At 39.2% G+C, this 288,358-nt stretch overlaps 4 protein-coding genes across 6 annotated transcripts; 2 read left to right on the top strand and 2 right to left on the bottom strand.

The window, feature by feature from the left end:
* Window positions 1–75,802: 75,802 nt before the first annotated feature.
* LOC135459722 (fibroin heavy chain-like) lies at window positions 75,803–79,411 on the bottom strand. The gene is made up of 3 exons (XM_064736018.1): window positions 79,123–79,411; window positions 78,014–78,836; window positions 75,803–76,297 (listed from the first exon to the last, which is right to left on the bottom strand). Exons 1-3 carry the CDS (start codon window positions 79,409–79,411, stop codon window positions 76,072–76,074), a joined length of 1,338 nt encoding a protein of 445 aa, XP_064592088.1. The 3' UTR covers window positions 75,803–76,071.
* Window positions 79,000–99,376, top strand: GDNF (glial cell derived neurotrophic factor). 2 transcript variants are annotated; one of them, XM_064736684.1, is made up of 3 exons: window positions 79,000–79,482; window positions 80,693–80,791; window positions 96,628–99,376. In XM_064736684.1, the coding sequence occupies exons 2-3, from the start codon at window positions 80,719–80,721 to the stop codon at window positions 97,110–97,112; spliced, it is 558 nt and encodes a 185-aa protein (XP_064592754.1). In that variant the 5' UTR covers window positions 79,000–79,482; window positions 80,693–80,718; the 3' UTR covers window positions 97,113–99,376. The 2 variants fall into 2 exon arrangements, with proteins under 2 accessions (XP_064592754.1, XP_064592753.1); XM_064736683.1 differs by having other exon boundaries at window positions 80,693–80,890.
* Window positions 99,377–124,659: 25,283 nt separating this feature from the next.
* WDR70 (WD repeat domain 70) lies at window positions 124,660–248,455 on the bottom strand. The gene is made up of 18 exons (XM_064736540.1): window positions 248,409–248,455; window positions 248,256–248,318; window positions 248,045–248,128; window positions 245,945–246,059; window positions 242,407–242,620; window positions 218,102–218,161; window positions 212,763–212,896; window positions 207,493–207,646; window positions 206,131–206,207; window positions 178,417–178,591; window positions 159,404–159,503; window positions 153,402–153,486; window positions 152,226–152,364; window positions 137,632–137,732; window positions 136,155–136,234; window positions 133,354–133,470; window positions 132,855–133,017; window positions 124,660–125,132 (listed from the first exon to the last, which is right to left on the bottom strand). The coding sequence occupies exons 1-18, from the start codon at window positions 248,428–248,430 to the stop codon at window positions 125,048–125,050; spliced, it is 1,968 nt and encodes a 655-aa protein (XP_064592610.1). The 5' UTR covers window positions 248,431–248,455; the 3' UTR covers window positions 124,660–125,047.
* A 9,237-nt stretch (window positions 248,456–257,692) lies between these two features.
* Window positions 257,693–286,152, top strand: NUP155 (nucleoporin 155). 2 transcript variants are annotated; one of them, XM_064736403.1, is made up of 36 exons: window positions 257,693–257,917; window positions 258,948–259,085; window positions 259,405–259,501; window positions 260,586–260,656; window positions 261,493–261,585; window positions 262,351–262,517; window positions 262,954–263,059; window positions 265,031–265,104; window positions 265,396–265,487; window positions 265,615–265,712; window positions 265,796–265,948; window positions 266,235–266,335; window positions 267,304–267,474; window positions 268,510–268,620; window positions 269,488–269,582; window positions 270,109–270,197; window positions 271,500–271,559; window positions 272,522–272,581; window positions 272,680–272,830; window positions 273,657–273,723; window positions 274,496–274,614; window positions 274,841–274,944; window positions 276,205–276,338; window positions 278,090–278,281; window positions 278,575–278,713; window positions 279,373–279,508; window positions 279,929–280,082; window positions 280,343–280,447; window positions 280,544–280,698; window positions 281,128–281,257; window positions 281,520–281,633; window positions 282,103–282,223; window positions 282,676–282,786; window positions 283,542–283,678; window positions 284,304–284,404; window positions 285,609–286,152. In XM_064736403.1, the coding sequence occupies exons 1-36, from the start codon at window positions 257,782–257,784 to the stop codon at window positions 285,745–285,747; spliced, it is 4,221 nt and encodes a 1,406-aa protein (XP_064592473.1). In that variant the 5' UTR covers window positions 257,693–257,781; the 3' UTR covers window positions 285,748–286,152. The 2 variants fall into 2 exon arrangements, with proteins under 2 accessions (XP_064592473.1, XP_064592474.1); XM_064736404.1 differs by lacking the exon at window positions 271,500–271,559 and having other exon boundaries at window positions 285,609–286,151.
* The last annotated feature ends 2,206 nt before the right edge of the window (window positions 286,153–288,358 follow it).

Raw genomic sequence — 288,358 nt, 5'->3', positions numbered from 1 at the left:
TACTTTTACTAGGTAAAATTAATTTAACTAGCTTCAAATATGCATTAAAAACAGAGTGAACCTAAAGAAATCTTAGCAGGAGACAAACTCTATCACAGAAGTTGACAGAGCCATCCAGATGCAGCAGTGACAGAATTATGACAAGCCAGATAAGTAAGGAATGGCTTTACTTTAGTAAAGTAAGGAATGGCTTTAATTTAATGGAATCCCTTACTGATTTTCTCTATAACTTTTTTTTAGGGGTTGAAATTTTTAAGTTTATAACTAGTAGAAATTTATAAGTAGTACTACCAAAGTACTGGAAAATCCCTACTATAATAAAAAAATAACCTTAATCATAGGGGGAGAGCAAAAGTAAAATACAAAAATACATACTGTAGAAAATATTTTGAGCAAAAAAAAATGAATGTGTTTATGTTTCTGTGCTGGCTGGCAGGGGTGCTTCTGGCAGCTCAATTTCCTGCTGTAAACAGTAGGAGAACTGTACCCAGCTCTCCCAAGTAGGCAGATGGGAGCCATTTATTTACTGTTTCTCCAATACAGAACTCAACTTTCTAAAAACAATTTTCAACTCCCAGTTATGACTTCTTGCAAAATGATGATGAGGTTTCTCACATATAACACCATTCCACTCAAACTTGTGTTTGTTACCTCTGGTACCCTTGGAAGTGCCGAGGGGTGATGCAGGGCCCCAAGGTGAGGGTTTGGCTCTGGGCTGGGGTGAGCAGCGTGAGCCTGGGGGCCAGTGGTAGCACACAGACCTTGGGAATGCCCCAAACCCTTTGGCCACCCCTCGGGATGGCAGGGCTGTGTTCACCAGCACTGAGGCTCTCCCCACAGCCGACAGGGAATGCAGACACACTCACCCCTCCAGCCTGCCAGTGCTTCTCACTGCTCCACAGCTAATAATCTCTCCTGTTGATTTCAGAATAGGTGGAAGGGAAAGCAAAGCCTGTTCACAAAGTGTTGTGCAAAGCAAGTAAGAACATCTGCAGTCGTTTCTCTGGAGGAAGGTTCCTCCCCATCCTGGCTAATGACCACAGAATTTGGACAAGGAAGGAGGGAGGGAAAAACCTTATGGCCTTTTGGCACTTGCATTCCCCTTCTTGTCACCAAATTGTAAAATGGGAAACAGTTACACAAGATTTGTTTCTTTCACAAATAAGGAGGGTGCTGGAGCCAATTGATTTATTTATTTAAGTTGTACAGTAATGGTTTTGCTCTCTGAAGTGACAAGGAATGCTTGTATGAAGCAGACATACTGGTGAAACTTTATGTTGGGACAGAGTCTACAAAAGCAAACACATAAACCCAAGCCTTGTCATCTCCACCCCTAAATTCAAAGCATGTGACAAACAAGCACCACACCAAAATTTGCAGAAGTTATGTTTAGTTAATTGCATTAGAGTTTATTTACGTATCATAATTTACAGCAGCAGGAAAGAGCCTTAGCTAACAAAAATGGGCATTGCTTCATTTCTAAATAATCCTTCTTACTTAGCATGTAAAGAAAATACTGTTTAACTAAGGGTTAAATGTCACTACCATGCCAGAAAGCCATCCAAGTTCATTCTGCTGTAAACAAATTCCACTGTCAGTTAACAGGCATTATTACTGTAACTCTGAGAAAAGTTCTTAAAGAGCTGTGTTTGCCATGAATACATTGAATTATACATTAAAAGATCAGGGTCTTCCTTCAACTTGGCAAATGTTGTTGTGGCATTTACCAGCTAAGAGAAACATGTCAAACATTCAGCTAGACATCATTAAAACCTTAAACCCCTTGGGGACAATGAAAGCAACATCTAGAAAACTCAAATGAACAAAAGTGGACTTTAAAGTACTATATGAAAAGCAGAAAGAAAAGAATTAACAACAGATTCCTGCATTAGCTCTCCTCCTTTGATGCCTGATGACAAGCCGCATATAGTACTAAATTCTAAATTACAAAAACATTACATATGTGACTGGATCAGGGGAGAGCAAGGGGGCCTGTCCTGAGAGGCTGGAGATGAGCAGCTGCTGCCTGTGGCAGGAAGCACGAGAGGCAAATCCCAGGCTCTGCAGTTTGGGAGCCAGCCTGCCTGGGATGGGGACAGGATGGTACAAGCAACCCAGAAAATGCTAACACAACCCCTTCACCAGGGCTTTCTGGTTTTTAATTTTCCTGTTGGTCCTAGTGGGAAGGAGGAGGCAAAAAAAAAGCTGTAGGATATGTCTGTCTTCCACATCAGTGGGGATGTGCTGCACAGGGCAGCCAAGCAGCAATAGCCCTTCCCACTCAGGAGGAACACAGCAAAAGGGTAACAGAGGACAAGTCAGCAGGGTAAGACCCTATGGCATGTGGCAATTGGCTCTTTAAGGCTCTTCATGCAGCAGCTACAGAATTGCTAATGGCTGCTGCTGCAGTGAAGGTTGTTTTTGATCTCTGATAATACCTGTGAGTTTCCCAGTGGACTATTAACTATTCAGCCATCCAAATTCAGCCAAATCAAAACTTGGCAAAAATAAAAATTTCCATTTTGGCATCCAAACACTCAGAATACTTTTTTCTTCACTGTTTTTGAATTATGAGTGGAAAATGATACATGTGTGTCCACCCAGCTAGGCAAAAGCATACCAGGATTCCAAAGCCCACTTTTTCAAACTGTGAACTAATCACTTAGTTTTATTTAAAGTTGACAGTTATTAAAGCTGAAAAAAAACCAGATCAGTTAGAACTAGACTCAAGAATGTCTGCAGGTTTTAGAAAAACACAGTCAAGAACATCATGACACAATCATATTTGAGACACATATTGCCAATAACCCGTAGACAGCCGGGTCTATGTCCTTAAATTTTGTAAACATACATGTTTTTATTTATTTATTTAACTTTAGGCTTTGAGTTACTTTGGAACTGGTTTTAAATGTCACAGAACTCCCAACCCACATAAAAGAGGAAAGGTGGTTATGTGTCTTCATTGTTTGAACTGTACTCAAGAGAGGAGACGTTTCTTATTTTCCTTCCTTAGAGGTATGATATGCAATTCCCTACCTAGAACTAGCCAGAAGAGTTGCATTACCTTCACAAAAAGAGCAATACAACTTAGTGAGCAAAGTGTTTCTAGCAAACAGTTGCATGCTAATTTTGTTTCTTTTGAGCAAACTTGTAATTTGGCAATGCTTCTTCAATACCCACCTTTGCACTGGTGTAAGCTGACATTCACACAAACTCATGGATATTACTTTTTCTGCTCTCACACCCTGAAAAAATTAAGCTTCTTTCCAATGAGGGAAGCAAAAGAGCAGAAAACCTCCCTACATTTAACTCTGACTTCAGGGAGCTTAAGAATTCCACCTAAAACAGCACCTGAAGTCTTGGACAGCCCAGCAGTCCTTTTCAACTTTCTCATCCTAGAAGAGGGACTCCAAACACCTACCTGAATACTCCAGTTTGAGGAGAGGGGTCACAGCTGCTTGGCATAAGACTCACCAAGCAAACACAAACTCCCTCCTCAGCTTTCCAAACAGACCAAAAGGATCAGCAGCTTCCCATCAAAGTCAGGAGGCATCACCATCACTCGCTGAGCAGCCAGGCACCAATTAATCAACCCACACTTTCAGCAGTAGCCCCCAGACAACCTCCTCTCTGAGCTTTGATTTGTTTCAAATTGTCCAGCTGACCTGCTCAGCTGTCAGAGAGCAGCTGGCACTGTGACCCCAGCACACATTTCAGACTACCCATCACTGGGCAGTCGCTGTACCCTTCAGCTGACCTGTTCTGCTCTGCAAATACAGGATTTGGCTTCTGCTCCTGTTGTCCAGGTGATTAAGAAATTATCCCCTGCTGCTAAAGGGGCAAAATGGGTCATCAGGACCCATTCTATGGCAGGTTGTTTGAGGAGAACTCTAAATAAGAAGCAACGTGAAGAGGAGGTCGACAAAAGAGCTTTTTCATGGTGCTCAGTTCACAGCATTACCTATGATGGAACTGCCCAGGTTATGGACTACTTTTAAATAACAATTAGGCACCTAAGGAGCTGCCTTAGACTTGCCATGGCAACTGGACCCTTTGTTATGTTTATATTACTGGTTATGCAACCCATTTCACATCAATATGGCTAGAGAACAAGGAGACATCCATTCTTTAAGGGACCTCCAGAGCAATCTAAAAGACAAGGGGAAATAAGCCCATGCTACACCCTACCATCTCTATATTTCCAGCTTTACCATCCAATATCCTTGTAGCACATGTTTTAACCTGAACAGACAAGACCCTAAGGCCAGGAGCAGGACTAATAAGAATGGGGGAAAAAGGGGGAAAAGCTTGGTGGAACATAGGTGGCTTTGAACAAGTTGCTGAGAGACAGAAGGCTTAAAATCAGCTGAGTAAAAAAATTACAAATGGCAGCCAGCAGGGAAACATTTTATCCCAGTACTATTACTTGCTAGGCAATTCAAAATATGCTGTTTAAAATTCTTGTTTGCTATAGCAAAACTCTTTCACTTGGATATCTTCAGGAAATAAATAAAAACATATAAATATAGCAGTACAAAAACATAACTTATCCCCACCAGTTTTTAAATCACAGTTCATATTTGCAGATGCATTGTTCAATACTTTCCACATCCTAGCCAGGAAGTCTAACATTAGGCTATGAGGGAAGAGTATTATAGGCTTTTAAATTATTCCTCATATGTGCTTGAGGTGATTTATGTGACAGCCATGCACTGAAGTCCACATATTCACTTAGAAAAATGCACCTTCCAGAACAATATAATTAAGTAATAGGAATTCAATTCAGGTAGATTTTCCAGTTTCCTTTAGTGACCCCCAAACAAGAATGCTTGTCTGTAGACAACAAATTGAATTAGGATGTTTATTGGAAGAGGTAGATGACCTGACCCATTAAGCCAGCTGACATTTAATTGTAATCTCTGATTGAAAGGGCTATTCCTGGAATTTTGCTTTCACTTTGGGTTTCTCTTGCTTAATCTTCTGGGGTATATTATGTGCTCTTCCTATAGGAAGGTTTTGTTGCTAGAATTTCTTTGTGTGAAACACAGGCAAGTAGCATTTGCAGTCATTTTATTTTAATATTGTCTTCTCAGACAAACCTTAATTTAAGATCCATTTTTTTCACACAGAAACAATAGATCTGTATCTGGGAGTCACCTACATAAAGCTCCATTTGTCAGCAGCATTCTGCAGTGAGACTGCCAAGATTTGGTCTCTTCTTCATTACATTCTCTGCCAATATTCTCTAACATGATTAACCAGCGTCTTAATCTGGCAACATGGTACTGAACTCCAACGTGTTTTGATTTGATATAGTGTAACAGACATTTGTAATAGTACTTTCCTAGCACATTATGTATAAGGAGCAATTCATTTGAACTAAGTCTGTAAAACAGAGCTAAACAACAGGATACAGATTGCTTTCTAAGTTGAGCTGCAATATGTTACACCTGATTTACATAACTCCATAATGTGTTTGGAGCCTTTTGTGTCAGACCCATGACCATGGGGTCAGTAGGACTGTTTCACCCAGATACCTATAAAACATGTATAGAGAAATAAAAACATGAGATTGGGTTGGCACAGTACCAGCCCATTGTTAGAAAATACACTGCATTACCTTATTGAAAAGGCAGAGCACTAAAAAGCTTCAGTGTGATTTACTCTTTTACTCTTTTTTTTTAACCCCAAACTGACAGCATCAGTCTTTTTAAAGCAAATCCTTTTCTGTCCAAAATTCCATACTTATTTTCTGTTTCATGAAAGAAGTAGGGAGCAAACAAATCTTTTAACAACATTTCTCTGAGTGCCATAGATTGTTCTTATGAATTTGACATGTCATTTGTCTTCAGGGACTGATTGAAGGACACATGAAAATGGGAACAAAACAGCCAAACCCCAAAACAACTAAGGAATCCATGTTACGATTTTATGCTGCCCAGTAATTTGATAGAAACTAACTCAGTGGAGTTTTGTCCACAAATTAAAACTGCTTTCTACATTGGGGCTCAGCATATTTGACACATTCTATACCCACCTCTTTTAATCCTTATATTGTTTCCTTCCTTCTCATTAGCTACTTACATACATACATATAAATATATATATATAAAAACTCAAAACTGTGAGTTTTCTCACAGGTTGATTCATTAGGCCATTTTTTTGTCTTTCCATCTCCTACCCACAAGCTGATTGTCACAAGTGTAGTTCCTTCCTTGGCGAGTGCCTTTGAGGCCTGAGTGTGCTATCACATCAGCACACCGTGTTGAGAGCAGGAGCCACACTGACTCAGAAGCCCATAAGAGGAAGCCCAACATGACAGAATGAAAGCCTCTGGCACACTTCCCTGCTTGTTCAAAGAACAGCTGGAAGTGCTGTGAAAGGCTGCTCAGGGATATCCACACCCCCAGACTGGCCAAAACTACCACGTCTTAAATAATTGATCCTATGTTCCCCCAAAGAGTTTTGTTTCAATACTTTGAGAGAATATTGCGTCTCATGAAAATAACAGGTGTGTCTGCACCCTCATCATCACCCTCTGTAGCTAAAGTTTCTGCAAATTTTTGCCCATTCTGCATGTGCTTACACATGCAGAATGAAGTGAGTAGAACTTAGTAGAGTAGAACTTAGTAAGCTGTTCTTAGAAACTTCACTGAAAGACCTAACAAAAGAATAGAAAGAGTTTTGTCTAGAAGATCCCTGATGCTCCCTCTAGCAAAACCTTAAAGCAAATTCACCTATCAATTTTCCAAAACCAATTTATTTATTCCCATGCCTGAGACTAATTAAGTACTTAAAAGTCCAGCAAGGTTGGGTGATTGGAGGGTAGAGTTTTGAACGTTTTGCAAACCAAAGCTTAAAGCAGGCACTTCTCTCCCATGAATTTGCAATTTTTTCATATTAGAAAGACAAAACTATTTGGGCTTGCATCTCTAATTATTGCACGAATTTGGCATGAACTGCACTTAGAAAATCTGATACAATTGTTATTCATTATTCTAGAAATCCTAAATGCTGATGTAATGTAGCAATGTACAGGTTTTTTCATGGGGAGGGGATGTGAAAGGGGGAAGAGGGCTTAACCTCGCAATATTTAAAACCAAGGCTGACTTCTAGTTCTGTAGGGAATTTAAAGGATGTCTTCGCTAAAAGCAGATGCGTACATACATATGTGTTTACACATATGTTCACACACAGTCAGGCCTGCTGCAGGACCTAAAGGAATAGGATTGAATTTGGATAAGAGTCATCCCCTAATTATTGAGGAACTGGTCACTCAGGCAGGAGCGTCAAAGGTGCTGACTGTGGTCCAAACCACATGGCTGTGCTTGGTTCTCTGTGGAAACCAAAAAGGAAGATTAACAACCGCATTAGTCAAAAGGATTCTCAGGTCAAGACAGAATAATATTTTGTAAATCCTAAAAGCAGAGGATGTCCTTTCCAGTTTGGTTACTGGGGAATGTTTTGTAACTATTTGGTCATAGGATCAAAGAATGGTTTAGGTTGGAAGGGACATGAAGATCATCTTGTTCCAAATTCCCTGCCATGAGCAGGGACAACTTCCACTAGACCAGGTTGCTCAATGACCCACCCAACCTGGCCTTGAACACTTCATCTGCTACTTCTCTTGGCAACTGTGCCAGTGCCTCATCTCCCTTATAGTGAAGAATTTCCTCCTAATATATAATACAAACCTACCCTCTTTCTGTTTGAAATTGTTACCCCTCCATGAAATCTTACACCACCATGCCCTTGTAAAAAGTCCCTCTCCAGCTATTTTTCAGAACCCCTTCAGGTACTGGAAGGTGCAATGTGATATCCCCAGAGTCTTCTCCCAGCTGAGCAGCTCCAACACTTTAAGCCTGTCCCCATAGGAGAAGTGCTCCAGTCCTGATCATTTTCATGGCCTTCCCTGTGTCCTTGTCATGCTGTGAATCCCAGAGCTGGATGCAGTGCTCCATGTGGGATCTCATCAGAGGGATAGGATCACCTTCCTGGTGGTCACACTGCTTTGGATGCAGCCCAGAATTCAGCTAGCTTTCTGGGCTGCAAACACACATTGTTGGGTGTCAGCTGTATTCCTTAAAAAGCAATCTCCTCTCTGCTCCTGTGTATCTGCATTTTATAAAAATGTGTGCCCAGAGTTAAGTATGTTCTCATTCCAAGAAAGCAAATATTAGGTCCCAGTATTAGGTTCTCAAAATACTTTGAAAGATTATACAAACTTATTTCAGTTCCCCCCCCCCAAAAAAATCAATTTTAAAATCTGCAGTTTGTACCGTACAGACACACATAGAATTTCTCACAAATGCTATCAAATATTGAGGCTTCTAAACAGTCAATGGAACTTTAGTATTTGCATTTATCTCTGCTTTTCATAATGCATTCCTTCTTTCGAGGTGCTTGAGGCTGTCTTCCAAACATCCCACAAGTCAGATTTACAAGCACAGCTACAAAAGATGCACCTGCAAAATCAGTCTTTACTGAGCTCTATGGCAATTCAGTTTTTACCAGCCTGGAGTGAGAAAGACAGCTCTGATTAGATACACAGATATGGATTTGTTCCGGAAGCCAGGGAGCCTTTATATTCAACATCTTTTAGTCTTTATGCAATACTTGCTGAACAAACAAGTAATGAGTTCACTGGAGGGGAAGAATATGGTAACAGACTTGTGGAAATGTTCTGTCAAATGCTGTAAAAATTAAGGACTTTAGACTAAGGCCAAAGAGAGATGCCAATGCAAGAAATTCAAAAGGAGCAGGTGCAAGTCAGAAGTGACAGAAGAAGTAAATTTACTGCTTATACAACTAGAACAAACCAAACAATAAGAGCAGACATAGGAAGATAATCCAAATTTTAAAAAAACCTCAAACAACTATGGCAAAAGCCTTAACCAAGTATGCCTATAAACAGGCTGGCTGATAAATTAAGTACATGCTTTTGCTGTATTTTATAGAAGGAATTTTACATTAGAGAAAACAAAAGGTGATACCTTCCCATTTAATGTTGATATTCTGCTGCCTTCCTGGATATGCCCTCTCTTCCCATCCATTCCACCAGTTTCATATCTAAAGACCACATGCTAGGAATTTGACTTTCTTTTTTTTCTGCATCATAACACATCCAGGAATTTCAATATTCAGACTATTGTATCAAATAGAATAATTCACAGAAATCAGCAACTTCAGTAAACTTCTTATAAAACCTTGGAGTACTTTGCTTTTCTAACCAATGTCTGAATATTTCTGTTCCCAACTCACGTCTGATGATCTGCAGCTTCGCTTCCCAATCCCACTGTCTGCTCTGGCATTTGGTACACCAGCTTCCAGTGTGCTCACAGCCGCCCAACATCTCCCACAGACTCTGCTACTGATTGAAAGAGTTGGAGTTGTGACCAAACAGCCACAACTTGACTGTTCACAAACTTGCCACCAGACTCCTGTCAAACTGTAATTCTTCTGTTCTTGACTTCCAGCCGTGCCATCTAGTTATTTTTCAGCATCTCTTAAAGGACCTCAGATACATAACAGAAAGGTATTTTTGCCTTCTATCCCAAAGAAGAGTATCAAGCATCACTTAGGATTTTCCAGCTGTAAGTTATCTTAACACTGTATGTTTTGGAGCTACAGCACTTAGTTAGGTGCCTCTTTTTCCTCTGTTCAATCTGTGGTAGTCATAGAGGCAACTCACCTAAGTAGCTAAACAGGTAGATCCAGAAGATGCTTATCTCCTCCTAAGGAAAGTGTCTGCTGGTGACTATAGAGGGAGCCTAACTACTGCCTAAGCCTGAATGCCTCACTTCTGTGTAGCTCTAAGGTGAGAATGTGAAGACACACACAGTTCCTAAATGCAGTTAGAGGCATAACTTGAACTGGAGGTTTCAAAAACAGAGAATAGTTCGTATATGATGATTTTCAGAAAAATAAAATTACACAGATTAAGGAGGGTGTAAGAATTCACAGCCAATCAATGATGCTTTAGCCAAAGTGGTGTCTAACCAATCTGCCATACAGCTGCTGTGAATGGTACTGACAGTCAGTAGCAATGCAAAGAAAACTGAAAACTGTAGGTCAAGACACATCCTGTTATTCAGACAAAGAGAGGTTTGCACATCACAAGATTGTTCCTTTCAACAAAAAGGTTAGGACTATGTTCATGGCAATCATCATCAGTGGGAGACAGATATCAAGGTGTCTCTGAATGAAGGAACTTCTAGAAGTGGAAGGATCTGGATTTTTAGCCTGGCATCAAACAACTGCATAAATAGACCTTCTAAACCTGTAGTAATAATGTTTTGCAGATTTGTGACCATCCCATGGAGGACTAAGCAGTTGTGCTGAAAATAAAAGTTCTTGGATTATAGCTTGCCAAAAGGTAGTTTGGGGTCTGGGTGATCCTATCATGATTTCAAACACAGGTCAAGCTAAATTCTCATTTGCATCACAGCAACTAATTTACACCAGAATGCATACAGTGTGAGGATTGCTGGGGCAGTTCAGCCATTACAGGTCTTCAGACTAAAGTAGGGAGTAAAGAGACACAAGAGATGCATAACATTTCTAAGAGATGGACATTCTGTGTCAAATAGCTGCATCCCAACCAGTCTGCTGATCACAAGCAGCCTGTTACCATTTCCACCTGCACTACCACAGTGTTATGCTCCTGAGGTACTCAGTCCTACAATGCGCTCTCTGTCTCAGTAACAGACAGCTCAGAATGGCTTGTGGTGCAAAATTGTTTTAGCCTGTCACCATCTCTTAATTCTCAACAACTGACAGAAGAGCTAAGACAAAAGATAATTAAGTCCCTAATCCCTTGAAATTTCCAGTTCAACATCCCCTAGAGATCATTTGTGAAATGTTGCCACCTTGACACACTGAGCATATTCACAGTCCCACAAGACTACCCACATTTGTGCAGTCTGTAAATTGCGTGGCAGGAACAAAAATTATATTCTAATACAAATAAAACAATATTCTAGGACTCCCTCCAGGGCTATTAGGACTTCCTCTGCTCAGTTAGTTTTGGCTTTGGAAAATTACAATAAAAATACATGCTAACTACACTTCCCCTACTTTCTCAAGTGTGGGAATTCCAGGGAGTACAAATCTAAAAGGGGAAAAATGTTATTTAAAATTCTTAATGTACCTACACACATATGACATTCAAAGTAACTTTTAACATATTTTTATTTACATACTGGTCTGTCTATTGAGATACATATTAATAAACTTCACAATAAATCAAGGATGCAGACACTTGAAATCTTTCTCAGCACCACATCCCTGGTATTCAAAAGTCCCCTGCCTGCCTGTTCCAGGCCTGAGACAACAGCTCCATCAGAAATTTCTCTGATGTACCACAGCTAGACCAGTGGGCTACATCTGTAAGAGCAATTAAAAGTTCCATGCTCAAAGCTGAGGCCAGCTAATATGTAATGGCACAAGTAAGTTTGCTATCAAACTCACACTGCCTGTAGACTGCCACTGGAGTTACCTTGCTCTTGAACAGGCTGCCAAGCCATTCCGAGTTTGGGAGACATAACAGAGGTAAGAGTCACACCTGGGCCATTCTAACAAGTCAACAATGTAGAAGATCAAGGTCCAGTGCCCAGCACTCTTTAATCTTCTGTAAAAAACAATGGTCAGATCTCACAGAAATGTTAAGTCTATACCACTGTCATTTTATTACTCAAATTTCTGTAGCAGTATCAACTCTTCATTGTCATTACTCTGGTTTTACTATCAGAGCAAAATCTGATTTTCTGTACCACTTCCACTGGTGCATTCCCTGGCCTGAGCCCCACTGAGTAGAGATAACAAAAAGTTCTGTGGTTTCAACCCAGGTGAAGTGAGTACCCAGAGCAAAGGAGGGCCTCCTAGTCTCCAACCCTATTTGTGAATGTAAGCTTCCAATTTCTGTGATAGAGACTTGGCCCTTTCTTTGGTGCCCAGGCCTAACCAGAACACACCACCAATATGCCCTGGCTAAGGTACATATCACAAGGCCTATTTTGTACAGTTCCTTCTTCCTTTCTTCCTTTTTGGCAGTCAGATGCAGACAACTTCTAACCACACTTTTAGAGCTGGAGCACTGCTGAAGCAAAAGGACCCAGAGTGTTGAACTATGAGTAAGATCCAGTCCCGGTCTCATTAATGGTGCTGGCAGGTCTCGCTTCTGACCCACTAGAAGGGAGACCAGAAGTTCCATTCTTGAAGCCTGCCAATTCTTTTGCTCTTAATGGCAGTTCCTCTGCAAGCAAAAAAAAAAAAAAACAAAAAAAAACCAAACAAACAAACACAAAAAAAAAAAAACACAAGAAAAAACCAAACAAACAAACAAAAAAAAAGCTACAGGCATGGAGACAGACAAATCTGAGAGTCTTTCACTGACTGGACTTCTTTGGAGGGACATGGCACTGGAAATGGGCTCTCTGTCCTGCAGCCACTGCTGCCCTGATTCAAACTCACCCAGAGAGGTGAGGAAGCCACTGCTCCAAAGAATTTATGGGGTGCTTGAAAGGGGGTGCAGATTAGTTGGGTTTTTCCCCATTAGCACTGGGCAATGTCTTATGCTGCCATGCAGCAGATGATCATTATAGAAAAGACTTCAGAGATCTGTGGTAACAATATCCCCAGACACCAGACCATGAGCACTACAACACAGAATCGTGCTGCCTGTTGGCAATGAGCAGTGAGTACTTGAATCTATTTTAAAGAAGCAAACCAGAGATGAAATCAGCTGCAGGCTCTGGAGAACTGGAAGAAAAAGCTTCCCAAACACAGTCCATGAATAGATAAGTCCCCAGAAGTCAAGGGCAATCCATTCACTACTAAGAAATGTATCCCAGGAACATTAACTTCCTGAGAAAATTAAATATGGGGAATATTTTTGGCACATACTAGAAATCTAAATATACTTCCTTAACTGCAAACAATCATTTAACATAGTAGGTTATACAAATAGATAAAAATTTTATAACTTGTTTTATCTTTGCTTTCAAAAATGTTTCACTATAATATAAGACTTCCTTGTCAGTACATAGGGTTTTAAAGCACCTGCATTGCCTTTAACCACTTCAGCAACTGACAGTGCTGTGCCATATATGTAGGAAAGGCAGCCTTTCCTGTTAAGGCCATTTAAGTGCAATTTATTTCTGTACAATGCTGAGCATTGTAGGGATAGTTTCAGAGGAGTGCAAATGCAGTACTAGTGTTGCAGAGATATTACTTGCTACACTAAACTATATTTGACTACTGACAAAAATCCTCTTAAAGTCAAAATCAACCCCTTCAACATCAGCAGGAAGTCTAATGCAGCTGGAGCCATTCCCTTGCATTTTAAGCAGATCTAATTGAAAAATATCAAAATCAGATGAGATCTTACATTTAATAATAATGCTTGATTCACTCCTGATATGTTCCCTTCAAATTGTATCTCAACCTGAGAGGGAAAAATCCAAGACATACTATTTCTATACACATTCAAGCTCCAAACCTCCCGGTGTCTCTTTGATTTTCTGCCATTAATGCAGATCTACTTAAGGAACTAATGCTTCCTTATGTTGTAAAACACTTTCACTGTAATCAAGGCTGGTGACATCCTATTGCACCAATGTCTCGGTACTGGTAAACTCAAGTGCTTTTACCACTGTGCAGTCCACCTGCAAATGCTGTCTGCATTTACCTGCTTGATTGTGATCTCCAGAGCACAGAATATTTGTCCCAAACCAAAGATCTAAGTTGTGACCCAAACAAAAAAGGTCCTGAGGTAGAAACCCTACACTGAAGGTGAGAGAAAGCCCCCCAGAACTGCACTTTTACTGCATTTGATTCTACTTTAGTACATAGAATACAACTTTTCAAACCTCTGGCACTCTTCTGTCCTTCAGGAAGAAGCAACAATGATGGCAATGATGGAATCTTTAGCAACCAGAAAAAAAAGTTTGTACGTGAAGGGCTGCAAATCATGTTCACATTCTGGGAGGATATGTAAGGAATGCACCCAAAATACTGTATATTTATGGCACCCCAGAGGTTTTCATGGCAGTCAGGGTTTTCCCCATTTTCTATTCCCTCTTTCACTTTTGGCAAAGAGCAGTAATTCTACTGCCAAAACAAGTCTCAACTCATAACCTATTGTCTTGAGAAAAAAAAGCAGCACAGTTGACAGCAGCTTTTCTCCAATTCAGATGTTCTTCTTCAGTTTCTGCAGAGCCAGAAAATATGGTAATTTGGACTGTTGAGATCCCTTTTTTTCCAATGGAGATACTGACATTGATTTTAACACCTTATTGATTTATTCCTGAGGATACGAACCAATGAGAACTGCAGCTTCTGACTATCAAAAAAAAACAAAAAACAAAAAAACCCAAAAAAAAACCCCATATAACAACCAAAGAAAACAAAAACCATGAAACAAAATAACCTCTACCCTTAACACATTATTTTGAACACAGAAGTTCAGTTCATTGTGTCCTTTCAAATGTTTTAGAATGAAAAACTAAAACATTAGAAGATATCATGAGTCAGAGGAAGAGACAAAGTATTAGTTGTCATAGGAAACCCACAGTGCTTCCTCTTTGCTGTTTCACTACTTTAAATCATTTTATGGCTCTCTTCCATACTAGGATTGTTCTTTTGGAAGTTCATTCTATTCCTAATTCCATCTTCAAATGCAGCTGTCTAATGCTGTGTGGATGTTCAGCTGTCTCCTCTGGGAGGGACTCCTCTCTCTAACCAAGTCATGTAAAAGTTGGACAGAAAACATGAAACAAAATTCTACCTAGCTTGTTACCACAATGGTTATGTGATGCTGTCCGAGACTGACAACAAAGATGCAATTAGAGTATTAAGTGTGGATGCTTGCATTTCAACCTGTAAATAAATGGAAAAAAAAAAATCTCAGGAAGAATGTGTTTTCATTTAAGAAATGGGATTCTGCAAGGAAAAAAGCATTATCAGAGACTTTCACTGTGTTTCAAAGGATCATGTTGCACAGGGCACACCTGTGCTAAGGCCAATGTGCCACAAGACACAGAGGTTTCTCAGCCACCTTTTGAATAGAGACCTACACTCAGATACATACACTGCTATCAGGAAACAGAAGTGAACAATGAGAGAAGAATACAAAAAAAAAATAAGGTGATGTACCTTTGGACCTCTTAAATATTTGCATTTCAGTTATAGATAATTCTTGGAGGTTCATGCTGAAAAACCATGTTTCAAAGGAAGTGATATTTTCAAACTGGCATTCCCAGCCTTCTTTTTTAATCACTGGCTAACACTCCCTAACCAGATTTTTAAATTAGAAAAATAAAATTAATTCAAAATTTAAAAACTAAAAATTCATATAAATAGGATAATATTTATCTCTGCTGTGGGGGTTTTGCTTTTCTATTTGTCCATCTCCCGTCTCAAATTTTAGGCAGTAAATTGTCTCTGTCTGCCTCCTGCTCTGCTTGTTCAGGGCATAGCACAATCTGAATTAACAATACATAAGGGTTTGCTTTTTAACATTTCAGACTGTATTTGACCTATATTTCACCAGGCTGTGCTTTGCATCAGAAAAAACCTTGTGAAAGCAGACAAGCAACACCAAGTTATTCTGTAATGAACAGCATTAGAAAATAACCACTTAATTCGGGCAGAGAATAGAGCCATTGCTCCTCTCTTCAAATGCCAAAAAAATGGTGGACATCTAAACAAAAATGTTTTGAATTTGTTTTGTTTGATCTTATCTACGTATTAAAATGTATTGTGATACATAACAAGGTTTTTGGCTTCCGTTAGTCTGCTACAGTCTGCTTATGTAGGAAAGAGAGAGACAGTAAGGAGGAACAAGGTCAGTTGGGTTTTACAGTCTGTGCTCATGCTTCACTTGCACCCATTTCCAGAAATTTCTGTTCCTTCTGGCTGTCTTAAATGCCTTCCCAGTCCCTGGTGCTCCTCATGTCTATTTAAACACCAAGACTGGAGCTGCAATCAATGAGATGGAAGACCAAAAGTCAATACAACCAATACTTCAACATAAGAATCAAAAATCAAAATGATATAAAGCTAATTAAGGCTTGACATTTATAGAGAAGAACTATGACCTTTTGATGACAGGCTTTAGAACCTCATCACATACGAATTTTCTCCATTGAAAGAAATATTAACTATACACATTAGCAACAAAATTATGTAACAATATTCAAAACAAATAATTTTTGTGATAGGTACTTTTTGTTTTCTCAAAGAGTGGAAAGGATTGAAGATCTTAAAAACTTACTTAGTCAACACAGCTAATAGAAATGGTCAAACTAATGGTGTACATTGTGCTTCTGTAACAGATTGAATTGTTGGGCAGGATGTGTTTCATTGACAAAGTAAACTGATAAGCCTGTTTTTATTTTAAAAAATTAAAGTTAAAAATTTATTTAGTTAAGTCTAGTATAATTCACAACAGCAACAAAATACTCTGCATTTGTTTTCAGTTCTATCAGAAAACAGCTGATCGTATTGTTCAATTAATCTGCAATGTTGGAAGTCCTAGAAAACCTTCTTGTTCTTAAATGTCCAGCTATTAGCTCTCTGTTGTAAAGAGCACATAGGGTCACAGAAACACAGAAATACAGAATATCCTGAGTTGGAAAGGACCGGTAAGGATCATCAAAGTCCATCTCCTGGCCCTGCACAGAACCATCCCCTAGAGTGTCACCAGGAAGCTGCCTCAGAGCATTGTCTAAAACACCCCTTGAACTCTCTCAGGTTTGGAGCTGTGACTGCTTTCCTGGGGAGCCTGCTTCAATCCCCATCCACCAGGATGAAGAACTTTGTCTTGATATCCAGCCTAAACCTCCCCTGACACAGCTTCAGGCCATTCCCTTGGGCCCTGTCACTGTCACCACAGAGCACAGATCAGTGCCTGCCCCTCCTCTTCCCCTCATGAAGATGTTGTAGACTGTGACTTGTAAGTTCTGCCTTTAGTCTGCTCTCCTCCAGGCTGAACTGACCAAGTGGCCTCTCCTCAACGGCTTCCCTTCCAAGCCCTTTATCATGCTTGTGCTCTCCTTTGGATGTTCTCTAATAGTTTAAAATATCTTTTATATTGTGGCACCCAAAACTGCCCCCAGCACTTGAGGTGAGGCCGCCCCAGTGCAGAGCAGAGCAGGACAATCCCCTCCCTTGCCTGGCTGGTGATGCTGTGCCTGATGCCCCAGGACAGGGCTGGCCCTCCTGGCTGCCAGGGCACTGCTGGCTCCTGTTCAGCTCACCATTGACCAGGAGCCCCAGGTCCCTTTCCATGGCTCTGCTCTCCAGCACCTCCTTCCCCAGCCTGTCTGCTCACCCAGGGCTGTCCTGGCCCAGGGGCAGAGCCCAGCCCTTCCCCTTGCTGAGCTTCATGCTGTTGGTGATTGCTCATCTCTCCAAACTGGGAAGGTGTTGCTGCAGGGCCTTGCTGTCTTTGAGGGAGCCAACAGCTCCTCCCACTTTTGTATCTTTTGTGAACTTACTCAGTGCCCCGTCCAGTCCTGCATCCAAGTCATTTACGAAGGTGTTGAAGGGAGCTCAGAGATAAGGATGGAGCCCTTGGGAACCCCACTAGTGACAGGTCACCAGCCTGATGTCACCCCATCCACTCTTTGTAGGCCACCCACGAGCCAGCTGCTCACCCATCACAGGATGTGTTTATCCAGCTGGGGGCTGAACGTTTTGTCTGAAAATAGTGTGTGAGAGAAAGAATCAAAAGCTGTGCTCAAGTCCAAAAAGGTATTATAAGCTGGCTTTCCTAGATCAGCCAGGTTACCTTGTCTGAAAGGAAATCAGGTTTGATAAGCAGGACTTTCCCCTCAAGAAGGGGACTGTGACTGGCTGTGACTGATGGCTCTGTAGTCCATCAGGTGCTTTCCAATACCTCCCAGAGCAATCTTCCTCATAACTGTCAAACCACTACAGCCTTCCAGCCTGAGGAAGGGAAGTACACATTCCTGAAAACAGAAACAGATCAATCTGAAAAGGACACTGAACAAAAAAGCAAGGTTTAATAGCAGCAGATCCAGCCATAAAATAACTTCCTGTTCACAAAAAAGTGAAGTAACATAACACTGTCTTCACCTCAGCTCCCCAGTCTTGATATGGAGACAACCAAACCCATTTATTTTACATGCAACCCTCCTAATTGTCAAGGTTAAAGGTCCCAGAAGAGGCCTTTCTATGACTCACTTCTTACTAACACAGAAAGCTTCACTTTCATCCTGGTTCCTAGCTCTAAAACTGCAAATGCATGAAGGACTGCTAAGTTACATATGCAGAGCTGCTGCCAAGGCTGGATGTTATAACAGCCTTGTGTAGTGAACACTTGCATTTGAAATAGGGCCCATGCTCATAAAGAAGATGGCATAAAGAATGGAACACCTGTTTTCCATGTTCAAAGCACTGGAAACATAGAAAAATGTTCACCCAGTGTAATTGATGTTGCTGTGTTTATAAAGGGGCCTTTCAATAGAGAAAGCAGAAAATATCATGATTCATATTGTGATTTAGGAAATGTATACAAGTTGCACAGATCTGAACATACAGGACATAAATTAATTCTCTATTGATTGTGTATGGTAGGAAATTCATATTTTCAAAAGATGTGCTAATAATAAATAAATTAATTAATTTAATAAAACTAAGCCCAGAAATTTGAGGAAGTTTCAGCTGTCGGATTTCATGTATAATTTGGCTGCCTGTTTTGGTAGAGGAGAGAGCTTCAAATGAGGTCCTTGTACTGTGGCAGTGAGGCCATGGTTTGTCTTTGCTTTGGACAGGGTGAGGACAGGCCCTGCCCAAAAAGCCCTGCCTGAAAATAATCTCCAAGACAAACAAACCATCAAAACAGAAACAAACAAACAAACCCTGCCCAGACAGTGCACACATGGAATTCATATCCATTATAGTATATTGAAGCCAGTGGAATGCCAGCAAACTCCCTGAAATTAATGGGAAAACCAGACCTAGTGACAGCCGCCAAACCAAAGCTGACTGACCACACTTTTCTACTGACTGAAATGACAGTGCAAGATTTCCTTCCTGCTCAGGGTAACATAGCTGATAGTAAAGAAGATGATTTTTCTTCAAACAACAAACACCTCCAGAGGTTCAGAAGGCAAATATACGTTCAAGACAGCTGTAATATGGAAGACAACCTCTCCCCTCCCTTCAGTCCCGTTTCTCAATGCCATTTTACTTCATGGACCAAGGGTCATTCAGACCCATATTTAAAGGACACTCAACAAGCAGGATGCAAGAAAACCAGTGTGAAAGTTTGAGACCTGCTTTTTACATGCTACAGGCCCTGCTGTGGGAGAGGATCATGCCAAGCTCAGGATCTCTAAGTTATTGTATAGCTTGGTTTCCCTGGAAGCTCCTGACAGTCTCATGTTTTAAATCAGCTTCCTACATTTGTCATTGTCTTGTCTCTTCCCTAAGAAGCTCAAGACTGTCACTGACACAGGAAGAGATCTCTGAGCAGTGGATGGATTTTCATATTCAAATCCTCTACCACTTCCCCCTTCAGCTTGTAACAAGCAGAATAAACCAATTGGAAATCCATCCTACCCTCAAAGCAACTCACTGTTGATACAGAAGACACCCCAGCCAGCTTCAGCCTGGACACAAATCTGCCCTTTGAAATTGGAGCCTCTTTTTTGAGGAAAGGGGGATATTTATATGTATGTCTGCATTAAACATTACTTTCTCTATTAATTATTACCCATTTTTTACATACACAAAATCAACCAATAGTGAATACAGAGAGGCTGTCAGAGTAAGCAGAAGACTAGAAAGGCCACGCACACCTGGAATTAAATCTGGCCAAGGGTGTCAAGGATAGCAAGAAACACCACCAGCAAAATACACCAATTACAAAAGGAAAACAAAGGATGATGTGAGCTCATTGCTAAATGAAGAGGGAGCCCTGGTAACAGAGGACAGAGAAGGCATAGTTATTGGATGACTTCTTTGCATTGGTGTTCATTGATAAGAGCAGCCCTCAGTGATTTCCAACCCAGGAGACCAGGGTAAAGCAATCATAGAAGGAAGACTTCCCAGTGGTAAAGGACTGGGTCAGAGAACACCTAAATAAAGCTGACATCCACAAGTCCATGGGCCCTGACAGGATGCATCCAGAAATGCTGAGGGAACTGGCAGACATCACAGCCCGTGGAGTCATGATCATCTTTGAGAGGCCATGGAGATCAGGAGAGGTGCCTGAGGACTGGAAGAAAGCAAATGTCACCTTGGTCTTCACATCAGACAAGAAGGAGGACACAGGGAACTACCAGTCAGTCAGCTTTGTTTAAATCCCTGGAAAGATGGTGAGGCACATCATTTTAGAGTTGATCTCCATCCACATGGAAAACAAGAAGTTGATCAGGAGTAGCTGGCATGGATTCACTAAAAGTAAGCCATGTTTGACCTGCGTGATTGCTTTCTACAATGAAACACCTACCTGGGAGCTAGGAGCTGAGGGGACAGCACGGCAGAGAGCAGTTGTCTATTCCAACTTAGCAAGGCTTTCTGCATTGTCTCTCACAACTTCCTCATAGACAAACTCAAGAAGTGTGGATTGGATGAATGGACAGGGACATGTGTTGAGGAATGGCTGAGCGCCATACCCTAGAGGGGTGTAATCAGTGGCACAGGGTCTAGTTAAAGTTGTGTCAATATTGGTGTCACCCAGGGTTCAATTCTGGGCCCAATCCTGTTTAATTTATTCATCAATGCCACATTCACTGACAACACCGAGCTGGGAGGAGTGGCCAATAACCCAGAGAGCTGTGCAGGCCTTCAGAGGGATTTTGAAAGGCTGGAGAGATGGGCAGAGATGAATGTGCTGAAATTCAACAAGGAAAAATGCAGGGTCCTGCACCTGGAGAAGAATAACTCCAAGCATCATACAGACAGGGGACCAATCTGCTGGAAAGCAGCTCTGTGGAGAAGGACGTGGAGGTCCTTGTGGACAACAAAATGTGCATGAGTCAATTCTACCATGATGATTTTGTTAGCTAATCTTTCCAGGAGCATTTATACTGTGGATGTTTTTCTCCTCTGCTCCAAAGACATATGTGATGTACAACAAGAGTTTCCTGAATTTGTCAGAGGACAGTGCTAATAGTCAGAAGTCCAAGAGTTTCCATGCAATGGAGAAAGTTGTCCAACTTCAAGGAGATTTTTTCAGTGTAATTAATTGATAATGTTTCATTTTTCTTAGGTGACATGGAACAAATACATAAAGACCAGAAACCTTCTTCACCTTCTGGGAACGCAGCCAACAAAGGAAAGAGATAACTAATATTTGTCACTCCTGTTTTCTTTTGGCTAAATTTCTAGCCCTTGTTTTCTCTGTGGAAGAACTCCCTAAGATGATCTTCCAATGAAGAGCTGAAACACATCGATAATCCCACAAACAGTTCCTCATATTCCCAGCTTGCTCCATAACCAGCTGCAGTCCAGATGCCATGTGACAGCATCAGTGTAAAGTTGAGTCCAGACTATAAATTCTGCCTTCCCATGAGCAGACATGCAGCTGTCTGCACCATGCAGGAGCGTCCTTGATGTCCCAGGACTAGCTCGCCAGTGAGCCAAGGACACTGAGGGATCCAGCGGGTGTCAGCTCAGACAGACCTGCCAGGCTAGGGAGATAACATTACAGACAGGGTTATCATCATGCCAGCAGTGCAGTTTTCCCCCAAATTCAGATATTCCCTGGACACAGATGCCCCTCTGTAAGCAGCCTGACCACTGCTGCTAGTCCAGGATGTGGTGTGTACACCAGGTGAGGTGGAAGAGGGGAGATTAACACCCCTGAGATTGTTTGAGCACAGCACATTTCAGCCTCCTGCTTTCTGTAGACCTCCTTGAGTAGCATGACTGGATCAAATCTGGGCTTACAGTTCTTCATATACTTTGAGCAAAGAAGCTTATTTAAGTTACAAAGCCCAGACCTTCTATAATTATCCTTAAGAGTGCCAATTCTGTATATATTAAGCCCAGAAATATTAACGGCATCACAGACTGAGCTTGAGTGTGTTTGAACACTTGGTTAATTGGAGGACTTGGTCACTCACTGCTCTGTATCTCACAGGTACATGGGAGTTGCCACAGCCACATCATCTGATTCACTTCTAGTGTGTAACAAGCTTAACTTCAATGGTTAATTTCTTTAATAATAACCTTCACATTCAATATTTTTTTTTTTGTTACTAGACAGAGAGAGAATTGACACAACTGGCTCTCTGCCTTCCTTTGGCCCACACTTGGTATTTCACATAAATCTGTCCATTTCCACTAACATGCATTGGTGCTGTTACATAAAACTCAGAATTCTTCTAAGCTCTGCTAAGGCTATAATATTTATCTGTGTCTCTATTAGAAATGCATTTCATTGCCTTGTTAGCAGACATCAGATAATCTCACTTGTATCAGAATAGCATAAAATGTTATCAGTCTGGCTATCTAAGACACAGTACTTCTGCTGTCCAATGTTCTGTCTAATAAATGTACAGCTGCCTTAAACTGAGGCTTGCAGCAATTTAGTTTTTGAGAGCTGTTTTAGACTAACAATAATGAGTTTAGAAAGACATTTTCAGCTATTCCCGAAAGATGTTCAAACTGCCAAGATCAAATAAAACTCTGTTACAATACAGGCACAATAGATTAAACATGTTTTTTAGGTTTAAATCTTTTTCCAGCAGTGACGTTGTAATCTGCAAGCCAGAGCTATAGGAAGACCATACACTGAAATATTCCCAACGGGAAACGAAAGAAAAATACGCAAAAAACTCACTGGAGCCTATTGCAATCTCACAGTCCTGAAATAAGTATTTCCCTCAGAAGTCAAATCACTATGCAGTGGTGGTAGGATTATTCTACTTTCTAGTTACAGCTGTGCTTCATTGCCTGTATAATTGTAGAACATAAAAAGGAAGGAAGCAGGGGAGGCATTAAAGTCTCTGAATGTTTTTGATGGGATCTTTTTCTGTCCCAAGCGTGGGAGGTGAGGAAACATCAGAACTTTGGGTGTAGTAAAGGCAGCTAATGACACTCAAATGGATGTGAAAAGTCTTTCATGGTGAGTGTAGAAATATGGCCAGGGCAAACTGGTTTATGGGCAGATGGGCAAAAATTTCTTGGAAAAAGTCCATGGCAGCAGACTCATCCTTTAAAAATAGCACTAGTGGGGTTTAGTTTTCATTTCAGCATTAGCTCCTTCTCCATCCAGTTTGTCATTGCTGCAAAATCTCTGGGAATACCAACATCAGTGAATGGAAAGGTAAGAGGAGGTTTTCTGTACTTTTTCAAAGGCTACTGAGGTGATTGGGAGTTTTCTCTTGGATTTCTGAAACTTCTCTGAGACCCCAAGGAGAAAAGGGGGCTTTTCTACAGAAGTACATCATACTTCTGTAATACTGCAAACATTGATTTATTGGACAGCAAATGAACACCTATGTTTCTCTGTCCACAGCATCACAAAGGGCTTCAAATTTTCGCTGACAGGCTCCTCTCTTCTATCTTTATATGAAGGGTGTTCAATTTTTTTGGCAGGGTTGCATTTACTCCCGCCATTTCTCTTTCATATCCCGCCATTATCACCAGTTCAGTAGATTTTGATTGTTATCATTTTTATCATTTATTCAAGCAATTTATACTACTAATCAAGTAGATGTCTGAATAACCTACCTCATAATATAGTGCTGCCTGTTTGCCAAAGGGAAATTATGTTTATGTTGCCATTATATCTGTCTGAACATGGCATATGCATCTCCCACATCCCCCCTAAAAGTGCTCAAGTCCCTTTACCAATTTCAGTTGAATTTAACAGAATGTTCAGCACCTGTCATTCAGAGAGGGAAATAAGGACAGGTTTGCTACTACTGCCTCTGCTGATGGTAAGACAAGGTGTTCTCATTCCTTATCCCCTCAGTCCTGCTGGGCAGGGTGGGCTGGGCCGCTGAGCAGGCACGAGCCCCTCAGGCAGCACACAAGGGCACTGACCCATCAGTGAGATGGCTCTCAGGCCATAAGGATGGAGATTGGGAGAGGCTTCTGAGGATATTGGTTGTGATGAGGATCTGAGGGGGGCTCAAAGTAAAGGGCCAGGGCTGTGGGTATGAAAGGAGGAGATACTGGGGAACCGGGCAGAACTGAGGGCATGACAGTAATGTCGTACAAAGCAGGCAAGGAGAGAGACAGATGCGGCAGGGAGAGGAAAACAGGGGTCCTGCAGGACAGCCTGCATTGTATGGATGACAGATCAGGAATCCATAGGTACCCTCAGTTTCTCTGTTCAGGGAACAACTTGTTGTGATCATGCCTGATAGGATATTTGGTGTAAGTCTGTTTACACTGGCACCATACCAAGTCTGTGGGTTTGCTGGTATTCTCTGAATTCAAGGGTAGGCTGACCTTCTATGTCCCATGCTTTCCTTTGTATAAATTGAGATGTACCAACAACCAAGTTCATAGGAAAAAGTTGGTCCTTTCAGTGAAGCCAGAGATTCTAGTATAAAGGTTAAAAATGGCTTCAAAAACCCAGCTTCTTATATTTTCTTAGAAATCCTGCTTTTTTACAACTAATAATACCTTCTCTTCATTTTCTGGACATGTAAACAAATTATTTTTTAATTATAGAAACATTGAGGATTTAGTCTCAAGTTTTTTGAGGGGTTTTATTTGAAAACTTATGATTTTGTAAGCCTAGGTCAAAGGTTTTATTTTAAAATGGTTGCTCTTGTCACTACTTAGAAGCAGTTGCTGGGGAGAGATTCTGTTCTCAGCTCTGCCAGTGCTTCCTCATGGGACCATGACATTTAAATTTCATGCTTTCTCACTCTAATCCATCTGTAAAATGAATGTAATAGGCAACTCCATGAAGTTGTTGGGAAGCCTCTTTAATGCTTGACAAGCATTTTCTTGTCACCCCACAGTTGCTTGTATAACCAGAGTATGGTAATTGTAAGTGCCTTATAATTCCTATTTCCTTTTCTCAGCCTAGTCTTGTGTCTTTTTGCTGCAACCTTGTCACAAAATACTCTGATTTCATCCTGTGGAATTTATCTAATATGTGCTATATAAGGACAACAAATGGGTTTGTCTTTTATAGCATGGATACAGTACTGTGTGTTTTCTAAGAATGTATCTCTTCCACAATTAACTTTTTCTGGCATCTTAGCAGATTTTAGTGCTGTAAAATTTAAAGAAACTGTAATCCACATTGTACATGTATTCAAATTTCATCTAATTAAAGGGAAATTACACTGTGTTGACTATTTTTCTCTTAAAAAATGTTGTTGGTCCAAGTTTTGAAAAACACAACAAAAATCCAGTCTTGAGGTAGATTGAAAGCAGGATCCTGTATTTCAGGAACATTTTTCTGTGCAACTTCAACTCTGTATAATTGAGCCATCTTCATTAAATAGAAACCAAACCATAGAGTATAAGCGTAGCTGAACATGGTGTAATTCCACATTTTGATACCAAGAATAAAAGTAATTTTCCTGTCACAGACAACACAAAAGCTATCCTGGCTAATGCTACATCTGTGACAATCAGAGAAATCCAAGAAAATATGAAGTTAATGCTGATGTTTTCTTCTCAGTGCTTTTCAACACATCATTCTCCTAGGAAATTATTCTTTGATTTCCATGGAAATATTTCCAGGTGTCAGGGTGAAATGAAACCTAAAACATGGAGGGAGAGCAGCTTCTTCCTTCTTTCCATGCGAGTCAGAATGCAGGTTACAGCCATGAGCCTTATCAGAAGGACAGAACCTTCGCCTGTTCAGAGCACAGCTGATACAGATTAGAACAGAGGACTGTGATTTAAAGTATTAATAAAGTGGTGGGAAGCACTGGCCCTTTCCTCCAGATCTGGGATTTCTGCTCCCTTTGGGAGCAAGGCAAGTAATATACTTTACATTATTTACTCCTTGTACAATATGCTGACTTTAAAGCATCCTATCTTAAGTCTCAAAAGTTATGTACTAATGGAATAACTTAATATCTATTGTACAGTCCCTTTAGATACTGTACAACTACTTCTGATTTGATTTGTTTTTAATGGTTTTGTACTGAGGCAAATGGAACAAGAGATCAATACTGAAAATGTCATTTAGTATCTCTAAAGTACCATCTCCTTCACTATCAACACATCACTGTCTACCTCCAAATTGCCCATATTGTCAGCCAGAATGTTTTGTTAACATTTCTAATGTCTTTGGTATTTCCCCAGTAGTACATTTCACGCAGACTGTGAGCACCAGCCAAATAACCCATTTTTCCTACCTCAATTCACTGTATATTTTATATATTCTGCCAAAAGTTTGATAATAACAGGGCTTAGGGTAACTGGTGTTCTAGGACCATAATTACCAGCTTGTTCTTTGTTTTCATTCTATATTTAAATTTCAGGTTTCTTTGGTACAGAGAGGTTATTTCCTGCTTCTGCAGCATGTAACAGAATAAAATCCTACTGACTGACTAGGGATTCTAGCTCTAGAAGCTTAATAACACCAAACCCTACTCTGATGTCCTCTAAGAAATGTATCAGAACCATGGAACTCTCAGTATTACAGCACATTCATGCTCACACTCAAATGACTTAGAGATGGGTACCTACAAGCAAAATTTAGGCCTTCAGTCCTCTGTTTACCATCTGAAAGTATTCTCCTTTTGGCTCAAAACCAAAGCATGTTGCTGCAACTAGGGCACTAGCCATATCAACTACTGTGCTTGGGCACAGGAGAGATGCGTGTCTGTACTGGCCTGTGTGTGCTTAACCCTAATTTTTTCACCAAAATATCTCTTAGGTAAATTCATTTGTACTGCTGGCCACAAAGCTGCAGAGATCATGGCCTGTACTGTTCAGCTCAGTTCCTGCCCCAGGCTTAAACAATGGTTTAAGGTTTCATCAAATGCTTTCTGCATTTTAAGGAAGAAAAATTCCTTTAAGCACAGTTTGACATTCCCAAAATGGCAGACTTCATACCAGAACCACCTTCTTATTTTTTCGTGGAAGCCTCAAGATTTACATTAGACCAAAGCACTCCCTAACTGAAATACAGGCATGTAAATGAGCCAAATTCAAGACCATGTAAGGTACAAATTGGAGCAGAGATCTGAAGATGACTTCCAAGAAAATTCTTTAGCTACCAGGCTTGAGTTTTTCAAGGAATGTCCTCTCTCCTGTTGAAGAGGTTGTGATACAAAACAAGTGAGAACTGTGCAAATACCTGATTTGGGATGGTTTACTGAACTGAAAGACCACAAGACTAAAGCTATTTTATTACCTATTTTTGCATAGATAATTAAATAATCGCTGAAGCAAGAGCTTGAACTTAACGCTTCTTTATTTCAGAAAGATCTCTGCTGACTGAGCTGTTGGCCAGAAGTGAAAATGCACCACACGTTCCTTCCCCTCCTCCTGTTCCAGCTGCACTTTATGTGAGAAAGTCCTGGCCTCCCCCCTACTTGCAGAAAAGCATTCATGGCTGTCAATGCTAAGAAGAAACAGAGGCCCCTTCCTTCAGAATGGGCTGCCTTAGCCTCTTGGAGAGACAGAGCAGGATGAAAGGTTTCCCACATTCCCAGGTTCTCTTGTCAGTCCCTTCCTTGGTGTCCCAAGAGAGGATTCCTGTCCTTTCCCAGTGCATCCCTAGCTGCCTGCATCAGGACTGAAAATTCTGCCATTCAGGACAATAACTGAAAGCTCAACGCAATGACTGACAATGACAGGAACCTGAACCCAAACCCAAATAGGCTGACATTGCCCTCAGAGATTTCCCACCGTACAAATTTCTTAACTTATTTCATTTGAGTGATGCACACAAATGAGAAAATTTTGACGACTTCCAGACATATTTGAGACTTGTGGTGAACAAAGCTAAGTGTGTAATATTAAATAATTCTAACATGTGGCTCCATTTTGGCTAGGCATTATTAAATTAGAATATTTTATTACCAAATGGACATTGAGATTACGGAATTACTATCCACTCATAAAATTATTTTGCAACACTTTTATTCAAGCCATCCTTCACTAATTAAATTCCTATAGGGGAAAAATAATAGGAAATAAAAAACAGACTAACGAATCAAGATAACCTGTTCTTTAACAGTTGCCTTTTTCTTATGTTGGCCAAAATCTCTGACCTATGTTATAGACCTGTTACAGATCTTGTAAGACCTTAATCAAAACCAAAAAGATTTGTGTGATATCAAAATTAAAATCAGGCTGAAAATAAGTAATGTTCACATTGATGTTGTTTTTCATTGAAGAAATATAACTGATTATCCAGAATTAATGGTAACAGGTGTTCCAAAGAGAAAATGTGTTCACTATTGATTTATGCATTTTTGCCCTGAACCATGAAAAATTCATATTTATAATGCAATATGACATTTGTTATCCATCAATTTTATTGCACATTGTTTCACACGCACTCAGCAGACCAGGCACTGCAAAAGCCACAGTCAATGCCTCTACCCTCACTTTTAAAGATCACTTGGGGAACAGGAGGATACTGCAGGGTCTCTAAAGTGTACCCAAACACAGACCCACAGTCAGCCTATGGACTGCCCATCTGAGGGTACCCTTCTTTCATTTTCCAGAGGACATTTCCAGTTACACATTCACTTTACAGAGCTTGCTTTCATTTACTTTCACTTGCTTTTAGTCTGGTCCTGGAAATGGCTGCAGATGCCCTGTGAAATCTAACCTAGAGCACCTTAGATAAAATACCTTTTGTAGGTATTTTTTTAGGTAGGTAAACCTGTTTGTATGAAAACACAATGACAGGATGCTTGCTTCTGCAAGGACAGCATGCACCCATCCCTGTGGCATGTTACTGCAGCAGAGCCTCAGTGCAGAGGGATGCATCTGCCTTTCCCAGAGCGCAGCAGCAGGGCCTGTAACAATTGTGACAAAAGTGAATAGATCAAACTGAATAACTGACTCAGGAAAGATGAGTAAACCAAAACCCCCAACACCCTGAGAAAAACCTTCTACTTTTATCCAGCAAAACAAGAAAAAACATCTCTCACGTGATGCATTCCATTGCCAAGAGCAAGGAAAGCTACCTTAGAGGAGGTTTCAGTAAATCCATGCACATTACTGAAAGAAATACACCTGGCTGTGGATTTTTCTTTTCCGCTTAAATATACCAGACTGCAGCATTTCAATCTTTTTTTCTAAAGTACTTCTTTTTATACATTAAAAAATTGTTGAATGTTAAACAAATTCATAGATAATTTCCAGAAAACTGAAATTCATGAATTTGATAATCAACTATTGGTGATGGTGAAAAGCCACCAGGCACTACACCATAGGATCCTAAAGCTGTTGAGAACCTCCCAAGAGGCATTTGGTTCTGTACAGACTCAGGTTGTTACAGTGGCAGCCTGAATTTGATGTCCCCATGGATGAACCTGCTCCACAGCACAAAAAGAGATCAGTGAATAAAACATCCAGTTCCCTTTTAGGTAACGTGGCAAATACCCATGTGACCCACTGAAGAAAACAAATAAAGGCTGGCTTGGGCAGTGAGAATCATGCCTCAGGTGTGAAAAGTTATAATCAAGTTCAACCATCTTTTGTACATTTTTACCATATTGTGCTAAAATTATGTATTCATATTATTATGATATTTAATGTTGTTGCTTATTTGGAAGGGTACAAAAACTAATTTTCTAGCAAAAATACTGTTTTCAAATATAAAGAGATTGAAAATGAGACCTTATCCTTTATTCATGAGAGACAGATGTTATTTTTGGCTTCATAGTTTAATGAATACCATATCATGTTCTTTATAACCTTACACCAGAAATAACATACTTCTAGTCCTCATGAACTTCAAACCATTATCAGTAAAAGCCTCTATTAAAATCCAGAACTTCTCTCAGTTTTCACTGCAAATGCTTTAAGCTGTCAGCTGCAGTCCCTATTATGGCAGGATTTTTTTACCCTGAGAAACCATAATCCTTAGCAGTGAGCTAGTTGAGATTGAAAGCTGCAATATTGTTCCTATTGTCTTTACTGTATTTAATTTACTTATTTAATGCCTTGATGTATTTTTGTGTTTGCATTTTGGTTTATGGTCTTCTGAAAGTAAAAATACTGTCTGCTTTTAAAAATGCTGTTACACTTCTGTTTACTTTCACTGATTTGGAGCAATGCCTGCCAGTAAGTATGAGCTGAAACTAATTACCATCAGCACAAAATCTCCAAGCTGAACTGGGATGCTGTCAAAAATGCAACCAGAAAATGAATAAAATGCTTCTTGGGAAGCACACATCAGTTTCACCAGCCAGTGACTACAATGAAAAATAAAACCCTGCATACAGTTATTCTTAGCATTTCATTTCTGTATGGATAACTTTCTTCATACAGTAAAGGTTGTGGCCAAATCTGCTTGGTTTAAGCCAGCTACAAAAGATTTTGTAATGCCTGTGTCAGTGTGTACAATAGGATTTTTCCCACTGCATCTAATACAATGGCTTGAAACAAATAAGTCTGTTCTAAGAAAGATCCTTAAAATCTAAAGTTTCAGGCATCTGTCTCAGCTGCATATACCAGAATACAGCAGTATATCTCCCAAACAGGTAACCACAAAACCACCCCAAGCTTCCTGGGCCTGAAGTACAAATCAACACAGCTCAGAATCTAGGGCATGGAAAAGGTGAAATACCCATGTGGCCTAACACAGACTCAGGCTTTGTGAACAGATCACCTTTGGAGGCATTCAAATTATCACTTCTGTTCTCACAGCCACAATAAAGCCATCCTAGCAATTGCAGATCCTGAACACCACAGCTTTCAGCTACAGCAACCTGCTGCTTTAGGCTTCATGCAGGAACCCACCAAGAGTGTTGGGGTCAAATGCTGATTCAGAAGCTTTACTAGGAAACATCAAGCTGGCAAGGGACATCAAGAAACAGGAGCAACACAGGATTAAACCAAAAATCAAACTTATGAGCAGACCATGCCTCATATTGCACAACTGGGCAGAACAGTATTTCCACGGGGGAAGACAAATATCTGGCACTGCAGCTCGCAATCAGCCTGGTTACAGCACAAGCCAGCACGTCACAGAGCAAAGGGGACGTGATGAGAGCACATCCCATGTTGTTACTGCTCCCACAGAAGCCAACACTGTTGAAATAAAATAAAAGAGTGCCCAAAACCACATTTCTTCACAGGGCAAACAGAGCTGCTCAATGTGTGGAGCACACCCAGTGACAAAAGCCATCTGCAAAGACTCACAGCAGCCCACATGTACCAAATTCTGGGAACAGTAAGGAGAGCCTCAGTTTACACGGACAAATATAAATTTATGGCCTAGTGCAGGATGACCATTTCTCCTGGGCATCTTACCCTCCTTTGCTTTTATTATGAACAAAGGAACAGCCACAACTTTAGCCAAAAGTTCCTGCTGCTCTGTATCTTGTCTCTGGTGATAGCCAAGCAATCAAGAAAAATAAAGGGTAGCAGTAATACCAGTGATTATTTGTGTTTGCTGTACTATCAGTGGGAAAAGGGAGTCAAATGTAAAGTCTGACTTACCTTTAGGAAATCCACACACTTTGAATAATTGTTTGGCAAAAGAACGTATCTCTGAATGCATACATGAAACCCAGCAAAGGAAATGAAAGTATTACTGGCAGCAAAAAACACAGGTTAAAGCTGTAGTCAAGTGACTTTAATGCAGCTGAAGAGAAGACAATTTATGATGTTTAGACTACACTAGTGCTGGCATTGACAACTTGTCTAAGTAGGCCAGAAAAACACTCAAAACTTGGGTAAATTTAAATACATCTGCACATGCACATGAACAACTTTGAATGTTTTATTATAACTCCTTTCTTTCCTTTTTTGATATATCATACATAATATAATTCATCCTTCCTGACCACTGACCTGGAAATTTAAATAATAGAATACCACAAAATGCTTTGAAGTTGTAACATCAGTGAGAAGTGCTCATAAAATATCTTCAAGTTTTATTATTGTTTGTGCTCTTTTATCTTAAAATCATCAAACTGACTTTTTCAGATACCTTGAGATTTCCTTGTGTTTCCTGCACTCTGCTCCTGATGATCAAGTTTTATCTGAAAAAAAAAAAAACACTTTAACAGTTCCATTAAAAAGATAAAAGAAGCATAGGGCTAAGGTATGCTGATAGAGAAAAGTTTTAAGTCTCATAAAAGGGAAAAACAACATATTTCTGTAGGTACTGACAAGGAAGAGCAAGATACTGAACAGACAACACAGTACTGTTCCTTCACAGTGCTGATTTGCATCAGATGATCATTTGTCCCCCAGGTTTTTTTCCTATTACATACTTTCCTTTTATCACAGTGTTCAGAATGTTTGCCGGAAAAATGCAAGGTGCAGGAGCCAAAATACTGTCTGGAGAGCTGGCAATTCCTTAAAACATTTCATCATGCTGTCTCCACTTGGGAGACTTGGGATAAAATTCTTCCCTGGTTGACTGAGCTGATGCAAGGATTAATCTATCAGTATTTTAGGTATTTTCAAAAGGACAAGTTCCATACAGAGTACAGTCCTCCAGAAATCCAATTCCTGAGCCTGTGGCTTTTACTTTTTAGGCGATATTTTGTAAATAGTATAATAGAGCTGCTTTGCAGACTTAGGTAACTAGACATTAGCAAGGCTTGTTGTGTAGTGCAAAAACTTGTTATGAATCAGTGGGAGGGATCCGTGCTCCTTCAGGACCAGGCTCTAGCAGATGGGAGAACAGCTTCAGCACAGAGGGATTGTGCACACAGTTAGGCACTTAATTCTCAGTCGATTCAGGAAAATGGGGATTACATTCACATGGTGCCACAGAGAGTGAGGCAGAGAGCTCAGAGTTAGAACCAAATGTGCTAGCACGCATTCACAGAATGGAGTAAAGCTGTGCAGAAACCTTGGACCCTCAAACCAGACATGTCCTCAGCATATCATGGGCCTGATAATAATTAAACTGTCTGTGACGCTCATAAGCAGAATGTGCTGCATTGTGCCAGCCATATTGCTCCTGACTGCAGAGTTACACAGTTCACTGCCTGAGGCAGAACTTAAAAGATTCTACAAGTGCCTCTCAACGTCTCTAAGCAGATCCATGTACCCAGGCTTAAGTAAAGGGTAGTTCCAGGACCTCTACTAATGCCGCTCCTTGACCTTGAGTCACTCCAACAATCTGATACAAAACAGCTGGAGCCAGGACTGAGGCTGAAAGCAGAGGTAAGGACGGAAGATGACTGACAAAAGGGGGAAAGCCAAGTCAGTTTTAGGATCTGGGAAGAATTGGGAACTGTATAACTCAGCCACCTGCATCTTTGGAGAAATAGTTCTAAACCCAGAAGCTGTCCTTGATGGATGGACAGTTACTGTGACTGGAAATGCATCCCACAACAGCAGTTTCGTACCCTCCCTTGGCAGCTGTCTTTTTGTTCTATTCCTCAAACAAACCTTCCTGCTCAATTTATATTTTTGTTTCTGCTCCGTCAATAATTACTTCTACCATCCTCATGGATTAACATGAACAATTATGCTGCTTCTACTTGTAAGAATGTTTTGATGTGAGATAGTCAGGTCCCATGTTCCCATCAGTCATCTCTGCATTACATATTCTCACTTCTTTTCCACACAGGTCTTCATTTCCAAAACATCTATCACATTAGCTGTTCTCCTTTGATCTCTCTCCAGGTTGTCTGGGGCTTTTTTAAAACATGTTGCCCAGAACTGAACACAGGATTATAAATCATGTGTTGACTACAGCAAGCTAGGAACACTTGCCTCACATGTAATACTCTTGGTAGTTCAATGACATACAAGAGGAGCTATTTTTCTCATTAGTACTGCACTGTTTACCTATGCAAATCACCATCCGCTATAACACCCAGATACTTCTCTAGGGGTTAAATACATATCCCAAAAGATTTCCCTGATTCTATATTTATCTTTTCTCATGTGAAATGTGCTATTGTTTGCATTTAGAACTTCACTTGATTGATTTCAGTCTACTTCTACTGTTGTCTTTGATGTGGTATTTTTGACCTGTGTTCTACTGCATTCATGACTCTCTTCAGACTGTTTTTTTGAGAAGGTAATAATGAAGACTCTGAGAAACATTTAAACCCCCGTTAGTACAGAATCCTCATACATCAGCATATCCTGGCAATTAATAAATCGCAATTACTGGTTATATTTGTCTTAACTAACTTTAATCAAAACAGACTAGAGTCTCACTATGGCACTATAGCTCTGCCACATACCAGAGCTTTTCAGAGGAAAACTTCACACAAGAATAAGATTACCACCAAACACATAATTTAACAAGTCGTGAGCAATTTGTAACAGACCCACATTATCTTCTCTTCATTGTCTTATTTTCCTCTGTTAAGATTTCCCTGTTCTCTCTGTAACTGTGGTATTTAAGGACACCAGTGAGTGAGAAAAAAAATATGAGATTTTTAAATTCTGTACAAATCAACAGGAAGTGGGTTAATTAACCCAAAACTTGGTGTCTTTCAGTACCTGAGCTAACACATGCAAAGCTACCTCCATATCTCTACATTGCAGTCGAGCCTGGAACACACACAAAGGAGCTCTTGCTATCCTTAAGTACAGACAGAGAACACAGAATAAAGCAGATTTCTGGCAATCACTGATAGATAACTGAGCACTCCTAAGTTAAACACACCTTCTGCTTCTCTTCTTCTCATTATGATCACCTCAAATTTAAAGCCTCCTCAAAATAAGAAATTTTGTAAAACATTTATATTGTTTCATTCTGTATCTGCCAGCAGAGAGGTCCAGCAAAAGAGAGGCTTTTTGGAGTCCAGACTCTTCTAAAGCACTTGTTGTGTTCATCAATTTTCATTTATTTCTGGCAGAGAAAGCTAACTATGAAACAAAGCTTAAAAAGTGGAAGGAGTACTAGCAGATAAAAACAAACATGAAAGATGTCTGCTGAAACAAAGTGTGGAAAGAAGGCCAACTGATTGAAGAGTTTGAGAGTGATGTAAAACTGAAGGACGGAATACTCATATAGACAAACCAAGAGGAGAAAGGAAAACAAGCTGGGCCAGTAACACAAACCAGACCTTCACTAGGATCAAAGTCCAAAGCTCTAGGACACAGATTAAAACCTTTGACAAATAACCATTAACAATGCTGGTATGACCTGCAATTTGAACAAAACTGTTCATTCTGGAATGAGGTGGATATGGCTATTGAACAAGAGACATGATGAACAAAGACGCTACAGCTGAACAGAGTCTGCACATCAAATTAGATGAGTGTGCTTGAGGTTCACCATGGTAGAAAACAAGATCACTAGCAAGAAACTCATCCTCATCAAGGTTTTGGGTTTTCAGCCCAGACAGGCATATGCTACTAGAGTTTAGGCAATATGCTGTTCACATTTTCAAATAAAGAAAGCACCAAAAATCTCTTTTTGTCCAAGAAGATGTCAGGCATAACATTGGTCATTAGAGACAAGAGAGTCTCAGGATACAAAATAATTCTCACAAATAAACTCCTTGTTTTCGGAAACCAGCAGTGCTGGGTGATTACATGTGTACTTCAGTCATATCCCATAAGAACCTAACTAAATTACAGGACGCTCTTTGTAAAGTTCGGGAAGAGTGAGAAATACTGAATTAATTTAATATACTGGCCTGAAAATGCTACCAAAGAGCTGCATCAAAAAAAGGGCTATGAAAGAAATGTGGGAACTGGACTAGAAATAAGTAAGCCCAAAAGGAAGCCCTGGAAGTAATTAACGATGAATGAAATTACTGACTATATCTCTTTAGAAACCTTCCAGAAGAAAAGTCTTTGGCATCAAAGAATAACTGGAGCTGCCAGAACACATAACTTCCTTAATCTTCAAATGGCAGAAAGAGGGACCTCTGGGCATTACAGCTTTCAGTGACAGAAAAACCCTAGACCTCAACTTAGATATGATATTTTCTTTCCTGTTATTGCATTTACCCTGCCTACCACTCTCTTGACTACCTCTCCTTCACACCTTGCTCTGATTCACACCCTTTGCTATGTCTCATTTTTTAGCCATTTGCTTTGGAAAAGTCCAATTTAGATAGCCCAGAGTTGTGTCTTAACAATTTAGATGGCCTCATCCAGTATCTTCAGAGGAAAATAAAAGCTGTGTTGAGTGAAATATTGAGTTTGCAAAGTTCTGTAGTGACTGTAGCTCTGTTCCTCTGAGAGTCAGAAACACAAGTGTCCATGTTTGTTATTTCTATGCTCATTTCTGCCTCCTTCACCTGCTTATCTTTCTTTGCTTTTAGAAGCAAAATCAGATTTTAATAAGGGCAGAAGCATCAGGTCTAACCACAGAACCGTATTGTGTGTTCTTTTTCCCAAAGTGGAAAGGTATTACACGTCAGATTTGAGAAATTATTGAACAGAAGTTTTCCTCATCAGTCATCCTTATCAACAAAATTCTATCATCCACAGTTTGAGGGGGAAATCATCTCAAGGAAACAAAGCTTTCTTCTACTTTCAGTTAATCTGTGTCCTTTTCTATCTTTAAAGGTTAAAAAGATTTTGAGAGGCTCTGAGGGATAGCATCCTAATTGTGGTCTGTCTGCTCTCCTGGGTGTCCCTGCAGTAGTTGCAGATCTCTACAGAAACAGAAGTGTATAAATTTCTTCCATATACCTGATGTGATCCAGAACCAGCTGCTGCTGTACCAAGAAAAGATCATTTTCCAAACATTGAGGAAGGAGAAAATGTGGGCATTTGCTGATGGGTCATCATGATTGCTAAAAATAAGACTCAGCTCTGCTATGTCTCTTCTTTGGATGAATTAGGGTTTTTTTTGTAATCAAGCGAGTCATTCTCTGAGGCTGTCCCCATTTTAAGTTAACCATTATTTCTGATTCTGTGATCTTATATAGTGGCTTTATCCCTGTAATGAAGGGAGCTGCTCAGAGAGGTAGACTGCAGAATCCTCATCCCCTTTTTAATCTCAAATTTTATTTCAAAGCATTAATCAATTTCTGACTATCAGAAAAACAGAAATTTTCATTTTTATTGCCCTTCTTTTACCAGTATCATTTAAAGATAAATTCAAAATCCTTCCCTCCTACTTACTCCAAAATCATCTGGAATTGGGCCTCAGAATTAATATCTCAAAATTACAGTGCAGATCAGTGTTCTGCAACACAAGCAACTTTAGGCTGTCACGTATCCTGCACCCAACTCAAAATTCTGAACACCTTCTGACAATCAGGGCAGTTAATATGAAGAAAAAATCTTTGTAAATGAGTTTATTGCTATATTACATGCATCTTCAATATATGTTGTAACTGTTGCAACCGAGTTATATCCTGATTTTTTCACCAAAATATCTCATCTACTGCCATGGATCAGTAGACCAGAGGTTGTTACTGATGGTTTTATGTTTGTTTCTAAAGACTGGAATGGATACAGTTTCTAATCGAAACCTCACTGAAGTTAAAGAGATTCTTTCCTTTTTTGCATTATTTCTGGAGCAGTGTCATTGCTGTGGCTTTTGTGCTAAGATTTCATCTTTACACAATAGGCCAACAATAAATCTGCTGCAAATAAGTACAATTCTTATGATTTTATGTTGGCAACAAGATTTAAAGCATTCCTTAACATCACAATAATCACTGAATATGATGCAAGCAAATGTGTTTATTGGTCAGGTTGAGTTTCCACAGACTTGTGAGATCCATGTTTTCCAACTTGTGAATCTTCTATCTTTTAAAATTAAAAAAAACAGGGGAAATTGCAGTTCAAGAAAAAAAGATTAGCAAAACAGCTTATGCAAATGTTTCTATGATGCACTTCAACCTACTGAAGAAAGATTTAGATAGCTATCATTATCCAACTTCAGGAAATAAATCTAAAGAGAGACTCAGTAATTATATTGTATTATGAGTTGTACCATAAGCTCTAAGCCAATCAGAAGATTTGGTTTTTAATGGAAAACATTCCACTGCTGCTTAGGATGTAAATACGATCATGTGTAAAAAATAATCTCTTAGATGTCACATAAAGAGTAAATGGTCTAACATAGGAGATGGAAGACTGAGTGAAGATTTCAGACTCTGCATGACAGTAACCATCTTGTGAAATCTTAAAAATAATAGTTACCCAGTTAAATAAAAAATTCAGTAAAAGTCAAGGAACTTCTGTGTCATGCTCCCCAAATGGCTGAAAACAAAACCCTCTGTCTTCTTTCTTTCTTATCATCTGCATTACATCTGCTGAAGCTATTTTTGTAGCAGAGATTATAAAATATATGAAAGATAGATATGTAGATAGATAGATAGATAGATAGATAGATAGACAGACAGACAGATATTCATTTTGGAAAACAGCAGAATAACTATAAGCTTCTGCTGTGAATCTTTATGCAGTTACTTTGTTGGTATCCTGACGATAAGGAGAACAAAAAGAAGAGAAAGAATTCAATTCCTTGATGATCTTTGTGTAATACTGAATATTTATATGATGACATTCATTTGAGGCTTCTTCTAGCTGCCTGAAATGGTCATGAAAGTACTAGCTTCCACTTTTTTATAAAATTTGACATATTTATTCTTTTCCCTTAAGTATCTCAAAAATAATATAGACCAAGGCATTTGAATGTGGTATTGATTTTGTACTGTTACAAGATCTATATTCAGCACAGGGTGTGTGCCTTGTGGTCTCTGATAGAGACAGACACATGGACTAAAAAATCTTCTGGGCTAACCATTTCAGATGTGGTTCCCCAGCCCTGTGGAAGTCAAGACTCAATGATACAACCAGTCCCTTTTGTCCATTCTGCATTCATGTCCTCCTGTGTCTGAGGATACTGAAGGACTTGTATTAATAAAATAGATTCACAGAACTATAGAATACACTGAATTGAAAGGCAGTGATCAGGATCATAGATTTTAACACCTGATTCTCCCCAGGACACTCCAACAATCACACCAAGCACCTGAGAGTGTTGTCCAAATGCTTCTTAAACTCTGTCAGAGCTGTGACCATTTCTGTGGGGAGCCTGTTCCAAGGGCTCCCAAACACCCTCAGGGTGAAGAACCTTTTCTGGTACCCACTCTAAACCTGCTTTGATTCACCTTCATGCATTCCCTTGAGTCCTGTCACTGGTGTTAAAAGCAACAAAATGCAAAATGGAGGAAAGATGTAAACGTAGTGAAAATAGTATTAAAAAATGCCTACTGGCTATGTGTGTATGTTCTGTGCAAGCCAGAACCTGATGGTGCAAAACCAGCTCCAAATAATTAGGCCTGAGTTACAAATCCTATTCTGGCGCAGTTAATATATAGTTTATTAGAAACCACAGTAGACAAAGCAACTCTGGGTACCTATTGCATCGTCCGGTACAGCTATAATCTGAAAATCATTGTGCTGAACTTCACAAATAGCACTCACCCAACCAAAGATAACATTAGGAAACACAACAAAAGGAGTGGAAAATAATGCTGAGTATATTGTAATGCTGTAACATTTTCATATGACATGCCCCTAGCTGGAGTACTGTCTCACAGATTTATGTCTTTGGCTCAAAAGGATACCCAGAATTTTATAGCCCCAGAGTTCAGTTAATGAGACCTAGGTGACCTGGCTAACAAAACAAATCAGACAGTTCATTGCCCCACAGTCTGACACAGCCTCTCACACTCCTCCTTTGTCTGGGGTTGGAAGGTCGCAAACTGAGACTCCCATACCATCCATTTTATCACATCTGCAAGCCTTAAGAGGGGGTCTTAATCACAGTACTTTTCAAACATTTAACCAAATGCTGCTTTACATTAAGCTGAACTTCTGAATCGCTTCAGTCATTTCATAATATCTCACCTTGAAAAATACACACTGCAAATTGACACCATGTCTAGTTTTAAATAGAAATAATAATGGCAACCTCTACATTTGTCAAGTCAAATCTCTTAGTCAGAAAAGCCCAGTGTTCCCTGTTGAAAAAGTGAAGATCTTGTCTGTCTACCAAGAACAGAACTCCTGGGAACTCAAATTTCCTCTTTCCCAGGTGGTTCCTCTGGACCCACCCAAAAGCCTAGGAAAAATTGTTCAAGACTGTCACTACAACTGCCTTATCTGACCTGGGCAGCAGATTTTTCATTGAGCATGAGGTGCTCAAGCAGGGTGCTCCTTTATCAACACCATGAGTGAGAAAGGAGGTTTCCAGGGATAGGATATCCACTGTATATGTGGGCAAGCTATGTCAGGTTTTACCACACTCATTGTAAAATCTTCTAATGAATAGCTAATATAAATTGACAATCCATCAGTTTAAAGCCCTTACTTCTTATCCTAACACCACAGGCCCTGCTAAAAAATTGTCCTTGTCTTTCTTATTGGCCCCCTTCAAGGTGCTATCCAGTCTCCCCAGAATCTTCTCTTCTCCAGGCAGAACAACCTCAGTGCTCTCAGCCTGTCCCCAGAGAAGAAGTGCTCCAGCCTCCTGATCATCTTTGTAGCCCTGGACTCACCTGCAAAAAGACCACGTCCTTCTTATGCTAGCTACACCAGACCTCAGTGCCGTGCTCCAGGTGGGGTCTCACAAGGCCAGAGCAGAATGGGAGAATCACCTTCGTCGGTGCTGCTCTGGGAGCAGCCCAGGACACATCTGGCTTTCTAGGCAGCAAGTTCACACTGCAAGTTCATATCCTCTCATCCACCATAACCCCAAACTCATCTCCTCAGGGCAGCTCTTCAAACATTCACCCCCTGGTCTGCATGGACACCAGGGGATCCTCAAGTGTTCCATGGTGTCCCTCCACAAGACAACTTTACTTCTTTTGATGTGCTGTAGCCCAGACCAGCTTGTGCCTGGCCCTGTGCCTGGCATGGAGCCCTGCACGTTTGTCAGTACCACCCATCCCAGCCCAGCACACGTGTCAGGGCGGTGGTGTGCACAGCTCAGAGTGGTGATGGTGACAGGAGGGCCTGTGCAGCCCTGCCCACCCTGTGTGTGCCTCCTGTGTCAAGGACACTGGTGCAGGCTGTGCATTCCTTGGTGCCCTGGATGGGCCATCACGAAGTGGCCTCGGGTGACCTCCACAGGCTGGCTGCAGGCCCCAGAGAGTACTCAGGCACTGTCCTCTCCCCTCTCAGCCCCCAGTGAGAGGCTGGGGGGTTCCTGCATGGGGAAGTATCAGTGGACATTTTCTAACACCTCTAAGAATATTAAAAAGCTGCCACAGGGCTGCATGCCTTCCTAGTGGGAATGGGACTTCTCGACCATTCTTCGTGTGCGTGTGGATTTCCTGCAGCAAAACCCACATCTCTCTTCCTCCCAGCAGTGGAGCAGATATTCTGTTTCTGTTTCCTATCAACCTTGGAAAAGGCCTCAGGCCACAGCCTCCCTTCACTTTGGAAGGGGGCTTACAGAAAAATCAAAACTATCAGCCCTAGTAACAGAGAGGAAGCAGCACTCTGCCAAGCACAAAAACGAGGAGCAATTTGACAGACTCATTTCTACAGTTGCCTCCAGGTGTGGGTGGATGAGCAGAAAGCCACGTGGTGATGTGAAGATTTTGCTGTTCTTCTCTCCCTATTAAAGTCACATTCTGTCAGCCCAATCCTCAGCTCTTGGGAAAAAGTCTCATTAATTTCATTTTCAGAATATAAAAGAGCAGATAATCGCAAAGCAAAACTCATTAGTGAAGTTTAAAAAGGGAGCTAATTTAAGCTGCATTTACTTCTCCACTATGCTACACAGTTCTTAGTCTTACTTGGTTCAGAATTAGGGACAAATGAAGAAAATATTTCCAGCGGTGAAGAGGAGTTTGCAGCATACCATTAAATTTGCCTGTGGCATTCTAAACCAAAACCTTTTGCTTGATGCATACAGCTTGCTGAGGGCTTATCACAGGAATCCCCATGCATGCCTGCACAAAGAATTGCTGTGGACCTATATACGTAACTATTTAAAAATGCATGTGAGGGGGTTGTGCAGTTTTCCATTTCCTACGCCGTCTAATCAGAGCTGCGATCCTTGAGGTCAAATTATTGTAGGTAGGTCCAATAAGAGAGTTAACCCCCACAGAGCAGGCATCAAATACCTGGCCTCTTAGCATCTGGCTCCTTCTGTGAAATTCAAAACCCAGGGCTGGGTGCTAAGCCTCCTTTCATTGAGCACATGCAGAGTTAGACCTCTCAGAAGGGCCATCCAAGAAAGCACATGTAGAGCGGGAGCCACTTGGAGCTGGAAATGTTAATTGCAGGAGCGTGGCCCGAATTCTTGTACCCTCTCCAGGGCTGCGGCATCCGCCCATGTCAGAGCTCCAAATAGAGCCTGACCCTCCTCCCTCCCACCAGCAGGCAGCTCTCTCAGGGTTCTGTTTTCTTTCTAAAACCCGGGCAGAACGCTGAGGCAGTGTGGGCACTCCTGCGTGTGTCACGCCTGGAGCTGGTAGCAGGGCACCAGACGGAGGCACGTGAGTGCACGGGCTCCTCCATCAGCTCGGGGAACATCTTCTGCCTCCCAGCAAAGCTGCCTCACTGCAGGTGCCTTGGATGATGTGAATTGTGCTTCCAGAGCTTTCCCTGGAAACCCCAACCTGTGGGAGGACTCTAGCAGCAGGCCTTGGCACTTTGGGTGTGTACAATGAATATGGGTAGAGTTTCAGCACTTCACAAGGACTGATTTCCTGTTTAAAAGTGCATGCAAGGGGGTTGTGCAGTTTTCCATTTCCTACGCCATCTAATTGGAGCTGGGATCCTTGAGGTCAAATTATTGCAGGTAGATCCAATAAGAGAATTACGCAGATATTATCCGAGACTAGTGCAAAATTTCATTTATTCTTTTGGATATCAGATATGCTATCCTTGCAATGAGCTCTCTACCTGTAATGCTAGTTTTCCATGCTTGAAATCAAGTGCCCTCTCTCTGAAGTTTGTTGCATAAAAGGATAGCATTTATTGATTATTTGGGACAATTTATCCAAACACTGTGATCCTTTTCATCCTATTGTTCATCCTAAGTTTCATCCTTTTCAATTTTTTCTTGCCAGTTGTACAATTTTCCCTTTTGATCACATACACACACACACACACACACCTGTGCAATAACTGTCACTGTTTTTAAACAGGAATATATTTTATTACATGTAACAGAGTTGAGTTACAGCTAACCTGTCATAAGATCTGAGTTTAAAAAAAGAAAGACATATTTCATAGTGATATTTGATGTTAAACGTATGTCCTTAAAACATATAATTTCTTGTGAAGAAATGTTTCTTATAGCAGGGAAATTAATTTTCATCAATATTGTCTCTGAATCTGAAATAAATAATAAAAGGATGTGGTAATCTTTTTGCAAAAAGTGAACTACACCTCTATCAGAATTGATGACAGCAGACATTAGTGGTAAAATACTGCTCTGAATTGTGACTCCAACATGTATGTATGGTGACATCATATCTCTGGTTTTTATGTTTGCCTTGAGCACCTGCACCCAAATTCCCTATTGTGAAATCAGCTGAAGTTGATGTAACATAACAGATAATTATATTTAGGCTTAGAAGAAAAAATACTGAGATTCAGATTACATGGCAGAAAATAAAAACTCCCATTAGATCTGAAAAATTAAAAAAAAAAAAAAAGTTGACTTTTAAAGTCTTAGGGCATGAAAGTGGATTACTGAGAGACCTTTTTTGCATCTGAAAATACTACTTAAAATTTTTAAATGTTGCTTCACTGGAGAAAAATCCTGGAAAGTTAGTGATGACTTACACCCTGCAGCATTTCTATAAAAGAGTAGCTCAAGAAGTTCCACGGAAACCTCAGATGCATAATTCCAAAATAAATTGCATTGAAATAGAATTTAGCAATATATGTTCCCTGATATGTGACAGGAGAGAGCACACCCCATGCTACTTGCAAGTGAAGAGTCTTACTTGTCACAGAGAGATACTGCAACTTCTTGCTATTAAACAAAAAGGAAAAAAAAAGTGAAATTAAAAGCAGGGGCAGAATGTGAAGAAAGATATCCTTGTTCAATTTGCCATAGCAAACCTAAAAGGAAAATGCTGGAAAAATCCTGAAAACTTTGGAGCACACTGAAAAGACTGCTGGGGCATGGACACAATAACCCTTTAGGCAGAGCAGCCACCTAGAGAGTGTTCCCTGGGGGAAAGATAGGAGACAGGAGACAAAAGTTTTGGGTTTTTTCCATGAAATGGAAAAAACAAGCATGAAAACAAGCTTATAACAGTGGAGCAAATGAAACCATTACGGCCAGCGCATCTTCCAGAATAGAAGAGCCAGTTTTGCCATTGTTCAACCCTTATGCCACTGTGAAAAAATATCCAAGTCCTCTTTGCTAGGCAGCTTCCTGCTGAAGTCCTATCAGTTTAATGCTTTCCACTACTCATGTCTGCTAGACTTTCCGTATCTGAGGCCCCCTTTGACTGAAATGGAATGAAAGAAGAAAGCCAAGATACACACAGGATGTTTCTATCTGAAAAAGTAGGAGCAGGTAGATAACTTTTATCACATATCCAGGCACTGAGCCAAATTTTCAATGCTTGTAAACAAGCATAGCTTCACTGAAGCTTGTGGAATCTTGCCAGTAGAAAACTCACTTGAGCCTATCATTCTCTTTACCACTGCACCAAATTGATATCCTAGGATGAAACCTGAATTGCTTTAGCCAAAAATAGATCCAAAAAAATCCCAGAAAGCAAAGCTGTTGAATCAATAAGAGCCTGAAAGAAAATCAGATTCCTGAAAGTGTGAGCTCTCAATGTAACTGATTTATTCTGTCTGTGATGTAATCTAATTAATGAATGTTACATTTACCTCCAGAAGTTTTAGACAAAGTAACAGGCGATGTTTCTGGGCCTGTTAACAAAGTCACAAAACTGTTAGCAAAGTCACAATGCTTCCTTCATTCTGGATGAACTAAATGATTGATTCCTTAAAAGTAGGATTGAATTTCTCAGGACAGCATGTCTAATTCGCTAAAATCACACTTGTGCACCTAAGGCTTCACATAAATGAGGACAGATCTTGTGTTGGAGAAAATTGACCCTGCATCTTATTTTCAGAAAATGTAAGCACGCGTGCAACTCAAGCTTAAATATTGTATGTCAAATGATCACATATGCTGACAAGATTGCTAAATAGGAAATAGATAGATAAATATATCCAAAATACAAAGGAAAACCTGTTGCATGACTGTAAGCATGCAAAGCTTAAAAACAAAGGAAGAATACAAAACTTTATATATATACTGATTTTTACGTATAAAATATGTAACTACCATAATTTCAAATATTTGGAACTTAAGTCCAGCAGGTCATAAATCTCAGTAAGAAATTTCAATGTGAGGATTAATGGTATATATTATTTAATAACCCACTGTGAATCAGGGTGGGAAAATTATACTTCTGGCTATATTATTATAAATTATTTCAGCATTCATGGGAGCTTTTATTAAAAGAAATTAAATATTTGATGTCTGAGTCTGAATAGACTTTGAAGAACTGCAGTGGCTAAACTGAAATATACTTTATGATCAGTAAGATTTTGGGTTTCCCAGGGCATAGAATTCTGAATACACCTAATCACCTAATCCATACTTACTATATATTTTTGCTCCTATTGCAAATATTAAAACTTGACTTAGAGCAAATCAGTGTGGGGAAACACAAATCAACTTGTAATGAACTTAAACCATCTTTTTTCATGTACAAAAGTACTATCTGAGCAATATTCATTAGCATCCCTTTCATCTATCTGATATCTGCCTGTTGAAGGTGCAGAAATAGATGCCTAATGGTCTAGCTCACCAGGTCTCCCAACAACTTCCATTCTGGTACAGGGAAGTTTATATGAGCAAAGGCCTCACGTGTCTTTAGGTTTTGAGTCAGATTTCCAATACAAGACAGACTGGACTGGGCAATTTTGATAAATTTGTCCCTTTTTTGTCCTCTTATGTTGTTATTATTATTTTCATAGCAGCAAATTTAACACTTTTTAATAATTTGTGGAATTAATGACAATTTAATTTACATCTCTCCAATCGCCTAAGTACAGAATAATGATCATACTCAGGCATAAAGCACGGGACTTTTCTGACCCTCCCTCCAAGTCCGTTTATACGTATTCTTTTTTCTACTAACATTTTTCACAGAAAAAAAATATTTTCTACTGAATAACGATTGATACTGCAGTTTCCTAGAATAATCTTCAAAAAGGAAAAGGCATTTCCTCCCTCACAAATCCCCTCACTCCATGCACTCACAACAGTGTGCTCTGGATAGGATGAAGAAAAATCAGAGAGGATATGATTACTTTACTAGAGAAAGTCTACTCCTGCTGTGCCAACAAGATATTATAGGTCAAGTCAAGTAAGGTCAAGTGAGTTCTTATCATATCCAAGATCCCTGATTTATTCTGTCAGCTGTTCACTGTCATGCAGCACGATGGGTTGAGTGTCAATATTGAGATAGTGGAAAGCGACTGGGCAGGCTGGTTTGGACTCGGTGGCTGATGTTAGTTTGAAACGCACAGTGAGCCCTGCTGGGTGATTATGGACACCATGGGAAGTGTGGGATGAACAGTGCATTAGTACACATAATTTATGCATGGGGCTTTCTTTGCCTTTGAGAGCACAGCCCCTGGGACAGAGAAGTCCCATGGGTTCCTCTATATCCTCAAAGGTGAGGAAACATTAAGGAAGTAAACGAGGAAGAGCTGCAGCCAAACCCACCACTTCTCCTCTCAGCAAACCCAGCCAGGTCTGTCAGAAATACAGCTAGGATCCAAATCCATGAGTTCCTGTTTGTCTGTTTGATAGGGTGTCTTACTAGCTCATTGAGGCTACATTTCCAAGGGCCAAATTTCAGCATTTCCATTGAAAAAGCAGACTGTATATGCAGCTTATAGGGGTGGTGTTATGCAAGTGAATGATGGCATCAAACCTGCAACTTTTTTTCTTTATACTTTACCTTAATTGGTAGATTTTTATTTTGTCAGTACTATTATTAGCGGCTATGTTTATGCTGATCTTTCTCACTCCTTCTTTATTAATACACATTTTCCGTAGGCAGAACATAAAGCAGAACAGTTGCCAAAATGGATATGATGACTATTGGAACAACCTGAACTTTCTTTGAATCACTAGTTTTTGATAGCCTCAGACTTTATGGGCATGAGTTTCAACAGTGCGGGAGTCAAGAGCCTCTCCTTGAGAGGCAGCTGCTGATGAATGCAGTCATTCATCAGATATGGAGGCAGAGGTACCACAGTTAGATGCAATAGTTGTATTGCTGTCCAAAATTTCAATTCATTATAGTATATGAGTACTGGATGTAGACACTTTTGTGTACATAATGCATTTTTGTGCATTAGATTATGCAAAACCAGAATTTTGTACAGATTTTCTTTAATAAATATGGTCACACTTTACTGTAAAACATCCATAAACTAAATTATGTAGAAGTCAGGTTATGAAGAAACCTTATCTAGTGTGGGCAGAATCATACTTCAGATGAATTAATTGGCAAAACTTCATTGATACCTCTGTATATAACATTCCTCTCTGTGAAAATGTTATGAAGTAGGATTTAAACAACAGCAGTATGAAACAATCAACTTCTGTCAGTCATATGCCACACTTTTTTCTTAACGATTCTGGTCTGGAGCAATCCATAGCTAATTATGTTTCCACTTCCCATAGTGAATGCCTTTTGCACCAAACTCTTCAATGCCAAAGTTTACAGTTCTACATGACTTTCCGTGGTAGCCGTGACAGTCCATGAGGCTGGGCTGATGCTTTGATGAACACACCAAAAGAGCATCTGCTCTGTGGACCAAGGGAAAGGGAGAGGAGGTTAAAATAAGTGCAAACAGTATGAAAAATTACTTTTGTTAATAGGCCTTCATACTATTGGAGCCAAAGGAGCTGAATACTGTCAGGTAAAGCAGATAGGACTTCACAGTCAAGCTGTGTCTTTGGAGCCCTGCAAGTATTTCCACTAATTTCTGTTCAAAGAATTCAAATTCATTTTTGATTTCTGGTTTGGGAAAGAATTTCCAGTTTCCATTCCTATTCACTTCCTGAAATATCCCACAATTCATTTTTTTCTGATATGAAACCTACGAAACAACCATGGAAAATCCTGTTTTCAGACCTGCTTTTATTGGTTAGGATTCTGAACAACAGAAACACAGGCACACACATAACTTGAAGCAAGTGAGTAATCCCAGCACTTTGGGCTACACCACTGAAGTGAGTGGGAGTCTTGCCATTGAATTTTATAGGAGCATTATCGGACTGTAAGTGCTTTGCTGGTTCAAGGCCAATATTTTCTCAGACTTTAGAGGAAGTCAGACTGGGCCCAAACTCTACACAGCTTCTCCTAGAAAGACCAAAATAAAAACAAATGATACTAAGCAACAGGAATGCACATAGCATAGAAAAAAGGAGTGTTGAACACAAGACAAGTCAAGGGAGCATTACTCATTGTATAGGAGAGAGTGGTGGCAGGTTGTTTGGTTCACAATATCCTTCCCTCCCAGTTTTGCAGACAGAGAGTTTATCCATTTAACAAACAAGCATCTGTCTGACTGAGATCCAGAGAGACAAATAAGCCTGCCACAGAGCCAGGGATGCTGCACTGGTTAGAGAACAGGCTGTGCAAAACACTGTGTGCACTGGTCATCTGTTTCACACACCTATGGCAGCAGAGAACAGCACAGAGCCCACTACAGGCAAAGCAGACAGCTGACTGCACCCTTCAGCAGAACAAGAATGGCCTTTTTGCTCCTTTAGTCTGTACCTGCAGATCTGAGAGCAAGAGCGGCAGGCACTGCCCTGCGGCCAGGCTCTCTCCTCGCAGCCAGCACCCTCACACACTGCCACAGCAACCCAAACCACAGCCCAGAAACTTCCACATCTGCCACTGGCAGGAACAGCCTTTCTGGAGCAGCAGCAGCCAAGCTCTGAGCCAGTCATGCTCCAACACCTCTGTAACATTATTTCAGGGAAGTCACTGATTCCTCATTGCAGCGCAATTTGGCTTAATATAGCTCCGCTCAAACTGTGTTTGTGCTATGACACTCCCTTCACATTAAGAATTTCTTCCATATTAGGAGCTGTGTAGACACCTATTTTGTCCAACGTGTTTATTATTTATGTGCACTCAGAGATTGAGATATTAGGTGCATGAGCCACTGTATGCTGTAACGTGTCATCCACCACACAGACGCACAGCCATGGCCAGGGATCACACGGCTTCTCTAAACTAGCAGAATCCTGCAAGAGCAGTCTCTCAGGCCAGACTCTTGAATTTGGAATAGAGCAACTTCAGGGGGTATTACTTGTTCTAGGAAGAGAGGGGCTTTTTTCCCTCCTGTGGCTGCATTAGAGAATGCCTCCTTCAACAAAACTAGCAGGTATGCCCTTCGGTCCTGTTCTCTTACTCTTTTAGGAATAATTCAGTGACGTGCTGTTACTCCCAATGAAGTCTGTGTGATTATTTTTGTGGGTAAGATTTATTCTTCTAAAGCCACAAAACCTAGACTCTTGGTTTTCTGCTATATTTTCTTCAGTAGGAGAACATTTATTTACTCCACTCATTCCATTCAACCACACAATTAGTCAACTCTTTCAGGCATGTGTATCTTTTTACGAAATAGAAACCAAGTACCAAATGCTGTGTTGTTCCAAGCCAACTGAAATCTATGCTCTACAGAGCACACGAACAACTCGGCTCCATTAAAGGCACATACCTTGAATTGCTAACCAGCTCTGGTTAGACCAGAGCATTTTAAATGACAATGTCACATGCAACTTGTGAGTGAGTAAGAAGCTATGCCACTCTGATGTCTCTGGAAATAAGTGCTACTGTTTTCCCTAGGCACTTCATGACCTTGTGTGTTGATCTGAGTCCATTTTCCAGGACTGAAAAGCTTTTCTGTTCACACATTTGTAGTTACGAGGGAGAACTCCTGAATGGAAGCATGGCATCCATCAGGCAGGCACAGCAGGTGGCACAGGACAGACTGCATTAAGCAGATGCTACAACTGGGACTTCGACAGAATTTTATTATGGCAACAACTGAATATATATTTATCAAAAAAAATTAAAGAGAAAAAAGTCATTCCCTTGCAGTAGTAATCTGGCAAGCTTCCAGTTGGCAGTTTTACTGTTGGCGACACAAAGAAGTCACTTTCTGGGGTCACCAAATTTCTGGGAGTCTGCAATTACTTTTATCATATTATATCATATATGTTATTTTATCATACTACTATATATTATATCATATCATATTATTGTAAGGAATTTTGTTTTAGCTGCTATATACATCTGGAAGAACTCTTATTTGGTGAAAATATTTAAGTTGAATAGCTTCATTCATACTATTGTAAATGCTATAAAGGTTACTTTCTCCCCTTTTTGAGTTTCACAGGTGGTGATATTTTCTGCTATCTCTATTAGCTTCTATTTTTATTATTCTGTTCAGGGTTATCCATAATGATGATTAAGGATCAAGTAAGACTACAAATTGGCTTTTATATTGTCCATCCTAGAATGCATAGAAAAAATGTTGCCAGCAAAGCATCTGGACATTGATATGAACTAACTCTAACCCAAAAGTCAGAAAAGAAGCCTGGGGAAACTTGGGAAACCACAGACATTCTACCACTTTCACACAAGGAAAAGAAAACCCCAAGACGGAGAATGACATTTGCAGGATAACATATGTGCTAAACATGCTGCCAAAATGAGGAAGCACTAAGTCATCAACACCTGTACTTACCAAAAGCACTAATGCAATTATAGTGAGTGCCTCACTATTTTAAAAGAAAAACCTGTTTCCCATTTCCCAGAATCACCTTTAGTAATTTCAGACACATAGAAAAGAAGAAAAAATAGAAGCAGAAATAAGTAAATGGGAGACAGCCATGGTTACTGACAGCTTCTGCTGATTCCATCCTGTCATCTTTATAGATTACATCACCTGCACATCGTTCTCGACATGTTCTATATATAGAATATGTACTATAGATACATATCTGCATTTGCAAGGCCAGACACTGACTGGCACAACCTGCCTGGGGAGCTCCCACCCGATATTTGAGAGGACAAATGAAGCACAGGAGATGGGCCCATTTCAATGGCCCCATTTCCAGCTGTGATAATCTATTACTAGATTTTCAAACAAACACCTTCTGTTTTTACCAAGTCGGTGCTTGCACTTGGGAGCAGCTGCCTGAAAGCAACTACAAAGATGCCTCACTGTTGTCTTTCCAATTCCTTCTTAAAATTTACTTTGCTAGTGATGTCAACCAAGAGCTGACAACAGCAAAGTGCTGAGATTGTGGCTTAGCCACCTCTTCACTCTCCAGGTGCAGCCAGATTTTGTCCTCTGTACTTTTATACTGATCCTCTTCAACAAGGGAGCCTTACTATGATGGTCAGTAGAACTGAGAAATTAGGATATCTCTTCCTTTCACAATATCCATTTCTCTTCACACAATATTCAGGGGTTTAATTAAACAGATTCTAGCCTGTCAATGGTTTTTATAATTGCAGAAAACTCCCTGACTACAAGAGCCCTTACAAAAAGAGAAAAGCTTCTCATACAGGAATAAGAGGAATAAGACTGAAAACTCACAGCTTTTTCACCTGCTATACAGAGTACCAAAAAGTGGATGTACTAAACTATGGAGTCTTCATATAACAAAAGTTAATTTGATTTAATGCAAGATGTATTAACTATATTTTATAAGATTCCTTCTTATAAAAAAATAAAAGAAAAGAAAAACTATCAGAGGTTTTACCAGTAATTACTCATTCCCTAAAGTTGAAGAAGAGAACCTGTGCGAGGAAGAGGAGAAGGAAGAGAAATTGGAGAGGTAAGCCAGAGAAAGTCTTGGAAAAAAATGCAAAGGAAGTGGTAAAGAAAGAGTTTTCAAAAGGACCCTTACACACTTCCCTGTAAACATCTTCCTCTTTGTTATTATTGGCTAAAAACTGATCCCAGCCCTGTAGTACAGCTGAAAAGGTTATGAAAAATTATTAGTCAAAAATTGCAGTGAAGAAAATGCAGAATTTCAAGTAGGACTCAGTGTAAATAGAAACATTTTCCTCTCTGATAGGTTTAAAATTTTATCATTCCATGGCCTTACTAACACTTCAGCAATGTGGCATTTTGTGCCATACTTAGTAACAGGGCAGGAAGAAGGAGGCTGCCAGTAACAACACTGAAGAAAGGACATGTCTTTTCTCAAAGCATCTGGTGTTCAGGGTTTGTTTAGGACCTCCAGCCAAAGTCCCTTGTGGCGCTGAGGCCTTGTCCATCAATGCCATTAGGTTTCTGATCTCTTTGGGGAAGGGAGACTGGCAGTCATGTCTAATCCCTCCCAAAGACATGTTTTCCTGTGCCGCCTTTTGAGCTGTCAAGCCCCGAGCCAGACCTTTCTATAGCAACAAAGCACAGTGGGAGTCATGCCTTCTGGAGGCCTGGAAGGGCAGGAAGAGAGATATGCCAGTGTCTCTCTATTTATACCCTCGGAGCCTGTGAGGAGAGTGGCGGGGCACGAGGAGCAGGGCCAGCGAGGGATTCCGTGCCGAGCTGGTGTTGCTAGCAGCTCTGGGCCTGGAGTGCTCTGCCCGAGCTAACTGCAGCTCTGTGGAAACTACAACCTGCGTACTTTGCCAGCGTTTTAAGGCAGATAAATTAAGATATACGGGAAGCGAAGGGATCATGTGTTTTGTTAATCAATACGGGCCACATGGTATTTTCAATGGCTTAGTTAAGCAACACAAAATAATCCAATAATTGTGCAGTTTAAAAAATTCCACATGTTCCAGCCTGAAACTACCGGAAACCCACTGAAGAGGCTACCAAAACTGCCCACAGAAATGGACAACTAAAGGATGACCAGCTGTGTGCAATAAAGGCATGTATTTTATACTAACGAAACCAATTTATTATACAAGGGAAAATATTTATTTGATCTAGATCTGCATAACATCTGATAAATATTTCTTAGTACATCAAGTTTTTCCCAAATGAGTCAATGTTAAGTGTTATTAATGTGCATAAATACCATTTAAAAAATCAGATTTGTTTCTGGAAGCCAGGAAGGGGAAAAAACCCAAAACAAGAACAATCCTTTAGAAAGAGAAGAATAATCTGTTTAAAGCATGGCTCAAGAACCAAGAAAAAGAAAATATATTTAAAGACAAGGCAAATCTGTTAGCATTTTATTGAGATAAAGCAAAATTCACTTCTATACCTTCCAAAATGTGAATATCTGTCAGGTAAGTCACTAGAAATGCTGAAAAGTTGTTCTAACTTTACTTTTGGGGCATTTCTTAATTTTTCCCATGGAAAAATATATCCTTTCAGTTTCTGAGATGCTTTCAGCAGATTATTTAATTTATATTTCTCTTCTTTAATGCAGCCCAAAGCAGTCAAAACTAATTTTGACTGTCCCATTTCTGGGAGCTTGACTCAAAGAGCTCTGCAGCACCTTAGAAGCACTCAATAGTCATGGATCATGCCCTCATCCTAGACTGCCCTCTGGAGAAAGGCAGTCTAGTGAAAGGTGAAGTCAAAGCTGGGTTTACGCCTTTGTGTTGACAAATTTCAGAGAGCTCTGAATTAAGCCCTCAACTGAAATATATTTCTGATTAATTATTACTAACTCACATTTTTCCTTCATGTGCTCATTTTTTTAGATATTCTCTGGCAGAAACTCGGTATCTCTGATCTGTTGATTCATGAAGTTCATTTTAGTTTTCATTTTTCAAATCTGGCTGAGGGCTGCAGAGTTTTTCCTAGGAAAGAAAACAAAAAAAATCACTGTCTCTAAAGGGGACCTAGAAAAGTTGCCAATGGATGAGTATGTTGGCCCTATGAGCAGCCATTATCCTCATGAACGGCTCTTGAAGTTTGGTCCTACCCATCATGTTCCCTGCTCTGCCTTGAACAAGTCCAGAACTACTTGCTGTAAATGCAAGAGTAATAGCACAGCAGTAGACAGATGGAGGCATGATCTACTCCTTATGAGAGGTCTTATTCCAGTCCATAATTGTTAGCAGAAATAATAAATATGAAGCTATTTATTACACAATGTAGCATTTTGTCAACCTAAATCTTTTTCTTTCTTTTTTTTTTCCTGCTTCATCTTAATTAGTACCTGGCCTTTACCATCTGCTGAAGAGAGATATGACAGCAAACACCAGATTATCTTCACAAGTATCTGATACAGCTAACTGCTTCATGTCAGAATTGCCTAAAATGTTTTTTCTCCAAAGGAAATGATAAATCACAGCTCCTCGTTTTTCAGTACACGTTCCAAGGCAATGGTTTCCAAACTGTTTTGGACCTTGCCCCACTGCTAACTCTCAGCATTGCTTACACGCCATCAATCGCCATTACTGTCAAACACCCGCCGAGCTCCCAGGGGAGCGTGTGCCAGCTTCACTCCGTGCCCTCGCCGGCCACCACGGGCACAACCTCCCACAGACCTGCTGGGAAACAGGCTTACATGCACAGGCCACAGGACAGACAGAATCTCCCCTCACCTCTTAAGAGGGAGATCTGAGGCACAAGAAAATTTCTACCTACCCTTAAGTCCCAAAAGAAAACAGGGAATAAATGTCAGCCCAGTGTTCAGATGACAGCTCACTGATACTTCCTCTTCTCATGCTGAAAGATTCACGACAAAATGCTTTTGTTTCTGCAGAGCACAGTACAGAGTCATAGAATTATCAAGGTTGGAAAAGCCCTATATTATCAGTGAACCCTTAACCTATCAGTGCCAGGGCCACCACTAAACTGTTCCCCACCTAGACATTTTTTGAACACTTCCAGGAATGGTGATTCCACTGGCCTGTTCCAATGTCTGACCACCCTCTCAGTGAAAAAATTTTTCACAACACCCAATCTGAACCTCCTCTAGTACAGCTTGAGACCATCTTCTCTCAACCTGCCCCTTTTTATCTGGGAGGAGAGACTGACACCCCCCCCCTCGCTACACCCTCCTTTCAGTGAGTTATTGAGTGATAAGGTCTCCCCTGAGTCTCCTCTTCTCCAGGCTAAACATCCCCGTCTCCCTCATCTCTCCTCACCAGACTTGGTCTCCAGACCCTTCCCCAGCTCCATTGTCTTTCTCTGGACTCTCTCCAGCCTCTCAGTGAGGGACAGAACTGGACAGGGCTCAAGGTGTGACCTCACCCGTGCTGAGTACAGAGGGGCAGTCACTGCCCCGCTCCTGCTGGCCCCACCATTGCTGATCCAGGCCAGGTGCCTTTGGCTTTCCTGGCCACCTGGGTCCATCCTGGCTCATGTTCAGCCACTCTCAGCCAGCTCTCCCAGGTCCTTTTCCAACAGACTGCTTTCCAACTGCTCTGCCCCAAGCCTTTAGTACTGCATGGAGTTGTTGTGACCCACAACAAGCAAAAGTTCAAAAATTGGAAGGCCTCTGGTAGGAGGAGTCTACTGAGGTAGTCAAAACAAGGGTTGAGGTGCATGGAAGGCACATAAAGAGTACAAGTTTATACACCTTTCTCACATCTCCCTGCATGCTTACAAACCTCACGCTGAATATGTACTTTTTTAACCAGAAGAAAGTTTCCAAAGGTGCTGGTTTGTCCCAGATACTCAGCCACTTCAATGAAGCATCATCCCCATCACAGCACTGGCCCCAGCTGTCCCACTCCTGCACATTGTCCCTTGCAGGACTGCACTTTCCCTTCATGGGTCAGTGCCAGCAGCTCCAAAGAGCTGAACAAGACACTTGATTCCCTTGATTCAGTGACCATGAATGTCCTCAAACACCTGGACTCGACCCTCCTGTCATGGAAATCAAGGGGTTGATGCTGGAGTTCTGTGAAAACAACACTGAAGTCTGCTCAAGAGTCTCAAACCCTCCTGACTGGACTCGTGGAAAGATGAAGGATTTGCATTATGTGCCTGCTTTATGGCTAAAACCCAAAATTTTTTTTCTATGGTCAATGTCAAAACTTGAAAATTATGTATATGCTCAAAGAGGGGAGACACAGGGAGTTTCTTTACAGCTGGCTGACTGAGGATTTTAACTTTCTGGCCTACAGTCAACAGAGCATCTACCCGTCCTTGTGAAGCTATAAGTGTGTCATCAGGATACCACATGCTTTGATAATTACTCTAGTGGGTATTAAAGTTAATCCTGGGCTGTATAGATCACTTACAAAACACAATAACTGAACCAGAAATCCTTATGTGAGACAGTAATGAAATCAACGTCTCAAAGTGCCAGCACGTCTTTGACACGTCCGGCGTAAACTGGAACCCAAAATTCCTGCCTAGAGCAGCCAGTCAGGAATCCAACTGTTCTGCGATTATGAAATCTGAGGCATGGCAGAGCAGCTTATGTCAGATCTACTGGGCACCCATAAGCCTTAAACCAAGACTTGTGAATATAACCCATGCCTTTCCAGGATTGTGAGAAGGGTCATGAGCAACTGGTGAAATTTCAGACTGAAATAGCTAATGCATCATTCAGTGGACCCAGCTCTTCTTCCTTTAAAGACCAGACACCCATCCCAGATGCACTGGTCCTACTCAGTTGTTTTCCCAGCCTGAAATCTCCTGTTCTGCAGAAAGTCTAGAGAAAAAACTTTTTAGGTTTTCTGAAACTTGTCTCAATGAAGGCACAAAGTTAAAGCCACCCCTACGAGGATGGTGGAGAGGAAAACACATCCATCCTTCACACCTTACTGCTCTCCTTTGCTCTGTCCCTGCAACAGCTGACAATATTTTGTTCTCACAATAACTTCTCACTATATTTTCCCTGTTTTACTGCTGAAAGTGCCAAGTGAACAAAATAGTAGTTCTCAGTTTAGTCCTCAGTCAATTTAGTCCTCAGTGAACTAAATAATAATAGCAAACAGCATGTTCCTTTAACACCTCCTTTGGATCAGTATTTTCCCTATCTTTCCTACGTCTGTGTATTATTCTGCACTGGATATTATACTCAATACAGAAACTGGCCTCTAGCACTGGGTAACAGAAGGCACCAAGTATCAATACTAAATATGAGCACCTACTGTCACCGCAGCTGTCTAGTGCTGGAACAACACTTAAATTAAAATTGCTTTAAAACTGAAGAACTCTAACAATTAGGTAGCAATACTAGAAAGTAGCTTTGTGCATCCTGAGTCATCTGCAGACATGTAATTATCATCTTTGCTTAAAGATTTCCAAGCAGCTACCTCTGCTGCGCTGGATTCACCATGTGGTCTGGAAACAGTATTCAGTAATAATCCTTTCTGTATCCCTGGTTAGGTGCAAGAACCTTCTCTTATATTCAGATGAAAACTTCAGCTTTTAAGTAACAGCCCGTAGCCCAAAGTAGCAGAAGATGTTTGGAGGGTATCAGTTCTATCTGTGTTTAAACTGGCTCAAATCAGCCCCAACATCTTGACCACTGTCTTTGAGGCATTAGTTTTGCCTTAAGTCCAGGAAATATAAAATGCTATGAGTTAAAGGCAGGTAGGTAAAATTTCCTCAAAGAACAGGAGTAAAATCCTGGGTACCTCAATATTCCCTGCTCCACATACATGGCTCTTTCTCTGGTCTTATTCTCCCCATAATTAAGCACACAGAAAGATCCACACCTTAAAAAAAATACATCTCCTTGCTAAAATAAGGTATTTTACAGGAAGAGTGTCTCATCAAGCAAATAAAGAAAACATAGCAGGATCTAATTTCAGGCAAATTATGAGACTCCCTGGGTAACACAAGATGGAACAGAGTTCACCTACCATAAACTCTCTTAGAACCACAGGAGGCAAAGGTCAAGCCCAAGCCCAGACTGAGGAGAAGGTGAGAATTTGGAGAGGACACAGCTGTCTGGGCATCAGCTGGGGGGGCTGAAGCAGGCAGTGGCCTTTGGGAGCAGAAGAGGAGATGCATCATCCCAGTGGTGCACCCTGCTGCTGTAGGAGCTAGTAAGGAATTGCAATTTCCACCCTAGATTATACACATGGGTGCATCCACCCTTATCTAGCAAGGAGGAGATGTGTTCTTTCAAAAGTGATACATTCAATAGGCACCCAAGAAGGTAGACCTCTATTTTTAATGTTTAAATTCTTTTTAAAAAGAAGTGTGATTCCTGATTTCATACATGGCTCTAAGAATTTAGAAGGTTTGGAGTTTTATTTCTTGTATTTCATATGCAAACAGGGGTTGGAACAGGCTTAAAATTTTCTGTTTGGTTAAGCCTAAGAGTCTTTTAAACCATGTCCCCTGACAGTGTTATTTCCACTGCCTTTAATAATTTTAATCAGGCTGATTATCCTATTCTTTAGATTTGAAGGGGAGGTAATTCTCAGTGATCTCTGAGTTTCAGTGCCACTAAGACTAAACAGTTATTAATATTAATCCAAACAAGCCCTAAAGCCCCTTCAAACTAAGCTTAAAACCACAGCAAATAGACAAATTAGCAGGAACATAGGAATTAAATGGCTATTTTGGTTAGAATGTCAAACTGAGAGGACAGGAAATAAATCTTCATAAATCCTTAAACAGGAAGCTAAAAGAGTTATGTAGGTAGTTACAAATCATACAAGCAAATTTTTGCCTGCAGCAGTAAAATCAAATTTCAGTTGGATATACATTTTAGTAGTGAAGCAAATTACTGTTTATGTCTAGATCAAAATCTCAAGGCTAGCAAAGGCTTCCTCCCTACATTTCTGTTGCATGAACACTAATCTGTTTCCTTCTGCCTCCCCACAGAAATTATAGACTCCAACAAGTCAATCTTTGAGAGACATGTCTAGCAGTTTGCTCTCCCAGATGTACATGTATGTGTGTGTATATATATATATATATATGTATATATATATATATATATATATCACAGCTTCATTTCTCTGAAACTTGTCACAAAATGGAACACGAAAATTTCAGTCTGAAGTTAGGCCTGTAGAAACTAAAGAGATTAACCTTGCTCCCCATGCAAGGCTTTTGTAGGAATCTGTAGGCTCAGGACAGCATCAAGACAGATAGCTTTATCTCCCTTCCCAAGAAAACATATTGTCCTAAATATCAGGCCTTTTGCCTGGTGTTTGCCCTCAGCTGTGCTCTCTACAGTATCTCTGCTGGAGGCACCTGAAGTGTGAAATATACCTTGTATTTGTACAAGAATTGTACAATCCAGGCAGTTTCCTAAAAACTGCTGAGCCAGAAGTTACTCTAAAATAGTACATGTGATCACAATAAATGCAGTCAAAGCAATAGAAAGGAATTTGTGAAGCCATCTCTGAGTCTTCCCCTCTGGAACAGGTGATCAGAGCATACATTTGCTATTACTAACACCTGGTAGAACCTCTAAAAATCCATAATCCACAATTCCCTTGGCAACCACATTCACACATCCACTTGCTTTGGGATACCTGTGCCAGTGTCTCACCAACCCCACTGCAAAACAATTTGTTCCATATGTCCAATCTAAACCTACCCTCTTTCACTTTAAAACTATCAGACCTTGTGCTGTCACTTCAGGCTGTGATAAAAAGCCTGTCTTTCTTACATGCCCACTGCGTTGGCTGAAGATCCTCTCAGCCTGTCCACTTTTGCCCTTGCCTGTGCACCCTTAGATTACTTGGAGGAAATTATTATTCCCCTCCTAGCTACAACTGTTCTCCTGCGTAGATGTGACTGCGTGTATCCCATCCCTCAAACTCTGATTCATATCCTTTCCCAGGGGCTACTTTAAAAATTCCTGGCCATGATTGCCATGGGAAGACTGTTTGCCTTCAGGCCACGAAAAAAGTTTTGTTACCCTGTGTATTTTCACATGGTCTGCCTGCCTGACTTTCAGAAATAATAGCAATCCTTCACTTTGGGGCTGCTTCACAGGAAAATAGTTTGGCAAAAGTAAGTACCAAGTGGAAAACAGATGCTGAAATGGGTTGGCTGGTTCCCCAGCCACCTATGGCTCCAGTAAAAGGTGCACATAGCTGGTGTGGTCATCCTTGTAGCACTGGGGCTCTGCATCAGCCAAGCGCAGCCAGCTGCTTCCCTATTTTCTACACTTGTCAAATCAGAGTGCAAATTTGTCTTTCTCAGGGCTAAATAGACAGTGTCCTGAGTTACTGATGACTGAGATCTCTTTCTCCAGTTTTCTGTAAAAGGATGAGTTGCAAAGATCCAAGCAAGATTGGCTCATTTTAAATGAGCCACTCTCCACACGCACACACTTCAATGGGAAACCATGAACTTTAGAGGGATTTTTGAGCAGGCCTGGAACATTATTACTGTATGCAGATTATTTCATGAAAGTGAAATCACACTTAAAAGTACTCACGTCCTCCTTCTCCAGCTCTCGCTCCATTCAGTTGAGTTTTGTGCACAGCAGGAAGTGATTCAGAAAATAATGATTTTCTGTGGTAACGCGATCTGGAAAAGCATCAACTAAATTGTACCACATCAGTCAGTGCTCACTTACAACCTCCCCAAAGCAGATGCAGGCAGAGGCAAAGCACTCTGCTCTGGAGGAGTTCCTGGTACAAGACTTCATAGGAAAGCAGTAGCATTGATCCCATGGTCTGAAGTCACCTACTCTGGACAATTTTAGTTTTACCCTCTTTATTTAGTGAGGGAGAAAAGACACCCAGGGACCTCTCAGTAAGCCAGGGAGAGGCTCTTTCTTACCCCTGCAGGAAGGATAAAGGTATGCAGCATGAGAAACACTGCTTTACTTATGTCCTTCTGCATAAATCAAAAGAAAAATGTTATGCAAATACATCCTACACTACCACAGATATAACCAAAATATAACTTACTATTGGAAGATATAATTTTAGGTCTTGTACTCAGCATATATTAGAACATACAGTTCTGCACATTTTCATCATTTTCTTGATTCACAGATGAACAGCAAACTTCAGAAATGTTATTTTTAGGGGGAAGAGACGCAGACAGACAATTTCACATTGATCTGTAGAAGACAAAAATACATTCATGGCTTTTTAAATAATTATCTAAGTATTACATCTGCTCTAAGTCCACAGTTAAGAGTTAAGGGACAGAACTGCAGTTACCAGTGACTTCCACAGTAACTGAGGTGACTTACACTGCTTATGCAGGGAGAAGAACTTACATTTCTTTGTGTTTAGATATAAGGAAGGAAGGATGCAGGCTCTGGCAGTTCTTTGTACTCATCTACTGTTGTACTCATCTACTGTTAAGATCTAGCCCAACAGCCTGTAGATGGGGCAGACAAGGTAAAAAAATCTTCAAGAGTGCCACACAGGCAAGCACTGCGTGCCCAGAGTGGGATACCATGAGAAAATTACTTTTTCAGCTCATACAGGTCTTTCATCTGTCTTTGCTTCTCAAGCTACTCTTGGCTGCAATCTTAAAGATTATGTCATTGTAGATTTTCATGGAGTTGTCTTTTTCCTCCCAGCCCATTTTTTCATTAGCCTTGTTCGTTATCTACCATCTGTCTCTTCTTTTTCCTCCTGATCTGACTGCTGTGGTTATTACTAGAAAACTTCTTCATTCAATAACACGCATTTGAACAATTGTCTGCATTATTTACTTGGGAATTCCAGTAGTCCAAAAATAAAAGGATCAGATTCTGATACTGGCTAAGCTTATGTAAGCCTGGAATAACTCCACTGATTTGAGGAGAATTTGCCTGGATTTACATTGGTATGAGTAAGATCGAAACCTGGCCCAGAGTTTCTATTTCTTCAGTCACATTAGAATTCAACAATCAGGCAACCCTGGATGCTAATAGTCTGACAAAAACTGGAGACAGGGTTTTTTAGAGAGGCTGGCACTATATGGTCTTTTCCAGCTATGGAATATCAGCTGTCTCTCCCAGGACACTTCTGTTGTGTGAAGAAATTTAAACTTCCAGCTTAAATTTCAATTCAAAAGTTAAAGCTGCTACTAAAGCGTTGCTATAATTTTTTAATCAGCAGCCTACTAGTGGTTTAGGCTCCAAATCTCGTTTGTAACAGCTATACACTGGCTGTAGGTTTTGCTGAACTTGCTCTTTGAGGGTCACTTGCAAACACCCAATGGGTGTTTATATCCCAAGGGACACAAACTGGTTTTGCTGTAAATAAGAATTGGGAATTTCACATGTAGCATTTATTTTGCTGTTTATTGTCAGCAGTTCTCTGCAGCACACTGATTTCATCTTCTGGATGAGCTGCATGCAGTTTCTGGCTTCTGCTATTGAGACTTTTGTCCTCTGTTGACTTTGCTTGTCTCAGGGCATGCTACTGTGGCAGTGGCACCAGGGCTGCATCACCAGCCTTGCCTTGTGGCTCCTCATCACACACAATTTCCCTGAGGGCAGCAGCAATTTTCCTGCAGTGCTGGCCGTGGACATCAAGGGCTCTCACACTGCGGGGTCACCATGCACAGCAGGCTCTAACACTGCACAATTGAATGCCACTGAAGCCACTGGAGCACCATCAGACTGTAGGTCAGCAGAGTTTGGGTAGCAGCTCATTCATCCCATTGCATTATGTAAGGCATGGTGGCTGCCCATCATTGTTGCGCTGGGTGATAGCCCCTGTAAGAAAATTATTTTTCTCCCTGCTGGTTTATACAAAGCACTTTGAAATCAGTGGAAAGCCAATGACACCCTGCAATTTTTATTTTAGCTAACTGGCACAGCCATCTTCAGAGTTTAAATCAAGAAACTTACTGTAGCTGAAACTATCTAAACCGAGATCCATCAACATGGTAATATCATTTTTAGCTTGCTGCCTGAGGGCACATAACTGACATTTTGTCTATATAAAGTATTGGCGTTCCTCATATGTCAGAGTTTAAACCACAGAAAGAATCTTCTGGCAGATTCTAACAGAAGTTCCCAGAGGCAGCTGAAACAGTCTATTATCTGTGCGTGCCTGTGTTGACTAAAAGTTACACACGGGCTGCACTCCACTGTCCAGCAAGCTAGACACAATGCCAGCCTTATCCCTGCAGCACTTCAGAGCAGGAGCATCAGGGCTGCTTTCCCACATCCATCACAGGAGCAGCTGCCCTCTGCCAAGCCCAGCAGGAGCTGCACAGGGGGCATACCCTCACCACAGGTCTGGAAGCTCACCACACCGCTCCAGCCACTTGACAAAAGGAGCTAGGATTGTATGGAGATGGGAGAACACCGTGACAGGTCACCTACCAAATTATTTTAAAATAATGTTAGGGACTGGTAGAAAGTCCATGAAGCAGCTTGTGCTGGAAGTACCAAGTATGGTCCTAACATCTTATACTTGGTTTTTTTTATTTTCCATTCAAAGATAGCCTAAGGCCTGGGAGAAGTGGAATTTTTCATCTATACTGGTTTCTTAGGGCTGCTTGAATGAGCTCTTTTTAGAGTTTGGAGCTTGTTTTTCAAATCCTCACTTTCATACTTATAAAGTAAGGATGTAAATAATAAAAGCCATGCTCTGCTCTCACCAGAGAGAGCAGTGTTAATCCTTGTGCTAGTTTTTATAGGAAGAGCTTGAATGTCTGTTTGCACTAGTAAGTTCTGTGATTTTAATTATGAGAAAACTAGTCAATGTAATGGCTCATTTTGGCTCTTCCATTTAGAACCCCATGAGATTAAAATGAGCAGAAAGTGTCTGTTTAACTAAGCCTTTCTCCCCAAGTCAAAACAGCAATGTTTTAGAACAAATAGATCTCTGTTATTAAGACCAGAGTTTCATTAAGGTTTTTTGTGTACAACATTTTAAGTCATACCAGAGCTCTAGCTACTGTTCTTCTGACATTAAAAGCAAACAACAAAACAGTCTAACAGTTACCCTGAATTTAATTTAGATACATAATAAATTGTATTTGTGTTTTCAGTGAGGTTTAATGCCAAGAAAGATTTGCCACCACTTAGTCCCTGGCTCATGGTTGCAATCAGTCCCTTCAGATAAAGCAGTTAAGAATGTGGAAAGCTTAGCTGTATTCACTGGGAGGAGACTAATGCTTGTTTGTACTTTGCTCCATTTCTTTAATATTCATCAGATTCATACTTCTTAGCAGATATCTTGTTTCAAGTTTTAGGCTAACTTGGCACTGAGAAATTCCTATTTTACCAGGCAGTTTTCCATATTCTGGTCAAACACCACAGAACAGTGTGATAACTTTTTCTGTAGGTGTATATCCTCACGTGCAATAAAATACTTAGTTGAGATGCACAGCATTTTTCCCATTGTTCAGAGCTGTGGCTCTGTTTTCTGCCTGTTCCAGTATTACATAGCTGCTGCCCTTCCTCCGCAAACATTAAGTTCATCTTGAGGGTAGGCTCAAGTGGTTGACCTATAACAAAGTAAACACACGTAGCTCAATCAGATGAGCTCAACGCATGCTTGTGTGAGGTTGCTTGACAGTCTGGGGTCTGTGAAACAAAATGTGTAGCTGCAGCAGTGCAAGCTGCTCCAGAGGAGAATAGTTTACACGAAGGCAAAGCAGAATTTAGATTAATATCCTCCGGGGTACACTGATGTTGCAACCTAGTCAGGGATCACTCACCTCGCAGAGCTTCATTTCACAGCCCCCAGGGTGGTGAAAACCACACTGTCTGCTCGCTTGAGCACTCCTTCCTTGCCCATCTTTAGGAACCATCCTGGGCTATTTCCTGCTCTAGACACATTCTCAGCAGCACCAAGGCTGGGCACATAAGGGAGGGAAGAAATGAAAGTTCTAGAGGCTGTCCACAGCCCCACCCACAATAAAGGGGAGGTCATCTCCCAGGGTCTAGTAGGAAACACTCAAGTGTAGTTCCACTTTTCTCTCCAAAGCCACTGACTCATGAGTAAAAACACAAATATAAAAAACTGTAGTAGAATGGATCCACAAGTCACACTAAGTTCTGTGGCTAGGCTGGAAGTCCCCTGCCCAACCCAGCTTGGCCCTGTGCTCTAGTCCCACCTCACACCCATTCCAGCTATGCCAACCATGTGCCCCTTCTCAGACATTCCCTTCTCCCCCTCCCAGACACCCCAGGTCTGGCTTTGCTCATGCCAAGGGGACTGAAACACCATGGTATTTGCAGCCATGGTAGTGTTCTCCCCAGAAACACCATGGTATTTGCAGCCATGGTAGTGTTCTCCCCACTCCTGTGTCCTCTCCTTTTTCCCTTTCTGCCTGTATTCACCTGCAGCATCTGTGCCATGTTGCAAAACTCAGCATACATTTTGGTGCTTTTAGCACATGAAAGTAAAAAATAAAAGTTCCTGCACACACAATGGGACAGTTTGAAGAGACAAAATTCAAATTCCGCCTGCATTTAATAGAGAGCCAAATTTTCAAGCACCAGTTTCCTCTGCAATTCCTTGGGTAGGAAACCAAGCACACATGTCACTGTCTGCAAGGCAGCACCATGTCTAAGCACATCAAGCTTAGATGCAGATAAGAATTTACTCCAAGATAGTTGCAAATGAAAGTGGAAATCTCTCATGACAAAACTAATTCCATTTTTTATACGGCATAAATGATCACATCAGGCTCAAAATTTGTTCACAGCAGTTCAACATCCCATATACTGAGTGATGACTGTAACTCTGGTAAACTTCAAAAGGAAAAGGTCAGTAACTTGTATGAAATAATTATTCCCTGCATGCAGAAAACAGCTGTTTTCACCATCTAGAGTCAGTACATGTCACTGGTCCCTTGTCTGCAGAAGGGTTCCTTCTGTATATAGAGTGGATCAAAATGCAGATGTGAACACCATTCATATCTAAATGGAGCTTCTTTTTACTTTTCATTTCTCTTTTCCTTCAAGAATTTCTCGTCACAATGTAAAATTACTACGATGTGATTGTTGGTGGTATAATATTTCAAACCCACCAGAAGTTAAGATTGCAGCTCAAAAGCAAATCTAAGTTAATGCATTTTTGAAACAGAGCTTTTCTGGCAGGAAACCTTGGGGCAAACCACGGGCCAATGACCACAGCCAACAATCAAGGACTCCAGCTTCTCTAGCACACTCCTCAGGGCTGGCATTCAAGGTCTGACTGGAACGCCTAAAAGAGAACAAATCCTCTCTTCAAAGACACAAAACATATTGTCAAGTTAAATACGTAAAATAGACAATATCCTAACAGCAGCTATACTGTCTATCTCATCTGCTTCCTACGTCTTTGTGTAGTAAGAGAAGCCTGGCCCAGGATGAGAACTCCAGGGCTCATCCTGAGCAGGGAGCAGAGGGTCCTGCTCCCACGGCAGCGGGGCAGAGCAGCCTCTCTCGTGCCCTTCAGGTGCTGTTTATTCCTGCTGTCAACAGCAGCAGTGGCATGCCGACAGTGTTACAAAAACTGTTTTGACTTGCTGCAGAAGGAATAAACAAACTCACTGGATTGGGAACTACACCTCTCAAAATCCATCCTGAAACTCCTATGGCATTACCAGGCTCCTCTCTGCACTCCTCTGTATTTTAGAGGGAGGGGGGGATCACATGTGTGAGCATGTGCATTATTCTGGAATTTAGGTTCAGAGCATTCAGCAATTCACATTGTCACCGGAAACATAACTGTTGAATTTCTAACAGCTTGGAATCAACTGAGAGTTAAAGGTCAGTTTGTATCAGGTTTTCTCTTTAATGAGTAAAACTTAAGTGCTCAAAAATATGTCTCATCCAAATGAATGTATTAAATCCAGCAGGTTTATTTCAGAGCAGCCATGCTTTGAAAGCTATAAGCATGATAGTTACTGTCCTATCATAAGGAAAACAAAGCCCAAGTGCTGTCCTGAGAGGTTTTCAGGATTTTATCACCTACACATAAGTCAAACATTCTTTTAAAGGAATTGCCTTAAAAATAAAAAAGTTATTTTAAACAAAGTCCTGGACTGCATTATCTTGTCACCTGTGCCCAGCAATAGAACCCTTTTTTCCTTTAATAGCTATTTTTTCTTAAAACATCCTGATCACAGATGACCTTTGGTTTTTTTAGTAAAACACAACGGAACAACTTAGTCCTGCTCCTCCTCAGGTCAGTGGGAAACCTGCCCCTCCTCACAGCACAGAGCATCTCAGCCTGGGCATGCACAGGCTCTGCCCTGCAGAGCCACTCACTTCACCCCCCAAACGGAGCTCATGGACAAGGGGGGGCTCTCAGCCCCTCTGAGGACCAGGGCCAAGAGATGCTTTCCAAATGATCCACAATAGAATGGCTCGGCATGCAGCAGCCAGCTGACAGTCGAGAGTCCTGTGGGAGCGGAGCTCTGGGCTCTGATTTACAGAGTGAAAGGGCAGCAGTATCTCTGGCATCTTCGGGCAGGGACTTTCAGCGATGAGGTAGCAGCTGCCCAGTCTGCATAAATTTATGAACGGGTGAGACAAGCAGGCTACTATCTGCTGGCCCCTTGGAGAATGAAAGGTGTGACCAGGTTGCACAGAGAGAAAGAGCTCAGGTTCACACCCTGAAGGGCTGCATAGAGTCTGTGGAAAGCAAACTACCTCAAAGGATATACTGAAACTAAATGTAAGCAAATATGCACAGCAGTGTTCAGTAGTGGCTGGTGGAGCCCTGAAAGCATGTGCAAAACAAATTATGGCAATTTTTTTCTATGCAATAAACCAGCGTGAAAGGAATTACAGTTTAAAGTGTCTATAACTGTTGTCAGGGAAAGGTGCACAGGCAAAATAGCTTTTTGTTAACTCACCTTAGTCTAGACAATATCTCAACTAAGTCTGAAGATACTTTGTGTAAATAGCTATGAGAACCCTTTACTTTTGTTTTGGAGTTTATTTTACTTGCTTTGATATTTATGTTTTACTATGACACTTTTGTACAAAAATTATTAATTAAATCACCTCAGGCAATAGCTAGGAGATGCAACACTTACTTGACTTGCAAAAATGATCAGATACTGACTATAATTTAAAAATATCTAATCAAAGAATTTACAGTTGTATTGTGAGGAAGACACTTCAGCCAGCTCAATTTATTACAAGACACCCAGACAAGATAAATACGCAATCTAGTATTTCAAATGGCAGGGCTGCAGGTCCAGGAAAGACAGTGCTAATACTTCTGAAAAGGTTAAAGTTAGAGCTCATCCCAGGAAAAAACAATGACATTGGTTTTTCAGTGGTTTTCACTGGTTTTTCAGTGGTTTCATTGGTTTTCTCAACCATTCACTCTTCCCCCTGCAACTATGCTTCTCTGGCAAAGTCTGTTAAGAAACACAACCTAAGAGAGAAGATGGGCAGAAGAGTGAAGATTCCCAAGCAATTGCTGGAAGTGTAATCAAGAGTAAGTTTCCAGATCATCTAGTCACTGATACAGCATAGAGGAAGAATAAGAATTTTAAAACAAAGCAGCTTATGAATAACACCTAGTACCACACCAAAACACAAAATATTCCTGTGAAAAGCATGAAGAGATGTAAAAGCAGAAGCCCAGAAGACACACAATAACCTGAAGTGACTCCCAAAGGAGAACCTGAAAGGCATCAAGGGCATGAAGGGGCTCAGGTGAGCAAGGATCCTTGAGCAAGTCAAGGGGCTTCAAGATTTTCCACACTCAGGGCAGCAAAAAAATTACATTCCAACCCAGAGGAAGTCCTAGACCACAGAGAAATAAATGTAACTCACAACAAACAGGAGCCAGCTCTTCTGAATCCTGTCCCAGGGTCCTTGTGCTGTCAGTCTAAACTGAGTCATTAGAGACTTAACAATTTTCTACATTTCAGGAACTTAATTACAGTCTTATTCTCTATGCAGAAGTCCAGGATTAGGTGTCTTCCTAAGTAAAATACCATGAATACAGCTGCTTACAAAACATGCCATGTTTTACACTAGGGTTTAATATTATTATTAATGACCACAGATGACAGTAAAACTTGCCTATTAACCAAACTTTCAGATAATTTCCAGAAACTAATCAGCCATTTCAGACAGATCATTATCTTTGCAGTCACTCTCCCTCTTCACAGATTGCAAGTCACAGAAAAACTCTTGCATGGAGGACTGCTCAAATTGTGTGTGCCAAGTTAACTCTAAATCTTTCAGGAAAACAGATATAGCTGTGATGAAGCCAAGGGGGTGAACTACTCCCATGTGTTTCTCATTTCCTAGTCAGCACAATCTGCAGTAGAAACACAGAGAGCAGACAGAAAAATGCAGAGTTTGTTTCAGCTTTGGTGCTTGTACAGACACTTATTGGGAGTGCAGCTGCTGAAAAATGAAGGCATTTCTCTTCCCTTTGCCTGTCAGACAGGTGATGACATCCCAAGGAACCTTACCTGAGAGATTGCACACTCACAACACCACTATTAGCATTTGTCTTCTCTGGTGTCATCGGCTTTGCAATAATTCATTAAACTTGGTGATCATTAAATGCTTTCTGCTACGCTCAGGGCCTTTGCCCTTGCCTTTTCTCACGCACCTGTGCTGCCTTTCCCCTGGAGCCAGGGAGCAAGCCAAGATCCACGTTTCTCCTTAGGCTGTATCTTCTTCTGTGAGGAGCAGCCTGCAAATTTCTGCCAAGAAAACCTGGCAGAACTGAGACCAGAAGAAGCACAACTAAGTCCCTCAGGCCTTTGTACTGTGGGGAACTATGGAGGAAGGAATATCTGTGTCTATATGTGTGTGCAGGGTAGGCACAGAGCAAGGGCTGGACAAGAGGAGCATTTATCCCAGGGCGCTGCTCAGAGGCAAACCCTTAGAGCAGAAACACCTCAGAAATTAGGACAGCAAGTCCTTCCCAGCAGTGGAAGTTTTGGGGAGGGAGGGGCTCTCTGAACCACAGGGCACTGAGAGTCAAGTGTGTGTGTTTCTGCAGGGATGCAAGTGTTTACAGCAGCCAGCCCAGAATGCAGAACCCATGCTGTGTGTGAAAAACAAGCCTCTGAGGACTCTGCCAACGTCTGTCCAAGCATGGGAAAACAGGTCCTCTCTACCCTGCCCTCACCCGAGCCTGCTTAGCAGAGATACCTCCTTCATGAGGCATCTCAGGTCACGTCTGGTTTCCTCCAACACCAGTGACGCAACACAAAGCTGGTGCTCATCTCTCAGGCAGGCCAGATTGCTCCCTGCAGAGGCTGTACCCTTCATGAAATACTGAGAAGGCATCTGGCAAACTGGTTTCTCACTGAGGCATCTAAACTGCCTGACAAAAATTAGGCAGAGGGGGATTAACTCACAGTACCTCTCCTAACGTCTTTGAGTGGGAATTTCCCAAAATAAAGCAACATCAAAGGGGTAAGAGGGTTCAAGAGGATCAGTGTTAAGCATCTGTGTGTATTTACCCTAATTCCATTCCTCTGGTCCCTATCTCTCACCCAAAAAACAAAAAAAAACCACTAACAAAAAAAACCCACAAAAAACCTCACTGCAGAGGAAACTCATAAAGATCTATAGCCACCTTGTTACAAAGTGGGGAATGTGCTAAGGACTATTGGAATTTCCATAAAGGCAACAGAGATGAAATTTTGTGTTCAGGGCATTCGGAACCAAACAGTTATTTGAGTTTGGGGCTTTTTTCTGTGCCTTTTTGTTTTGGAGGAACATGTAAATGTCACGGATTTGGCTTTGCTCTTTATTTGAAAGGTGGGGGAGGGCCATAGTGGGGGTGTTGGGGTTTTGTTTTTGTTCAAATTAGTGCTTTGTCTTACACTGCCAGCACAGAGGTAAGTGCCGGAGCTGTGAGCAGAGAGGAGCGGTGCCTGCACCTTCCATTCCCATGATCCAAGGAGCAGGTGTCCCCAGCAACACCTGTCCCTGCTGGCACCCAGGCACGAGCCCTCCCTGTCTCTGATGGAGCCATCATTGAAGTACAAGGGCTGGCAGAGGAGGGGACAGCAGGTTTTAAACACAGAAGGGAAGTTATTAAACGCAGAGGTGAGAAGCAGTGGATGGAAGGGGCACTCAGAGTGGGTGGCAGGGGCTGCTTGCAGCACACGGAGAGAGTGAAACAGGGAAAGCTGCAGTGTGGGAAAGTGAGAGCTGCTGTGGCCATCCCGACACTGTCAGGTGTCAAGGAGCATTGAAAGAGCAAAACATCACCGAAATTTTGACAAGGTACTGGGACCAGAATTGGGCTTGTGTCCTGGGTTGTCGGGAAGAGAAGGCTTCTTCACTTCAGGAGCAGATGGTTTGGTACCCTGGGATTGTTTCTGAATTAAGGATTCTGTCGATGTTTTGGGATGAACGGGCTTGATGTCAAAAACTACCTTGATCAAATCTTCCCCAGATTTTCCTCATATGTTATACTGTTGTGACACAAGACCCCCATTCCTATAGCAAAAGATGATTCTGACGTTTTTTTCCTGAACAAACAAAGCAAGTGTTCAATTCCACTTTAAAAATTCAAGTCTGGCTTTGAAAATCCCAAGAAAAGAAATTAATGGATCTGAACAAACAGCCTTTAACAGCCCCCACCATAATATCACACGTTCTCCCTGAGGAGACCTGCCAGTTTTTTTCCCAGGTCCTTTCTAAAGGTCCTAGAAGAAAAATGCAAAGGGAAACATAATTAAGGAAAGCTGTGGGGAAATTAACCTTTTACCAATTTCCAGCAAAATTAATTCATTGGGATGTGACCTAATAATTATATAATCTTTATTCCTGCACTAGAGTGAACATATTCCTATAAAAATAAAGGATTTATCTTTGTTTCCATTTCTCATTTCCATTCCCCCAGGCAAACCATAAGTTCTGGAAAGCCTGACACAGACTCTCAGGTGAGATTCTTTATGGAAAGAGTGATGTTGGGAGAGGATCTCAAAACAGGCAAATGGGAAGAAAGGGGTTGACTTGACCAAAGGCAATAATAATTTTGCACAGGAAATAATTTGTGTGCAAACTGGAGCCATCTCTCATCCAGCAGCACCAATCTGGAAGCAACAAGTCACTCAGGAAATTGTCACAATGATGTCAAGGAAGTACTGCTGGAGTAAGAAGAGCAGACAGAGCTCCCAATACTGATTTTGTATTAAATTTTACGGGAGAAGATACCTCGAAAACTTTGAGGGAAATTTACCAAAAGTTATCCAAGAAGCCTTGTAGCCTACCATCCCAAGACAGACAATATAATTTTGGGGTTTCTTGCAAATTTTAATGTTTCTGCCAGTTTTTTGGACTGATCACATCTTTCTGGTAAAAATGGCTAATCATACTTGGGATTCTTTCGTACCTTCCATCATTTTCTACCTTCCACCATGACTCACCTCTACATTTCTCTATTTCAGTTTGCTGATTAGTACTGTCTGTTCTCTTCACTTCCCCTGCACAAAAGCAGTGAAAATCTAACTTCAAGCTGAGACACACAGAGATTCAGGAACCAATTCTGCAAGAAGCTTCAACGCGTCTAAGTATGCGTGCTAGCCATCCTTGGCTCAAAGTCAACATTTCACCTCAGTGCTGAGCTGAGATCCTGACCCTGACCTTCAGATTGACTTCTCAGAAGCTCACACACATCATTGCAGCTCTGGCTTTCACTAACTGTGGGGAGCTCAGGGTTGTGGGCAAGGTCGTGTAGGTGCAGTTCCCCCACACTTTTCCTTGCTATGGGAGAGAGAGCTCTATGCACAATTCATGCAGAGATTTCATGAAAAACAAGGCAAGAGTGCTCTTACTGAGTGATTGTAAAAGTAGCCTGGAATAAATAAAATGTGCCAGTTTGCATTTTCATCCCAGACTAGAGCCCCGAGAACTTTTAAGGACTTTTTTTGCTAGCTGCTGAAGATTTTCATATGGGTAAGTTCACAACTTCATAAATCATCGTTATGCTTATTTTGCCTGTGAGCTATTTTCTCTGAATTTGTAACAAGATGTAAAGTTTCTGCTCTGTTATAGTGTAATCATAAATGTATCTTTCTGAACACAGAGACCAAATAAATGCTTCTAGTTTCAGCAGTAGCAAAGTTTTCCCAATATAAGCCAGTATGTTGAAGCAATACAAGCTCATAACTAGCACACAATATAACCAGTTTATTTTAAAAATGAAACAAACATGGCCATAACTTCACATTTGCAAGGAGAAGAAAAAGTATCCGTTAATTGTCACTACATGATGATTCACATATACGCAAGAAGCTGGAGATTTATAGCCCAGTTGTCCTCATAACCAACCCTAGTGGCAATGTCTCTCTGCTCATCCTAACAGAAACATCTGCCTAGCCACCAGAGCTAGGGATAACCACTGCTATCTGACATTCCAGTGGTTTACAAGGACAATGCACCCACAGCTGCAAAACTGCTACAAGCAAACAGCTAAATACTCTGCTGGATGCATCACAGCCATTCAGGCTACTCGGATGTTTCCTTCTATCCTTAGTAACTGGCTAACGTGGATCTTGATCCAAAAGGATCAAGCTTCTGCTCCTTATCTCATAAAATTTGATGGGATTTGGTGTATGGGTTTTTCAGGAATTTTTTTTAGACAGCTTTTCCTGGCAGCACTTACAAGCTAAGGAATACTTCCAAAAGACCTTCCTTGTGCCTTGTGCGTGCCTTGTGTGTGTGTCTACCTGACAGCAGAGCTCAAATTCAGAAATACAGAAAAAGCCCTTGGGAGAGAGAATGCAAAGAGTAAAGCTCACCACTTTTGCAAAGTGTCGCTGCTGGTTCCACTTCTCCCCCTGCATGGCTTGCTCCTCTTGGCTGCTTTCAGCACAGATTAGTAACCTTCAACCCTGACAAATATGTTGCCCTCATGCTTTTATGATCTCATAATCTCTCAGAAGGTGCCACATTCTGAGATTAAATACACCAGAATCCCAGTGGCAGCATAATAGAAATGCAGCTGTGATTAATGCCAATTAAAACAGTAGCAGCATGTGACAGCTGTTACAATTACTGTTAATTAGCAAGTTTTAAACCCTCTCTTATCAGGCTCCACTTCAAAAGCATGCGACTAGAATAGGTCATGAGTTCATGATTCCTTAGTCCTCTGAATGACTTTCTGCTAGAGAACTACTACATGAAAGGCTTTACCAGGAAAGCTTTGCATGATCTGTTGGTATTTCCCTAGAAAATGGCTCGTAAAGAATAAAGGAACTTCAGCTATGGGGCGAATTTGGGCACAGGACACTGCCCAGATGAACTCTTAACCACAGTTTGCTTACAGTGTTGCCCACAGCATGTTAAATTCCACCTATAAATATACGAGTTAAACAATCCAAGTAGGTCTCTACAATACAGTTGCACAAATATCAATAGAAAGAGAAGGTTGCTCTTAAACCCTACTTGCCACATCTCACAGCAATTTTAGAAACTGGGTATCTTGTCCCCTTCTCCCACCACAGCAAGAAGTGAGCCCCTGCTTAGGATTTGTTTCTATTGCACAGGGAGGTCAGCCTGAAGCACGTGCAGACACGCTGGCTGCACCTATCCCAGGAAAATAAACACTGCAGGGATGCTGCCAGGCCCAAACATTGATGCTATCACCCTGGTAGAACAGTCACTGGCATGCTGGGACCAGGAAACATCATCCCACATGGGTGCAGGAGTCCGCAGGGGCCAGGAGGCACACCTGGCAGCCACCCCCTCTGGCAGGAGTGAGGAGGATGTGGGCAAGGCAGCAGTTGGCCCCCGGGCTAAAGAACAGACCTTGGCACTGCTCACAATAATTCCAATAAACACTGCAATTAGGGATGGCTTTGACTATATTGCTTGAGCAGGTTATCTGGGCTCCAGCACAGTGGGCACGTCTCAGGCCCCAACCAACCTGCCCTAGCCGGGCAGCTGCCACATTTCCACTCCAGTTGTTACCTAAATCAGTGTCTCACCCCTTGCCCACCAGTTAAGTCATGATAACACACGTCCCATGGGATGCAGGAAAGGCAGGTCCAGTGCTGGATGTCAGTGCAGACCAGAACAGCCACCCACGTCCCCAGAACGATGAATTCACTACAAGCCTTAATCATCTTAAACAAAAAAGAAAGGGAATTAATCCTCAAAGCTCTTTCAGGCAATGGCCAAACGCTGCAGGGATCTCCTGCAGGCCTGGGGATGGCCAAGGGCATTGGCATCACACAGGAGCAGGCAGCTGTGGCCCACGGCACAGCTGCTTCCCCAGCCTGCAGCCCTTGGTGCCTGTTCCTGGCACTTTGATGACTTCCGAGGGCACTTGCTTCAACAACACCAGCACCAAAGAAACCACCTCTTACTGCCCGAGCAGTCATACCGTGACTAGGAAATCATGTTTCATACTTCAAAGGTAACTTAGAAATTACAGTACGGAGCGCTTGACATCTTAAGAGATCTATACATCATGTTGACACATATAAACAAAAAAATGAGACCATACTGCATAATGTCAAGCAGCTTTTTAGCTTGTTTTAAAAGAGCCAACCTTTACAATGTAAAGACACACTTTATTTAGGTCTGAATGGGTCATTTTTCTCTTCCTGTTTTTTTTTTTTTTCCTCACAGCAGACACTCTTTTTTTTTTTCTTCACCAAAAAGAGTTTTATCTCAAGCAGCTCCAAAACTTTCATGATCTGTATAGAAAAAAATAATCAATTTTGAAGTTTTTGTAGTTTTTGTTAGCTTTTAATAGAACTATGGAAATCTTTCAGCAGCTACTTTACTTTCCATCAAGAAAGAGTGCACAGGGCTCTCAGTAACACTTCTTACCAAGAGATTTGTGCCGGCAGCACAGGGAGAGGCAGGTACATTATTTTGTGATTAAGAACTAGCAGGTTTGCTCTCCATTTATTTCAACCATCCTATTAGTGCAGCTAAGACATCTGCCTAACATTTCCTTTCACTCTGGTTCACGTGAGCTAAATAACACACAAGCTAAAAAATGGGCTTTCAGCAGCTTTTAATAGCAAGGAAAAATAAACTCCTGCAGTATTATAGATGGACAATCTCTGTCTTGGCTTCATTACCTTCTGTTATTTAAAGAAAATTAGTGGCTTTGCACTGACACAACCCATGCAAAAGAATAATGTGTTGAGCTCATTTTGTCCAATATTTGCAGTAAAGTTTCAGTTAATGATCTTCCACTTAAGATATTAGGACTCTGCGTCACGACAAACGGCGTAACCAAGGCGTTCATTTCAGCATGCCAAAGCCCCCAACCTTTAATGGAGGCACCACGTTGTATCCATCCCTCTGCTCCGTTCAGGGTGGGAGCCAGGAAAAGCTTTCTGTGCACAGAGCAGTGGGTGCACGCTGTGCTTCCATCCAGCACCCATCTCACAACCGCACACCGATAATTTTGTGGCAGAGGTAGCGCAACCTGAAACAGTATCACTGACCCAAACCAAGCACAGCTTCTTGAAACGCCTTCTCCTTCTCCCGTCCCCTCTGTGGTGCACACACAGAAACAGAGAAACAGATGCATTTATCAGATGCCTGTGTCTTTATTGTACAGATACCATATACCATTTTCAATCTGTTTCTTCTCAACAGATTGCTCCCTCATTGTCCCACTTGCTGCCTGCAAAGAGGCTGTACTTCAGGAACTTTTATTCAAGGCACCTATCACTAGATTGTCTGTACTTAAAAAAGTCGAGATTACTTTTAAGTGAACATTTACACTTATGTATAATGCTGTTTAATATTTCTAAAGCAGGTCACTTTGGGGAGTATTTTACTCTCTTATACTAAGAAGAAATCTCTTTCATGCAAATTACTCTTTCTTCAAGTGGCACAGCTAGGAAAAAAAATATCCTGAAGTTAAAACAAAATCTAATTCTTTCAGACATTATTTCTGAGTCACAAATCTGTTGCCTCTGCAGATATGGGAACATGGTCCCAAGAAAGGCTGACCACTTCATCACAAATGCCTCATTTAGTGGAAGATAGTTGTGAAATTTTCCCTCAGCAGGCAGATGACTGCAGTGATGGAAAAGCCATGCTGCACAAAGGCCCTCACAAGAAATTTTGTGTTTGTCTCTTTGTCTTGTCACCCAACAGAAATTTAGAAGATGCCTTCTTCAGAAATATTTGTCCTGGCAGCCCATCCAGACAACATTCAGCAGACCCCTCCAAATTTCCAATGAACATCTCAAAAACCTTCACCAGTCCCCTGGAGGTCACAGGGATTGGTTCTCATTCCCATTCTACCTGGTGAGTTGGATTCTGACCCCTTCTACTGTGCTACAGCCCCTGGCCTGAGATCTCCTTCACCACTAAGAGCTTGGAGGGTTGTGTACATTTCAGACAGATGGAGAGCAAACAAGTGTTGTTGGCGTGCCCACGCTTGGCTCTGGTGCCCGCACGCACGGTCCTCACCCCGTTCCCTGGGCAGGAGAGCAGGGAGGGTGCAAGCGGCGCGGACGGGCTGTGCACAAAGCCTAGGGCATGCACCAGGAGCTGGTCTCACTTGCCTTCTGCATCCTCTCCCTGCAGGGCCTAGGACTTAGGCGGGGGAATGGGAAGAGGGAAAGTCGCGTACAGCAGACGAGGCGGCTATTGGCAGAGCCGGGACAGGCAGCCCTCGGTGCCGCTGACGGTGGCAGGGTCCGGACGGGGCTCGGCGCCCCTCTCCCCCCTTTCCCCGCCCTGCCGGACCTTCCCTCGCCCGGGGATGCCGCTCTGGCCGCCGTCGCTGCTTCAGGCAGCCATCCATGCCCGCGGGGTCCGGGACGGGCGGCGGCCACCGAAGGGACGGCCTGGGGGCCGCTGCCCTTCCCGGGAGAGAGAGCCGAGCGGGTGCGCACACGTGTGAACGCACAGCCGGACCCACGCACATCCGCACACCCGGGCTGGAGGGCGTACGGAACAAACCCGCAGCCAGGTGTCAGCTTTGGGGGCGGCCCGGCCATGCCCGGCGCGGGTCCCTCCGTCCCGCAGCTCCGGTGCTCGGGACCGACCTGCTCTCCTGCGGGTTTCGCTTCTCCATCCCACACCCGAGCGCCTTCCCCCCACAACAATTAAATACCCAGAAGCAAAGACTCTTTTAAAAGAGAAGCCGCGCGAAGCGGAGGCAGCGGTCTCCGGACCGCCCGCACAAACGCTGCGCTGCCCAGCCGCCCGCCGCGCTAATTCCGCAGCACCGGAGACATGAGGATCTCATACCTCCGGACAACTGCGTGAGTCATAAATACACGGCGCAGGGCTGAAAGTCGACACTGTTTACAGCGACTTTGCCGCGGCCTTCGGCGAGTCCGACCAGCACCGCCACCCCCCGCGCCGGGGCCGGGCTGCGCGGAGGTTCCGCATCCCGCGCCCCGCACTGCGGCTTCCGCGGGGGACTCGCGGCTGTGGCGGCACCTGCGGCCGGCGAGGGGCGAGGAGGGGGCGGCCTCCCCGCCGCCGCCAGCCGTCGATCGGTCCGTCAGTCCGTCCGTCCGTCCGCGCGAGCGCTGGGGAGGGACGGGGTGTTGGGTTACCCCGGCCCGGCCCCGCCGCCGCCGCGGGGCCAGCGGGTGCCGCGGGGCTGCGCCGGCGGCCGCGCAGCCCACGGTATGTCGGGCCGGTGACTTCAGCCGGGAGATATTTGGAGGCTCCGCGGGGTCCGGTGCGGGGGGCCAGCGTGTGTTTGGGTCTGAAAGCGAATCAGCGGAGGGCGCGTCACTGCCAAAGGGCCCTATAAATCCATCTGCGGCGCCGACTCGCCCTGGCAAAGCCCCCGCGTCCGCACGTCCGGCTCCGCGCTCGCTCCGTCCGCGGGTGCGGCGCCCCCCGCGCCTCGCCCAGCCCCGCGCCCCCACCCAGCCCCGCCGGCGCCCGGGGAACCCGGCGCGCCCAGGCCCAGCCGGAGCGGGCGCTCCCACACCGGCCCAGCTTCCCGCCGCGCTCCCGCTTGGATCTAAGCTTTCGCCGCGACGGGACCCCGCTCGGGAGGAGGAAGCCTCGCTGCTACTGCTGCTACCGGCTCTACAAATCCCAGTGCCGGCCTCTGATTCTCACAGCAGGCTGAGGGGGGGTGGTTCGATTTTTATTTTTTTAATCGTTTTCCCCTTCCTTCCTCCGCTGGGGTGGGGTTTTTCTTGGTATTCTTTTTTTTTTCTTTTTTTTTTTTTTTCTTTTTCTCCCGCCGTGGTGTGCGCGTCCGAGCGGTGCGTGGCTCCCGGCAGTGCTGGACGAGCTGGCGTTACAGGAGCGCTGATGTCTTCATCTGACTCCCCGCAGTTGTTGATGGAGTGTCTTTCTCAGATTTCCAGGCAGGGTCCCAAGCGCAGCACCCAGCGCCAGCTCCCGCTGCCAGGCGGCGCTCCCCGCGGCTCGGGCCGCTCCCGCCGCTGCTGAGCGCGGCCGCGGGGCCGGGGCGGGCAGAGAGCCCGGGGCGCCGCTCCTGCCGCGGGCACAGCACCTGCGGCGGCGGCGGGGGAGGCCGCCGGGACTGCGCTGCCGGCTCCCTGCTGCCTGCATCCACACCCGCGACCTCGCACCCCCTCCTCCTCCGTACGAGTCCCCCTTCCCCTTCCTCTGAGCAAAGAGGGTGCCGGCGGTCGGACCCCGAGCTGCCCACATGAACCGTCCGGCCGGCTGGTCGACTCCGCGGCGTTAATGTCCATCTCGGGTCGGACGAGACCAGCTCAGAGGTGAGGGCGAGGACGGGTGCGCGGGGCAGGGCGGGGCGGGCGGGCGCTGTCCCGGGGGTGCCCCACAGCTCCCCCAGCACGGCGAGGTGCGAAGGCAGCGGCCGGCGGGGAAGCGCGCACCGAGCGGCAGCCGCGCCCTAAGCCCGCGGCCGCAGCGGCACCTCCGCGGGTCCTCCCGGCGGGGCTGCGCCTCCCAGGCCCGACACTGCCCTGGGCCGGCCGAACCGGGCCGGGGGCACTGCAACCCCCGGCGGCGGGCAGAGGGCAGCGGGTACGTGCCGTGGCAGACTTGGGGCAGGGCGGCTGGAGAACGAGGAGAAGAAAAGGAAAAGGCACAAGGGAAGGGGAGAAGGGAAAAGAAAGAGGATCGGTGAAAATAAAAAGAAAGAAAGAGAGAATGAAAGAAAGACTAGGGGAGGAGAAGAATACAAGGAGTGGGAAATGGGAAGAGGAAAATTAAAGGGAGATGGAAACAAAGAGGAAAATGAAAGTGGAAAGAAAAAAAGGAAATCTTGAAGTAAGGGGGAAGGGAAATAGGTAGAAAAGAGGAAGACAATAGGGAGAGAGGAAAGAATGGGGAAAAGGAGGTGTATAAGGAAAAAAGGTGACAAGTGAAGATGAAAGGAAAAAGGAGAGAGAAAATTAAGAGCAAAGGGAGGACTGGATAGTGGAAGGGAAAGGGTGGGGGGAAGAAGAAAGGGAATAAGAGAGAGAAAAAAGGGAAGGAGGTGAGGGAAGGGAAAGAGAGGGAAAGGGAAAGGAAGCTTTGCTTGTAGCACATCAAGTCTGCACAGACCAGCACCCCAGATGAGCCCAGTCCTACCCGGGCCAGCCTGAGAACAAGTGCCCTGGTGCTGCCCAGGTGCTGGACAAGCACAAGGTGACCTGCCTGCCTGTGAGCACAGGGCCATGGTCACACTCCCTGTCAGACAGACTTGGGGGGCCTGCATGCCTGCCTTCCCCAGTGCAGCTTTGTCAGGCATAAACGGACTGGAGGACACCCTGTGCCTCCCTCTCCCGCACCACTCACTGGCTGGGGAGAGCCCACCCCACTCCTCTGGCTGCAAGGAGCAGTTGTTGTTCCATCCAGGCCTGGCCTGGGTGACCCAGTGTGATCTGGGCTGCGAGACTGCTCAGCTTTGTCTCAGGGCTGGGGCAGGACTGGGGAGCAGAGCAGCTGGGAGCTAACCCTGCCTCTCCTTTCTGCCAGGGGCCCGTGTTGGAAGGAGATCTAAGATGAAGTTATGGGATGTTGTGGCTGTCTGCGTGGTGCTGCTCAACACGGTCTCCACCTTGCCCCTGCCCACCGGTAAGACGCCTCCCAAGGGGTCCCCTTCAGTGGTAGAGGGACCTGAAGATGATCTCTCCCCCATCAGCCTGCTGCCTCCCTATGCTGTGCACAGTGACTGTAAGAAACATTCCCCTTTGTAGCAACTGCTGTCTGTCTTGCTAAACTCGCTTCCCTTTGCTCAGGCATCAGGGTGAGGAGAGGATCCTCCCGTTTTGTGCCCCTGTTTCTCCACATGCAGTGTCATTGGCTTTGGTCTTGCTCGAGCAGCTCCAAGCTTAGTCACTCTCCAAAGCTGGGGGTTGACGATTGCAGTTGCAATGCCCCCTGCCCACTCCAGCCCTGCCTTCCTGGCAGTCTTAGGATCCCTCTGGTTGAAGAATGTGGGGAGGTGAGTGGTACAAGTTTGTTGTATGCAGAGGAGCCGAGAGGAGGATCTGGCTCACACCCCTCGCAGCACAGAAACTCCTTCTGCAGAGCCTCAGCCTCCTCTCCCTGCTCAGACCTGCCGATGCAATTATTCTCTGCCTGTAGTGGGCGCAAGTCCCGATGGAGGTTTGGCTCCGCGATGGGAGGCACTGTACACATCCTGGAGTACTGCTGAGCTTCATTAAATCCTCCTTGGATTCTGATCTCGAAATTAGTGTGTCCACATGGAAATTTACGGAAGAGTAGCTGTAGCAGGGTTAGGAGCTTGATGCAGAGCAATCCACATGAGCTAGCTCACAGTAAGACAGTTTACAATCCAAATGACAGATAATAATGCCTTGCTAATAATAGGTCCTGTGTCTACAATAGCAGGTACAGGATTTTCACAGTGGTATGTGAGCGCTATGTTAACTCTGGTGGCTTTCTAAAGAGAGAGGTAATATGACTCAGTAAGAAGCAGTGAATACTCACATGAATAGTGGAGACGTTTGCTTAGCAAAGGCGCAGACGCAGTTTGAAGGTTGCTTCTTTTGCCCTTGCTCATCCCCCTCTCTGTTTAGCTCGTTACAGGATACAGACAGTATCCAGTAATTGGGACTCATTTCTATCTCCTTTTCTGGAGGCATCTCCTTTCCCTGCGCCTGCACAGCTCCAGTCACAGGCAGCCACACTCTGGTTTCCCCGGGAGCAGCCAGGCTAACGCAGCGAGGAGGCACCGAGCATTTGCTGTGACTTCACTTTGACCCCTCCCAAACACCCGTCTCTTCCATACACACACATTTATGCCCTTGCCTGTTTAGTCTTCTCCGTTCCCCTCTCTTGCTAGTGTTTCCCCTCTGCTGGAATCTTGCCTGGGCTCCCGCCTCTGCGTGTCCCAGCCTGGGCTCCTGCTGCTCACAGACTGGCAACCCTGACATCCTTTCAGCCCCTCCACACAGGGAGGTTGGCCAGAAGTGTTTCCTCACAGGGCTACAGCCTGCCAGGATCATGGGGCTGTCACACATGGTGATCTTCTTCTCCATGGCAAGCCATGTGGTGGATAAGTGATGTCCTGCAAAAGGCAGTGATCAGCCTTTCAGGCCGCTGTGCTGCTCCTCTCTGCACAGGCTGGCTGAGGTGCTGGTGCAAGAAGAGCATTAGGGGGAAAGCATCATGAGTCAGTTTGTGGCTCTCGCATAAACTTCAGGGTGGGAGAGCATTAATGCTCCATCTTTCCAGAGTGATTGTATTTGTACAATGCCTGCTTTTATCTTGAAACTGCCCTCTGGGAGTATGGTCCCTGGCAAGCTGATTCCTCTACAGCAGCTCAAGGGGATAGGCAGAAGTTGTGGTTCTCTCAGTTCCTAGTATGCAAAACTTCTCATCATTGCATCTTCTTTTTTTCCTTTCCTGTGGATTGGATAAACAAGAAGCAGGAAGAAAGACAACCTGTGTTTTACCTGAGCTGTGGTAATATCAATATTATCTCTTTTTCCAGGGTACAGACATGGGCTTAGCCATGCAGAGCTGGGTGGAAGGTTATTGCCCAGGATAGTCATTTGAGAAAGGGCCAAAGAGATAGTTTGGTCTCGATTTTTTAACTCTGTGTATCACTAACAAATGGGCCTGTCTGCAAGAGCAAAGGAAGCAGTACTGTTCTTCACATCAGAAATTGAGGGAAACCCAGGGCGTTCTGTGATCTTTGTAGGGCAGCAGTTAACACGACAATTGAGTGTGAAAGTTAGAAATTAATCTCTATGTAGCCAAGTCAGATGAGTCAGGGGAGACCTGCAGAAAGGTGACTGTAAGCGAGCAGTGAAATACTCTGGTGCACTTTTATGCTCTTTGTTGATTTAAAAGTGTGCAGTGTCTGGCAAACTGGCTGTGTGGCTGATCCTTCCCAGGCACATCGCTGCCTTCCTGCTGCAGCAGCAACTCTGCTCAAGTCACCCCCATCAGTGCCTTTGACATCTTTGTTCTCTCCGCTTACCATCTGGTGCCATGCACCCTTCAGCACAGCAAAGACACAGAACTAAGCACACAAGAGCAATCAGTGTCTACACCATGTACATTTCCCTTTCCACTTGAAGGCTTCTCTTGCCATCAGAGCAGAATGTGCCACAAGCACAGAGGTGTGCTTGCAGCTCCCACGTATTCCCATCTCTGTGGGTGCTGTTGGTCAGCTGCTTTGCTAAGGGCTTTGGCAGGAGACAGTTCACAAAGTGGTGGGAGCACCATCATCACCTGTGTTGCCTCACATGCATAGGGCAGTGTGTGGGCCCTGGGTGCTGTGTGCATTCAGAGAGGTGCATTGCTGTCCCCTAAAGCAATCCCTTTGTAGCCATTTGCTCCAAGGTCCATTACTCTTACTCCAGAGAAGTTGTGTCTCCCATGCACCACCTGCATCAGGGCTTAGCAGGATTGGGAGATCAAGTCCAGCCCTAAGGGCAGGCCAAACAGCTTGCTGGGGAACACATCTGTTTCCCAGGCCCTTGACACCTTTTTGTGTTCTTGTTTGATGGGATTGCTTTCTCTGCAAAGTACTCTGAGGTCACCTGATGTTACTCCATCCCTTTCAGGTTGGCTTGAAACCTCCCTTCATTTCAGGCTCCAGGCAGGGTTCTAACCTCCTGGGCTGATCAGGTGTAATGTGCTGACCTTTGCTGTTCAGGGCAGTAATCAGAGATGGCAGAGGGTGCTAGCAATTGCAATCTTCTGCATTTTTAATTGCACTGGAGGCTGGAGTATCCTCCACAAATGCAGTGCATTGGAGATGAATCCAGTATTTGTAGGTGTTTGGCATCAATATTCATGGGATAGCTTATTTCACACCCACAAAAACCAGAATAGATGTAGAGTTTGTAACTGCTTCATTGTTTCCCTTATGCTACAATCCTCTAGAGGAAGAGCACCATTAGCTTAAATACCAAATGCAAGCAGAACAAATATAAACCACATTATTATAAACTAAATACTAAGTCAGCAGCCTCAGAAGCATGACAGTGCAGAGGGAGCCAAACACTTGTTTGCATTATGCAGAGTCGCCAGTGAATACATCTTGTAACTGCTTGCTGTTGGATGAACATAGTCAACATGTACGTGAGGACTGGAGTGTCCTGAAATCCGTGGTATGATGGGTATTCTCTTGATCAAATGAGAACCTTTACTAAGAGCTAGTGGTAAGCAGGTAGAGCTAAATGAAACATCTCCCCATGGGATTTTCCCTCCTGGTAAGAGGAAAAGATAGATTTTGGATCATGGTGTCTGGGTTACTCTATAGCTACTGAATGGTCATTCACTGTGGGAGCTCCTTTGGTATATGCTGTGACACACCATGGTGTGTCTTTGTGTCATACCTCTGTTAAAAATTCTTCTTACTCCTTCAAAGGTGTATTTAATGTTGAGCTACTGGTTTTAGATGCAACTTTATTAATTAATAGGGAAAGTATCTAGAAAAAAAAACAGTGGTATTGTAGGGCTTTTTAAGGCAAAACCAGTATTTAACTATGTTTCCAGCTGAATGCATTTCCTTCCCTACAACATTTATTAGGCCCATTCAATGTCACAAACTGCAGCTCTCACGTTCCTGCCCAGGCTTTCCTGCTCAGCACACCTACGGTGTGGCGTGTGTGCTTTACCTGCCCTGCACAGTAAACCCAGGGCATCAGGGAGGCATCAGCCCCCCGAGCAGGGGCCACCCTGTGCCATCTGATCTGTGTGTGCCCAGCTCAGCCCGTGCATCCAGCACTGCCAGCACGTGTGTGTATGTCCTAAAGTTTGTTTGCATGGGACATCCAGGTTATCTAGGCTTTCAGAAACCCCAAGCATTCAGCTTGGTCCATTCATGGGCAAAATTCTAGAAGAATAAAGAAACCAGTCAGATGTGGTTTAATCCACAGCAATGTAGCCCTAAAAGCAAATTCCTCTGCAGTCTCAGGTATAAATGCTGAATATACTCCAGTGAAGAACACTCTGTGACTTAAGGAAAAAAAGTTCTGAATTGCAGGATTAAAGTTCTATTTCTCATTTTGAGTTATCCTTTGCTAAAAGTGTTAGTTCTTTCCTGCTTTTCAATTTAGGGACCTCAAAAGATTGCCAGTGAAACTGTGGGTGCTGTTGGATGTTTTGCAGGTGTTTATTGACAGATAACATACCTGCACATACTTTTCTTTGTTATCTTTCATTAGACTCTTCAGTATATTTTAGAAATACCCATGTTCAGGATTTGCAGAGCTTCATAACATTCCTTGAAAACCTGAATAATTTGATTGTGTTAAATATTCATTAGACTGTCACTGAATTCAGTGGAGGAGTCATTGTTTGTCCACCAGTAGAAGATCCTCTGACTGATAGGTTGTAATGTCTTTGTAAATTATGCAAAGATATTACAACGTATGGTTAGTTCCTGGTTAGTACTGCAAAAAGCAGTTTTAAAATAATTAAAGTTACAAAGGCTTTGAGAAGCCATTTGGGTCATCAAGTCCCACCGTGCCACAATTGCAGGTGTTCAGAGGTGAACATCGAGTGCAAATACCCAGCTTTCATCCCTCCCCTCACCACTATCTAGAGATCACAACATAATACTTGTAGTACACAGACCAAACTACATAACTACATTTGTTGTGGATTCCCATATTTCTGAGGCAGTAAGAAATAAGTGCAAATAAGTAGAAATAAACAAGCAATACAAAACACTGCAGCATAACCATGTCCAGGATCATCTGAGATCTAAATAGGCCACTGACACATTAGTGCTGGTAGAGTGGTTAGCACTGCAGAGTGGTCATTTTTTACAAAACCAGCTCAGTTTCCGATCAAGAAATATCCTTTGGTAAAGAGAACCACAGAAAAGATTTCAGTTGTTCTTGGAATTTCAATCATGATTGCAAAGAGAAGAAAGAAAATAGGATCAAAAACACAGCTGCAAATAAAATGTTATTGCAAAAAATGTATGTTAGAATATGTTTTAAGACCAAGGACTTAAAATTAATTTTATGAGGTATTTCATGTAGCAGCATTTTTTTAAGGAATAAAACCACTCATATGACCTAGCAGAAGTTTAGGCTCTATTATACATCACTTAGACTGAAACCTGCAGGTGCATTTCTTTGAAGTCTTTGGAACTTGTGCAAATGCTTTAAAGATTACTGCACAGGAATATTCTTCAAAATAAGCAAACACTGAAATCCATGTATTTATTTTCCTGTGTTGTGGCTGGGCAGTGTTATAGCAATATGCCAAAAATTCTGTGGTGGCCACACTTTTAGAGGCAAGCTGGTCATATCCCCTTTGAATAAACTGTGTACAAACAGCTGGACTATCTCTGCTTCCATCCAAAGCATTTGTGATTTCTTTGGCAAAATCAGCCATTACTTAGGAAATTTCTGAAGGGATGTAGCACCCAGTGTAGCAGTTAGGAAGGACCTTGCTCTCTGAGCACACACCAGCTCTATCTGGCAAAGTGCCACCCCACACTTCCCAGCAGAGCCCTTCTGCAGTGGAGCACACGCACCTGCCCTAGAGCCAGGGACTGATTTCTGTAGCAATAACAATTTTCAACCAGCAACATTAAAACCTTCCACATTGTTCCTTTTGTAAACACATTGAAATGCAGGCAATTGAAAGGCAACAATGAAAGATCATGTGTTATTTATAGATCAGATCACATCTGATAGCAGCAGAGATTGCCACAAGAGAAACATCAGCCAAGATTTTGCCCAGACTGCTCTGCCGGTCTATGGCCACAGGAAAGAGACTGGGTTAAGGTCCCTTTGGAGTCTGTTTTTCCTGCTTTGCTGCATGTTTTTGTTCCTTGGGGATGCTCTAAAACCCAAAGGGAGATGCAGCATAAGAGCACAGGCATTCTAGCAATAGCTGATGTTATTGATTTAAGCGTGCTCTTTCCCTTCAGTGAACTGTTATTAAAGAGGGGCTGGGTTAGCATCGTGGGCTTCTACTGATGTCATAAGAGAGCTGGGCTGGTTCATTTCTGCATCAGGGATGGTGAAGAAAGTGAAGATACTGGTGAAGAAAGTATCACCAGTATTTCCTCCATTAAAACCTACATGCTTGCCTATTAGCTGGCTGCATGTGTTCATGCTAACAGAGGTTGCAGGTTTTGGGTCTCCCTCATATATACTCAGGATTTGAGGTTCTAGCTTAACAAAATATTGGGAGTAAGCCTAGGTTTTACTGGGAAGCTGGGTATTTACTCAGCATGGTATGGTTGTGGGAGGGTACCAGATCTTAGGGAGGAGTCAACAGGTATGTGTCTTGCCCAGGTTTGGTTCCTACTTGGTCGCTGACTTCAGGCAGGATACTGGCACTTTTTCTATCTTCCTCTTTTACACTCTTGTGCTGTAACTTCTGATGCAGGGGTGCTCTGAGGGTTCTCACATCCCTTAGGATAAGGTCCTAGCATAGATGGGCTCCTGGCAGCATCTGCAGGAGATGCCACAAAATCTCAGGTGCGGCTGCTGAAATGCCGACTGCTCTGTGGTGCTCAGAGCTGGTGATTAAAAGCTCTGTGCCAGAGGCAAGATTGCATCCTCCTGTTGCTCCTCTGCTGCCTGACTGCTGGGTGAGGTGTTCCTCTGCCCACCCCAGAGAGGCAGAGGTGGGGGTGAGCAAACAGGGCAGCCCAGCATTGGGCACTGTGAGCAACCTGCCTGGACCAGAGGAACAATAAACTCCGTGAGCAGGTCAGCTCATGACTTCCCCTGCCTCACACAGTCCATCTGACCTGGCTGTTTCCCCCTGTGCTCAGGGCCTTCCCACACTGGCAACAGCTGTGGTGGTCCCATTGTCTCCCCACTTTCTGCCTCTGTTGAGAACCAGCATTTCTGCCTGCAAGAAGGCAAGCAGAGTACAGAAAGGGAGGCACTGCCGAGCATGACAGACTGAAAATACAAAGGACTCTGTACAAAGGACTCAAATCCACAGACAAATCGGTGGATTTGTCATTATGATGGACACGTGGGAGGCTGCAGGGTTAGGTAGTGAGCTACAAACACAGAACTGATTGCTCCATCAGGAGCAAGAACACCAGGAAGGTCAATCCTGTGCCTTTTACCAGCGTTGCCTCATTGCACCGAGTGGTGTGAGTGGCCCTGGCATCATCCACCAGGTTATTTAGCACTTGCCTTGATGAGAGACAGGTGACACCGGGGAGAGGCTCCATTTCTGAGTCTGAGGGGAGCCACAGCATGGGCTGGGAGCGAGGTAATACAGAACTCTATTAAACATTTAAGGATGAGCTGACCCTGGTTTGTTTGATGCTCTATTTCCTAATGCATGCAACCAATGAGTTTCCATTTCACTCTTGGTTCCATGGATTTTCAGGCAAGGCATGAAAGCAAAGTCATGCCTCAGAGAGGTGGTATATTCATTGTTTAAATACCAAAAATGTTTCAGCATACTATTTTTAACGCCCGCCTTCACTTAGATGTGTTCATATATTGTCTTTTTATACCAAATATTTCATTTTCAATAAAGCAAATGTTTTATCCCCACCACAGTTGCCACTTTCTCAGTTTGTAAAGCAGAGTGATCATCACATTAGTATTTTTAATCTGAATAAGGTTGCACTTCCACCAAAACATTGCTCCAAATCTCTCTTAAATACATCCCTGTGGTGTGAGATGGAGGAATTCTGTGCTCAGACAGGCCATGTCCTCTATAATAAGCACCTGAAAACCATACTGCAAAGCAAGGTAAATATTTTTTAAAAAATTAAATCATGATTATGAAGTCAAGTAATCTTTTTTTATTTGATTGATTTGGTTCGATTATGAAGGCCCCAGATTAAATACCAGAACTGTTTTTGAAAAGGGGCCATTTAATCCTAATGCAGATCTGGATCTAAATTTTCGAAATATTCCTTACCATTACAATGAGCTGGACTAAATCCCTAGAAATTTGAAATCATCCTTCAGGGTCTGATCCTGTTGTTTGAACTTCTCTAATTCTCAAGTGAAATAATTCAGTTAAGTGTTTGGTCTAATGTTTTTATGTGATAGCTATACACTGTCACAAAAGCAGGCATAAAAACTGCAATCTAAAAGCAAAACCTAATTTTATATTGTTTAATATACCTTTTGTGACTTCTGTTACATCACTTCAGCTCAGGGTTTGTAAAATGCCAAATAATGTGGCAGTTTTTTGAGGCTGAAAAAAAAAAGGAGAACCCACCTATATAAATCATTCTTCTGCAATATGTAAGGTTTAACATTTTCTTGTATGCCATGAGAGATAACATGGTTAGAAGAGACTGTAGTTAGTCTTTTAAATCCATACCCAGGTATCAAAAGAAGAAACTGGATGTTTATCTCAAAAACTGAAGATCCAAACCATCAGTTTGTAATCAGGTACCAGCTGAGGATTTCTTGCTTTATCATGCTAGGTTGCTGCCATTGCACATAGGGGACTATTCAGCTTTAAAATTAATCTGTTGATAGCAAAATCAAATTAATAGATTTTTTAAATGTAATTGTGATCACATTTGAACAGATAGAAATAAATAGTGCATTTTTACTTAATGGACACTGGTTTTTTGATAATGGGATGCATTTGGTGTGAGTTTCCATTTAGACCTGTTTCACGCAGAAGTCTATCAGAACACTTTATAATTTATCTTTCTAAGAAGCACAGGGACCAGATCCCAGTCCTGGTGTCGCATGCTGTCTCTAATTAAATAAAAAGGCAAGGACAGGTTGTGGGGGTTGCAGTGGGGAGGATGCCCGCAGGAAGGCACATTTCCCTGCACTCCCAGAGCAGAACTGAGGGCTGGATTTCCCCAGGGCTGATGGGGAGTGCCGTGGCTGTTTGACTGCAGGACCCTTCCCTCGTGTGTGCTGCCAGCTCTGTCTGCCTGTGCCCAGGGGACAGAGACTGTGCTTGGGGACAGGCAGGTCAAAACTTCAAGTTCCAGAGAACATCAGTGAAGCAAGAATTTCAGTTTGCATTATAGAGGGATGTTCCAAACCTGAGAGTCTGGGTCAAAGCTATGATCTGACTGTGCCCTAAGTGTTTAGGAAACAAGCAAACAGCTTGCAAACAGCAAGCAGATGAGGCAAATATTCTTGTGTTTGGTTTTAGGTTGGTTTTTTTTGGTTTTGGTTGTTTGGCTGGTTTGGTTTTTAAATTAGTATTTTAAGTGAGTCTCACTCTCTTGAAGGTGTTCACCAGCTGTGCTCCCAGTCTGATCACTCTGCTAGATTCCTATTTGCATCAGTCTTGTGACATTTCTTTCTTTTTCTTTCTTTCTCTCTCTTTCTTTCCTTCTCTTTCTTTCTTTCTTTCTTTCCTTTTTTATTAATTTTTCTGGTTTTGTGAGAAAATCTTCACAAATCAAGAGCCCTTGCTCAGCTGGACAAGGATACAGAGAAGGTGCTCAGAGGCAGAGTAGCACATGGACTGTCATCAATACCCAACAGTCTTGTGCTCTTGTTGCAGCTATAGGAAAAGGCTCTGCCTGTTCCTGCCTGGGTGGCACAGTACTGAAAGAGGGAGCGTGGAAACGAGCTGCAGGAGAGTGGGCTGAGCACAGCAGGACAGGACACACGTGGCGGATGCAGCTCCCACAGGCCCTGCTGCCTCCCCAGGCTCCTGCTGCAGGGACACCAGGCCGGGGTGGTGCATAAACACCTGCAGGTGCCTGCACACAGCTGCCTCCAAGGGACTTCCTCAGGGAGCTGGGCAGTCAGAAACAGTCTTGAGAACTGTGACATAAAACCAAAAAAAACCCAAACATAAAACCCAAACAAAACCACATGACTTCACACCAGTCTATGGCACCATGGTTTAAGTGGTGGGGCTCAGCCCATCGCACCCAACCAGAGGGGCCTGTGAGCCTTCCTCCCACCCTCTGAGCAAGACGTACAGACACTCATGTTCCCTAAGGGAGGATTTCACTTTTGTAGGACATACATTCCTTTCCTTTGGGAAACACATGTTTTGAGGTGTATTACACAGGCAAGACAACCTTTGCAAACCTGTATTGAGCACATGCTGCTCTGGCTGTCCCATCCTGTCCTGTCCCATCCTGTCCTGTCCTAGATAGCTTTCAAAAAAAGGGGAAGACAGTGTCCAGGATCAATTTTTAAATTCTAATTCCTTCACACCCCAGAGCTTGAGACTGGCGACTGCTCCTCAGAGATCTTTGCTGCTTTAATGCCATTATCCCATCATTTTCTGCTGGCACATTGCACAACATGACAGGCATCTGTCATGTGTTTGTTCTCTCAGCTTTTCCAGCAGAAGGCAAGTGTTGTCAGTAAACTAGTTTGTTTTGAAAAAATGTGTGCGTGTGTGTGTATAATTAGTTGTGTTTGTGTGTGTATGTGTAAATGGAGCACACATACACACACATGCAGAATGTGTATCTGCTCCTTGCAGGGGTGTGAAATCCCCCCCGGCAAACTCTGCTGCACAGTCAAGTCAGCACAGTCCGTGCAGTGTGAGAGAAGCTAAGATGCTGTGAGACTATAAACATTTTCTAAACAGAAGGGTAACAAAAAGCTCTACCAAAAAGCTTGATTCAGCTTATAAACCATGGCTGCTCGCTAAGGCAGCCCCCATGAGTGCGCTGATGTTCCCTGGCCACAGCTCTGCTCAGCATCCCCACTGCCCCCAGCAGAACTTAAAACACTGCACAGACCAAACAAGTGCTCAGCGTGTGATGTCTGTGGTGCAGAGAGGTCTCAGCATCCCTGGAGCACATCTACCATGTGCCCATCAGGATGGGGACATCCTGCAGTCAGTCTACTCCACCTTCCCTTCTGTCTGCTAGCCTTTTATGGAGTTTAGTCGCAGAGGTTATTGCTTATCCATGTATGATGTCTGATGGAAGCTTCCTCAGCATTTACCTCTGGTTTCAACCCATCGTGCCTGTTGTCAGTGCTGGTGTTTCCACTGGATTGCTCTGGGTCCCATTTCAGCAGCTTTTCACAGAGTTTTGTTTCAGGCTCTAGGTCTTCACACCCATGCTTGTTGGAAAGCTGAATATCCCTACAGAGCCATGGCTGGCACCTCAGCACAGGGCTAAGACAAGTCTCCCTCCACTCCTGGCTGTCAATCCTTCTTCCAGGCCCCTGTGACCCATTCCTAGTGACTGCATGTAGTCACACTGATGACTGATTTATTAAGCAGTAGAAAATTATCTGATTGCAGGGATTGGAGTTGTTGCCAAGACTGTTAAATTATGGAAGCAAACCTGGGGCACCTTGGCACTGTGTTGAAGCTGCCAAAAGAGCATTGCTGCATTGCTCACAGCCAGTTTGAGGCTCCACAAGCAGAGGAGAGCGTTGCTTACAGAAACTTGCAAGGTCTCACTGAGTAGCCCAGTAATGCAGCTGCCCTGTGTTGATTTAATGTACCTATATAGCCTGTACCAGCACATGAATTTCAGGTGGGCAGACAGTGACCAGGATGACCTGCACATTTTCTCAAGGGGAGCTCTGTACCCATGTTGTAATCTTATTGTAATTATCATATTTCTCAAGTCCCATACTGTTGCAATTATATTCCTAAAGTTCATACCTTCTTGTTGGTTTTCTACCAAGCAGTTCTTCTCTGCAGCACTCATAGCTTCTCAAGGGCTCCTCTTGGGTTCTCAAACCACCCCTTTTTATTCCAGTTACCTTCACAAGCTACAGCTGCTGCCCAGCTAAGGACTTTGCAGCTGTAGCTCGTTTGGAGTGACTAGGACTCATCTAATACATAGATCTTACAGGGACTCTCTCCATATGCCCACTGTTTCCACCAGTTTCCTTTTATCACCCACAGGCCTTTTGTCTCCTCCAGTGATGTTATCTCCAAATATTGGGGGCCACTGCAGGAGTCTTACTGGTAGATTTGGATACCTGCATGGGATAGTTTCCAGTTCCCTGGGCTGAAGAGAAAGTCCACACTGGAGGCAGGAAATTGGAATTCATCTTACTAATAGTACTGGCATTCCTCCCAGTGAGTCTCCAAAATATATCCTGGTGTTGCAGTAGGGCATGAGCAGAGCAGGGATCCTCAGCTCCATTAGGCACTTGGAACACTTCTTGAACAGTTCATGTTAGAGCCTTATTGACATTAGCAGGACCAGTCTTGCTGCCAGTGACCCCATTTTCTGGGTGCAGCTTGTCTGTGTGTGTAGGTAGGATTTCTCTAGTTGAATGCTGTTGGTTTGATTATTTGATCTACTTTTTGCCCTAATGCTCGCACCTTCTGCAGGGTTGACAGTGCATGTCTGTGTCACCAGCATTGCGTGGGGCTCTTTAGTGGCATTTAGTTTTCTCAACCTGAAATATCACAGGCCACTCGCAGTGCAGAAAGCTCTCAGTGGCATTACCTCCCTTGGTGCAGCTGGGGTAGGAATCACACATGAACCAGGATGGATCTCAGTGTGCACTTTTATCAGGAACACAGTCCACCACATGGGTCTGCCCTCCTCCTATCTACTACCCTCCAGGATATAGTTGCCAGAGCAGTGCTACCCTGTAGCTGTCTGATTGGTATTTAGCCAAAGTACACTCCTGCCTATAGCACTCTCACAGGGCTAGGTGGTATTTTTGCCCCTCAATTGCAAGCCATTTACAAGTGATGTGCCAAGATGGATTATCTCTTCAGATAATCCATAGTTTTGTTTCTCCCTTCTTGGGAGAGGGAGCTCTCACTACCCTGTCAGTGTGCCAGGCTCGAGATAAGCATAAGGCTGAATGTTGCAAACAATAATCTCTACATATAAGTTGGCTTTTGCTGTAGCTGTCTCTTGTCCCCTTCCTGATGGTTGATCACTGCACTAATTTTGTTAAGCCCTCGTATGTTTCCCTACAGTTGTGTTTCACTCTCCATAGCCAAGGTCTCATTGCATCATACTGTTGGTAGAAAGGTTGTGCTAAAGAATTCATGAAAGAGGTGTGGGCTGGGGTAGTCACAGTGGTATGAGAGGAAGGCGGTTGGAGTTTAGGAGGGAGAAGGGCAGTTCTAGAGCCATCTCCTCAGGGCTACATCCTTCTCTAATTTGGTTATAGACTAAGAAAACTAGTTTCTGTGTAGGAAATCTAGAAACTACTCAGACTCGAGCAATAATTGCCTTCTGCCAACTACTTTCCATCTGTATCTGTGTCAAGGCCAAATTGGTACTTCAGCAGTGGGGGTTATGTGAGCTCCATGTGGGTCATCTTTTTTAACTGAGTCTAGAAAGATGTCTAGCCCTTGTTGCTTTAAGGGAACATAGCCCACCTATTGCCGGGACCTGGTTCTTGCTCAGTTGGGCAATACTTGTACAGACTAGGCAGACCAGCCTGTTCTGCAAAGGAGCTGGTTGGTGCATCCAGTGGACACATCCATCCAAGCAACTCCCCTCACAGTGTGTATTTTGTTATCTGCTGCAGAGATAGAGGAATGCAAGAAAAGTGTACTTACCACTGGTGTTGCAGAGACTTGGGCTGGGTCCTGCCTTGTTCAGGTTCCACCTAGCTGTATAGATAGCAGCCATCCCTCCCTCGTGTCTTTGAACATGAACACTGCTCTCTGGGATTGTTGCTTTTAGCATGGATAAAACAAAGTGTAATTCACCTTTTTCAGTTTCAAACTCTACAGTTTATAGCGCCCTGTTTGCCTTGTATCACCCTCATTACGTGGAGGTACAAGGTTTCCAGCCTCCAGTACTCTTTTACCAGTCTAAACTATTTTGCTGGACACATCCAACAGAAAACACATACCTCTGATCCCTCACTATTGATGGACAGAGGCCTCTAGGATGTGGCTACTTCAGGCAGCAGTCCCCATTCCTGATCATGTGCAGATGCTCTCTGTTCCAGCAGGTTTTTGCACTGGCAGAGTTGGGATCCTGCTGCCCCCCATCTCCTCTGTATTTGGTGCTTCTACTGAGGATATGAGGGTGCACTTTTGCTAGGTAGTGGGGGCAGCCTCAGGCCTTCCTGCCTCCTGTTAACAGAGTCAATGCTACCCTGTCTGAGCTGGGTACCTGTGCTCAGGTCGCCCATTGGGATTCCTGCCTTGCTGTGCTCATCAGGGAAATGTGAGTAAATGGAAGTGGAAGCAATGGAATGGAGTAAGTGGAAATGCTGACTCTTTGCCTGAGGAGCCATTCCAATCTCAGCACCTCTCTGAGTGGGAGCCTTTGTGTAGGCACAGCTCCTGACCAGGTGCACTGCACTGGATATTGCCTCTCCCAATGCTTGGTGTTCCTGCAGTATTTGTAGGAGTATTGGAGATGGATAGTCCCATATATGCAAGACCGGTGTGACACGGTCTGTTGTGTGTTGGGTTTTAGGAGTTAAGTGCAGAAAGGAGCGTTCTCTTAGGACTTACTGGAAAGGAAGAAGTCTCAAATTTTGGGGCAATAAATATGAAAAAAAAGATCTTGATATTGCAATGTAGTTTAAGATATGGTCATTAATAATGCAAGGTAAGGGCATCCACACACAGGGTCCTGGCAGCCGTACCCTCTGTTCTCTGAATTACTAAAGCAGGTAATTTTGAGGGATTTAGTCCGAGGGAAGATTAAGGATCTCAATGTTTTGGGGGTTTTTTTCCCCAAATTATGATGAAATGGCAAAATTTATAAGCATTTCAGAATACATTTAATTTCACCCTTCCTGAAGAGGTTCATTCTGCTAGTATTGAAATATTTCATTGACTTCATAGTACAATTTACTTGAATAATTCATCAGTGATATACCAAGTGATAAATTAAATAGAATAAAAATTAAATTTTCATAAAAGGAAAATGCATTCATAACATTTCCCTAAAAAATTAACATAATACTTCTATTCTGACCTATTTTTACTCAGTGTGATCAGCATCTTGTGATACAAAACACTTACATGAGAAATTATTCAAAAGCTATGAAAATAATTATCCCCTAGAAGCAGTAAAAACCCAGGCATTCATCCAGGAATAATATCTCAGTCTGGTACCCCAGGAAATCCTCCTTCTGTCATGCCCAAAAACCTTATTGACAGGTGGCTTTGGCAATACTAACTGCTGCTGGTGTGAAAAGAAAATAATTAACAACTATAATGGAAAAATTGCTTTAAAGAAACCTCTTCCTGTTGCTACTTTGCTGGGAAGAGTCTCTATGACCTCTTTACTGGTGGCTTCACCCACCTCTTAACTAATATTCATACCATGATATGTTTTTCCTTCCCTCTATTTCCACAGAGCTCATTCAGTATTAAAAGATGTGCTGAAACACTACCAAGCATCAGCAGACACACACAGAAATACAAATGCGTCTCATTTATCTTTCCCCAAATGAGTTTCTGTGATGACCTAAACCATTCCAAATTCTCCTTGATTTCCGAGGATCTGGGCATGTGTTCTGAACTGATGGGCAGAAAAGCTTGCATGTGCGTAATATTTTTGAGTTGTGAATGGACAAACTTTGTGATAAGTGATGTGTGACAAAGCCTTTTCTCTCTTTCCCAAACAGCTAATATGCCAGAGGATTATCCAGATCAGTTTGATGAGGTAGTGGACTTTATTCAAGCCACTATTAAAAGACTGAGGAGGTCACCAGATAAACAGACTCCAATTTTTTCTAGGCGGGAGAGAAACCGTCAAAATGCAGCCACAAACATAGAGAATTCCAACAAAAAAGGAAGGAGGAATCAAAAGGGCAAAAATCGAGGATGTGTCTTAACAGAAATACATTTAAATGTGACCGACTTGGATTTGGGATATGAAACCAAAGAAGAGCTAATTTTCCGGTATTGCAGTGGATCTTGTGATGCAGCTGAGACCACCTATGACAAAATTTTAAAAAACTTAACCAGAAAGAAAAAACTGGTCACTGACAAAGTGAGGCAAGCCTGTTGCAGACCCACAGCCTTTGATGACGACCTGTCCTTTTTGGATGATAACCTGGTTTACCACATATTGAAAAAACATTCCGCAAAAAGGTGTGGATGCGTCTGACGGCTGCATGTCGAGGCGGCACAGTTTTCCATTCCTGCTATGCTGCAAAGAGAGGGACCAAGGTTCCCAGGGAAGTGTCTGCTCCAGGTGGAGGAAAAAGGACCAAGAACACAGACTAAGGAGCCATGAGAGCCTGGGGATAAGGAGGCATGCGGCAGAGTAGAAGGATGGAGACTTCTGGCGTCCTATGGGGATTTAGATAAAAGCTCAGGTGGAGATGACGATGGATGGATGATGTGCACGCTACCTTTCCTGTTTGACTCAATCCACCATCAGTGAGACTCAGTCCATGAGGAACGTGCTTAAAAACACAACCCTGCCATATCACGCTGTGTTGTAGTTATGCCATGATATACCAGTTATACCAAGAAGCTTAGCTAAGAAGTAGCTTAGGAGTCCCTTACTAACCCCCTGTGCCCTCAGCCCTACTGAAAGACACATTGTGCTACTGCTCACTGGAGGGCAGTTCCTGAGTGCTTAGGACAACTCCTAAGCTATAAGATTACCCCTGTAAGTAAGATGATATTGGGCAAATATCAAAATGACCAGGCTCAAGTTCTTATGAAGCAAACAGTTCCGCTTACTGGCTAAGTTTGGTTATTTCCATCTTTTGTTTCTTCAAATTGAGTGCAGGATTTTGTTCTTCTGATACCTGTGAAAACAAGTTGAGTTTTTAAGCACTTCTTCCTAGTATAGTAAGAGAAATAACAAGCCCAGCCTACACAAAATGCGTTTCTTTAGGTTTACAAAGGACTAACGTCACTTGCATAACTACATTTCTATTTGGTCATTGTGATTGAGAGAGACTACTTGATGCAATGCATCCCTTCAGAGACATAAGTATACAGAAGATATTTATTGAGATTAAGTTATTGTTATTTATTACAGTTCAGTAATGAGTCTCCTTATTTATTAAAGTGTCTTTCAAAGGTGCCAAAGTAGATGGCACTTGGGGATATAGAGAGACAAAGACGTTGGGAACAACGGTCCATGCTTTTGATTGAAGGTGTTAACTTGAATGCAAAAAATCACTTACTTTACCTTTTTTTCTTTTAAACAAAATCTTGATTATGTTCACAAAAGGTAGTGCTGAAGCCTGCAGCCCTTTTTCCTGTCACTAAGTCTTTTGAAAATTACTGCAGTCGTGCATGTGCAGGAGCAGCAATGGCTCTGGACGAGTGAGGGTCGCAGGACTTGGCTCAACATTAGCAATTTGTTAGAAAAACTAATTTTAGTCGTATTTTAAATGTAGCCACATTTTTTTCTCACACTTTATGCCAACTGACCTCATATAACTATTGACAAATGGAAAATAATCACATTTAGCCTTATAATTTCTAGTTATATTTATTTAAGCTTTTCCTTCCATACTTCCGTATAGAAGAGGTTAAATCCCTCTTACTAGTTGTTAGCCCTGGATTTAATATAGCCTGCAAGTAAACAGTTGTGTTAAATAACCAGAGTGTTTTGTATAATTTGCTGAAACATTACAGGATCATACCCATGCAGCAGAACAGTCCAAGTTTCCTTAGGAGGAGGGAGGTTGTACAGCAAAGGTGTTTGTACGTGACCACTAACACAAGCTCTCATTCTGGAGACATTTTTCCCAAAAGAGCAGGAGTGCAGGTCACTAGACATGCCTGACAACCAGTGAAGCATCGACTCCCACAAAAGCAACATGAAAAAAAATCCTTATTGAAAACCATGGTCCAGCCTTTTATCTCACGCACGTAATGGCTCTCCATACTCATTTTGCCCTGGGCCCCTTGGGGCACCACTGAAGAAGGGTCTAGAGGTCAAGAAGGTCCAGACCAGGCATAGAAAGGTGTTCCAGGTGCATGGCATGTAACCCATCCCCGGCTTCCGCCGCTTTCCCAGGCGGATAGCCCTGGAGAACCAGCCGCAGGGCCTGTTCTCACAGTGCCACGGGGACCCTGCCAGCCCCTCCGCGCTGCCCGGGGGCGGTGACACCCCCACGGTGGCACGAGGTGGCACCGAGCGCCTGCCGGGCACCGAGGCTCAGCTGCGCTGCCGGAGCTGATCAGCCACAGCGCTCAGCGCTGAGCCTTCTCCTGCCCCAGCTGGTGAAATCTTGCCTCAAAGCATTTTCTGTGCAGCTTGAAGGGGCTGCAACCAAAGCAAATCTCTATGTTCAAAATACAAAAGGGTAAAGTTTGTGATTTTTTTTTTAGGTTTTTGGTTGGTTTTTTTTTTAGTTTTTAGACCTTACTGAAGACAGGAGTGTGCTTCTCTGGATTTTTTTACTTCACCTGCAATTATATGTCTCAGTCATTTGTGTTAATCAACCAAAGTTCTCTACAGACTTTATTTTTGTACAATATTCATTTTATAACTTTTTACAAAATAAAATTCATTTCTATTGTTACATGGTTGTTGTTTGTGCTTCCCCACCATACAGTTTGCAAGTTATAGAGTAGTCCAGTTTCCCAATCTGCATGAGACAATGCTGCGGGGCCAGAAAATCCTCCATGGAGTGAAGCCCGCCTTTCTGTCTCACCAACACCTTTAATGTGGATCAGAGATGTCTGTAGCTTCTTAGTGAAACATAACTGAGTCACTGCAATAACTGACTTGAAAATGCATGGTGAACAGTGACCATAGTCTACACAGGGGCAAGCTTCAAGTCTGGGGTTACTGAAGCTGTGCCTTGGCCATTCATGGCCACAATTCCTGAATTCCTGCACTCAGAGGAGATTGCATTTTGCTTTTCTAATCCGGGTGTCACACCAGTTGGACTAAATTCCATCTACTTTGTCCTTTTTTATTTCATCTTCAAACAAGAAAATAAAACTCAAGGAATTTTCTTTTCCGCCATGATTATGGAACAGATGAGGACAGGTTTTGTGGCTGTGGCCAGCAACATTTTCTCAACTGTTTCGTGTTAAGCTTTGCAGTTCCCATCACAGGGCCCATAAACACACGCAGACTCACAGGTTTCACCGCCGCACTCCGTTCTGCTGCAGAGAGGAAGAGGGAGCGTCTGACGGCGAGCCAGAGTGCAGGAGATCAAACACTGCTAATGCACAGCATATGGATGCCTTGGTTTCATTTGTGCTGGCGGGGACCCTGCACGCAGCCCTGCCCCAGCTGCTGGAGCGCACAGCAGAGCTCACAGGCCCGGCTTTGGAAGCGCACATCACCGAAGGCATTCCTCCTCACATGCTTCCACTTCTTGCAGCACAAGCCCATCCATCACATGCAAAAGCTGGACACATTCAGTGTCTGGCGTGGGAATGACCTGCGGTTCCATATTCAGAGGAGACTGTGCACTTTCCCAAGAGTTGGAGGGAGTGTCTATGTCAGACACAGCTGTGAGGTGCTCCGAAGTTTAATCTCTGCTCTTACAGCCCTTCTGTCTGCTGTTACAGGGATGGGGAAGCAGAAGGTCAATGCAGATGCCTTTCTTGGTCCTATCAGGCTCTGAGTGGGCCAGCTGGCAGGAGCAGTGTTGCTTGCATGGAGCTGTTTCATCCTCCATCCCCAGCCTTCCTGGTGAAGACAATTTGGAGAGAACTAAAGAGGCTCTGCTGCTGCAAGAGCCAGGCTTGCCACTGCTAGGCTGGCATCTGCAGGCTCCTTTCCTGGTTAAAGTGAGGCTTGAAGTAGTTTGCTGACACCCTGTATGTGTTAAAGCAGTTTGAAACCTTCATCTGGCAGGTTGTGTAAAAGATTTCAAGAAAGGACTTAGATTTTCATTTGTACCTAGGAAGAGCCAGTTCTGGGCTAGACATTATCTTACTGCTTGAGTAGCAGACATAGCACTATCCTGGATCACTTCTGGAAGATAAGACATGTCCCAAGATAGATAAAAATTTTAAAAGGGAGAGGATGAGGCAAGCATCATAACTATTTACACTTACTGAAAATCAGAGTGTTAAAACTTTACTACCCAATATCTTGAGGTTTTTTTTTTCCTTTTTCAATTTTGTGTTGAATTTTCTTGTATCGGTTAGCATAGTGCTGCCAAACAAGAATGACTGGCTAGAGACTTAGGACAAACTATGGCTGTCTAAGGAAAAGGCAGGTATTTTGCAAGGAAGGCTTATTTACTGATGCAGCTTGGAAGTCTGTCCCTCAGTGAGACCCCTGCCGCAGAAGGGATTGCAGCCCTGTGCTTCCCACAAGCAGGACTTCAGGAGAGAAGCTGTCATCACAGCAGGTCCTTCTGCCGTCTCTCCATTCCACAGCAGCCTGGTGTACAGTACAAGGAGGATGAAGTAGGCAAAGCTGTGTCTGATTTTGGGTTGTTTCACCTCTACCCACAAAAGTGGAGAAAAACAAAGGCAGCCAGTGCCTCAGTCTGGGGAAGCACAGGAGGAAACCAGAAGCAACCTCGTTCATTGCAATCTGGATGGCTAAATAAAAATACAGAGGAAAATATCAGGATGAGGAAAACAAATGGAGCTGACACATTGTATAAATAGGTCTCCAAATGTCATGCATGGCTGGAACAAAGATGTTTTGTTTCAAAGCAAGAGACAACTTGAAATGGCTCAGTAATACACATTGAGAAGTTTGCTTATTTGGAACAGAGCTCCTCTAATGAAAAGGTTAATTGTGTTGCAATGGAAAAGAAAAAAGGCAAAGCAGAGGCCAGGCCTGCACTCCTCACCCTGACAAAATTTCCCACTGGCTCAAAGTGAAGATTTTCTATCACAAACATCACAGGACTGAACTACTAGCATTCCAATAAATTATACAGCAGGTATATTCATGGTCAGTAGGTGTATTCATGGGTCAGTAAGACCATATATTTCAGCAGCATAAATCCCACTGGCTTTCAGACAAGTTGCAGCAGCAGCCAGTGAGGGAAACATGGTGCTCAGCTCAGCCTGATGCAGGGAGGTTTCCTTTGTCAGGCACCGAGCTCCAGTACTCAAGGTCAACACTGAGACGTCTTCATTTGCCTGTTCACTGTTTCCTTCAGTGCTGAAAATGCAGCATTTTATTCACTTTTCCACAAAATGTTCACTCACAAGTGAAGTGAAGTAAGAACAACGGGCTTTTGAAGGCTGAAAAGGGCTGCTGTAATTATCCAAAGAGCTGGCGTTTTGTCCGCAGCTTCTCCATCTTTTTGACAGCAATCTGAGCTCTACAACATGTGCAGGTTTCCTCCCTCTGCCCCAAACCTTTGTTTTACTGTCCCGTGGCACACTTGATAACAAAAGCTTCCTTCTCTGTCACCTTAGGAAAGGCACAAATATTAGTGCCTGGTCCAGACTAGCGCACGTTATCCCCAGGTGGTCCTGGCAGGACTAAAGCCACGAACATTCTCACCAGCACTACTCCATCGGCTGTTGCGGGGTTGCTCCAGCTTCACAGGAGTCTGAATAAGTATATCAAAGCTGGATACTTTCTTAGCAATACTCACATACAAATAGAAAAACTGTATCCTTGTACAATCCCCCTACTCCTTCTATTTCTGTTTCATAGAATCATAGAATGGTTTGGGTTGGAAACGACCTTGGAAGTGACCTCATTTCAACCCTCCTGCCACAGGCAAGGACACCTCCCACTAGACCAGGTTGCTCAGAACCCCACCCAATCTGTCCCTGAGCATCACTGGGATGGGACATCCCCAGTTTCTCTGGGCAATCTGTTCCCGTGCCTCACCACCCCCACAGTTAAGCATTTCTTCCTAAACCAAAGTCTACCATATTTCAGTTTGAAGTCCTTCAGCCTTTTCCTATCACTACATGCAATTATAAAAAGTCCCTCTCCAGCTTCTCTGTGAGTCTTTATTTGCAGGAAGACTGCTATAAGATTTCTCCGAAGCCTTCTCTTCTCCAGGCTGAACAATCCCAGTGGTCCCAGCCTGTCCTCAAAGGAGAGGTGCTCCACGCCCTGATCATCTTCATGTGTTTTGAGATTTCCAGACCTTTACCACATTTCACTCTGCTCCGATCATGTTGCTAACTCCTCGGGTTTTTCCCCACTGGTACTCACCCACAGTTTTCTCTTCCTGGACAGCCTCATGACTCATACATTAATCTCTGGCTTCACACATGCTGTAAACATGTCCTGTAATTCTTATTTCAGGTTAATATCATTTTCCTCTGATACAAACAGAGTCAGCAGGCACTTCTTGTTAACATTCAGTATTATTTTGAATAGAAGTTTCTATCTGAAGATGAATTTTTTTCTTTAAAAAACTCACAGCTTAGAGATCAATTTTGAATTACTGTATTTTGAAAGATACAGAGACTCTTTTCTATTCTTTTGCACAGGACTAGGCAGGTTCTCTGAGGGTGAAAGTGACTGTACAATCAAGGTAGGATGAAGATCTCTCAGCACCCCATTTCTTACAGTGGCTCTCAGCTGGGAAAGGAGCAGAATAAAAAAGCAAACTGGGAGTGCTATTTTCCCTAAGAATCCAATCCCAGACCCAACAGTTCACAGTTCAGAACATCCTGAGCCCTATGTTTTATTGGTGTCCAACAATCCTTGGCAGGTCTGTCTTGCTGAGAACCTGCCCAGTGTGAATTAGAGCTCCCCTGCACTTTGGGGCAACTGAATTCTCTGCAATGCAAGCAAGAGTTCCTCTGCTGCCACTGGAACTCCATTTCATCAGTTATCTTCCCACTGCGGTGTCCCACTGAGTTGCCTTCGTATTCCATCTGTCCAACCTGAGGAACCCTCATATCTCTCATCACCTGTGTCTTTATCTTCCGTCTGGACCACAGGGAATAAAATGCTGCCTTCAGGACACTGAAGGACCAAACCCTGGATTTCCACAGAGGCACAACAATATTTTCTTTTCTGTTTTCCATTCTGTTTCAAAAATTCCTTTCAGGTGCTAGGTGAGGAACTCATTAGAAACATGACTCCAGAGGCAACAGCTTACATCTATTTGGGAATCCCCTTTATTTAACACAGAACTTTTTGCCAGCTATCAGGTCTGAACCTGACTAACCCCAATTGTGTTCACTCCAACTGTGAGCCTGACTAACTCCAATTATACCCATACAAAGTATCATGTGCCAGCCAAATTAGGGGTTTTTTTATACTGAGGTGAAAGCCGCGTGAGCAGTGACCAGGTGCTGCTGCACACAAGGGGCTCAGAGACAGGTGACACATGCCACCCACCCCCACACTGAGACAATCAATGGAACAGGGTTTCTGCTATGCCAGGAAACAAGAGGGTAAGTGCAAAAATGCATCCAAAAAGGAAAGTTTCTATGGCTCGCACATGGACAGGGTGCCTACCAAAAAGAAAAAATGAAGCCAGTCCAAGGGGCTGTTTGGGAGGAGCTGAAGAAAACCCTGCAGCACATTTTTTTGTGTTTATCTAGGACATCAAATTCTGCTTACAGCACATGTTTTCCTGTCAAGGATATCTGGTTTCATTTCAGCTACAAATGTGAATCTCATTTTAAAAGCCAGAGCAAGTCAGCGATAATGAGACATTTTTGCAAGGAGTATAGAAACCTCCCTTTCTGATTCTGACAACTGGCAAAACAAAATTTGGAATACTTAAAAACGTTCTCCAGAATCAACAGTTCTTTTGGAACTTTTCCTGCTAATATATTAGGAAAGTCTTGGTGGCATCCTAGGCTGATTTCTTTGTGTCAGTAACAAGTGACCAGCACAGAACCATGCAGGTAAATCTCAGTAGCAGATTGTGTTTGTATTTGACTGTGTGTCTCATGTGCTAGTAGGAACCAGTGAAGCACCTCTCTTCCATGTCATCTCTTTAGGATAGTTACTCTGGGAAGATTGTTTTAAATACCTTTGCATTTTTGTCTGTTCTTTTAGAATACACGTGATATTGGCCAGATTTAATGTAAAAGGATCTCACAGATTTTTCTTACCTGACATTGGTAACATAGTGTGACATTCCCCTACATAACATGCCCTGTAGCAGAAGATGAAATATTGCACAGCCTAAAATTGTTTCGTCATCCTCTGAAGGATAAATGAAAAACATGAGTGTCCAGAGTCAAGGCCACAACAGTGTTATTGTATTTAGGTCAAAGAAGTTAATTAAAAGTTAATATACTGGCTTAACCTGTCTCATGATAAAGCATATATCTCCCCTATATTCTTTGATAACTCCAAACTCAGAAATGTACTTTAAATTCACTCTGTGTGAAGACTCTAAAACAGTAATGATAAAACCTTGCTTTAAAAAAAGGACAATCCCACACGGACTTATTCATGTTTATGCACCTCTTCCAGTGTTATAACTCAGTAAATAGGACAGCCATTAAATGTATAGTTTTATGGCTGAGTCTGCTCTCCGGCGCTCATTAAATCATGTGTTTTATTGTCAGCCCTTCTCAGACTGTCAAGAGTTGTTCCTTATATGCTTTCTGTAACACACATTCCCCTAGTCCCACTCATCATTTGGTACTATTGCCTTTTCTTTAGCCTGTTGATGACATTTATAGCTGTTTTTTTCTTTTTTTTTCCAAGAAATAGTGCATTTTTACAGCAGAGCCTCTTTTTCGCTTTTTAGTGCTTTGGCTCAATAATTTCTCACACACTAGAAATAGACCAGCTGATGCCTTGATCTTTATATCCATCCCCATCCAAGAAACATAAGCAGCAGTGAAAACTCAGTGTGGTGATTCTGCCTTCCTTTGAGAGGTCCCATGGAAAATCTCTTTCCTGCTCTGCTCAGTAACACAAACTCAGAAGCTGCATCTGCTGTGGTCCATGGCTCTGCCACCCTCCCTGGGCTCAGACCTGTAACCAAGGGCAACCAATGCAGAGCAGAAATACAAACATTTGTCCACATTCACACCCGACAGAGCCCCACAGTGGCGTGGTGCTGCCAGCTGGTGCTGTGCAAACGCGTGGTGGCCTCCACTGTGCACAGGATTTGCTGATGCTGTGGGGCTCTGTCCATACAGACACTAGAATAGAATAGAATAGAAGAGTGTTTTCTGTTGGAAGGGACATAAAAGGGTTGTTTAGTCCTACTGACTGACCACTTCAGGGCAGACAAAGTTAAAGCAGGTCCTCTGAGTCATATCCAAGGAATAGCACATAAGGATCAAGGAGAGTGATGCTGCTTCAGTGGTTACCAACATCATTCATACTTCACATGGATAACTATTTATTAAGAGAAAAAAGCAAATACTCTGCTTCTTGGGCTTTTATGCATTTCCACACACAAATATTTTAAGAAGAACAGTAAAGATTGGCTGTTTTTCCTAGGCTTTTCCAAACTCAGCAGTTTCTCCACCAGAAGAATTCAGCTCAGCAAAACGAAAAGCTTTTCTGATAACTCATCCGTTCAGGCAACACTTCCTATGGCAAGACACAAAGGGAGCTCAGCTCACCTCTTCCTGGACCCCACACAGCTCATCAGGCAGTCCAACAAAGTGCTCTGGCATTGCAGGGACAAAATATCCCACCAGGCTTTGAAAGAAATTCTTAGCTACCAACTCCTGGCACTTCATTTCCAGCACTGGTCTGCAAGTATGTCTGTCCATCCTGACAAATCCCCTTGATCAGCCAGACAATGGGATGGTAATCAGGGTAAACACACACACTTTATGGGACATGGTGAAACTAAAAGCCAATAAAAGCTACTCCTTTCTGAAAACTCACCACCACAAAACCCTCCCCATGAAGGCAATGGAAGATAGCAACAATCCTCACATCATTAGCTGTAGTGGAAAAAAAAAATCCCTGGAAGAGATAGTCCTAAGACTGCATTAAGTCACACAATTTTAATCTCATGTGCCATGTGTTTTCTAAGTGTTCCCCAAAGGCTCTTGCTGTGGGCTGCCTGTGTGGCCAAAAGTGGTCAGCAAACAGGATGAAGAGAATGCAGGGAGAAAGCAGAAAGGTGCTTGGAGTTGGGAGGCTGGGCTGCAGCACCCCTATTTCCATCCAGCTGAAGAAAGCCTTCTGTTTGAGATCTCACAGAGAGCAAAGCATGTGTGTTTCCTGACCTCGGCAGGGTCTGGCTGAGAGGAGCCATTTCAGTTGCTGGAGCAGTTCACATCAGCTTTGCAGATTTGCCAGCGCTCCCTGCAAGATGGCCAGGAACATGTGTACACATGGTATCTGGCAACAATAATTCAGCAAAAATGAAAAATGCTCCTCATTCATTGCAAACAAATGGGTACAGTGCAATCCCAGGCAAACTTTCCCAAAGCAGGCAGCTTTCTGGGTTAAAAAAAAGCAGAGTAAGAAAAGAGTTTGGGGGCCTGGAGGGCCCTGACAGGAAACGCGTGGGAACGGTTACTTCAAAGAGTAGAGTAGATATATAGGAAAAGAACAAGTTTCCAAATGCAGCCTTTGCTTTCTGGTCCGGGAAAGCAGAGCTCTTGCCAGGTACAGCATGGGTAGCCACAGTTGTACTGCCAGGGCTGCAAACTTGGCCACCATCAGTGCCCTGACCATTGCTCATCACCAAGCTATCCCAAAAATAGCTGCTTCTGGCACTTTAAAGCCCTGTGACTCTGCAGGCCTGGGCACCTTCTGAAAAATAAACAAGGCTTCATTTCCTGCCAGGTTTCTTCCTTGCAGCAGCTTTGCATGCCAGAGCTTGTGATACCAGCACTCAAGACCACTGGAAGTGAAAAACTCATGGCAAAACCCTAGGGGACAGCTCCAAAGCTCATCCTAACAGGCATTTTCCAGGTGAAGGCATCAGTGCCTTCATCAGAGTGAGAGACAACTCAGATCAGGGCAACACAGTCACACAAAATTTGAGGAAACCAGCCTGTTCCTGCATGTTTACCTTTATATCCTCCTCAATCTTTGCTGACATAAAACTGGCAACTATTCAGAAAAAGGCTCCACAACTACTTGGAGAAATGTGTGGCATGTATATCACTACTGAACATGGAAAACAGTACCTAACTGCAGCACCTAACATAGGTGAGCAAATAAATCACTTGTAAGAAGAATACAACAGGAAAATAAATTTGGATTGCATCTGGTGAGAAAGCTAAGGCACATTACTATGCATAGATAAAATTTAATTCTCACCTTACTTTTGGCATACCTGCATCTATTTTCATATGTCAACAATGTATACAGTACAGCATTCATTGATTGTCTCAGTGATGAGACCTCAACACAAAAATAACTAATTTCATAGCCAGCAGTTAAATTACGTAGAGCAATAGCTCATATGATGTCTCCAAATCAATCATAAACTGATAGATTCATTATAGAATTTGTATTATCATTGGTTTAAAAGCTAAAAAAGGTCTTTCCTAAAGACATACAGGGAATAACAGCTGGCAGCAATGTCAACTGGGACTCTGGACAGGAGACCTCTGGTTGAGAAATGCTTTGCTTCCCCTCATAAAACCTCTGTTGTGTTTATTTCACTTAAGTTTAATCACTGGCTATGATTTCATGGCTGCTGAATTCATGGTGCCTCTTGGCCAAGCCATAGCGTAGTGACTCAATAAAGATGAGTGACATCATTAACCCAGTACAGTAGCTATTCAGATGTATGCTGTGGTCTCCTTACATAATCACCTAATTTTAGCTACTGAGAGAGCTGCATACAGTACCACAGTGTATTATGAACTCTGAATAACCGTCTAATATCCAGATGCTGTTTCCAAAGTTATTTTATTTTCCTGGTTTAAAATCTCTAAGTGCTATTTTATTTTCCTTGCACAAATCTCTAGGTGCTATTTTCCCTTAAACAAACCCCTCTTCAAAACGAGTTCAAGCTTCTGCTGCTCCTGATCACCTTGACACCTCGTTAGCTGGTCATTGTGGTTGTAATGTGCTCATGACACTACTATGTGGCCAGGTCCTTGGGACTTCATAATGACTGTCAACATGAGCAGCTCTAGAAAACAGTAAGTTGACACAAGCCTTAATTCAAGCTCCAGACACACACACACACACACTTAACTAAAAGCACTTGGTTTGCTAAAAGTAGCTGTGTCTTGCCGTTTTACAAAACACGTATGAAAATCCTTCTTAAACCAGAGATATTTTGGGCCAAGGACTTGTTTTTGCTACAGGCTACAACAGGAGCATATTGAAGTCCTATTCCCTGCAATCATTTCACAGTAAACATGCATATTTGATACTATTTATTGGTCCAAATTCCAGATACAAGTTAAATGTGATAGCTTAGACAGGCTAGCAGCAGGATTGGAAATCCCAAGGATGGAGGCTTCACTTCAGAAGACCAAGAAACAGAGCTCTCCTTGCAGGAATCCCAGGCATAATGTGCACCCAGGCAGTGTGTGTGCCTTCCAGACACATGTCGGGTATTGTGTGTTGCAGTGCAGACTCCACTGATCCCACCACATACAAACCCAATGGTTTTATTTCATCCAGTTTACGTTTATTCAACCTTTTTTCTGATATTTTTACACAACTATGCTCAAGCAATGAGAATTGTATCTTCAAAATCCTCCCTATTTCTGCAATGTTTGTCATCTAAATGACTTAAAATACTAAATCTCAAAACCTGTAATTCATAATTGCTCAGACATTCCTCTGCCTGTAGCAACCTTTTAAAAGAGTTGATAGATTACTTTGCACTTACATAAAATAAAATAAGACTCTCAGCAGTGCTTATAACAAGACACTCTTATGGAGTGTGCAGACGGAGATGCTGAGTCAAGGTTACAATTCCTACACCACAGTTCTGCTAATCCCCACCACTCTGGGACCAGACACTTGACTTTCCCTCTCAGCACACACCACTGCTGCCTGGAGCTGTTCTCCAGCCAGGATTGCGGGCAGCTGGCTGCTGTCCCTTGTGTAACCAACTAGCTCACCTCAGAGATATGCTTGTACTGTGCTGGTGCAGACTCACTTCTGCCACTTTGCAGCACTATGATCTGTGGACAGAACTCTGGGCTGGCCTTCTGTCCAGTTAAAACTAGTGTCTTTGTGGCAATTTCTGGAAAAACAAGCAGGCTAAAACTTGCTGGCAACATCCTCTGCTGGCTCAAGTCACAGCAGCTCCTTAGTGCTCATTTCCATTGGCAGAGGTGCTGGCTCCTGAATTCCATTTCGCTCTGTGCTACTGGCACAATATTTTTGATTGTGGAGTCCAACAAATCTTGTTAATCTTGGAAGCTGAATGTTAAGCTGCAGAGGGCAATAGCTGAGCACAGCTCCTCCCCACCACCCTCAACACTGATGCCATGTCTAATGATACCACGGTCATTAACAACAAAAATTATCCTGTGGTAAATATTGACTGTAAAAATCCCTGGCAAAATAAAAGAATGCATTTCATCACTAGATTAAACCAAATCCCTACTGTGCAAAAGTGCCGAGTGAAGCAAATGGGAATGCTGATCTTGCCTTGGGACAAGGAAGAGCCTAGCTGTCCCACTGGAGTCCTGCTTGTTGGTTTAGGCATTTATAAACAGCAAAAGCGAAACAGCAAGGTTTGATTCTGCCCAGGACTGTTGGAGTGCAGCCCCTGCATTCATTCTGGCAGGCAGAGGGCCCTATGTTTGAAATCCCAAACATTTTTGATTTAAAAAAACCCCTGGCTCCCAAGCAGTGTAGTGTGATTCAGTAATAAACATAATCTACACCGAGACTGGGCTGTGGAGACCCAGTGCAGCACCCTTGCTTCCCAAAGGAAGTGCAATATTCCTCGGCTGAGCACACGGAGCAGCGCACCAGGAGTGAGTCAAGGAGCAGAGTAGAGGCAGACAAACACAAAACATGAGCTAAGAGGAGTTCCCTGGTTCAGAAAGCTGGCTTACAGACTTTGCTGCAGCTGAGATATGCTGTTAAAGAGCACCAGAGGGACACTGAAGTAGTAGAACTATATTCCTACATCTGCCACTAACTTGCCTTTGTTTAGCTCTTCCCATCTTGTATTTCTATTCTTCAATCCTCCTGCAGTAGTTGTTTTTCCCATTTAGATACTTAAAGCAAATGATACCATCTCTGATCATAAGTTTGAGAAGAACTTAACAGGCTAAAAGTCTGAACCTGAAAGAGTTCTCGTAGCAAAGCAAGTGATAGATACCATCTCTGATCATAAGCTTGAGAAGAACTTAATGGGCTAAAAGTCTGAACCTGAAATAGTTCTTGTAGCAAAGCAAGAATTCAACTAAATTACTTCCTTCTCTGCGCAAGGAAAAGCAACTTCTCTTGCAGACCTGTTTAAACTCTGTTGCATGCCAGAGTAGAACACTATTCTGACAGTAAAACAAGTGGTTAAGACACATAAAAAATATATACCACCGTGGTACCTGTATAATTTCCAGAACTATTTGTTTTTGTGCAAACATGAGCTAGTAGAAATCAACAAAGGAATCATACAAATTGGTATTTCACAGAGCCTGAACAAACAAACAAATTATCACCTTGTGAATGGCAAAATCTGCTTGGGAATGTGATAGTTATCTTCATTGAAAGTTTCTTTTTCTGTCATCTTTCTTATTACAGGACGATTTTGCAACATTTTTTGATTATTTAATGGAGTCTTTGAAAGTTGACTCAATTTTCCAAAGATCAGGGGTGTGATGCATGGGTGTGCATCATATTCATCCTACAGCTCACCTGGAGTGTCCATCTGTCAGTCCCATTACTCCTGGAAAGGTTTCCTAAGGCTGTGTCAGTGCAATGGCATCCCACAAGCCTGAATTTCGCAGCAGAGGGTAATTAAAACTGGATGCCTCAGCACTAGGGAAAATCTCAACAACAAGAAAATTTTCAGCACCATATAAATCCTCCTTTGGGGTTTTTTGTTGGTTGGTTGGTTGGCTGTTGTTTTGTCTTGTTTTGTGTTTTGTTTTGTTTAGTTCTGTTCTGTTTTAAGGGTTATTACAGTACAATGTTCTGTTCTGCAAAGGGTTAATATCAGCATTTTGCCTAAGCATATTTCAACTGGCCTGAGGTTCACATCTCTCAGAAAGAGACTTAGTGCACTCTTCCGCTTGTTCCTACAAGCTGTACCTTTCATTGATTACATGCCCAGCTTCAGTTCCTCTGGCCCTCTACATTTCATACAAGACACTGCCTTAACTAAGGTGAATACCCCCCTAGACAACTGCTTGTCCCCATAAATAAAAGAAACAATATGTATACACACCCATTTGTCACATTAAAGACAACTTGATCTCAGGTACTTTAGCAGGTGACATACAAGAGGATTAGAGTTTGAACCACTGGGTTAAGTCATATAATTTTTTGTCAGTGTAACACAGAACATTCCTTTCAGAGTAATCTTCTAGACAATCCTTAATGTTCAAGGATTATTTGTCTCATGGTAGTCTCTGCAGGACGAAGAGGAAGAGCCTCCTGTGAATCAGGAGCCTGCTGCACTCATATAGTGCAAACACCAAATTTTACAAGGATCATGGACCTGGAAATCAAACATGGGCTGTTCTGTAAATTAAAAATGCAGGAACTATTTTCCACCTTACTACATATGGACAATTTATAATGGGCTAGTGTGCTGGTTTTGGCTGGAGTGAATTTTCTTGACAGTGACTAGTATGAGGCTGTGTTTTGGATTTGTGCTGAACACAGTGTTGATAATGTAATAAATAAAATGAATGAGTTTTTTATTGTTGAGCAGATATTATGTAGAGCCTTTTCTGTGTGTCAGACTGCCACACTTGCAGAGAAGTTGGGAGTGGTTGGAGGACTGGGAGGAGAAACAGCCAGGACAGGTGACCCAAACTGACCAAAGGGATATTCCAGACCCTGTGACATCATGCTCAGGATATAAACTGGGGAGAAAAGGATAAGGAGGGGGATGTTTGGCATAATGGCATTTGTCTTCCTAAGTAACCACTACAACTGATGGGGGCCTTCTGTCCTGGGGATGACTGAACACCTGCCTGCACATGGGAAGTGGTGAGTTAATTCCCTGTTTTGCTTTGTTGTGTGCACTGCTTTTGCTTTCTCTATTGAAGTCTCTTTATCTCAACCCTTGAGTCCTCTTTCTTTTACTCCTCCTATTTTCTCCCCCTGGTGGGGGAGTGAGTGAGCTTGGGGCTTGGGGCTGCATGGGGCTTGGCTGCTGCCTGGGCTTAAACCATAAGAGCTGGCAAGTCCAATATTAGGCTTATTTTTTTTCATTATCATATTGTCTTCAAACCTCTATACATGTTTTACATGGAGTGGGGAGGATGGGGGGGAGGAAGAGATCAAATCTCAAAATGTTTTAAGATTGATCTTTAAGGGGAAAAGAGAAGAACGTGCTCCCCAGTCCAACAATCACAAGAAACTCTAAAACAGAGAAACTGAAGCACATGCATTTGGGTAACAGCATGACTGGGAAACGATCAGCAGAATTGTTTTCTGAAATGTGAAAATTTCCAACTAGATAGTGTCTCTTCCTGCAATTTCCCTTGAAATCCCTAGGAGTTTGAAGATGTAAATAACTGTAATTACAGGAGGAGAAAGAAAGCAGTTCTTTAAAGCTGATGGGAGACAAGAGTTTGCCTCTCAGACAGCTGAATTTGCAAGGCTGCAAACACAAAGAAGCACTTTTGACTTGCAGTACATATGACATCAGCACCCGGTGCTCACAGAAAGAGATGCCTCTGTACTGGATTTACCAGGCTGATTTTCAGAGGAAAGCCATCCCAACCACCTTTGTACTCCTCAGTGGCTGTGAGACAGAAGGTGCAATGTTCCCAGCCTGGGTGTCACTCGAGCTGCTCAGTCAGGAGCAATCCTTTTGGCAAAAGCTCCCCATGCATTTTTTTTGTCTGCCTTGTCAGAGGAAACTCAGACACACAAACTGCCATCCACTCTCTCTGGTGTAGCTGAGAGTCATCCCACCAGAGAAGAAAAAACAATCTGCATTTTGAATAATCATTTTCCAGATGTACTATCTTGCATTTGTCAGAGTGACTTCTTGTTACTTCCTGCTTCTCTTTTTTCAATGGCATTTTCAGTATTCTTCTGTATCGTCTGTTAATTTCATTAACACACTGTGTGATGATCTTGAAGGGGGTAACCTGAAATTATGTTACATAAGACCGGATACAAACTCCCTTTTCCTGCAGCATCCCACCACTTACCTCCCACTCATCTCTGTGCCCTATTACTTAGCATGACCTCTTTCCTCGCCTTCTGCAAGAGCTCACATTGTGTTCATATGGTATAAAAGTTTCAGGTGAAAATTCCTGAGCTACTGGGCATTGGTTTCTTAGTCTGGAATTACTTCTGGGTTTTTTTGACTGCTACTTGATGAATTTAAAGACTGAATTAAATTTCTCTGAACCTTTGCAATAGCAACAGTTTTGCACCTGCAGTTCTGTGATGCTCTAGTAAAATATGGGGACAGGCCTACAGACATTTCTTTGTTACAAATTATAGTAGTATTACTGTAACATAATAGGTACTTCATATTCTCCCAAAAATGTTAAATTTTCTCACTATTAACTTTGTCAATTAATATATAAATACATATGTATATACACATTGAAATTATTTTATGACTAATCAAGAAGATTTTACTGGAAAAATCTTACCATAAAACCATAGAACTATTGATTATAACCTTGCCTGCAAAGGCTATTTTGAAAACACTGATCTCTCTATTGGGAACATTCCTGATATTTTCCTCTGCTTAGTCAGGTAATTTTAGATTAAGAGTCAGCTGCAAACCATATATAAACTTACTTACAGAAGGGATTCCTTGTTAATGTTCAAAGTCATAGTGTTGAAATTTATTAGCTAAGGCATATACTGCATTAGAATAACACAAAGTCTTTTGCTTGCATATAACCACTGCAAACTTAGGGTTCACTGCATTAGGGACATGCCAAGTGGCAATGGACAGAAACAAGATGGAAAGAGGATAATCCTCAACTGGCCTAGCATGGCTGCACTTCCACTTGTGTAGTTTATTTGGGATGGAGAAGTGTGCCTGTATGTGGGAAGAGATGGGATGGAGTTGAGCTGTGGGCTGTGGGATGTGCCTGCAGATGCACATGGCAGCACAAAGGAGCACACGGCAGCACAGAGAGGCTGACCCTGGGAGAAGGAGGTGCCACATACAGATTCTGGGTGATGGTAAACTATTTTGGCAGCCAAAGATATTACCTTGCTTATTTTTGCTCATTAGTGCTTGTTTTATTAGATGCAGTGTTTCACTGGGTTGAAAAATGTCCATATTAGACACAGACAAAAAAAAAAGAGTGCAGAAATGGGATATACCCTCCACAAAAGTCTTATATGTTCTTAATATTTTGAATCATATTCAGAGTGACCTAACTCCTGTCCAACAGCACTGTTGTAAATTAGAAGCTCACTTAGACTTACTAAGAATCTTGAAAGTGGGAAATGGAAAAAACCCTTTCTGTTGATAACCCGGAGCTGAAGATACACTTGTGTTTCCACAGATTCCAGTCCATGTTGGGTACCTGCAAGAATGATCCAACCAGCCTTCATTACTCCAGCTCTATCATCAGCTCGTGGGGAAGCTGAGGGAACAAGATGAACGGAGCTTGTTTGGTTCAGACAGTGGGCTAAACTTGTTCTAACACTAGAAATGTTTTGTTTCATGATTCTTGTTTATATAAAACAAAAAATGGGGAGTTGTGGGAAGAGATGGGATGAAGTTGAGCTGTGGGCTATGGGATGCACCTACAGAAGCACATGGCAGCACAAAGAAGCACACGAGCAGCACAAAGGAGCACATGGCAGCACACAGGTACATGGCAGCACAAAGAAGCACATGGCAGCACAAAGAAGCACAAGGGAGCACAGAGAGGCTGTCTCTGCAGGACCCTGGGGGAAGGAGGTGCCACATGGCAGACCCCTATGGGACACGAGCCAGCTGGAAGCTGACAGGCAGGTTTACAGGACGTGATCACCCCACAGAAGGACATTCAGAGGCACCTTGCTGAGGTGGCAACATGGGATAGGTCACGTAATGAGAGTTACCATGCAAGGAAATACTGTGCTTGAAGAAGTGTACAAAACCAGCTTGTTTCTCTGAATAAATGGTTCAGATTCCCGGCCGGTCTGGGCCCCTCGCTGCAGTCATTACACCTATACAGAATGCTACAAAAATAAATACTTCAAATAAACAGATATGGCAGCAAGAGCAGCTCAGGCAAAGGTGCTGGCAACTCAAGACAGGTGTGGTGGTCTTCTCTGGAGGTTGTACAAAGCAAGAACTTCCAAAACAGTGTCACATTTCTGACCCTGTTACTTGCACTAGTGCAGTTATTTCATGTGTAACCCACACTGCAGTTGAATATTGTGAAAACTTTCAGTGTCGATCCTGCTCCCAGCAAGGTCAAAACTGAAAGTCTGGTCCAGTTTCTGCAGAGGCACCTATGAAGTCTTCTGTAAAAAGTTTTCACTGTCCATCTTGTTTAAGCCTTGTATTGCAAATGTCACTAATCCTTGTTTTATAGGTCCTAATCCCACTAAATCCAGAACCCCCACTGCAGAGCTGCTGCCTAGTCAATTCACTATCTAGTCCTTATGTATTATTCTTTGAGTTTTGTTCTTTGTGCTGAACTTCACAGTGAAGACTCAGGCAAAGAACTCATTGAGCACCTCGGCCTTCTCTGTATCAGTTGTTACCAGTTCACTCTTTTTGTTTACCAGCAGGGATACAATTTATTTGGCCTGTCTCTTCTGACTTATATCCTCACAGAATTCCTTCTTGTTATTCTTTGCATCCCTCTCCAAGCCCAGTTCCATCTGTGCCTTGGCTTTCCTCATGCTGTCCCTATACACCCGAACCATATCCCAGTACTATTTCCAAGTCACCTGTCCCTCCTCCACTGTGCATTTTCTTCTTTTTTCTCAATTTGAGGAGCAGATCTTTGCTCAGCCATGCCATTTTCTTGCCACCTGGCAAGATTTTCTACACATCATGATGGTGAGCTCTTGTGCTCTAAGAAAAATAGCCTTAGAGTGCTGCCAGCTCGGGTCAGCCCCTGTGTTCTTAAGGACAGTTTCCCAAGGCATCTCATTCACCAACTCCTTAAAAAGTAAAAGTTTTCTCTTCTAACCTTCAGGGTCCTGACCATTATCCTTGCCAGGCCCATGCTCCATGAGATCACACATTTCACCAGGGCAAGGTCACCACAGCCCAGGCTGCGTGCAGACTTAACCCCTAAAATGAGCTCATCCACATCAGTGAGCACCAGGCCCTGCCAGGCTTCTCCTCGGTTGGTCTGGCCAGTACCTGGACCCAAAGTTGTCCTCTGCACACCCAGGAGTGTGCTGGATTGCTTACAGCTGGCTTGTATTGCTCTCCCAGCAGATGTCTGGGTGGCTGGACCCCCCATCAGGATGAGAGGGAGTGAGGATGATGTGCCCTGCAGCCAAACCAAGAAGGCCTCATCAAGAGGCTCCTCTGGATCAGCGGCCTGTATGTGACCTCGACCACCAGGTATCGTTTCTTCATCCTGTCCTTGTTTTTTAGCCATTGGCACTCAACCTGTCCGTGGCTGTTTCCCAAACACAGCTCTTCACAACCTATCCCTTCCTTGATATAGAAGGCAACATCCCTGCTCCTCCTTGCCAGCCTATCTCTTCTGAAAAGCTTGTACCCTTAATTACAATGCTCCAGTTATGTAACTTGTCCCACCATTTCCATGATAACAATTGAGCTACAGCTTGCCAATTGAAAATGGTTTTCAGTTCCTCTTACTTGTTATGCATGCTGTGTGCATGGGGGTAGAGGCCTTCAGCTGGGCTGTTGAATCTTCAGCCTTTGGCAGGAGTCCTCCTCCTTCCTTTTCCTTTGGGGAAATTTACAGGTATTCTGCTGCTGTTCCCTAAAGTCCTATTGTTTCCTGATTCCTCACTGACACTTGCTAGAGCATCATTATGCCCACTAAATCTAGTTTAAAGCTTGGCTGTAAATCTTGTGAACTTGGTCCCCAGGCCACCCTTACCCTGCTTGGTGAGGTACTCCACAGCTGGTGCCAACATGCCCAGGCTCTCCAAGGCACATTCCAGACCACAGCCTCAAAGTCCTAAGCACAGCATTGTCCTGCAGCCAGTCGTTCACCCCATCCACTTGTTTCACTCTGCCAGAGTCCCTCTTTCTTACCAGGAAGGTAGAGGAGAATGCTACCTGTGCTTCCAATCCTTTCAACTTCTTTCTGAGGGACATGAAGTCCCTTCCAATATTTTGGAATCTCTTTGTCCCAACATCAGTCAGTCCTACATGAAGGAGTAGAAGCAGATTTTGGCCCTCAGCTTCCAGGCTTGGTAGCCTCTTTTCAACATCCTGAATGTGGGCCCAAGGTAAGACAATTCCATTGTGTTTTCTCAGAATGCGTCATTGTTTAGGTCAGATTATTTTGAGTTTTCTCTTGCATCTAAAATGCTGAAAATTTTTATAGCTTCCAATTTTCAATGGATGTAACAAATGTAGTCCTTGCTCATTCAAATAAGCTGTGACTGAAGTTGGTGGTTAGTAGCAAATCCAAGAGGCATCCCATATGTGTGGGAGGGAAACGTTTCATATATGTTAATTTTCTTAAGGGTTCATAAACTTACAGTTAATGTACTCAGAAATTTTTGAGGAAACAGTTGGCTTTCCTAGAAATTACTGGATAATTCCCTTAATGTTATTTCACTTCAGGATTTCCCAGTTTGTGTCTAGTAGGAATGCTTCCAACATCGAGTGTGTGATGTGGAAAACCTCAAGGCCTCCTTGTGCTCAGCATTTCAATACTTATCATTCTAAATATATATCCAGCCTGTATAAGGTGTTTTGATCCTGAATTCTCCCTTACTTTGATTTTCCTAAAATAAAAAATTCTATAATTTCGTGTAATTTGTGAATCAACAGTAGGGCCAGTCACACCCCCATAGGTGTGCACGCGTTCTGGTCTATGATGAGACTGAATTCCTACATCCATGCCTGGCAAGAGCTGTGATACTGCAGGGAGATCTGCAGTTGCCTTTTTTGTGGGGATTGTGTTGCATGAATATGGACTTTCCAAAACATGTTACTGAAAATCATCATCTTTAGGCTTTCTTTTAGCCTTGGCAAGTGCTTGTCAAGATCACCAGGACTGCACTGCAGATGATTTAAGAAGGTAAGAATGTACACGACAGCTAAGAGCTTGCTGGTGTTGGGTGACCCTAGGTGTGCAGGTGTCCCTAGTGTGCAAATGTTGAGGATCATGAAGCACGTTAGAGATTTCTGGAAGTCTGTCTCCAGGCACTGCCTGTACTGCTATTCCTTGCATGCTACTGACCCCCTAGTATCCCTGTTTCTCTCACTCTCAGAGGCAGCATTGTTCCTGGACTGAATATTAGCTTTTGTTGTTGCTCCTTGATTTCTGCAGTGTGCACCTGCCTCTGAAATCTACATTTCTGGTCCATCCCTGTGCTGTGCTATTCAACTCTGTGCAGCTTGGGATGCCCTTTAATACAGAGTTGCCATTTCTAGTAACAGGTCAAGGTACGTGCTAAGCTAAAGGCCTCAGGACGCACCTGGATTGACACTGATAGTTTTCACAATATTCAACTGCAGCATGGGTTACACATGAAATAACTGCACTAGTGCAAGTAACAGGGTCAGAAATGTGACACTCGATTTTGGAGGTTGCTTTGTACAACCTCCAGAGAGGACCACCACACCAAGAAGCCCAGGGCAGTGAAGGACCAAAGGAGCTGCATCCACAATGGTGACCATCTTCTGCTTGCACTACTGTTCTCCTTCCCTTTACACTTAAATGTTACCAAATAAAGTCAGTGTTGTGGAATAGGCATTTGGTCTTGTTTGCACTTTGCTTTGGCCAGAGGACTTTAAAACTGAACAGGTCCTGAACATAAATCTGTTTGGCCAAACTGCAAAAAAAAAGGCAACTATAATGAGACATGCAAACATTTTTCCTGTTTACTTAGTAGCGTTAAAAAAGAAGCTTAATTTAAAACACTGTATAAATTGCGGGCAGTGCACTTCAGGAAATATGGGCAATCAGAACAAGGCAGAGAAAAGTAAGTAACAGATGATAGGCCAGGAAACATAAATAATAAAGCAAAACTGAAAGAATAAGAGAGGACATGAGAAGATAATAAGGTTCAAACATAATTAAAAGCTGCAGCAAAGAGGAACATCATAAACTGTGTTCAATGACTGCTGAGAACAGGATAGGATACAATAGTCTTAAACTGTTGCAAGAATGTTTTTTTTAGAGACAATTAAAAATTTTCTAGTGCTAAGACTGAAGCATTGGAACAGATTGCTTAGGGTGATTGTGCAGGGTCTATCATGGCAGCAATTAAAGGTCCAGTATACATGCCAGACCTTGTTCAGGTACAGATGAGTCAAGTCAAGGATGGACTACAGAACTTGTCAAGGACCCATCTAGCCCTTGTTTATCTACTGCAGGTATTAATCTGTTGCATTGTCTATTTCATGACAGAACAAGGAAATATTTCAGTGCCCACAGGAATACTTCTTTGAAAGAGTAACAAAAACTGCACTAGCCTGACACACAACAGCCTCATGGGACAGCTAAGACAAAAAAACCCTGAGATACATACTGGCTGTGCTTTCTCAATCATTCTTGTTTTAAGTCCTCTATCACAGAACAAAATGAACTGTCTGATCATCAGCCATTAAAAAAAAAATCAAGAACTATTGCCAAAGGTGCTGTAGTTGTTTGACACCAAGGTTGTGAAGATTCCAAGAAGCTGATCTAAGACTCTGCTGCCAAAGTGGGAGACAATACCTTCACATGTAGGATGGGAAGCAAGGAGTTATATATGCTACAGACAAATATTCCAGAGCTATACAGATTGCATGAAGCAATTAGGTGCTGAAGTCCCAGTGGATGAAGTGCATATTGAGTGCATAGTGTATCCAAAATTGAGTTTAAATGGGATTAGCTAAAAATCCTAGGAGATTTGAAAACTGATGTAATAAGATACATCTATGCTTTAATTCCAGGCAAGCATGAGGACATCTCTGCTAGCTAACTATCTAACTCTTTATTCATGTCCATGCATGAAAGTCTGAAAAATGAGAAGAGCCCAGGGATTAACAACAGTGGACAGAACCTCCTGAACTCCCAGACTGCCCATGGTAATAAGTCAAAACAAAACTGCTGATTTTTAATGGGATAACTGTAGGACTTCCAGTAAATTCCCACTGTTGAGAGACAGGCTTAGAAGGGCATACAGGCATTTAATAGGACAAAAAACATAAGAGGGATTCTGCAACACTATTGTGACTAACAGGCCACATCAAAATTCGTATGATTCAGGGTTAAAGGAAGATGTGAGCTACAAATGTCTCAAGTTGAATACCCCTGAAGTCATCAGAGTCCAAAGAAACTGGATAAAAAGCTAACCAAGAGGATGGTGCTTCAGCTCAGCAATGCAGAACACTCGTCAGGGTAAAGCAGAGATTGAAGTGATAGGAGAAAGGATCATAGTTTCTTTTCCCATAATGCATAATATTCCACAACACAGAAAATGCAGTTGGGAAAAGGAACACGAAATTAGGCATGGATTCATCAGAAGGGAGCCAACAACTGGACCCTCTAGGGACAAATTCACAGTTCTTGCTATCAATCACAAAAACTAGAGGCAAAAGCATCCTCTTCAGTAAGTTATAAGTCATAGGAAGGAGACCAGAGAGGAACTTAAAACAGTCACCAAATAGTTGCAATCAGAGGAGGCAGAGGAAAGTGCCAGGATTTGTCAATCTTTTCACCTGCTGCAGAAGACTTAAATAATAAGATAGGAAAATAAATAAGGAGGATAAGACAAGGCAAAGGACTACAGTTAAATTCAGATCTCTGTAACAGTGGCAGCAACACCAACAAGGAGTGGAAAATGGAGCTGACTGATAGCTGGTGAGCTGCAATGGTCTGAAGGGAAATGCCTTGGCCATGATGACAGGTAAGAGGTACCTAACAGTTGGTCTACAACTGTCATTAGCACAAATGGACAAAGACCATAAATTACTATATAGAATCATCCAGAGGCTGCACAGAAAAATCCAGGTTTGGAGAAAGCACCATGGAAGCCTTTATCCATGCAGTGACTGTGGTACTGATGCCTTGAGACGCCACCTAGAACAGAGGCTGGAGAGAGTTAAAGGAATAAAGCAGGTATTTATTAGAAGGCCTTCAAGGATACACCTTGGGCAGCACAAGAACCTGGCCAAGGCTACACCCAAGATGAACAATGGGTCACAAGTTTTCATTTTTAAAAGTTTTGGTCCATTTACATATTGGAGTTAATTGTCTCACTACAGCCTCAGGTTATGAAGTCCCGTCCTCCAAGATTGCTCTCTTTAATTTGCTGTTGTTTGTACTTTTTGGGCCTGAAGCTGCAACAGTGTCCTTGGTTCTCAGGCAGAAAAAGGATTGTTTTGTCTAAGTAAACTGTGAAGAGGACTTGCTAACACTTCATGTGAAGCTCAGAGTTAAGCACTAATGCAGTACAGACTCTGGATAATATGAAAGCTAAAACTGAAGGCATCAGTACATCTGTAAACAATTCTAAGAAAACAAACAAAATACGCCCACCTTGTTTCAGTAATGCAGAAACAAACTCCCCTCTGGACTCTGACCACTTTAACACTAAATGCAGACACACAGAGGACCAAGATTATAGCTTGGCAATTTCTAAAAGCTTTGAGAAGCTTAAAGAAAACGAGATTTTTAAAAAATTAATATGATAGAGTGCTCAAGTTCTAGTTCGCACCCAGAGTTCCATCTGTCATAGCAAATATTTATTTGTGTTGATATTTTTAATGTTAAAGATGTTTTCCCAAGACAACCCTTGTTGGTGAACATCCCTGGAAATCCAGTTTATGGGCTATGCCAAATGAACCAATCCAAGAGTTAAAGTATAAATAAAAGTTAAGTTAGTTTTAAATACTTTTAATACATATCTGCACAGGCACTGCTTTAGATTCTAGGCTGCTAGAACAATCATTCAAGACAATTACTGTAAGTAATGACGATGAACACTTTAGAGAAATTTCAACAGAATTTTTCCAGTGTTCATGTACAGAACTAATTCTTTTAAGAATTAGGAAACAAGATCTAGCTGATATGAAAAACAACATAAAAGGAGAAGTTCCTCTCATTCTCAGAGAACAGCTGCAGCATTTTTCCTCATCTGCCTTTCCCTGCAGCTCTGCTCCTAAGACACACTGCCTCAGTTAACAACTAACAAAGGAAAAGATAAAATGCTAATATTCAGACTAAAATGAAGAACATACTAATCCTTTAAAATTATTAATTGAGATTTTACAGAAATTTCTTTGAAAATACTTTATTTTGAAGGGCTATAATTGGATGAAACATAAGACAAAAAATAGCCTTAAATGAAACAATGCCATCTTATGATTTTTTTTTTTTGCAGGAAGTGCTGTATAGGGAGGTCTTCAACAGGTTTTGTTACCAGCTCCTTCTGTCCAACTGGAATTTCTTTCTCTCCTCCACTTACTTTCCACCCATCTACTCAGTCCCTCATTCTACATATTACAGCTGCAATTTTAAATTGAACATTGATTTGTTATTATACACAAGTAAGTATTAAAATAATTTTACAAGGGTCAAAGACAAGTTGTTGACTATGTACTGAAGTTCTTCTCTTACCAAAAGACTACAGTACTGAAAGCAGTGGAAACATTTTGTAGTGGGTATTTCATGCTTCTCATTATACATTTTGAAGTCAGACTTCATTTTCACTCAAGTATAACATTAATAATTGAAAAAGAATGATAAGCTTGCAAGAGGAAATAATATAAAGAAACAGTGATGCAGAACAATGCTTAAATAAAAAGTCTAAGCTCTCTTGACTATCAGGACCACCGTCTTGAGGTCAGGAAGGTGATTAAGGGCTTTTCTAAATATAGTCTTAAAATATGCCTCCAGGTTCTATTCATAAATAAGAAAGCCTGATTGCATATCATGTCCATTATTCTCTACTCTTAGTGGAAATGCAGACGGCTTGTTATTGTGTATTACTATAATCACAATACTAAGCATACCGTGTATTATTATAATCACAACATAAAGGCCTAAAGCTAACTTGGGTTCTCTATTCTCCTCTAAAGGACATTCATTAGTTTTAAATCTGTCCTTTCATTTACGACACTCAGCACTGCAATTCTGTGTTAAAAAATGAGAATTTTCCATATTTACACAAGCTATTTTATAAAGAATAGTATCAGTCTTCAGAAAATGTGAGGCAGGATATACATAATTCAGGTATACGACAAAGTCAATACACACAAAGATCTGGTATTAAATACATGTATCTGCTCTATCCTAAAACTTATCCATACAAACTAAGAGGGATAACAAACCTCAACGAAATTTTGCATCAACTTGGCAATAAGCACAGAATTTTTACTACACTAAATTATGTAACTGTCCATTGCAATTTCACATTTTTAAAAAAATATAAGCTGTATACAGTGCTACTGTAGATACTACACATACTGAAAAGGAACATTATGCAAAGAAGTACAGACATTAGAAAACATGTTTTCTAAGATTCACACAGAGTGTGAACTGAATTGTAACTCGTGAGCAAACGAAATTAATTGAATTTGAATATACACAATAACTAATCTAAACTTTGTTTCACTTGCAAAGCAGCAATCTGTTAGCTCTTAACTGGAAAAAATAAAAAGGAGTCTGAGAAATTGTACTGTTTTATTTGGATGTTTATATTAATTGAACATTGTCATGACATGGCATTTGTAAAGTTGGCAGTAATGAAAAAACGCCAACATTTGGCAATATAATGAATTCACTATATATAAAGAAATATTTTTCACTTAACTCACAAAGCTAAGTAACTGACATACAGAAGTTTTTTGCACAATATAAGTAATTCCATATTACAAAATTCAGATGTGGGACTAAGCCAGTGTAATTCAACAATCCCTTTTTATACTGCAGCAAGTTCTATAAATGGAAGTAATATTTGCTTTCAAACTTTGACCCACTATCTCACAAAAAGAAATAAATGTTTCATCTTGTTTCAAATGCTCCAAAATTATTCTTTAAACAAATTATTTTTCAAATTTTACGTTTTTTCCACTCTGGCTTGTCTGTTTCATCATCTTCTGGTTCCACTTCTGCAAAAACTGTTTTTGGCTGCGTTCTGGAAAACATTAAAAAGATTAAAATAATGGTCAGACTACAATACTTCATCAGAAACTGTATCAGACAGGCACTAGACACCATCAAAATAGATATATATAGACATTTTCAAAAAAAAGCATACTAGGCTTGACCATTTTTTATTTTTGACAATAACCTATCAACTAACCTTCTCAGAACTGAAGAAACCTGCAGCTCACAGACAAACAAGCACAACAAACACACACGTGTTACAAGTATTATTTCCTCACGAGCTTACAATCAGTATCTGTATATTCCATGAACAAAATTGAGACAGAAGTGAGGAACAAATACATTTAATTTCACACTAGAAAAGCAGAGCCACTGGCCTCCTCAATCCATTACTTTTTGAAAAGAAACTTCCATTTTGATACACTGCAGAGCAACAACAGCCAGTAAGTGAAAACAGAACAGCTAAGCCAGGTTTCTGGCTAAGCCTATGCATGAAAAAATAGCTTCTTCCCCAGAGACTTTATCTAACACTACTGTAACATAAAAAATGTAATGATCTTCAGATGAGAACACAGTGTATCTGACAGTCAAGCTTGATAGTATCAATTCCTCCACTCTTTGTGCAAACTTTAAATACCACTTAAACTTTACAAAAGTAATTACTGATTACTTTCTAAACGAACACAGTATCAAGTAGCAATTCAATAAATTGTTTGGACATTCAGTTCCCTTGTTTTATAGTTTAACAACTGCAGGGTCCCTTTTTCCAACTTAATTCTCAGCAGTCACTGCAGAACTGAAACTATCAGATTTCTGATGCTGGTTGTGCTCAACTTCTCAACATGACAACGTATAAAATGCACCCAAGGCAGTCATCATCTCATTACTATATTAACTAATGTTTTTGTATCACTCTAAGGATGTGAAGCGTTATTATTGAAACAACTGTTATTTGGCAAGCTCTACAAATTGCATAAAATTGTGCCTCCCTTACGTAGCACAATACGCAAAATCCCATGTTGCCTCTGGCTTGTGATAGCAAACCATCTGCTCTTAATGGAGCAGGTTCTCCACTTGTTACATATGTGACACAAACAGGTTCAAAAATCACCAAAACGAGTTAAAGACAACTGCCCTTACATGCACCATCTTTCTATTGCCCTGCCTGCCCCTCCATCCTCCAAGCTTGCCATGGAGGAAAGGGCCATACTGGTAATTTCAGAGATGGCCCCACTGAAGAACTCCGACTGGCACGTGGTCCCTGGGCGCAGGCTGTAGCAGACCTTGCACCCAGATGAGGACCTACACTGTGGAAGTTACATGAGTCCTTCTACTGCCCATGGAAAGCATAAATGAGATTAAAAATATTTTCCAGTTTTTAAATTTCATTATAAAATACCTATGCAAATTCTACTTAACCCATTGCTGAAGAAAGAAGTTAGGGGGGAAAAAAAGAAAATCATCATTGAATCTGAAACAGACACAGGGATGAAGGCCTTATTGGCTGAATACTGGATTTTGCTAGCCTCTGAAAAGGAAGAACGTATGGAATCTTCTCTTTTTTTCCAACAAACACATACTGACAAAGGTTTCTTTAGCCCATTTTAGCAATGTATCCTCCTTTCACCACAATAGATTAAAAGTATCTAAATGTCCTCTAGGATGACCTCTGTATTAAGAGTTTCTTTAGTAAAGCACAACTAATGGAAGCCCATAATTTCTGACCACAAACCTGCAACTGTCATAATTCAGACAAACATTTCCAACTTAGAGGAATGAATGAATTTATGAAACAAGCAGCAAAACTTGAGTTTTTTCCAAGATATGAGCGGCACTGAAAAATGTACAGACTTCAGAAAAGGTCATTTGAGTATAGGAAAGCTGAGGCAGGAGAAGAAGGAGAAAAAAGGGGGGAAAAAAAGAGAGAAACTGTACCATAATTTAGAGGTATTCATCTAGAGGTATTCAGCTAAAGCAAAAATATGCAGAGGAAGACAAGTTTGCTTGCTACCTCACTTTTTAAAATTACCATGAAATAGCTATAGCCTCAGCTGAAATGTAAACTGTTCCAGCTCCACAATCTACATAGCTGTAACTGAGGCACCTAGGGTGATTCATATGCCTGACCATTTTAAAACACTGTTTTTGTTATTGCTTTATCAGCAGTGATCACTTAATCTAATTTAAACACAATTTTTTTCTGCTTAGTAACTGCAGTAAATGTAGGAGTTTGCTGTATGATTAAAATTCTTACAAGTTTTCTTCTATTAAGTATTCTTATTTCTGAGGGCTGTGTTCTTTTTCCCCATCAAATTTCTCGGTTTTATTTATACTTGGCTTTGGGGGCTGATTTCAGTTTGCTAGGGATCTGTTTGGCAGATCCCATGGCAGAATACTACAGAGAGCAAAGGGGCCCAAGGAAAGCTGGTTGACATTTGAGGAAATCTCCTCAAAACAGATTACATTTCATCTGCAGAAAGTACAGCCTGGCTGTAGCCTGGCATGGATGCATGTGGATCTGACTGTGATAAATCACAAACTCCAAAAGGGAAGAACACAAAGGAGGCAAGGGTACCCTCAGCTAAAAGGAACAGAGGCATTCCATGAACACAGAGGAACAGAGTCAGGAGAGCCAAAGCTTAGATGGAACTGAAACAGAAAAGAAATGTCAGAGGCAAGAACAAAGGATTTCTACAGCTACACTGACAGCCAAAGGAATGTGAAGGAAATCGTGCTTTATTGAGCAGGTAAACCACTAACATAGCATATGGAAAACACGAAGATACTCGTTGCTTTTTTTGGCTCCATTTTCCCTGAAAAGGTCTGTCCTCAGGCCTGCAAGCACTCCTACACTATAGTAGAGTCATTGCTAGGGATGGAGACATTTCCAACAGGAAGAGGAAGACACAGTTTGTAGCTCACAGGACGTGTAAAAATCCCTATCACATAGGTGGATCCAGAGGTACTGAGGGAGCTGGCCCATGTCATTGCAAGGGCACTCTGCCATCACTGAGGTGTAATGGTGACTGGGAGAGGGTCTCAATGGCTAGAAAAAGTAATTATCGTCTTTGTGAAGGGCAAAAGGAGGATTTGGAGAATTACACAACCTCAGTTTGCAGGAAAGCTATGTAATGAATCCCAGTGGAAGGTATTTCCAGATATATGAAGGACATGAGGTGGCAGGGAACAGCCAGCATGGACTTAGCAATGGCATACTGTGCCTGGCAACCAAACTGCAAGAACGGGCTGCCCAGACAGGTGTGGGAATTTCCATCCTTGATGATATTTAACCTTGGTTCAGCAAACCCCTAAACAACCCAAATCTAACTGGATCTGAGCAGTGAACACACTTCAAACAGGAGCTTGGACTAGATGACTTCAAGCATTCCCTTCCTACCTAAATCGTTCTATGATCCTGTGTTTCCACATGACTGTCAGCTGAAACCAGTATCTCATACACTGAAAAATGCATTCCTATTGTGGGTTATGGTAACAGGCTGCAAACAAAAATGGGAAAACAAACTAGCATGATTTATTTATACTATGTGCTTCTCTTTACTTCAGTGGTTTTCAAGATATTCAGATATGCAGACCTCTAGAAAATTTCCAGGGGCCATGAAGACTGCTTTAGTCACCATAATCCCTCTGGTTATGGGTGGTTTTTCTTAATTGCTTTTCAGGGATCCAGTAAAAGTAGCTCGTTGACATGTGAGGATAATAGACTAGCAGATAAATAGCACTGCAGCAGCACAACCAGCTGGACACGACAACTGCATATCACAACAGGCTACTCATGTCAAAGTAACTTCTGAAATTTGTGTTTATATTGCACTGAAACAAAGAAAAAAGATTTTCAAGTATGCATGGAAACCAGAATAATGTCATAAAGGTCACTTCCAGACAGAAAAGTTAAGGTTTTCACATCCTCAGGTTTTTCATTCTTCATCCCACCAATCAGCTTGACTCTTTTCTAAATCTCAGGGGCTTCCCTCTCAAAATTACCAATTTATAAAATAATATTTAGGATAAATATAACAAGGCATGCCAACAAGGCTGCTATTACAAGACATTCTGCTTAGTCCTGATTTTTCATCTAACAATACTCGAGCCGTTACATGACTAACACTTCACAGACTGGCATTCCCCTTGAGAAAAGGTTCAGTGAACACAACACAGCTACAGACTCCTACAGACTCTTGCTTCAAGTCATTCCCTTTTGACAGTGACAAACAGCAATGAAAAAGACTACAAAAGAGGGGTAACATCAGTGAAATGAAAGGTATTTTTGCTAACTCCAGTTTACCTTGTTGAGGAGGGAAATTTCACCCTTACTTTCTCTCTGGTACAGAAGAAAGCTGCATCTGATTAGGCACTCAGCTACAATGCTTAGTAATTCCTGCTGATCCTTCAGAGGGACATCTGAAGTCATTATAGTATATCTGTACAGCTGTGTTAAAACAAACAGCTCACAAAGAATGTAATTTTCAAACATTTACAACTGATGCCTCAAGTTCCTTTCCTGTAGTTCTTTACTTGAAATCTTCAATCTGTCCTTCCTTTCCTTTCACTCCAGTGGAAAGGCTCTTGCCAAGGACTCTAACAAGCCTTTTCCTGAGAAATCTCAAGATCTTTTCCTTATCCTCATCCATTATGACTTTTCTGCTGTGTTGATCATATCTTATTTGACACTTTATTCACATTGGGCTTCTGTGACATGTCATCTCCTGATTCAGCATGTACTTCTTACCACCCCCAGTATCCTTTTCAGCAGCATCTGTTTTTCACCAATTCTTTTGCCTCTTACGTACTTCCCCCTCCTATTTGGCTCAAATGTCAGGGGGAGCAGAAAGGTCAAGCTAATGATAACAAGCTTAAAACATTTTTCAAGTCATAAATAATACAGATGAACATTCAGCTTCAAGAGTAAATTATGCACCTTTAACTCCAAAAAAAGAGATATATTTTTACATAGAATGCATAAACTAACAGAAGTCATGCATTTCTTAGAAAATTTATTGAAGTGAAAAACATAGAATGGTTTGGGTTGGAAGGATCCTAAAGATCACCCAGTTCCAACTCCCCTGCCATGGGCAGGGACACCTTCCACCAGACCGGGCTGCTCAGAGCCTCATCCAGCCTGGCCTTGAACACTTCCAGGGATGGTGCATTCACAGCTTCTCTGGGCAACTTGTTCTGTGCCTCACTACGCTCTAAATAAAGAATTTCTTCATAACATCTAATCTAAATCTCTCTTTTTTTAGTTTAAAACTGTTTCCCCTTGTCCAGTCACTACCCCCCCACGCACAGAAGTCACTCTCCCTAATATACAGTTTAAAAAGCATTACATCTGTCAGCTGACTGAGAATGATCTAGACACTATGGATCAGGAACAGGCAAATCAATCCAGTCATCATATTCCAAATTACGAAAATGGATTAACCAGAAAAGAGCATTTCTTAATCTTCTCAGACTAAAACTATTTAGTAACTATCACTGGAGAAAATGAAGCAACTATAGTTTCCTTACACATTTTCTGAAGAAGGAGAGTGAAAATTTTATGTGCATAGACAGCACAGGACCAAAAGCCTTGTCAAACAAAAGATATATCAAGCGGATAGTTTTATACCATGTTTAAGTAAGAATTTACTACAAGAAATTTGTGGAAAAACTGGTAGCAGAAGAATAAAGTAGTAAAAGAATAAACACTATCTAAAGAAATGAAACATACTGGACGTATTTACTACAAGAAATGTGGAAAATCTGGTAGCAGAAGAATAAAGTAGTAAAAGAATAAACACTATTTAAAGAAATGAAACTTACTGGATGTATGGCTTTTAGGTCTTAAGACAGTGTATGATTTTTAAAATGTATCAGAATATCACCTTTCCTAAATCAATAGTATAACTAAGTCTACAGTGTAACTAATGCTATTGCTAAAGCACCTGTCCTGTATACAAACCAGTACTGCATGATAATTTGGATCAATTACTTCCAATTTGCATATTTTATTAAATATAAGTCTGTAAGTACATCTGTAAAAAGCATTTTATGTACAGGTTACATATCCATGCTTTGAAAAATCAGATGCAGGATATAATTATAATAGCATATATTATTGTATTGTATATATTGTAATAGCACAGCTTTATGTGGCTGTGCTATTATATACTCCTGAATTTCTGAAAACTAAGAACACGACACAATCAAGTTTCTGCATTTCGTTGTATTAGATATTATTAGCATTATTATTAGTGCTGGTTTTATTAGTAGTAGTAGTATTACCCCATTGTTAAAATGTTATTATTGTTTGGGAGTTTTTTCATGCTCTTTGCAGAGACTGTATCTGAAATTGAAACTTTTAAAGCAAGAATAGTGGCTTGAGGCTCTCATCCTCACCAGGATGAGATTTATCAGCTGACAAAGCCATCAAGGCAGTGTGCTGCTGGCTGCAGTCCAATTCCCCCAATACACATCACCGTCTGGTGTGTAAGTTAATAGCAGCCTGGATTTGCATCCTGCCCACTTCTCAGCCAGCTCTCCTCTTCCCCTGCAGCCACATCTTTAACAAGGAACTGTAATGAGATCTGGCCACCTGACACAGTAAGCCTCCTCTAACACAGCTTTGTTTTAAAACTTTCATGTTTACTACATTGCAGGTGTTGGGGATGAAACTTAATATACAATCAATGAAGTCAGTAAGCCAAAAATATGCTGAAGTATCTATCTACCTGATGGAATGTGTGGTTGTACTTACTTTTGAGGATGGATTCCTCAAATAAAACCAGATGCCTACACATTCCAAATATATTTCCCCTCTTGCAATCAAACAGTTAAAAATCAATATTTAACATATTCATTACAACAGCTGCTACAGAATTAGCTTTCAAATATCCCCTCTTTGGTACCAAGTTGTTCTATAATGCATTGGTTTGATGTATAACACCAAATGCCATACTTATCAATTACCAGTGTACCATATTTAATTAATTACCTGCTCAAAGCCAGGCTGGGTCGCTGATATTCTCAAGCTGCTTTAGAACTGCTATTTAGTTACCTTTGTGAACATGTGGGTCAAGTCAGAAAACAAGTATCATCATCCAAAAGCTGAGATTCTGTGGATTTACCAAGGTTTTACCACAAAAATATTGATAAGGCTCTTCAACTTATGTAACACCTGAAAACGTATTTCTTTATGTTGAATTTTTGGTAGATTTTACCAGTTTTTAATTTTTATCAGCCGCAATTTTTAATATTGCTGTACCTTTAAAACCAAGTTAATTCAAGCAGTTATTTGGGTCCTCATATAGGAAAAATTCAGATAAAAACTTATGATAGTTGAGAAATCATCTTATCATAACACCACATAAATATTTTGAAGGTTTAGTCTAAGAATCAGTCAGAATTAGAGGGTGTGTTGGAAAATCATCTCAATATACCAATGGGACAGTACCCTATTAAAAGGTATACTGCAGTTTAAGACACTGATTTGGAGAAGATTCTAAAATCAAATCAACTTTGAAGGCTTTAAAATGACTTCCAGCACTGACAGGTGCATTTTAGAAGCAGAAATGTGAAATTTCAACAATTTAACCTCCTGGAAACTTGTATCTTTATAAAAGAGTATATTCTTGGTTCAGATATTTGTGGCAGCAATCCAAAAAAGGCAAAGTATAGCATTATAGACATCTATTTTAACTAAACTCCTACTGGCCTCCAGAAATATGACTTGTACTCTTAATTGTTTCCTTACTTAGCATATGCTGGAGCCACCCAGTATGGATTTTCCTCCGCTTCCTTCGCGTGACGTAGAATGGCCTCTCGAGGATTGCTGTCATCTGTCTTGTCCAGGGCAATGTTCTTGACTATGTATGATGACAGGGTGACCCCGTGAGTCCCAACACGGCCACCACGACCTGTGGCATGAAGAGAAAAGTATTTAAGAAATATGCAGAGCCTGCAACAGTGACCTAATACAAAGGGGTTATTTAATGCTATAGGAAGGGTTTAACTTAGGGCTGCATTCAGGTGGGTGTTTACTGACTATGTAACTCAAAGTAAGCCATTGTAATTACTAATTTTTTGCAGGCAAGCACTCCAATGAGACATCAATGTCTTAAAGTGGTGGACACTGACCATATATCTACGGAGTAGAGTCACCACCCAAAAAATGCAAATCCAAATGAATGCAGAACCAAAACATGATGGCCCCTTTGTCATACAACAGTTCGAAATGATTATGACTAGATTACCTGCTCCTGCTACTGGAGGTTCAGGTTTGTGAGACTTCATGGGGTCCAACCGATCCTTCTCCAGCTGTTTCCTCGTGCTTCGTTGTCGTGGTTCACGGAACATTGGAAGTGCATGGGCTGAAGGGTCACAGTTTGGACAAAATGAAATGTTAGAAATTCCATTTATTTTTTAACATTTTAAATACAAAGAGTTGGATTCCTCCTTGCAATGGAAGAGATGTCAGGAGCAGTAATACCATATCCAAAAAGTGGTTTACTGAGTTGTATTTTCAGGCATTTCTTTCTGCTGAATTTTTAGGAGATGAAAACAGTCAGATATCAGGGTTCCTACAAGCAGGAGCCTCTCATCTGAAATACTGTTATGCATATTTCATTCATACCTCTGTCAACATTAGCATTGTGCGACCAATCAGTTACTCTCTTCTAAACTTCCCATGGTTCTTCAGCTTTCTCATATTCTAAGAGCACAACAAGACGCTTGATACATTCTTGGATATGAGAAAGAGTGGAGCAGAAACTCCTCAATGATTCCAAATGTAACTTTATGCACATGAAGTCACAATCATGTTCTTTCTTAAATAATACGATTAATCACAATTGGAAAAATAACATAACTGTGAAAGCCTGGCTAAATTGTCAGGATTTAGAACTTCTATTTCCTCATAAAAGTGTTATCTTGAGTCACAGTAATGCCTTTGATCCACTCAGACAAGAGAGTACTTTGTCAGCAACAAAGAAATACCACATAAATGGGCATGGCTTTCTTGCAGAGAGGCTTAGAGGTCACATGCAGGTGTGCTCATTGCTGCTGTTTCCCCAAACTTGGGAAATTGGGTAGCAGTCAAATGATCCAATAAAGACAAAAAATAACCAAACAAATCCCAAATTTAGGAAGATCATCTCTATACTGAATTTAAAAAAAAATCAGGTAGCATTCAGGCACTTATCAGCTTCAGTTTTCAGCTTATTTCTGCAAGCCTGTTCAGTTATTAGACTGAATGAAGTCACAGCCTGGTGACACACAGCAGGTCTTTGGAAACAAATGTTTAAGTTTTATTTTTGCAGATTTCATTAAGTATGAAATGCCAGTGACAATTTTCTGGCAGGCACTAAGGTTGATCAGTTTCCACAGAGCATCTGAGGTTACTAACACACAGATCCAAGCCTTTGCCATTTGTGGAGTCAAGGTTGTCTAAGGAAAAACCATGCTGTGTATTCCTATGTTTTAAAAGTGACACTTAATCCCTTAAAACAACATTCCTGCATTTTAAGTAGCCATTACAGGCAATTCTGATATTAAAGAGCAACAAGAAATCTGATCAGGAAAAAAAAAACTGAAAGAAAAAAAGGTGGGAAAAAAGAGAAGAAAAAACGGGTCAGTTCACTTTGCAAAAGCACTTCAGAGATCTTCAGGTCTTCCCAGTTCTACCTGTAAACTTAGACATCTAACCTCTGAAAAGTTTCCAAAATATGCAAAAAAATTAAAAATTTGCTGAGCAAATCCTTACAATATTTTTCTACATTGATGCATATGGAAGCATCTTTGTTTAGTTTCAAAATTATGCGGAAGAAACAGCTAATCAGCTAAAACTCAGTGATAAAAATCCCAAAAATTTGCATAACTGGGACTTACATCTTTCAATGACATTTATAAATGCCACTGAACACACAAGTTCCACTGGATTTTAAGCAGAATTTGCTTTAAAAAATCACAGAAGTTCTTTAGAATATAAACACTAATGACAGTGCACACAAATCACTACAATGAAGGATGCATTAAGAGCACCCAATGAAGAACAATATCCCTGATCCTTGGTAGTTGCTACTTAAATTTACGGTCCCAAAAACTGGAGCTGGACATCTGTAGCAGTAGGGTAGGTTGGAGACAGCTGCAGATGGAAAATGCCCAAGATAGGAACCTGGAACCAAAGTGCCTTGATATGGGTCTAGTTGCCAAGACTGCCCCAACTTCTTCATTCTAAACCTGTTTATGCTTATTATGCTACCAAACAACTTGTTTGTTTTATAGAGAAATGGCTTTAGTATGTGCAAAACCAAGACTACTAGAATTCAGAACTGAACACCCTGGAAATGGAAGAGGATGAAGAGAAGCAGGACACCACAACCACGTGTCTGTTCTCATTTCACATGAGAAAACACTACGCAGGACAGTGCTAATGGGGATGGTCAAGATCTCTCAGTTAATTCCCTCATTCCATTGTAAAATCTGTCACTGGGAAAATGCAGATCATTGAACATTCTATACTAGCAATGATAGCTATTTCTTATGTGTCAGTGATCCCTACTGCAAACATAAGTGCTCAAAAATCCCCAAGGCTAACGATAGTTAAACTATTTTAAACCCTGTATAACTTCAGTAAATTATAAATTTTGAAAAATAATTTGCTATTTGTTCAAGACCTACCTCCCATCTCTGATTTTGTCACTGGTACTGCAAAGAGGCAAAATTCTTCCTAAACCCATCTACATTGCACAATTAAGTTATGGAAAACTAAAGCTGTAAAAATGCTCCAAAATTTTTGAGGCTTTCAGGAGCACCACAATCAATAAAGCAACCATTATTACCAACTTTACAGAGCATACAGATTAGATATACCTTTCTGTTTCTGCAACGCTATAAAAATTTTTTATGAAGCACCAATATATGACACCAATGATCAATGCTCAATGAAAGACTGGTTTTTAGAGGAAAAAAAAATAAAGCTAAACAATCTGAAAATAAATTCAAACCTAAGAATGAGCTAAGGATTCTACTACAAAGATATGTTTAAATTTCTTACGTGTTATAATGTAATCCTGCGTGAGAGTCTCTGCTTGTCTCTCTTTTCGTTTTGTTTTGACCACACATAATTTTGCTCCCCTAGGAGGAAACAGAACAGTTCAGTTAGTCTGTTTATACCAAACAGAAACCAGTTTTTATTCAAGACAGTCTCAACAAAATTATACAGCACTCTAAATATTCATGAATGTGTGTATCTTTGCCTGTTCATGCTCATGTGAAGGACGGTGGGGAGATTACAGTGTTTCTGTTACAGAGCAGTTTATATGACATGCAGAAGTAAGAACGGAAGATTCATTTCACATTTCATTTGTCCACAGTATTTTAGTGTGCACATTGGAAGTGCTGCTCTCCAAACTTGGGCACTCATGTGCTCCTGATATAATTCTTCCTAGGCAGCAGAGTTGGCCATTATCTAACCAGAGGTGCCTGTAACACTCAGGCAGGAAAGACTGCATTAGCCTGGCTGCATCAAGATTGATTTAAACCAGTGGTATTTACCTCCTGATGGTAAATACCAGGAAATAAACCAGGCACAAAACTGCGCTAGGACGCTGTGGTCCAAAAAATGATGCCCAACTCCCATGTTCTCTAAACTGCCAAAATCAGAAAAATAAAACTTCTTTCCGATAATCTTGTACACCAGAGTTTATTTTCACATGGAAGTGCCCAGGTAACAGTAAATATCCAGAAAACATTAACTCAGTTGAGTTTTGGATGGCAGCAAACCACATACATAGGAAGAACACCTTATTTATTCCAGTCAGTATCAATGAATTGTACATTTCCTCCTGGCTGACAAGAAGGAAGAATGCCCCACTTCTCCAGCCAATTCAGACGGCAAAAGAAAATTAATCACAAAACAAGTATTTATAGGCCCTCTTCTTAGGCCCTCTTCATCCTAGGTTGGCAAGTCACTGTCTGATAAATCAGTACCACCTTTCTCTTATATGTACAGACAAAATCCTTGTGTGATAAATGAGGGGGTGAAGAAGACTAAAAGAAAGGTGAGGATGTGTTTCCTTGCTTTGCACATTGTCAAATTGGGTCTTCCAGCATTTGTTCATTAGCACTGAAGTCTGATGCTCCTAAACAAGATTTTTACTTCAAGAGGAAAATATGCATTAAGAAACCTGAATACAATACAAAAACCTAAATACAATAAATACCAACTCCCTTCCTTGGCAACCTCCAACAGACAGGATGAAAGGTTCATGCAATTAAAAAATGAAAGCACTTGTAAATTCAGGTAGAACAGCCAGCATACTGCAAAAGGAAAAGCCCAGTGGAAAAAGTGCCACTCTTCATAAGCAAACATTTTAGGATATTTTTTTCTCTTTCTACTGCTGCTGAATAAGTAGAACTCTGCAAAACAAATGTTACCAAACCAGTTCTACTCATTTCTTAGTATAATCACTGAATCACAGAATCAGGGTAAATTTGAGGAAAAAACCCCACAATAAATCATAATTACATACCTTTGGCTTTTGACAGGATCATAGTACACTTTGGCTAAACCATTTCCAGTACCAACCATGATCTGGTTCAGCTTAGGATGCCAAAGGCAACGCACAACACTCTGAAATAGAGTGAGATATTGACAGTTAGTTGGTCACTCATCTGAATCTTAGAATTAATATTCACATTGTCAAAGAAAGCATCACATTGGAGCAGGACCAAGCTTAAACATATGAAGGAGCATGTGAATATGTGAATGAATAACGCCAGAGTAGAATACAATATAAAAGGAGTGACAACACCAGCATGTAGGCAGTGAAGGAAGTAAAAATTGGAGACAGTGTGATAACTAGTGGTTTCTACAGAAGATTTGCTGCCAGGATCTTCATGGGCACAATAAAATGGAAAGTTAAAAAGGGATTTGAAGGAGAACAATTAAGTGCTTCAGATAAGATATAGCTATTCAGGTCCTCATGACTTTTGTACTCGTATTTTTAATTCTTAATTCTTCCACTTCATTCATCACTTTATCTGGTTTTTTCCTTCTTGTCATACACTGTTGACCTTTTCACTTGCTGACTGCAGGAACGGAAGAGATGCTGATTTTCACTTATGCTTCTTTCTTCCCCACAACACTAAGAACTTCGTATTTGAAGCCAGTGTCTCACAGTACTGTCACCCTTCTGGTCAGCAGGGAAACTCATTTTCAGACATTAAGAGTATTGTTCTACATGTGACTTTGAATCTCCATGTGAGTACTGTTCTCAGTCTGATTCAGCAGGACAGCACAGAAACTCTAAGACTCAAACTTCTGACTCCAGAGAGCCAAAGTGGGAACAATCTACCACAAAGGACAACATATCTCATCAAAAACACAAAAGGAAGTATCTATTTTTGACACACAGTAATGCCTTAAATGGATATTGTCCAATGCTGAAGTTGGTTTGTGCCACTTATGTAACAAATGTATCCAGAGCTAGCAAGATGCATTATCTTGTTAGTATTTCACAGAACAATGCTCCCTTTTCTAGCCTTCCCTTTCTTCTCCTTTCAACTTCCCAGTGTATGTTCCATACTATTTCTGGTTTGGTCCAGCCTCCACTTTTTTTACGCTAGCAGACACATAACATTAAAAATATTGAAAAAATTCTGAAGCCCATTCAGCCATCATGAATCAGAAATTCATTTTACCACAACATGATGCATGACACTCTCCTAAGCTGTTTTTTCTGCTTTGTATTCTCTTTTAGGAAGAAATACTGAGTGGGACGAAGTTTCATTAATCAAACAGCCATTTTTTACAAGGCTCCCCAGCAAAGCATCCTCCTACATACACACAACATACAACATTACACTTCCCCATTTACTTGCAGATACAAATAAACTTGGTTTGCTTATTACAAGAAAACTACAGAACAACATTTTTAAAAGTAAACCTGAAGTACACAATACAGAGTTGCTAATAAGTTGTTGGATTTAAGTAAGAGTCTTACATATTGTTATGTAATGCTCAAAATGCTAAAGTAATTCTAAAACATCAGAGCTAGTAACAAATATTGAAGGTCAAAGGTGGGTGGCCTTTTCTTTTATTAATATTTATTGCATGTGGTTAGCCAGCCTTTTTAAACTCTGTAGTTAATGTGGTTCTCCACTTTCTTCTGTCAAGTAAATGTATTTTATAGCATGGTAGTGGATACCAGCCAACAAAAACAAGCCTGAGACAGTGTGGCTCAGCACTGATGGGGTTTGCTGAGTTTCTAACTTGTCAAACATGCACAGCACACTTAAAACCACCATGGCACGTGCTACAGAGCAGGCAAAAGAAACTGCCATTAAATGTAGCCCTATAAATCTTTTGAAACCATAAAACGTTCCCAGAATATAATTTGTTAAAAACTAAACAAACTCAAGTTCTGAACATGCAAGTAATTTTATCAATCCACTGGTATATAAACCTACTTTATAAGAAATAATAAAAATTACTTCTATGGTTTTTAGATTATTTTAGAAACTGACAATTCTTCAAAAATACCAAAATACTGAATCCCTGAACTATATCCTAAAAAATTTTTCCAACCATTTAATCCTAAAGAAGTCAAAATTCTAAATAACTGTACAACAAAGGGATGATTGTTGGCTAGGTCTTAATACTGGGAGAGAAGGGTAAGGAGAATCTTTATCACACAAAAATAATTAACACTTAAAGAACATTTATTCTTTGATGCCTCTAACTTCTCAACTGCTTCCACCTAGAATAACTCAGGTAGTCATCTTAATCACTTGAAATGCTAAATATCAAATTTCATGTCAAAGAAGTAGTATGTTAATTGCAGATAAAGAACTGTTTTCCTGCCTTTGCCTGTGTGCGCATGTAGGTAGGTACCAATCTACTGATACTGAATTTTTCGCAACTCTAGAATGGTTGTGCTTGGAAGAGAGCTCTGGAGATGATGAGTTCAACCATCCTTCTCCAAGCATGGTCAGGTACTACAGACAGCTCAGGATATCACCCTGTCTGTTTCTTAACACTTTCCAGGATGGAAACTTGACAGCCTCTTTCAGCAACCTGTTTCAATGTACAATCAGCCCTACTATAAAAACAATCTAAAAACCACAAACTGCAAATAATTTTCTTCCATTTAAAACAAGAAAAACCTATGTAGATTCTGAAAGTAATAAAATGTCAGGTCATAGCTTAGCAAATGGAAAATGACTTGTAACAAAGAAGAATGATAAAATGCAGAATGCATCATTACACAAACATCTTCAACATTTGAAAAAACGACTTCTGTGATGGCTGAATGTTTTGGACACTATGCTTTTGGAGCATGAAGTCCTGGAAGCCTGTCATAAAAAATCCTGAAAATAATTTTTCCACAGATTAATGTGGCCAGCTTTGTGATTATAAGAAAATTACAAAAGATAATTACTAGTAATGATTTGAAAGTTGTTTTGTATTTTTACTATGGCAAAAGCATTAAGTTCTTCAAATTAAATAACTCTGAAAAGCCTTTGGCAATGTCTATTCATACACAAACACAGTAGCTTGCATTGGGAAATACTGGGAAAACACTGCAAAAATATTTTTGTGAAGACAGAAAGGGAAAATATTAAAAATATTACCCAAAAGAGAAACATTGCAAGTTTACCCTCTTGTTTCTCACTGTGAAAGAGGTTAGAACAGATTCAGTGGGTGGCTGTTGCTGTCTGTAGGCAGTTCTGGGGTGGCTCCCAAATAGTCTCACCCCTGTCAGTCTGTTCTCAGCTCTGTACTTCCCTTTGAGTCATGTGAACAGAGCTGTTGCTGCAGGTAAACAGTAAACAACACCAAATAATTTTTCTGTCAGGTTATTCTCCATCTAGGTGAGCTCACTATCCAACTACACATACAGCTTTTCTGATACTGAACAAGTAATAGTGCTTTGACAAGAGTTAACAGCAGTGTCTCTAAATGAGAAACTGAAGCCTCATTTTCTGTAACACAGAATGGGACACTTATTCTGGCCTAGGAATACAGTCCTGTGTTTAACAGGCACTGTGAAGAATAACTGAAGCAGATTTGTCAGCAAGCAAAAGCTAATTACCTCAACTGAAACTTTCCAGAGTACTTGGGCAACACCCTGACAGGAGTAAACAACACAGAGAGGGCATTTTACAAGGTCAGCAAGAAAAGATTTAAATTATTTGTGGCATAGGAGTGGAAAATTTACCCCCTAAGATGAAACTATGAAGCTGGTAAGGTCATGAAAATTACACACTGATGTCAAGGACTGGAAGAATTTTCCTGGATTATTGCTTATAAAGATGGTTTGAGACTGCAAAAGGAAAGGCAAAATTCAGTGACCACACTTCAGATAAAAACACATAGTTTTAGAGAGTGGATAGAGCTGATCCAGGAAGGGAAGTAGAGTCTCAGAGGGGTCAGTACAGGACAGGCAGGAAGGTTAATTACTTCTAGCAAGAGGGACTATGAATGGTTAGAGATCACACACTGGCAGTGATTAACTGGATGGTGAATAGCTTTGGAGAGGATGTGCTGTGATAAAATATAAAAAGAGAAAGACCATAAATGCATTAATTAATGCTGCATCATGCAGCAAGTATTCCCAGTTCCTGTGAATTACAGAGTACATACAGTCTTCACATAAATGTTACATCTTAAACCTAAAAGATTTTTCTGAAGCACTTCAGAGCCTGAGCAGTCACTTAATCTTATTAGTATCTTTTGAATCTACCAAAATGGTTGCTTATAATGAGGTTGCTCATTATGTAACAAAATAACAAGAACATACATAAAGAATGTCTCTTGAAAGCATTATTCACCTCTATCCTCCTTCACTCTGCTGCAAAAGATTAAGGGAAGATTCAGGTTTCTGTCTTCTTGAATTCCTATACCGACATTTTACATACCTGTGAGCTGATCCTGTACAAAAGCATTGAATTGGTTTTTATTTGGTGCATTTCAGCTGAGATTCAACAACATCTCACTAACTTTTTACTTAAACAAGCCCCATGATAACAGTTAATCTTTTTCTGTTAGCAAAATTTCATTAAACAGGCATGTATGTGTGTACGCATAATGGGGGTCATAATTGCAACAAGACTAGCATGATAATAATTTCACCATTTTCCAAAATATTCCAAGAACTTATATATTTTGGACATAAATAGGAATCACCATAGACTTCTAGAGCGCTTAGGTCAACAGGACTATATTCTCTCCTTGCTACTGCAAAATGAAAAATAAATTAGAGGGGTCCTATTTTACAGTGATGTTTTAACTTCTTTTCCCTCCTTCAGGAGGTCTTAGTGCTTCTCAGTCAGGCACTGTTTTCTTTGGAAACTACGCTGTCTCCCTAAAGGCAGTTAAGTTTTAACGTTAAGTACCATGCAGTTATCTTTGAAAATGAACGTTTCATGTAAAGTGTATTTTCAGATAAATCATGATAATGTATCAGCTTTTTCAAGTTCATTACTAAATCTTCTCCTGTCATGCAGGTAAGAGGGAAGGCAAACGTGCTTCTATATCAGCTATGCACTCTTGGAATAAACATTTTCCATTTTTCTTTCTATTCACTTCAGGTACACATTTTCACTCTTCCCTGGCTGTTCTTGACGTTTGACTGGCTTAAACATTTACTCCAAAACACCAGATATGACTAATGAGTTAAGAGCAGCTATCAGACGTTTAGGCAAAGTCCACTGAATTATTGTCTCCTCCTATGGCTGTTAGTGCAACTATTTAAATGAAAACACTAACAATAAATCTGCCTTGCAGACTACATCTATCTGCTTCCATCCCTACACTAAACTACCCTGAGAAACTGGAAATCTCTACTAAATGATTCTGACATAGAGCTAATATTCATACTTTCCCTGTGCTGAATGCACAGTCAACATTCCACCTATAAACAGAAAATCAAAAGTGATCTACCAAATAGCCACTAGGAAAAAATACTCCTAATTTAAGATAAATACTGAAAATGGAAAGGAAGCATGCTAATCCTAGGTTTTCACACATCTCTAACCTATGAAACAAGAATTCATGAGCATTTGATGTTTCTTTAAAAGCCTTACACTTTAGATGAAGTTCAGTAACTCCATGGTGAAGCTGCTGATGTTTTGACAGTTGTTGGGAAATCAGGTGCAAGTAAGAGAGCGTAGGCTTCGCTCTCAGCTAGCACAAGCCTTTCACGGACTGGCAGGCTTTTCTCCTGTGAATTGCCTACAGTCAAAAATTCTTAAATCAACAGAAATGAATGCAAAAGCAATCCATTATCTCCTACTTTGCTATTGGCAAGGTCAGAAAATGAGAGATTAAATGTTCCAGCGCGTTGGTAGAAGACAATAAACACCCACGAAGGGAAGTGAAGACTTTAGGTGTGACTTGTTTCATCAAACTTAACATGTCTACACTTTTAATCTTTGGAGATCTATTCTTTGAATGTCTACAAATGTCTCCCTTTAAAGTCAACAGAGAGAAATAAGCATTTTACAGTGGACTTCTGCTAACCTATTTGAGAGGTCTATTTTAGGATGGGATAAAATCAGAGTCTGAATATGTTTATTTTTCTCTGTTGATTAGAAAAGGAGCCTAGGGTGACTGGATCAGCTGTAGACATCTATATTTGGTCAGGTGAATCCCTACAGCCTACAGTGGCCAAAATAGCTATAAAAGAAAAACAGAAAACTAATGAGGATCCATATTAGAGCCTGTTGTGCTACTTAGATGAAACTCCACAGCTGAAGATAAAGAATCCTGGTACCCATATTGAATAGTACTAGCGCAGAAAGGATACAGCAGACACAAACTTCTAAAACTGCCCAACAAATCTTGAAAACCTTAGCTTCAAAGATCAGGTGTAGCTCTGGAGATACTTAAAAACTGAATAGGGGTTAAACAGAAAAAATTGTATATTTGCCTTTGTTGCTTACCCCTTCCATAACCTACAATCTCATAAATAATTCCTCAGAATCTGTTCTGAAGCTACACAATAAAAAAGTGAAAGCAGGAGCTGCTGACCTAAGAAAATATTTTCGGTCAGGAGCAGAAAAACCTAAACAAACCTTCTCTCTTTCCCATGTGAAAGCTTTGCTTCAGTGGCTGTGACGGTATGTGATGGGCTCTGTTTGAACAGCACTGCTTGGATTCACTGCACTTGGCTGTCCAGGCAGTCAGATGAGGGACATGTCAGCAGCAAACATGGAAAATGACATTCTGACCGTGGTCGAGGATTCCGTAAGGACAGGTGACCCCACTAAGTGGGGCTTTTCTGACTGAACTGAGTCCTTATCTTAAATGCAATCACTACAAATTCCAGTCTTTCTGAAAAAAGCCTTGTCTGTCAAAATCAGCACAAGCATGCATGCAACTAGTTTATTTAGCACGTCTATTCTGTCCTTTCTCCTATAAAACTGGCCTACATATCTACGGTGAAGAGCCACTTGCAGTATCTGTTGCGCTTGAAGCACAGGAGCTCAAATACTACTTAGGAAGCTTATAATAAATTACCTTCCAAATTAACATAATCTATTACCTAAACTTATATAATATTTGTATTTGAGAGGGGTAAGCAATTTCAAACTTGGGCTAGATAGAGGGATGAAATCTCAGTTTAGCCTTCCACCTTTATCTCCCACAGATCTAGGACTTGTATATTAAGACCTTCTGACTTTAGCAATATGTCTCCCCATAAGAGAAGAGAAATGTACAAACTAATTTCAGGAAAACGCCTCCATTTATTTAATACAGTTTCGATATCTTTGAATAAAATATGAAATGTTTAGATGCCAACTCCTGAAGACAGCTTCCCACTACCACAAGATTGTTCCCCATTCCTGTTTGGTTACTACTCCTTTTAAACAACTTCTGTAATTAGGAAAGATATTAAAGCAGGGGCTCTCAAGCTTTTCCATTTTACAATAAGGTGTGGAACCATTTAGAAACTTCAAATATTTAGACTGCTGTGCAGTGGATATGAATCTAGTCTTTGTACAAACTTTCACAGACATGTTTTATGTGGCTCACAGTTTTCACAAACCAAAAAGAACCTCTGCCATGTTTTATTTTATACATCCCAGCAAGAATGCATACACTACTTAAGAAAAGAGAGGAAAATTAATCAAAATATGTGAAAAGTCTCATGATGAGGAAAGATCCATATGCATTCTAACTTAGAGGCAGTGGAAAAGATCTGTCTCAAAGATCTTAATGCTTTAAAAGAAAACACTTCTCTCATGCACACTCCATGAAGTTCAGAAGCAGGCCCTACAGACTTTTAAGCGAGTGTTTCAACACATTTTCATCCACGTTAACAAATAATATTTTTCCAGCTCTAAGCAATGGGAATTTAAGTGAAAAATTTTTTGAAAAATCAGAAACTTGAAATTCCATTCTGTAGATAATAGCAATTTTATCTGCAGAAATACCATCATTTCTATACAATTATCAAAGATCATTGACAATTATGCCAATTCCTACTGCACACTCTGTAATCTCTTTCCAGTGGTGTCTTAGAGCAGAGTGGTGATACAATAGCCATCTACCTGGCTTGCCATGCTGCTCCACCTGGAAATACCTGGTCAGCCTCCTGGAAGCACCAGAAGAGAGGATAAAACGGCGTAACTCTTATAAAACTGCTGAGTTTTAAACAATAATTAGGAAGTTAAGTAACAGATTTAGAAGTATGCCATTTTCAAAGGTCTGCCATGCTGAATAACAAATGCTTCCATCTTGTTTCTTCTCTTGAGCAAAAATACGGTTAACACATGTTCATACTATGTATGCTCAGATTTAAAAAAAGGCTGCTCACATAATAGAAATGTACTAATATTATATTTTTAAATCTACTGTAAACCCCAATTGCAAAAATCTTCACATTCAAGATTCCGCTGGAGCTCTTCCAAGGAAAAGAGCCAACTACAATAAATAAGGTGGGAAGCTAGGGAGTATCTACAATGTAGTGACCTGCTATCATTAGATTCAAAATACTCTTGAGAATACAGTAGTGGAGGAAAGAATACTAATGTTTTTCCCTTGTGAAACATGACTCAGGAAATGTGTGGAAATATTCAATGGAAAATGGACCAGAAGTGGATAAAACTTAAAATTCTCTATGTAGAAACCAGAAATACCCTAAAAATATTTTCAGATGCCATTATTTTGAAGAAGGATTTCAATACAGAAAACATGGATAACAATACTCTACTACTCAACTTTCAAGGTACAGCTATAAAATATATTTTTACAAGAGCATGGAGCCACTGGACAATATTTTCCTTTTTTGTTTAATAAAAAAGGTAACTTAATCAAGGTGGCAACCTGTTTCCTTGTAACTGCAGTGTCAGGCATTTTCAAACACTTGGTCTGTTAAAATTACAGCCACACTTTCATATATCATAAAATTAAGGAAGACAACCTTCATGTCCACTCCCACTCCTTGTTACAGGGACAAAACCCTCACAGTTTATTACTTTGCATACCTCAAACCTCTAGTGACATCTCCCCTAAAACAAAGTACATGCTGCTCCAGGATACACAAAAGGAAGGACCACATTGTCCTTATATATATGGAAGCAGAAAATAAAAATTGACAGGTAACCACACTATAAAAGAAAACAAATTCTTGTGATTCACCTCTTATACTGGAGGGTTGTTCACTTAAAAAAAATATAAATTTACTGGGCCTTAAATATTGCATTAACTTACATATTGTGGAAAATACGGATTTTCCATAAACATTAAACAAATGGCTTTAAAAACAAAAACAAAACAGAAGTTGCATGATGATTTCTTGCAGAACTTAAAAGAATTTATTTTTCTTAAATAAAAAAAAGCTTTAAATCTCAGTGAAATGGGCCACAGTGGAAAAGCCCTTTACTAGATTACTGCACCTTATAAATAGTAAATGATATTATTTAAGGTCAAGGAAAGAAATACTGCAATCCTAAAGCAACCACGCATAAAGGATGCTGGAAGGTTCATATTCCTTATTCTTTCTTTCCTTTTCATTCTTTCATCTAAAAAGAAGCTTTATTTATAGCTTGTCTCAGAAGACCTTCCTGAAACATCCCTTTGAGGTATTTTCAGAAGTATTTAATAATTTAACTTTTGCTTATATTTGAGAAACTAAGAAAATATTGCAGAGTCCTCCTAACAGAAATAGGTTTCCCAAAACAACCATAAATCTATAGTTTTGGACTGCTGCTTATCTACAATATTCTGTGGGATATTTAAATTTACATTAAAAAATCAGCAATTCCTACAACTATACAACCGATTTTTTTTTTCTTTCTTCTTTTTTTTCTTTTATTCTTTTCTTTTCTTTCTTTCTTTCTCAGTGCCCATTCTTGCTTGGCAGTAATGGGGTGTAATACTTGTCCCTTCCATATGGGGAAAATGAGTACTCTACTGCTGCCAAAATCAATCTTGTCTGTAATAAGGATAACTACTGGGTGATCTGTTGGAAGTAGCCAAATGAATGACAGACATATGAGAGTGATTCAAGTGCCTATCCACAGCTATTTAAAATTAAACTGACACCGGGGGAAATGTTGTGTACCCATTTCTTTTTCCCATACACTAGGTATTTTTAACTGGTTCCCATGAAGATCTCATGCTTGCATAACCAAAGCAAGAATTAGGAATAAAACCTCCCTGGCCCTCATCTGGCAATGAAATCTCCCTTCCCTTCCAGACTGCATATCCCAAAGGTGAGACCTCATTCCACAGCAGCTACAGGTCTTCCTGCCTCTCACACTACCTGACAAAAAGAAAGGGAAACAGCCTCTGAATTTCTGGACTTAAGCTCTGTACCCCCATATTCTGGCAGTATTGTTTCCTGCCACCAGTTTGTCTCCTTAACCATGTAAACTGAGTAAAGAAAGGTTCTTTACTCAGTGTGCACTTAATATTCCAGATTAAATAAGCCTCTAGTGCTCAAATTGATAAAGTTTAATAAACTTCTTTTATTATGAACATTGACAGGGAACAGAAGAACCTTCATAAATAATACTGTCAAGATAAAAGAGAAAAAACATTTCATAAAATGCTATGAAAACATTAATAACAGAATATTTTCAAATTCCATTAAAAAGACAGAATTCTGTACAGTTTAGTAAACATTACCACTGTTGCAGTACACATCCCTCAAAATCTCCAATTTTACTAGTATACACTGAGCCAGAGCAAGGCTGGGGCACTGTACACACAGCACCAGCTTTCTTATGAGAGTGGGAGGCAGGAGTTCCAACCCCAACGTAATTTTGATGTAACCTGCAGTAAGTAAAGGACCCTGCCATAACCTGCAGAATGGGTGATTTCTCTCCTTGATAAACTCAGGGAAAGAAAGAAAGAATTCACTGAGTGCTATTAACTGCAAAATTCCACTATCTGCATCAAGACGTCGCGAAAACAGCAGTCACTGAAAGTAGAAAGGATGGTCAGAGAAGAACCAACAATTTTGTCTTTGTCCTGGTCACACCTCCTCCAGCTACTGGCCAGAGACAGAGCCTGTGGTCTCCAGCTCTTCTGACATTAGTTTTCTTCAAAAAGCATTGCTATTTATCTAAGGAGCTTGAATTCTACAGAAGTCCCAATGCCTACATGGTGGGACGGCATTCAGAAGTGTTTGATGTTTGATGTTCTATTCAAACAGCTGTTTAAGCATAGATTGTGGCTGAGAAACAAAAAAACCCAAAACACTAATACCAGAGGAAAAAAGCAAATTAATATTCTGTACCCAGCCACAACAGCAGAAACTAATCAGACTGCTAGCCCATTAGTAGAACCACAAAGTTTCACTCCATCAGCTCTGAAACAGTAATGGATTTTCCCATGAAAACTTGAAAGAAAAGGTGAAAAAAGGTTTGTGTGGTATGATGGAAAGGAATGCCAAACACAGCTTTGGTCAAACATTCCCATTAAATATTTTCTCATTACCCACCAAGTTCACTCACAGGCCAATTTCACTGGCTATTTACCAAGGAGGGTTAAGATAATGTTTACTGCCCTTTACTGCTCTTCAATTTTCTAGGCTTGCTAGCATTTCCCTTTAAAAAATCCTTGTGAAATTAAAAAAGTAACACATGAATAGTTTATACTATACTGAGAAAATCTCAGTAGATTTTCTGTTATTCTGATTTTATACATTCTACCACTAAACTGCTACACTATTACCTTCAAAAAGTTACTAAAGATGCCTTTTTTCTTTGGCAATATGGACTAAATCTCACTGAAATTATTTCATTAGAAATGAGAGCACATCAGGCTCTTTGCAGAGACAGACACTGGCGCACTTGTGCTTTTATTACACGTATAGCATAGCATAACTTCAACTCTGTGATACCTAAAAAAACCCAAAACAGAAAGAGTAAAATTATGTATTTCAGTACTAGGTAATATGGAAAATGTAAAGAAGTGTAACACTGAGTTGTAGAAAACAAACTAAAGTCTTGGATAACATTATGTGTTTATCTTTAATTACACTAATGCTAAATGCTATTTTTGAGAGTATAAGGGAAAAAATGGAAACTAGGAAAGCAGCCGGTAAAAAGAAAGTAATTACTGCACTGCTGAAAAAAATGCTTTGATAAACTACACACAAGATATTAATCTCCCAGTTTACAGACCAATGATCTTTCCAACAAACAGCATTTACTGCTTACAGAACATAAAAGCCAGCTTCTTGAACATTCATTTGCTTTTAGCATGCCTTTATGCGTTTATATTTCATCAAACACAGCAATTTGAGAAGAACAAGTAAAGAACACTAATGAAAAAGCCAAAAGATACAAACAGTAGAAAGACCTTGAAAAAATATACTGCTTTTATTTTGTACAACCGCTTATAGGAATTTTTCTTCTTTTAGATTCAGATTGATATGCTAAAATGTGTTTTCCTTAGATGTGTAGAGTTAAAGTTATAAGCTAGACAGACCTGTACAGGTATTGGTACGCTGACTCACTGAAAATTATGTCATAAGATCAGTATTTGTCTAAATTCTTCACCTTTTAGTTCCATTATTTTCATTTCCACTGTGCAAAGCAGAAGAATGACAGTCTTAAATTTTATAACTACAAATGAAGAAAGCCAGCAGCACTAAAACTCTATAGATCAAAGTGATTTACTACAGTCTTAAAAAGTACTATATAAATATCAGCACCTATACAAATTTATAGTATAAAATTATGAACCTGCTTAGACTTGTACACATACTTAAAATTTTACTATATTAATGGCCCCAATGAAATTGCTTATTGACAGTTTCTTACTGTTGGGTCTCCATTTTACGTCTCTTTTGCATTTTCAAACACAGAACAGAAATTTAGCTCTTGATTCTAAGAGAAACTGAGAGCTAAGGAATATTTTGTGGACTCCCTTGCAGCACAAAATATCTTGGCAGGTAAACAGACCCTTAATTTTCCAGACTTAGAAGACAAAGTTACCAAATGAAAACAAAAATTTCTTTGAATGCATAAAAAGACTGGCGAGCAGTATTTCTCAATATTTAAATGGTTTTGGAGATACAGGATCCACCATTGACAAGCTTTTCCTTCTTGCAGCCTTAGAGCTTAAGTGAAGTTTCTGCACACTGTTACTGACATGACCATTACTAAAAGGAGAAGCTATCATGACCACCTCCAAACACTCAGGTCTAAGGAGTTCAAATTCATTATGAGTGGAATTATGAAACTATTTTGGTCTTGGTGCCCACAGGCAGGAGAGCTCCTAAAAAAAAATCTTCCACTTTATCTTATGTAGCTGTTTTCCTCTTCTCTGTCATGAAGTTTCAGAGGAGATACTGAGGCATTCATGTTTTCTCTCAGAAAAAAGTTATAAATACTTGGTTATAAAGCTTCTATCAGAAAATAAAAATCCCCTAGAAATTCTCATGAGTTTAGCTTGGTTTGTGGTTTGTTATGTTACACAGGAGAAAAACATAAAAGCCAATTTCTGCTTTATTTGGTGAAATTATTTAGAAGTAAGTTAAACTTCCAAAGTCATATAAAACCCCGTTCTATTTAGGTTATATGTTTAAGATGAAAACAGGTGTTCTTCTGCACCAGGAAAAAACACGTGTTCTCTACTTTAGTAAGAATTCAGCATTTTTAATTTCCGAGACAGCTGCCACCAAAACTATAGATACAAGAAATCCATCTGTAAGCAGATCCCATTTTGCCTTGGGATGGACTAATGGAGAAAGCGGTATTTGAAAAGACAAGATAATACAAAGCTGGTGAAAACAACATCCAGCAGAAGGAGGTTTGGTCTGCTGTGCTGGGAAAACCTGCTGTGCTTGCTTAAAAAATATGCAGAAGGAGAAAATGGTATTCTGAAACAAAGTGACAAAATCAATAACCTGAAATACTCCAACAACTAAAGGGACATAAGCACACATTGACATACTTATTAGTGGCAATTCTGTTGTAATTTCATCCACTCCTATGGGTGAAATAACACACCTTATGGGTGTTTGTTATCATCCATAAGTTTACTTGTACATCACAAGAGTAAAATGACTTTTTCACCTATGGTATTGAGCTTTTCCCTTCTGCACAAGGGAATAGGTAGCCAGCTGAAGCCATGAACAGACTCTTCTGTCTAACAGGTTCACAGCTGTAGGTTTTTGTAGTAACTGGTGAAAATAGTGTTTTTGATGGATTTCTTAATAATGCCTTCTTTTTGTAGCAAATTGTTGCATTTAGACAAGCTAGAGACACATTCTAAAGTAACCACTAATCTGGTCTTATGAACAAAAACTAGTTTTGTCACAGTAAGCCATTTCATCATGATAACTAGTGAAGTAAACAAATAAACACCAACATATTTTAGGATTTGTGTCTCACTTCAGAGATCTAGAAGGGTTCACAGAAATCCTTGAGAAATGCAATGCTAACACCAGAGCAGGGAAGCTCTACTGCCTAAACACCTTGTCCTAGGATTTCTTTTTTATTTAATTGAAACAATTATTCAGATTACTCTAGCCCTATCTCTTAATCGTGGAATAGGAAAATCAGAATAGTGTTAGTAGGTAATGACCTGTATAAGGAAAAAGCAGCATATGAATATGATTTCATTCATGTTTTGAAGCGATGATTAAACTAAAATACATACCGCATCTGTAACTTCTATCTCATACAGTTTCTGGAAGGTCTCACGATCAAAGAAAAACAGCTTCCCACTGCCACCACCCTTCTTGACAGAGGTGCCTGTGACAAGGATCTTATCATCTGGACTGAAACAACAATCTGTCCTGTTGAAGAAAACAAAGAATCTTACAGGGCAGATAAATAATTAACATATCAAGAACTTAGATATAAATTGCACTCCTTAAAACAATTTTTTCTACTTTTTAGTCCTTTCCAGACAAAACTTGAAAAGTATTTTGTGAGCTGTCACTTATTGCTGTACTTATCAATTAGAGTTATCTGTTACAATTCTTACTACAGTTGTGCACAAGATGTGCAAAACTGGTAGATTCAATAAAAATCCTCCTCCCAGCAAAATTCTCCTCCACTCAAAAGTCTTGCAAGTTTTTCAGTACAAGAAACAAACAACAAAAAAAAAGTACTTTAAAATCTGGCTGTCATCTTAAGTAAAAAAATGTGCTCATCATGAAATCTGGTTTTGCTGATGATACATTCTTCAGTGATGCAAGGTGGTGTGTTTATACACTGGCCAAAAATATTTTTCTGTTTATTTTTCCTCTGTGTTACAAATTGCAGTTAAGATTGAGCTGTCCATGACTTGTCTTTCTAAGATCTTATTTCAAAATTACAAACTGTCCTTAGGGGATTTGGCTGCATTACAGCAATAGAAATGCAGATCAGACCAATAAAAATATTGAAAACAATACTTAGCACTATACAGCAAAACAAAACCAGCACTCCTGACACTGTAACCTGAATTCATATCATGTACCTTCGTGTTATGTCTAGTTTTTCATTCAGCTCTTTTTTTATTAATTACAGACTAAATAAGAATAAGATTTACATCTATATCTCATTACACACATAAGGGCCTCCTCCTGAAATGTTACTAATCTAATTAGACTTAAGACATATGAGACTGAAGTATCACAAAAGTAAGATCTTTTAAAGCAACATGAATCCCTAAAATAGATGAGAATTGTCACTTCACAGTTCTCCTTGTACAGTCCTCTCTGCACAACTGTGGACCTAGTGACAACTGATAAGAACTCCAGCAGAACTCTTCCATTCAGCAAAAATACTGCTATTTCTGCTGAATAATAAATTAGAATACTTTATTAGAATAAATTAGAATACTTACATTGGAAAGAAGCTGGGCAGTCCATCTGCTGAATTAAGAGGTTTTTTAAATTGTCTAATATCCCATAGCTTTAAAGTATCGTCTCCTATGAAACAGAAGAGACAAAGGTTAGCAATAAAGAATTCAAGTCAAGAACTTACACACATCAGAAAATTTCACTCTCTAATTCAGAGAGAAGGAGAACAAAATTACATAATAGAAGCATCCAAAATGGGAACAATTTGTAAGTTTTTCCTTGGTAAGTGACTATGACAGTGCAAGGTTGAGAAGCTCAATATGCAGCACTCCAGTATACCAGAAACTTCTCCTCAATGGCTCAATTCTATTGGGGTAATCCCTCCTATCAAGAACCACTATTCACAGTGGAATCAGATTCCTCAATCACTAATTTATTCATTGTTTGTGAGCATTGATGTTTTGCTTCTAGGAGCAAATTTCAAGATATCTAAAGAAATTAAAAACGTTGCCATGAATGGTCTAGATCAAAAACTAAACAAGTTTTATATGTGTGGTTTTTACCTGTCCTGAAAATGCAATCAAGAAGAACATGAAAAGCACATGAAAGTCTTCCCCCTTCTTTAGCAGGCAACAAACTGCTATCTCAGTATGGAGAAGAGGCCCTGGAATCAGTCAGAAATCCTTAGGGAAGCGGGTGAAGGGAAGCAAGTGAAACCACACATACTCTAATGAAACATTTTCACCACATTACCTTTAGCCATAAAAGCCAAAATCAAGGTTACAAAAAGAGATTTGTAGCAATTTTCATCTGTGTTTGATAAACATGGTGTGACTGTAGGCCAGTAAAAGTCAGGTTGTTTATCCCTTTTTGAAAAGTTATGACATATTAACAAAATGAGAACAGGGGTAAAAAAAAAAGAGATTAATTAGCTATTCTCAGAGACATCTACATCTCCTCTCTGATTGTCCTTCTGGAACACATATTTCCAGCATGAGATGAGTTACATAATTTGAGCTTTGAAGTACCTCACGCAAGCACCTAGACACGTCCTAGCATTTGACAGCAGTGCCTCAGCACTTTCAAGGGTAAAAAGAAGGACATTTAAGCAACAATTCCCTTTAAAAATATCCACACAAAAAGTTACAAAATCCTTCTGACCTAGGAGGCAAGATCTGCTTCCTTCCAAAGTACAAACCTTGCAGGGAAGTAATTTGGTTATCTACAAGTATTTTGTGGATTCATAGCCTTTGAGCTCAAGAGCTCAAAGGAGGCCTTGGAAATAAAATGTTTTTAAAAGAAGTAACAAAAGAAATCAAGGCCAGCAGTGCCCTTCACAGGGAAAGCAGTAATGTGTGGCCTCGTACATCATGTATGTTTATATTAAAATCTAGGATAACTGCTTACTACAAAATATTTTTAAGAAGTGGACAACTTAAATAAATGATGTCTAGAGTAGAGTATATTTCTGTTCATTGGGAAGCTAAAAAACGACAAGAAAGAAAAATGTTGAGTCCCTGTTTTGGGAATATGTGTTTTCTTATTGTTTCCCAGTAGACTCCATCCCAAGTACTTCAAAGCATTTAGTCTTGTAAAATGAGCCGTCCCTTCTCCCTCCCACCCCCCAAGAAAAATAAAAAAAAACCAAACCAAACAAACCCTTATCATCGAGATGTTACATCTAAAGCACCAGCACTTTATAAATGTATGCAAAGGACAGCATTTGGCCACTTTGCAAATCTCCTGGATAGGGACAGATCTACGGCTAGCAGCCAAGGCTGTTCTGTTCCTAGTGGAATGAGCCTTGACATGATCTTCAAGCTGTAGTGCTGCCAGGTTTTAGCAGGAGAAATGCAGTCAGACGTAGCTATAGCTCCTTTGCTAGCAGGAAAATGTAACAGGATAGTTAAAAAAATTTGGAAGACTCTAGTAGGACTCAAATTTAGGGTTGATTTCAAGTCAACATTGTCTTAAATTGAAATAGTTTAGAAATAGAAAAGTAAGTATTTGGAGAGGGGAAAATGCTAGTAGAATGACTTGACTTGCTAATGCTGTGAAACTTTACCATCATTAACAATTTGCTCCAATTCAGTTTTCCTAATTAAAACTCCCAGTGTGCAAATGCAAATTGGTTCCTAAATCTAATTTGCATTTCAAGTTGAAATCACTGTCACCGAGATCACAGAATATTGCCTTTCCTCAGCACCAAGGATTTTTCCCAGTAGGATCCTTCTATCAATGCTTAGGAGGCAGCTTTAACAGAACTGCAGCAGTTGTGATCTGTTTTTAATTACTTTATACATGAACAAAAATAGTTATGCTTAAACAAAAGCATATAAACAGAGGTTGTGTAATTCAGTATGAATATTCAAAATAGTCTACTCAGATAATTCAGTATTTTTTCTTCGTGGCAGACTTCTCCAAAGCCTGGCAGGCTTATTTAAAGCTTTTATAGCATTTTTAGTAGCATTTCAAACACTATTTTTCACCATTTTAATAAGGATACCAATAAACAGGCTCAAGACTGACACAATCAGGTCAAGACACTGTAACGCCAAAGGTATTGAGCACGGATTTATCAAGAGGTAACAATTAGGTCCTAGAAAAACAGTCTTTGGTGAGCAAAGATAGGAATTTTCCAAATGCCCTTTAGTCAAAATAAGGCTGAAGCACTAATACTATAAAGATTTTATCTGATTTTTTTCTTTTCTTTTCAGAAGATACTGACCAGGAGACAAGCACATGAATGCACATAGTCCCAAAAGAAGCAAAAGTGCTGCCAGGAATTCACAAAGCCTACAGTCAGCAGCACTCTGTTTAGAAAGAGGGAGTCCTCTGCTGAAAGCAAAGCTCGATGACAGAAAGTGTTCACAGAGATCAATGAGGCAAAGAAACATAGGAAATGGGAATTCTAAAAAGTTACAGCTTTGGGAACACATAATAACAAGCTTACCAGAATATGTTTATCAACTCTCAGCCTTTCTATGAAGGCTTATACTACATCTGTGAGAGACACCTCACAGAACAAGGTACAACCTTATGCATTCTGTACTGGTTCTACAGGAGGAGCTGCAACAACTACAGAGCAACCTTTGGAAGCATCAAAGATTAGCACCAAAGCCAAAGATCCTGTGAAGGAAGTCACAAATCGAGGAATCTATACCTACATTTGGAACACTTCTCAGCATCACCTGCATCCATATCAGCCTGATCAAATAAGTGCATTATCCTCTCTAAACATATGGAATGTACGGACAAACATATAGCAAGAAGGATACCAGAAGACTTTCATAATGCATTTCAGCTCCAAGTGTTGCACGTACCTGAATATGCCTATTAAAACTAGTAAATGTATTTCTGCCATGGTTAGAATGAACACCAGTGTTCAGCTTCTAAGCTTCTAAAAACCCATCTGGTTTTTGAAATGCCAATGTTTGGATTTATTGTGAAGAGCAATATGTTATTACACTACACAAAATAGTCTCTATACATGCTGCTGCATAACCCTTGAGCATACATATTTCTATGTTTTAAACCAATTTCAAAATGAAGAAAGAAATACAAGTAAAATTTAAAAAGAAAAAAAGACCAACAAAAAATATCAAGAGTCAAAAAAAGATTTTAAAAATTTTTACAGAAAGACCTCAAGTCCAATCCTAATTCTTATCTCTCCCCTGCTAAACAAAGAAAATGTTCCACAAATACTACCCTTTGTTGTTTCAAGCATGCAGAAATATCACTTTCTTAAGTTTCTGTCAAGTTACTACCTAATATCCAACAAGAATAGCACTGGAAACTTTCATAAGCAGCTCCTTAGGTTTTTATTTTCCCTTGTGCCTGCAGCTGAGCCATGCCTCATCTTCTCATATCCAACACAGATCTACATCAGATGCAGGAAAGTCCATCAGGCTTTCAATGAAAGTTCCCATGCCCCAAACAACTATCCCCTCTTTGATCCTCAGCACTTGGCAGGTGTGTTAATCTACAAATGCTGGATCCACATCTGCTTTTGTTGGTACAGATCCAAAGCAATACTCATATTAAAGCACTAACCAAACAAGTCAAAATAAGGTATGAATCCTCCTTACTTTCTAGCATAGTGCACACAGAGCTCTTTTTTTTCTTAATACACTAGACAAAGGTAGCACTTTTATCCACATTGAGTGGCCAAAGTTCTGTGCAGTCTTACATTCTGCAAACAATCAATCAACATTTTATACAGCCTAGTGCAGTGTGTGGAAGATAAAACCTGAGTAAATGAAAGTCTGTTTAACACGAGACAAAAACTGGAGACAGATGAGGAAGAGCAGGCAAGTAAAAGTGCCACAGGCAATAAAAATAGGAAAAGGTCATTTATGTGGTCTACATTCATAAATGTGAAACAGAAGAGAATTTGCATAAATGGAGGTTTCAAGACAGCAGTAGTGAATACTCCTCACTAAGTAATAGCTTTGTTTGCTGTTTTATTTAAAAGCACGCCAAGGTTTATCCCTAAATTTCCTGAAATATGTTTGTGTGAATTTTTTGGGGGCAATCACCACTGGCAGACAGACACAGCGTTTTACTTAGTGCAGAATGGAAAGACACACAGTTCACGTATTTTCTAAGCAGGAGAAAGTCCACACATAATAAAAGTCTGGTTCAGTAAGGACAAAAAAGCTTGAGAGCTTTTACCTCACCACTTACAACCCATTCATGATGGGCAGAGTGGCAGCAGAACTCTGAACAGTAGTTCAACTCAGGACCCTGAACCGCAGTTACAAAACAACACAAGTGCCATTAGTGTCCATATGCCTAGGGCCTTCCAGGATAAGACTACGAAGTCCTTACTCTGAAAGATGTGTTCTGGGAAACAACATTTGGAATCTTTGAAATGTGGCAAGACATACAAAGAATCAGTGAGGCCGCACCCAATATCAGCTGCATTTCACTGTACAGACATGCACCGGGTCAGACACTCTACCCCCTTTGGGGAGAGGGGCACAGAGAGGATGCAAAGAAAATGCAAGCTACTTGGCTAGGAAACACATCCACTGCTTCAGAGCTTTTTTCATCTATGAACACCTACATTCTGGTATTTTGTGTATGTAATCTCATTCTGTCTATGTACCAAAGTGACCAGATGTTCTAAACATATGTTAGGCACAGTGTTAGCCAGCATTAAATGTATACTGCCTCTCCCTAGGCCTGTTTATTTGGCCTTGGGGCAATGCTAATGCATACACAGAGCTTCTGGTTACAGCTGTTTTCTATCCAGACAGCTTGGCTTGTATGCTTGCACCTGCCTGCAAAGTACTGGGCAGACAAATTTCTGCAGGAAAAGCTGTCTTCAACAGACACCATCCTCTCCCAGTAATGAAGTTAATGAGTCCTCAAACACATCTCTGCCTTCTCAAGTCTTCTTCTACTATCTAAGACTCATTTATAAAAGTTTTATGTGAAGTTTACAATGCAATCCTGTTTTCCCAGTCCTGTGAACATTCCAAATTCTTTTGCCATTGAAGTATATTTTGAAAAGTCAATTCCAGTCATCAATTTTTGATGTTTTTAAAACAGATTAGATAAAAATTTCAATTAGAACCGCAAAAGATGTTGCTTAAGAAAGGTGTATGAGGAATTAATACGTACAGAGAAGAGATAGTGTTATTGAGAGGCTCTTATCTTCCACGGAAGAACTAAGCAACAAAAGTGGACTTTTTTATTTTTAATTAAGCTAATGATTTCCTTTCAGTGTATTATTACTGCTAGATGAGAACACAGATCAGGAACTGTGTAATACAATCAGCAAAGTTGTCTTAAAATATTTCTTAACTGCAGTAAAATTCTCTTTCAGGAACACAGTATTGCATGGTGTATCAAATAAAAGTAGTAAACTGTGAAATATTTCGTATTTGAATCACTAGTACCTGATTTCACTACCTTACCTCCACCACAAACATCTACATCAAACAATTAACGTGATCTGTGTGGTTCGTTCAATGAACCATTTCATTTCATTGAAAACGTGTTACATTCAACAAGTCACAGGGTTCTTTCAATCACTTACCTCCTCTGCTGGCAAGGACAGTACCATCATAGGAAAATGTCAAACAGGAAGTGTCACTGCCTGAAGCATGGGCTTGTCTGCAGTGGAACTTTGTATGTACCTGTTCGCCAAACAAACAAAACATTACAAAATCAATTATAGTTACGAATCAAATAACAAATTAAACAAATGGGATAAACATTTCTTCGTAGCATTTTCTGTGCTCTGCTGCTATTCATTATTCTATACAGAAACCTCTACATTTTTAGGAGGTATAGTAGCTAAGTATTTCCAACAAACTTTTTAAAATGTTATTTTAGTTTTAAAATATGCTTTCATAACAAGAGCTTGAATGCAAGATTTGAATTCTTCATAGGTTTAAATATACAGTACAGATTTACATAGCATCAAAGCTCTTGGAAAACTCCCACTAGCATGGAACAAAGGTAGTTATGCCTGGTTAAGATAAAAATACATTCCAAGACAGTTCTCAACACTCCCCTAAGCAGGCATTTAGTTTCTCAAACTACCAAAATACAGAGTACATACTTTGAAAAGGACTGAAAAGGACTGAAAAAATTTACTTTTGCCAAATTTAATCCCTGTCAAAATTCATGGCTTACATAATAGAACAATGTTCTATTGTGAAGTTTGTGTTCCATTTAGGTACTGTAAAATTCAAGTATGGGAACGATGTATGTTTTATTTTAATTATTCTGATTTTGCTGATAATCTTAAAGGAAGGTTGAAATTACCTTCAAGTTCACATTTTGTTCCTGTATGGTGATCACTTCTTATTATTAAGTCATTATTTAGTAAAATACCTAAAAAATCTATTAATAGGGAAGGAACCTCAAATTAAATTTAAATGGTCTTGACAAATCAAGTTTTCCCCCTTCCCAACCTAAAACAAGACTCTCAGCTAAGATTCCAAGACAGGAAGTGGAAACACAGGAAGGGATAAAGGGAAAAGACAGAAACAGAGAAAAAAATTTGAGACAGGTCATTTCCTTTTTTAATACCTAGGTAATTATGCTTCTCATATGCCCTCTTTTTGTAAAAGAAATCTAATTCACAGAGTTGTAAAATTAGGCATTCAAGAGTTTAGGGTTTCCAGTATGACTGTATCTAATCTTCCCCTCTGTAAAATGAGGATTAAAACACAGAGAAGAAAATGGCAAATTAGTGACCTTGAAGTCCTTGAATTCATGGTTGTGATGAGCAAAACAAAATTCACGCATATAAGCGTATCTTTTCAGATGAGAGGTTGAACAACATGCAGCAAAACCAGACCTAGAATCCCACCCTGAACAGTAGGAGAACAAAACAATGAGCAGCTGCTCAGTGATTTTTACCCAAACTATGCATTAAAATAGATACATTTCTACAGAATAAAAAAGAGAATATGATCACAAAAGGAGAATGTGATCACAAAATGCAATCACACAGACTGATTTAGGCTTGCAAAGGAATCCTCAGTAAATGTATCTTCAAATTTTTAACTATGCCCTTTACTAAGACTCTTTTAATGGGTTATTTTGTAAGAGCCACAAACTAGTGAAGTAATTAATGTTGTTTATTCTTAAGAATAGTTGTTCTAAATTTGGTTCAAAAGCTAAAGAATCTTTGTGTGATGATGTTAATAATTATTGCAAGCTTATTTTGATGTGCAGATTTGGTCAGTCATTAAGAGGAGTCAAGTGAGGCATTCCCTCCACAAATTACTCTTCAACAAACAAAGGGGGAATCCAAATACCAACAACATGCTTCTTACAGTATTTGAACACAGAATGCAATGGCCTACACTTAGCCATGGTAATTGTTTTGAAATTACTGTCACTTCCAGCCAATTATGCATACCCTGAAGTCTATGAACAGACTGCGGTTTACAACTATTTGTCTTTGATGGGAGTGTTTATTAATGTGAAATACATATTTTGTGCATCCAATAGCATAAAATTTTCCAACTATGTGGAAATGTGTAAAGAATAAAATGTAAATTTAGCTATCAGGAAATAAATTTTCTGTAGTATTTATTAAACATTAACAAGCAATTAAAACTATGTATTTTTTGTGTAAGAAATACCATGGACACTCAAAAACATCATAAATGGTTAATATTCACACCTTAAAAAATGACAGAAAGATTACATTACAATCTTAAGCTAATTCAAACAAATTGAAAAAACTTCACTTGGGCTCCATAACATTCCCATTTTTCCAGGCAATGTCACACTGACATACAAATAATAAAATACCATTTCTTTCACTCTGCTGCCCAACTTATTGTAAGGGTATAGGGTTTTTTCCTTTCATTTCATCCTCTATCTGAAATTCTTTCCTCTTGCCTATAGATAGATAGCAAATCATATAACAGTCAGAATTTGTATTATTTTCCTATGGTCAAAGATACTGATTTTATTTAGCATTTGTATGTGAATCCATCAATAAAATTTAAACCGTGTCCTTCAGGAATCATCATCTTAAATTGGCCCCAAGTCGTGCCAGGAGAGGTTTAGAATGTATATTAGGGAAAATTTCACACTGAAAGAATGGTCAAGTATTGGAACAGGCTTCCCAGAGAAGTTGGTGAGTCACCATGCCTGGATGTATTTAAAAGACATGCCAATATGGCACTAGGGGACATGGTTTAGAGCTGGCCTCAGCAGAGTTCAGGCTGTATATAAGGTTGTAAATAGTGGGACTCGATGCTCTTCAGGGCCTTTTCCGAATGAAAATACTTTTTTACTCCACACCACGCACTACAGAGCCTTCTCCATTAAGTACTTATACTCTGACCAGTTTTTGCCCCCTTTTCAACTGTCATGCAGAGAAAGGAAAACAGCAACATAACATATAGAAAACATATAGATGTCCAAAACTGGTATCATTTGTCCCTTAATGACAAAAATTAAACCAAAAAAACAAATTTTGCCCAATTCTATCCAGCTTCAATACTTTAGGATTTCATATAAAACAAGGCTTGACTGAAAGAGATAGTAAGATTGCATCAGCAATTCTATGTCTTTAAAAACAAATTTGCTCAGTTTACCAGTAAAAGATTGTTTTCCTAACTTTGAGCTCTGCAAGCTTGCCCTCCATATATTATTCTGCAAATGAATATAACCCTGAATTGTAGTAGTAAATCAAATATTCTAAAATGATTGAAGGTTGAAAAGAAGTTTTTACACATACTGGCAAACATTCATTGCAGTTTTCAAAGAAAATAATGTTTCTGGCCTCTGACCTCTTAGTATTTTTAACAGATGTCTAATCTTGCTAACAAATCATTAGCAAAAAAATTGTTATCAGAATGTTTCTAGCTGGAAAGACATGAAACAACAAAAGCAATGTATGCAATTACAAAATTTGATTCAAGAAGGGAAAGGAGTAGCACTGAAACATAAGATAAAGATGTCTAGATAATTAGGGCAAAGTGTATCTACATATCTCCCTCTTACCCTTCTCCTTTTGTTGCAGAGGTGCCTGCTATAATGAAGTAACAAGTCATGTGCCATGCAAAATTTGACAAGTTCATCAGTCCTTAACATTTTTAAAAGGTTTAGTTACTTCAGCAAATTCTGCAGTAAACCACTAGCTTCTGCAACTTATTTAAAGGCTTTCTAACATGTAACTCCACCAATGTAAGCACTTTCGTCCTAGCTTTGTATTAGCACGTATATTTTTGTTAAGCAATTACAGCTGACTGTACTTGTGTGCAAAATGAGATGACAGGCATAAAACATGAAGCACATGTGAGAAAGGACACAGTTGCATGTATCAAAAAACCAAAAAATAACAGATAAATGTCAGGGGGTTTGCAAGATTGCCACAGTCCTCAGAGCAAATGAGAGCCAGAAGACAAAAGGAAACCAGAGAAGGAACTGAGAAAAGGTGGGATTGGGGGCAGAGGTACATGACTGGGGGAACATCAGCAATGAGTATCCCTTGTACAAAAATCTGTATGGATGGACTTAAGAGGACCCATACAGGAAGTGAAGATGACAGTGGCCACATGAATGGTTTACCACAAAAGAATTACCTACAACACAGCCACATGGCTGCAGCTCTGCATCTCACAACTGCTCTCCTGCTCCAAAACACTCAATAAAACTTGTTCTAGGAAAAAGACAGACCTACCCAATTTGTTCACCTCAGAAATCCAAGCCACATCTATGAGAAAAATAACAGTATGTCTAACTGATGGAATTTTTGAACTTCCCACATTGTTTCTGAGATACAATATTTCACAGTAAGCCGACACTTTCCCAAGGTTATAATGCTTCTCCCAATCTGCCCCCCCTTTTCTTTTAACAAAATATTGAATGTCCCAGCCAAGACATTCTTCTTCCTTCTTATTCCTAACATCTTCTGGATTTTTTTTTAAGCAAAGGCAGTAAATCAAGGCAGGCCTTGGGGAAAGTGGGACCTACAAAGATGGCTATATCAATCCTTCTCTGTTTTACAGATGTATAGCAAAATATTACTTATTTATTAGTGTGAACACAGTCAACCATAAAACCACAATCAAGATTTATGCTGATTTCAAACAGGAGGCAGAAGGGCTGGACAGCTCAGCAGAGATGCCTGACAAGCAAGTCCCAGGCCAGCCACTTGAGTTTTAAATCAGTCTTTTCACCTAAGATACTTACAGCAAAATAAAACAGCTCACACTGACAACATTTAATTTTTAACAAACATAAATGCCTTCCAAGATAACATATTATCATAGACCAGGCTCAAGGTGATAAAAGTATCAGCTACAAAGCTGCAAGATGCAAACAAACGAACAAACAAACCAGAAATCTCCTTTTTAGTCACAACTGACCAAAGCTGTCTGTGTCTTTGTTCAAAGTGATCCCATCAGAAACAGACAACATCTCAGAGCCGTGATCACAGCTGACAAGGCAGACAGGTTCCCAAGGCAGGAGTTACACTCTCCAAATGTGTACTTCCCCATCCCCCCTTCAGCCACCCCTACTGAAGGGAGCCTATCTCCTTTGCTATCAATTATAATCCACAAAAGAAATCTAAGTGTACTTTCTGGGTTTAGTGTATTAATTAAAAATTGTCAGGTCTACGTATGTCAGCTGAATTCAAGAATTTCTCAGTATTTTCCCTGAGCAGGCAGTTGCAGGCTGTATCAGATGCTTTCCTTAAGTCTCTGTAAACATGATCCCAGGGCTTTCAGCTTATGTGACGGCTCTTCAATACCACTTCCTGTGGTGTAGAAATGGATGCTGTTTCAATAATGAGCACACTGATGCAAAACAAGATTAACTTGTGAAATCTGAGGTTTTCATGTTTATATGATTACACTCTTACACGATTTCCTCTTCTCTGTGACTTTCTAACTCAGTGACATCTACACGTATAATTATCAGACCTGAAACACTCCTTGTTTTCTCTCAATCCTAATTAATCAGTTATGAATACAGTAGCCTAACCTTACTCACCACAATCAGGACATCTGACTTACAATTGTATTTAACTGTCCCCTACAACCATTATATTCTCATCTGCTCCAACTAAGGCCTTTTATCTGGGTGACAAGTCTTCAGGATTTATCTCTCACACTGAGCAGTGGTTCAATAGCCGTCAAGAATCTCTCACAAGTATTTCACTTAGAAGCTTACCTAGTTATCTGCAATTACTGAATCCATAAAGGACTTGGCTCTTTTTTTTTTCCCCAAATATTCTGTAGTTTTTCTTGAGCAATTACATTGCAATGAAAAACCTATATGACTGGGCGTAGAAAAAAAATGGTGTATAATTATTTTTAAAATTTATGGAATCTTCAATGCATCATGCATTATATTATGCAACTGTGAATGAAAATAAAAACACAAGTGTGAAATACTTAGTCAGAAAATGCTTGGAAGTTGTGGAAAAGAGCAGCCTAAGAAGAGAAGTCATATAGTGATGTAGCCAGGCAAGGTGAAAAATTATTTAGTGTTTTGTCAATTGCAATTGATTCCAAAACTTCATTTCTGTTTAAAAAAATCTAAAACATTTATGCAGAAGGCAATGAGGAAAGCCACCTGATACATTTGACCACACATTTAGGGTTTAGGCAAAACAAGGAAGCAGGCAGGCCAGCCTGTCCCAGAGACGTCTCTGACCCATTGCAGAGTGATGAGAAAGCCTTTCCCATCTGCCCATGCTTCATTCACCTGGAAGAACATCCAGCTTCTAAGAATATTGCTGACCACAGAAACAATTTCTTCTTGTTTAAGCTTATTCATCAAGAAATATTTCAGCAAACCATTTTAGAAAGATAGCTTCTTAACAGCATTGCTAAATACTTGCCTAAAGGTTTGAAAATGAAACCCTAGCTGAATGTTTGGCTGCATGGTCAGACTTTGCATTTGAGAAAATAACCTATCTTGGCCACAAAAATTATACATATTACTAATAAATATAGCTTTTGGAAACTATTCAGTTCGCTTCCTTTGGGGATTTTTTACACTGCATGAGAAAAACACACAAGGATGTAAAAGGAACTTTCTTCCATACCTTTTCATAACTTATCTATCCCATCTCATCTTATCCTAGCAAATTTACATTTTTCCTCCTTTGTACTATCATAAATATGGCTTTTGTAAACAAAAAAAAAAAGCCCACTCCTCCTTTTGCCTCTTTAGAAGTTAAATTGATCATTCTTAGACCTGCCTAGCTGTTAAGGGTTTCTTGCCTTGCTGAAAACAATCAAATGTGATCAATGTTATTCTGCAAAAATCTCATTAAAGATTCAGTTAAGATACATTAGAACTCCACTGAAAATCCACAGATTTCTTCAAAGTCATCTATGCTAACCCTGGATGTTTCATACAATTCAAAAGTAGCTTTTGGTCTACTGGCAATAAAAAAAAATATAAACAGGAAAAAAATTATAAAGAAGCTACTAAGTAGTCTTCAAAAGGCAACTATGACAGACTTATTCTCAGCTTATTCCCAAATAGTCAATAAAATTTCTCATATTCTTTCAGGGTCCCCAAAGCTTAAACCACTTCTTAACAGAGGTACACAGTGTAAACAGTGTGAAATATGACTGAAAATACACAAAAATCTGCATAAAATTAACATTTCTGGTTCTGTAATCCTTGAGCCAAAATGGTGTAATTTGCAGTGAGTTATCAAAGATGGTTTTATAATAAATCTATTTGCTTGCTAGAAACAGTAGCTAGCATGCATAAATTCTAAGAGGATGGGTGTATTTCTCTAAGAAATGAAAGCATTTTCACTAAACTTCTTGTAACATATCAAGCTATTCTTTCTTCTACATTCTTTGATTTCTTTCTGACAAAAACATACTGTAATCATCATGCCATATTATCTCTCTGCGTATTATTTAAAAGTAAATCATTTTTAAAACTATGGATTTTGTTTTTAATTCAGATGGAACAATGAAGATGAAACTACGCCTCAGTTGAAGGGGTGATATTTTTCCTCATGCATGTCAGTGATAAACTATGCATTCTCAATTAAATTTCATTTTCTTTTCATGCAATATTCTTATCTCAATTCCATAGTTCTTTCTTTGATATTGCTTTTCTCTCACAATAGTTTTATATATTTGACTAGCTAAATAAGCAAGCAAATAAAACCCCTACACATGCAAGCAAAAAACTGGAGAAGCAGAAAAAAAAATTTAAAAATTGTTTATAGCGGTTCGCACTAACAGAACAGCTATACATTATTTTACATTATACATTACAGCTTTCAGAGCAGCAATCAAGTTCCTAAGCACTAAATAGAGTGAAAAAGCTTGTAATACCTTTTAGAGAAAAAGTTGCTTGCTATTCTACAGTGCAATTTCTGATTAAATTTCAAACATGGGTCATTTTTAAAATTAGCTTTCTTTTTTAACAGACATTAAAAAAATTACTATTTTAAGTATGAAAGATTTTTTTTTGTTTGCAATTAACATCTTTGAATCAATTAAGCCTTTCTGTCTCATGTAAGCGAAATGAGATTATTATAAAAGGTATGGAAATATAAAAATGTCCAAATTGATATCCAAGAGTCCTTCAAACAGGCTGCAGTACTTCTATGAAAATTTGTCTCTGAGGACTGAGAATTGTTACAGAATTTTTCATTCAGCAAGTAGCCTTCTCCTCTACCATTAATGTTTGCTATTTGCTTCAAACCCCTCTTTCCTCTTCTTTTTCTATTACATCTTTCATGATGCAATACCTCTTTCTGCTGCAATTCTCTTTGAGCACTAGCATCCCTAGAATTCTCTTCCACCCTACAGAAAGATGCCTTTCATTCCCTCATTCTGGCCTTCTAGTTTCACTACAGCCAAATACTCCACACTTTTGAGCAGCAACTTCATATTTCTTCTCCACCAGCAATGGCATCCTCACAGCACAGAGAGATACAAATTTCAGAAGCAGCAATTCATGTATCTTGAAATCTTATTTGCATTACCCAGTTTTCCCCAAATAGCTCCATGTTCCTCTATCTCTTGCCTTTTCATTCAGTACTGCCTCCTCCTCCACCTTCACTCCTTGTCAATCCCACTCTATTCCATGTGAGAATGCTACTTAAATTCCATGCTGAGTCTCAGGATTATTTCTGACAAATCCAACATGGGATTCTACCCCACCCTTACTGCTACCCCACCCTTACTCCTGCACACCATCTACATGTTGGTTCCCTTCTTCACTATTCCCTCTGGTACATAATTACCTTTCCGTTTCTCTGGCTATTGACTGCTACTCAATTCCCTTGGTCATTGAACTTCTCACTCTACACTGTAGTTTTACACACCTTACTCACAACCATGACTCCCAATATTTTCATGCCAATAAACTGCTTTCCAAAAAAAGGAGTCATTGTCTCTCTCCTGAACACCTCAGTTCACCTTGACATCACTCAGTGGATGTTTAGCTGCCAATACAAATTCAACATGACGAAAGCTGTTCCTGATTTTCTTAAGTGGATACTGTATCTTCTCAACTCCTGGAAGATCTTACCTCCTTTAACCATTCATCATATGAAAAATGTTGTTATATGCATCTCAATGTATCATCTCCTTTGTCACATATTGTAAAACACACTGTAATAAATCCAACCAATAACCAATTACTGCCAGTATCATTATTTAATGTGTTTTCCCTTTTTGTTTCCTTGATAATGGTTCTTTACTTTTAGGGGTCCACTCTTGCCTCATTTTGTCTTTTTTAACAGCTCTATTTCACCAATGAATTAAATACAATCTTTCAATTACAGATCTCACCACTCCTTTTTCTGCAACACATGAGGACATAGAGTAAATTCCTGGGTAAAAAATTATTAAAAATAAAAGGGGGAGTGGGAGACACATAATAATCCAGTTTGCACACTGCCTTGTTTTTGTTTGCTGGTATAAACCTCTTACCAACTTGACACTAAAGGATTCATTTTCTGACACAGCCACCTTTGGTTAGGAAGGAAATCAAAACTGAAGTTTGTTTTACACATGCAGACAGACAGCACCACATATTATTGCAGCCCTACCCTGCCCTCCCACCTTGATGCAACAGCCAAGAAACCACACTGACCTGTCTGGAATACAGAAAACATTCCTACACCTCTGCAAACACCTACCCATAACTTCAACACATCAAATATTGAAATCCAGCAGCCATTTTCACATTTGTAATAAGTAACAAGCCAATGGTTTGCAATGCAATGCTTTCTGCTGACTGCTTTCTGCAATAGGTGTCCATCCCTGTTTCTGAAAAATCATTCTGGCTCTTCAATACGCCAGTCTTGAATATATGCCAGTCCTCCTGTCACAAGGGCAGGGATGCACTACCTGTCCTCCTTCTGCTCTTGTGAGCCCTGGTGAAACAGCATCTGTAAATGTCCACACAGCATGCTTAAATGGCCTCAGCAGGATGAAGTTTGTTTACAGGGCTCAGACTCTCAAGGTGAGACCACAGAACTGCATGATGGTGAGGACAAAGAGCAGACTACTGAGCCAGGATGCAGAAAAATGCACCAAATATAGAATAAAATTTTTAGCGCTGATTATGGGTGACTCCTTTGAGCACAAAATAGTCACAACCTAAATCTCAAAGTGATACATATACACATTGCAAAGTGAAATAGTAATCATAAAGGAATTTTTTTTTTAATTCCATATACGGCCTAATCTAAATTGAAGTATCTAATAATGAGTTGTTTAAATTACTGCTTAAAATGGCTATACACATTCAGAAAGTCTATTGAACTGGAATGCCATTATAAGTCTCTGGACATACTTAGACACATTGTATATGTATTTACACATAATGTGTGAAACACATAAGTAGTCATATCCAACTCCAAGTCTAGTTCTCTATCTCATGAGAAATTTAGAACTCAGTTTAAGGAAAGCAGCTGTTTCATGGATATATCTGATTTCAGTCTGTATAGTATCACTGCAGTCATACATTAAATAAAACACAGCTGGACAATGCTCCACCTATTTCACCACCCTCTCTGCTAATTGTTTAGCACTAACATCTGTTGAAAACAAACTTTAGGAATAGTAAAATCATGAAAAAAAAACCCTTTATTTTAAAATATTTTGCCCTGGGAGAAGTTTTGCTTACTTATGAAGGAAGCCTCACATATATTCAATCAGGTTTTAATTATGAGATATATACCTAGAGCTGCAAGAAATCTGTTCACTGAAGCTGTCTTACAAAAAGTATGGTATTATTACAAATACTTATGATTGGTTTAGTTCTGTACTTGCAGCCAAGATATGTTTTAGCTGTGCAATTTATATTCTCATTGATAATCATCAACACAAAAATACCTTGTTAGACTTACAATCCTATTATGAATTCTCTAGAAATGCCATTCAAATATTTTCAGTTAAAGTTAACAAGACTTATATTCTTTAGGAATTGAGTACAGTCTCTAGTGTATTATGGCCAATTATTTAAACTGTATCCCCACAGAACTGCACCTTTTAAAGGATGTAACCATGAATCAACTGCTCCTTCTGTAGAGAAAAGGTTGTTCTTTTTCAAACTTCCTGAGTTAAAGGTATGTAATGTAATGTTACATACAAAAGCTATGCCTCAACTTATCTCCTGCAAACCTGTATGTTCCATGGCTCAGAAGCTATTTTCTACCTTTTTTGGTTTTAATTCACTTGTTCAAACTGTAATAGCTTTCCTTTTGCTGAGTATTTTAAAATGTGGGCGTCTTTGGCTTCTCTAATAAAATTAATTTAATGGTCAAGAGCTGCACCAGAAAAAGCTGCAGTTTTCATTGCTTTCAGGAAATTCGCAGCATAATCCTCCTGTTCATCTCCTTTCAAGAAATAGTGACCTACTACGAAGCACAGTGAGATACATTTGGAGGCAAAACTAGCTTCCTAATATATACATCAAGCACAACAGTCTTTTCATAATTTACAAATCCTATCAGACTCTAGACCACTGAAGTGTTCAGCTTGCTTGAGCAATGCATATACTGCAGCATCTAAAAGCCATTTCTCTGATAAGCCAAACCACTCTGTAGTTCATTTCTTTTTAGATCAGAGTATAGTATTTGTATTTTCCACTTTTTGCCTCTGCAAAAATAGTAAAAATTTCACTTAAGTAACAAAGCAAGATCGAGACGGCTCTTTTCTTTTTCTCCATTATTTTTTATTATTTCATCTTTGTATTTCTGTAACATTATTCATGTTATATAAATATTAATAGCACTACAACAAAGTAATAAAGTCAATTATGTTGCTGTAATGCCTACTCTTCTCAAATTGTAATTTTGAAATTATTTCTGTAATTCTACTTTTCGTTTTCCAAATAATAAGCCAAAGAGAGATATATAATCCTTGTGGGATAAGCCTTTTTCCTTAACCATACACGAATCCAAAGTGAAATCCTTTAACCTATTTTCCTTGGGGTGTGACGGACTTCGAGATTTAGAATTGCCTTTCATCACTATATTAGATAGTGCAAACATTTAGATAGTTCTTAACTATAAACTGTTTATTACATAAGAGAGAAATGCACTTAGAAATACAGCAGGGCACATTTTATCTCAGCATATGATTGTCAGATTCTTTACTGTGGCTGGCTTCAGGGTACAGATAGTGATGTACAGGCTAACCCAGACGTATACAAAAAGGAGTAATATATGAATCTGTTAATATTTGCTGCTGGCAAGCCTGTGTGTGATTTCCAGTTTCTGGAACAGAGATCTGGCACATATACACATGGAATGAAAGGCTGGAATATTATGGATATGGAAAACTTACCTTAAGTTTGAAAGGGGAATATAGTATATTTGGATATCCTTCATCTTGTATTTACACAAGAAATTTCCAGATGTAGCCAGACTGCCCTCTTCAAAGCATGAGGCATGTTACATACTTGGGGGAAATTGGAAGATTTCCCTGCTGTTTAGCTGTAGTAGTGATATTCAGCAAATTTAAGAACAGTCATTGTAAACTGTTTCTATTAAATATTGACATTTCACTGGAATATTTTTAATGCTGTGGAGATATCAATATAAACATTGAACTCTATACATAAAAAATCATCCAAATAGACAAGTGAATATTCCATGGTGAAAAACGAGGAATAAAACCTAGCTGGTGTGAAAAAAGCATAACTCTCTAAAGCTGTAATGGACAGGATGCCAAAGATACACAACGAACAGGTAGAAACTGTATCCAAAAAGGCATATGTAAAGTAAAGCTTTCTAGTGGACAGACAGACATTTCAGGAATCAATTACTGAAAGCCATGTCTTTTGCATGCCAACATATCCAAAATGAATCCTGTAAATGTGCAAAGATTCAACAACCTCTTCCTAACACATGGGTATAAATCCCCTCAAAGGACCTTCCAATTAATGGGAAAGTATTTACAGCAAGTCTCAGATCTTACTAATAGTTTTGATTACTCTGTCTTGGCAGCATCAGCTGTAAAATCTGTCATAAACAGCAAAATAAAGTTTGCAAAAAAAATTTACAAATAAGATTTGGACTCAGATTCCATTCCAAAAACAAAACAAAACAAAAAAAAAACCACCAACAACTTTTTCACATAAAAATTTTTCATTATCTAAATCTGTGTCCTTAGTTGTACAGTATTTTTTCAAAATGGCTTCAGCACTTGCAAAACTTTTCATTTCTTAAAACTCTATCTTAAAACTTCCAACAGCACACCACAAAACTAAAGCTCACAGAAACCCTTTCAAAGCAAACCATCACTAAATATAGAAATGTATTTATCTTACATCTATAAATCATGCAATTATTTGGAAAATACTTTTAACATGACTATTTGTAATTAAAATGTACAGAGCTTAGATCTGTTTAATTTCAGGGCATACTGCGACATTCCGCTTTACTTCCCCTTATATTTTGAGGATAGGGTGGCTTAAGGGCGTGTTGAAAACAAGTAATTGGGACCACCACTTGATAACACCACATTCAGGAATATTTATCTGGGCAGTACGTTATTACAGTGTTGACTTTCAATATTATTGAGAATTTTAAGTTCTGCAAGTGCACTCTGAGCTTCAGCTAAGTAATTTAAACTCATCAAAATACATAAATTATTCTTGCAATTTAAAATCAGAGTAAGGTTTTAAAACAAGGAGAAAAGAAAGGACTAGCAAAGCAGTAATTCAGCTGTACTGTATCAAATACTCACTTTTCAGCTGAAGAACAGAGTAAAACCTACAGCTAAGTCTTTTATGAAACAAGACAGTAAAAAAAATATAGGTTAATCACTCACTATAAAAGTATATTCATGAGCACTGAATCAATTTGCTTAATGAAAATTATGCTGAAAATCACAAAACATTGTATCTTTCCTGTTCAGATTTGCACTATATATAAAAAATAAACCTATTACAGATGTAAAAGACAAACATATTACACAGGTATTTGTCCAAAATAATTCTTTACTACTTATAGTGCAGCCAGTAGATAGGTAAAAGCTTATAAAAACTACTCAAAGTTTATAACCAAATTTAACATAGGTATGGAAAAAAACAGATCAGATTTTGAGAGTACAAGCTGTTTTCTCAAAGGTACTTAAAATACATGACCACTTCTCTTACAAACTCTATCTCCCCAACATCCTTATTAATATCTTTGTATCACAGCTGCAATGTTTTACCATAAAATAGGTGATGTGTGAAACTGTGAAACATGATTCAGCCTGTCATACACAGAGAAGTTGTTTATGCAGTCCTGTGCTGAACACACCCAGGAAAAGCTGGAGGAAAAAATTCACATAACAGGTAGCCTCATCAGGTGGTTTGAAAGATTATGAAAGGATAATTAAGTCTAGTTTTTTTTTACCCCAAAAAAGCCTATTTGTAACTAATGAAAAACATCTCAAGGCAATCCTGCTTATTGTGGAAAATGAGGGGAGATTTTCTGTTCATTGAAGAGATTTCAATTTTAACTCCTAATATACTTCAAAAATGACTTCATTCTTTCCCTATCTCTATGAATGAGACACTCACATTCCTGGACAGAAATATCACGCACAGAAAGGTTTAGGGATGGCACGACACTCTGCATTTTGACACTGAAGACTGACTCTGTGGATCACTTTGTTCAGGAATATGTACTACTACAGGATTGCAAAAAGCTCTGAATGGGCAAGTGCAGGCAAGATGAAGAATTTGAACTCAGTTGAACTGCAGGTAAACCTAGTGCTTTTACTGCATTGCCCTGTGAACCAATAATTTTTGAGGCCCTGTCTTCTTTTGGCCACTAATGCTCTTCAACTCTCCAGTGCCAGACACTTTTCTCCACGTCTCAGAACATTTGAATTGAGAGTGTTCTAATATGTTGTATTATAATTGACTATTTCACACTGTTGTTTCCACTATTCATTCAAAGTTTGAAGGAAGTTATTTTTTACGTCCTTTGAAGCTGTTATTTTAAGCCAAGTTGACAGTGTTCATAATATTTCAAATAGGCTGACAGATTGCTCTGCTAATGTGCACTGTAAATGCACATGTACGTGAACCTTAAAGAAAAAACATGCACTGACAAAATAACATACGTGAGAAAATAACACAGATTTATGACAAAACAAAAAAATCCTCTGAGGCAGGTGATTATAATGGATCATGATCCTGCTGAGGAAGTTTGGAAAAAGGCAAGGCAGAGCTGGAATGCATTTGGCTAACTTCAGCATTAGCAAGTTACCAATGTCAGTATGAAGGAAGAAAAAAATCTTCCCCCAGAAGTTCCAAAAGTGTTTTTACTCTCACTGCATACAGCTGGGAGATTTGGAATCATACCAAAATAAGAGTGGAAGTAAAAAAGTGAATGAAACATTCATGGTGTTCATTACTAGTCAGAAGTGAGTTGATCACACACCAAAATCCCTCCCTAGGCACAGCAACATAATTTAAATTTAAGGGAAAAAAAAAGCAGATACTGAGATGGTTCAAAAGTGGCTTTGAAAAAAACAAGTAACTGATGAAGCTAACTTACAACAAACAGCTACTTCGAATTCACAGAAGGATGGATAAAATATGACACAGAGATCTTGTCTTTCTCTAAATTAAAAATCAAAAATTATTTAAACACACAATTCTCTAAGTTCTACACTGGGGAACAGTGTAGAACACAGGTGATGTGTCTGTGGTGTGAAGCAGGGAATGAAAAAACCCCATACCAGCAGTCAGAAACTATGACTACAGTAGCAAAGGAGATTTGTGGGGTAGCTTCTGTCTTGCAAAGTGGTACAGTATGGCTTCCCACCAACACTGCCCAATTGTGCCCGCTTCTAATGAGTGTCCCTTTTGCTCCTGGAAAGGGCATCATCAGACCCTCTTTCCTATTGGGATACTCGTTTCTGCCCTTGGAACTGCTGCTTCATACTTTAATAGGACAAGAGGCAATGGGCAGGAACTGATGCCTAGGAAGTTCCACCTGAACATAAGGAGGAACTTTTTTACTGTGCAGTGCCCAAGCACTGGAACAGGTTGCTCAGAGAGGTTGTGGAGTCTCTCCCACTGGAGATATCCAAAAATGATCTGGACGCAATCCTGTGCCATGGGCTCTGGGATGGTCCTGCTGGGACGGGCAGGGGTTGGAGAGAGAGGGGTTGGACCATATGACCCACAGTGGTCTTTCCAACCTGACCCATCCTCTGATTCTGTGCTGCACTGATGAGCCTTTTTCTGCGGAAAAACAGGGACCTCACTGAAGCAAACAGAAACCTTCCCCTCTAGTAGGTCTATGTTTGACAGTAGTTTGTATTCAAGTCAAAAACAAATGCATCTAAAAATCTTCACAGATGACCAGGACAACAGGCACTATGAGTGTGTATCTAGAGAGAGCCGTAGTATGTGGATGGACAATCCTCATGGATTTCATTTGTCCTGTTACTGTCATACACAGGAGCAGTGGTTCAGGCACTCAAGATCAGGGCTAAAATATCATTTACATTCTTGCACAAAGGCAAAATCAAATTCAGACAGTCACAAAAGGCCTTTATTGGGTCAATTCTTCATGACACTATGGTCAAATAAGCAACAGTCAATTTTAAACACCTTGCTGAATCTCTCCTTCCAGCTGCATACAGACCAAGCACACAGCATAAACAGTGATGCCAAAATCATCCCAAACTGATCAAGAATAAGAAAATAAGGCAATTATTTTCTGCTTTCAAACACTAGTGAATTTTGCTAATGACTCAATAGAGCCTTGTCAAGATAAACACAAAGACTCTCTTAATTTTGACTTGAAAGCCAGGCGTACAGTAGCAGCAAAATCTGTATATATATGGCTCTACACTTGTTTTAACAGAACCAAATGACATCTGCTGGATGGGAATTACAGCTTTCTGTTCAAAAATCAGAAGTTAATATTGCTAATATACATTTCTTCAAGAAGTTTAACCCTCACACCTCGATTCTCCACGGGAAAATTTGCCCATTTTTTTGTGTCACACACCATTTGTACCCTAAGAACTGCAGAGGAATTGTATAAATTAGAATTTTTTTGTTTGCCTTTGCAAGCATCCCTGTATCCTGTCAGGACAGAGTGCTTTCACCATTCCACTGCAGGAGTCAGTCTCATCCTCTTCTTTCTAACTGTTGTGTTGAACACATAGTCCATTTGAAAACTTTTTTCTTAACCTTTCCCCAGCCCCAAACATAAGATGAAGGCTTTTTCTAATTGTTTAAGCAAGATGCCTTTTGAAACACTTGATTCTAGCTATACACAGGGATCTCCAGAGGACACCAGCAGTCTTAGGTGAGAATACCAGTAAAAATCCAATTTACCTGCTCCTTTAGCCAAAAATCTTGCACACTTCTTAAAGAAACCAACAAAGCAAAGACAAAAATTCTTTAGACATTAAAAATACAAACCCAGGAACACCATGAACCTAACTTCCACTAGAAAATCACTTTAGTCTTGCCTTGTTATACAGGGGTCACCCATTGGAAATTGCACAAGATGCACAGGATATATCTTTAAATTACTCATAATCACCTTAAACTGCACTCAATCAGCATTGCAATATGTCATCTTACAGACACAGGAAAGTTCAAAAGGAAAAGCACATGAAAAAGCAGACTACCAAGAGTACTATTGTTAAAACTACACCAGAAAGCTTAATATTTCAATACTGTATATGTTAAAATAAACAACATACACAGGTGATGAAAGCCAGTCTCTGAAAAATTTATTATTCTGTTAGAACAAGTTTACACTTAGGATGAATTCTCAAGCTTCATGCCATTAGGAAGTTTTACTAGGTTTATAGTGGAAATAAAAACAGAAATAAAAATAGATTACAATCCCAAAATACAGGCTGTACTTTAAGTATTATCCACAGGCTTTCTTCTCCTTTTAAATCTATACATTTCCTCCTGCCTCCAGCAATCAGATCTTTTAAAATCTTTGTAAAAAGCTGCTCAGATTGTCTGTTTTCCTTTTCAAAATCAAACATTTTGAAATATGAAGTTGAACAGACTGTAACCTGTACTAGTTCAGTTTTACTTCCAGAAAGCCATCCTACTGGAGTTGTACAGCTTTCAGAGATTTATGACACCAGTTTCACAATCCTGCTCTTCTTGCCTCATTTACTCTGTATTCTCATTTTGGCTTTAAAAAAATTTTGACTCTATTTCCATTTTCTCCTCCAATGCATGCCATTGGTACTTATCCCACTGAATCTTCTTGCATAAGATGGGCATAAAGAGAAGATATGGATGATTTACTAGGATGATTATTTTTCAAAGCAGTAAGGCTTAGCTTGGTGAATTTGCACTTGACATTGCATAATTAAACTCTTGGAACTGGATTGGTTTGTAAGCTATACTACACAAACCAACAGTGAGCACTGAATGCTCTAAGCTTCAAATTATAAAGTAGTAGCAAGAATTATACTTGTCAGTTCAAGTCATAACTACTGGAAATGGATTGTTTAGTTCAACATGAACAGAAATATTTCCTAATTTTGTTAAGTTTGAAATAGTTTTCATTCTAACTCTTTCTGACCACAATGCATTTACATAAATGGTTCTAATTTGCCTCAGTGTTAATTTTTACACATTAGACAATATAATAACGTTTGCCATTTAATGTGCAGCATTGGCCATATCCTCACCCACTTGGAGGCTATTTTTCTCTACCTATTATATGGATTAAGGACTGCTTTCAGTATCAAGTTTTAAGAGTTACTCCTCAATATATTCAATAAATCAAATAAATTATATAACAACAAAAAATTACAGCTTTTCTCACAAGCATTCCATCTTAAATGAATAATAATCTAGATACAGATATGTGGTCTTTTTTCCTTTTGTTTTAAAACACAGATTGTCAAGAATTTTCCCAAACTTTGAACTTAGTAGCAGCACACTTAATGATCAGTTGTGGAAAAGCAGAAGAAATATTAAGTCATGCCTAAAAATTATTGGGTTTTCAGGACAGAGAGGAGAGGAGGGAAAATAAATAAAAATATGGAAGTACCAAAATTGATTTTATCTGCTTCAACATTTACCTTCGAAATAATAGAAGCATATATTGTTATCAAATACTGGACTTACACTCATATTCCGGTCCCAGATCTGGATAGAGCCATCTTGACAGCCAGCTGCAATAAGCTTCCCATCTCTGCTGTATGTGCAAGTTGTAGGAATCACCCGTTTACCTTGAACTGATCGTGGCTTAAATACACTTTTGTGCTTTTTCTCATTGTTAACATCCCAAGTCCTCACAGTTCTGAAAAAATAGTTGAAATAAACAGCTGTTTTAGATAATGTTAATATATATATAGAATAATTCTTCTTGTGATAAAACCAAACACCTTTTTCAGCACAGATGGCATATAATATTGTTCAATTTAAGCTGTAATGGCAAAATAGCATTTAAGCCATGAGGACAACTTTTCAGATAAAAAACATCATGTTCACTAAGCAAAAAAATCCAAAACCAAAACACTTTTCCCCAAAACTCTCATGTAAGTAAGTACATCAATGATTTGGAATTTGTAAGATAACAGAAAGTTAATACACAGGTACTACATCATCTCCACTGCCACTGGAAGTCAGGAGGAAGAAGTATTCAGTCCTCTACAAAGAATTAATACTTCAGGAAATAGGCATGAATGCTTACAGAAATTCATAACTTAAACAGATTTCTTAACTATTCAGACATAACAACAACTGAATATTCTGCTTTTAACTGGTTGGTTATTCTTCACACTATACTTCTAAAAGGCATTTTAAGCATTAATTGTAATATTATTGTAGTTCTCTTCCACTAATCCTGAAGGTGCTAAGAGTTCTGTAACAAAAATGTTCTTCAGTTTTAGAAAGACTAATTTATTGTTTTTTTCAGGCTGAGATTTTCCCACATTATTAGCAAAACAGAGATATCCTTTCTCTTTTTAATGAAAAAAGAGTATCTGCCTGGATCTTCACTGTTCCTTAGATACAGAAAAACATCCAAATGAGAGAGAACTAAAACACTAGATACAGGTGGACCCTTTAAACTGTCTTAGATACAAATGTTTTCTGTCCATTTAATATGTTGAGGTCTTTCCATATAAAAATTTAAACCTCTTCTGGCATTTAATGCAGAGAAGAGTTTCAGAATTTGGCAAAGGAAGGAAGATCATTCATTTAGAAAGAAAAAGTCTCAAGGTTCTCAAGACAACCTCATTTGTTTAGACTATACAAACATTGCCTATGATCCAACAGCACATAATTCACTGGTCTCTAGCAAAGCAAATACAGCTCTAACAGAGGCTGCCATTTCTCCAGAATGAGACAAGATACCACAGAACAACATTAGGAACTTCCATCAGAGATACAGGACCAGACAGGCCACAGAGCTGACATATAAATAATCCTAAAATAAAATAGACATGAAAATGAGCTAGAAATACCTCAGAGATGTTACAATCAACTGCATGTTTAACGACAGTAATGAGGAATCAGTAACTGTAAATTAGATTGAATTCATTTTCAGTTTTCCACAAGAAAGGCAAGGTTAGTTTCATTTTTAAAAGTCTTCAAATCTCTTATGTGTAAGGCTTCACTGCTCTATTTGGAGCTCTAGCACGAGACATTCAAGTGTTCTGACAATTAGTTTGGATTTGAGATTTTGGCAGGTTGGTTGTTTCATGGTTTTAACTATTATTTTTATTTTAAATTACACACTATATTGCAATTATTATTACGTTTACTAGAAGATCTTCATATGTTGCTTTCATCCTCAATCATTATATGATTCTGACATTCCTTTTTCATCATCTTGTGTGGTCAATAGCCATCTCAGTCTCCTACCTTTCATTCACACTTTCTCCCACTGTGATACTTGCTCAAAACTTGAGTCTTTTTCCATTCCCCTTCCTTCATAACACTCAATCCCTCCAAAATCTCATTTGAATGTTCTGCACCTTCAGCTTTTCTTCTTCCTTTTGTGTGACCATCTCCTACTGAACAGCTCTATCCTCTCCAACAGTGCAAGTTCCCAAGGTCTGCCTTGGCACACCCCTTCTCAGGCGGTGAACCTGGTAACACAGTTATGTGCAGGGAACTTCAGAGCCCTTTCATTCCAAATGCCTCACAGCATCTCAGATATAATTCCAGAAACAATCTCTTGAGAATCCTTTACCATCCTAATTCTTTATTTCTGCTGGCATGGAATGACTTTTTTAAACCCTGCAGTTTCCTGTTTTTAGGGCTGAATGGCCTGTCAAAACCTGGCTACACTAAGAACATATTCAAACCTTTTTATGATTTTACATTTCCACTGTAAAGGAAGAAGAAGCACTTGTATACTCTCATTCCTTATAAAACATTAAAAGAAGTATGAGCCCTAAATCAGCTGTAATATCAGCAGGTCAGTTGAAAAATCCAAGTTCTCTGAATTGCTGCTCCCGCTGCAGAGAGTTGGCCATATTCCCACACATATGAGTTACATGCTCTGTCAAAAATGCCCACATAGCCTACAGTATATATTTAATATTCCCCCAATGTTTTCTTAATGTCCCCACACTGAGCATGTTTTTGCTGTTGCCTTGCTGCTACTGGATTTAATGAAAAAAATGTATACTAAAGCAAATATCTTGTAAGAAACCACCTATACATTATTTGTAACCACAGTTACAAATTTGTCAGTCACTACCAGAGAGCCTTAACTCTTGAGCTAAGACTGAGTTCTTTAATAAAGAAGTTAAAAAATCTTATCTCATATAAGATCTTTTAAGTCTTTTTATTCTTTATGGAAATATTTCCTATTTTAAAATGGACATTATATTGCAAACATATCTTATAATACTATGTGCAAAATTTCAGCTTAGCAGGGTTTCTGACTGAATCACAACCAACTAAAACACCAGGAGTCATCTGTAAAATATGTATGTGTTTTATATTTTCCTTCAGACCAGTGAGAAACTAGAAGCAGAGATCACTGAAGGACCTTGGGGACATACTTTCACTGGAAAGAAAGCAGGTTTAGGCTGAACATTGGGAAGAATTTCTTTACAGGAAGAGTCATTAGACACTGGAAGGGGCTGCCCATGGATGTGGTAGAGTCACATCCTTGGAAGTGTTTGAGGAAAAACTGCACATAGCACTAAGTTAAAGGGAAGACTGCACATGGCACTGAGTGTCGTGGTCTGGTTGACCAAGGTGGGTCACAGGCTGGAATGAATCCCAAAGGCCTTTTTCAACCTAATTGATTCTTTGACTGTATATGCCCAGCCATGGCACTCACAGCCCAGAGAGTCAAAAACGTGTCCTGGGCTGCACCCAGAGCCCCGTGGGCAGCAGGGGAAAGAGGGGATTCTGCCCCTCTGCTCTGCTCTGCTGACACCCACCTGGAGCACTGCATCCAGCATAAATAGCACAGGGACCTGTTGAAGCAAATCCAGAGGAGGCAACAAAGAGCATCAGGAGGCTGGAGCACAACTCCTATGAGGACAGGATGAGAGTTGGGTTGGCTCAGACAGGAAAAAAAAGGCTCTCGGGAGACCAAAAGCAACTGCAAGTACTAAAAAGGGGCTTGTAAAAGAGACGGAAAGTGATTTTTACACAAGCAGATTGTGATAGCAAAAGGGGGAACTGTTTAAACTATGGAGGACAGATTTAGGATCAATATTAGGAACGAATCCTTTACTGCGACAATGTGAGGCTCTGGCACAGATTGCTCAGAGAAGCTGCGGATGTCACATCCCCAGAAATCTTCAAGACCTGGCTGGACAAGGATCTGAGCAATCTGGTCTAGTGGGTGGCATTCCTGACCCTGGCTGCAAGAGGGGGGAATTTGGAATTAGATGACCGCTAACATTTCTTCCAACCCAGCCCGTTCTGTGGTACTGTGACAAACATGTAACTCCTCCCATTCTAGCCACAAGGAAAGGAGATAAAAAGGAAAAGAAGCATAGAAACCCAAATAATTTACCTTCAGGTAATATTGTCTTTAAATTGGCAATTATGGCAAGAATATATGGACTGGTTCCATATATTCTCTCCCCTTCTGACCCTCAATCATCATACCACATAACAGTCAACTCAGGGTACATTATGTAATTATGACTCCGGGGTTTTTTTTCTGGAATATTTTGTACCATTTAATGATTTCCTCTTCCTCAGACAAAATGAAAAAATAAATAAATGAGATTGCATTACAGAAGTTCTATTTTCACTTCCTAAGTTCTCTGAGCTCAGACTGTTGTTTGTGTTAAAATGAGTAAAAAGCTTTTACCCCTGCATTAATCAGATAATTTCCAGAGTACTCATTTTGTTCAAAAAACCCTTCTTCCTAAGAGTATCTCCTCAGGAGTAAAAAAGTGGGAGATGAAACAATAACACTGTTTTGTGCTCTATGTTGCACCACTTAGCAGAAGTATAACATTAATATTTATCTGTTGATAGGCAGAACCAAGATATTTTTGAACTTCAGTGAAAACAAAAGAAAAGCATTTCCTGAATGAGTCTTTTTTTCCACCTGAAAACAAACTGTTCAATGAAAATTTGTTCTTTAGCAAAAACTAGACAGAGGGATTTTTAAAAAACAGTATATTTCTAACATATACTGTTGTTTCCTCGTTACATCAAGTTTTAATATATTCATCCCATCAACATTTATGATTTCTCTTTCATAAATTCCTTTTCAATTCAAATATCCATGAAGAAGGCTTCACATACACATGTTTAAATTTAACTTCTTAAATGATGGATTCCACATCTGCAAAACAGATTTTGCAAAAGTGATTTTGTAAAGTTCTTATATTTGCCAAGAGCAATTCAAAGCAACTTAGAAAAGGAGGGGAATGTTCTTTTGGAAAGGTAATGTGGGTATTTTTGTGACCACTGAGAAGTTAAAGGACGCACAGTAAACAACTAATTTAATTACTGAGGTTCAAGGGGAGGTTTTGGCAGGATTTTCCTCCCAAAAATATTTTTTCTCTCTTTTTCCCCTTTTTTCTCAAGTTCTTGTGATGTTATTACTAAGTTAAAATTTCTAATAAAATTAATTATTGGCAATGCTGCTGCATTACACAAATTATTATAGCTATGTAGCTGCATTTCCCAGTCTGCAAGCACAGAAAATTTCTCTGTCATGAGTCAGCTAGACACTGCCCTAATACAATCTGTTGAAATTCAAGAAATGAACAAATGTTAACTTCAAAAGCCAGACCTGCCAAATTCCACTAAGCTTTTTTGTCTGTCCCATCTCCTCTGTTTCTACTGGACTGGAAAACTCTATTGCACAATGTTGAATGTTATTGGCATTTAATATGTTAAGTCATCTCTGAATAATGAAGTCTACCCTTATCACTTGAAATACAAAAGAAGCAAAGAGTACGTTATTGTTAAAATGAACTGTTAAAAGTACAGAACAGGCTTAATGTTGTACATCTAATAACTTAATTACAGTGTTCACCTTTGCAATGTATTATAGTGCCTACCTGTGTAATACAAGGTGACAAAAATTAACATACTTCAAAATCATCATACAAATATGGTGGCAATGGAATTGATCATGCCACCGTACGTGTACAAGATGACTAAGTCATCAGTGATAGAAAATGCATTTTTAAACTGTTAAATTAGGACTCTTTAAAAACAAAAAAGCAACTGATCTTACAATAAGGGTTTCTTTAAAAGTCTTTTATCACATAAAAAAATTATATATGTACATGGGAATGGAATTAAGAAACGTATTAATGCACTGGAAAATTGCCTAAAGTAGAATATGTAAAGAGGTTGGTTCAGAAATAGCTGCAAAGTTCTGTTAAGATGTACTTCATACGTATGGAAGTGCATCATTATGTCAGCAAGAAAACTTTCATTATTGTGTTCTTTTTGCCCTCTTTCAGCAGAAGGAAGTTATAGTCTTCTTCTGTTGAGCACATAGGACCCAAGGAAGGGTGAGTCACCTGCTAGACAATGAAAAAATTTGTACACATAAATGGATGGAGAAATCCAGAGAAACTTTCCATTCTTGTTTGGCAGAAAAACTTCTAAATAAGATACCTACTTCCAGCATTTGAACAGAATTAAAATAATTTGAACCAGAATACAAGGAAAGTCATATCCAACATATGTAAAATCATAATTACAGAAGGAACTGCCAAAAATATGTAGACAACTTAGTAATTTATAACAGCTCTACTTTTCTGTCACTTAAATAAACTCAAAATGTAAAAAGTAGAGAAACATTTAACAGAGTAAAAAAAAAATGTATGCGATACACAGCAAAGGAGCTAAGCCAGTATGAAACCAATTTTTCTATATTTTCAAATTAAACTGGTAGCCTTTTTTTGACAGGAGAAATTACCATCCTTTGTACGTACAAAGTACAAAAGTAAAAAGTACATAATTTGTATGCACAAGAGCAGCTGAATCTTAATTACTGGGGTGGAGTAAATTAAAACCTAATAACAATGAATGGGAACTGCTCCCATTCTCCAGTGTGAAGGAACCAAAAAGCAACCAGCTCAAAATTAAAATGACACATAAGCATGTCTGAGAGAGCATGGAGAGAAAGTGCTCTGAATTATTAAGCAAAAATCCTGCTGGTGGCCAATATATGCAACATTTGAGGAAGATTAAATTAGAAAAGGAGACAGAGAAGAACTGGAGGAATGTTAGCTCAGCTAAGAAATCAGAAGCAATGGAGTGCTGTGCAGCATGTTCATGGGAGGAAAACGGCAGCAGCAAATACCAGTGAGTTATGACAGACAATCCCTTCTGACTGAGAACACAGTCATTCAGACACAAAGGGTGACCCACAAACACATCTGTCTAACACTTCAGAGGTTACACTGTAAAGACACTGTAGAATACCTATTGACAGAACCTCTAACTTATGGCATAAAGAGTCTGTTTTTAATGAAATCAAAGACCACAAGCTTTCGGGACAGAGTAGTTTTTGCTTTTTCCCAGATTAAATCACTGGGCCAGACTAACAATACAAAAAGGCACTCAAGGTTAAAGTTTCAAGAGTAGAAACAAATTTCCTAGAAACAATTAAGCAAATAACATAACACAAGTCTTTGACTTTGTTTTTACTCATCAGACTCTGTACATAAAGTGGTATCATATTTGCATATGGATTACTTATCTATTTCATCTGTTCCCTTCTACACACCTCTCCAAAGTGATGGAAAATACATCCTTTGGAATTTTGCACAATTTCTTTTTAAAGTAGTTCATTCAAAACCTGAAGATTCCCTCAAAGTATCAACAGATCAGTTCATCAAAATGACCAATTCCAAAATTCAGTCATCCACAAAGACTACAGCAGACATATTTTGCATGTCATATTGGCAGAAAGGAGTGACAAAATACTACCCAGTAAAAACCCAATTCTACATGTTAAATGTTGCCATTTCTTAACTATCACCAATAGCTGTTAAGTCAAAGCTTAAGAAAGAGCATCAGGTCACACAAACGGAAATATCTCAGAATGAATCTTCAAAAAAATTCCAAGATTCTGCTCTATGCTGTCTTCCACTTCACTGTGAATTTCCCACTGAATTCCCAAAGTAAAATTCAGATAAATACCTTGCTGTACCAGCCTTCAAAGATTCTGAATGCTTTAATTCAAAGTAAGTTTCATCTGGGACTTAAAAGTTTCACAAGATTTTTTTTTTCTTTATAAAGTTTCTAAGACACAATTTGCTTTGAACGTAATTGCTACCTTGGAAGATAGTATAATATATTAATACACAAATCATATATAGGGAAAGATCAAGATCAAAAGGGAAGTAAATGATGGAAATTTTTCAATAAAAGCAAAAGAACAACAATACTACATGTCTATTCCATTAACAGTTAATAGTAAGTTCCGATGCAGTTACTAATGTTCAGCAGAACTTTCCTCACATCAAAATAAATACTCTGAAAATAAATATAACAAAAGGTGTTGTGGAAGAAACTTTATAACCTCAGACAAAAACATAAAAACAGCTATTATGGGAAAGAACACACAAGCAGAATGAAAGGCTCAGAAGGAATAATAAAAAGTGAAAAGTAGACCAGTTGCGTAAAACTAAAAAAACCCAAAGATGACTGCTGGACAGAAAGCAGTACTTCAGAGTATGCAGGACTGTGATACCAGTAAGAATCCTCACTTCTAAGCAAGGAAGACTAATATTCAACATACATTATATATTCAGGGCTTCTTAGAATACAGAAAAATAGAAGAAATCTAAAAGCATTGATTATGTTCTGAAGAAAAGGTAATTGTTAGGGGATGAGGTGGAAATGGGACAAACATCCCTTCCCCATCTCACCAAATCAAACCAAAAGCTTCAAGAACCTATGCACAAGAATAAAATCCGTGGTAAGGAAAGTACATTATTGAGAGGACATTTTGAGAGGACTCAAAGAGAGTCAAATTCTGTAGAAGATGAATTGGAGGCAAATGAATGAGATATTAAAAAACAAACAAAACAAAAAGACCGTCAAAATAAAAAAACCCAGTCTAAAATCCAACACACAAACATGCTCCAGAGGGCTGTTTAAAATCCCAAAAGAGTGACACAGAAAAAGATCCTTCCAGCCTAAGAAAACGGTCTGCAAGTCAAAGGCATATTCATACTGAAAACAAAGGCTACAGTGCTAATACTGTGTTAAAAATAATTCTTTTAGGAGTTTCAGTCTGTTTTGTTGTGATGGGTTCCTTCTCAAATAATTTTTTCTTAAGTTTAACTCCTGGATTCAGTCTGTTTACCTCCCTTCCAATGGCCAATATACAGGCAAAAACTGAACATCATTATGCCTGAGTATAATAAGCCTTTCTCCCTTAGTATTTCCTTAAATATTAAACTATTTTCCTTTCATATTTCCCTGAAATACTGACTGTATTTGACTGCGATAGTGATAAATATTTGGGCAGCTAAACTGCACTAAGAGAAAAAAGTCTTGCTGGTTTTGAATTACCTTCTCACTGGGACTGACAGTTAATTTGCTTTGTTTCTTGTTGATAATGTCTTCACATACAAATGTGACTGAAGAAAAAGGTGTTTGTCTTTGCATCAACCATTAAAAAGGCAATAATTTCTTCAGCTCAAATCAAGGTACCAAAAAGCAAGTCTTCAGAAAACAGTGAACTGACTAGGTTAGAGAACTATCCCCTGAAGATATTTGCTTCCAATGAGTAGCAGATTCAGTGATTTTAATGAAGGATGCTAAGCATTTTAAGAGTCAGTACGCTTTTGACTTAACAGCAATTCAAAGTCTATGTTCGTGCTCTGCTATTTAAAAACCTGAGCACCACTATTTTCCTGTGTAGCACTTTATGCATAAGAAGACCTTAATTTACTATTCCAGCAACATCTAACATCAATATTATTATTTCTATACAGAATCATAGATAAATTACAGATATTATGTGATTCAATTCTGAAAGTTGTGACAGTAAAAGCAGATACAATTTTATGTCATTTTCCAAATGGGGCAAACAGGCATCTTGAATGAACTGAGATCTCATCGCCCACTTAGTTAAGATAAAGTGGGATGTAATCAATCTCCCTAGGGGGTATATCTGATTAAGACCAAAGGGGAAGACTTCTGGTAAAGAAAATCTTGACAGTTCAAGTTACTGTCACCTGCATGAATTGAAATGACTCAAGAGCAGTCTTGCATGATACTGCAAAAGGAGGAGGGGTTAATCACTAGGAAAACAGGATGCTTTCTAAAGGGCTGATTAGTCATGGCTATAAAATAGCTTGGGCTCACTTAGATCTCGAGTTTTTTTCACTCCATTAAATAACTTAAATTGGAACTAACACTCAGCTGAACTCTTCATTACACCAGTGAAAAATCAACTGAAATTTAACAGTCAAAGATCGAAAAGCTCTCTGAAACAACACCTCAGCTGACCCTACATGCATTAGTTTTAACTGCTTTTTGCTGGCATCTTAGATCTCCCTCAAGACACTTTTCTGCAGGTCCATTAGCAATGAACTGCAATCTAACAAAGGTAAGTAACTAAGGGAGCAAATTGTAAATACCTTACATTTAAGGTAAGCCTTAAATGTATTTTGGTTTCTGAAGTTACAGAATCTGCTCTACACAATACAAAGTTTGACCCGGCTGCACAGCTTAACTATGTAGCTTGGGCTATAGAAAATGAGTTTTATTTTGTCTTTATGCATGAAGTACCAATCTTCATACATTGCATAGTGTAATCACATAAAAGCTTATGACCTACTTATAAAGACCAGGATAAACTGCAGCACATAAGGTAAATGTAAATTTAGGTACTTGTATTTAGATTTTCCGGAATATCCACCAAAGTCTAAGACACTTCCCTCATTCTCACAGGAATTCAGAAAGAAAAAAAAGCATCTTTCAAGAAAAGAAATGACAATTCTTAGCCTCAGAACTCCAGAGAGTCATGATACAGTCACAATTCTGTCTGATTAACCGCATTTTTTCATATATCATCATTATGGTCCACTCATATCACAATACTTACACTACTGAGGAAGCCCCTGTGTTCTTCTCTTACTTTTGCATGAAGTTAAAAGTTTAAAGCAGTAGATAAGTAGATAAAATAATATTAAATTTTATCACTCTCAAGGACAAACACTAAGGGACTCCCTTATTAATTATATTCTCCTTATGCAGGAAAATGGTGGGAATTTTGCTGAGTTTAAAATGTGTAGGATTGAAAATAAGAAAGGCAGAACATATGTAACTAAGAAAATGCTTCTAACAATCTGATTTTTCTTTCAAATTAAAAAAAAACAGCAGAGAAGTGACTTGTTCCATAGCTTAATTTGATAAAAATATCAGCTAGATCTAGAGTTTAAACATGTTACTTGCAGTCCTCTAGTCTTCTGTTTGCTTGAAGCCCTGAAATTTCTGACTGTTCAGAAACTCACCTTTTAGTTCACTGCACAACCTGAGCAGCCTGATCTGAGTGAGCTTCGCACTAAGCAAGGAATTGAAACAGATGACCTACAGATGTCCTCTTCAACCTAAATTATTCTGTGAGTACAGACAACTCAGAAGGTACTCTACCATGCATTTAGAACATATAAATATTCCTGGCAGGGACACATACTTCTTAATATCTAGAATTCTACGAACGACAAGAAATCTGCTCAACAGCTACTAAGAACAGAACTAAGTCCAAAATCAAAATGAAGACATACAAATGTCACCAGCATCTCCAATTTTAGGAGCTACTCTAAGACAGAAAAATCTGAGACTGACAGAGACTGGAAAATCTGCAGAAGCTCCAGCTCCAAATTATGTCCACTGTCCTAAATGTTGTAAAGACATGACTCCACTTTCTAACTGCATGCATGAACAGTTAGAAGTACTCACTGACATACATAGTAATCAAATTTTAACTTGCCGCTGAGAGCATTCCTACAGAGATCAATCAAGTAGCAAGAAAATTCTCTAATAATTTTTTTGTTTTTCCTCAGCTAGAACTCATGGATGCTTCCTCAATTATTCAGCTATTCTTTAAGTGAGTAGAAATGTCCAGCTCTATCCTTTCTTTTTACCTAGGGCATTAGCAAAATTTTTAATTCTTACTTTCTTAGAATCATAGACCACATAATATCTCAGAACAGATGAGACTCATCAGGATGAGGATCATTGTTCCTTGCAGATCTACACAAAACTAAACTACCTGCCTAAGAGTCTCATTTAAATGCTCCTTGAACACTGCCAGGCTTGATGGTGGGAACAATTCCCTGGGGAATCTCGTACAGGGACCAACCATGTTCTCAGTGAAGAACCTATTCCTAATCACCAGGTTGAACTTCCACTGATGTAGATGCATTCCATTTCCTCATGACCTGCCACTGGTGAACTGAGAGATTAAATCAGCACTTTCCATCTGCTGTCCTCCAAGAGGAAAGTAAACATTCCTCTATCCCAGGCTGAACAAGCTCAGTGACTTCAGCAGTTCCTCCTAAGTCTTGCCCTCAAGACCTTTCTCTATTTTGGTCCCACTTCTTCTAATACACTGTAACAATTCCATGTCCTTATCTCCTTATCCTGTGGCACCAAAAACTGTCTCCAGGACTCAAGGCGAGGCCCCACCAGTGCAGAACAATAATTTAGCATATTTTGGTCCCAAATTTCCTCTGCATTGTTGGAACTTTCCCATTTGATTTAAATTTTTAATTCTTAAGATGATCGACTTGAAGCTGTGTGTATCCTTTAAAAAGGAAGTTATGCCATAAAAATGTCAGTTGAAAAAGCCCTCAAATGTAAGCTCTTACCACCAACTGCGTATCTTGTTGCAGCAGCTAACATTTGAATCAAGAAAAACTTCAGAAAAAATATTAATGTAAACGCACATAGTTTATAAAGACAAAAATAGCTTTACTAACCCTTTTGTAAACATACAGCTTTCAGCAAGGACCAGTACAGTCATTATTCAAACTCTTCTTAACCAGGCCTGCTCATTTGCTGTACTCTCTTAATCAGCTCTGCACTGTGTATGTATCTATAAACAGATAAGTTAGTCTTGGAGAAGCCATCCTCATGGATCTGTAATGGACTTCACACCTTTAGACATATCAAGACAAAAAGCAAACTACTATGCCAGTGCAGTGCAAATTACTACACACCTGTGAGATAACCACACTTTCTTGATGGAGGCACTCTTACAAACAAGTCTCCAGAGAATATTTTTCCAAAAACTTAAAATTATGAATTATCAGGAGATTTTAATAAGTGACAGAACTTTAACCCACACTGATCCCTCTTCCTGCAGGATACCATTGTTCTGCACCAAAGGATGTGAATTCTGCTGTTCCAGAGACAGAAAAAAAAAAAAAACCTCACCAGAACTTAATTGATACACATAATTCCTAAGCCTCACTATTTCAAACAGCTGAATTGCTATAGCTGACATAATAAGTAAGACATCAACTTTGAGAGGATAAATAAAGTGGATATAAAAATCGTCCTAAGTAATTTGATCTTCACAAATGCCAATTCTGATTTATTTTTACCTCATGCAACTCTTGAGAACAAGTTTTAGATAATCTGCATGGCATTTCAATATCAGTATGTAAACAGTAGAAGATTCTATAAAATACTGGTTAAACCAGATTTGCGTGGAAGTAAAAAATATTTTATTTACATGGGTGAACAGTGAGATAAAGACTTAAAACCTCTAACTGACAAAATACTTAAAAATCATTTTAGTAAAATTACTTTATTTTGGGACCAGGTACCAGACTATTAGTTCCTTACTCTTGGTGTTCACTTGTGTGCATGCACACAAACATCAAGTTTCTCTTAAACTGTAATCTTTTGTTAATTCATGCACATCTAGCTTTTCCCTTGTCTGAATCTTATGAATGCTGCACTAGCCACATACATTTGATATTTAGTCCTAAGTAGTATTATCTGTAACAGTCTGCGAGTGTCTCATTTAACTTAATTGCTAATTCACAAATAGTCATTACAAGAAATAAAGCTTGTTAGGCTAACTACTTTAAAGTCTAGCTACATTATGGCACCAAAAGTACATGGAATACATTTAAGTTATATTCCATAAAATGACACATTAAAAAAAAAAAAAAAAAGGGTGACTTCCAAATCCTTAACACCTTAAGAAACTTCGCAGTATCTTCTATTTTTCTAACACCTTACACTCTTGAAACTGGTAGACTTCATGAGTACATCAGCTTTCACTTGAAGTATTATGCAAGTTCCAACTAGAGGCTCAGAAACAAGAAAAGCAAGTAACTAACTTGTTAAATATTGTATTTATTTGCATTTTGAATAAATGGATGTTAGTATATATCTACTTGAAGATCTACTTGGCATTGTGCAATAACTTACTATCTGTTTGTTTCATTGCTAAATCATTCATTTGGATGTAACCTGATGAGGAGACTCTCCAAATCAAGCCACTGTCTTTCTAACAAAGCAGATAAGGAATGTTCACAATATTCACTCCATCAATCCTGTCATAACAGTGCTAGTCTTCAGAAGAAGTTTTAAACAACAAAAAAAAGGAGCTTGCAAGCTGAATAGCTAATTTAAAATGACATTGATTTTTCCTCAAAATATCCAAATCTGTGGAACTAAATTATAATGCTATAATTTTTCATGTACAGTGCCTAACAGTCTATTAATGTCATCTAGATCCTTCTATATGGGTGTTTGGCTCAATATAGAGCCATTCTAGAGTCACTAGAGAGTGACTCTAGAATGGCTCTATATTGAGCCAAACATGTGAGACATGTGAGAAACATGTGAGACATGTTACTCAACGGCCAACATTAATGTAAAATAGAAGAGACATCCTTCATTTACTTGAAAAAGTTTTTAGAGCAACCAAATCATGGCTATGGACTCTGGTCCTCTGAGGTTGTCTCACTGTGTGAAAGAATTGGAAATATATATTCCATTTAAATGGCAATTTTGATTTAGTGGTCCAATAAGAAAACTATATTATGTATTTTTCACAGGCATAACACTCAGTTTTCTTGAAAGACTAACAAAAAACTTTCAAAGGAAAAGCAGTTCATGCTGTGAGTAAACAGATGCTGGAATGACACATCACTTATAGACAAGTGAACTAAAAAATTATTCAAAAATATTCAAAATTTTATCGTTTGAATGAACAACAGTAGGTTTTTTTCTATAAGAGTTTTAAAGCTAAACTTTATCTCAAACCAAATCTGCTTTAAGTTAAATGCTAGATTTTTTTAATAAACATGCTGATAGAATAATTAATTTTTAAAGCCTAAGTGTGTACCACCAAAAAAGGGAAGACATCTTTTTTCATCTCTGAGACTTTTCAGTACCTGCTGTTCTGCTATCCATTTAATTCACTGTGAATTACACAACAGAAGAAAGCTACACATGAGTATAAGTAAATTATTTATTTTGAAAGGAGGAATGTATATGGTCTAGTAAGTTTATGATGACAAAAGAAGATCTGCATCTTATCTCACCAAAAGTTCATCCTCAGGAGACTGAAATGTTTTCCAGCATGTTCTAAATCATACAGACACAAGTGAATGTGGATCTTAATTGTAGAGATTAGCTGACCAGAAGTTTCCACTACCATTAATGAGCTAAACTGAAGAGTATCAGAATATGTTTTCTGTCTTAGCAAACTGAAGATCTCACAAATCACATGCCTGGAAACATTTCAAGGAGAAGAAACATTTACAAAACCAAACTAATCCCTCCCAAGAGAAATGCATTTAATATAAAGCTTTATTAGAAAGTATCTGAATGACAATATTAGCTTTAAAAAGTGACATTATTGTCACAAAACAACTGCAAAATTATCTTTTGGGGAATGATTTGAAGACAGCAAAGGGGGGGATGAGCTAAAAAGTCAATGAGGAATTGTTTGATAAAACTGTGAAAGGCGACTGATTTTGGAGAAAAAAAAACGCTCAACTAAATGTGGTAGGGTAACAACAATGGGATACATACCCTACCTGCAGCTCCACATGGACAGTTCTGCCATCCTCAGAAGGACTATGGACTTCTTCCTACCCTCAAAAACTGAGTACCTTTAATGGACACTATCAGCTTAATACCAAGCTTTTAGCTATAAAAAGGCTAAGTGACATGAACAGCTTGATTACAGTTTTTAACACTGAGAATCCCCAGCCTACTCCAATCTCAGATTGATTATATGGTGCTTTTGTGTTCACTGGTTTGTCTGATAATTGAAAGAGAAACTTCATCCACAATTTCTGTGCGCAAGCTACAACTTGTAAAGAATTTACTGCATTTCTTCCTTAATAATCATTCCACATAATCAGTCTTAATAATGAGTCACATAATGCATCTCTTTATAAAGAAACACTCTCATTCGCCTAGACATATCTTGCTAGCTTTCAATTGCTGGGTCGACCTACATCTTTAACAATTTAAAGACTTTCCAAATGTTGGACATTTTATCTCTGTTTCAATTATTTTTTGCTATTAATATCCGATTCAATAAACTGAAATGTATTCAACTTCCCGAATACTCTTGAATTAGCTGAATTTGAATTTCCTTTTCAATGCTTTCTAGCATTCTTTTTAGACTGCTGTCATTGTAACTAGACACAGAACTCAATGGGTATTGCTGAAATATAACATTAACATCATCTCCTTTACTAACGCCATTAGGAGAAGTTCATTCTCTGTGTATGAATGCATTTTTACAGGATTTGTATCTGCGTTTCTGCAGCCTCAAACTAAAAGCTTATACATAATTAACCCCACATAACTTTATTCTATGTGCATGATTTCCCATGCTATTGTTTTCTAACACTAACGAGCTCACTTATCAATCTGCTCTCAGAGTCAGTGGCTAATACTTAGTGTTCAGATTTCACTAGAAGTACTCGCACTTTCTCTGATAAAATTTGCTTTAATTAAAATAATTTATAGAAATATAGAAGTTTGAGGAAATAGTTCAGTCTTATGAAATTGCATTAGAAACATGTTGTTTTGATTACATCAGATTATCAGTTTTAAGATCTCTTCCTATTAGCTAGCCCAGTTGATAGATGACAAATGTCTCACATGTATTTACAAGATTAATCCTTTAAAAGGCAGAAACAAAACTTATTGGAATTAAGAGAAAAAATTTCAAAATATTTTGGAATGTAATTTACTGCTTATAAGTTACTAATGGATACGATACAAAAAGTTATAAAAGGTTTTATTAAATAAACAAGAGAAACTTCTTTCACAAAAACCCATACATAATTTCCATGGTATTCAATCTCACTTGCGAAATGGGATTTATTGGCCCTAAACAGAATTTTCTGAACTGGAAACTTTTTCAGGCTTCATCATCTTCCAGTGAAACCATGCACCTCTGAAACCAGTATGAGCAGAGAAATGTAACTACAGGCTGTTCCAATTCACTCCATGAAAAATGAAAACCACCCAACATACATCTCTAAACAAGCAACTTAGCAGTGGGATTTTAACTAAAACATATATTTATATAACATGAGGGCTCTGATAAGAGAAACAACTTAAAATTACATTACTCAAACAATGAAATTACCTGCAATTCTAAACGTCAAATATCACAAAGCAAATATTTTCACACAGTTTTGATCTACAGGATATGAAGTATCATTAGTCATTACTGTGTAGCTCTAATACAGAATCAGATTTAAACATTAATTATTGCAATTTAATTTTATTTTCTTAGACATAATGCATATTTTATCTTTGTAAAGAAATGTGCCAAAACAAATCCTTGTCTACTCTACTTCAGTTCCTTACTATCAAACAAAAACATTTTAGTTTAGTTTACTAAGTCTATTGTACTTCCCTTTATTGCTAGAATAATCAAAGAATTCTGGTCATTTGAATAAGATGCATATCTCATGAGAAAATAGTCCTTTAAACTGAGTTAGTTATAGCTTAAAATTATCACTGAATATGTGAGAAGAAAGGTTCCATCTTTATAAAATAAAAGATGTAATACATTTTTTATTGGAGAAGTCAGGAGAGGAAATTGCCAGTGAAAGATACTTGTGGAACAAAGTCACCACAACGGAAGTATTTGCCCAACAACCTGTATATGACCCTAAACCATGGGAAATTTCTTATCAATTTCACAAATAGCAAATTCCCGTCTTCTTCCCTATCTGATATTAAGTTGAGCTGATAGAAATACTAAAACTTCCAGTTTCCCATAACTTCTATTCTTCCAGAAGTTACCCCACAGACCAGCTAACAGAATTGCACAAAAGTATTCTCTTTTCTCAGTTAAGATGAGCCAGAACCAGAGAAGATGCAAGAGAAAAGCTTTTCCAGTCTGACTGAAAGGGGTTAGGAAACAAGTTTCAGGGAAGCTTATCCATATGACCCAAGTACAGCAGAATACGGGTGAGAAGTGAACTACCATGTGTTCTGGGATAAAAGAAGCAGATATACACACCAAAACTTCTGCCTTCCCATCTAAGATAAGAACGTTGCGATTGCCTAGCAAAAGCCTCTGAAAAGACTGTCCCTTCTTGCTCTACTCACTGCACAGTTCTAAAATGAGCAAACTCTTCAGGAAGTACTGAGCTACTGTGAACACTTAAATTCTGCACTTGCTAGATAAATCAATCAATTTTTTAAATGTGTACTTGCTTATGACGCACAAAAATACTTTCAAGTTTCTTGCTGTAGTAAAAAACTTTACCTTGGTAAAACTAAAAATAAATCAGTTGACAGAACTGTATTCCTCTATGTTCTATATTAATTCTAAAAATCTTCCTAAACTGTACTATTGTACTAGGAATAAAAGTATCTCATAAAATCTTGAAGAAACATTTTCAAACTTAATGATTTCCCTTTCAATATGGAATATGGCACAGTAAGTGAATGTATATGTGTATACACACCTGCAAACACATACGCTTGAAACAACTTGGCAAGAGTTATTTCTTTTTCTAAGATGAAAGTCCAAGTTATACTATACCTCTGGCAAATTCAATAATCTTGCCATAATGTTATTTGCATTCCCTTATAAAGTAGTATGATGCAACTAGATATAATTCAGGGCGATCTTTTTGGTGAGTAGGCACTTTGGATCCCAAAGCAGGTCCTACTCTCTATAACATGCAGGTTGTTTTAAGAAATAAATCTAGAAAGTGGAAGCAAAGCCTAAGACAGCAATTAAACATTTTTAAATGATCCCCCAAGTGAAGGTAAAACATCAGTAATTATTTTCAAGCATGCTTTTTCCAATTAGTCTTTAAGTCTGTGAAGATAGAAGCAGTGTTGAAGCTTAGGTTGCAACAAAGGTTTGTACAAATATCTTGGTAGTAGCCCTGGCATTGCTATCTTACTGTTCTCAGCAGTTTTCAAAGCTGCAGATGGATCAGTGTTAACTGTGTTTATTACATATAAAATGTTTCAAACACTGAAGGTGTTAGGACTATTAATACTTCTTCAAAGCTTGCTTCAATGTTGTACTTTGGGGATTTTAAACAAAACAAGGACAGTCTATGTAACAAGCTTTATCACTGTATTTCTTCAAATACATTATTCAGAAAAATTCTATAAATTCTGCAATTAAGTAAGACAAAATAACTACACTTACACTAAACCATGCACGCAAGTCCAAATTTGGCTCTCAACTGTGTTTTCATATGCACTGTATTCCTGATATGTAAAAGCATTAAAGAAAGGTAAAAGTATAGCTTAAGTTCTCGAGTTGTCAACAATGCTGTTCGAAGCTTTAGCAGAGTTCAACAAACTCCAGGGTTGTATTCACTTTCAGAGAATTCAGCTTAGGCTGAGCTGCTGTCAACCTGGAGTAAGCAGACAGTATGTAACCTGAAGCTTAGAGTCTATAAATCTAAGGAGAAATGCCATATAATCCTATCTTCACAGCCAGTGGAGCTGTCCTTCACAGATCTTGTGCACTCCTGAGAACATACTAAGGATGCAATCTAAAACAGGTGACCTGGCTCTTAAGCTTATGGGGCACAGACTTCAATTAAAGAAACACAGAATCATCTCGGCTAAAGCTCAAGACAAGCTGAACAACATCATGGGAATAAGTGATTGTTCCATGGGCAGTGAAACTAACTGCTGGCCATTTTCAGCAGTGCTATTCCAGACCTGCTCAATTCTCTTTTCTGTCAAATTACCAGGCTCAATGTAGTTCTGAGCCTAATAAAAAGCTAGAAAACAGCTGCCATGACAGAGAAGTCATTTACTGATAGCTCCTACCTAAAGAGATTGAAACAAGGCAGCTAATAGGAGAAGATGAGACAGCAGGCATTCTAGATGCAAACTTAGTTAACAGGATGGAAATAGTTAACATATGAAGACTGATAGGTAAGCTGAGATAAAAGTCGTCACGAAACAGCAGTGTTCACTAAGACATAGCAAATTTCAGAAGTCCCTAGTAGTGTCTAGGACATAACAGCCACCCTAAAGAAAAATCATCTGAACAGACATGGTTACAAACAGCAGATACATGCTATGCAACCTACTCATCCTTCATTAACCGTATTTTGCTGCTTGAAATTACAAAAAAAAGGCACAGATAATATTTACTAAGCAACAATATATGGTTAAAACAAAAGTTAAAAACCATATTCCATACAGCAGAGTAACTTCATATATGAAACATGCATTTGACAAAAGACTAAGAATTCAATTGTGCCTTAAATACAAAATTCTATTTCTGAAGATCTGAAGCTACTTCACTGAAATAATTAGAGATAAATCTGCACTGAAGTTGTCCCTAAATAACTTATCACAGAGGTCAATTTGTGATGGCAGTAAATACTCTCTAGGATACCTTTTAGAAAGCAGGAACACTAACTTAACTTACTAGAGGATGAGAGAGAAAAGACTTGTGAGAGGAATGCTCTACAGTAAACCAGCTGTTAATCAACCATAACCCAAGCTGCAATGACAGATCATAAAGTTCACGACTGCTAAATTTCAAGTTTGGCTGTGATTCTGCTTCTAAAAGGAAAAAAATACACGAGAGTAAGGACATAGAACACCTGTTGCTGGAACATTTAACATCACTGACCTCTCTTGCTTATTCTTACAGCACTACCTATCACATTTGAGATAAGAAAACATCCAAATAACAAAAACAACATTATCCATTTCCTCTTCCTTCTTTGTTATTACATAGACATCAACTGATATTTTGGAATAATATAAACAAAGAGTTAGTTATGTCTTAAAACACAGGGTATTTTTAGAGGTCACTCCACTCAGGTGTATTTCCAGAGAATAAAAACTTTTTTAAAGACTCCCTAAATTCCAAACTTTTTTTTCCCTTTTAGGCAATGTATAAATGTTGGAATTTCTGTTGTTATCACCCTTAATGCTGTTCTGAACATTTATCCAACATACTGCTGCTAAAATGAAAGATCCTTGCCTTAAGACGAAAGATCCTTATCTTCCAAATAAGCCCAATAATGTGGCAAAGGATTTACAAGAAATACAAAGACAGTGTTGATCACACACTGTATCTGAACCTTATCTGGAATGGCAAGGAGTACATGCAATGGAAAGGGACCGACCTTTCAGGAATAGTTGTGGCATATTTAAAGTTCTAGGCAATATATAGCCATAAATGGAAAAAGAGAGCTTGTGCAAGAAAATGGCTCAAGTTAATATCAATACTGATGAAAGCTTTGTGTATAAACTTTTAAAACAGTGAAAGGTTGTTTATAAATTAATTAATTAATTAGTCTCAAATTCATTAAAACTGAAATTATCTGTAATGCAAAATTGAGAATTACTGCAGTTCCATGGAGAAGATAATTGCTTTTCTATGTTTGTCTTTTCTTTTAACATAATTTTCTAATCACATGAAACATTGGGAAGCTGAAGCACTGAGAATATCAAAATTCCCACATATGAGAATCTATGCACATTTATTCTCGTTTAAAAAATGCACTCAGATAAACACCTACTTTAGTTAAATCTCTAGGCTAGTGTTATTCATTCATATACTTACAGTTAATCACCAGATTACTGACAGAACTGACAAGTTTCTAACTTCCTTCTGCAATTAAAAGCCAATAAATGCTTAACAACCTGCAAAACCCCCCAAAAATTATTATTCATCTGCAATCTCAGAGTAATTACACTATTTGTTTAAAATAAGACCAAAAAGAAAACCAAACCTGGCCATAACATGAAAAAAAAAAAAAAAAAGAGTATAGTAAGAGTATTACATGTTTCCACAAGCCATCATCTGGAATATTTTCAAGGAAAATAAAATGAAGTGAGCTTGCTGAGATGTGTATGTATCCACTAACAACTGCATAAGTGGGCAGGAACTTGTACAAGTTAAGAAGAATTTTCAGACTTATTCCATAACTGCTGTGTCTAGGCTGTGACTCATTTCAGGGTGCAAGCTGACCAGCTTCTGTTCTCTCACAGAGGAGTCTGATGGAACTGTGTCATTTTCTTGCATAGTTTTTCCTGCGTTTAACATTGAGCCCCTGAACAGTGATACAAAACTCACTGAGACTCCCTGCTGGTAACCCATGTATCTGCAGTCTAAAGTAATAAATTTACAAAAAGCCTATCAACTGCACATTAGAATATTTTATCATCAAAACCTACTTGCATTTTTAAAATGCATAGTATATTTGAATGCCATGCATAAGTCACCTAGGTATAAGAAACAGATCACCTCTCAAAATATTTAATTTACGATGGCAATTTTAAGAGCTTTCATTTGCATTACTTTTTAGTTCAGACTACTACTACACTCTTAGTCATGTGAAATCAAAAGAGACTGTCACATACATATAAAGACTATCCCTAAGTGAGCATTTGAGCTATAGCAAGTTAACATCAAAAGAAATATGGATTTAAAATATTTGAAAAGCATTTACTTAAAACGTGTCACTTTCATTTGACACTAGACCACTTGCAAATTTTGCTTTTTAACTTCTTTATGCATTATGAAAACTTCTGTTTCAACATGCCACCCAGAAAATGCCATTTTCTTTCCTTACTTTATTTTTAAACAGTATGCAGGTGGCAACCATTCAACTAAAGACAGACAGTGTAAATGCTACAGGAATCAGATAAAATACAGTCTACAACTTGCAAATACTCATTCATCTGGTTTATGAATGAATGTTTTCTCTAGAGGAGGTATAAATGCTATCTAGAACCATACAATACAGAATTAGCGTTTAACGGTATATTAACATCCCTCATGTGCTCTCCTCTGTCCTCCTTCAGCCTCAAACCCTGCCATTCAGTGTGCCCCAAGGAGCATGACACACATGCTTCAACCATTATTTTTAGCATCTTCCAAACTCCTGGAGTATTACTGAAAACCGTTAAATCTTTTCTTGCAAGCATCTACAAAAAAAAAAAAATATGGTTTTGGCAACCAGGTTTGGAGTACACAGAACCTTTCCACATAGAAATACTCATCATGTAAGTAGAGAAGTCTCTGTTTAAGAGACAGCTATCACAGTGCTTTACTATTCTGTGTGATGTCCAACACAGATTAAAACCAGCAAAAAGAGAAGATCTTCAGCTTTCCTTCACAGCTGTTAAGAGCATCCCTGGTATCATCTTCCCACATCCATACAGCATGACCGTCTAAAGGATCCCTTTTTGGTGCTTAGCGTCAGGTGTATACTCCCCCACACATGCCAGTCATGGCAGTTCCTCTTCTCAATGTGTGGATTAAATCACAAGTAGCAGATACACACATAGTATCAACATTCCTTCTTAAAAGTTTCAGAGCAGTCACTGTACTTAAGGTAATTTACTCTTACACCAATGTCTAGTAAAAATCTTAGAACAAAACTAATAGTAATCTATGGCAGAATTTCCAGAGTTTCTAATCACTTTATACAAGATCAGCAGTGCACTCAGAATAAAAGACAAAGAGTAGATGTTTGCACCTTTTCATCTGATATGCAATACTCTAAAGCTTTTAATTTCTCCTCTTAAGGGTACAGATGGTCTTCTTAAATTATGTGAGAGTGTAATATGTCAAGCTCTATGACCATCGAAGCACATTAATGTATCATGTCAGGAATGTCAAAACTGGGTACAGGCAGGTCTCCTGCCTTGTTAAAAGTGTTGGGGTTTTTTGTTTGCTTGGTTTGGTGCTGGTTTTGTTTTGTTTTTTGATTTTGGTTTTTTAGTTGTTTTTTTTTTAACTATAAACATTTGTACCAAAAATCTCTATGCACCAGAGCCATGTAAAGCTAGACTGGGCTTTGTCTCACCACTTGCTTGAGAGAAGACCTCAACAAACAGTTACCTTATTTACGCGAACACCACACAACTCCAGATCTAAAACCATTGCAAAAGTACTGTATCTTGAGAATCCACACACTACATTATCAACAGTAATGCTGCATGAAATTACATCTTAATTATTTACTGTCACTGAATAACATAAAGATATAAGAAACATCTGTCTACATCTGATCATAGGTTCATTAGCCCTGTATTCAGTCTGGTCATTGCAGTTAATTCCCTTCATTTCACCTTACTATCCACAACTGTTATATAAAAGGTATTATAATGCCTATTGCATTTCCTATCAGTTTATAAGTGCTTCTAAACATGTATTTTCTCATCCTTTTTTAAACTTGCCTCCATGTTTTCCTGTGACAACACATTACAGAATAAATCTGAGCAGCACCCAATTTTTCTTTTCTTTTATTAGTTCTAAACTTTACTATATCTACTGTCAAGAATTATCTCTTAGGTTTCAAAGAGGTTTTCAAAAACAACAGTTCCACATTCAGCTCATCTATCATCTTGGACATTTCACAAACTTTGATCACATACTCCCCTACTTAGACCTCTCTTCCCTAGAACAAAGACTGCCAGTCTTTTGGTCTGACCTGAGAAGCCCACAGTCTTCAAAATTCAAGTTTTCTTATATTATATTGTCTTATATTAATCATATTGTTTTCTTTGCATGCAACATAAACCAAGTTTTATGCTGGTTTTCAACAGTTTCAACAGTTTCATCTTTCAGCCAGCATTTAACCAAGGGCAAATCTATTGGCTTGAACAAAAAAGCCAGCTTTACAAATTGATGAAATACTGTTTTACACCTAACGGTCAAGTATAAATACTGGAATAAATGTAAAAAAATTAGACTGACAGACAGATACAGTTATAACATTTAATGACATCCACAATTCATTCTATGCAAAATGTCAAATAAACAGCATTAAATGAAAAAAATCTGGCTTCTAGAATGCTTGGTACAAATTGCATTTACTTAAAATTCAGAAAACCTGTTTCCTTTAGGCAAAACCAATAAAAGTTTAAATTATATCTTGCTGAGACAGACCATTTCCTTCTTTAGATTTAAACTCTCTGCCTTGACACGTAAGTACTCTAATGTTACTCTCCTACACAAAATATTCTCTGAGAATACCATATTAAAGCAATCTTACAGAAGTTATTTTTCCTCATTCAAAAATTACCACCAAAAAGAAGTCAGAAACTCACATGATACTGGTTAAAATAGCTGGTATAATTCCAGCAACTGCTGTCAATTAGAATCATTAAAGTTGGAAAAGATGCTGAAGATCATTGAGTTCAACCATTAACCTAAAACTGCCCGATTCCGCACAAATACATATACCTAATCACTTCCAGGAATGCCAATTTCACCCTTCCCCTGGGCAGCCTGTTCCAATGCCTGACCACCCTTTCAGAGAAGAATTTTTTTCTAATTTCTGATCTAAATCTACCTTGGTGCAACTTGAGGCCCATTTCCTCTTGCCCTGTCTGTGGTTACCTGGCAGAAGAGATAGACTGACACCTGGCCACATCCTCCTTTGAGGGAGCTGTGGAGAGTGCTATGGTCCCCTCTCCCCAGTCTCTTCTTCTCCAGACTTAACACCAGTTCTCTCAGCTGCTCCTCATCAGACTTGTGCTCCAAATTTAATAATGGAACCTATATTTTCAAAGGTGTGCTACTCACTAACTCAACTCACCTTCACACAACATCGTTAATGAAAATAACATTACGGCTTTTATTTAGCTCTTTGAATTAATTATGTTTTTGAAACTAACTAAATACTGCCACGATCAGATGACCTTCCCTACTCAGCCTTTTTAGCTCTGTAGGCTTGCTGTGGGTCAGCAGTGCCCGGGCAGCCCCAAGAACAAAGCCCATCCCAGAGCTCTGAGCAGGGCACAGCCAGAGCCCATCCCAGGGCACAGCCAGAGCCCATCCCAGAGCTCTGAGCAGGGCACAGCCAGAGCCCATCCCAGGGCACAGCCAGAGCCCATCCCAGAGCCCATCCCACAGCACCCAGCAGGGCACATCCAGAGCCCATCCCAGAGCCCATCCCAGAGCTCTGAGCAGGGCACAGCCAGAGCCCATCCCAGAGCCCATCCCAGGGCACAGCCAGAGCCCAGGGAGGGGATGGGCCTCACCTGGGGCCTGCTGGGCCCTGCAGGTGGAGAAGGAAGGGAACGTTCTTCCGTGCATCCTGAGGAGGGAATCAGAGCTGGAAGCTCCTGTGAGGAGCAGCTGAAGTCTTTGGGCTTGTCCACTTTGGAGAAAAGGAGGTTGAGGTGTGCCCTCACTGCTCTCTGCAGCTTCCTGAGGAGGGGAAGGGCACGGGGAGGTGCTGAGCTCTTCTCCCTGGCATCCAGGGGCAGGATGCATGGGAATGGCTCAGAGCTGTGCCAGGTAAAGTTCAGACAGGACACTAGGAGGCATTTCTTTGCTGATAAGGTGGCTCCAGACCAACACAGGCTTCCTGGAGAAACGGTTGATGGGTGATTTTCCTTAACAACAGGCTTTAACTTCTGGACAGCCCTGAACTCGTCAGACAGTTGGATGATCATTCTAGGTCCCTTCCAACTGGAACTATTCTTTTCAATTCTCATTCACAGCTCCAATCTTAAGATGAATTACTGATTAAACTCAAGAGATTTTAGTTTCTGTTACTAAATTCTGTTATTAAATTTCACAGACAGGACAGCATGTTCAAGCCCTGTGGGGCAAATTAAGCAATACAAATTGTTTACTTTCACAGGACATATCCAAATCCTTGAAATACCTGTCACTAGCATGAAGCACAATGCAATCAGTTTAAAATACTTTTGTTGTAATTTCAGCCATGTAGCGTCTGTGAAAATGCAATTATGCAGCCATTTATAGTAGTGTTTATCTGGCTTTCTCTTACTTGTCCAAACCATTTTAATTCACAGCAATTCAAGTATCAGGAATGTACTGAGTGCATTTTTGGTATATTAGTTAGGGGACTTGATTAGATGGGAAAAATTAGACAATCTTCATCATTTACAGTATCTTAATTTGTTTTTCATGATCTACAAACTACTCAATCTAAGAAACGCTACTAAAGTCTAACTGCATTCAAAATATCAACAAACTGTCTAAAGTACTGACTCTAGCATTTAATAATAATTCCTATTATGGAAATAGTACCTCTCTGCCTAAAATCTGGAACAACATACAGTTTGCTCAAGTGTATTTTTAAGACTTAATTTTTCCATAAAGCACAATGTAGTATTCAGGCTTTTCTCCTTCTGACACAGTCTTATCAGAAACTGTGAATTTTCTCCTTAAAATAATATTTTCATGTACCCATGTAAGTCAGTCCCTTTTAGGGAAAAAAAAAATGTTATTTAAAGAAATTGATAATTGAAGTCTTCTTTTTACAGTTGACAACTCTACAGATACTTTAGTGGGCAAAATCAATCCTTACTGCCAGTCTACAGTAAAGGAGATTGCATATTTAAAACATCAGTAAAAAATCATTCACGAACCTGCTACTGACAGCTCCAATAACTTAATTAATGCAGATGTCACGTGACATTTTGCCATTTGCCATTTGATTCTAACCACAAAGATCAAGACTGAAGCCACAAAATAATTTCTAGCAGTCTCTTTGACGCTTGTCAAACAACATCCATCAATATTCAGTTACACCGAAAGTGAAACTTGTAACTCCAAACTGAAATCCTCAATCTTCCTAGTGAATTCAGTTACATTGAGTTTCTCCACAGGAATTATTCTACTCCAAAGGAATACCAGATAAAGTAAAATTTTGTCCAAGAATTTTTGTAAAAAACAATTAACCAACAACTTTCATGAAATATTATTAAAAATTATTTTAAGTTACAGAACTAAAATAGTACAAACAAAATACATTTATCATCTAGAGGCAAAACAAATATAGTATTTCCTTCTGGATCTCACTATATTAAGTAGTTACTAAAGATTAAAAAGAATTATATTTAAAGTAAATTAAAGCACAGCAAAACACAAGAGCTCAACAAGCCTCCCAAAAAACAGTGCGAAAGATAGACCTCAATACTTACCCATCATTAGAACACGTCAAAAATTCTTCCTTTATCTTTGGATGCCAACAGCCTGAATTGAGCATTGCTGTGTGACCCTAAAGAAATAAACACAGAGGTCTTAAAGGGACTTGCAAGCTGTCTTACAAGGTTTTACAACTATTACTCCACATCCTCCAAGTGGAATCACATGAAAGCTGAGGCACAAATTTGGACCTTTCTGACTGACATCAGGATGATTTAACAGATTGTATGTACTCTATCCATTTCCTCCTTGCTTGTTTTCATCTCTGAATTAGAAAAACCCTTACACTCTTATGCTATTATTTATTTTTGTCTTTCAGAAACAAGCACAGAATCACACTTCTTTTTCTCTTGGGAGAATTGTAATGCAGAGTAAGGATGAAACAACAGGCATCACTACAGTGACACAAACTTTTTCAAGAGACAGAAGAATAGCAGAACAACACCAGTGTCAATCTACACTAGCCAAAGACCCTGTTGGAGAAAACTGAGGAAACAGAATTTTAGAATCAAGAGGGGTATAATCTCAGATGAGTTTTTCATAAAATACTGAAGGTGCAAATTGATTAGTCAGTTGTTTTGCTTTAAGACAAAAAAAGAAGGTGAGTGTTTAATGCAAAGTAAGGAATTGCCATTATGATGATTATGAATATAACTACATTACTGGATATATATTGTCCAGTTGGCTTTATTTCTTTGAGGTACAGACACATACTCACTCTCTACATTCAAAGAGAAATTTGGAAACTACTCTTGCAATGCTGCAATAACTTCAGTTTGGTACAGGCACAAATAAGGAGAGAAATACTAAAGTTAATGAGGCAATATAACAAGTATTTTAGCATTTTGACTGTTGGACTACAGTATACTGGAATTCTAGACATTTACAAGAGAAAGAAAATCTAAATTATTTTTAAGCAAACTAGAACTAAAGCAGATGTTATTTGATGGTTTTATATAGGTATCACCAGCCAAAAGAAACAGTCATCTGACAAGAACAGCTTTGGCAAAACAGCATTAAGCCTAGTATATTTGGCAATATATTTTACAAGAAATAAGTAAATCAATTTTATCATCAGTCTGAGCTTTAGATTTTATCAGTACTTTTTAGGCTTAAGCTATTTTAAAAACTGACCTGAATTTAAATAATCTAAGTAAATAGAAGCATTGTATCGAAGTTTGTGAAAATACAAGGGCGAAGTGGTCCAAACACAACCAACTGTGGTTGAAGCACTTCAGAACTATGAATCAACCCTTCTTCATTTGCATTTTTAACTACCATTAAAAACAGACACATTTTTGCTTATTAGTCTTACACTCACAGCATGCAAGTAAACAACCACCAGCCCCTGACTTTACCTTTGTGTTTGTCATATCCACAATGTACTGGTCTCCCTTTATGCACTCCATCACCGGGAAGCCATCCCTGTCAAGAACTTTTGCCTGAGAGTTACCAGAGACAACGAGAATGACATCTCCTGTGCTGCTATACTGCAAAGACTTGATTTGGTGACTACAAAGAAAGAAGAAAGAAAGAAGAAAAAAAAAAGGGGAGAAATAAACCACTTCAGTTAACATTCTTGTAAACTAACACTAAAACAAAAGTGTCAATGGTGTGAAACAATATTGCAGAAACAGATCTATATACAACCCTATATCAGAGAGGCAAGAGGCAGAAAGTCTTTTACTAATGGAATAGTTAATACTTTTTTATTCCACTGTTGTGTGTGTCGTGTTTCTTTTAACCACACATAGCTTATCAAACACGTAAAATGTCATTTCTGGGAAACATATTTCTTTAGGAATGCTATTATAACTCCAATGGAAAAACAGTATGTGTCAGATTTAACTACCTAGAGATGAAAATTCTTTTTCATCTTCCCAAAAGTAGAATGTGGAATTACAGTAATCTGTAAATTACTGTAACGGGATGTTGTAGTCATACATAAAACTTCATTGTACCTCACATACCAGGATATTAGTCATAGGTCAGCATTCTCACATCTTTTTTGTGGTCAGGGCTTTAATTTCATCAAACTTTAAGATAAAGTTAAATAATACCATCAGCCCTGGAAACATGACAATAGATAACCATCTGTCTAGTTTACTATGTCTTAGGTGACTGTTCATTTGTTTTAACAGTGTTCTCACATACATGTTCCATTGATTGAGAAAACCTGTGGCAGACACCATGGAATAATAATACCGAGATGACAAAGATGAACTTAAAGTGCAAAGCTGACTGATGAATGAAAAGCCCAGTTCCAGCTTCAGCATATTTTCCCAGCATCTTGAATTAAGAAAAAATTTCATGGCTCTTGCTCTATTTGAAGAAGATATCCCTTTGATTCCCTATACTTCATTTATAAGGATAGCCAAGAATGCAAAGCAGTCTATCCACTTCACACCTGCCAGAGTTTATATCCCAGCACATTAATAGAATGTGCCAAGTAACATTACTTTATATTAATACTTCTTTACTTTACAAAGTAACATTACTTTACATTAATACACCTCTGCCTCTAGATTAATCTCAAGTACAAGACTGGAACACATTTGCCACCTAGATTTGGATTCTCATGGCATCCAAAGTATTCTCAAAGAAATCTTCTTATTGCTTAAGTACATTACTATGTGCATTCAAATCCTAGCACCTTTCAGGAAACTTTAACACTACCTTTTAACACTATTTCCCATTAATGATGTTAACACTCAGATGACCAAAAAAAACCAAGTGTGGAACTTCTAACTTAATATTTCAGCATTTCAGTTCTTATACAGTAGTGACTTCACATAATTTTCTCAGCACTAACTATTATCTATTAAATCTGTCCTCAAACCATGAGTAACTACATGAAACACTTTAAATATTGTAATACTTACTTTAAAAGTTCTTCATTGATTATAGTAATGTAAACTAAGCTTAAGTTTCTTATTCAAAAAATGTTTGGCAAAACTGATTACATTACAATTCAAAAGCTAAAAATTGCTTCAAGCACCCTATTATGTAATACCAACTGGCAGCCAAATTGGACTGAGTATTATAAGCTGACTTTTAATAGAAAGGAGACATTCAAATCTGTGAATTTCCAAAATAGATCACACTCAATGTCTGAATAAACATTCTGATCCTCAAGAGAAAAAATTGATACTTTTTTAGAAAAGAAGATGGCCAGCTACATTAAGCTCAGAGGAAGCACTAAAAGAAATTACAGGAAACCCACAAGAAAAATAATATCTGAAGGCTAGAATATTCTCTGCAGACAGCTGATAAACCTAGACTACAGAATGCATCAGATTCAGTTTTTGCAGAACAAACACCTTAGGAATTAAAATTTTTTTCTCAGTTGTACTTCCAAGCTCTCTTGTCCAATCATATGATTCACACAAAATATTCCTAAGCCCCACCTGAGTACTGTACACAGAATGCAGTACTCATTAAGTTATGTGCCTCATACTCTAATGCTGAAACTGGCAAAAGAAAACAGCCAACATCTCCAAAGCACTATTCTGCACTTATCACTGTTGAAATGTAAAATTAAAAAGTAAACATTTAAAAACTAGTCTAAAACATATTTTCACTTGATGCATGCCTCATGCATGAAAAGGATCTGACCATTACGTAATAACAAATAGCTCAGAAGTAAAATCTGATTTCTGAAAGAATCCACAATGCATAAATGGCCACAGAGTCTTCCGAAAAAATAAAAACAACCTGTTTTCAGACAGCAAAATACTAAAAGTCAAACTACAGGCATTAATGCTATTAACACTGCAGTGTTCATAACTCAAACAATGTCATTCCATTTCTTCTTAGTAGTTCTTTATCAGCATGTCTGAACAAAGTTTTCATTTGTCTTAAAATTTCTCCCAGTAAGGAAAGCAACTGATTTTACAGCAACTAGCACAATGAAACATAATAAATAATTTATCAAATCAGTCATGTGAAAATATTAGCTTTAGGGAAAAGATTTCCATGACTTTTATCTAATGAAAAAAAAACCTAAACCCATACCTTCTTGACTGTGCAATGTGACTTCTAAAACCATGTCTAAAAATTGCTTCTATAAGTTCAGTATTTGCAAAGTCACAGAAGTTACCACTTTTCTGATGTTTACTGGAACATGACCAAAAGTGAGGCTCTACAAAGGCAGTTCTTTAGAAAAACATTTTTGGTTCTTATTAATGTTATAGCAAAAGTCTTGGGAAACTTTTAAAAACAGTTCTTTTTAATAGCATTAATATGAATAATTTTGGTTTAAAACTGCCAAATGTGCACAGCACTTTGTACCAGGACCTGCAGAACAGAGCTATATACATGGCACACAAATATTTTCTACACACATAAAAGCTTTGCCTTACACTTCCTTTTGGCTTTAACACTAAGGTATTGCTTGAAAGTACTAGCTTTTTGTCAGGCTGGAGGGTTTGTTTCAGTTTACATCACAAATCCAAGGAGAAATTAAGAGAGTAACCTGATATTATGCTACAAAATGGAGACTTGACAATACAGAATTGATCTCAGGCTCCTTCATTTTTAAAATGAAATTAAATTTATGGCTCCAGATCTGGATTTCTGCTAACACCTAATGTTTCCATACCAGAACTCCTCAGAATTCTTTGAAATTGAAGTCTGAGAATGCTAATAGCCCTTCAATAATAAACTTCACAGTGAAAAAGTAATATAAGAACTTATATACACCTGGACACAACTTACATAATATTCCTCATAGTGTTCACCACCTTGTCTCAACGTAAGCATGAAAGAACTTGAAGTTGAATCTTTTTACCAGACAGAGATATAGTTCCAGTTTTATGTTTAGAAAAAGACAGAGAAGTTATATTTGAATAATAAGTTTTTTGAGCCCCCAAAATTATATCATGGGACTTGCACCATAAATGTAATTTCCAAACTTCACACCAGTCAAGTCTATTTTTAATATTACTTCATGTTTATGTTTTAAGTACTTTATTTATACATCAATGTACTCAAATCACAAGGATTTCACAAAGAACATTTATATAAAAATCCTTGCAACACACTAAATTAACAGTGTCAAGAATAACAAGAATTTTAAGTTTATATTTTACGATTAGTTTTTTCCTAAAAGGAGCTTACCAATTTATCTGCAAGCTATCCCTGAAATAGAGCATTAACATATATTCTACTTGTGATTTTTCTACAATATTTATGTTTTACACCATTATTAGTAAGTACTACTAAATCTGAATGCACTCTTCTGCTAAACTTGAAAATGCTTCATTAAAATAATTTCCCATGGTGGGAGTAAAGACAGTCAGCTCTTTCTGCTCAGTGATACCAGAGGAAGGATAATACCAATTATATCCTGCTAACTAATCATGCAAATGAAACTCATGCCAGAAATGTCTGAACATGTCACTTTACATGTGAAAACATTTACTTTTTTTAAATGTTATTTATTTATTTATTTATTCATTCTTAAGTGGCATGTTTACTTAGTTATGTTTTCAAAGTAAATGTATCATTTGTCAGATTACTATAAGAAGTCAAGGTCTGTCTAAGAGATTGGAATTGCATAATGCATTAAAGCACACTTTTTATTTTTCCGATTTTTCACACTTCAGACCAACAGTAGAATCCCTTTCTATTTTGCTCCTGTTAAGGATAACAGCCCTAACTTCTTCTCATCTTTCATTATCTAGATTTTTGGCATATCTGTAGTCAATTATATGCATTCTAGCCTTCTAAACGGACCGAAACTCAACTGCAGATTTTTAAGATAATAATGATTAAAAATAGACATTCTACTTACTCTGTGTATAATAAAATTCAATCTCTTTTTTAATCACACAAAAGTACCTTATAAACTGTACCACATAAGCCAGACATCAGAAAGTACCTTGCTAAAACCACTGTGTTTTATTTTATGCAATATATTTTTCAGAAAGCTCAGTGTGCACTACTGTTGAAGTAGTTCTTTATTGCAGTTCTCTGGAATAATTAAATGAACTCACTTCACTTACTTTTTTAATTACCAGTGAACAATGTGGATAGTATGGAAAATAACTCTCTAAAAACGGTTCCTGCATTTTCTTTTCAATTTGTATATACAGAAACATAGAAATTTTTTTTTTCTTTAAGAAAGACAGTATTTCACACTATGTTGCTATTCAGCGATCACTGCAATGCAAAGGACCAATGGTTTCTGAAACAGAGGACTTCGTGAAAATTAAATTAATTACCCTTCCCTTCAGAAACCCTGGCAGGAACTAGAGAGGCTCCCCACAAAGGGGTCAATTGTTTTAACTTGCTTCTTCTCTTAATTAGTTTTATGTAAGCAGAATATATATAGAAAGTGTATTCTAATAACGTCAGTTACAACTATTATAGTCAACTTGTCTTTGAGAGGTTCCTTTTCTGATGTGCTATTAACAATTGCTTTGGCAAATCCACCTGTAGCTTTCTAAAAGAGGAAAAGATGCAAGTCCCTGCAAAAAGCAGGAAAAGAAATAAGCAGCCAAGTTCTTAGGTTCACATTCCTTGGTATTCAAGAGCCTTTTAAACAAACTTTCTTCCAAGGCTTTTGTGCATTCTACCAGGACCTTAACATAAAACATAAAGTGCAAAAGGCAGCCTTCATGCCTACCATTCACAAGGCTGGAGTGACCGAAAAGCTTGGAGAGAGGCATCCATTCCAGCAAAATCCCAAAATTTTACATCATAATCATATCCACCAGTTATCAAACGAGCACCTGAAGGATCCAATCCCAAAGCAGAAACCTGCAAAGAAAAAAAAAATTATAATCATAATAATTCAAGCTTTTTTATTTTTTCCACAATTCTTCAGGGTGTCACCAAAATATAAAATGCTACTATTAAAAAAAACCCAAACTCAAGCCTCAAACAACACAGACAAGTTGTTTCTTCCTAAAATATCTTAGCTATATTTCCATTTTGAAATTTCACTACCCTGAATAAAGTGTTGAAGTACTTTTGAAGTAGTAGTAAGAATGGAAGTAACAATTACATCATCTGAATAAATCACTGAAGAGAGCTGAGAAAAAAATAGTTTACAGTGTTTACTTCCTAATCATCTCATTGCAAAATGTGGCTAAGTGTTTCTATGAAGAAAATTGTACTGTAGACCTCTATCAAAAGTACAAACAGTATTTCCAGCAAGATAACAAAATGGTATTTAACATTCACCAGTTTAAGATTCTAAGTTTATTTAAGACAGCTCTTGCGCATACAAACATTGCTTAGTTAAATTTCTCTTCTGAAAAAGGAAAAGAAGAATAAAATGGGGTATAAAATTGATTTTTTTTTTAAATCACAGATTTAAGCATATAATACTGTAACAACACAGGTCAAAATAACTTCTTAAACCCAATTTCTTTTATATACAAAACCAGCTTCTCAGAGCTATTAGAAATTCTGAGGAAAGAATGCTTATGCTTATTATTCTCATCTGTTATTCTCAAACTGCAGATCAAGTAAAATGGAAATTTTACTGAAAATCTATTTTAATTCTCTATTTGAAGAATGGTAATGTTCTACAGTACAATAAATAGTATTTCATATACTAAAACAAACAGTAGTGTTCAAATCACTACATGGAGAAATAAGGTAACAGAAATTATTTAAAATCATTAACCATCAAAATTATTTCTTTTCCTTTCACATTTGTAGAAATATCATATTTACTACTACAGTTTCAAATATTAATGTTAGATTAGCTGGACAATATGCTAAATCAATTTAGATATCAATAGATTAATTCTCAAAAAATTAAGTTATCTACATAAGAGAATGATGAAAAGTTATATCAAAAAACTAGAGTATTTTTGGAATTACTCAAAATTACACCTAATATGAAATGTTAAAATGCCTGAAGAAGTTTTCATTAAAAGACAAAATTCATATGGAATTCATGCTTATGTTTTAATGGAGCCCATGGGTAAAACCTAGACTATAACAAGCAGATTACTTTAAAAAAAAACCAAAACAAAAACATGGGTCATCCCACATTTATAAGATAAATAATCATCACATTGAAAAACCCTTTCAGTAACAAGAAAGATAGTCTCCAAGACAATAAAGCAGTAGTACTAGTACTTGTAGTAGCAATGATAATGGTAATGATGATGATAATGATAATGATAACTTTCTATAAAATGTCAGGAAAAGCATTTGAAGTGATAAACCAGAAAATTCTGAAGGAAAAAGAATTCACCAAGAACATTTGACTTATACAAAACCACAAGGGAAAAAACCCCCAATCAAACAAAAACACTGTATACAGAATAAAAAGCAAAAAATTCTTCATTTCTGAGTGGAGGGTAACACGTGAGAATAATGTCATGACTACAAGTTTGCAAAACCTAATTTCTTCAGGGACGAAAAGAACTCAGGGAATTACTTTCAGGTGTCTAAATCAGTATTAAAAATTCTAGATATGGATGTACAAAAATACCAAGAATTTTACACAGAAGATGCTTACCTATATGTATCTTCTTTACACATAAACATGAGAAGTACTGACAGGAACAATGACTTAATGCAGACACATAGTAATACCACAAAAAAAAACTTCTCTCAAACATATATCAGTCTACTACTGTACTTTTTTTTCAAAGCTTTAGTATACATCTATATACACTGTGTTATGGACACTTTTAAAACTTATGTAAACTGTTGAATAGTTCCCACAGAAAATATTTTAAAGCATGGAAACAAGTTCATTAAAAAAGTAACCTACAGAAAACAATTGTCCCAATAAAACAGCCTGTATGAACGAAATTTATTCTTTAAGATGGACAATTTGGTTCCCTAGAATTTAGACTTCCTTATATGAATTAGTATGGGCTTCTTTTGAGTTTTGTTTTTCCAGTTTCATGGAGAAAAAGTTCACTTAGCAATTCCTTATCTTATCAAACACTCATTTTTAGTCATCTTCTCTTTCAGGTTCCCACTGCTGCTGACCAGCTCTGTGCTGGACACTTCTTAAGCGTCACCTCCTAAGGCAGGAACAGGCTATTCCCCTGTGGGAATGCTGGAAATCAAGCAGGTGAGGCAGAAGCCTGGCTTGGCTGAGCAGGGATCTTCTCTAGGAAATAAGGCAAAAAAGAAAGGTATATGCCCAGTGGAAGCGAAGTCAGGTGACACAGGAAGAACACAGAGATGCTGCTTTCTACTGCAGGGAGAAAATCTGTGCAGGCAAAGCTCAGTTGGAGTTGGAGCTGCCCAGAACCATGGGGGAAAACAAGAACTTTTGTTTTTTCAAGAATATTAATGGTTAAAGGTAGTACAGAAATAATATCAGCCCATTACAGGATAAGGATGCACACTTCACGAAGAGGTCAGAAACAAAGCAGATGTTTAAAGCTGTCTTTGCCTCTGTCTTTTGACAGGGACGGTCAAAACCATGACTGTGAAAAATATCCCAGCAAATCCTGAAATTGAGCAGGATCTGCTGCCCCAAGTGGATCCCTACATCAGGCTATAAAGCCTGGTAAGATTCATCTGAGAATCCTCAAATAGCTAGCTGATGTTATTCCAAAGCCTTTCTTGATGACTTTCAGGCAGTCTTGGGAACTTGGAGAGGTCAAAGCTGACTGGAAACTGACAAAAGTGGTCCCAGTTTTCAACAAGGACAAGAGGGACAAAGCCATCATCAGTCACCACCAGCATGGCCTCATGAGAGGGAAGTCTTACTTATCAAACCTGATTTCCTTTTAAAACAAAGTAAGCCATCTAGTTAATCAATGGATGCCACTTGATGTGATCTTTTTGGATATAAGCAAATCTTACATCTCTCACAGAGATGTAATCCTGCATCTACTCTTATAACTCTCAGAGAGTCCTTCTTGATGAAATGCATTAGGAAAAGGTCCTTCACCCAGAGGGTGGCTGGGCACTGGAAAAGGCTCCCCATGGAAGCTGTCACAGCAGTCCACAGAGTTCAAGAAGTGTCTGGACAATGCTCTTGGGTACATGGTGTGACTCTTGGGAATGGTGCTGTGCAAGGCCAGGAGGTGAACTTGTTCATCTTTGTGAGTCTCTTTCCAACTCAGAAAAGTCTGTGATTCTGTAACACAGCTGCCTCACAGTATTTCAACTATACAATGCCCTAGTATAGCCAAGTGTCTGAAAATAGCACTTTCAAGAAAATCAAGATGTGGCAGAAACGATGATACTATTCACCAGGCAACTGACACCTCCTTAATCTAAATGTTCTGCTGTAATTCAGGGGCATTCACTTGCAGAAATCTTTTAAAACATGAAATCTCTTACGTGTTTCTAAAAAGAATATACCCCTTTTACAACTTAAATGGAAATTCTGAACCCTAGCCATTTCATTAATGATTTCTGACATGCAGAAAACTGGGCATATCCAGATTAACCAGAATACTCAAGTGTTCTATTCAGTAACTTTTATATGAGGAAGCAGTTGTGAAATGAGATATTAGAAAGCATATATTTCATATTCTTTCTCATACCCACCTATATATCAAAAGTATAATGCTAAATAAAAAATATATATGAAGTTTCATTGGGAACAGTAATTCCTATTACAGTGTACAAGCAATACAACTGGGAAATTAATCAGTTTTCTGGGAAGACTCTCTAGCTTGGGAAATCTTTCCTGAGATTTCTCAGCTGCACAGGAATAGAGTCATCATCAAATCCACATTCACTAGATTGAAGAGGTACAGATGGGATATATAAGCTTAGCTGAAGTACAGTACAGTGTATGAACATAATGAGAAGACTGTAGAAACATTAGGGCAAAACACCAAAATCAAGATATGAAGTTACTCCCATCTTTATGTGTCTAAGGTCAGGGGTAAATGGTTTCACTGTTCTAAAACAAACAACAAAAAAAAAAAAAACCCAAAAAAGACATCCCTTCTACAGAAGAGATATTTTTTTCCATATGTTTAATTTACTGCATCCAGTCTAATCCAACTGTGCTATATATATCCCACATTACAATTCACCTCTGTTCAAGGTGATGACAGCTGCATTCTCCTGCAGTCAAAATATCTCAGAAGCCTTCCAGAACTGTAACTTCCACTTTACAAGGCCTTTTAGTTAGAAATAACATGAGCTTACTCTTTAAGAAGCCATGAAAAGATTTACTGATTTAATATAGAAAAAAATAAATCAAAAAAATTGCCTAACAAAGTTTGTTAGGACGTGTATTCAAGAAACATACTGCAGAAGCAGGTGGTGTCACATGTAAAATGGGAAACTGATTTGCACTAGTACACTACTCTGCAAAACCTAGTATCCATATAAATTAATATGCAGAGCAGTTAAATGCACTGTGTGTAGAAAAATCCACTCTATTTTGTTTAGTGTTGTGCAATGCATCTTTTACAGGTCAATCAGCCCACAAAAAACAATTGAGTTTATATTGGAAGATGTGATTATACAGAGATAGAAATATATAGAGCAAAGAAAGATACTCCCAGGTTTGATTGTGGTTCTTTCAAAGAAAGCAAAGGAGCAGTAGTGAAGATAAAAACAAGAAAAGATGCAGTGAAAGACAAGGAAGAACAAGATCTCAAGAAACTGAGAATGGTGTATAAAAGGCACTAAAAGATTGAAGTAAAATGAAGTATTTGGCTGCAAAGAAGTTGTTGTCAATAACATTCTCCTTTAAACCCATGACAAAAGAAAGGTCTAGATTAGATCTAGCAAGGTCTATCCTAGAAGAAAAACTCTAACAATTACAGAGAACATACTTGATGAAAATGAGATTACAGTTGAGTCAAATGGAGCCATATTTAGGTTATTACAAGAAATTGAAGAGTAGTCATGAAACACACTTTCAATTGCACTAAGAAAAGAGACCAACTAAAATAACAAATCAAGGAAAAATATGCTTCTTGAACTTTAGCTGATAAGTATTTGTTAACCTATTTCACAGATTGGCAGAGTTCTAGAAAAGCATGAAGAGTTGAAAATGTCATCACTTACAGTCTTTGTTCCATGCTGGAGTGTAATTTCATGAGAATCTGGGATTTTCTTGACAGGATTCTGGAAAAAAAGAAAATTCACCTCTGTGAAAACAGTGCTATCCCAAAAAAACACACTAATGCAATATATATGTAAAAGTAAGAAGTCTTCCATCACACCAGTTGTAACATGAGGAGAAGAAATGGAAAAATCATAAACCAGAGACTGATTTCACATTTTTATTTGCATGAATAGATTCCCAAAAATATGATAAATAATTGTTTTGAAAATATGACACCATCTTAAGACTAAAACACAAAAATATTTTCTTTTTTTTTCTCTTCGGAAGATATTAGTTCGCACAGACAGAAATGTAATGGAAGTACTCAAGTACTTTTGAACAACTTTCTACAAAGGTCATGTGAATCCTTACCCTCAAAATGCTTCTTTATCCAGTTTCTTAAAGCAGACACTATCTACCCTCTTGATGTCTGACATCTTTGCTATAATTTTCTGTCACCAAGTAAGATTTTAAAGTAATGTTAGGCACATTTTATACTATACTCCTGTCTTATCCCTCTCTGCCAATCCCTTCATTATTTTTGATGCTTCACAGAAACATTTTTTATCTTGTTTATCAGTTCCATCTTCTATTTCTCTGATAAAACTGAAACTTTCATTATCTTTGATTTAACCACACCTACCCTTCTTCTAACTTTACTTAAACTACAAGGGAGTACACTTAGATTAGACATTATTCTTTGCTTTGAGGGTTCTTAGGCACTGGCACAGGTTGCCCAAAGAAGCTGTGGATGTTTCATTCCTGGAAATGTTCCAGGTCATGCTGGATGATGCTCTGAGTGACTCGGTCTAACAGAAGGTGCTTCTGCCCATGGCAGGGGCGTTGAAATGAGATGGGGGAGCATGGAGGCTGTGCATGTGCTTTCACAGTTTGTCTTCCAGAGCCTCTGCTTTCCCTTGCTTCCATGTTCAGACTTCACTTTTACTTCATTAAGCTGCCTTTATCTCAATCCAAGCAATTTTTCTCCATCTTCCTCTCTTCTCCTGCTCCATCCTGCTGAGGATGGAGTGATAAAGAGGCTTGGTGGGCATCCAGCCAAGGTCAGCCCACCAGAAGGTAACAGTAAAGGTGTACCAATAACTACACCACTCCCTAAAAGGCACAGCCCACATGGAACCAAGCGACACTTTCACAGATTCTGTGGTTCAGAGGCTGAGAAACAGTTGTAGCTCAAAACTCCCAAGCAAAGCTATGATTATGAAAATGAGTTTATTGTTCAACGCACACTATACAGCACACAAAGGTATAATTATAATACAAATTAAGTTTTCAATGCTCCATCATTCCCTACACTATAAACTAATATTCGTTGTTCTTGGAATGCAAAAAATTGCTCAACAGCCATTGCCAGCACTTGTCATCCAAGCACATTCCATAAAAACCCAAATGTGAAAAGCAAACAATTTCCAAGATTCATCCACAACATACATCACACACAATAAAAGATGTACTATTTTTGTGAATCAAAGGCTTTAACAGAAACTTGCTGCATTCTTACCTTAATCACTGCCAGGTTGCTTTTCTTATTGGAATATTATAGAGTTCTGCAGTTCATGTAACTTACCACAAAGGTTGGTATTGTATGTCTATATTGTGTCAGCACTGAATTTTATTTTCAGAGGGTATCTTAACTACTTTGAGAGGTCTTTCAGTAAGTCAAAGAAAAAACTAATTTATTAATAAACAAAATTACCTAGAAAAAACTTACTTTATTTTAATTACTAGCTCCTTCAGGTGACAATAATTAAATCCCCCTTTTTATGAGAAGAGTGAAGCACTAACATGAAAACATTTTTGCCTTACACCACACTGGCGTTGAGCAGTATTCTGGCTACTCATTTTAGGGAAGAAAAACAGAGAGGAATATATTCTGCCACCTGATAAATCAAACATTCTGAGCCTAAAAGTCAGACACTTGGCGACTGCTACTGGTGCTAAACTCTGCAGGGTCCAAGGGATGCCTGACAGTTCAAGTAACTGTTTAGACTATTCAAAACAAAAATTAAGATAACAACATCCAGGAACGTATCTTGGCATAACATCTTAAAATTAGCTAAATATTTACAAAAAACCAAGGTGGCTTATTCTATTTTAGTGAACCATGAACTTCCTAAATAACTCAGAATGCTGTACTTCTAATGTGCTACAGCACATGCCTATATGCACACAAGATAATCAGATGCAACTACCAGCACTACTGCACTTTTCCAGTTATTACACTTCAAAGAATAATGAATTAAATCCTTTTTTTCCACACTTCGAAAGGGAAATGTAGCTAATACATTTAGGCTGATTTGAACATCTGGATATCATGTACACTGGAATATTACTGTAAGTGAGAAAAAAATTACAAGATAGAGTTTGCCTGAAATGTACCTGCACTTCCAGCTCTTCAGCCATTGTCTGGATTTTAGATGTTAACTTTACACAAATTGACTATATGATTTCACTAATATTGTTCTGCAAAAGTTGTATAGTGATTAAAACTACAGGAGATAAAATCTTTAAAGGATTTCCAGGGTGTTTTTTGTTGTTGCTGTTGTTTTCTTTTAAAGCCCATGAGGAAAAGATAATATTTTAAATTTCTGCTTCAGCAGAAACAGAGGAAAATAGTTATGGTGTTGACATATCTCCTAATACTTTTACAAAAATTCTCAATTCTATGGCTGACATAAGATTAATATATATTAAATCTGTGAAATACAGTATTCTACACTTTCACAGGTTTTTGTCAAAATGAACAGTTTTACCTTAAAAGCAATTTCTGCAAAGGGGACATTGTAAATCAGCACTACATCTGCAGTATGGAGTTTCAATATTTTCAGGGAATTTCAGCCCTAGTTGAGTTTATACTCCTGGGCCTAACAACAATCTTCTATTTACTGCACCACTTTCAATAAATAATGTGGGTTTTTTTCCCCTTGTTCCTTTTGGGAGCTTCCTTATTCTCAAACAATACTCAGAAAATATACTACTAGCAACCAGAGGCTGAAACTAGATTAGTCTCCCCAGAATGTCTCGAGAAAAATCAGACAAAAACAAAAAATCAAATTAACCAAAATTACTCACCTTTTCATGGCCCAACCAGAGAAGGGAAAAATGGCACATTTATACCTAAAAAGAACCTCTGCTGCTCCGTTTCCAGAGCTATAAATGGAAATTATATTTGATGAGAGAGATCTGCAAACTATAGGAAATCTTTCACATCTGGGTACCTACAATACTGTAATTTGCAAAGAAAAAAACACTTCTTTTTTTCTCTGTGTTTGCAATTGCCTTCTTTGAGAACTTCAAGATCATATGCTGCCCTGGAAAAAATCTGGATAGCTCCTTTGTTCCCAGTTCTCTCCTGAAACACTGGCTTCCCGAAAACTTGCAAAGACTATCATTTGTGAGAGCAGGGCTATGGCACAGCATGGATTAAAAAAATGCAAAACTACAGCTGGTTGAACTAAAAGGTGAGCACTTTCCCTGTCTTGAGCAAGAGAAAAGGTTAAAGAGAGCCTTTAAATTGATCATACCTGAAGGGGGCCTCAAAAAACCTGGAGGAACTTACCACAAGGACATGTAGCATTAGGACAAAAGGAAATAGGTTTAAACTGAGAAAGAGGGTAGGTTTTGATTAGATATTACAAAGAAATTCTTTACTGTGACTGTGGTGACGTACTAGCACAGGTGCAGAGAGAAGCTGTGGATGCCCCGTTCCCAAAGTATTTAAGACCAGGCCTGGATGGGGTTCTGAGCAAACCTGGTTTAGTCACAGGAACATTGGAATGAGATGGTCTTTAAGATCCCTTTCAATCCAAGCCATTCAATATTTCTAAGTGATTCCACTATACTAAAAACCCCCTTCTGCTCCAAGTGTACACACACCCTGCTCTTTCAGGTCTCTGGTGTGATTTACTCCACAGGGAAGATGCTGTATGTTCATGGGCAGGAATGATGAGAAGGAGGCAAGAGCTACACTTCATGGATATTTCTCCATTTCTGGTGAAAATGCAGGCTTTGCATCTTCAAGTATCACACAAGTTTCAAGAACAAGTATCCCAGAGGTGGTGTGACACAGATCATTAATGCCTTATTTGAAGACAGATGGAAATGACTGGAATACTAAATGGACAGCAGGAATAGCTAGTTCAAGTGGAAAGGGAACAACAAACCCTAGCAACAAACAGTAATGCAAGTACCAGAATCTACTTAAGAACTTAACTCCCCACAAAAAGGTCCCCCTACAGAAGGCCATGTTTTAATCATTCAAATCTCAGGCCTTCTGGCAATTAAGAAAAAAGGAGTTCTTATTTTTGTGGCTGTTGTTTAAATACATAATGTCCATGTTTTCTTGCAAGTTTTTATAAAGCTTATTCTCTTCCCATCCAAAATTACTGATTTACATGGAAAAGCAAATGTCACACTGCTGAGAGGCAAGATGAGGAGCGCAGGAAAATTTGAGACCCTTTGAAAGACTTTTATTTTGTACACCAGCATACAGACTGACAGTGCTGAAATCTGCCTTTTGATCAGATACTAGCAAATTTACCCCTCTGTTATTTTCTTCAGCAAAGCATTCAAAACCGTAAGTGCAATTAAGAAAGTTAAGCAGGATGACAGAAAAGAGTTAAAAATAGAAATGTAGTATCTTCTTACAAAAATGTTCATACTTAAAACATTTTTAGGACAAAAATATGGGCAGACAACTCATCAACAATCACAACAGAAAGAACTGAATATCTGGCACAGCAATTCCCAAAGCAGACAGTTACAACAGCACAAGCTCTTCACAAAACCATGGAATGGTCAGTGTTGGAAGGGACCTCTGGAGATCACCCAGTCCAACCCCCCTGCCAAGGCAGGGTCACCTGGAGCAGTGACACAGAAATTCAGCCGGGTGGGTTTTGACTGTCTCCAGAGAGGGAGACTCCATGGGCAGCCTGTAAGGTTCAGACAGATAAAATACCACAGAAAAACAGTGAATTCTGGAGAAAAGCCACTACTTATCGTGATCACCAAAGAAATCTGGTCCCAGTGTTGCAGTATCTAGGCACAACCATATGCTAATACGAATAGCAGAAGGCTTCTACTCATGCTTGTTATTGCTTGTCTGTATCAAAATGTGTTTGGTTTACAGATCAAGTATTCCCTCTCACACATCACTTCAAATACACCCTAAACTCTTTTTTCAGTGTAAAGAAGCTCTAGAAGTCCATAAAACTTCAGAGGGGGATACTTGCATAACCTTCTTGCATTGGAATTAATCTCAGGCCCACAAAAAAAGTAGTTTTTCCCCTTCTACCTCACATCCAACTTTAATATGCAAGTGAAGGAAATTAAGAGACTATTTTAGTGATGATGAACAGAGAGAACAAAACCCTGTTCTGTTCTTCAATATTAAGTCTGAAACATTATTTGAAGAAAGATAAAAGGAGGTTAAGGGGAGTATTTCACAAATCTGGAAGAAAACATCCCTCATTCCTCTTTTCAAACTAGATAAATGTTTTCAGCTGTTAGGCACCCAGATGAATTTTCCATGACAGCAGTGAAAGGTGAAGGCAGTAGTAAGTGTTCTAATTTATTTTTTCTGTTCTTTTCTAAACCCATTTTTCAAACAAACACACAGTGATGTCATGTTTTGTTCCACAATCATGCACTGATTAAAACCACACTACTTGTAAAATGGGCAGGTTTACCAAGTCACAATTTTTCACTCTTTTCCTCTGTAAATTAAACTGCAAATAAACGTGTAAGATATACACTAAGGTTGCACAAGTGAACACTCAAGAGAAAGACAAAATATGAAAAACTACAATATGAGAGATGGGCAAGATGCTGTTCCACAGCAACAGAAAAATGTAATTTTTTTGGGTTTACAGGAGTGCATTACCCACAAACTTCCATGCAGAAGTAAGCATACAGATTTGAAAGGACATTTCAACAACTTTTAATTTCCTCTCTTTTAGGTGTTAGAATTGACAGATGTATTCTCATGCAAACTTGCATGTTATTAAACTCAGCTTGGCCCAGATTCATATAATCTGAGTTTCTAAATGTGATACATCTAAATATGGAAACAACTTTCTTCAGACTTCCTGTACAGTCTTCAAAAATAAGTAAATAACTAAAGAAGAAGAATCAGTGTACCAAAAAACCAAAACTATTTTGAAACCTCTCTCCATTAATTATTCAGGAAAAGTGCAAAGCATCTGAATTCCTAGCATAGGTGCCTTGATTAAATTAATTAAATTGATTAAATTAAATCAGAGCACGCCTGTCTGTATTATCTAAATTTCTAGTCTGAAGACAAAGGAAAACATTCTGGAAAACAGAAGGATGCATGCAAACACTGGTATGTATTATCTTAGCTGGCATTCCTACAAAAGACACAAAATATCCATTACTCATGGGAAAACATAGGTAACTATAACTGCATGATGAAAACAGAAAATCTTCAAAATGAACAGAAATATAAAAAGGGTCCTATAAAATTATATTGGTTCCCAGTTTCCAGCCTTTAATTTAGGTGAGTCAAAACAGCACAGAATATTTACATCTTGAATTTTAAGTATAGGAAGATCAAGGAGATGTTATTCTTTCCATTAGTGAATTAAGAGGTATTGCTTCAGTATGCACTCAAGAATTAAATGGTGCTTTAAACAGATGAACTTCCTTTCAATTACCACCAGGAATTTAATTATCCAACATGGAAATAGTACTGTGGCTAGTTTCTCCCAACATCATCTAATTCAGAGAATCTAAGTGTTTTGTCAGGTTCAACCAGCAAGGAAAAAGACTTCAGATTAATTTTTTATTACAACATGACTGTCTAAAAGTAATAAATTTCTATTGTTATTATAGGACAGATACAACATATTTGACTAGATGCTTAGTCAAATGGTAACTCAGAGACTGTGCCATGGCACAACAGGTAACATCAACTAGCTCTCCCCTTCCCTTCCCTTCCATGCCACTTACCAGCATATCCCCTTCTGAAAAGACTCCAGTGGCTTAGCAGTCTAGAAAAGGTATTACAAATACAATCTCAGCATGTTTGCAAGCACCATTTTTAGAGATAAACATCATACTTCTGAAGTACAGCAAAAAGCCTGCTTGATCTATCTTCTGGGTGCTACTTTTAGACACATTTCAGGAGGCTGCTATTTTTAATCTAGATTCCTACATCTCATTCAGATAAACTTCTAAATTTGTAACTAGTCTTTGATTTATGAAGTCCTAGTTTATATTAAATTAATGATTATGACATGGGAATTGTTCTCACAATGTATACCAAAGAAATTCTCTTGAGCCTTTTCTAAAACAAGATATAATCATCGATATAACTGATTTAAATCTAAAATTGCCTGGAGTCATTCAAGTTTCCTCTGCAGTTTCTGGCAGTCAGGTTTACTTAAACTGAGTATTCTAGTTACATTCCACTCATATAACCACCTATCTGTTTCATCTTTATCTTCTCAGCTTCAAATGGTATAAATATAAATACTTCAAATTTGCTGAAACTGTATGTACGACTGCCACATACCACCAAAAAGAACCCATGTTCAGTCAAGCTACTGTTTTATTACAATAAAAAAATACAAAACATTACTGCCACCTGCCATATTAGGAATGAAAAAATCTGTAGCATTTTCAGTCAGGCATATCCTTTATTAAGGTTATTCCTTAGAGCTGAATAGAGCACTTTGTTTTAACATAATGGAATACTTCCATTTACTTTGCAACAGTAAAACAACTTACACAATCATAGATCAGCTGACAATGAGGAGAAATAAACTCTGAAAGCTCTGTTCAGGTTGGTAGGTTTCCAAACCATAGCTTAATTATGAAATCAGAAAGGACAAATAATTGTGAACTTCTAAGTCTTTGGAGTAAATGTGCCAAATGCTTAGTTCAGATGGGAACAGGCATTCACCTATTTTACATTCCGCTTGTGTATAATTTTGTACCACAGAGTCTGCGTGGGATTTCTACCACAAGGAATATGCCACAAAAGACATCCATGAAAGAATCCAAAACCAAAACATAGGATGCACAACCAGACTGAACTTAACATTTGTTAATGCATAACATTTTTCAGCCTGCTAGCCAGTTCACTTAATTATTTACATTAAACCTGCTCCAAAACATCTTTTATCTAAACTACACAGACACTTTATCATTACCACCATTTGGGAAACTTTAGGGAATAAAGAGCATGAAGTTCTTTCACCTGACTCACCAAGAAAAACCATGAACACTTAGATGTTTTTCACTCTTTAAAATAGCTTTACTGTTCTCTAGATTTAAGCGCTGTCAAAATAGAAGTACTTATGAAGTATCTTACAATTCAAAAATACATACAAAAAGTTAAACAAGTTTTTTCAAAAAATATTCCTCCCCTTCATATACTTAAAAAGTCAAAAATACTACTAAGCCTTTGTAATTCATGCAGCAAAACCCAATTTTAGTTACATGCACTTCTATGAATGTATATTAAAATAACATATGCAGTACAATATACATTAAAGCTTCTTTTGAAAGTTGTGTAACCACTGAAATTAAGTCCATCAATAGCAATACAATTCTGGTCTCATCAAAGCTTAAAAAAACAATGTAACCAATAAATAATCAATATTTGGAATTGCTATCTAAAACAGAAATGGTATTACTACAACTGAAATAAAATCCATTTTTCCTCTTATCAAAAAAGAGCCTTATTAAAAGAGCTCATTTTAAGACTTCTGGTGAACATGTTAGCATAGAATTTAATAATCAGGATAATACAACCTCTACACCAGTATAATGGCAACTCCATTAGCAAGCCACCTCTTTTAACTGTGTTTTAATGACCAAAATTGGTGTAGACCAATCCTTGACCTTTAATTGTGCTATTTATTTGACTCCTACATACCTCAGTTTCCTCATCTGAAAAATGGGAATAAATAACACCTATTTTAAGGAATCTGCTCTAAGGTTTTCTGCAAGGATGGTGAAGTTTTTCACATTCCCTAGAGGTCCTGTTGATCTTAGGAAACACTACCTTCAGCAAACTAAACCATTACAGCTCAAGAGAGAGATATGTCCACAGACTCCACTTTTCAACAGTTCTACAGCTGTTATTGTGAAACATGTTCATTCAAAAGTTTACTTCAGGATCTTGAGAGATAGAAATTTTTGTGTAACAATCCATCAAGTGACAATGACTGCAGTTGTTCACAAATTTATCAAATAATTAGAGCAAGGAATTTAAAGTGTGTGTGTGTGTGTGTGTGTGTGTGTGTGTGTGTGTGTGTGTGTGTGTTTGTCAGCTAGTCATGTAAAGAAGATCTGCAACACAGGGTGAAGGTAGGAGGACAAGGGTTAAAAATTACAGCATGTCTCTGTTACTGCAGGAAGGAAGAACAATTTCCTATGTAGCTTCCACAGCTGGTTCCAATTCCATTACTGTTTCGATTACTAATTCTCCCATGCCACCCATAAATTACCTTCAAAACATTAACATTTAAGCTCTCTTATAGCAGCACAATTTTATGTAATGTGACATGAGGATAAATTGCTAAGTGACTTTATGCATCTGGAAAGAGGAAAAGATACATTTATATTGCGTGGACTTGAGGTCCATGCTTGGTAGAAACACACCTTCCTTCATGTTTCACGCAGGTATATTCTTTTCTATTTCATTCTAAAGCTTATGGCAGAAAAAAGCAGTGCATTAGGGCCAAATTATGTATCTCATATTGCTAAAATGGTTGTAATACCCAACGACCCTGCAATAATTTTTAAGATGTTCAAGTGAAGTACTAAGCACTAGAAATGGCAACCAGTGTGAATATCCTGGCTTTATTTGGAACCATAAAAAAGCAAATAATTGTAAAATGTTGTGTGTAACAATTATGAAACATGCTTGTCTTCTATGCATTTATATGGTGTATTTTACTACAATACCTATATATGTTGAAATTCCTGGAGTATATTGTATCAAAAATACTGATTTCCATATATGTACTGTAGTCCAAAAATTCCAAATGACTACAATTAAACCTGACAGGACACACAGCTAGACAGAAAGCCACTGATTTCTACAAAGCAATCACACTTGACTGTTCAGTATGGCTCAGCTCTGGGTTATACAGGAAAAGAACAAAGACCTTAACACAGCTTTCAGTGGAATGTCACCCATGTTAAATCCAACATTTATTATAGTCATTCCTTAAGGAGCCTGAAGCATACAAGTACACAGACACAATGCTTTCACTTTTCAACCCAGACTAAGATAAAGATCCATTGTCCTGACAACATGAACTGTTGTGCACAGAAAAAGAACACGAAAAATCAACATCATACCTTCCTGAAATACCTCATTTCAGATTTTTATTGACATTATTTAAGATGTCATACAACTTTCTTCCTTCCTTCCTAACACATAAAATATGTTGATTAAATGCAACCTATGATATCTCTCCTTATTCAATAGGTTTCTAGATCTTCAAAAGGAGTTGCTCATGATACTCCATACTATACAAAGATTACTTGAGTTACAGGAAAAATCATCTTTTTAAAATCTAAAGTTTAAGATTGGATTATATTATTCAAATGAAATTGCTACTACTTCTGCATGTAATAAACTCGTTAACTTATCTGAAATGGATTAACAATATGCATCTTCAACTTGGTCATAACAGATAGTTACCATTTTTAGTTCATACCAATCTAGTACAAAGACGGCAACTTCAGATATTCAGATGAAACTCTACAATTACTTTTTTTGCAAGAGTCAGGAAAGAAAAGCACAGTCCATAGGTATAAAGAACTCCAGATTCCAGACCACAAAGCTACTACATATCGGCTGTAAAATTTTCAATATGACAATTGCTTTTGTGCTTGTATGTTTTAAATAGGATAAAATGCTGATATTCCAGTAAATGTAGTCTGTTTGTTCATTGAGCTGCTCAGATTCCACTAAGATAGAAATCATTATTAATGCAAATTACTTATAAACAATCACTGGATAGTTTAAGTTGATAGGGACCTGTAAAAGCCATCTAGTCCAATGCCCCTGCAATGAACACAGATATATTCAACTACATCACGTTACATAGACCTCTGTTCAACCTGGGCTTGAATTTTGTTTCCAGGGTTGGGGCATGTACCATCTCTCCCTGGGTAACCTGTTCCAGTGTTTTACAGGCCCCAGCATAAAAAACCTTGTATCTAAGCTAATCAACCCTCTTTTAGCTCAATGCCATTACCCCTTGTTCAGTAACTACAGACCCCGCTGAAATGTTTGTCCCCATCTTTCTTGTGGGACTCCTTTAGGTCCTAAAATGATGCAGTACGGTATCCTCAGTGTCTTCTCTTCTTCAAGTCCCAATTCTCTCAGCCTTTCTATCACATGAGAGGTGCTGCAGTTCTCTGAGCATCCTTGTGGCCCTCCCCTGGACTCACTCTGAAAGGGCCTTGTCCTTCTTTGTTATGCTGGGAGCCGAGAACTGGACACAGTGCTCCAGTTAGATCTCACCAGAGCAGAGCAGAGGGGCAGAATCCCCTCCCTCCCCTGTTGCCCATGGGGTTCTGGATGCAACCCAGGCTTCCAGGGCTGCAAGTATACATTGCCAGGTTATTTCCAGCTTTTCACTCCCAATTTCTTCTTGGCAGGGCTGCTCTCCATGCCTTTGTCCTCTAGGGATGTAAAAACAAATGAAAAACCCTCCACAAAAAGGGGGAAAAAATAACAAGCTTTGTGTATAATGCTTATGTTACAAGTGCAGCTTTGATGTTGAGAAAACAGATCCATGATATTTCACACCTCCTGGCCGACTGATTGGTGAGGTTCTTAGGGAATGCATGATTCCATAACTACTGTTTCCATTAAAAATGCAAGTTCTATCTATAAAAATCCTCTAGCAGATCTTGCCCTGTAATAAGCAAGACCAACATGTTATTCTAGTGAAAAAGAAACAAAAGTACAAACTACGCCAAAAACGTGCGTGAGAGAAGCATAGCTTATAAACACTTACTGGCTTTTCACAGGAAAAGCTTAAGTGGTGGGCAGGAACATATGACCCATAAAATAATCTGAATCAAATGCAGTCCAAGATTTTCCGCTCATATTTGTTCAAATTCCCCATTGTGGACATATTCCAGAGAACTCATAAGGAAGCCAAAACAAGGATTCCCAATTTTGCATAGTTGCTGCAATTGGGCAGAATTTAACTCCTGCTTCTGGAATTCATTCTGTAAGCCCGAATTCTTCACATTAACCTCATGTTTGACAACCTCCTTGAATGTGTGATCCACTAAATGACATGGTTTGGTTCTGAAACTAACAGTATCTCACATAACACCTACTGCTGTCCCAGACTGGACTGCTTCCCAAGCCTCTTAAAACCCTACATTTCACCTCTTGGGAGCCACACAAAATGGACAGTAGATATGCTTACAAAACAAACTGTTTCACAGTGAGTTTTTCAGTGCCATTATTCTGTTTACAGAAAAAACGCAAAGTACAGGCCATTTGAAGACACTTCTCTTTACATGCTTGCTTTCAGAATATACTGGCCTTCCATATCATACACTTGAGATACTCTGGATCTTCAGGTAATTTAGCTACCACAAGTAGCATCCAGTCTGAGACAGCAAAAATGGATCTCTGTGTAGAGAATGATGGCAAAACCTTGCCTTTAGGTTCCTCTCATGAGATCTAATAAACCACTACAGACAGGGAGAAAGTGCCTTCATTTTATTTAGTGAGTAAAATTACAGAGTTTAGTATTTGCTACATAAATCAATTCTTTCAGAAATTACTGGGTAGGACAATCTATTAAAATGGGAAAACCTTTCAAAATACAGAAACCCTGACACTGGGTAAATTCTTCCTACCTGTGAAACACTTACCCTTAGAATTTCAGTGTAACACAGAATTAAGGAAATGGAGAAAGCAAAAGAATCCTGCTTTTAAAACAAAATCATTAATTTGAGACAAGCAGGTACAAAAACTATTAAAACCCACTATAAGTTACTCATGCATTCTGAAATCCTCACAGTCACTATGATACCGAACAATTTCAGTAGCATGGACCATAGGTGAGGGAATGAGCTAGAAAGAGTGAGCAAATATATATAAATAGATTTTTGCAGCTGGTTGTGGGTATCAAGGACTTACAAGTATCTATTAATACTGACAGGGACTGGGCAGACAGAAACTGCACTATTAAAATTTCGCACAATAAAGGGAATGGAAGAGTTCTGGCTAAGACACTGGAATTTTTCATAAGTTTATGTATTTGCTCCGAATTATATTTACTGTTCTAGTGTCCACAAACTTGCACTTAAAGAACTCAACCAATAAGCCATAATATGAACTGCACACAATTTAATGCATCCACCCCGAAAGATGAAAGACCTGAGATGACCTTCTTAGAACTTGCAATTACAACAAGGTATGGCATGTTAAGCCTCATGCTTACACAGTAAGCCCTTCTCACTGTAAAAGTGCCAAGCTGAGAGATTACTGTCAGTGTGCCTCCTGCATGCCTTTTTCGCTAGAAGAATGGCACACAGCAAGGTCAAGCAGTGCACTGTCAGGGGCTGCCACACAGTATTTTCAAAGCGCCTACAAAATCTAAAGCTGGGTTGTTTTCTTTGATGAAAGATGAGCTGTTACAGATTAAAGATAAATTAAACATTATTTATTCAACTTATTTCAAATAGAAACATTCTGCAAGTTTGGATTCTCATCAGCTCCTGGCCTGCAAGACAAACTTCCAAACACAGAAAGGCAAAACCTACCAATGATCTTTCTCTAAGATGATCTGCGGCTCAATTACTCCTGATTTAATTTTCTTTATCTACAAAAACTTCACTACCTACAAGGAACTTTGAACCAAAAACAAAGGAAGTTTTAGGAAGTTTCAGTTACTGGGAAATTGTTCTGCTCAATTTAGTTCTGAAAATGAGCCAATCACCTTAGTAGCTGTGTAATCATATGAGAAACACAGCATAAAAATACTTTTTAATTTTAACATAAATTTGGTTTAAAATGCTCAAAAAAAAATTTCACTTACTAATATTCCAAAAAAGTGAGCACACAAGAAGTGGCAAGGTAGACAAGAAAAAAAAATTCCTTACTATACCTGGAAAGCAAGTAGGTTTGATAAATACATAACTGTCAGAAGGAAACATGAATCTGAAATCCCAAATTTTAAATTTCTTTTTCTCACAATACTTTGGAAATTTTCAACACTTTAAAGCATTACTCAGAATAACATGAACTCTTCTTTAGAAACCCACCCAGAAGATGCAGCTAGACACAAAATTTTACCTGTAAAATTTTGGGTAGCTTCTGTGGTATTTTCCCACCCACTCCAACTTTGTTGCAGTCCCCCATTTGGATACCCCCTAAAAGTACTAGACAGAGTTGCAGCTTCCATTAATTCCTACACTATGAGATGATTCTCAAGAGGCAAACTAATGCAAATTGCATTAAACTACAGAGTTAAACTACAGCTGACAACTATTATATTTTTTTACAGGATAGGACCAGTTTTCATAACTATCATGTGAATTGGGCAGATGCTTATTTAAAACAGCCATATAAATAGGATAGTTGTAACTGATTTAGATCTAGTGACATTCATCTTAGAGGAATTAATATTTCTGCTGAAAATGCATTGAATTATTTTACTACTACTCATTCACTGAAAAACTGAATACAGTTTCTTATTTGGAAAACAAGACTTTGAGAAATCACAGGAAACTACCATTAGGCTTTCTCATAAATTCACTGTCTACTCAATGTATCATAATTGTCCTCCCTAAGACAAAGAAATTTATGGACAAAAACTGGACTAAGCCTTACACTATTTATTTAGAGATAATTTAAAGAATCTGCCTTTAAAATTGCAGTTGTCCAATGCAAAAACTTTACTACATACAGGCTTGCACTGTCACAAATATAAACATTTGTTGTTTTAAAAATATTTTTCATGAGTTCCTTTACAGAAAGGAGAAAAGTATGAGAGTCACAACAGATAGGGATACAAGCAGGAATGAGAAAGAGTGGATCAACAGAATGCCTGATCCCTAAAAGGCACCTTAGGAAGAGCAATTAATTATGACAGAGTAGTGGTCTGAAAAAAAAGAAAAGAAAAAGTCCCAAACTAACTGGCTGTCCTCACCAAAGAAAATGCTAGATAAGGCAGCATTTAATCACGGAACAGAGAAACAACTCTGAAGGACTCTGAGAAAAGAAATGTAATAAATGCCAAGTCAAAACAAATGAAGTTATTAAAACAAGTAGTTATTGACAGAAATCCATGTCAGAATTCTTAAACTACTTTCTATTGAGATGTACGGTGAAGTTTACTCTCACATTGTTATTTCCAGAATTTAAATTTGGATTATACACTTCTAATGAGTCAAAAATTATCACACTCTTATGTGTGACCCAACATTTAACCTTGTGTGCCTGCACACCCATGCACGTCATCCAAATGAGACAGCATTTTTGAAACACAAGGAAAAGTAAATGTATGGGAAAAAAACGAAGAAAACCAAGTGATATAAAGAAAAAAAAAAAAACCAGTACATGGGGGCTTACAGCTTCTCCAGAATTTTAATATTGTCTATAGAAAAAAGTTATGGAGATAAAAACCAATTTATTTTCAGATGGTTTTAAGGCATCTAAAAGAATGCTCGTAAACACCACGACTTGACACTGTAGACCAAGCAGAGGTTGTCCTTAAAATGACTCAGCACTCTGTGTCACAGTGATCTTATAGAACAGGCATGTGCTGTTTGAAGACACTGAGGATGATTAAGCTACTTAAATTTTTCTTCTGAATTTCTACTTCTGACATTTCTGGTACTCAGTAGAAAAAGTAGCAAATTAACTTCAAGAAGGAATGTCACTGAAAAATATCTTCGTTCATATGTTTAAGACAAGATCAGTTACTTTGTGGCATCAGTTCTTCAAGGGACATACACTGACTATTTGAACTGCAAAAAGTTACAAATCTGGTGGCACTGAAAGCCAGCTGATGCCCAGAGATACCACACATAGCCTGATATGCACATCTGCCTTCTTTGCAGAGACCAGCATGTTCCAGAACACCCCAAGTAACAGGTTGGTTAGAAAAAGATACCTTCACAAATCCAGACAATGCATGAAACTTTTAATATTACTGAGCTAAGAAAGAAAAACTTCCACTGCTGCACAAATCCTAAGTAACTTTTCCATCCTCCAACTAATCTTCCAAAGTTGACAAATGCATTTTTAACATGAGAGAAAAAATGAAAAGGCTATATGTATAACATGATTTCTTTATTTTTTTGCTTCCCCCTTTAAATTAAAGCATTAAATCCATGGTTTGCCTGTAGTGCATAATAGCAAAAGAAGAGCTAATACACAGGCTAGTAGAGGCAGGCATTAATATAAAATTTGTACTCATTCATAGGACATTGCAGCTCTAATAAAGGTTATCAGTTCTTTCTGACACCTGAACTGCTCTGGAAATATACACCCTGCAGTAAGGGTTGGGAAAATACCACTATTTTTGTGATGTCTATGAAACACTTGACCAAAAAAAAACAAGCCAGACTTTCTAACATTTCCATGAAAATAACTAATATCAATTAGAACTCTAGCTTCTGCTTTCATTCTAGATATTTGAATTAATTAACTGAGTAAGACAACTCTTCAAAGCCATTTTTTCCACAACAGAAGTTTTGGTCACATGTAGAAAAATAATTTCTATTCCTGATTTCTACAGGTCTTCCAGAATTTATTTCCTGCACTGTCCTGGCTCCAGCCCAGATCAGCACGTGGGGGCATGGACAAGACATTATACTACCCAGTTACACCTCATGTGAGTGCCAGGGACAGGGAAAAGGGACTCTTCCAAGAAGGGTGTTCCTTTTCCACTCACCAGAAGCCACTCACCTCTGCTTAACTGTCCCGGGTGTGGAGACCATTTTCCATGTAAATTACTCTCTTTGCACACTTTGGATATTAATATTCTTTATCAATACTGTTACTCTTTGCTTTCCATTGCTGAATCCAGTAAATTTTTCTTAACTCATGACCTCTGCCTTTTGCGTCACCCACCAGAGGGAGGGATGGGAGCAGCTCATGGCCTTCTTTTTAATGGGACTACTAAATGGGGGAATACCATTCCCAAACCATGACATGGTTCATACTCATTATTATATGAAAGATGACCTAAGGGGCCTCTGTACTGCAAAAGGTCACTATGACTGACTGAGTTCAACCCTTATTTAAGCCCTTGTGTTTCACCACATGAGAATGATCACATCCAAATAATCCAAATCCAAAGTCTTTCTTCCTTCCGTATTTGGCTATTTGAATATTTATTAATCTTTATTTAAAATGGTATGTCAAATAAACATTCATGAATAGTGCACAAGGTAATGCAATAAAATACCATCCGAGATTCTAAGACTTTGAAAATAATTTTATTAGGCTTTAAAATACAAAGAAAAGGATAAGCAGGAGTAAAGGAAGAAAGTTCAGTGTGATTGTTGTGTGATCTGGATACTGTTAGCAGCAAGTCTGTGTAGTCCCTGTATACTGCTAAGTGCTCACCTGCACATAAGAGATGCCATTGCAGCAGTTGTAAAACAATATGTGTGGTAGACTCACATTCATAAAAATCCAAAGCCGTCTTTTAAACAAACAGCAGACATTCCTAGAGTCAACAAAACTGCTCTCCAAGGATTCTACTGGAGTGGTCTGCAGTTCCAACAGTTTAACATAAATCACTCGTTCATCAAAAATCCTGTGAAGACTTGTTCACAGGAGAGGAAGTGTAACTGCATGTCACTTACACTCTCCCTTCAAATCCAGTCCTTTTAAATTATTTATTCATCCCCACCATAAATATTTCAAATACTTGTTATCATCCACTTCATTTTCCTCTTGATTCAAGCAAGAGTACTCTGTACCTGTATTTCCCATTATTCTGTTTAGAGCACAAACAACTTTTCAAAAAGATAACACTCACATGCCAAATAAAGAGAAAACCTGTTATCTTCAATTTGTGTTTTCCATAGTAATGCCAACAAAGTTCAATATAGTGTGAGCATTGCTGTTCCCTGGCCAAATTTAAGAAGATTTTATGTATTTTAACACTGATAGAAACAATATGCTATTTGTGCTTCTTTTTAAAAGTATATAGGAAATTTGTTGCAATGGCCAAAAAATGCATCAAGGCATTGTAAAAGGCATGTAAAGAGGCAGTCACCATTTTGTTTTGACTGTGTTTTCAGTTCTCAAAGAATAACTTAATTTCAGTATCTTCACTTCCAAATATCCCATCTTTACTGGAAGTAAAGAAAGTAGTAAAAATATGAAATATTCGGTTCAGAACATTCATATAATATTGTATGTACCAATGTTCAGCATTGCATTGCATTTATCATTGCTTGTACCATTGCAACCCATTCTTGTTGAATAATACTGTATCAAAAGTACAGTCTTGTGACAAATAAACATGCAGGGTATGCGCTTAGAAAGACCTAATTATTTTTTTTTTCCTTAAGGGGTAAGTCACAGAATTGTACAGTCTCAAGGTAATGCATACCTTAAACATAATTGGCAGAAAGAAAACCTAGAAGTCTACTATCCCTCCGAGCACAGTAGAGGACATTAGCTTCCACAAAATCTTGCGCTATAAAGAAATCAAGGATCTCAGAGAGATGAGATTGAGGATCCCACGTTTTAACTGTGCAAGGTTTACTGCCACAGCCGATTTGGCCTTGAGATGAAGAACACCTTGCATCAGTCTAACACAGAAATGGTACCAGCAGCTCCTAAAGAAGGCTTTCTACAGTTACACCAGCTAAAGCTGACCTGGTAAAGGGTCTCTAAAAGAGGTGATAAAAAGTAAAAACAGGACATAACAAGACCTCTGATCTTTGTTTAAAAGGGCAGTAAAAACTATAGTTATGTTCTGTTTCATGTTTTATTTAAGCACCTCACAGCCAACAAATACACGCCTCTTAATGTTCTCACAAAACATTTCTGGAAGCAAACTCGCAGTTTGTGAGTTTGTACCTATCTGCAGGGGAAACATTCTAAAACTTTTCATATTGCCATATTACAAATCTATTAAAATCTGTGTCATCCACCAAAAAGCATGGTGTGATATACAGCAAAGAAGGCTTGGCCTTACTAAGTTCTGCAGAACCAAGCAACAGAGATCTTGCAAGTACCCTCTAGGAACAACGGGTAATCATGAACTCTGGGGCACTCAGTTGAAGAGGAGATGAATAATACGCCATGCCTTTTTATCAAAGACCAATATTCCCCAAGGGAATTACCTTGTTAGCTTGCTCTCCATAGGATAATCTGTTTCTTAAGTTGAGTATGCCCTTCTTTACAGCTTCTGTTTGATTCTCTCACATTGGAAGACCAAGAGAAACCAATTATTTTGTTTTCTTCTAATTTTTACAAAGTTTGCAAATCTGTTTTAACTCACTTTGGACATAATCCTTCTCAATCTTTGCACTACATCAGTGATCCTCAGAAAAATGCCACAACTTGTAACAAGTTCAATACAAATAAAATACATTTACCTAATTTTTGTTGTTAAGACTTAAGAACGTATCATGTATATATATGAAAAAATCATTTGCTTCATTTTTATATAGGAAGGTAACACACAAGCAAATGCACAGAAATGGTTAACTTCTACCTAATTTTTTCTCAGTAACTAGAAATATTTAAAAGATAATGCCTCTCACCCTCAAAACCACACTTTCCATTGCATACAAAAAATTGCTTTGTTCAGCTTACTATACTTTTTCCTCTTTAGACAAGATGAAACATGACTGGGAAAATAAGATTCAGCAGTTACAGGACAGACAATTCTCAGTCTAAATCTTACAAATCCTTAGGAAGACTAAAAATTCCCACAACATTTATTTATTTTTACAACACCATAATTTTTAGTCTGGTACCATAGCCAAATTCTAATTGGAGCAATTACAGTCTACTTAAATTCTCCATCTAAATCAGCAGGAAATGGCTTCCTTCGATTCTGAACAAGTATTACTGGTATGTCCTGTTAAACTTCTGAAAAAAAAAAATTAAAATATCTCCAAATAATTCTAAAAGCTGAAATACAGCAACGCTATCATTTTGGAAACTGGCCAAACCAGAGTACAGCCTTGGGCTGTGAAGAGGCCCAAGGCTGTACTTGTTTCAGGGACATAATTACAACATGATTAGTATCCCTTTGGTGCTGCAGGGAGAAACCGTTCTCTGTTCTAAAGAAGAATGAACTGTAACTCAGCTCCAAATAGAAGGTAAATCCTTGCAAATCCATCTGGCAAATTCTTTAACAATCACCTTTACCTGCTGCCTCAAGCCAGAAAAAGTGTCACAAGATGCTAACACTAAATTAAGTTTTGTTAAAGATCTCAGCACATTTTCTAATGACGTGTAGAACAGAGGATTTACAGATACACACTCTGTTACTAAAGTCTTCCAACACATGTCATCCATTCCCTTGAAAAATGTTTATGGTCCTAGATTTAAACCTGTCTACCTACCAATCCTGACACAACTGCTTTTGCTACTCTTTGTCCCTCTTCAGACAGATTCCCAGTGCATTTTGCCAGGCAAAAAGAGCTGGCCAAGCTTCTACTATATTTCCCAATCCAAAATTTACACGTAAGATTGCCCTCATTCTTCATTTGCCCTCTTGCAAAATAAACTGTCTTCTCTTTTCAAGATTCTCCTGAAATTTTCTAGAAATGTTTAGATCAGGATAGATCAGCCCTGAAAAACTTCACACTACAGAAGACGCTCTGCTTCCTCCCTCCCCCTCTCAGCTTACGACCATGTGAAAAAGATCCCACCAGATTTTTACACCATCAGAAGAAAAGGCACCACAGAAAAATAAGTTCTGATCATAGCTCAAATAGCCAATTTGATGATCACAACTCAAATAGTCTAACAGCCAACTCAAATAGCTTTCATTTTCCTCAGTCCCCAAATGAATGCAAGCCTTTTATATAAAACAGGATACTAAACCAAGAGGAAAATATCAGAGGAAATTAATACCACATCTACCTATCATCCTTAAAATGTACTTGATAAACCACTATTCCTTACACTACTACAAAACAAGCATTGTAATGCATCTGGATAAATACTCACAAGCATCTTGTGGTTTGTTAAGTATCATCAGTTTTGACACAAATGGAAGTGAATGATAACTTGATAATTAGCAAGTCATTTAATCTAAGTATTTATTTGTTAAATGTAACTAATCATCGGTATCAACACAGATCAAAGAAACACAGAAAAATCCTTTAAAGCAGCACCACAAAGACTTGCAGAGATCAAAATGACTTACATCAATTTGGGGGAAAATGTACTGCAAGCGAGAATTCATACATTTAATACAATATCTAAGGCTCGGTTAAAAAGTTGTGTTTGGTTTGCATCACAGGTGATTTATGCAAATTACAAAAATGCATAATACTCAAAAAATGCCAGTGCCAATTGAAAACATAGAGCAATTAATTGCTGTTAGTAATTTTTCCATAAAAACACCAAGAAAGTATGAAAAATTCCCATCAAAAAAAATAACCACCAGCTATTCCTTCCACATTAATGTTTATTTAGTAAAACAACTCATGTAAACTGGGCAGTCCTGGGCTAACCCTGGACTCAAAAGTTGTCAGCCTCACAGCAAGTCAAATTTGAAAAACGTCTCTACTGACAGTCTGTCATAAGAAAGCAAAAACAACTGAACAAGCAATAGTGAAAAAAAACCCAGATCTAAAGTCAGGCTTGAGAGACAGTGGGAAAATGTCAGGGTGAAGGCAGTATTTAGGTATATTTTATTTGTCATACAAAATTCACAACACTTCAGATTACAAATAATAGACAACAACATCTATGCTAAAGAAAAATTTGATTCCTTCAGGATCAAAACCACAGATTTTTGTGTTTTCAAAAAATTACTTCAGCAGCAAAATATGATAATAAAAGAGAGAGTCTCACACTACATCTGGGAAAAAAAATATTGAGCTTTCAGTTTCTTCTGTCTCAGTTCTGCACCCATGCATACCAATCACCAGCTACGTACAAGCAAGAGAAAGGAATCACAGAGTTCTCATAACTGCAACACCTGCCTTCCTTGGGGCTCGCAGGATCACACTGTGATCACCAATCGATCAACAGGAAACCAGGAAAGCACAGCTGCTTCCTGATTTCCTTCACAGGAAAGAAAATAACTGAGTTCATGAGCAGCAGTAAGGGAAGGCTCTAGACCCCAAAGGCCTCTGGCATTCACACTGACACAAAATCTCCCCAGTTATAAATTAACTGTTTAGACTGAAAACCCACAAGTCTCATATTTCTGCTGCTCTGCTTATTCTCAACCCAATCTATTCTAGACTGTTTTGTAACTATTGTCTTAAGTTCAGACAAACTTAAATCACACCAGACTGCAAGTTACCTTTCTGTCTGAAACTTTTCATTAGGGTCTTTTAACTCTGGTCACCAGTAACTTCCCTTCGCAAGCCAGTTGTAGCATTATTCAGATATGTATGAATAAAAAATAAATACTAGTATCTTGTTAGAAATTAAAACAGCCAATCAGCACAGTGACTACTGAGAAAGACAGGGTAAAGTAAAGTCAGCTGTTTCTGCAAATTGTTTTGCCTTTGGAGAAGTTGGCAGCAAAGAAACAGCGATTTTAATATAATGTGACCCACAGCAACTGAGACTCACTGAGTCTTATCATGCCCTCAGGAACACAGACCAACTCTACAGTGCCCAAACAGCCAGAAGTTAAGAGAATTCCTAACACAGATCAACAGAGAGTAAACTTAGGGCATATGTCATCCTCAAAGAAAATTCCGGATTATCTCTTTGTGGTTCTCTGAGACAGAACAAGTCATCTGTGGGGTACAGATACGATGACAGCAGATATGGGACTAAAATGTACATTCTGATAATTATAGAAATCTATACACAACAGCGAATCAAGTGAATCGGACAAAGAGATATAAATACCTAAGACACCAAAATTTCCTACCACTTATGCAGGTAAACAAAATTTTCCACCACTTATGTAGGTAAACAAAAAACAAAAAAGAAAACTTTGTCACCACGTAAGTTTAGGCTTACTCTAAAAATTAGTTATGTCATGGCTTAAGAAGCTCCTCTCAGGCATTTAAAATGAGTTCTCTAAACTTTAAAATACAAGTTCAAAACATGCAAGGAAAGAGATGTTACAGAGAAAGAACAAACTGAATCGTGAGTAAAAACAAAAGAAAAATCAAAAGGAAAATTTTGGGACCCCTGGAAATTCAGAGTTTTTTGGATTGGTTTACATTTGTGTAACAGGACATACAGGTCTTTTTCTGTTACCAGATGGTTCAATATAGCAATAAGTAAGGCTGTTTTCACAGGACTTCTATCATTGTTGTTACACATGGAAACCATCACACAAAACCCAATGCCACAAAATATTTGATCCAGGCAGTTTTGAAGAACAAACATCAAACCTTTAATCTTTTCACAAAATCATCAAATAATCAAGGTTGAAAGAGACCTTTAAGATCATTCAGTCCAACCCAGCACTACCACTGTAACCCTTAAACCACTAAACCACATCAGTGCTAGATCCAGATGCCTTTTCACTAAATAGAGGAAGGGTGTTTAACTGGATATCTGTGATACCAGAGTTAGGCTGTTAGCGGTTCTCTTGGTCAGGCACTTATTTAGAAAAAAGCAAACCAAAATAAACACAAGTAAACAAAACCAACCAACCAACAAGCCCTCAGTCACCAGACTTAATTTCCTAAAAACAGAACACAACTGTTCTCCCTAGATTCAAGCCCGCCTCTGCCTCCTCTTTCTCATATAAAATTCAACATATGCTTTAGGAAATAAACCATTTAAAATAGCCGTATTAAATATTTATTTCTCTAGTTCTTTCATAACATAAAAACAAGAAGTAAACAATATACACTAAGTGATGTTGAATTACCCTTCAGACTCACATGTGTATTTTTGTTTCAAATCCTGATATTTTTAAATTAAAATAATTTGCATTTCATGAATTATCATTAGAAAAACAGAAAAAGTGCAAGAAAAACCGAAAACCTGCATTTTGAACAAGTCATACATCACCTGGGAACTCTATCAAAAAGGAATGGCCCTCATACAAATCAGAGCCCACTCAAAGGATTAAAACATCAAAGAGAAACTACTTACATTATCTTCCTCCTCTGTATCATCATTGTCATTGTCATCATCACTATCCTTGAACCCAGGGGGAAGTGGTGGCCCGATGAATTCTTCATCATCATCTTCATCACCATCATCATCACTATCCTCAGCTGGACCTTTAGCAGAACTCTGGGATTGCATAGAAGGACCACTTAACGCCTCGTTTGAGGTGTCCTCACTTTCACTGCACACTGACTCTCTGCAAGAAAAATTTAAAACGTTACTATTTGAAGAACATTGTCACTTCCACTGTAATTTTCAGATAAAAGATGTTGAGCACTCTCATAAATCAGCAGAAACGAAAATTAGCAGTAAAACGCACACTAACTTTTATTAACAGCGTGTGGGCCCACCATCATCTTTTGAAACACTCCCAAGTGTTTCAAAAGTTTCATTAAATTACCATTCTGCTGTTACCCAGATGAGTCCTGCAAACACATTACTTTGGCATATGGAAATTTCTGAAAAGCTGAGTAGTTGTGTCTATGTTCGTGCAGTTTATTCAAAATAGCCGCGCTCCCTCTGCTGGCGGTTCCCATGACACGCACTCCAACGGGCAGAAGGGCTATTAAGAGAGAGAAGCTCAACTTTCAGACTTCGTTTTGGAGCTTATATTCTCAGAATTTTTAAGTGAGCAGGCTGAAAAAAAAAGCCTTCTTTTCCTGTTTCTTTTTTAAACTCAGTGGTATTGTTTTGTTTGGGTTTTTTTTTTTTAAGTTTAGTTCATCACTTTATAATAAAAATCACAAAAGTTTAGGAACATAACGAAAGATTAAGAAAATTTATTCTGACCTATACAGCCGTACAAGCAGGTACTAAATTGCACAGGAAACAATTTTGTTGGGTAAATGATTGAAACTGTGCTTCAGGAAGAAAAGAGAATAAATCAAAACCAACATGACTTAGGTCATCAGATGTTACAGTGAAGAGCAGGCTTTGTATGCCTGATAACTTTTCTAATTTAAAGATCTATATCATAATATGACTACCTAACAAATTCAACAGAAACATAAAGAACTTCTCTTACTCTACAATAATAGGGCAATTGATATCCTTTTACCAAAGGGAAGGTTTTCCAGCATGTGAGGCATAGACTGAGATCTTCAAAGTTCTTCAAGTAAGCTATCCTCAAAACTAACTCCACAATACTATATGTAAAAGAGCTGTACTTTGAAAGTTAATATGCATTCCTACATTAGCAAACCACCCATCTTTTTCCCAAAAGCCAAACTATTTAATTACTTTTGGAATGAAACTAAATAGAAATGGTGCCAGTGATAAGGATGTATACAACATAATGATTCAAGGAAGCCATTCCAATCCTTGAGTCCCAAATTTTCAGACACCCAATAACAGTATCTACCTTTTTTCCAAACTACATTTATAATTCTCTCATTTGCTGGGAAGGAAACTGATCAAATCAAACATTTCAGTATTCTGAGGGGCAGCACAGCCATTCTGCTTTGTGACATGGCCAGAGCGGCAGTGCAATTTTTCACCACACTCCAAGCACAGCAGGGAGACCCAAATACTCCAGCAACAGCTACAAGCATCCTCTGTCCTGACTGGAATACAAACATAAGAACACACCAATGCAGCCAGACCAAACGCCCATCTACCTTGGATGCACACTGAGAAGAGCAACAATAAAAAAATCCTGGGAGTTGTGCAAGTATGTGGGCATATCCCCCCCATGTGTTCATTCTCTGCACATGACTCAATTTTCTCAGGTTTTTCCTTTTCATATACTAACAGATTCTTTCATTTCTCAAGGTGTAATTACACTTATGCATAAATTATGTACCCTAGCTATTGTAAACATTTCTCTACAGCAAAATAGCTCAGGAGAAAAAATAATCATTAGGTGTATTTCACATTATTTTGGAATGTCTTTTTAACAATTGAAAAATTAGTATAAGGGCTACTCTGATAATTTAAGAAAAACTCCAATAATTAAAACAATTTAAAATTCAGTAAAGTGTTGACATTATCGGACAATAACGTATGCATATTAGATCAATATAGTAAGAAACATCTTTGTTATAAAAAGAACTAAAAAATCCTGTATTTCAGACTAAAATTGTCAGTTGCAGGATTGTTCCTCTGAATTAAGACTGAGTCATAATGGCATGTCTTTCTAGTTCCATGTTTTTACTTTTAAGAACTAAGCTACATATCCTTTTTTTACATGGAAATTTAAAACTTCCAGGAGAGCTTTACAGGTTGAGCCCTTCCTTCTTAATGCTTAGTAAAAAACAAAAACAAAGAAAATTTACTATGAGCAGAGCTCTGTTGAGTTATCAGAGCCTACCCAATAACTCAGCATACTGAAACATACTTGTTATCTTCTTTTATATTAAGGCCCTGGATGTCTCTCTTGTCAAGTCAGTTAGAAGAATGAGATAATTATGGAAAGCCTCTGTGTTACCTGACCACTCTCCACCTTATAACTTGTTTAAATTGCTTATGTATATTGGAGTCACCCATTCACAATACACAATCATGTAACATTTAAATTCTTGCCATCCTTCATTATGTCATCAAATGGGTATATAAGATCATCAAACCAAATGGAAGTACAGAATATTCTTCCTTGAGCCCAAGACATACATAGGATACACAAAGTAGTAGTATATTGTGCAATCAAGTATTTTAGTGAGAGTGTCCGGGTTTTCCAAAGACCAACAAGCAAAACCAACATTTTCTAATAAAAAATTTGTTCATTTGTTCAGTCTGAAACTCTAAAGGTTGTCTACAATAACCTACCACATACAGGCTCATATAATAACTTCCCACATATCAGCCCATAATATGCACATATAGAGGCCTACTAGAGTCTTGCATGGGTTGTTAAACTTCCATAGATACAGGAACCTAAAAATGTACAACATACTCATGTCTGCCAGCCCTGCCAGACAATGGAGATATGTGGTCCCCATTGCTCTCAGCTACTTCTGATTTCCCAGAATTTCAGAATCTAAACTGCAAAATCCATTGAATATATTGCTTGTCAGTAACAGACAAAAGTTTAAGAATAAAACTTCAGACTGAAGTAAAAAAAAAGCTTTCTCTACCTCATCATTACTCCATAAAATCTGCACACAGAGGGAGGCTGTCCACCTACTTTGCCTTCTTTTTCATCAGGTGTGAACAAGAATATTCTATCTACAGGTAGGCATAATATCTGCTAATAAAGTCATCACATGTTGTCACTGTATTTGCCCTAATATTTTTGAAAAATACATGGATAACAACGTTGTTCTTATTTTTATAAAAGTACACAGAACATGATCAAGGACAAAGCAGAAAAACTGCCTCCTGAATTTACATAATGTCAATATTTGCAAATATTAACATATCTTTAAGGAAGATCTTTTTTTAAAGTTTAAAATCAGTATTCCCAGTGAAATACTTAAGATAACAAGACCCATTCACAGAAGCTAAATGATACTCATCAAAACAAGTCAACACCCTCCTCAGATAAGAAAGCTGCTGCATGGAATCTCCCACCATATCTAATTACCTTTCAGTTAATGTGGACCCAGGTCTTGTTGCCCTGGACGCTGAAACTGATGAGGCAGCACATGGAATTCTAAACTCCTTTTCAGTCTGGTCTTCTTTTTCTCTTTCACGAGCCTCTGAATAGGGAGACCACAAAAATAACAAATAATCAAGCCTTTTAAAATTACTAAAATTACTGGCTTGCTAATGACAATAAGACAGGGGTTTTTTCAGACCTAGATGAAATACTTGGAAAGGTAACAGCAATTAAAGGATTTAAGATACTTTTTCATTTATATTAAATTTCCATTGCCACTGCAATGGTCACTCCACAAAACATCAAAAGGACAGCATAAACACCTCCCTGTTGTTCATTCGTACATGTTATCATATAAGTTGATCATATAAAGATGCCAATATTTAAATTATTTTCAACATTATGGTGAAACAGTATGATCACTTCAGAGAAATGTTGATGTTTTCATAGCACAAGATAGTGCTATGAAAACATCAACATAGTGCAGTTAAAGTATACAGACGTGTAAATAGGTGAATTTTAAATAACTTAAGCACACAAAGCATTGCTTACATTAGTAGTTGATTCTTACTGCACTCATTGAAAAAGGATCCCTATGAAACACTGCAATAAAATCAAAGCAAACAAAAACTTCCATCTCATATTACATAAGAAACATTGTGTTTCACCTCTGTTAAATAAACAAAAAAGAAAAACATTTTTTCAGCAAAGCTAGGAAACACTTTCCACTGAAGAGAAACACAAACAGCTGCAAGATACAGAACCAGGAAACAGCTCCACAAATCAGGTAGTGGGGTTGACATATCCAAATGTTCTCATAGTCATTCCAAAAAGCTGAAAAGCAGAAGTGTATCTCAAAAAAAAACAGAAAATAGATGCTCACATTAAGCCACGTCCCACAACACATATATATATTCTTGATTGCTATAGTCTCAATACTAAAATTTGTTTCTAATTTAAACAACTGAATTACATACAAGCTTTATAATTTTTGGCAAAATTATGAACTTTATAAAAAACAAAATGTTGTGTCATTCTTTTACGGGAATAAGCCTAGAAATGTGGGGATGGGCTGGGATGTGGTCTGCTGCAACGTAAGGTCAAGATACAGGTCGAGATATCTTGACTTAAAAACATTGTATTTTTGCAATCCCTTACTAACTTTCCCAATTAAACAAATATATTATGAAAATAAACAGCTCTTCATAAGGAAAGATAGCTCAACCTGAACAAGTAACAAACATAAAAAGGTTTCCAACATGGACATACATTGCTGTGTTTAGACTCAGTCAACACAAAAAAAACCAGTCTGAAATGTATTTTGGAATCCCTTTTATAACTGAATTTCATAGTGCCTTAAAGTCCAAAAAGTCAATGAGCCTCCAAATAGGTCAGATCTGGTTCTGTATAGAATCAAAGCAATAAAAAACATGTCATCACAATAAAACAAAAGGCATAAATCCTCCAAAAACTGGTCAAGAGGAAGGAGAAAGCATGAATAACTGGGTTGGCAAAGGGATTTGTAGAACATGCGTGACTGTTCTCAGGGACCTTGTCCTAACTGATGTTCGCTTGATTACAGGCAGCAAATGATACCATTTTCTCCCACTCCTGAAACAGCACCCTCAAGAAGTGCCCACTCCCAGAAGTGCACAGCAGAACACAGCAACACATTTGTGGAATGCTATACAACCTGCTCTTTAGTCTAAGACACACATTTCTTCTTCAGTACTCTGCAGTCCCTAGATTAAAGCTGTCTATACCAATCTATCTTCTAAAACAAATACACAGCTAAGTAAAGGAAAAAACGAAAAAGTTTGTGTGTTTTTCCTGTATCCACAAGCTATGCCCCACAACAGGAGCTTTGCACATGCACACTGCTTTAACACCCTCAGACAACATCAGCAAATTAATAACTTTAACATCGAGGCCCAAGCTGATCAGGGCTGCCTTCCTCGAACAAAATTGCCTTTCTGGTTTTTTTTCTACACTGCCACTCCGAGACACTTCCAACACCTCCCTGAGGGAGCAAATCAAAATTTAAAACAAAATGTTTTAAAATGCAAGAACGCTCGCACTTCTTACCCAAGACTTTCCGGCTCCTCTCCACTGCAGTTCTTCTCGTTTGCTCAAACATGGCTTCGAGGTCGAAAGTCCGAGCCTTCTTCCCTGGAAATGAAGCAAACGGAGACTGGAACACAAGCCCACCTGGGGCTGACAGGCGTCACGGCTTGGCCCCCGCTCGGCCGGCCCCCGCTCGGCCAGCCCCGGCCCCCACGGCCGCATCGCCACGTACCGAAGCCGGAGAAGCCCATGGTGGACGCCAGCTCCGGGTCGGCTGTCCCCAGCATCTCTGCATCTGCAACGAGAGGGGAGAAGAAACCACGGGGGTGAGCGGGGTCCGCGGGTGAGCTGGGCCCGCCTCAGCCCCGGCGTCCCGGTCCCTCACCGCCCTCGGCCGCCGGCTCCATGCTACGCCTGCCCCGGATCCACAACAGCGCCGGCAGGAAGCGGCCGGGCGGGGACAGCCGAGCTTCCTTCCTACCGAAGGAGGGCAACAGCGTCGGGGAGTGGGAATTCGTGCTCCTCGCAGCGCTACAAAAAACGTTTCTGCGCGTGTCGTGCAGATGCTCCTTGAGCTCTGCCAGGCTTGGTACCCTGACAAATTATTCCCTGTGAAGCCATTTCCAGGGACCGACCACCCTCTCAGCCTTTTCCTAATCTCCAACCTGAATTTCGCTTGGCAGAGCTTCATTCTGTTAAAAACGGGACCAGACTCCCGGTACAAAAAGTGATTTTAGCATTTACTATAATAATAAGGCCTAAAGCAAGGGGGCCGTCGGGCCAAGCAGGAGCGTTCCCGTCGATGATGCTGCAGCGCCGGTGCTGCGTCTTCTTGGGCAGCGATGTACCCGACGTACCAGGTGGAGCGGCTCAGCTTCCCTGGAAAGATGCCCCTTTCAATCCTGGGGGGGGGGGGTGGTTTGTTGGATTTTTTGTTTGTTTTTGTTTGGGGTTTTTTGTTTGTTTTAGTTTTTTGGGTTGGGTTGGGTTGGGTTTGTTTTTTTGGGTTTTTTTTTTTTTTTTTTTTTGTCCTTTTGAGTTGGTTTCAGTTTGGATCCTTTCATTTGCCTGAAAGTTTAACGCGCTTGATTGGCCCATTACAGTTCTGTCCAGGCCGGCTCGTTTCGCTGAGGCGGGGTGGTGCACTTTACTGAGGGTAAATAGGGTACGTGGAGTACCGTATTCCTTATAACTACCCTTTAAACGCCTTTTACAGTATAATAACCAAAGTAACAGTACCTGCTTAAAAATTATCAACTATTTTGCAACAGTTTCTAACCTATTTTTAACTCCTACTTTTCTCAGTTTCTCATACTGTTCAGGTATATTTCTGGCATTCTGGTCACTCTCTCCTTTTATTAACATTACTTTTTTGCCATTTTTCCTGTCTACATTATCTTGTAGCACGATGCTGCTTTGGACAATGCTGATTACTATCCTGACTAGATATGGAACTGTACATGGTAGTAATATTACACTTGCTAGTGGACACACCACAAAAAAGGCCAATTTCTTCCACCATTTAGCATTCCTGGCAAACAAGTTGTCCCACCAATCAGATTCTCCAAACAAGGGAGTCCATGTACTTTACAGTTCAGTAGGGAAGTTTGGGGGAGGTAGCCCTTTTTCTTTAGTTCTTCTAGGATTGTGGTTACTGTTTCTATGTATTTTTGCATTGTCATCCCTGCCTGTAGATGTTCCCCAGTACTGCATGGGGCAAGCAAGAAAGACAGCCCAAATAACATTTCCTAAGGAGAGACTTCTAGATCTGTTCTAGGTCTCGTTCTCATTCATAATAGGGCTATGGTAAACATTGGACCCAATTCCATTGGGTTTCTAAAACCAATTTGATTAAGATATTCTTCAAGGTTTGGTTCACCCTTTCAACCCTCCCAGAACTCTGAGGGTGCCAAGGGGGTGTAACTCTCACTTTATGCCCAGGGCCCTGATGACCTGTTGCAGAACACTGGATGGAAAGTGGGGACCATGGTCCGAATCAATAATACCTACTGGTCCATATCTCAGAATAATTTCCTCCAAGAGAACTCTTTCACAGTTTGGGCTGTCTGCCTTCTCGTGGGGAATGCTTCAACCCAGTTTGATGGTAAACTAGGACCAATAGGTGTTTATACCCTTGAGCTGGAGTTAATTCAGTAAATCAACCTGAATACTCTGGAAAGGTCTTATGGCTAATTTCCTCCCTCCCAGAGTGGCTTTTTGCATAACCTTTTTGTTGACTTTTTGGCAAATTAAACATTCTCCTGTGATGGATGTGGCTATTTCATATATTCCCATTCCCATGTAATATTTCAGGAAATTATCACATGTTCCTTGTGTTCCCCAGTGAGTTAATTGGTGTATCTCTTCCATCACTTGCCTGGTTATTATTTGGTTGAATATTTGTCACCCGTCTGGGGTCCACCACTTCCCTGTTTTTACCCCTCCCATTTTCTCTATTTCTTTTCACTCATTGTCATTGAAAATTGATACCCCCTCTTCCCTTACTTTTCCCTGGGTCTTCTTTTACCCTTAGGACAATGACTGGGTCCCCCATCTCTAAGGCTGCTTCTTTGTCTGCCAGGTCTGCTAATTTGTTTCCTTTGATTTCAGGGGTATCCCCTTTTTGGTGGCCTTTAATATGGACTATGGTAATTTCTTTTGGTCCTCTGAGGGATTCAAGTACTTCTCTCATCAGACTTTCATGTGCCAGATCTTTCCCTTTTGAGTTAAGGTATCCCCTCACTTGCCGGGTTTTTCCAAAGGTGTGAGCTATCCCAAAGGCATATCAAGAATCAGTGTAGATTGTCCTTATATCGTCTAGTAATAAATCTAAACCTTCTTTAAGGCATATATCTTACAGCTTTGTGCAGACCAATTTGAGAGTAATTTCCCTTTTTCTTTGATTTCCCCTGGTTCAATAATTTCTGATGCCCTTTTTCCCACTACAATTTGAGAGGATTCATCTATATACAGCGCCCTTCCATATGGTAAGAGGTCTTCCTCTAGGTCTTCTCTTACTTTTGTTTCTATCTCAATTAGCTCTATACAATTATGCTCTAAATTTCCCATTGGTTCCCTGGTTAAGAATTGAGCAGGATTTAAACATTTTGAGGTGACAATCTCTAGATTCTCAATATTCATCAGGGTTATTTCATACCTCAGGATTCACCTGTCTGTTAGCCACTGAGGAGCTTTTCAGCTTAACATTGTCCTCAAGAGAATCTTCTCTAGGATGTCCTGTTCTTTCTCAATTGTTTCATCCATTTGTAATTTTTTATAGGAACACATAATGTGCCCTTTTCCACCACAGTAAGAGCAATATACATCATCTAATGGTGGTCTTTTCCATTGACCCAGCTTCCCTTTATTTTCTACCCCCCACCCTTGGCTCCCCTCTTCCCATTTCTACACTTTCTCTTGCTACCACCACCATAATTTTTGCTTCGGTTCTGTTCTTCTCCTCATCTCTCCTTAAATAAATTTTCAGAGCTTCCTTTAACAGATCATTATTTCCCCTTTCTTGCCAGTCTTCCAATTTTTCTAATTTCCATCTAATGTCAGGCCAAGCTTTGGTAACAAACTATACTTTAAATAATACTTGGCCCTCTGGTCCATCAGGATCAATGTTGGAATGTAGCTGAAAATTTTGTTTTAATCGATTTAGCATGCCCCTGGGGACTCATCCTTTTCTTGACTCCCACCAAATGCCAATTTGGTATTGCTGCTTTTGGGTACATATTCTTTTATGCCTCTTATAATTAGGGTCCTGTAGTCTTGCATGTTTCTTCAGCCTTCTTCCTGGTTAAGGGAGTTTTTCCGGCCTTCTCCTGGTTAAGAACTACAGGGAGTTTTTGCTCTCCCAGGGGTCCAGTCCAATTCTCCTTCTCCCAGATCTTTATCCCTGCTGACCTTATGAGGCATATCTCCTCTGGGGAGAAGTGGATGTTGATAATAGCATGCAGCTCCCCCCAGGTATATATACTGGGACCCAGGCTGATCTATTTGCTGTGCTGTGCCAGTTGGATCTTCTGTTAAACTAACTAGCTCTTTCTTAAATGTCCTTACTTCAGAAGCTGCCAGGGGTGCATTCACAAAGCCTATTCCTCCTTTCCCCCAACCTAATAGAACTTCCCTTAGAGGAAACAGCCTGTCCGGATTTACCTCTGGCCTTACACCACTTTTTGATCTGGTGTTACAGTAAGGGCCAGCATCTGAAGGGTCATTTGACTGACTCACTAATTCTTTGATATCATTTTGGGAGGGATCAGTTGTTAGGTTGCAGGATATATCCAGGTTTTTTTTCAGGGAGAGGTGTTGTATTCCGACTTACAGGTTGAGCAAGGTGCAGGTTAGTGGGGGTAGGAGGGGGTGGGGAAAAAGCATCAAGGGGGGTATATATATGTATATAGGGAGTGGGTTGGAGGGGGTAAAAATGACATGGAGATTCCGTGAGGAGATAAAGGAGAGGCAGGGATCATTGGACGGGATAAAGATAAGTTTTGAGAAGCAGGAGGTTGGTGTTAAGTGGGGGGAGTGGCTTGATAGATTGAGGAAGAGTTGGTGGGGACGGGCCCTGAATCTGGTCGCCTCTGGTGTCCGTTCACCTGAGAGGCTGTCTGCGTGTCAGCACTCAAAACCTTCCCCGCAGCTCCCCACACGCTCGGGAAGCTGAAGCTGATTTGCGTGTGACTCACTCTCTTTCACCACGGCTCCCCACCCGCCCGGGGAACAATGGCTTGTTTGCAGGTCACTAATACCTTTTTCCACAGCCCCCACCCCCCACACCCGCCCGGCGAACAGTGCCTTGTCAGGCTTTAACGGGGCCTGCCCGGGTGCCGGAACAAGGAGAGCTGAGGGGGGCGCCTCACTCGGTCTTCCCTCTTTTGCTTCCCTCCGTTCCCAGATGATCTGCTGGCGGAGAGCCAGAACTTTAGTAGTAGGAGTTCCTCATTCGCTTCGGGGCTCTGAGCCGCTTGAGCTGCTGGTCCCGTCTCAAACACGCACACACACACTCGTCCCCCGTTCCCACGGGCCCTCCCCGGCCGTGGATGGCTGATACGTACCGGCTCCGCTGTGCCTCACATGTGTCTCAAGCCTTTTTCCCCGGATACCGACACAAGGTCCCTCCGTGGAGGACATGCGGCAGTGCCGTCCTTCGGCTGGACGAGGTCGTAGCAAGGGAGCCGAGGGCCGAGCAGGAGTGTTCCCGTCGATGATGCTGCAGCGCCGGCGCTGCGTCTTCTTGGGCAGCGACGTCCCCGATGTACCAGGTGGAGCCGCACAGCTTCCCGGGTCAGATGCCCCTTTTTATCCTGAGGTTTTTTGTCCCTCTGGATTGGTTTCTGTTTGGATCCTTTCATTTGCATGAAGGTTTAATTGGCCCATTACAGTTCTGTTAGCCTGCTTGATTAGCCAGTTCTGTCCAGGCTGGCTCGTTTAGCTGGGGCGGGGTGGTGCACTTTACTGAGGTGTAATAGGGTACATTGAGTACCGTATTCCTTATAACTACCCTTTAAACGCCTTTTACAATATAATAACCAAAGTAACAGTGCTTAACAATTACCAACTATTTTACAACAATTTCTAACCTATTTAACAATTCCATCTCTTCCTATCCTGCCGCTGGTCGCCAGGGGGAGGGCAGCGCTCCCCGAATACTGCTTCCCATGAGGAAAGTGTCCACAGCCTGAGGCTCCCCCTGAACCTTCCCCAAACTCAACAAGCCAAGTGACCTCAGCATCTTAAATCTTGTCTCAATACTCTTCATCATCTTTGCCCCCATACTCCTGACACACTCTTAACAGTGTGATGTCCTTAAATTGAGGCCCCCAAAACTGCACATAGAACTCAATATGTGGTGTGCAACCCCACAGCACAGTGAAGAATGGGATCGTCACCTCCTGGACTGGCCAGTGGTGCTGTGCCTGATGCACTCTGTGACATAGTTGGCTCTTTTGGCTGTCACTTGTGGCATACTCTTGACTCATATTCAACTTGACATCAACCCAAAAACTCAGATTGCTTTTAATGGAGATGCAATCGAGCCTCTCATCCCCCAATTTCCCTGTGCAACCACAATTTCCCTGTCCTGTATGGAGAATCTGGCACTTGTTAGATTTTAGATGATTGGTGATTGATCAGCTCTCTGTCCAAATCTCTGTTAGGCTCCTCTACCATAAAGGGAGTCAGCAGCCCCTCTTGGTTTAGTATAATCAGACTTAATTCCTGCAACCAGATCATTTTATAAGAACATTAAAGAGCACTGTCACTAAAATTGAGCCCTGGGGAACCCTGCTTGTGACTAGGCACTAGCTCCTTAATCTTGAGAAGACAGAGAATTTCCCCCTTTGCATTATGTTGATTTCAGCTGGGTGCAGTTAATCTTCACAGTGGGTAGTACAAGGCTATGTTTTGGATTTGTGCTGAACATAGTGATGATAATATAGAAATATTTCTGTTGTTGCTGGGTAGTGCTTGTACAGAGCCAAGGCCTTTTCTACTTCTCAAACTGCCACACTGGAGGGAAAATTGAGGGTGCTTAGGAGGTTGGGAGGAGACACAGCTAGGATAGGTGACTCAAACTGACCAAACAGATATTCCAGACCAGGTGACATCATGCTCAGTATATAAATTGAGGGGAAGAAGAAGAAGAAGAAGGAGGGAACATTTGGAGTGATGGTGTTTGTCTTCCCAAGTGACCATTATGCATGATGGGATCCTGCTCTGCCGGAGATCACCGACCACCTCTCTACCCATGGGAAGTGGTGACTTAATTCCATGTTTTGCTTTGTTTTTGTGTGTGTCTTTTGCTTTTCCTATTATACTCTCTTTACCCACAAGTTTTCCAGCTTTTACCCTTCCAATTCTTACCCTGATCCTGGCAGTGGGGTAGTAAATAAGCAGCTGCTTGGGGCTTGGTTGCTGGCTGGGTGTTAAACCTCAACAGTGATGTAAACCCTGCAGGGTTTGAACTTTAACCTTATAAATCTTAATTTGGAAAGCAGAGGTTGAGGGTGGATTTCCTTTCTTGTGCCATGTGCCTCTGCCATAGGTGAAGCTTTCCAGAATGGATGCTGGACCATTTGAGGAGCAGAGTCAGTGCAGTCTAGGCAGCATACATCACTTACAAACCAAACCCCTCTGGAAACCCAGTTTTCTCCCAGTCCAAAAATATCCTGTGACATTTTGCGAATGCCAATGCTGTTCAGAGCAGACACATCACTTTACAAAACCTCAGCCTTGTTAAGTTAAAAACTTGATACAGTCACACTGATGTCACAACAGATTCTGGAAAAACAGCAGCCACATGAAGCCAGTGCCATGCAAAAGCTGTTTACTCTGCTTTTACACCTCAGCTCTGAACAGAGGCCCTGTGCACGCCTTGGGAGTCCCCATGTTGTCCTGAACATGGGCTTGTTACCCAGTATGCAGCTTGCACACTGAAGTGAGGCATTTCTATTCCTGTATTTGTTTCTTTATTCTTGCTTGTGCAGAATAGGGAGGGGGCCTCCTGATAATCAGCGCTTCAAACTGTTTATACATTTTAACAAAGGTATAAACATTGGTCAGTTACAAATTACGTAACTTTATTGACTACTATTCAAACCGCTATTTGCTGGTTGTATATCTAGTTTCTCGTGGTTATTAGTGCAGGTGCTGCTCTTCTAGATGAGTCTGGCATCTCTTTTGAGTAGATGGCTAATGGGACATGATCACTCACTCCTGGAATCAGCTTTCCTCCAGTTACTGCTCAGTCCTGCTGACTTCAGTTCTGGTGGTTTTTGTTCACCCAGCCCATTCACCTTGGGATTGTCTTGTACAAGTGTACAATGTTCACAATGCAACTGCACAATCATTACTGTCCAGCCAGTTAGACAGACAAACAAAAAAAATTGCAAAGTTTGACTCAAACCTGTATTCAGATATTGAGGCGCTCCAGTCTGGAGGAGCCTGATGGTTTTGACTTGTATGAATGCACACAAAATCACAGGATTGTTAGGGCTGGCAGGGACCTCTTGAGGTCATCTAGTCCAAGCCTCTTGCCAAGGCAGGGTCACCTGAAGCAGGTTACGTATTCAGGTGGGGTTCAAATGTCTCCAGGCAGGGAGACTCCACAATCTCCCTGGCATTCTGTTCCCATGGTCTGCCACCCTCAATGCAAAAAAGTTCATCCTCATGTTGAGCTAGAACTTCTTGTGTTTTAGTTTATGGCCATTGCACCTGATCCTATCACTGGCACCACTGAAAAGAATCTGCCACTGTCCTCTTGGCACCTACTTTTGAGATAATTATATACATGAATAAAATCCCCTCAGTCTGCTCCACACTGAGACAGACCCTGTTCTCAGAGCCTTTCCTTGTATTGAGATGTTCCAGATCCCTAATATTATAATATTATCATTATTTCATTCTATTATTTATCAATATATTAATAAATATAAACAATAAATACATTATGTAAGCATCTATATTTATAAATAATAACTAGATTATAAATATTTTATAAATAAAATATTTATTTATAACATTTATAAATAAGGAATCTTATATTCTATTAGTATATATAATTATTACATATATATTGTACATATCTAAATTATATACATTTTTTATTTTCTTGTATGAGAATAATTAATATAATAGTAGTAGTAGTAGTATACTACTGCTACTACTACTACTGTCTTTGCTGAACCCTCTCCAGGAGCTGCTTGTCTCTCTTGGATTTTCCTTCCAAATCTGCATGTCTGAGCTGTCATTCCACAGTACCTCACTAAGCTGGCAGCAAATAACCACTGAATTATTTATGTTGGATAAGATCTCTGAGATCAACGGAACCAACCTTTGACTGATCCAGCACATACGTGATACATGTGTGATGCTAGACCCTGTCTCTGTCTGGGCTGTCACCAGGGCCCAACCAGAGCTATTGTGCCTGCAGAGCAGGCAGGGAACTGCCCAGGGCCCCCTTAGAGGACAGGAGCTGCCTCCCACTGCTCTTCTTGGGGCCACCCTGTGCCTTCGAGGGGCCGCAGAGCAGACCACACCTGCCCCTCAGGTGGCCCTGAGGAGGCCGGTGATGCAGCTGCCCCAGCCAGCCTGTTTGAGCATATCACAGCTGTGATGGGTCAGGCTGGAGAGACCACTGTGGGTCATCTGGTCCGGCCTCCCTGTTGAAGCATGGCCATCCCAGAGCACATGGCACAGGATTGTGTCCAAACAAATGGGATATCGCCAGTGAGGGGGACGCCACAGCCTTCCTGGGCCATCTGTTCCAGTGCTCGGGCACAATAAAGTTCTTCCTCATGCTCAGGTGGAACTTCCTGTGCATCAGTTTGTGCTCATAGTTTCTTCTCCTCTTGCTCAACACCACTGAGCAGAGCCGGGTTCTTCCTCTTGGCACCCCTTCCCCCCTCTTTAGACATTTAAGCACATTGATGAGGCCCACTCTTGGTCGGCTCTTCTACTGATCCTCTCTGGCAGCGACCACCTTCCCTTCCCTTCCCTTCCCTTCCCTTCCCTTCCCTTCCCTTCCCTTCCCTTCCCTTCCCTTCCCTTCCCTTCCCTTCCCTTCCCTTCCCTTCCCTTCCCTTCCCTTCCCTTCCCTTCCCTTCCCTTCCGCTCCCCGTTTCCCGCCGCCGGAAGTGGCCTGGCGCGCAGGGCCTGCCGGGATTGGGCGGGCGGTGAAGCGGCGCGAGAGCGCGGCCCCGCCATCGCCGTGTCGCCGCCGTCCTGGTGTCGCCGCTGTCGCCTCCGTCGCGATGCCAGCCGCCACGAGCCCGGCCGCGCCTGCTGCGCAGGAGGCACTGGAGATCGCCGGTCGCATCATCGACCGGCAGATCCAGGACGACCGCTGCTACCCGGACTTGTCGGAGCTGCTGGCGGTGCCGGCGCCAGGTGAGTGGGGAGCGCCCGCCCGGGGTCCCTGTGGCCTCGGGCCCCGCCGCGGGGCGGCCTCGGCCGGCACGGCCCGGCTGGACACGCGGGCGGTCTGTGGGCCCTGCTCGGGGACTGGGGCCGGGTGTGAGGAGGCGTCTCGGTCGCGGGGTGGGGCCGTGCGGTGTCCGCTTCAGTGCGCGGGGGAGAGTTGTGGATGTGAGGAGGGCAGGAGGGCTGGGTTTCAGGTGCCTTCTGTCCCTCGGAAAGGTGACGGAAACGGCTCTAATTTTCCATTCTTCCTGTTGGGAGATCCCGTGCAGAATGCTCTTATGATAGCCATGTGCCCACCACCATGCCTAAGTTGCACGCAGCTTGGAAAGCTCTCTTAAGCTTGACTTTATTTTTTGTCTGCAGCTTTATGTTACGCATACGGTATATGTACTCCCTCCCATCAAAAATTCGTTTTGTTCTGCTTAACACGTGGAGGCAGCATTTCCTTCTTCATAGTGCTGACTGGCTGGCAGAGTGGGCTCCGCAGAGGCATTCTAGTCGTATATATGCAGAGGTGGCTGGATGTCAACAAAGAGCATCTGCATTCTGGTGTGCAGGGATGGCATGGCCACAGTGTAGTTGCTCTGGCAGCGTCGTATACACAGTACATGAAATACAATAAAATACACAGCACATAAAACAGTGAATATATATAGGTGTTTTAAGTCGGTCCTGCGAGTACAGGTAGCTGTTCTAGGTGAAGGAATGTGCTTCTGGCCTGTTCATGTGAATGTCTGGCCATACAGTGAATAAAGATCTGCAGGGTATCACAGAAAAAAGGGGCTAAGGAGTAGGCTGGAGTCCAGGTGAGTTATTGTAAGAGTTTGTTTGCGAATCTGTTTGCTCTTATCTCATTTGATTTAGATTTATTGTTTGTGGTTTTGCTCCTACAGAAACCTCTGTCCACGTGTATCTTGTGAGAAGCGATACTTACGTGTTTAAAGTCTTTGCAGCATCAAGGCATTTTATTTTGTTTTTGTTTTGTTCTTTCTTGTAGGTAGCCCTACTGTATCTGGCATGTCAGATATGGATTATCCCTTACAAGGACCAGGTTTACTGTCAATACCCAATCTTCCGGAAATCAAATCAGTCCGCCGAGTCCCACTTCCACCGGAGCTAGTGGAGCAGTTTGGACGTATCCTCATGTAAACAAATGTCATAGCTTGTGTAAGAAGTAATATTAGAAACAGCTTTCCTCCATATTTTTCTTCCCCAATCTTTTTGTCAGACTCCCAGCAAAAACTTTCTGTGTTGTTCGGGTTGTCTTAATAACACTCTTAAGTGGTAACAAGGTGCATTTGCATAGAGTTGTTGGTGGAATTGGTTTCTAAATAAAGAATAGAAGTATGCAGTTTGTGTAATACTATGTTTTAATGATTTTTTAAAAGGCTTTGAAGAGAATTTTGCTGTTGCTACCCAAAATACATTTAATCCTTACATCAGCAGTGCTTCAGATATGCAGTGCAATTGTATGATGGGAGTATTTCCAGAGATAAGCAGAGCTTGGCTGACCATTGACAGTGACATCTTTATGTGGAACTATGAGGATGGGTATGTAGAGAATGCATTCCTGATGTTGTTCTGTAGGTATTATATCAGAAGTAAGCAACTGGAGCAGTGGGAGATTGTTTACTGGAAGCATGGAGATATGCTGTTCAGTTTAACTGATCTTAATTCCTTTTAGGCTTTACTGAAACTTTTGAATAGTAAGCATATAATGATCTGTAAGAGTTAGTAATATTGCTGCCCAAACCATCCACAGGTGAGAGAAAGGAAAATGTATTTCCTTTGGGTCAGTCATAACTAATATCCTAAAGTTACTGCTCTTTTTATGCAAGGGTTTTGCTTGTCCTGAAAAAGACAAAAATCCCTCTAACTGCCTAACTTTTATGGGTAGGTTTAGTAAGTGCTGAGATGCATGTGCAGTGACAAGTCATTGCCACAATGGTAAGTAATAGGGCATTAGTATTTTGAAGTATTGTAATTCAAACTCTCCATCCTTGCTTATTGTATGGATGCATAAAACTGAAAATAGCTCAGTACATTTTGAAATGGCATTGGTCAATTTATAGTTTGCATGTTTGTGTCTTTATTTGCCCACATAGTAAGCATTTGTGTAGAAGGGATTGCTTTGTACATATTGTTGCATTTCCTAAAAAAAAAAAAAAAGCAAAGATCAGAATAGCTACTCTGTAAATTTACATTGTGTCAGAGCGTATGAAATACATTCCCCAAAGAAAACAGCACTGCCTGCTGTTAGTGGTAGATAGTGGGGAAGAAGTTGGGAATTTTTGCATCAGATAATTTTCATGGGGGAAAAATATCCTATGAGATTTCCTTCTCTTGATGTTAATCAGTATTGCAGATCCTTCACTGTGTAATTCAGAGTAGACTGTATGAATTAACTAGACCCGAAAATACAAAATGCTGCAGTTGGATTTGCTTTGAAAATCAACTGTAGGAGCTTCAAGGATGTCAAATGACCTGCTTTCACTGGAAGTGAAAGATGTAGATGGCTTCAAAGTGTTGCGAAAGCATTAATAATTTTTAAATATGCATTGTTTTTTTTTTTACTTTGTTATTATGTGATGTTAAATGACGAATTTCATGCAATTTTTTGTGTATTTATTGACAGAGGAGATCTGGCTTATTTTGATGGCCTCAGTGAAACTATTCTTGCAGTGGGCCTTGTGAAGCCAAAAGCAGGTAAAGAATACTATGAAGATATTAGAATTGGACAGTAGTGAACCTTCTGTGTATTTTTTCAGTCTTTATGTATATATGCATTTGTATTTTATATAAATAATGCAGTGTACGGTACTATAAAAGCCAGAAATGGTTTTGGCTTTTATACATGATTAGATAGTAACATGCATATGCATTTAATGCATGGATGTGGCACTTGGTGCTTATGGTTTAGTTGACATGGTGGTATACAGTCTCAAGGTTGGATTCAGTGGTTCTGGAGGTCTTTCCCAGCCTTCATGATTCTATGTTATGTGTAAATTCGTGGTTTGTATGTGTATATATATATGTATATATATGTACACACAGACTGTATGGGTTTGTTTTGATTTTAGAAACATTAAAAATTAATTATGAGCCCAAATAATGTATAGTTTAACAATTATTTTCCCTGATAAGCCTGCATTTTTTTGCCACATCATGCTTTAACATTTATTCTGTTTATAAATTTACATATTCAAGCGATAATTTCCATGAGATTCTGGTTTCTAGCCTTCCCAGTTTCAGTATCTGTTGCTAAGATAACATTAAGGTCAAAGTTGAATTGGCAAATGAGTTGAGTTTAAAAGAAACATGTTGGCAAGAGAAATGTTGTTGTAAAGGTCCTTTATTTCATGAAGTGGAAGTTGAGCTGCTGGCTGATACTCCTTTCTAATTCTAGAATTCCACAGATCATTAGGCTTAACATGTGACCGTTCAGTCTAATGAGTTGATATGGCTTTCCAATGGATTTATTTGCTTACATCATTGTGATCAGAGAAGCAGAGTGCAAACTAAAATTTTCCGTTTTTATTTAGGTATCTTCCAGCCTCACGTACGACACTTACTTGTTCTGGCTACTCCTGTGGATATTGTGATTTTAGGGCTTCATTGTTCTAATATACAATCAGGTAATACTCTCTTCTCCCCTGTTCCCAGTGTGTTAATTCCCACATATGTTTACACATGGCAGTTTTATTAGTGGTCATTCAAAAACATTTAAAAACCCCATGTGCCAAGTGCCTTGCTCGTTTTTAAACCTTTAAATCATGTTACAAGCAGGGAAGATAATTTTTATGGTGTGTGCACTTGCTGGATCATGGACTCCATGAGAAGCATTGAGTTTTGTTACTCACCTATTTAATGTAATAAAAGCTTTTCAAACAGGTGCTCCTGTTAATTAAACAGCATGTTGGAGAGGGAGAGAAGATAGGTGCATGAATCTTGAAACTGTGAATAGAATTCGTTAACTTTGTTGGCATTTGTATTCCAACCACAAAAATTGAGAACCTGATGGCATGTTTTATGCTATATATACTGAGAGAAAAAATTGTTTGGCAAAAGTGAGAGAACCATACTATGTTTTTTTTAAGTAATGTATCAGTGTGAGACAGAAAACAAGTAGAAACCTGTGTTTTGGACTTGGTGTGATTCAGAGGAGAGAACAGCCTATAGAAATGAGATACATTGTGTTTCCTTATGTGGAAACCTGCATAGAATGGATTTATTACTCTGCAGTTCACATTGGACAAAAGCTGTTAAAGAATGTTTTCGTAACTATGAAATTTTCTGTAATTTTTTCTGGTTTCTGAATTGTTTCTTATCACAGACCTGTAGTATTTATTAGAACAGCTTAAAAACCAAAGAGGATTTATGTTCTTTTTTGTTTACTGAAGGTACTGGATCACTCAATGACAGCATGTCTGGAGGAATGCAGCTGCTACCAGATCCTCTGTATTCGCTCCCTACTGACAACACCTACATCCTGGCAATCACATCCACTGATAACGGCAGGATCTTCCTGGCAGGAAAAGATGGCTGCTTATATGAAGTAGCATACCAGGTAACTGTTTTTTTTACATACAGGCTTTTTTCATTGTTTCACTGTTGTGGGATCTCAGCAATAATAGTTCTAAAACATATCAAGTTTGCGGGCTCTTTTCTTCTGTAATTGTGTTGCTTGTCTTGGTTGCACAACAGCTTGGAGCAGATGCATTTTCTTTGAAGAAGTAGTGTTTATGAGGGGAATAGCAGTGCAGTTTTCGTCAGCTTTAAAAATTCAAATTGCATTATCTGTGCACATGTTTTATGCAAAATTTTCGTTTTAATGATCACTGTTTTCTTTCCATTAAATAACACATACTTGTTCAATTAAATAAAAGTTTGCAGTTAGATCTTTACTTGTTTTCATACTCATCCTTTGAATGATTTTTAATATTGCTCCTAATTTGGTTTTTGTTTTGCTATTCTTTCAATGCTGCATTTGTTTTACGTTGTAGGCTGAAGCAGGCTGGTTTAGCCAGCGCTGTAGAAAAATTAATCATTCAAAGAGTGCGCTGTCTTTTCTTATTCCTTCGTTGCTACAGTTCACATTCTCAGAGGATGGTAAGTATTGATATCGAAGTTCTTTTTAGCCGATAATTTAATGTAACCTTTTAAATAATGCTACCAAGAAGTCAGTCTGAATATTTTGCTTACTCAGAGGACTTGGTTATTGTCAGTACTTGTAGTGGTTCATTATTATAGAAGAATTCCACAAAGGTTCTAGATGACTGGAAGCTGGCCAATGTGATGCCTGTTCACAAAAAGGGCGGGAAGGAGGATCCTGGTAATTATAGACCAATTGGCCTGACCTCAGTAGCTGGTAAGGTGATGGAGCAGTTTATATTGAGTGTGGTCATGCAGCACTTACGGGATGGCCAGGGCATCGGACCAGCCAGCATGGGTTTAGGAGGGGTAGGTTGTGTTTGACCAACCTGGTCTCCTTTTATGACCCATCTGGTAGATACAGGAAAGGCTGTGGATGTTGTGTACCTGGACTTCAGCAAGGCCTTTGACACTGTTTCCCACAGCATACTCCTGGAAAAGCTGGGAGCCCGCAGCTTGGACAGGAGCACTCTTGCTGAGTTCAAACTGGCTGGATGGCAAGGCCAGGAGAGTGGTGGTGAATGGTGCTGCATCCAGCTGGTGGCCAGCCACCAGTGGTGTCCCTCAGGGGTCTGTGCTAGGGCCAGTCCTGTTCAGTATTTTTATTGATGACATAGATGACAGTACTGAGCCTTTCATCATTAAATTTTCAGATGACTCTAAGCTGTGAGCGTGTGTTGATCTGTTGAAAGATAGTAGGAGTCTGCAAAGATACCTGAAATGGTTGGATGGATGGGCAGAGTCCAATAGGATGAAGTTTAATAAGTCCAAGTGCTGGGTCCTGCACTGTAGCCACAATAGTTCCCTGCAGTGCTATAGGCTGGGGATGGTGTGGCTGGACAGTGCCTGGAGGAAAGGGACTGGAGGTGCTGGTTAACAGCCACCTGGACATGAGCCAGCAGTGTGTCCAGGTGGCCAGGAAGGCCAATGGCTCCTGGCCTGTGTCAGGAACAGTGTGGCCAGCAGGAGCAGGGAGGTCACTCTCCGCCTGTACTTGGCACTGGTGAGGCCACACCTTGACTTCTGTGTCCAGTTCTGGGCCCTCACTTTGGGAAGGACATTGAGACTCTTGAGTGTGTCCAGAGAAGGCAGCGAGGCTGGTGAGGGGCTGGGAACACAAACCCTGTGAGGAACGACTGAGGGAGCTGGGGGTGTTCAGCCTCGAGAACAGGAGACTCAGGGGTGACCTTATCACCATCTACAACTCCCTGAAAGGTGGCTGCAGTCAGGTGGGGGTTTGGTCTCTTTCTTCAGGAAGCACTGACAGAACCAGAGGACACAGTCTTGTGCTGCACCAAGGGAAATGTAGGTTGGATATTAGGAAAATGTTTTTTATGGAAAGAGTGATAAAGTACTGGAATGGTCTGCCCGGGGAGATGGTGGAGTCAGCATCCCTGGATGTGTTTAAGAAAAGAGTGGATGTAGCACTCAGTGCCATGGTTTAGTTGAGGTGTTAGGGCATGGGTTGGACTCCGTGATCTTGAAGGTCTCTTCCAACCTAGTGATTCTGTAAAATCAAGATAGAGTGTGTGTTTAGTTCAAGATGTACATAGCAAAGCCTGAAAAAATTGACATTTCTTTGACATTTCTATCTAAAGTGAGTGATATGTATCACAGAATTAATAGGTGCTTAGTGGTATTACCATGAATGTGGAAAATGTGTAAGTGACTAGTCTTACCTTCTTTCACTGTTTAGTGAAAAATTATTTTCAAATTACAGGTTTTTTCTCTGGGATTTTTTTTGTTGTTTGTTTACTAGCAGTGGTGTTAGTTGATTGCTGTTTTGAATCACTTACAGCAGCAGTCCTGTATGAAAGTGCAGTTTTTGTGAACATACAATTCATTATTGTATAGACATTCTATCCTAAACTTGCTTTCCCGAGTCCAATGTTGATTTGCTGGTTCTCCCTTTTTTCCCTCTTCCTCCAGATCCTGTAGTTCAAATTGCCATCGACAACTCTCGAAATATCTTGTACACCCGCTCAGAAAAAGGAGTCCTGCAAGTATGTGACTTCTTATGACTCTTTGGTCTTTTATTAATGTGTGTAATAATGTACAGGTACCTCTGTAAGTTTACCCCAATACTGAGAATTCTCTGTAGCTATGTCAGGCCCTTACTTGTTTTTATATTTTTGTAGCAATGTGCATGCTGAAGATTTTCTGAGGAAAGAGTAGCCTCAATTATATATAAGCATAAGTACAAAATAAAAATACAGCTTGAGTTACTTCTTGTTTAGTGAGGCTGAATTTATTAATCAATTCATAAATCACTAAGCTGTGTTATTGAATTGCAGGTTTATGATTTGGGGCAAGATGGTCAAGGAATGACCAGAGTTACTTCTCTTTCACAAAATGCTATTGTTTCTGCTGCAGGGAGCATTGCCAGGTATGTTCATGACAGTTAAAATGTAAGAGGTTTCCTTTAAGACCCATAGTTTCACAATACAATTTTGAAGAATTTGCATGTTTCTTTGGATTGAAAGTGTATTGGGTTTTTTTGTTTTATTTTTCAGAACAATTGATCGTTCTGTATTTAAGCCTATTATTCAAATAGCAGTGATTGAAAATTCTGAATCCATAGACTGTCAACTACTAGCAATCACACATGCAGGTAAAAAGCAATGCTAATTCCACTCCACTCAAACTGATAAATGGTATCTGCACAGTTTGTGACCTTTCTTGTCTTTTTTTCAGGTGTCCGACTATATTTTAGTACATCACAATTTAAGCATCCAACAGCTCGTCCTTCCATGTTAACCTTGGTCCATGTCCGTTTGCCACCTGGATTTTCAGCTTCTTCAAACGTAGAGAAGCCTGCAAAGGTTCACAGAGCTCTTTATAGCAAAGGTAGGCAGTGGAACATGGCTCAAATAAGATTATTTTTTGTGTGTGACAGTTACTATTACTTTGATCCCTATAAACATCTATTTTACCCTTTAAATGGCAAATGGTGTTAAAAGTGACCTTTTGAAGTACCGTATGACATACCAATCCAGGAGATATTAGTTGTTGTTCAGATTGTATGATAATGACTTAAAGATTGAGTTTTGCTGACTTAGGAAAGACTTAACAAGCTTGCATTTAATGCATGATGACTGCTTTGACATGGACTTACTATTGCTGTTCTTGATAGGGGTCCTGCTGATGGCAGCTTCAGAAAATGAAGATAATGACATCCTGTGGTGTGTCAATCATGATTCTTTCCCTTTTCAAAAGCCGATGATGGAAACCCAGGTATAAAGCAGACTTCTTTATGATTTTGATGAGATCTAGGTATTATGTTTTCTTTCCTAATAACAGATGCCTAAATCATACTGTCTGCAAGAAATAAGTAGGTGACAGAAAATTACATGAGAAATTTGGAAACTCTACAAAGCTGAATGAGCCTCTTTTAGTAGGGATTCGTAGTTCAAGCATACTTTTCTAGCTTGATGAAAACTTATGTCAAAAGCAATTGCCTTAACTTCTAAGACTTGATTCTAATTAATGTATTTGAGAATACTTTCAGCAACGCTGCATGTTGTTCACAAGCACAGAAAAACGTGGCCCTCAGTCCATAATGGTGTTGATCAAAATTTGATAAAGATTTAAAATGTAGATGCTAGAAACTTTGTGATTCCTTATTTAAATGTACATGCCATATCTTCTATAAAATCCACACATGATTAATGTCTTCATTATTTCATGGTGGGATGGTTTCTGACTTTCATTTTCCTGATTGTTATGTAAGTGTGTTTGTATGAGAAGTTTGGAGGGGGTTAGTTACCTTATGTGTCAGTTTAGGGAAACATATATTTCATCTCTGAAAGACATTTAAAGTCTTCTGCTGAGGTAGAGGAGTGACATTTCAAAAATAGTGTTACTGAAGAAATAGCAGAGTTGGAGTGAATGAAGGGACTATGTAAGTTAAAAGCTTCAAAGTCAGGTTTTGATTAATCTGCTGTTTAATAACTCACAAAGGAACTTTATAGTTGTTTTAGATCCCTTCCCGCAAAAACTTAGACATGAATATCCCAAGAGCCAACCTCTTTTTCCTCAAGGCATCTGACAGCAACAGCTAGGTTTCCCAAACAAAACTGCAGCCTGTTCTTGAGCAGCAATTCTTTCTGGTTATTTTGAATGGTAAATAGTAAAATATTACCATGGATGTGCAAAACCCGTTTCTGCTCCCAGACTGTGGATAATATCTATCTATTTTTCAGATGACGACCCGTGTTGATGGACATTCCTGGGCTCTTTCTGCTATTGATGAATTTAAAGTTCAGAAGATTGTAACACCACTAAATAAAGACATTATTCCCATAACTGATTCACCTGTTGTTGTTCAGCAACACATGCTGCCACCTAAGAAGTTTGTTCTGCTTTCAGCCCAAGTGAGTATTACTTTTCTTGACATAGGTTACTAGAAGAATTAAGTATGAAATTGGACATTTCATCTAAACCTGTACATGATTCATTTTAGACTAGTTTTCAGGATTATGTTTTGAACATGAAAAGGAATCAGGAAGAAGATTGCTGGGATTATCTGTACCTATTTTAAATTTACTCAAAGGTTTTAGATCAACTTCTTTTACACAGTGTGTTAATAATTTTTGTTGCTCTCCAGAAATCCTTGCAGATACAAATCTGGGAAGTTCCTTTAGCCTTGGTTATGCTCTTGGTTATGTGAAATTGAAACAGTCACTGTCTGCCCAGAAAAATAGTTTAAGTAAATATTGTTGGCAATTGACATTTGAATTAGTAATTTCCTATTTGTCATAGAAAAAGTCCCAGAAAAGGTTTTTTTGAGAGGGTTTTAGGAAACAATAAGAAAGAAAAAAAAAGGAAAGAAAGTGAACTTGCCTGTTTTTCTGATTATATTTAGCAATATTTTTGGCACTCAATGTCTTGACCAATAGGCTATTTAAAATAGTGTTAAAATATTAATGTCTTGCAAACTCTAGACCTGCAAGCTGCATTTGTTTAATAGCAACTGTTTTGTTAGTGGCATTAATTTGGCCATTTCCAGTAGTTAGTTTAAATGCAGGGAAGGTGATTAATGTGAAGTCTGAATTCGTGCCTTGAATTCTTCAAGCATTTTTTCTTTCGAGCAGTTTTCGGGATTTGCAAGATTCACAAAGCCTTTCTTTTCTGCATATACTTGCATATGCAGAATGTAATTCTGTGCTTTGTGTTAGGCTAAGAATAGCAAAATTAACTCAGTTTATGGAGAGTTTGTAACCATTGCAGTACTTGCCTGCCTTTCCTTGATTCACTAGTGCTTGGGAACTGGGCTTTGGACACCAGGTACATTTTTATCCCGTGGAGGAAGACTCAGAATGCCAAAGATAAATGTCATGGAGATGGCTGTGTTGTGATGAAACAGAGTAAAGACAACTTTAGCCTGACTTGCTTTGCCTTACTTTTAGGGAAGTGTTATGTTTCATAAACTCAGACCTGTTGATCAGCTGCGGCATCTGCTTGTCAGCAATACAGGTGGAGATGGAGAGGAGATTGAGAGATTTTTCAAGTTGCATCAGGTAAGAGCTTTTCATGTGTTATGAAAAATGAAAGACTTGTCACCTTTTCGTTGTTGCTGCATCCTTCTGGTCAATGTTTAATTAAAGTGATTGGTAAATTTTTCTTTTGTCTATATAAAGCTATATCATATAGAGAAATAAGTTCTCATTTTATGATATCTAAAAGCAAATGTGTAATTCACTTTCCCTGAAATTCCTATATCTTTTATGTAGAAGTGTAGTGCACTTCTTAGTTTCGAAAGAAGTTCATCTGAGAGCAGGAGAGGAAGTGTTTCTAAAAGAGTTGAACTCCTACCACTTCAAGGAATTTTTAGGTTCTGAAGGCCAGTAGAAATGTGTGTACTTGATCTGGGTATTCTTTTTTATTAGCAGCTTAAGATAAACAAGAAACAAGCAGAAGCATGGTTATTGTGGATTACAATTTTAATATGGCAAGCTTTGTGTAGTATCTGCAGTGAGTGTTCATTGTAATCTATTCTCTTGTGCTTGGAAAGGAGATAATTGCTATTGTAACAGCTTATTAGAATATGCAAACACTGATTTTTACAATTGTTTTTTCTTCAAACACAATTATAATTTGTGTTTTTGTGTTTGTAGAAATTGCATGAATCTTAGTCATATTTAAATGTCAGGCATTATTCCCTACCAGTAGTAGCACTGAGTTTGCAAAAACTGTATCTTACCTAATACAGTGGAATAATTGCTAGGGTTCACTTCTTGTCTGTAATTCAAGAGAGCTAATTTCCCTGGCTTCTAAATAATATAATGCAGTAAGTATTTACCATTTTAGTTTTTGAGGAATATAACTTCTATACATTTCTTACCAACTTGATATAAGACACCATACTAACCTTGTATATGCTCTAGGAGGATCAGGCCTGTGCCACTTGCCTTATTTTGGCCTGTTCTAATGCTGCATGTGATAGAGAAGTATCTGCCTGGGCTACTCGAGCATTCTTCAGGTGAGTTTTAATTCTGTCTGTCATTCTGAATGTTATGCTCAGGATCACTATGGTCACTAAACACGTGTACAGGCTTTTTAACCTGCTGCCAGTTCTTGTGCAGGTGTTAAAGTCAGTGAGCAGTTTTCAGTAGGTTGTGAATAGTTGTTCTTCATTAAATTCAATCACAAAAGCTGAGACAAAATGTGGATTGTAACTCTGGAGTTAGCAAGGAAAGACATAGTAAAATGTTCATGTAACACTATAGGATAGAGATTAATAGAAATTACTTGTGGATGATAAAAAGACAATCATGGGTCATCTCAACTGTGCCCTTCTTTCCACTTCCCTGTAGAAACAAACTTTGAATGATGCTAAAGTATAAGTCTAACTTAGGAATTGGTAAATTTCTCTTAAAAACTGTTCCGGGATTTTTATTTCCCATTTTAAAAGAACCCCAGAATTGCTGTTATTTCTCAAAGGCATGAAAATTGAATGAGCTGTGTATGACATTCACGTTGAGAATTTTTGGTTTTGCAAACTTTAGGTATGGTGGAGAAGCACAAATGAGATTTCCATCAGCTCTGCCTCCTCCCAGCAACGTTGGACCTATTTTGGGTTCTCCTGTTTCTGCAGGTATGTAGCAAGCATTTCATAATTCTGGACAGGTTTTTTTTCCTTGATCATGTTGTTTTGTCTTCTCACAAGTACTTGTGTTCTTTTTGTCTGAAATAGACTGTGTTTTTCACTTACTAGCTAGTTAATGACAAGAGCTTTTTCCATTTCTCTTTAGTGATTTTTGGATTTAGTGAGGGGTTCGTTTTCTCAAAGGATGTGTCCATATTGCATATACTCTGTTAAAAAACACGTGAAGAGGGTATACATTTGTTACTTCCAGAGTCATTTCACCAGCGCAAGAACAACTTATCAATAACGTATTTCAGACTTCATGAAGCTTAGCTGGTTGCTCTATAGATATAACAGTATCTTCCTACATTATCATTGCCATGCCTCTACAGATACTGCTTGTGAGAAGGAAGAAGAAATTTGATCAAGAAATGAGCTAGTCATTTGGAGTGATTTCTTTCTTTAAAAGCTCTGTCTTCAGCATTTGGTTTCTGCTTCAGTCTACAGTGCCACCTAAAGAGGAGAAAAGTGCTTATTTTTTCTCCTCAAAACTTGGTGCTTCTTGGAGTGAAGGTCTTTTTGTACTTTCAGATTCACTTAAATTTCTACAATTGCTGTCCCTTAATATGCATTACTCAATTTCAGATTGGAAAGGTTTTTAAAAAAGAAATTGATGATGACGATTTGAAATTGTGATTGAAATACTGAATTAAATTAGTTACTGTTTTTATCTAGAACTCATTAATGTATAAAATCCTCTTCCTTCATCTGATATATGTCATTCAGTTTTACACAACAGACTTGGGAAATAAACTTGTTTGCCTGGAATTCAAGGAAATTCCATTTCATTACCATATTTTGACAAGTATCCAAATTGCTAAGTGTTGGAGAAAAGTGTTGTGAACTAGGATGAAATTTAGGGAAAACAGCTGACCCTGTTTTTCAGAATTCTTAACTACTGTTAAAACTCTAAAGAGGAATGACTACTTTAATGAATTAGTGGCATCACTTTCCAACCCTTTTGGTGTGGAACAGTAACAGTGTGGGCAAGAGCTGAGGCGAGGCATAAGAATGTAAAATTAAATCTGAGTCGGAGGGAACAGTAGCTATGGGAAGAACAGGTGCTAGGAGCAGACTGAGAGTGAAATTAGGTTGTGGGGGAAATAGCAGTAAGTTCTCTAGTCAACAAGGAGACTCATTTTAGGGCTAAATATGTTTTCCCAAGTCTAAATATTTGCTTATTTTTGTCGTTCTGTCATAAATGCCTCTTTCAAACCTAGTATCAAAGCAGATGTTTCCATTTTGCTTCAGTAACAGGTCCAGGTGGAAGATGGCACCATTCTTCTACTACTTTCTCGGTTTGCTCAAAGGGTAGAGAACTGTCATGTGAAATTAAGATTCTGATGTTGTGGATGTCCCATGTGGTGGGTCAGACACTGCTGACAGAAATTCATTCAACCACCTCATAATTTTGCATGTGAAACTAACATAACAATAATGTTAGCATTAAAAGGCCAGGTGCCATTTCCATCTTTTTCCCACTGTTGCAAGTCTAGCCATGCATTTGCATGCTGCTTTTCTGCAATGCTGTGTTTTGCTTTAGCACACATGACAAGGTGCTCTGAGAACGTATTGGTACTGTGTTATCCTTTGTGCTGTTGTGTGTTGCCAAGTTGAGAGAACTGTAGCAAATTAGGCAAAATTGTATCCTTTGATAAAAGCCAAATTTTGAGAGTGCCAGTTTTTTTTACCTTTTCTGTGATACATCACCTTGTTTGCTAATGGTATGTGGACGTTTTTGTAGATGACCACACATGCTCCTGATATTTTGAGGTCTTAAGTTAGCTGTCCAGATTTAATTTACAGGAAGAGATGAAGTATTCATGGCTGAACTTGAGGCTGTGGACAGTCTTAGACTTAGTATTTTGAGTTAGCAGTGTTGCTGTAGTGTTTGTACATCTGTCCCAAATAAAAATGAAAAGTAATACTACAAGTGTTTGGCATTCAGAAGGTGAGGAACAGCAAAAAAATATGTGGGCAATATTGTATGCAGTGCAGACAACAGATAGTGTGCAATAAATAACAACATGAATGCTGGGAAGAACATGTTGCTTCAACGGCTCTTGAAGGAATTGTATCCATTTATTTGACTTGTGGAGTGCTGGTTGATAAGAAGTGAGTGCAATTTGATACTTTACTATAAACAAAACATTGAAAGTATTTTATTTAACAACTTTGCTGCTTTTGCATAGATACTTTACGGCATATATTTAGGAGGGGGCAGTTTTGGATTGTGTTCCACAACCTTACCTTTATTTTTTTTCCCTTCTTAGGTGCCCCTTTGACTGTTGATAGTCCATATTCTAATCCTAGCATTTTGACACCTGGGCAAGGTAACACCTTCTTCTCTATTTTTATTTAATAATTTTTAAGTTTTTAAGGCTTTTTCATTGGCATTGAAATGAGTAATATTTACCTATTTTTACCCTAGGTATACCACCTCCTGCTATGTCAACTCCCATTTTTCCTGCTGGAAATTCCATGTCTCACCCTGGTACATCCATTAGTGGAATGATGGGTCCCGAGATAGTATTTTCTGGAAGACACAATGGCATCTGCATATACTTTGCCCGGATTATAGGGTGAGGTCTTTGTAAAAAGAGATTCTGTCACTCAATTGGTTTCATAGTTTTTCACCAATATGTGCATATAGGTGGTGCATTCGATATTAATAGCCTTTAGATTGGAAAGTCGTAAATTGTAGTGTTGTATTTATGAAATACCTGTCTATATAAAATGTTGGTTTTGCATCTCTTTTAATATTAGTACATTCAGTGAATGCCTAGGGCAGGAAAGTTGCTTAGATACTGAGCCTGCAGTCAAGTGCATTAACAGAACTCTGAAATCTCCAGGTTTATTTTTCAAACCTATGAGTTGTGTGTTTTAAGCTCCTACTGAAGGACGAAACAGAAATGCAGAAGGACTTAAAAGATCAAAGTCCTATCTTTAAATAATTTCTGTGAAGAATGTTTAGTCAGAATCAGAAGTCAGAGCAATGAAGCATGACTAAAGATTCTCTTACCTTGGAAGTTGAGCCCTAAACAACTCAAGCAAGAACAGAGTTCTGCATATGTTGGTGATCTGTCTCCATGCTGACTGGGAAAGAAATTTTTGTTATGAGACTTGTTTGCTTACACTGTATTTCCAGGGAATTATATTCATTATAGCATTTGAAAGCATCAAATTTAATTTAATTAAAGTTTTTAGATCTGGAATTTTGCTAATTATTTATATCTGCACTATTCATTATTATATAATGCCTAGTTTTTAGAATATTTAGTTTTCATCCAAAATTATTCCTTTTACACTTTTAGCTTCAAAGTTTTACCATTTCTTTTTCAATAAATTATACATAGAAGACTTACAAAAATACTTGGTTAAATGACTTGGCTATTTTTTGTTTTGCAGAAATATTTGGGATGGCAGTATAGTCGTGGAGAGAGTTTTCAAAAGTGGCAATCGAGAAATTGTTGCAGTATGTTAAAGATTATTCTGTGTTCTTAAAAGTTTCTTTTAGTATTTAAGTCCTTTTAAGCTTCCATTCCTAGTTATAAACTGTTCGGTACAAAACCTATTGTTTGCCATGTCATTGTTTTCTTAAGTACTGAGCCCTTAACTGATAATTAGTTGTCTTTTAAAGCTCTTCTTTTAAATAGTACTTTCTAAGAAACCAAGCTAATTTAATCTCTGCTCTTAATTGTGATTGGCCAGTTTTCTCCATGTTTATTGATGTCACTTTGTTGATACCCACTTAGGGTTTCCGCATGCTCCCTCCAGACAAACCCTAAAAATAAAATGCTTTAGTGGTTTGGGATAGTCACTGCAGTTGTGGAAGGACATAAAAAATTTTCATCATTTGCCTAACTAATATATTGCTGTTTCATTTTTTGTGCATGATGAAAATAAAATCTTTTCTGGCTGTGATTGTTAATAGAATCCAGTGCTCAATCCTTGTTCTAGCTTAGAGCCGGAAGTAGTAAAGCATAGCTGATTTAGTTATCGGGGGCAAAGAAAGTAGCATCTTGAATTCTGTATATCTGCAGAGGACTCCTGCCTCTTCACATGTATGCTGCCTCAATGAATGTGATATAATTATGTTGTGTTCCTGTGATTTGTTACTAGCACACAATTTATTTGTTGTACCCTCTTGTTTGTATTTTCAGTGATGTTAGCTTAAAACTGAATTTTTTTTGAAAAATAAATGTGAAAGCCCAACTTTCTGTAATAAAGTTTGCTTTCTTTTGCAGATAGAAAGCAGTGTTCCATCGCGTATGCTGGAATGTGTACTACAAGAACTAAAAGGTTTACAAGAATTTTTGGATAGAAATTCACAATTTGCTACAGTAGGAGCACTTGGAAACCCAAGGTATTATTAATTTTTAATGTATTAATTTTGGTAAATTTACATGTGGTATTTAATGTCCAGCTTTTGAAAAACTACCGTAGGTGTTTTGCTGAGTTGAAGTGTTTGTATAATCTCGTGCTGCAACATTTAGATGCTAAGAATTAGTTTGTTACATTAATCTTTAAGGAATTCAATATTTCTAATCATATTAGTGTTTTGGGTTTTTTTTGTTTTTTTTAAATTGCAGTTTCAGCACACCAGCGAATCTACAGCAGAGACTCCTGGGTTTTATGCGGCCTGATGGTGGAAGTTCTCAGCAAGTCCAGCAAGAACTCCAAAGAAAATATCATGGTATGTAATTGTGTTTGAGCAGGAAGTATCAAGGAATGGTGCCTTTGGATGTTGCCTTTCTCACTTTTTTTGTTAAATCATATGAATAAAAAGACCTTTTTTACACACAGATTTTATGTTGAATATCATGCCATTGTTTTGCACACTTACCTGTCTGGTTTTTTTTCCTTCTTAATGCTCTCCATTATAGATAAGTTTTTTTAATCTCCTCACTACAGTACTTAGTAGCTGCAAAACCATTTATATTTACAAGATAGGATTTACTAAGCAGTTATTTTATGAGACGAGTGAGCATGATGTCTTTTTAAAAAATTACTGTAGTGCAGATTTCCAAAGATACAGTCATTGAAATGTCTACAAAACTTTGTTTAGAAATATGAGGTCTGTTACACAGCCCATTTAAATTCTTGTCTTCTTATAGTGCAGCTTTTGTCCAGCACTTGCAGGCAAGTTGGGAAATGTTGTTACTGCATATATGGAATTGAGAATGTTTGTGGTCCACATGTGTGTAATCCTGGGCTTTTAATAGTGTAAATATAAACATTTTCTGTAAGTCACTATGTAGGATTTGGTAGATGTTTAATAATTTTATTTTTTTTATTTTTATTCTTTACTGAGTTCATCAGTCCTTTGGAATTGCTGAATGACACAATGTAATTATTTTTAACCTAATTTGTGAACTGTAGACACCCAGACACATAAATTGTTACAATTATGTTCTGCCTATGTTATAAGTATGAAAACATTATCTCTCCAGTTTATATAATACATTTTGCCAAATTTAAATGTTGTAGTTTTTGGAGTAGTTGTTGCTTTAATGATAGTGTAGATAGTATTGACCACAGCTGTAATTGTAACTGTTTTCTCTACAAGTAAATACAGATAATCAAACAAAAAGGGAATATGTATGAGTTTAATTTGATTTCTTTTATGTTCAGCAGAAATACATTTATACCTATTGAAACAAAAGTAAAATTTAAGACTGATGTGTAAATCTAGTGCGCAGGAAACCATACTTGTTTTTCAGAGAGTACAGTTCCTTTGTTGCCTAGTTTGAAATAAATGTTAACAGAGGGTTATTTGTTTTGGGACAGTGTTAACATGGCATTTATCTCCCAAGAGAGCTAGGCAGCATTAATCAACAGTGGAAGAGAAAAAAAGATAGAAAGTTAAGCATATGGTTACTGAAAATCTTCAGAAACTTACATGCTTATTTGAAACATGTGGAACAGTTCTTGCTGACAGTCCCTTGTTTTCCAGCTGAGGCACAGCTAACTGAGAAGACCTCACTTCAAGGCATCCAGCAGCTTGTTCGCAAAACCTGCCAGGCACTGGCTTTATGGAAGTTGCTATGTGAGCACCAATTCAGTGTTGCTGTAGGTGAGCTTCAGAAGGTAAGATCTGGATAATGCAATTTTTATTTGTTTGTACTAATTGGCTGAACTTCTTTTGCTACATAAGTATTCCCAAGGGATTGTTACTTAAATTAATTGAGAAACATATGAATTTTAAACTACACACAAATTTTTTTATACGTGGTCACAAATGTTTAAGAGACTGACATGTATTGACATAATCAGTCAATTTTATGCAATTGGAAGAGTCACTAACAATGAATTGTTCTACTTTAATTGATAACTAATACTGAGTCTCATTTATAAATTACTGCTTTTTTACCTTAAGCACATTCTGCAGAATGTTCTGACAAGAATAGACCAGCATATTCCAGCCAAGTAGAATTCACTCTTTGCCTTAGTCTTGGTGAAAGAAGAGAGCAGTGGGGTAATAGAGTCCTTGCTATTATGTGTAAGTAGGGTACCAGAATGTACCACAGAACAGCTGAGGTTGGAATGAACCACTGGAGATCACCTGTCCCCTTTGCAATGGGGGTAATAATCTAATTGACTCTCAAAGCAGGGGCAGCTAGAACAGTTTGTCCAGGACTGTGTCCAGTAAGGATTTTAATATCTGTAAAGGTGAAAACTCCGCAGTGTCTCTGAGCAACCTGTTCCAGTGTTAAACCACTTCTAGAGCAAGAAAGATTTCTCTTCTATTCAGGTGTAATTTCCTTAGCTTCAATTTTTTACCATTGTGCAGTGTTATTGGTTATCACTGAGAAAAATCTGACTCTTCATTCCTTATACTTTCTCAAAAATATTATTAAGTTCCCACATATTGCCCTCTAAGCCTCCAGGCTTAATGATCCCAGTTCTTTCAGACTCCTGGTTTGTAAAGAAGGAAAATTGTAGAACAAAGGGTGCTACTGCTGTGCACCCTGTGCTGATGTCAAATTTGCTGCCAATCATTGAAAAAAGCTATTCATTTGAATAGTGGGCATTTTGTCCTAAAATGTGATAGGATTGTTTGAGAAGTTGTATTTTTTGTTCACAAAAAGAATAATTTTAAAGCCTTATAGAGGCACAGAAGTTGTTGCTCTTCACACTGTTGCATTGGGGAGCTTTGTCCAATTTACATTTGTGTTGGACAAGGAGCTAACTAACTGTTTAACAAATAAAATGTTCTCCTTTGTCTTCAGTAGATTTAGAGTTTTTGTAGTTGTATTATCATGTTGTTAGTATCATCTATAGACACTATATAGACCCTACGTAGACCCTTCTGGCAACTATGTGCACAAATATTCTAATTTTAAAAAATTAGAAACCTTCAGTGTAATTTAATCTTAAAAAGCATAATGAGTTCGGACCTCGAACTTTCCATACTCCTGTTTTTATTGAATCTGTCGTTTTTATTGTTCTGAATATTAAAAACTTTGTCAGTGTCATAGGATATGCATTCTGACAGTGCCCTGTGAAGTAAAAGGAACTGTTAATTCCATTCTTACTGTCAGAGATCTGAAACAGAGAGACACATAGTGAAGATGGCAGAGGAAGTCTGTTAAGAGGAGTTTTTACTGCCCTTAGGCATCCAGCAAGGCCTTTAGTAGTAGCCTTTGCTTTATTTTTTTTATTCTGCTATAAAATTTGTATTTTAAATAATGTATTTCTCTGCTGTACATAGCAGTCATTGGAGTTTTGTATCTTTATTTCTTAGAAACAGTTAATTTTGCTGCTGGAACTTTCAGAGGTTTCTAAACAGGATCAAGTAAAAGATTTGGTAAACCAATAAAATTCTGTCTCGTCTTCAGGAGCTTCAAGAACAGCTGAAGGTTACTGCTTTTAAAGACTTGGTGATTAGAGATAGAGAGTTGACTGGAGCACTCATTGCCTCTCTTATAAACTGTTACATCAGAGATAATGCAGCTGTTGATGGAATCATTGCCCATTTGCAAGATATCTGCCCTCTTCTTTATAGCACTGATGATGCTGTGTGTTCAAAGGTAAGTGCACTTTCAGATTTTTACAGCACCCAAACACAACTTGAGAACATACACAAATGAGATACATTGGGCAGCTTGTAAGGTGAGAACAGGAAACCAGTTGGTTGTCTTCAGCTTTTCTAATGCTGTTGTAGCCTTTCTGCTGGAAACTTACTGACCAGAGAGTGCTTTTGAGAGGATGATCTTTTATTTTGTTTCAGCTTTGAAATTTAGAATAATAGTTCATTGACAGTATCCATGATTTGTTCGTGATTTGCTCATGTTAATAATTTCCATTTTTTATTTGTTTTTAGGCAAATGAACTTCTTCAACGATCCCGTCAAGCTCAAAGCAAAATGGAAAAAGAGAAGATGCTGAGGGAGTCACTAAAAGAGTATCAGAAGATCAGCAATCAAGTAGACCTTGCTAATGTTTGTGCACAGTACAGGCAGGGTAAGAGCCAATCACTGATCATGCTGAATAATTTCATGGTATTTCATGAAAGATGGCTTTCATGCCATCTTTTCTGTTTGTTTTTTTTTTTTTTTGCTAAGTTTCAACTCAGTTTTGTAGTTTTTTACCATAAACAATTGCTTAATAAATCTTAAAATGTGCCAGCCTTTTCGTTTTTAAAACCTTGCTAGATTTAACAAGCCAACCAAGAAATCCTTTTCTATATTGAAATAGTCCCATGTATTTACCTCATATTGCAGTTCTCATTTGTTTCATGTATGTGATTGAAATATTTCACTAGATTCTGTGTAAGCAGAGGGTTACAGGTACCTTTTATACAAAATACACTGTTTGAAAGATGGTTCTGAATCCTGATTAGTGTAGTATATCAGTTAAATATACATTTAAAATATGTAACAGCTAAGAAATGGGCCTCTGTACAGTATTATATATTGTGCGGGACATTCCCTGTAACTTCTGTGTAACTCAACTTCAAATTTGCATATAAATGCCACAGGGTGGGAACAGGTATAGATTTTAAATTATATGGACCAAAATGAGTAGTGTAGCATTTGCTTGAGAAATGTTTGATGTCGCTTACCATTTTGTTGTGAATTCAATACAATAATGAACAGTGATATTTGTTTTGGTTTTCCTAGTGCGTTTCTATGAGGGAGTGGTAGAGCTCTCTCTTACAGCAGCTGAAAAGAAAGATCCTCAAGGTCTTGGCCTTCATTTCTATAAAAATGGAGAACCAGAAGAAGATGTTGTTGGACTCCAAGCTTTTCAAGAAAGGCAAGTTTCCAGGATAATTTATGATTATATGGAGTGCTTTTTTTCACGTGACTGGGAATGTAGCTCTTTTAGGCAAGGAGTGCAGGGTAATAATAAACAAGCATTTTATGATAAGGGACAAAATACAAATATTTTTGCCCATCATGCTCCCCTTGATTATGATTAATATGGCAGGAGCTTAATCTGAAATGGGGGGTAATACATGCAGAAAACATTGTGATCAGAAGACTACGGAAATACTTCTTAGAAAGATGAACAAGAACAAACCAGATTGTGACATCCAGCTGACAATAAGCCGACAATATTCTTTAAATCTTAGTAATTGTCTCAAAGGCATACAGTAACACACTTGTAAAAATTATTTTATAGACAGTTGCAGTGAAAATTATGAGTTTTTTTTTTCTTTTGCTCTGTTTACAGATTGAACAGCTACAAGTGTATCACTGACACCCTTCAAGAGTTAGTGAATCAAAGTAAAGCTGCTCCTCAGTCTCCCAGTGTACCCAAAAAGCCAGGTCCTCCAATGCTGTCATCTGACCCCAACATGTTAAGCAATGAAGAAGCTGGACATCATGTAAGAAACTCGCAAAAAAATCATGACTGCACTCCAGAGAACAGTGTGATTTGAAGGGGTCTAGAATTTATTATTTTAATAAAATTGTTGAGTAGTTTAATGAAGTGAAGGTTTGTCATGAATTGGCCTCAATATCTAGAGCACCCATAGAAATTATGACATGCAAATAATGTGAACCTAAGTATTGTCTCATGGTTATTCAGGACTTAAAGTAATGTAACCACTTTTCTAATAGCAGTTCTGACCTTTTCTTCCCTTAGTTTGAACAAATGCTAAAGCTGGCTCAGCGTTCAACAGATGAACTCTTCAGTATTGCGCTTTACAATTGGTTGATACAAGCTGACTTGGCGGACAAGCTGTTACAGGTGAGCTTGTCTATACACAGTGAACTGGGAGAGGTAATAATGCTTAAAAGGCAGGGAAGAGCAAGAGTATAACTGTTGTCTTTCTGATGTCTGCAGGTTACTGCCCCCTTTTTGGAGCCCTACCTGGTGCGGATGACCAAGATTGACCAAAACAAAGTCCGCTATATGGATTTACTCTGGAGATACTTTGAAAAAAACAGAAATTTTAGTAATGCTGCTAGAGTCTTGGCCAAGTTGGCTGACCTCCATAGGTATGAATTACATGTGCTCTTTTGTACATATATTGAGGTAACTAGGGAAAAACCGAAAAAACCAAAATCAAAACATTTTGTTTAAGTACATTTTAAAAAGGAGGTTTTCTAAGAAAACTAAAAACAGGATGTGTTAGCTTTAAATCTAGGCAATTACTGGAAATCAGTGATATTGTTTATTTTTGTATTATACATTACTTAACAATGTATTTCCTGTAATTACAACTTATTAAGTGTCCAGTTCTTATTGAGAAGTACACTAGAACTGAGCTTGCAGCAAAGATGGGGCTATGTGGTTGGATTGCGTCATGCATGATTTACTAAAATCTGGAAAAGGCACATATTACTTCGCAGAGTCTAGCTAGAATATAACTAACCCTCAAATAATTATATTAAGTACTCATTTTATTATGAATATTTATTTTGCAGCACAGAAATTTCTCTTCAGCAGCGTCTTGAATACATTGCACGTGCCATTTTGAGTGCCAAAAGTTCCACTGCTATATCCTCTTTAGCTTCAGATGGTGAATTCCTACATGAACTAGAAGAGAAAATGGAAGTAAGAAAAAATACTAATCTAAATTACTCTGTAAATGCATTATTTCACTTTGTCTCATTGACACGTAACAGTTTTACTACCAGTTCTGTATAAATGGATTTATTTGCTTTCATCCTGCAAAGTTAGGCAGATGAAAATAGACTTAATGGTATAAGTGGCAATATTTCTACATTTAAATAAGCTAAAGTTAATTCTGGGTGTATTTTTAAACTATGATTAAATTAATTGAATCTTGAAATACTGAATTTTCCTTTTAAACAAGGTTGCAAGGATCCAGCTTCAAATACAAGAAACATTACAGCGGCAGTATTCCCATCATTCTTCAGTACAAGATGCAATTTCCCAGCTTGATGCTGAGCTGATGGATATAACCAAGGTGATTGAAATTTCCTTGTGTTAAAGTCCAGTTTATCAAATTTTGGGAGGAAAAATGTTTTGCAAAGAATGATTCTATATTGACTAGGAAGAGTAATAGGCAGTTTATAATTCCTGGTGTCAATGTCTTTTACCCTGGACTGTAATTTTCTGTATTGCAATAGTACAGATAATACTTGCAGTCTTTAGTATTTTTATTTCTTTCATATGTTTATCTTCATTATGACATCTCTTGCGTTTCTTCACTCATAGAAAAAATTAATGGAAAATTAAGTTTTCATTTTAAATTCATATAAAATTTAGTGTTGTTTCTAAGAAATTAAACTAAACGTAGCAAAAAAAATTAGTGGTTGATAACAGTTATGTTGCATATTTACTAGTCTGTCCGACAAAATAAGAAACAACTGATTTTTAAGATTTAATTTGATCTTACATGAAAAGTAAAGATTGGTTGGTAATTTTTCTTTCAGCTGTATGGAGAATTTGCTGACCCTTTTAAGCTCTCGGAGTGTAAGCTTGCAATTATACATTGTGCAGGTCATTCTGATCCTATCTTGGTGCAAACTCTCTGGCAGGAAGTCATTGAAAAAGGTAGGTCTTAATGGAGTAGGAGTTGTGATATCTCTTGTCCTTTACCATCAGTTAGTAATTCACTCTCTGTTCCTGTTGTTTTTGATTGTTTGGAGGTTTTTTCCCCTCTTGGTTTTTGGGCTCAAGTTTACCGTTGTGCTAACAGCATTGATCAGAGATCTAAGGGAAAAGCTGTGTGGTGTGGGTTTTTTGTGGGGGTCTGGAATGTGGTTTTGTTTGTTTGTAGTCTAAGTAGGTTTGCATGGAACTCCACAGAAGCATAAAGACTTCAAAATGTACATGCAAACACACCAGAAAAGGTTGTATTTTTACTTCCATGTGCTGATTTTTTTGTTGACAAGAGTGTAAGATTTTAATTTATTATTTATAAATTTAGGTGCCTCAGTGTAATTTTGTATAAATGTGGTACTTTTCCTGAAGTCCTCTCTAAGCATTTTTTTTTTCCTTTCCAGAGTTGAGCGACAGTGTGTCTCTGAGTCCTGCTGACAGAATGCAAGCACTTTGTCTGAAGCTGGCATTGCTTGGAAAGATATATGCTGGCACACCCCGCTACTTTCCTTTAGGCAAGTTGTTAGCCTGCATAGTAAATAAGCATATGTGTTTGATGGATGAGTTTCAGCTTTTTTTTATTTTACTCTTAGAAAAATTTTAACTAAGAAATGTTTCTCATTTTTTACTCTCAAAAGAAATGGGAAATAAATGAAGTTTAGGTGGCAGCAGCAGTTACTTTTTAGAAAGTAGTAAAGTTTGTTTGCATCAAAGCACGAAGTACAAAATGTGTATTTATACATTTAAGATTTTGAGCAAGCACATTTATCTGCTGTCTCTTGAAATTCTGTATGAACCATCTGCCATCTGATGTAGATTCTGAAAATTATTCGGGAGATTTCTGGATAGTTTTTAGAATTTCTGATTTTCTGATGCTCATATGTTTTGACAATGTGCTGTTATATAAAAACCTGGCAAATATATTGTTCAGCAGTAAATCTTATTTTATTTTATAATACTAAAATAATGTGCAACTAACATTAAATATGAACATTTTGTGCTGACCAATACACTGTTAATTGTTACAGACACTTAAACAAGCTTCAGGCCATTCTAGCAAAGGTAGTCATAGCATGTGTTTTGTGTAGAAACAAAAAAGTTACTGAATTTTTCTCAACAGCATAGTTGCAAGGCAAAACGGTAAGAAAGTACTAAGTGTGAGTAATCCTTGCCATGCACTGCTGATAGTAAATTACTCTTAAATGCGTTTGTTTCATAGACTCCCAGTAACAAGTTGGAATCTGAATGTTCCCTCATTTATGTCCTCCAGATTTTCTAGTGCAGTTTCTAGAGCAACAAGTCTGCATTTTGAACTGGGATGTAGGTTTTGTAACATACACCATGCAAGAAATTGGAGTGCCATTGCCAAGGCTGCTTGAAGTGTATGACCAGCTGTTCAAAGCACGGGTAAGGAAAATTGCACAAAATAAAAATTCTGTGTTCAACTATTATCAAGGTCTCTCTTTAATGGGAAACATGAAATAATATAAGGAAGGATATAACAAAGTATACATTCAAAACTTTGCTTTCTTTACTCAAAGACTTTTAAAAGGCTGCATTTTCTCCCTGTAAATAAAATCTGTGGATTTTATTAATTTCAGTACCCAGAGCATGATGAGGAAATTTGTTAATTCTTTTAGTTCATCTGGAGCTAGTTTAGGATAAAATAGGATTAGAATTATGTTGCAGAAGGAACAGCATGTATTGAGTATATTAATTTTATTTGTTTCCTAATAATGTTTAAAATTTGTTGTATTACTAAATCTTCTCTGATCCATTAATGCAATAAGCAAAGAAGTTTGACTTTGTGGAAATGGAAAACTGAGTTAAATTTATGTATATTTACTATGTTATTTAAAATAATGTTTAAATGTAGGCCTAAATATAGATGAAAGTAGAATTCCTGTTAATCTAACTTTCTTGATACAATAAATAAATACTTGCACAGCTGGCAGTTCCTGTACACATGACACACTTTTTTTGTCTTCTTCATATTTTTGTCCTTAATATTTTGTGGTTTGTTTTTTTTAAGGATCCATATTGGAGTAGAATGAAAAAGCCTTTGCACCTGTTGGAGTGTATTCATGTATTACTGTCAGGATATGTACAGGATCCAAGCAGAGTACCTATGAGGTAAAAGGACAGCTATATCCTAATGAATAGTGAAACATAAAATATTCTAAAATACTTCACTCTAGCAATTCCCAAAGCTTTTCTTCTATAGGGTGAAATTAATATTTTATTCCTAACACTTGTTATTCAAAATCATTTGGTAGAAACTTGTTGAAGTCTGCCTACTAAACTACTTCAAAGGTAATTTTTGTCACATCACTGAAGATACTTGAGGAACTGAGAGGATTATTTTGTGATTTTTGGCAATATACTTTAAGGACTAGTTCAGACAAATCTGTTGCAGTGCGTGAAAGTGGGGGAAAACACAAATTGGGCATTTTGTAACTGAAACAGTGAAGTGTTTCATGTACAAATTCTAGAAACTCTAAGTTACTCTAGGAAAGAGAAGACTAAACATTGGGATGGATCTTACGCAATTGTTTATAAGAGGTTGATGATGAATCAATCTTCAAGACTGAAATTCAGCTTAATTCACATCAGAAAGAAATTTAGGTGTAATAATAGAAAAAGAAAGTGAGAAAGATAGCTAAGTACTTTAAAAAGTTGCCTGCGTATCACCTCTAGCTTTGACAATTTTTATTTGAATAGACTATATGAACTTCAGTCAGAACTATCTTGTCTCAAAAACAAAAACCAGAACTACACAAAGTCTTGGTAACACTTCTAAACATAGATATTGCTGATTCTTTTGAAAAATGTACATAAAATATCCCCTGTTCACATACAGTTTACTTCTTTTATCACTTTATTGGTCTTTTATGGTTGGTTGATTTAGATACTCTATTACAACTTCAGTGAATGCTGTCTGATTTTAATACTTCTTTCAATAATACATTGAGATTTCATTATAATTTATGACATTTAAACTGTTATCTACATTAATAACTTATACATTGACCATAATAATATCTAAAGTAGTATCTAAATATTTCACATTGCTGTAAACTGTGTCATGCTTTTAAAGTATTTAATATCAGATAAATAGTAATGAGTCATCTATTTTCCCATTATGCCTTAGTCACAGGTATTAGATTTCAAAATTAATTTCTCTTAATAAATAGTGAAATACTTAAAAGTAGCTGACAGATGTCTTACTGATACACTATTCCATTGCAACTCAAAGAATGCTCATGTTCTAGTTCAGCTGAATTCTGAGATACAGGATTAAAAAGGAGCTCATGGTTATTCTGTGTTTTGTTTGCAGGCGACGATTCACAAATGTTTGCTTGGATGCTGTTAGTTGCTACCTGGTTGAACTTCAGTCTATGAGCCCCACACTAATGGTGCAGACTACTATTGGGAATTTTAAATCTCTACAGGCCAAGTTAGAACGGCTTCACTGATTGTCTAATACAAGAACAGAATCATTAGTGCAGGTAATAGAAACTGAAATAAAGGCTCCAATGTTGGCACTGAATTACGAACAAACAAATCCTCAGAAAGAAAATCCTGAGAGAGTTTTCTCCTGCCATGTTTATCAAATGTGTGGCCTGTATTCATGCGCTTCCTAAAAGTATCTACAAATTGTAGAATGTAAATGTGACAAATGGAGTTTCTTTTACTTTTACTACTACTAGGTTTTGTAACGATAGAAAGCTTTTTTTTATATTGTTGAAATAAAATACATTGTGTGATCTTTGCCATGGGGATAAAAATATTTCAAAAATATTTTCTTTTTCTTTGTTTTAAATAATGGGGAAAAGCAAATTATTTCCCCTATTCCATCTTAATATGTTGTATCTGTTAAAATCAAATAAAGAAGTCAAAAAATGACTTCTGTCTACTTTTATTATGTGCACACTAACACCAAATTGTATTCACACCTAGAATCACCTCCCTTCCCTGCTGCCCACGGGGCTCTAGATGCAGCCCAGGACAGGTTTGGCTCTCTGGGCTGTGAGTGCCATGGCTGGGCCATGTGCAGCTTCTCTCTCACATCTCACACACATGTGGGGGGGACCATCTGAAAGGCTTTACAGAAGTCCAGACAAATACCATCTGTATCCCTTCATTTATCCACTGTTGTAGTCACTCAGTCATGAGGGTTACCAGGTTGATCATGCAAGGTTACCCTTGGTGAAGCTGTGCTGGTTGTCCCAAATCACCTCTCTGTCCTCCAGGTGCTTCAGCACAATTTCTAGGAGAACCTGTTTCATGATCTTCCCAGGCAGAGAGAGGAAGTTGACATGTTAGTTGTTCCCAAGGTGGCTTTTTCTTCTCTTTCTAAAGATGGATACATTTTCTTCAGTCACTTGAGACTTCACTTGACTGCCATGACTTTTCAGTTATCATGGAGAGTGGCTTGGGAACTACATCAGACAATGCTCTCAGGACCCTGGGATGCATCTCACCAGGCTGTACAGACTTAGGGAAATTCAGGTGCCTCAGGTCATCATGAACCTGATCTTCCCTTGCAGTGGGAAGCACTTTGCTCCCCCAGTTGCCATCCCACTGTCCACCAACACAAGAGGTGTGGGAAGAGAGGTTTCCATTGAAGACTGCAGCAAAAATGTGGAGTACCTCAGCCTTCATCAGTTAACAATTTTCCATCACTGTTTATCAGAGGTGTTACACCTTTCCGGCCTTCATTTTCTAGTTCACATACCTGCAGAAGCCCTTCTTTTTATTCCTTATGTCCCTTGCCAGGTTCAGTTCCAGCTTCTGGAAAGCCTTCCTTACCTCATTCCTACATAACCAGTCTTTCTCTATACTCTTCCCAGGTTCCCTGTCCTAGTTTCCATTATATGTGCTCTTACTTCTTTCCTTTTAGTCTGATCAGCAGTTCCCTAAACTGCCATGCTGGTCCCTAGCTTCCCTTGCCCAATTTCTTGTTCCTGGGGATTGCTAGGTCTTGTACACCATGGAAGACAAAAGAATCCATTAGAATAGGGTTTTAATCCATCAGCCTCAAGGTTATAGGCCCAGCACACTTCCAGTACTTCACCCTGCTCATTCCAGTGCCTCTCAAGGACATGGGACCCCCATCAAAGTGCCTTTGTCCAGACAACAGGAATAAAAATTGTTGGAGAACAAGGGCATCAATCCTGCTGCTTCTCACTTGCTGAGTGCTCTACAGCACCTTTACTATGAAATAGGATTGCTCTAAAATTTTGCTTAAAGTACATTTCTTTTCCTCTCAACTACCAAATACATTCTGGTGATTTTAAGCCAGCAAATCATTGATGTAATATAAAAATTAAAATACAACTCTTTTTTACCTTGTTAGATGAAAAAAAGTGGTGAAATATTAGAATAAGCTTTTCTTCTTTGTCGGTGTTAAAAACTTTAAAAGTATTTAAACAGAAGTAGTCCTGTGTGTCCTGGGAAAAATATTTGCTTCTTTCCATGTAAAATAGGGCATCTTTAAGTATTAGAAGTTACCTTCCGCTAAGCTATGTTTCATACCAAGGAAACCATGCATTTACCCTGGTCTTGTTAGTGCAGTTCACACAAATAATGTCCAAAGTCTTGCCTGATATATTTAACTAAATTTCAGTATTTGCATAAAAATATGTTGTGTTCAGCCACATTCTGTAATCTGTGACTACTAGACAGATTTCTATTTTCAGATTTGGAAAAATAACTGAAAAGTTTTGCACAGACACAAATCACAGATTTGAAGTTCAGCTCTTCGGATTTTTTCTCCAGTTAATGGAATAAGTATTCCTCTGGAAATATTGCAAATTTATCAAAGTAGTTGTATTTCAAAGTGTATCACAAGTTACCTCTGATATTTTTCAGATGACAGCAGGTAATTCCAGAATACACATAACCTTTTATTTTCATAACACTTGGTCTGCTCTCAGAAAGAGAAAGGATAGGTTCTGTTTCTCAATTTAAATTTTGAGGTGTGTGGAAAACTGGGATCAGAGGGGAGAAGGGTGGGTTAATGCAGTAGATTAAATGAAGGATGGTAATCACAGGGAAGTAACAGGCAAACATGAATGTGAAACA

Source organism: Zonotrichia leucophrys, chromosome Z, assembly GCF_028769735.1.
Source record: "Zonotrichia leucophrys gambelii isolate GWCS_2022_RI chromosome Z, RI_Zleu_2.0, whole genome shotgun sequence".
NCBI classification, from domain to species: Eukaryota; Metazoa; Chordata; class Aves; order Passeriformes; family Passerellidae; genus Zonotrichia; species Zonotrichia leucophrys.
The sequence above is the reverse complement of the archived record's forward strand: the minus strand, read 5'-3'. Positions and strand labels throughout refer to the sequence as shown.

What these genes read in the sequence shown, in the direction of transcription:
- LOC135459722 (XM_064736018.1), bottom strand. Translation starts at nt 79,411, where the DNA reads ATGTGGGCAGCTCGGGGTCCGACCGCCGGCACCCTCTTTGCTCAGAGG. An exon ending in GCAGCGGGAGCTGGCGCTGG is followed by an intron (nt 78,837 to 79,122) that starts GTGCTGCGCTTG and finishes TGTGAGAATCAG; the next exon opens with AGGCCGGCACTGGGATTTGT. An exon ending in ACTCACGCAGTTGTCCGGAG is followed by an intron (nt 76,298 to 78,013) that starts GTATGAGATCCT and finishes TGTGCACCACAG; the next exon opens with AGGGGACGGGAGAAGGAGAA.
- GDNF (XM_064736683.1), top strand. Translation starts at nt 80,719, where the DNA reads ATGAAGTTATGGGATGTTGTGGCTGTCTGCGTGGTGCTGCTCAACACG. An exon ending in CTATGCTGTGCACAGTGACT is followed by an intron (nt 80,891 to 96,627) that starts GTAAGAAACATT and finishes TTTCCCAAACAG; the next exon opens with CTAATATGCCAGAGGATTAT.
- WDR70 (XM_064736540.1), bottom strand. Translation starts at nt 248,430, where the DNA reads ATGGAGCCGGCGGCCGAGGGCG. An exon ending in TGTCCTTGCCAGCAGAGGAG is followed by an intron (nt 153,487 to 159,403) that starts GTAAGTGATTGA and finishes TCTGTTTCATAG; the next exon opens with GAGACGATACTTTAAAGCTA. An exon ending in AGATAGAAGTTACAGATGCG is followed by an intron (nt 137,733 to 152,225) that starts GTATGTATTTTA and finishes ACTCTATTTCAG; the next exon opens with AGTGTTGTGCGTTGCCTTTG.
- NUP155 (XM_064736403.1), top strand. Translation starts at nt 257,782, where the DNA reads ATGCCAGCCGCCACGAGCCCGGCCGCGCCTGCTGCGCAGGAGGCACTG. An exon ending in GCTGCAGGGAGCATTGCCAG is followed by an intron (nt 265,488 to 265,614) that starts GTATGTTCATGA and finishes TTTATTTTTCAG; the next exon opens with AACAATTGATCGTTCTGTAT. An exon ending in GATTTTTCAAGTTGCATCAG is followed by an intron (nt 268,621 to 269,487) that starts GTAAGAGCTTTT and finishes TATATGCTCTAG; the next exon opens with GAGGATCAGGCCTGTGCCAC.